The sequence below is a fragment of the Monodelphis domestica genome, chromosome 2, assembly GCF_027887165.1.
Source record: "Monodelphis domestica isolate mMonDom1 chromosome 2, mMonDom1.pri, whole genome shotgun sequence".
In the NCBI taxonomy this organism is placed as follows: Eukaryota; Metazoa; Chordata; class Mammalia; order Didelphimorphia; family Didelphidae; genus Monodelphis; species Monodelphis domestica.
The window spans coordinates 167,908,419-168,196,776 of NC_077228.1; the positions used below are offsets into that span (position 1 = coordinate 167,908,419).

A 288,358-nucleotide genomic window follows, 5' to 3' on the forward strand; every position below is an offset into this window, starting at 1 on the left:
GAACTGAGAGATAGAATGGAAATCAGCATCTTGGTTTCTGAAACATGAGCCCTTTATTTCAAGAACTTTTACTAGTGATATTCCCACAATTACTTGGTTATTTCATTGATCCCTAAAAACTACATTTTTGTACCAAATGCTCATAGCTTCAAGATGCTTGATATGAAACACTTTTAAAATGTAGAGACCCGGCCAATGAGTTCACAATTATATGGCAACTGGATGAGGTACTTATCATGTGTATTATCCTATTGGAGTTTTATTGGGGACACATTCAGTGAGCCTACAAAAGATGACCTTGAGGCTTAATGCTTTTTTAATTCAAGTACAAAAAGCAGTTGTTTTATCCACTTTTGAAATATCTATAGAAAATTAAATTCAATAGAATATCATTTTAGTGATTTTTTTGAGGACCATCCCTATCTGAACCTCATTGAAAAGTCAAGAAGAACAAGAAATTGTATAGCTCTAGCTGGTACTTGAGCTTCTTTTGGCATGTGGGATAGCCTGGGTAAAGACACAGATGGATAAACAAGTCATCGTGATAGGAAGTAATTTGTCTGGAATGTGGGGTACATGTAGGGAACAACATGACCTAGAAAAATATGCTTGAATCTGGTTTTATGTAGCCTTTCATGCCAGGATAAGAAGATGGCGATGGGAAGGTGCTAAAGAACAGAAAGCACAGACTATTGAGAAACAAGGAAAACCTCAGCCCTCATTTCAGTTTTGAGTTCTTTGTTCCCCTTCCACATGAGATTTTTCCTTAGAGAATGGGAAGGTTTAGTTTGGGGTTATGTTTAACTTTGAATTTCTGAGCAGAGGGGCAGGGAAAAGAAAAGGCATTTATCTAGTGTCTGCTATTTGCCAGGCTCTGTGCTAAGTGCTTTCCAAATAAAGAGATGCCTTGATACACGAGCACCTTAAGTCATGAGCAATTTGAGATATGAGCAGTCATGATCAGGATTTTTTTCTTTAAGTCATGAGCAGATATTTGAATAATGAGATTTCACCTATGGGAGGAGTTGGAGGTGGTTGAGGTAATCAGTACAAGAGAGATGTTGAGGATTTGGGAAAAAATTAAACAGTTTATTGAAAAGACACACCCAGAAAAAGTTGCAAAAGGTCATGCATTGGAGCTGTGTGATGACACTTGTTTCACACATTATTGAAATGTTCTAAAAGGTAAGAAGAAACAAACTTCCATGGAAAGTTTTTTGTTGAAACAACCTCTAAGTGAAATCAAGGAAAGTATGGCAAAACAGCCAAAATTCAATGAAGTCAAAATGATGATAATTAAGTAAAGTAAAAAATAGTTATTAAGTTTAGCAATAAAGTTACATGTTGTAAGTAATTTATAAGGTCAATTTTGCATTTAAATGTAGCATTACATGTGTAGAGAGTCAGTTATGTTAAGAGATGGCACATGAAATGAAAACCTTCTTCACCAGAATTGTTGCCTGACCTTGAAGATAAATAACATTTCATAAGCAAGTTTATTTCTTTACATTCTTTCTTATTATCTATAAATATATTTATTTGTTATTTATGAAGTATATTTTCATATTCAAAAGCATATGAAACAAAAAATTAGTGTGTTTTTTTGGGCCTGAACAGATTGTTTACATTTCTATTAATTTAAATGGGGAAATTTGATTTGACACATGAGCAAATTGAGTTACAAGCTTGACCATGGATGAATTAAACTCATGTGTCAAGGTACCACTGTATTATCTCATTTGATTCTCAAGACAACCCTGAAAGAAAGATTCTATTATTGTTCCCATTTTCCAGTGGAAGAAACTAAGGTAAACAGTTAAGTGACTTGCTCAGGATCACACAGCTAGTGAATGTCTGAAGTCATATTTGTACTCAGGTCTTTCTGTACTTTCAAGTGCAGCTAGATGGTTCAGTGGAATAGAACATCAAGATTCAGGAAGACCAAAATTCAAATCCAAACTCAGACAGTTACAAGTTATGCGACTCTGAGAAAGTCACTTAACTACTTACCTCAATTTCCTCATCTGTAAAATGAGCTGGAGAAAGAAATGGCAAGCCTCTCTAGTATCTTTGCCATTAAAATCCTAAATGGTAACATGAAGAGTCAGATACAATAACTGAAGAACCACGAATGTCTGACTCTAGAACAGGTACTCTATCCACTGTGCACCTAGATTCCTCTTAGTCCCTCGAGGTTACTGGGATTATCACTATAGCTTCCTTTCTGAAAGTCTCAACCTGAGTTCCCCTCAGTAAATTAAGCAAACTGACCTTGAACTTTCTTCTTCCTATAACATGATCATTTATAAGAATACTGGAACTTAAAGGTCCATTACTGTCTCCTTCATTTGATCAATGAGGAAACTAAAACCCAGAAGAGTTCCTTGCCCACAATCATCTAATCAGTATTGAAGCTGGGGTTCAAACCCAGGCCTTCTGACTCAAAACCAAACTAACTCCATTTCTGCTATTCTCTAATGAAAAAAATCTCCACATAATATTCAAGATTATAAGCCAAATAACAAACTTTTCTATAGAGAAAATTGTGGAAAATAGCTAATTTAACTGCAGCATTACTTGTTTTCTCTGAATATTGACAACATAATAAAAAATCAATTTCAGCACCCAATGGACAGTCAACCAACATGAGCTTTCTCAAAGGGAAGAGCTTTAGTGCTGGTTATTCTGAACCTCAGCCTAGGAATCATTTTCAGAGTTCCATAAGATGCCTTGATAGCTGGGAGGTATGATGGCCCCTGCTTCAGCCTACGCTAGAATATTATTTAATCTTTGAAAAAAATACTAAATTTACTCAACCATTTCTGTGAGAACTTTGGTATATTCTTCAGGGTTGCTTTCACTTCCTCAATATGTGCGTATTTTCTAGGCATTTCTGAGGTCTACTTTGTTAACTAAAGTCAAATTAGTAATATAGGCAATTTAATGGACTTTGGTGAGGAAGGAGCAAGCTCAAACTTGTATGACAAATTATGATAAGTTATTTGAGAGAACTTATTCTTGGTCATCTACTGTTCAAATTTTTATGGCTCAGTGATGTCATAGATGGTATACTGTCAAATTGAAGATGACATGATAGGAGGGTGGGGTGCTTAATGTTAGACAATAAAGTTCTTGACAGGCTTTATAATGGATTAGTTCTTTTTTTCCAGTTTTTTTATTGAAATAGGTGTAATTTAATAGTGATAGGTCTAAAAGTCTTCATTTGTGATCAAGTAGCCAACTAAAGAATATAGAATGGAGTAGAGACATCTAGAACAGTAGTTCTGCTGAAAGAGATTTGAATTTCTGAGCAAGGTACAAGCTCAAAATGACCCCAAATAGAGAGTTTTCTAGTTCAGATATAAATATTAGATTAGATGTGAAGATCTCCAATGATAGGGATCTTACAGTCACTCTTCAAGGAAGCACATTCCCAGTTTTTAACCTCTCTAATTTACAAGTATATTGCATTAAAATCATCCACTGTCTGATATCTGCTCAGACCTTACAAGATTTTCCTCACATTCATAAACTCTTGAAATTGGACATCAGAGATGTTATCTCGTATAACCACTTATTTGAATGAAATCTGCTAAACAACTCTAGAACCCTGGACCAAATCTGATAAGAAATTTAATAGGGAAGGAAGGTTTAAATTTTCTTCTATAGTTCAAAAGTGAAATGGCTTGCCTCAAGAGTGATAGGATAGTGAATTCTCCTTTGTTGGAGTTCTGCAAATAAATCTGATAATCATTTATATATTTTTATATTCATTTATATATATTTATATGTACCGGGGAGATATTTCTAGTTCTAGAGGTGTATTAGACTAGACCCTTCTGTTATCCCTTCCAGTCTTGAGATTGAAGACTTCAGTGTTAGGAAACTCAGTCACCTACTTTGTAACAAAGAAGACAGAAGCTCTAAGTGAGTAGACTCAACTAGGAATTCCAAGACTGAATGAGAGCAGTGGAGATACTGCAGATGGCTTTGGGTTCACACAGCCTATTCTTAGGGATCTTTTACTTTACCAGCCTTTTCAGAATTCCTCCTTCATCTATTCCACAGAGAAGCTGGCATAGCTACTGGAAAATTCGGGCAGGAGGTCTAAGACTGCAGAGAAAACCCATGGCTTCTCAAATGTCATGCCTTTGTGACCTGTGTCTACCCCATTAGGGTCCTGGAAGACTGCAGATATTGAAAGTGCTTTTCTCCATTTTCACATTAGGGAAAATGATACAAAGACACACACATAAATATACATATATCCATATATACAAATATTTATGTATATATTATAATAATAACATAATAATATTCACATATAATATATGCATTTACTAATAATCAATAATAAATAAAAGAATAGTATAGGGCTTGGATCTGAGATTGTATTGTAATAGGGAACTTCCAGATGAGAAACCTTCTACCAATTCAAATCAGCACTTTGTGTATATACGTTTATATACACAAATACATACTTTCAAGCATCCATATTTATATATATATGTGTACTTATTTATAGACACACAGATATAAACATATGTATATATATATATATATAAAAGATAGATAGATAGTTAGTTAAGTAGGTAGGTAGGTAGAGAGGCAGACAGGCAGGGAAGGCAGACGGATGGATGGATGAATGGATGGATAGATAGACAGAGACAGAGAGACAGATCACTTTCATATTTCTGGGTATTTTTTTTTGCATCAGCTGTTACCTTCTTTTGATTTTATTGACCCACCTTACATTACTGTTTTACCTGGAAAAATAGTAATCAAATCTATATCATTGTTGTCCTCATCATTATCATTGTTATTGTATCATCTTGATTACTTATTGTATACTGAAACTGAAAGTGTAACCCGTATTTTGGAGCTATCTTTTTTTAAACAGAAAAAAATATGGGTATCCCTTTCATAGGTCAACTTTCCCCATTGAGAATTCTATATATTGCTGGTCAGCATAAGAAATTAAATGGGATTTGTGGGGGGAGGGGAGTTTTCCAGAAGCCACAGATGACACAGAAAAAGTTTTCAGTGAGAGCATATAGCCTGTGATCAAATGCATAATCCAAATTTTACAATAAGGTACTGTAAACACACCACAAAAGAAAAAGAAAAAAATTCAGACTTCTTCTCTGGTATGGAAGGCCAAAAAATTTTACATGGATTTTCTATATTGTAGGGGAGCTGAACCCCCAAACCCTACAATGTGGAAGGGAAATCTGTATTTGTATTAAGTATGGCTTATAATACTTTTTTTTGCTTGAATGTTAATAGGCTTTTTTACAGCAAACCTTCTTATAGCCCCATAAAAATATTTTTTCAAGAGTGTAACTAGTGTTTTCTTCTTTTCTCACAATTTATGTATAAGGTTCCTACACTTAAGCTAAAGGTAGGTTCTGTCGAGGTTATTCTCAGGTTTTATTAGTGCTGGAGCTCAGCAGACTGACAATCCTGAGATGATCATTACCCGCTAATGTCACTGATCACAGATTATCCTTAGGTTAATTATGGGAAGCAGGTTTATAAGTTTTCTACTAGAAATCAACTGCCTGCATCTGAGTGTGGAAAAAAGACTATCCATGAGTTTGTGAGTGCCCTGGGCAATTAATACTCCAAAAAGAATATCCGTTAGCTCTGCCATGTGCAGCATGGTCAGTTTGCACTTGTAAATCTTTTAGAACACTTAAAGATGAGATTCCTCCTAAATGAGAAGCAAACAACTTCAGAAATGGAGCGTCTTCTCTGTATAAACAAGAATAGTCTAGCATCTAGTTGCATTTTTGCCAAAGACTGGTCCTTTGATTTTCCCCCAGATATTGGTGCCTATATTTGGACAAGAGAAATTTGGTAGAGGAATAAAACCTTTATAAACTTACAGGACTGTGTCTCCTATTTGGAGGCACTCACCAAGAAGACCCTGTAGCATTTTTGCTCCCTACAATTCATCCATTCATGTTCATCCAAGAGCAAGCCAGTCATAATTTATTTCCTGCAATCTTTCTTATCATTCAGCCAATCCCTTTGGAATAATTTGTGAGTTGTGTGCCATGGAAATGATGATGACCCCTAAATTACCCATTCAGAAAATATTTGCTACTATTGTTTGAGTGATAGGAAAGACTGCTTGATCTCACTCATGGAATTTGCCTTCTGAATTTGGGACAGGTTCTGAGGAAGAAACATAGGACTGGCAAAAGAGAATAGTTTAATCCAAGATAAGCCCTCTCATGGGATGCAGCATGATTCAATGGAAATATTGATAATAGAGATCTAGTTTGCATCCCAACTCTGTTATTATATGATCTTGAGTCAGTCATTTCTCTTTTTTAGCCTTAATCCCTCATCTTTAAAATGAGAGGGTTGGACAAGATAATCTGGAAATTTCCTTCTAATTTAAATTTATGTACCTATGATCCCATGACCACTAAGGCATTCCAGTGTTCATATAACAATAAGCCACATTTCTGTAGCCCTTTAAAGTTTACAGAGTGCTTTTTTGCCAACACCCCTTTGAGGTAGGAGTGTGAATATTATTGTACTCAGTTTACAGGGGAGGAAATTGAAAAGGGTGTGTGTTCCTACCATACATAGTACTTGCTACTATTCTAAAATTCTTTTGTGGTTCAAGTTATGTCTCAGAGACATTAATAAAGATATGCTGTATAGAAGAATACATAAGCCAACTTTCTGTGAACTTTTTCCTGTATACAGGAAAATATTAGGGTCAGAAAGCAATTATCCCACTTGGGGACAAGAATTGTAAACTATCAAGACATCTCTTGATACAGTATTTCAAAATTGAATTGTTTTTTTAATGAACAAAAATCTACTTACTTTCACTTTTACTTTCCCACTCTTCTTTTGAAAAAGAAAAAATAAAATTCTTTTCACAAACATGCATAATAAAAGAAAATAAATTTCCTCATTGGTAATTCTCCCCACCCTATCTCCCAAAGTCTATTACCCCTGTCAGGAGTTGAGGGTTTGTGTTATCATGAGTTCTTTGGAAATGTAATTGGTCAGTGCATTGATCAGAGTTCTCCAGGAAGCATTTAAAGAATAACAATATCATTCCTTAAAAAACATATATATATATATATATTCATTTTACCTATAATTATTTCCCTTTAAACCTATGAATCTTTCCTTGTGACAAAGAAAACTATTTTTGCAAACACAGGCTTTGACTGACAATTTCTGTAATTCCATTGGTGTATTCTTTTACCTTTCTATTGAAAACCCAAGATGTTTCATGATTATTTCTCAGATCTAAAATTGTTCATTCAAATTTATTAGTGTTTAGCTTCTTTTTAGAGTCATTATTACATTATTATGGTCATTTTGAATATTGCTCTCTTCATTTTGTTTTCTTCATTCCGTATTATTTCACCTAGATCTTCCCACATTTCTCTGAATTCTTTATATAGAATATGTACCATGGTACAGTAATATTCCATCATATTCATCTTCCAAAATATATATGGCAATACCATATTGAATTGATGCAATAATCACTGTCCACATTGTTCCCCGCATAAACCATGTCACTACCAAATCCGAAGGGTCTTATCTTTGATCAATTTAGTATTTTTTCTGTGTGTTGACACTTAATTCTTAGACTTACCGGGTTCATACATGCAAACACTGGTAGGATAGGATGAAACTAAATTCTTTTAGATCTGTTAAAAAAAAAGACCATTGTATAAACATTTAAGATACTTCAACATTGTATAGTTCAACATTTAACTTTAGAATGAAAACTTCTCTTGGGATGCCATGGAGAAAGAGAATAATGTAATTACAAAGCTGGAGTATGAGGTATTTGAGTACATCAAAGATCCAGAATCATTTCATAATGTGGTCATTCATTCATTTGCTGCTCATAGCTCCACTAAACTATGGGTTCCTTTTTGGTTCAGTTTTATAAATCAGATGAGAGAAATACAAATCTAGGCTTCTAATTCAGAATCCAGTGTGCTTTCCACTGACACCACATGGTGTCACACTTGGAACTTAAATCCAGATTTCCTGACTTCCAGAATACATTTTACATAATATTATTATCAAATAAAGTGTAACACTAAAGCATTGTGAAAACTTTAAATCATTCTCCAAAGAGAAACAGTTCTTGTTAGTTGCTGACAATTAAAAATATATATAAATGTGTGCATATATAGAAATACATATGTATGTATGTATGTATGTATGTATGTATGTGTAAATAGTGAATGGCTCCAGTTAAAATAGTATTTGTGACCACCAGAGGGAGAATTTCAAAGCAGTTGCTGCTGTTTAGGTTTCTGTGAAGACGCAAACGAGAAACTATGACAGGAAATACTATCAATAATATGTATTCTACGTCCTTCACAGGGTTTCTGCGAAGTTCAAGTGAGATAATAGATGTGAAACCATCTTGAAAAAAATGATAAAATAATATAATATTAAATGTGAGATATTTTTATTCCAAGGCAAAAAGATTGCACACAAAAAAATAAAAAAGATTGCACAATTAAAATAGTACTCCTAAACCAGAATTATAGCAAACATTTTGGAACATATGAGTCACAATCATGTGAGATGACAAGCGTAGGTATATTTCACACGAGGCTTTGCCTGTATGAGACACAATAGAATCTTTCAAGTGTACTTAGAGCATAATATTGTATTATAGTTTCTTATATTGGTGTTTTATCTCCCTATTAAGGTCCAAGGGGGAGTGACCCTAGCTGATCCAAACCATATTTTTTCTCCAGAAGCTTGTACATCTGTGAGGAGGATAAGGTTTTTTTTTTTTAATTTGAAAAGTTTTATTTAATTAATTAATTTAGAAGATTTTTCCATGGTTACATGATTCGTGATCTTTTCTTCCCTTCCCCCCCCCCCCCCCCCCTGTATTCAACAAGCAATTCCACTGGGTTTTACATGTGTCATTGATTAAGACCTATGTCCATATTATTAGTATTTGCATTAGGGTGATCTTTTAGAGTCTACATCCCCAATCATATCCCCTCGACCCATGTGAACAAGCAGTTGCTTTTTTTCTGTATTCTACTCCCACAGTTCTTTCTTTGGATGTGGATAGCCTTCTTTCTCATAAGTCCCTCAAGATTGTCCTGGATCATTGCATTGCTGCTAGTAGAGAAGTCCATTACATTTGATTATGCCACAGTACATCAGTCTCTGTGTATAATGTTCTCTTGGTTCTGCTCCTTGAGGAGGATAAGTTTTAAAATTTTTATTGTTAATGATTGACTAAAATAATGTATAAGTGAAGTGCATTATGAGGAGAGATCATGCTCAAAAGGTAGCACTTCGAGGAACCATCCTTTCTCTTCTAGCAAATCTGGGAAGTTTTCCAGGGGGATGTAAAATCCTGAGGACCAGTTTGGAGGGACCAGGTGCATTTTCCAAGTATAGGACAATTTGGGAGGAATCCTTAGAAATCAGAACAGAGAGCAAATAGGTGATCCAAGTGAATGAATAAATGGATTAAGAGGTTCTCCAATATCCTTGGGCTGATACATGTGAGGCAATAAAAAGTGACAGTGATTTTAATCATTTTGGTTCATTACTATCTATATCACTCCTTATCTTGGGAGCAGAATCCAGGGGCTTCCAATATTGGGATGAGTATGTAGATGTAATGGTAGCTTTTTGAAAATCTCCAGTACTGGTCTGTTTATCCAAATCCAAATGTAAAATACCCTAATATGTGAAGTTCTGAACAAAACCTTGGGCTGCATATTGGCACAAGAGGGGTGAGAATTAAGTCATGTATTTAGACCTTGAAGGGTTTTAATGGTACCTTAGTTTTTGTGTGTATGTCTACCAGGGTGAACACCAGCATCACCTGACCTGTTTGTACTGTAGCTCCTTTCCCAGGAGAGCTTGGAAGACCTCAATAAGACTTTGAGAACCATGCCATGCTTTGACTTTGAACCTCTAATCACCAGCCTTTATCTCCAGAGCGCCTGCCCATCACTGAGGCTCTGCCTGGACTCATTACTCAATGGCTAGCACGTTCTTGGTCTCTCTTTCTCTCTTCCTATCCCAGTGACAGAAAATACAACTTGTCCTTCCCTTCCCAAGCCCTGCAGTTTCCTCTCATCAGCATTCATGCCCACCTTACCCTCAGGCCCAGATCTGTCCCCTTCTGGATCTACTCGTTGTTTCCACTCCTGTTTTATTTAACACATTTCTTTCCACTTTTGATCTCTTCCTCTCATGTTCCTTTCATCTTCTGGATCTCACTGAGACATGGTTTTCCCCAGTGATGGAGCATCCCCGGCCATCCTTTCTAGTCTTGTTTATACCTTCTTCCCTATATCCCGACTCACTGATTCTGCTCATAAAGGTAGGAATGCTGTATCCTGGGTCTTTCCAGAGGAGAGGATGTAGAGTACTGAAAAGAATCTTGGTCTTGAAACCAGGGAACTTGGTAGTTCTAGCCCTAGTCAGAGTGTGCTGGAGCCAGTTCAGATAGGTTCATAAGAGGAGATTGTTAAATTTTCTTTAAAAAAACAAAACAACTCAACTTCCATCTTAGAATCAATACTGTCTATTGGTTCCAAGGCAGAAGAGTGGTAAGGACTAAGAAATGTGAGTTAAGTGACTTGCCCAGGGTCACACAGCTAGAAAGTATCTGAATTCACATTTGAACCCAGGACTGATTGTTAAGTTTTCAATGTGAGTGTTTATACCCCTAAAATCAGCCAATATTATACATCAGGGCTTGACTTATTGTCCATTGATTCACTAGACAAGAAAATTATTGGCAAAATATCAATCAATAAACATTAATATTAATAAAATTAATGTTAATAAATTAATGCTGATTAAATATTAATAATGCAGGTGATACTTTAAAATGTGGCTTTTTGGTTTGTGTATAAATATATATATATAATATAAATATAATATATAATTTTATATTTATATTGTATACATATTTCCCTGCCCCATTGATCTGACTGATAAACATTTATCAGTACATCAACATGCTTAATTCTTCTTTTTACTAGCTCAGAGTCCTGAGCAAAGTCATTTGATCACTCTCATGCTTAGCTTTGCTATCTGTAAAATAAGGAGGATGTATTAGATGATCTTTATGATCCTCTCCAGCTCTAATATTTTTTGAGAATATAAAATAATTTAAGTAGAGGACACCAGAGGACCAGGTAATCTGGGGTTTGGAGGGACCTGGATTTAGAACTTTCAGAAGCTCAAAGATAAACATAGGTCTTTAATAGTAATCTGGAAATTATCCTGTGTTTTCTATAACAGGCTTTTATTCTTTGAGGTTTCCAGGAAGTTTAGAAAGAAGAAACTCAGAAAATGGAAACCTCAAGAAACAGATAATATACTTAGACTAACAGAGATAGAAGGGAGCACAGAAATTATCTAGTTCAAATCTCTCAATCTAGAGAACAGGAAAATGTGGCTCGGAGATAGCAAATGATTTATCTAAGATCATCCAGCACTTGTGTGACTATTTAACAAGAGAACTAGAACTCCAGTCTAGTTGCCGTGATTCTCAATTCAGTACTCAATTTATTATATAAAGCTGTTTTCCTGTCTTCCTAGGTATTTAAATTGTGGGACGGAATCAAATTGGGAAGATCAAATCAATCTCAATTTGAGCAAGATCCAAGTTTCTGTTTGATACCAGAGGGTAGGAAAAAAACCTTCCTCTGGAGGTCATTTCTATAATTAAGAGTAGAGGCTGTGCTTAAGGAGAAGTGAGAGATAATGGGTAAGAGAACTCAGTTCAGAAGAGATCTGGCTTTGAATCCTACCTCTTACTCTAGCTAGGGGGAAAGAAGGGAAGGGAAGGGAAGGGAAGGGAAGGGAAGGGAAGGGAAGGGAAGGGAAGGGAAGGGAAGGGAAGGGAAGGGAAGGGAAGGGAAGGGAAGGGAAGGGAAGGGAAGGGAAGGGAAGGGAAGGGAAGGGAAGGGAAGGGAAGGGAAGGGAAGGGAAGGGAAGGGAAGGGAAGGGAAGGGAAGGGAAGGGAAGGGAAGGGAAAGGGAAAGGGAAAGGGAAAGGAAGGGAAGGGAAGGGAACTCAATTCAACTCAACTCTCTGGGGCCTTGAATGGTTAAGTGTCTTCCTCAGGATTATATAAGCAGTATATGTCAGAGATGGGACTTGAACCCAGGTCTTTATGATTGGGGACAGCTAGATGACATGATGAATAGAGTGCTGAGTCTGGAGTCAGGAAGACTCATATTCCTGAGTTCCAAACTGGCATCAGACACTTCCTAGCTATGCGAGTTAGGCAAGTCACTTAACTTCATTTGCCTCAGTTGTCTCATCTGTAAAATGAGCTGGAGAAAAAATGACAAACCACTCCATTTTCTTTCTTAGGAAAACTCAAAATGAGGTCACAAAAAGTTGTAAACAACTGAAAAATGGCTCTTCATGACTAAGATTAGCTCATTTATCAGTCACTATTAGCCTCCCATGCCAATGGTCAATTTTATTATTATAACTATTTAACACTGTCATTAAGCTATACCACAGAAAGAAAGGCAGAGAGGTATGTGGCCTGATCATTGGACTTGGAGGAATGACCACTTAGGTCTGAGTCTTGTTTTAAACAGTTACTGCACAAATCGCTTATCTCTATGGACTTCAGTTTTCTTATTTAGTAAAATGTGGGAGATGGAATCAAAAGGCTCTTCCAAATTTAAAGCTGCGGTCTTCTGGTCACTTTCCTGACTAATTACAAATGCAGGAACCAAATTTTACATGGATTGTTTCAATCAGAGCCATAATTAGGGTGGAATGACCAGAACTTTTTATTAAGGGGATTATTTTCAAAGAATTCAACAGGGGTAGACAGATTGATAGACCATCTCTTCCTTAGCTATTGCCAATTAAAGATTTACACCCATTTGTAGTGTAGAAAAAATTGAATAAGCCTGGAATCAGGTTAGGAAGATTAATTGATTAAGATAGGGAACTGTCAAAGAACCAGAAAGGCTCTTCTCTGACATTTTACCACAGATGAGTTCCCAAAGTGCTTGGCACATAATAGGTACTAAATAAATGCTTATTTTCCCTTTCCTCCTATATCCCATCATGGCCTTGCTGTTTTCTCTGTCCATCATCTATCTATTCTCAAACATCTTCTGAGCCCCCACAATCTCATGCCCCAACATAATTTGTCTTTTAGAAGTTTGAGAACATTTTCTATACTCTTTGCCTTGGGTAAGTTTTGTGGATTTTTCAGGACTTTTATTTTGTGAGATTTTCCCCAAGTGTGAAAAATTGCATTTCTGACTCTGATTTCAATGAACATGAACAGACCTTTGCTAAATACTTTGGGTGTACAAAGCCCTCAGCTAGCCTGGAGAGATACAGTTAATACAATCATAGCATGTGGCAAGAGACTGAGGACTCTACAGAAGGATTAGAAGCCCTAAAGTCAATCATATGCCCGAATAAACATTAGAAATGGCCATATACCCAGCTAGTGTTTATACTTCTCCACCCTTATGTTTTTATTTTGCCTCATATTTAACATGGTGAAAATCAACCTCCCCCAGCTCTTCCTCCTGACTATCCCCCTTATGTTCATTGTACAACAGCTCTTCCATTAAACTAGCTTGAAGCCATGGTGTGGGTCAGCATTAACTTTTTCTTTCCCACTCTCTTGAGTAATGCTCAAGAAAGAAGAGTTAATTGAAATGAATATTCACCAAAGCAAGTGGTCCTGAAAAGTAATCAAGGCAGCTAGGTGGTATAGTGGATAGAGTGTTGGACCTGTCATCAGGAAGACCTGAATTCAAATCCAGCCTCAGACACTAACTGTGTGACCTTGGGCTTGCCACTTAACTCTTTTGGACTCAGTTTCTTCGTTTGAGATCTTTGTCTCAACTTAGTTTGGGTACTCCCACATTGTAGTGTCCCTTCTTCAATTTTGATTCCTGAAGCTCCCACTTTTTATTTTTGTAGAGATACCTTTTTCTGTTGAGAGACTGAATTCTTGGGGTCACAATTGAAGAGGGGACAAAGTCCATGTCCTCATGGGAACCTTTTGGCTTCAGGGTAAAGGTGGATCTAGTCTGGTTATTTCCCTTGGACTATGGAAAATCTAGTTAACAAAAAAAAAAAATTTTCAAAAGGGACATGGTGGTAGGACATATGCATTAGGTTTTTAAACCCCTGGGAAATTTTCATTTGTAGGTATCAGTCAGAGTTCTTCATTATTTCTACATAAGTATCCTTTAGTTTTAATAAGAGTTAATAAAAGTAACCCTGGTAGCTGTTGGTCTCAAGAAGGGGACCAGATCTTTGAACAAGATGAAATTAATTGTTTGAACAAAATTGACTATCAAATCAAATTCCCTGAATGAAATGCTTTTTAAAAATTGACTCCTTAAAAATATGCTGCAGCTCCCTGTCTTTTTTGGGTGTCTGTGTAAGCTTGTTTCAGCTTGTGGGAATAGCCAAAAAGCAGAAGTTGTAAATCAGAGAGGCTGTTTACTGTTTTGTTGCTTGTGTCTGTCTCTGTCCAGAAAATTGTATGCAGAAACACAAGATTTAAAAAGAACATCTCTATATGTCTTGTGATCTGTTTTAAAAATTCTTTCTGTCTCTTTCCTTATATTTCTGAATGCTGAGAATGTTTTGTTGTGTGTGTATGTGAGGAGAGAGAGGGAGCGACAGAGAGAGACAGAGAGACAGGGCTTCAGAGACAGAGATGGAGAGACAGAGACAGAGACAGAATTTGTGCTTACATTTCAAGAAAGCTTATATGTATAATTGGAGACTAAAATTAAGGTTAAATAAGTTATTAAGATACTTAATTGGATGCTTTCCAACCTTGAAGTAGAAATCATTTTCTTAATCATTATGTTTTGACATTTCATTGCAAATTATATGGCTGTTATATATCTGAATTCTTAAGAATTGTTTGTTTTTTTTTTTTGCTTCACAGAAAAGAGATAAGTTTAAACAACTGAAACTATATGTTATATTTACTTAGGAAAATTCTGTGAATTATTTCTAAAATTAATTGTTCTTTAAAGGATATTTTCATATTTGCTAAAAAGCATCTTTAGAGGATTTTTGGTGCTCCATCTCCAGTGAATAGCAAAACTGGCAATAATTTAAAGGTTAATAGTAGACGTTGTGCCTTGAGAATGAAACTTTTAAAGTTAGTAATTTTGTTTAACAATATTGTTTGCTAATATTATAAAGTAGGAAATGAATAAACTAAAGATTAGAGATCTATAGGTTAGCCTGAAACATTACTGAAAGGAAAATACTTGAAGGAAGTTTTACCTTTGGAAATATGAGATTTCATGTGTTTATTTTCTTGGAAACTATGGTGGTAAAAATTGCAGTTTGATTTGAAGGTAAACTGGAAACTATAGAAAGCTTAGAGTAACATGAAAGCAACGAGTTTTGTGTGACATTTTAAACTTTGCTATTAGTAATTGTAAAATCCATATTATGTTGTGAAACCTCTTCTTTGTGTTGGTTAAGACTAGCTTTGGTGAGGGTCATGAATGAGCCTCAGAGTGGAAACCTCCTCTTCCCTTTTGTCTGACATCATTTATTTCATTAAAAAAAATCAATTAAATAGGATGAAGGGAAACAAAAACCTTCCTAGCTGCATGCTGAACAGTTAAAATAAGACTATTTTTAGACAATGAAAAATATCAATGCTAAATTTTCATATACTTAGTTACATCTCATTAGTTTTTAAAGCAAAGTCTGATTAAACTATAGGGACAAATAGGCAACAAGGTAATAATTTTCAAGAACTTTAATCTATGCCTTTCAGAACTAGATAAATCTGCCAGGAAATAAGGTAAGAAATCAAATAGAATGGAAATCATAAGAAGCATCCATATTTCTTTGCTTTGAAAACATTTTATAAAAATCAACTATGTAGCGTGTAAAAATTTCAAAAGTAACCTCAGAAAAGCAATTTAAAATTTATCTTTTATTTATATCATCTATATTTTCTGATAAATCTTTTCCTTACCCAGAGAGCCATATCTTAGAAAAATAAAAGAATAATAATTTCATTAAAACTAACCAGAATATTGAAGGTCTGGCAATATATACAGTTTTATACTGGCAGTCTTTTACCTCTGCAGATAAAGGAAGGGGTACATTTTCACACCTTTTCTTTGGGGCCAACCTTAGTTATTACCATTTTCAGCAGTTAGTTTTGGTTATTTTGCTGTTATTTTGGTTTATATTGTAGTCGTTTGTAATTGCTTTCCTGGTTCTGCTTACTTCACTTTCTTTATCAATCAATATGTCTTCTCATGCTTCTTCACATTCATCATTTTCATCCTTTCTTACAGCATAAGGTTATTCATTACATTCAGGGACTCTGACCTACAGGGAGCAGCTAAAGAGCCAGGCCTAGAGATAGGAGGTCCTGGGTTCAAATCTGACCTCAGATATTTCCTAGCTGGGTGATCCTGGGCAAGTCATTTAACCCCCATTGTCCAGCCCTTATTGTTTTTCTGCCTTAGAACCAATACACAGTATTGATTCCAAGATGGAAGGTAAGAGTTAAAAAAAAAAGGCATAAACAGGGAAATTTTGTTCAAACTGTATATATTAAGTGGAATTTAGTTAAGAACAGTACATTTCAGAACTTCAGTTTCATACTCAATCCTTTTGTTTTTTACATAAGAAAATCTTCATGTTTGTTGATGATTAAATATATAATTAGAAAAAAATTAAAAGAGGAAAAGTAGTTGCAAGAAAACTCATCATAAAAGTCAAGCCAAGTCCTGAAGGGTCCTTCTAACTTCCCCCAGTAACTCATTTCAGGCAACAATATTGACAATCTACCTTTCTTTTCCTCTCTCCTCAATAACTGACTCAAAGACACTTAGATACAGAGGAAGGTGGGGTGACTAACTTGCGGGAAGGTTGCAAAAAAAAGGAATATATATTTGTACAATGATCCAGGACAATTCTGAAGGACTTATGACAAAGTATGCTGTCCAACTCCAGAGAAAGAACTGTCATTAGAATGCAGATGAAAGCATGTGGTTTTTCACTTGTTTATTTGGGGTTTGGGTTTTATATGGTTATTCGTTTACAAAAATAAACAATATGGAAATATGTTTTGCATGATAATAAAAAAAAAACAGATGAAATTGCTTGCCAGATCTGAGAGGTGAGAGGAAGGGAAGGAGGGAAACAATTTGGAACATTATGTGGATGGGTCGAGGGGATATGATTGGGGATGTAGACTCTAAAGGAACATCCTAGTGCAAATATCAACAACATGGAAATAGGTTCTGATCAAGGACACATGTAATACCCAATGGAATTGCACACCGGCTACCGGGAGGGAATGGGGGGAGGAAAGAGAAAGAACATGATTCTTGTAACCATGGAAAAATATTCTAAATAGACAAATTAAATAAAAAAATTAAAAAAAAACCCATTATGTGGAAATTTGTTATTACATATAATTGGTTAAAATAAACACATAAATTACCCCCCAAAATATAGAATGATTCTACAGAGTAAATTGAGAGGCCTGAAGAATTGGGGCATGAATTTGAGGAGCTATTTTTCTGAATGCTCACATTTAACGTTTCCTAGGTCCCATTAGACTATGCCATATAAACCTCAAGTGAGTTTCCTTTGATGGTACATCTGCAGCAATCTATAGAACCTGCTTTCAGACCACTTTTTGAAAAGTCACCTGGGAGACATGAAACCAAAAAATAAAGCTATCAGCTCTGTTCTCCATACCTCCAGCCTGGAGGCTGAAATTTTCTTGGGGTGTTTTGTTCTTTGCCATTTAAATAAGATCTACAGGATCTTTCATCTTTCCATCCTTTGAGGCCCAGAACCAGAGTAAAGACAAGGAAAAGGAAGACAGAAATAAAGAGACCTAGATCAGTGTGGATATTGAATCAGAAAAGAAGAGAATGAGAGAAGAGGTTAAAAAATTGAGAAAGAGGAGAGGAGACAATATTGCCCATACACATAGTAAACATTGAGTTGAATCAAATACAGTTGAATGCTCCACAGAAAGAATCAGGTGGAAAGAAAAACACTGATTTGTCCATTTGCTTTTTGGAAAAAAAATTGTCTCTGTGTCTCTGTGTCTCTCTCTGTCTCTGTATCTCACTCTGTCTCTGTCTCTGTCTGTCTGTCTGTCTGTCTGTCTCTTTCTCCCTCCCTCTCTCCCTCCTTCCCTCCCTCTCTGCCTCTGCCTCCCTCACTGTCTTTGTCTCTCTGTCTCTCTCTGTCTCTCTCTGTCTGTCTGTCTGTCTCTCTTTCTCTCTCCCTCCCTCCTTCCTTCCCTCCCTCTCTGCCTCTGCCCCCCTCACTGTCTTTGTCTCTCTCTCTCTCTCTCTCTCTCTTGCTTGCTCACTCTCTTCCATTTTATTCTTATTCTTACCTTTACTTACCACACCTCCTTATCTGACCTTGATTACATAGTATACTATTTACTCTGTTACTATATTCTCTTATAATAAAGCTTGTTTCCTTGAACTGGAGTCAGTGTGAGCCATCAATCAATTTCTTTAAAAAAAAAAAAAGACACAATTGCCCTCCCCCACATCACCCTGACCTCCAGTCCTCTAGTCAAAGGGGAAAAGAGACTGAGGGAGGTGGTGTCAGTCAAGGTTTTAGTAGCTTGGTGCTAAGTTTTCTCACATCTTTTAAAACCATGCTTTGAAATGGTTTTATGAAATTTCTCACATGCTTTGAAAACCAGGCACTAATTGAAACAATTCTAAAATCACCTTGAGAAAAAAATCCTATGCTTCAAACTCCAAGAAAAAATAGTAGTTATTTTTCTGATAAGTCAATAATCAATTATTGAACATTTACTATGTGTAAATGACTGTCATCATTTAGTTACAAGGATAAAATGAAAACCATCTCCTCCTCCCAAAAAGGAGATGTTCTAAAAAGGGCAGTAGTTAAATTTCATAATTCCAATGACAAATAACAAATTTTGAAAACAAATAATAGAAAGACATTCAAATGAAAAAGAAAGGAAGCTTGGACAATATGACACTATTGCACATCCACCAGGAATTTCTAAAAGAAATGGAATAATGTTTTCTAAAAAGCAAGGGAACTCAAGATGCAACCAGGATAAATAATCTGCAAACCTGATCCTAATCATCAATTTAAAAATTTAAAAATTAACTTAACATGAAGCATTTTATCTGACATACAAACACATCAGTTTAGATAGGATCATAATTTTTATTGTATTTTTATGTATTAGCTACAAGAACAGAAAATTGCCCCCCCCATTATATCTTCCTCAGATTATTTTAATCACCCTTGATTTTACTGAAAATTGTTTTGTAGGATGCATCTATCGAGGTCCAGTGTGCCTTTGAGATTTTTTATTTATTTTAAATGAAATTTTCCCTACTATTCTTTCCTACTAGATTTTGGTTATATATATATATATATATATATATATATATATATATATATATATATATATACACACATATATATATGTATGCATGCGATTTATTTTTATGGGCTTATTTTGCATCTTGCTACTTTACTGAAATTTCCATGATGATTTTGAAGTCTTTTTTTTAAATAAAGCATCTGCCTTAAATAAATAAGATTATTTTATTTTGTGTTTATTTCTTTAATCTCTTTTCTAGTCTTGTTGATTCTTCTATTTCTTAATTCTTTTTCTCTTCTCAAATATCCCATACTTGTATATCTGCATGATGCCAAAGATAGGAGCCATGGTTTTCTTTGTTTTATTTTAAATCCCTTGTCATCTTAGAATCAATACTATGCATTGGTCCTAAAGCAGAATAGAAGCAAGGGCTAGGCAATGGGAATTAGGTGATTTGCCCAGGGTCACACAGCCAACAAGTATCTGAAGCCAAATTTGAACCCAGGATCTCAGGCCTCCATGTCTGGTTCTTTATCCACTGAGCCATCTACCAACCTGCCCCAGATTCATGTTTTTTGCTTGTTTTGTTGTTGTTTTGGCTTTGAATCTTTAGTACTTAACATAATTTCTCACCAGCACATTATAAATATGATGGCTTGGATTTAAGGAACGATGAGTGTGTTTGTGTGACTATTAATTTCTAGGGTGTCTTGTGTTTCATTGCAGTAGTTGGTACTATTCCCACATTTCTCAGTCAATTTTCCAACAAGGGTTAAGCCTGCAATGAGAATGCCATTCAAAGATAATTCCAATTATATTTTTGAAATAATATTTGCCATGAGCCTGCACTCCATTAATATGAGGGAAAGCAAAAATATAACAATCATTTCTTAAAAGATCATGCATGCTGAGAGCTTTCTGAGCCTAGTAGAGGATTTGATGGTTGAACTCATTTCTTCCCATAGTCTCTTCGATAATATCCAATGCACCATTTCCTGAGACTTGATTCTCACTGCAATAGCTGGTCAGAAAAAAAATATATACCTAGGCTTGAGAAGTGTCAAGGCTAAATAATAGCACATAAACCTTAGCTACGACTATACCCAATGCTTCTGGGTTTTAAAATACAGTTCCATAATGTCTAAATTATATATTTTTAGGAGAAAACCTTTTCCAGCTCATTACTTTCCGAATAGCCAACTGAACATCCCTGTTCCTGAGACTATAAACCATAGGATTCAACAAGGGAGTGACAATGGTATAAGTCACCGTCACTAGCTTGTCCTTGTCAGAAATGTGTCTGGAAGAGGGTCTCAAGTAGACAGAAGATGCACATCCGTAGTGGACTATAACCACTGTGAGATGGGAAGCACAGGTGGAAAAGGCTTTCTTTTTCCCTTCAGTTGATGGGATCCTCAGGATGGTTCTGACAATGAAGCCATAGCTGATACAAATAAAAGCGAAGGGGACCATGAGTACCACAACCCCACCAATGAATATGACCAGTTCATTCATATAGGTGTCTCCACAGGCAAGATGAATGACAGGCGCAACATCACAGAAATAGTGATTGACTCTGTTGGAGTTGCAGAATGGTAGACTAAAGACCAAAAATGTACCCAACATTGAAACCAGAAAGCCACTCACACCACAAGCTGCCACCATCAACTTGCAGATCCACCAGCTCATGAGGACTGGGTAGCGCAGAGGGTGGCAGATGGCAGTGTAGCGGTCATAACCCATCACACCCAACAACAGGCAGTTGGTGATGGCAAAGCCAAGAAAGAAGAACATTTGGGTAACACAACGGGTGAAGGATATTGTCCTGAGCACAGAGAGGAGGTTGAGGAGCATCTTGGGTAGGATGGCAAAGGTGTAGCAGGTCTCAGAGACAGAGAGGACACTCAAGAAGAAGTACATAGGAGTATGGAGGCTGTGCTCTAGGTGGACTGTGGTGATAATGGTGATGTTTCCACCCAGGATGACCAGATAAAGGCACAGAAAGACAGCAAAGAGAACAAACTGCATTTCCTGAAGGTTGGAAAAGCCCAGCAACAGGAATTCTGTGACCATGGTGACATTCTCTGGAGAAAGCTGATTCCAGGGAACCACCTAGAGTGAGAGAGGGGGAAAAAGTCTCATTTCTCTCCCCTGAGGATGTTGGGGTTTATTCATACATTCTAAATGGTCTAGATAATTGTTTCTACCCTAGATTTGTCTCTAAGTAGTTTGTTGCAAGGTAAACAAGGGAGAGTTAAAGAGAAGTGGCTCAGAGATAGGGATAATAAGGCTGTATTCATGGAAGAAATTATTTGGATTATTTATCATTCAGAAGGATTCTGGTAAACTTGTGGATCAAATTCACAGGAAATTAATCAAGATTCTGAGATGGCTTAAGCCATGTCATCAGAACATCAATTGAAGCAATGAAGAATATTTTATTAAAAGGAGGAGGCTTGTTTATTATCTAATATTTGAAGGACTAGGGCAGCTAGGTGATGCAGTGAAAAGAAGGTCAGACCTGGAGTCAGGAAGACCTATCTTCTTAAGTTCAAATCTGGCTTCAGACACTTAGTTGTACAACTTTGGGAAAGTCATTTAACACTGTTTGCTTCAGTTTCTTCCTCTGTAAAATGAGTTGGAAAAGGGAATGGAAACCTACTACCTTTGCCAAGAAAATCCCAAAGGAGGTCATGAAGAGTCAAATAGGACTCAACAACAACAATCTTAGAGAACATTTAATCTATGCTCTTAGAACACATAGGAATACCTCCTCTAGTATTTCTTTTTAAAAATATCATTTAATTAGATGATTTAGAATATTTTTCCATGGTTACAAGACTCATGTTCTTGTCCTCCCCTCCCCTCACCCCCTTCCCATATCTGATGCACAATTTCACTAGGTTTAACATGTGTCATTGATTAAGACCTATTTCCATATTATTAATATTTGCACTAGGGTGATCATTTTCCTCTAGTATTTCTAACAAGCAGTTATCTAATCTTTTGGAAATCCCAAGGATTAGCATTTCAATACCTCCTTCTGTCTTAGAGTATCTCATTCAATTTTTACACAGGTCTATGTTTTAGGAAATTCATTGTTAACTATCCCCAAAATATCCACATAACTTCTACCTCTGGGTACTAATTCTCTCGGTGCTCAGTTGGTTTTTCCTATCTTTCCTACCTTTGTCAGATGTTTTGGCATCTGATTTCTAAATGAAATCCTTTAATCTCTTGCTTCATATGAAGCTCCTCCATCATTTTCTTTGGCATCCACCAGACTTGTGAAGTTGTTATCTGATACTTGCACATTAGTATTCCACAACACAGGAAGGAGAGCCAACTGACAACCTGGAGATTTCAGTATCTTTTCTTTCCTCCAATCACATTGAACCCTCTTATGTACTCTATACATCAAATGCATGTAAGAAATTTGTGTTTGATAAAGCAAAGATTACAAAATTTTCAGAGCAAGTAATGAAAGTTTTCATTAAAAACTATATAGGCATTTGAGCCAAAAAGTGGGTTTAGAGTCACAACTTATATACTATAATAAATTCTAATTAAATTGACAATAAAAATATACATTAAATTATTAAAATGGGAGAAAATAACAGCTTTATCTCAATTGTGAAAATTTTGAGAACATTTATCTATCAATAGTATAAAAATTTGGTGTTGAGAAATGGATTTAATGTAAGAAAACAAAAAAGATCTTACATAGCATAATAAATATAACTAAATATTTTTAAAAGAAACATTGGAGAACTATTATAATAAAGTTATCAGATAAAAATCTGATAACTTGATTCTATAAAGACTTGATAAAAATTATAAAAATAATTTCTCATTGGATAAATGATCACAAGATATGAACATGTAATTTTTTAAAGTTTGAACTTAAAGTTAAAATTTTTTAAAGTTTTAAAGTTTTTAAAGTTTAAGCAATGCAGATGATCATCTCTTAAAATTCTTTAAATTGTCTTAAAATCATAAATGTGAATCAAAACAACTTTGAAACATTATTTGAAACCAATCAAAGTGACAAAAGAAAACTTTAGTGTCCGACTTAAAAGTAGATGAGGATGGAGTGGGAACGTAGGTGGCTCCATGAATAGAGAACTAAGCCTAGAGACAGTAGGTCCTAAGTTCAAATATGATCTCAGACACTTTCTGGCTATGTGATTCTGGACAAGTTACTTAACTCCAATTGCAGGCAGAAGATAAGATTTTTTAAAAATAAATGGTATTATGGGGAAACTGGCTTGCTATCATATCACATATCACAGAATTGGAGAGAGAAGCATGAATCCATGATTTCTAGTATAGGCAAAAGCTTTGTAAAGGAAGCTCCTACTAAAATGCAGGCTAGTTCTTTCTCTGTAATTCACAATATTCAAGATTACTCTGGAGTACTGAGTTTGTTATTTATCTAGGGCCACACAACCTGTTATGTGGCAGAGATAGGACTAGAATCCAGGTCTTTGTGGCTTCCAGGCAGCTCAGTACCAGTAGTACATATAAGAAGTGATAAGCAAGATGATTTCAGGAAAAAGCTCGAAAGATCTGCAGGAACTGATGCAGAGTGAAATAAGCAGAACCAGGAGGTCATTGTACACCATAACAGCAATATTGGAGGATGATCATCTGTGAAAACTTGGCTCCTCTCAGCAATGCACCGATCTGGGATAATCCTGAAAGACTCATGACAGGGAACGAGAAAGAACTGCTGGAGTCGACTTTCACATCAGTATATTTTTGGTTTTATTCTGGGGTTTTGCTTATGTGTGACTTTGCTCTTATAGGAATAATCAACATGGAGGTGTGTTTTGCATGACAATAAAAAAGAAAGAAATAATCCCAATAGCACAGTAGGATTACAAAAAGTTGATCTTTTTGGAGGACAATCTGATTTACAGTAAGGTCAGTTTTTTTTTTATTAGATTAGGTTGGTCCTCAGATAACAAATACACAATCATCACTTAACTTGTGCTTGAAGCAGTTCTCACTTCATAGACTACCAGAGATTGTGAACACAGAGTTACTTCCAGGCTACATGAGATAAATGAAGAGTATTTCATTGCAGGTAAAGTTAGGGCAGGAAATTATTAAAATGGGGTGGGAAAATGCTATCTGCCCAAAAATAAGCATGGCTGCCTAAATTTTAATAATAAAATATTCTCAGTAGTTAGCATGTTAACTGTCTGGACAGCAGTTCAAAAAGTGGTGTAATAGACTATTGTTATACCTTTAAAATGACAAATATAGGGAATGTAGGTAAGCATGTTAAGATTTATGCAAAGTTGCAGGCAGGTAGGTGGCCCAGGAGAGAGAGAGCCAGACCTAGAGATGAGGGGTCCTGGGTTCAAATTTGACCTCAGACTTTTCCTAGCTGTGTGACCCTGGACAAGTCTCTTAACCCCCATTGCCTAGTCCTCACCACACTTCTACCTTTAAACCAATACATAGTATTGATTCTAAGATGGAAAGAAAGGGTTTAAAAAAAAAGATTAAAGTAAAGTTATTTAGAACAAATAAAGAGTAATTCAAAAGAGCATACATTTAGACTGAAGATCTTAAAAAACACCTTATGAATACCCCAATATAATTTAATCCAACAAAGACAGAGCAAATCACTCTATTATTTTATTAAAATTTGTTTTGAAAAATATAAATAATTTAGATGATATCTTCTCTGGGGATTCATTCCTTATTTCATTTACTTGTATTTCTTAAGTTTGGTACAAGAACATGGGCAGAAGTTCTGATTTCACTTAGCATGGTATACTCTTGTTATAGGATCTCCATCTAACATCCAGATCCCAACCTTTTTATGACTTACTAGGTGAAATCACCTGACCCACTGAGGGTGTAGTAACCTTATGTAATTCACACTTTCTCATGATTACAGAGAGGAAAAGGGACAGAGGCAGGATTCAGAATATCTGACCATGTCACTTCCTTTCTCAACAATCTTTAATAGATCATTAGTAGTAATTATGATAATAATAAAGACAAAAGCTAACATTATATAGCATTTATTATGTGCCAAGCACTGTGCTAAATGTTTCACAATGATTATATCACTTGGTAACCATAACAACCCTGTAAGCTAGATGCTATTATTATCCCCATTTTATTATTCAGTTGTTTTAGTTGTATCCAACTCTTTATGAACCCACTTGGAGTGTTTTCAAGAAAGATCCTGGAGTGGTTTGCCATTTCATTCTCCACCTCATTTGACAGCAAATAGGGTTAAATGATTTGCTGAAGGTCACACAGCTAATAAGCATCTGCGTCCAGATTTAAACTCAATTCTTCCTAAATCCAGGTCTAGCGCTTGAGTACTTTCCGTCTATTAATTATTTTCTATTTATCCTCTACAGAGCTTGCTTTGCGTATATTTGTTTATGTGTTTTCTCCCCCATTAGTAATAAGCTTATTGGAGCCAGAGACTGTCTTTTGCCTTTTTTGCATCCCCAGAACTTAGAAGAGTGCCTGACACATAGTAGGCACTTAATAAATGTTTACTGATTAATTATCCACTCATTTACTTAAAGGACATCACATTATTGGCTTTTAGTTCTCTTAAAAGATGTTTTCAAAACAAAAGTTCTTACTGCTTTTCTAAGTTTTTCTTGCTGTTTAGGCTAGCTTTCAGCAACATTTTAGAACAGAAATGTTTATATTTTTCTCCTCACCTCAACTTTTGACGCTCTTATTCCCCTTATAATCTAGAGCACCATCCTACCATTGTTCAAGAATGGATTCCCAGATGCTTTCTGGAATCTTAGAATGTTACAATTGAATGAGATTTTAGAGATTTTCTAGGTCAGCCATACCCTGACCCATAAATTCCTTCTATTGCATCCCTAGGGTACAGATTCTACATGTACATTTCTACTAACAAGAAGTTTAGTACCTCATAAAATAGAACAATCCATGTTTAGACAGTTATCATCATTAGCAATTTCTTCCTTAGACTGTGTTAAAAACATACCTACAATTTCTACCCCTTATTAGTTTAAATAGTACCTTCGTGGATCAAGCTGTGAGAATGCAAACACTCTTCCATATGTATAATAAATCTTGAAATAGTTGAAGATAGTAATCACTAGCTAGCCCTACCCCTAATACTCTTCTTTTCTTCTAGATTAAAATCTCCAATTCCTTCCATTCAATGTACAGAATCAAAACATCTTATAATTGAATTGGACCGGAAACTAACCAAGAATCTCCACAATACCACCTCATAAAGGTAAGCAATCTGCCTGTACTTAAAGACTTCCAGTAAAGGGGAATTAATACCTTATGAAATAGTCTGTTGCTCTATAATAAAATCGGAATTGGTGAGGAAAATGTTTTATTATATCAAGACTAAATCTGCCTCCTTGCAACTCTCATCCATTTTGCCTAGCTTTACCCTCTAGAACCAATCAAGACAAGACTAACCTGTCTTCCACTTTATAACTCTTCTAATTCTCAAAGGATATTATTTTAGCATGTTGGACTTAATTCATTATACATCTTAAACTGTTGTCTCCATAACTTTGCCCTTTGGTAGTGGATATTTTTTCTTCTCATGAAATATATTCCTTCTCTATATAACATACATTCCTATACTATATGTTCCTTCCCTATGAAAATGCCACTTTTGGGGGGCCACTAGGTGGGTCAGTGGATTGAGAGCCAGGTCTAGAGATGGGAGGACCTGGGTTCAATCTGGCCTTAGACACTTCCTAGCTATGTGACCCTGGGAAAGTTATTTAACCCCATTACCTAGTCCTTGTCACTCTTCTGCCTTGGAACCAATACACAGATGTTTAGGGTTTTTTTTTAATGCCACTGTTTTTCAAGACCCAGTTCTAATGCTGTCCCTTCTACAAGGTCATTGTTCCTAGCAGAGAGAGAATATCTCTCTCCTCTGAACTCCTAACTCTTGTTTGAACTCTCATTTGCGCATGTTTTAGAGAATTTACTGTTTACGATTTCATATTACATGTAATCTTTCCTACTAGATTTTAAGCAGTGACTATATCTTCCCTATCTTTGTAGTCTCCATGAGCAGCACACAAAAATATTTGTTAAATGAATGAATAGATGTTTGTCTTTTGAAAAGAAGATGCCTGGACAGGTCAAAAATACAGAATGAAATGTTAGAATTTGGGGCATCATGGTATTTGGTATGTAGGGAGGGCCAGGTATATTAGAGGACCAGAGACCTTTCTAGAACTACTAAAAACCCACCACAAAAGACAATTCCTATCTCTATACTTCCTTGATTTCCAGTTATCAGTTGACCTTTCTTCTTTTTCCACTTTTTTTCTCAGCAATATTTTTTTCACTCTGCCAATTGGACAGGAAGAGCTTTTTCTCCCAATCTGATTTCCTGGTGCTTAACACAAAGAATATAACTAGACTCTCTTGGTGTCTGATCTTTCTCAGAGCTGTCGTTTTATTGGTATAAGGAACATCCAGTGAGGCAGTTCCTCTACCAAAGCCATTCAACAGCTGTTTTTCTATTTATTATATTAAATAGTTGCCTGGAGGCACTGAGAGATTAAGAGATTTGCCCAAGTCAACATCCATTAAGTGTTAATGGTGAAATTTGAGCCTATATCTTCCTGACTCAAAAGCTAATTCTGTATTCATTTTGCAATGCTGCCCCAGTTGATTTGAATAAATAATGCCATTCTTTTTTATTGGATTCTAAAATGTTCCCAATACTTCTATTAGATTTATTGAGAGACATTCTGTGATGGTGAAATAGTGATTGGAATCAGAAGATTTGGGTCGAGTACCCATCCTGTCACTTATTAACTGTGTGACCACTTTCCTCATCTATAAAATGATGATGCTTCATTCCTTCCTTCTTTTATTCCTTCTTACCTTCCACAACCAGCTTCATACATAGGAGACTTATTTCTTCAAGGAGATAACAAACTCTCTGAGGATAGGGAATAGATCTCCTATTTATTTTGTTTCTTTCACCATTTCCTTTAATTCTGGATAATAAGAATCCCTTTCACAGATGTAGTGCTTAACAGATTTTTCAAAGCACTTTCACATCCATTAAATGACTCGTTTCTCATAACAACTGTGTTGGAATTACAGTGCAGGTATTATTTCTTAGTGTAAATATGGAATTTTAGGCCCTCAGAGGCTAGGTCACTTGCCTAAGCTTAGGTATATGGTAATAGTCAGAACCAGTTTCCTGATTCTCACTTTTATGCTCTCTCAACTTCCTCAGGCTGAGACCAGAGCTATTTTTTGAATCAGTATGGTCCCACTATATTCTATAGTCCAAAGAGGGGGAAACCCATGCTGCTGTTGACTGTATGACCAAGTGACTGACTGAAAGACAGACCGATGCATCAAATAATACTATAATTTTCCTCTGCCCTTTGGGCACCCTTACCTCATCAGCGATCTGGTTCTTCATCTCTGGCATTGAGTCTGTGGTAGATACATTCCCAGATTTAGGCAGGAAAATGGAATCCAAGGACAACAAGGCTTTCTAGATCAAAATAATCATGTTACAAAATTGCTTCACCATTATTTTCTTGGATTTTTGCTTTTTTTCCCCAATTACACAGTAGACCTCTGAGGCCACTTCTCTTTGACATTAAAGAATGGTAATGGTAATTACTGGGGAAAACATATTTCATAGAAGAAGCTTGAATAAACCACTGCCATTCATATCAACCTACAGAATCTTACTAAGAAAGGCATTTTTTTTGGAAAGATGTTTGGCATAGGAGATAGAGGGCTTGCCAGGGAATTTTGAATGCTAAGTGCCAACTAGCAACTATAAATGTTTACTAATCATGAACCAAAGAAAAGTTGCTTAACCTTTCAGTGGCCCAAGGGAATTATCTAAGACTAATTTACAGACCTGTTACCACTTTACTTCAATGGAAACTTTTCACACTGAGCTTTTTTCAGACTTATGCCAGCTTAAAATACAGGGAGATTAAATCTTTTACTTAGGATGGCAATGCAAGAGTATGAAGGAATTGGGAGAAAAGTTTTGGAGAGAACATATTGAGAAAAGCAGAGCGGGTAATAAGGTATTTTGTATGAGAAGTAGATATGGCAGGTAAGGTAGAAAGACACAAAGTTCTCTTCAACAGAATACTTTTCAAGGGACTCACAATTCTGGAAGTAAAGCTGGATTGGAAGCTACTCCTATTGGACACCTCCCTGTGATAAGTTCAGCATCATCAGTTCTGTCCTTCTTCCAAGCTACTTCCATACTATATCACTAATCCTTGTCCCCATCATCTCCCTTTCCCTCAGCTTCCCTCTTTCTTTTTTTTTTAAACACTTACATTCTGTCTTAGAATCAATATTGTGCATTGGTTCCAAGGCAGAAGAATGATAAGGGCTAGGCAATGAGGTTTAAGTGACTTGACCAGGGTCACATAGCTAGGAAGTGTCAAAGGTCCTCCTTCTTCCCATTAGACATTTGCTTCTCTCTCAGCAACTCACCCTTCATCTTCTTGACTTACTGCCATTCTTCACCCACAACCCAACTAATGACTGAAGATAAACAGGAACTGGTTCAACGAAGATCTGGGTCATCAACAAAATGAATAAAATACATTTAAATCATGAAACTGATATTTTCTATTTATTAATAGTTGGAAATTTCCAATATGAGTTCTCTCAAAACCTTAACTTAAACCAATATCTTCAACTTCATTTCCAGAAAAAGAACTCCAGAACTTCTAAGTAAGAATGTCTTGAGTCCCTACAAGTGTGCATATTTGGTTATAATGACTCCTGGGTATATGTCCCTTTTTGATCCAGACCATTCCCAAGTGAAAATCCTGAAACTATCCCCACTCTCCAGCTCTTCTGCCTCCCTACTGCCATACTCATAGATCCTATAGCTGAATGAGAGAACTATCGGCTTTTAACTGTCCCCTGTTCTACTGTTCTCACCTCACTCCCTTGCATGGTGTCCCTCTCCATTCAATTTCCTCTCCAAGGACATTCCTCTAAGCAGGTGTCCCAATGAGTATCATCAATGTTGTCTTATTTTTCTTTCTTTCTTTCTTTCTTTTTTTTTTTGGCCAACAGAGATCACCACACCCTGATCAGTACTTGTGTCACCATAGGGAGCTATTACCACCTAGATCCTTCCTTTTCCTAATTAGTGACTGCTATTCAGTGGGGACAACCAAGGCTAGGACAAGGAATACCAAAGTTCTGTTATCAAATTGAGAACAGGAGACACTTAGAAAAATTTATTGGCTTTCTCATAGTCTTTTTTGGTTCTCACTGGGGAGTAGCCTCTAACTGAGTACCATGTGTGAAGACAGCAAGTCTTTGCCAATTCCCTCTATGAGATTTTCCTGTCTCCCTGGTTCCATTTTTTTCAAATTATGAGGTCCTAGGTTGACTTCTGTAAACTTTATCTCCATTTCTACGCTTTGTGATAGAGTGGTAGCTGGTCTTAGTGAGCAGGGAACTAAAGTTGGAATCAGGATGACCTAGAATTTAATCCCACTAGCTCTGTGACCCTGAGCAAGTCACTTAACTTCGCTGGGTCTCAGTTTCCTTAACTGTAAAATGAAGAAGTTGGACTCCATGGCACTAAAGAACCCTTCCATCTCCAAATATATGATCCTAGTATTTACAGAACTAGCTAGGACTAGCAGAAGAGAGCCCGCAAAAATTGTAATAACAAGCAACTGAGCAGCAAAGAGAAGTGGGAGCTGTCTAAGATTGATTTGCAATGTTATATCAAAAACTGTTTTCCAGTTGTTTATCAGCTTCATGGAGCTAAATTCTCTGTATGTTGAAGGTGGGGAAAGGAGAGAATCTATAGGAAATTAGCTAGATAGGCAAAAGTAGGCAAGTTTCCAAAGGGGGCTCAGATATCCCTCCCAGCTCCACAGCCTCAGCTTCAGCTCATTTCAGAAAAAGCTACAGTGATGGGCAGGAGAGGCAAGAGCACTACATCCAGGAAGGCCAGCTGAGGCCCAAAGGCCCTCACGTGGAAAAAAAAAAGCTTAAGCCTATCATTCAAGAAGAGACCCTTTTCAGGAAGTGAAAGGCTTACTATTGTATGCCCTGCATGATTTGGATCATAAAGATACATGTTACTCCTTCTGCATCACCAGAACCAGTCTCTGCATTTGTCTAAAGTATGAGGGGAAATAGTACTAGTTCTGGAGTCAGAAAGCCTCAGATAAAGTCCTTTGACACTAACTAGCTTGTTTGACTCTAAATTAGCCACTTAAATTTCTCTGAGCCTCAGATTTCTCATCCACAAAATGGGGATAATAATAATATTCTACCTATCTTATAAGGTTGTTGTGATGAAAGCAATTTAGATATATTTTGTTTTATAATTACATAAATGTGATTTATTATGAGCATTATTCTTATCATCAAAGGCATATTTTTTTCCAAGTAGGTGTCCTGGGTATTCACTTCTTGAATTGCTGAACAGAGACCAAGCTATTGAAACCCCGCTGTATGCCCTCTGGTATGGTGTATTCAGAGTTGGCTTTTATTGTCAGATCCAAGAACAATACCCAGGAACTTTGTACCGAATCAAGATGCCACAGTTATGGCCTCCTGCCCAAAGGACCATTGGTTGACTTATGTGCTTAGAATCTTAGCTTTGGAAGGAATTTTAGAAACTGGTTAATCCAACTGTGCTGAACAAGAATTATCTACAGTATACCTGAAATTCAGTCATCTAGCATTTTGTCAAAGACCGTGGGTTAAGGAATTGGGGAGGGAAAGAAGAGGAATCGTTACTTCTTAAGATTTACCATTCTACTTTTTAGCAACTCTGTTAGGAAGACCTTCTTCTTCTCCCTCCCCCTAAGTGAAATGTTTTTATCTTTGTGGTATGATACCTCAAATTCCATCACCCTTTGATATGAAGTATAGAAACCAAAAAGGGCTAAGAACTTCTGCTTTGGGATCAATATCCCTAGTTTCTTCAATCAGTCTTCATAGGGCATGATTTCTAGACATTGTGCCATTCAGATTGCTCTATCAATGTCCTTCCTGAAATGTGGTATTCAGAACTGAATACAAGGTGTAGCCTGGCTGGGTTACAGTAAATGGAACAATCATCTCTCTAGTGGTGGATGATATGACTTTGTTATTTATAACCTAAAATCACATAAGATTTTTTTTTTACTGCTGCATCATACTACTGAGCTTATAGGAGAGTAAAATCCACATGCACACATGTATGTATATATATATACACATGTAATGGGATATGTGTACATATATACACATGGGTATATTATTTATGTATGTACATATGTATGATATGGATATATTTGTTGTTGCTGTTCAGTTATTCACTCACATCTTGGACCCCCATGGACCATCACATGCCAGGCCCTTATGTCCAGTATTTTAATACATCCATGAGGTTTTCTTGGAAAAAATATTGAAGTGGTTTGCCATTTCCTTCTCCAATGGAGCACCCTTTGTCAGAACTCTCCACTATGATCTGCCCATCTTGGATAGTTTCTTGGGTAGCCTTGAATGGTAAATCTCATACTTTCATTGAGCTACACAAGGCTCTCCATCTTAATACAGTGATCCACAAGTGATATGGATACATACATATGCTTATATGTATATATTTTATATATTTATTCATATATAAGCATTGTGGCTCTTACATGTATGTGAATATAGCATGCATACGTATTTATTTGTGAATAAGTTTATATTAATTTTCTTTCTAGGCAAACTACTAGCTAGCTACTTTACCCACATCTTGGATTTCTGAGGTTAATTTTTTGAAGCCAAGTATAAGATTCTACATTTATATTAAATTTTAGTTTCTTTAATTTAACTCATCAGTGAACACTCTCAAGTTTTTTCTCTCTCGTATTTATACTTCCTCTTGAATAATCTGTAATCTGTAAATTTGATGAGAATGCCATGTATCTCTTTATCATAGTCACTGATGAAAATGTTTAAAATACCAAGGACATGATCTCAGAGGGCATTCTCTAGAGTCCTTCCAAATTATCATCAATCCACTAATAACTACTCTTTAGGTACAATAATTTGATGTTTCTGGTTCACCTAATTGTACTATCATCCTGCCCACATCTTTTCATCTTCTTTGTAAACATAATATGATAAACTCTGTTGAATGCTTTCTTGAGAATATATTAATTTATCTCTAATGTATTTTAGTCCACCAGTCTAATAACTTTGAAAAAAGTTAATTTTGGCATAAACTGTTTTATATGTATTTATATATATATAGTGCATAATATATACATGCCATTTTGCTCAAACAAAATTGATACTTCCCAAACATCTAATAACTCCTTTGAAATATATTCCTTGAAAAGAGTTAAGGAAAATTACTTAACACCATGCTTGAAAATGAGAGTATTAAGAACTGCTATTTTTGTAGTTTAAAGATTGTTAACCTGATGATTATTTTTATATGGGTTTTGCTGCCTCTCACTGTTCAATTAAATCAGCATTTTATATTTATATTTATATTAAGCACTATGTTGGAGACCAGGGAATGCAAATACCAAAAAATATCTTTGCTGCTATCATGGAATTTATATTCTACTTTGGGGAGGTTGGGAGAAGGGAAAAAACAAAATTATGATTTAATTTTACTCATATTGGAAGCTTTCCATGAGGAAACTTCCTCTAATAGGATAGTTTGTGAAGATTACAATAAGAAATTTATTGAGGCACAGAATAGTTTATTAAGTTGTTCAGGGTCACATATCCACTATGTATCAGAATTAAAAGTATGTAATGCTAACCCTAGGGCTGGTTGTCTAGCCACTGTACACATTGCTTCTGTTTGGAAGGAAATAAATATGCCATGTATACTACGGAAAATCATAGTAATTTTAACAGAACAATTATGGGAGGGTGCAGAGAGGAAATCTGAAAGGGCTTCATCTAGACAGTGATCCCTGAGTTAAACTTTGAATGAGTCTAGAGATTCTAGGAAGTAGAATTAAGGATGAAGAATATTCTAGTGATGGGGAGACAACATGGGCAAAAACACTGAGAATGATGGGGAATAAAATATCATGTTCTGGAGTCATGGATCTGAATGTATTTCCAATGCTATTATACTTCTAAAGAATAATTAGTACTAGTACTACATAAATTACTCTCAGAAACTGAAGAGAAAAAAAAGCATCTTGCCTTATATATAATCATCAGGAAGGCAAGAAAGCTGAGATTACAACCAACAATAACCTACTCAGCAAAATAGAGCATAATCCTTCAAGGAAAAAAATGATATTTAATGAAATAGAAGACTGCCAAACATTCCTGATGAAAAGACCAGAGAAAAACAGAAAATTTGATATTAAATACAAGACTTGAGATAAAAGGTAAAGATGAAAGAAAAATCATAAAGCATACAATAAGTTAAACTATTTATCATTCTTTATGTAAAGTTGATATATATATATCTTCTAAGAGCTGCATCCTTATTGGAGCATTTAGAAGGATTCTACACAGAAAGAGGTTATAGGAGTAACTGATTTTGTTGGGATGATATTAAAAAATGGATAGGCAAGAATGAGGGATGCTCTGGGATAAAAGGGAAGGGAGAGGAAGAATGGGAAAATTTTTCTCATGTGTAAAAAAGGCACACAAGGAAGAGCTTTTACAATAGAAGGGGAAATGGAGTGGGTTAATGCTTGAATCTCATTCATATAAAGATGCTCCCCCCCCCCCCTGCATGTCAATTGATAATAGAAATCTAACTTCCCTAAGAAGGAAGTAGGAAGAGAAAGGAATTAGAAAAAAAGGAGAGGAAGTGATAAAAGGGAAGTCAGACAAAAGGCATTGGTCAAAAGAAAAACAGGAATAGAAGAGATAGTGTTAAAAAAAGAGAGAAAGAAGGAAAAACAAGAAAATAAGATGTAAGGAAATACACAGTTTATAATCATAACTGTGGGATGACTTCACCCATAAATTGAAAGAACATAGCAGAATGGATTAGAAACTAGACTCCTACAATATGTTGTTTTCAAGAGACACACTTGAAACAGAGAAACACACAGAATAAATGTAAGGGGCTAGAACAGAATCTCTTTTTTTTCCTACTTTATTTATTTAAAAAATTTTCCATGTTTCCATGATTCATTTTCTTTCCCTCATCTTTTCCCTCCTCCCTCTCAGCTCCAACAAGCAATTCCACTGGATTGTACAAATGTTGTCACTTGATACCTATTTCCATATAATAATATTTTTCCTATATAGATATTTTTAGGACCTAAATCCCAAATCACATACCCATATATACTGTTTTTTGCATTTCTACTCCCATAGTAGAACCAAATCTCTTATGTGGAAGGAAAAAAGGTAAGAATATCAATCATGATTTCAGACAAAGGAAAGGTAAAAATAAAACTAGTTAAATGGGATAAGCAAAGAACTATATCTTGCTTAAAAAAGAACTCTATATAGGTAATAGAATAATACTAAACATAATGCACCAAATGGTATAACATTCAAATTTTTAAAGGAAAAGTTAAGTGAGTTATAGGAACAAATAGAAAGTAAAATTATAATTCAGCCTTCTTCTCTGAAAAGCCAGGAAACTAACCATAAAATAAGAAAGAAGTCAGAGATAATTAGAATCTTAGAAAAGTTAGATATGATGGTCATCTAAAGAAAACTGAATGGGAATATGTGACATCTTCTCAGAATTGGCCATGTATTAGGACATGGAAACCTCACAATTAAATGTATAAAAGCAGAAATATTTAATATAATCCTTTCAGACCACAAAGCAATGGAAATTGTATTTAATAAAAGGCCATGGAAGTATAGATTAAAGGTTAATAGGAAACTAAGTAATCTAATCCTAAAGAATGAGTAAAAATAAAAAAAAAACAAAATTAACAAATAAAACTAGTAGCTGATTTTGCAGGGAAAAATAATTAAATATACTACTGTTTAAATTCATTTTTAAAAAGAAAGAAGAAAAACAAATTGCTAGTATTTAAAATTAAAAGGACAAATGCACCAATGTTGAAAATGAAACTTTAGCAATTATTAGGAGTTATTTTACCTAATTATATGTCTGTAAAACTGAAAATTAAGTGAAATAGAGGAATATTAACAAAAATATAAATTGTCCAGATTAACAGAAGGGGAAATAGACTATTTAAATAACCCTGTCTTAGAAAAAGAACTTATCAAGCCATTGATGAGCTCCCTAAGAAAATGTCCCCAGAACCAGATGGGTTTATAAGTGAATTCTACTAAACATTTAATGAATAATTAATCTTAAAACCCTATAACCTATTTGAAAACATAGTTAAGGAAGGAGTCCTACTAAATTCGTATTATGACACAAATATAACACAATTATGTGAAACTTTATGACACAAATCTCACTGATACCTCAATCAGGGAAAGCAAAAACAGAGAAAGAAAACTATAAACCAATTTCCTTAGGGAATAGTTGGGCAAATATTAAAAATTAAATACTAGCAAGGCGATTATAGCAATATATTACAAAGATCAAGTGCTATTAACAGGTGGGATTTATACTAGAAATAGAGGGCTGATTCAGTATTAGGGAAACTATCAGCATAATTATCATATCAATAACAAAAACAACAGAAATCTTATGGTTATCTTAATAGATATAGAAAAAGTCTTTGATAAAATATGACACCTATTCCTATTTAAAACACTAGAAATCAAAGGAATCAGTGGAGCCTTTCTTAGAAAGCTAAATAATATCTATCTAAAAAACAAGAGCAAGCATTATCTGTAATGAGGATAAACTTGAAGCCTCACAGTAAGATCAAGAGTGAAGCAAGGATGTTCATTATCACCACTATTATCCAATATTGTACTAGAAATACTAGCTATAGCAATGACAAAAAAAAAGAAATTGAAAGAATAAAAACATAAATATGGAAACAAAACCATCACTCTGCAAATGATATGATGGTATATTTAAAGAGAATCAACTTTAAAAAGTGATTAAAAATAAATAACTTCAGCAAAGTTTCAGGACATAAAATAGACCTACATAAATCATCATCATTTCTGTATATTACCAACAAATTCATTTGAGAGAAGTAGAAAGATAACTTTCATTTAAAATAACTCCAGATAATATCAAATACTTGGCATCTGTCTGCCTAGACAAACAATCCCAGGAACTATATGAACACAGTTACAAAACACCTTTCACACACATAAAGAAAGACCTAAACATCTGGAGAAATATTAATTGCTCATGGTCCTGCCTAGCAATATAATAAAAATGACAATCTGCCTAAGTTAATTTCTTTATTCAATGCCATGCCAATCGAATTACCAAGATTATTTTATAGTACTTAAAAAACCCAGCAAAATTCACCTGGAAAAACAAAAGGGCAAGAATGTCAAGTGATTCAATGAAAAAAATGCTAAGTAAGATAGCCTTGGAGCTCTAAATTTCAAACTATATTACAAAATATTTATCATGAAAACAATCTGGTACTAAGAAGTAGAATGGTGGATCAGTGGAATAGATTAGGTATACAATAAACAGTAGTAAGTGACCATAGTCTAATTTTTGGTAAACCCAACAATCCAAGCTAATGGTTAGAGAAATGCAAATTAAAACAACTTGGAAGAACCATCTCATACCTATCAGACTGAATAACATGACAGAAAAGGAAAATTACAAATACTGGAGGAAATTTGTAAAAACTGGGACACTAAGCACTGTTGGCAGATTTCAAACTGGTTCAACCATTCTGGAGAATAATTTGGAACTATGCCCAACAGGCTATAGAACTGTATAGACTCGCTGAGCCACTACTAGGTCAGTATCCTAAAACGATTTTTTAAAAGGGGAGTGAGAGAAAAACCTATTTATACTAAAATGTTAATAACAGCTCTTTTGTGATGGCAAAGAATTGGAAATCAAGGAGATTAAGGAAATCACCCATCAGTGGAGAATAGCTGAGCAAGTTGTGATAGATGATTGTGATGAAACACTATTGTTCTATAAGAAATGGTGATTAGGTTGGTTTCAGAAAAAACTATGGAGACCTATATGAACTCATGCAAAGTGAAGCCCCAGAAGATTACTATACACAGTAACAACAACATTGTGAGGATGAGCAATTGCAAAAGACTTAGCTACTCTGATCAAGACAATAATTGGAGACAGTTCCAAAGGACCCATAAAAAAAATGCTACTACCTCCAGAGAAAGAACTGATGAGCTCTGAATGTAAATTGAAGCATAATTCAAATTTTTCTTTATTTTTATTGTTTTATTTTGTTTACATTTTGTACCACTTCACATGTATAATAAATTGCTTGCCTTCTCAAGGGAAGAAGTCACAGGAGAAAGAAAAAGAATATTAGAACTTAATTTTCTAAATGAATATTAAATTTTGCACATAGAATTGGGAAATCTTTAATAAAAATAAATAAAAATATTAAAAAAAACTGGTTTGGTAGAATGAGAAAAGGGGAATCCCCAAAGTCTTCCCTCAACTGTGGAAAAACCCACCTCCCCAGCAGACACTGAGAAAACAGGGGGTTTTATTTGTAGAACTGATCAAGCACATCTCCTATACAACTCTATATAGTAGAGGGTGTAGGGCATGTGTTTGAGTGTGTCAGTACACCTGACCCATGCTCTATGCCAAATTGATTCCATGTATAATTAGACCATTCAAATACATTCACTTGTTTATTTTAAAGACCAGTGTAATTCTCACTCCAAAGTCAAACCAATTTTTTTACTTCTGGGTTCTATGAAAGAAGCTTGTGTAGATAAAGGAAAAGGAAAATGAGCTCTAGGGGGGGAAAAAGGAACAAATGAAATTATGAAATTGATTTCAATCATGAAGGCTTTGTAATTTGGGAAAGGGTCAAATGAGGACTTAGACATTCAAGGAGGAAAAGGAAAAATGGATAGACTTAAGTGGAAGAAGAAGAAGAATTCAATTATTATGGAGAGTGAGCAAATGTTGCAGTGACCTTCAATGACTGTGTGACCTTTGTCTTTCTGACATATCCAATAATAGTTACCTATGTTCCAAAAGCAAGCTTATCTCTCCTAGGAGAGTGTAAGAAAAAACACTTCTCTACACTCCAAAAACAATGAAATATGGTTCTTTCCCCCTAAAAATGGAAGGACTATTTCAATGACAAACCAAAAACAGATCTGAATTGTCAGAAGATTAATCTGGACCTTGTTAGGAAGTCTTAGAGTAGTGGAAGGTCATAAAAAAAAAGGCTGAACAGAAAAAGGATAAGTATAGACATGAAGCTAAAAAATGAATTGGATACTTCCTTAAGAGAAATTTGGATGTTTTGGAAAGGAAGCAGCTTCTTGTACTGCCAGGAGTGATTCAGTAGGACAACAGAAGCTACTTGGTAGGAGATAACCCAGTAAAGGTCAGAGGAAGAACCAAAGAATAAGAAGGATTGAGTGACTTCACTCATAACTTAGAAGTATCAAGGAGGCTATTTATCCTGCTGAAATACTGGAGGTGACCCTTATGTTGATTTGCTAAACCATAGTACTTCCTGTGAAGGTGAGCATGAACTAGGTCCCTTGTTGAAGGACACAGACCTTGCTGGTAGGTCGCAGAGAACTTTTGATTGGTCCCCAGTGAGTTGGACTTGCTCAAAGGTGATTAGGTTCAGAGTCAGAGTAATCTTATTGGAGGAACCACTCTGTGGTGTCTAAAAATGGGGACAAGTGGCTCTACCTGAATCTTTCTGGCTAAGAGAGGGAAATCCTTCTCCCTTTACTCTGCATTGTCTTCCTTTGAACTTCTGGGGTGGGTTAGGGAATTTATAGATTGCAAAGTTTTGAGCAAGAAATGGGATATCATAAGACAACAGGTTAGGTTCCCTTATTGCTGCTAGTTAAAGATGGAAGATGGAAAAAGAAATGTGGAAAACTGAACAGTTAGCTAAAAAATTAGAATCTGATAATGGGATTTGGAAATCAGGACTTACTATTAAAATATATTGAGATCAAATGACTGGTCAAATATGGAATGAAGTCAAGAAAGGATAGTAAGGACATAGTTTCTGAGTGTCTTAAAATATTATCATAAAATTTTAAACCAAAAAAGGAAGAGAGAGGGGAAAGACCCACCTAGGTATATCCACAAAACAACACTAAATATCACTGAGAATAGCTACAGTGAAGAAAGACTGTGCTATATGAGAATAGGTTAAAGAAATTAGACAGGTTTCTCTTGGAGAAGGGAATATTCAGACTTTTGTTTACTGTTGCTTTTCTTTTGGTTAATCATGGGTCTGCTTACCCTGCATCAGTTTATGTCTTCCCATATTTCTTTGAATTCTTCATTTTAAAATTTTGTTATGACATAGTAAGAGTCCATTTCATGAAGGCATCACAATTTGTTTAACCAATCTCCAGTTGATAAGCATCTGAATTGTTTGTAGTTTTTTGATATTACAGAAAGTGCTGCTATGAATAGTTTGTGTATGTGAAACTAGTCTTATCTTGAATCCCTCCAGATATGTCCCTGGCTGTGGGAATTCTAGGTTAAAGGATATTGACATTTTATTCCCTTAGAATAATTCCAAATTGCTTTCAAGAATAATATATTCAAATCTGGCCTCAGATACTTCCTAGTTGTATGACTCTTTGCTGCTCTTCTGCCTTGGAACCAATACATAGTATTGATTCCAAGATGGAAGATAAGGATTTTTAAAATATGATTTGTTAAGTTCCTCTAACAGTATATTAATGCTCCTATTTTTTTTTTTGTTGTTGTTGTTCAGTCATTCAGTCATGTCCAATTCTTTGTCATCCTGTGGATTGTACTTTTCATGGAGTTTTCTTGGCAAAGATATTGGAGTGTTCTTCCATTTTCTTTCCAGTGGATTAAAGCAGAAGTTAAGTGATTTGCCTTGCTAACTGTTCAGTTTTCCACATCCTTTTTTATCCTTTATCTTTGACTTCTGCTAGTAAGTATCCAAAGACATATTTGAACTCAGGTTTTCCTGACTTCAGGTCCAGAACCTATTTACTGAGTCGTCTACCTGCTTCCTATCTTTCTTTAACCCCTTAAACACTATCTGCTCCCACTGTAGCATCCTCTTGAGCTACTTCAATAACTCAGTTCTTCCACTGGTGGACCAGGGCTCCAAAAGGCAGTTAGAAACCTAGTGGTAAACCCAAGGGTTTAAGGTTTATAGTACTGATGTTATGTGTTTCCCAAAAGCATCTGGTGTGTTCCTCATGGATTATTAATTAGCTAGACTTAATTAGAGTTTAGAAAAGGGATATTTACTAAGATGAAATAACAATTGATAGAAAGAATAATCCATAGGGAAACTAGGTTCTATGCACATAGCGCATCACAACTCTTAGCGACTGGAAGTCTTCTTCTCCCTTTATGCAGTTCTCATGAACTTACCTTTAAATGTAGCTCTCAGATAGCCTACAGGGGCTAGCCCTGACTGTTTAGTTTGTTCTCATTGTGCCTTGCAAGTCCTGACATAGGAATGCAATGTAGTAATCAGCCATTAATGTTCTGGGGATCTGATTATTAACACCAATGAAAAATCCAAATTTTCTGATCTTTTGAATTTTACAAAGTCATCCTCTGGTCAATGGAGAATAAGGGAGTAAGCATTTATATTATTTTATATTTATATTATATTATATTATTATTTGCAAATAATAATATAAAGTAATATTAATATATTATATTATATATATATATAGTACCTATAATGTGCCAGGTACTATGCTAAATACTTTTTTTTAAAAAGGCAATTCTCTTGGCCTAGTTTATTACTAGAATCTGCTGTTGGACTTCTCTGTCTTATTCAGCCTTACTATAATTTGCATAGGCCAAAAGCAGGTCTACTTAACTCGATGAATACGTTTCCTATAATGTCATATGATTTCATCTAATAATATAAATCTGTCACTTCTTCAAAATTGATTCAGAAATGTTCATACTTAGTTATGCTTGAGATAGTTTAGTTAATTCATTAGAGAAATCTGGGCCCTTTGTGCTTAATTAGGGTGAAGTGGAGTATTTATATCATCTTTGTCATTTGTGTCACCAGAATAAAACCAGTTTTTTTAAATGCATTTCTATTATTAGACCTTTGAAGGAATCATTCATATAACTTCATAGTTTGAACTTCTTTGGGGGGGGGCTATTTATTCATATCATTTGATAATTTAACCATTGAGGAATGGCTCTTGCTCTGATTTCTTTCATTAGTTTGTGTTGTTTTTTTTCTGTATCTTAGATATGAGATTCCTTTCAGATTCATTTGATGGAAAGACTTTTTCCCCAACCAAATGATTCTCTTCTCTTCCTAGTTGCATTAATTTAGTTTGTCCAAAAGCCTTTTAATTCCATGTAATCACAGTTACCTATATTATTTATGCCTTGTTTGTTTAAAGCTTTTCCCTTAGCACATCTGATCTAATTCTCATCTATTTTTTTTTCTATTCTATTCTAAAAATGGGACCTTTACTATTAAATTGCCATACTCATCTCCAGCTTACTATAGTATGGTATAAAATGCTGATCTAAACCTTTATTCTTGCCATTTTGCTTGCCAGTTTTTCTTGCAATTTTTGTCAAATAAAGAGTTCTTTCCCAAGTTATATGTTTAATTCCATTTACTGACTTTTAAAGTTTCATTTATCAATTCTATATCCTTTACTTTCTAATTTGTCTTCTAATTTTTAAGATTTCTTCTTTTTTGTGAATTTTCTAATTTTTTATTTGAATGTTCTCTACATTAATCTTCAAACTTTTTTATTTTATTAATGTACTTTCCCAGGGATATTTTTTCTTTTTGGTTAATAAAAAATGTAAATGAACCAATCCTAAAAGCTTTTTCTTTCTAGAAATCATTCAAATATTTTAATGGGTTAATTATTGTTCCAATATTATTTTATGTTATGTTCTCCTTGTGAAACGTTTCAAAGTTAGGAAACATTTTGCACTATATGAAGTACTGCCCCTCTAGGATTTGGACAATGATATTCATAGAAAGGGAAACAAACAAAGAACCTTTGAGAAGGTGGCCCTCAGACAGAAGTTTGTAGTTAGAAAGGAAAATAGCTCTGAGAACCTCAGAAATAGCCCCTCAGATAAAAGTACCCAAAGGATCCAAGAGAAAGCCATTTCCCAGAGGCAAAAGTTCTTCCTGAAGGCAAAGATGGTTCAGGTGTCTGGTTTCCCTGCAACTAATTATTATTGCCTGCTATGAGTACTTTGTAGTTCAAACCTGATAGCCAGAACTTCCCAATCACATATAAATCTATTTCTTGTTGCTATTTAGTCATTTCAGTCATGTCCTACTTTTCATGATTCCATTTGGAATTTTCCTGACAAAGATACTGGAATGGGTTGCCACTTCCTTCTCCAGCTCATTTTATTAATGAGAAACTGAAGCAATAAGGATTAAGTGACTTATCCAGAGTCACAGAGCTAGTAAGTGTCTGAGGTCAAACTTGAATTCAGGTCTTCCTGACTTCATGATCAGTACTCTATCCACTGCACCCCCTCTCTCTGTCTATATATGTACACACACACACACACACATATATATATATAATATTGAGGTGGTATGATGTATATATTTCCTTATGAAATATATTATTAAATAACAATTATTTATTATTAAATAATTCTATTAATTAGTTTTTAATAACTATTAAACTATTTCTGTAACTTTTTAGTTCAGCATATTTTTGGCTTTGCATTCCCAAAAAGCCAAGGGACCCCTCCCTGTCTACTAGAGTTACAAGCCAATAAAAAGAGAAGCCGTCTAAAAGGTTCTCATTGCACTGGGGAAATGAACAGATATGAGTATCTCCTCAAAGATCTTGAAATGTAGATGCAGAAACTGAGGCAACAGCTGAGACCTTGATCCTCCATTTTTCAAAGTTCTATAACGTTCAATATGAGATTAAGAAGTAAGGAAAATTGTTAATAATATCACAGCTCACATGATAAGGTAGAATTTCTCCTAATATATAAAAAAGTTTCAGGAGATTTCTAGGCTCCTACTTGATCTGTGGACTTCCATGCTAGATGTTGGAGGATAGGCTACATCCCCACTTGAAAACACTCTGGGATTCCATTAGAAGCTATGTTCAATTACTTTGAGGTCAAATCTTCACACCCCCTGATTTTTTTCTGATTGTTTTTCTTCTTATTGATCTCCTGGACTCATCCAGTAGGCTAATGAATATTTGCAGAGCATCTACATTTACTCAATTTGCCTTTATATTACCTTTTCTTATTTACCTCTAATAAGGAGTTCTTAACCTTTTTTGCATAAAGACTCCATTGGCAATCATTTGTACAGATTCCTCAAGATGTCTTTAACCACATAAAATAAAATAAGTAGGGTTACAAAAGATATAAGTTATATAAAAATACAGTTATTAAGGTTTTTTTTTTAAAGATTAAAGAACCCAGATTAAAAACTTCTGCATGTAGGGGCAGCTGGGTAGCTCAATGGATTGAGAGGCAGGCCTAGAGACAGGAGGTTCTGGGTTCAAATTTCACCTCAAATACTTAGCTATATGACCATAGGCAAGTCATTTAACCCCAATTGCCTAGTCCTTACTGCTCTTCCGCTTTGGTACCAATAGTCAGTATTAATTATAAGATGAAAAGTAAGGGTTAATTTTTTTAATAAAGAACCTTTACAGTTTTAAAAAGTGGTTCAAAAGATACATACAAATGGGAGGAAGGATCATTCATTTTAACTGCAACACCAATGTTTTTCAGAGTAAATATGCCAGTTCTGGAACTTAGGAGATGATTTGTACCCCTGTAAATATTTCAACCCAAGCCAAAACCCTACCTTCTTTTTTTTTTAAACCCTTATCTTCCACCTCAGAATCAATACTGTGTATTGGTTCCAAGGTAGAAGAGCAGTAAGGGCTAGGCAATGGGGACTGATTGACTTGCCCAGGGTCATCCAGGTAGAAAGTGTCTGAGGTCGCATTTGAACCCAGAACCTCCTGTCTGCAGGCCTGGCTCTCAATCCACTGAGTCACCCAGCTGTACCCCCTACCTTCTAAGACTTGAAAACTCTTAAGAGCCCAGGGGCAAGTGAGAAGTCCTACTAAGATGAGATCCAAAGCTCTGAGTAGAGCTAAAAGCACTAAAAATGCTTCTAAGAAGAGTTTCTTCTCATAATCTATATAAAAGAGGCTAACACTCAATTTCCTTTGCTGCTTTTATTAATCCATATGCACTAGTCCTGTTCTGAAAGCTCAGAAGGAAAAGTACCAACCAGGTAGAACTGGAGACTCCAAGGCCGGGCAAAGAGGAAAGAGGAAAGTTGGGGTGGCCAGGAGTTTGCAGTGAGATGAGACTAGAAAGGACAGGAACTCAGCTCTCCTTCCTCTGTCCTCACACATTATAATTTCAGGAAGGAATAAAAGGGCTGCTCTCAGGGTAGTGGATTCCACAGTCCAAGCTGAGAGACTCCTTGGTAAAAGTGAAGGAGAAACAGATAAAGCCTTCTGGTTCATCCGCAACCAGGGGAGAGATGGAATCCACAGGACCTGGCAGGAGACATTTCTGGAACCAGGCTGGACTGAAGGCTCCAAAAAAAGGGTCCTACTATTATCCTGGAAAGGAGACAAAAAAGTAAGCAAAAGAATTGTGAGGAGGAGTGGGAGGAGAATCGGTGGGATGGGGGAGAGGGCATGAGCTTGAATGTCAGCTAATCTAATCTCGCTGAGACCATTTCTCATCTATTAAATGGAGGTGGGTTTGTGTTGAGGAGAGAGACATATGTTGGACTACATGAACTCTCAGTTTCTTTTTACCTTGAAATTCAGTAAGTCCTTGTGGATTGCTCACTGGGAGTCTAAGGAGGATGAGGTCAGTCAGTATAGGAAAGAGGATGCCACCCATGAGGTCCCCACTCACTGTTCTCATCCCAGCTATGGCATTTCCAAACAGAAGTGATACAGAACTTATACGATACCCTTCCTTGCCTACTGAAATAATGATAAATTATGACTAAATTTTACTACTTCTCCATCTGGAACAATTCACTTCTTCTTGCTAAGCCTCAATTTTCTCATTTGTAATATAAAGAAAATAATATTGGCACTATTCACCTCCCAAGATTTTTCGTAAGGAAAGCACTTTGGAAAGTTTTAAAGGACTATGTAGATATAAAAAGGACTATTATTGTTGTCATAACAGCTTCATTGCTAGCTCCAAGAACTGGATGTGAAATTCAGAGTTTCCAAGCGCCAATCAACCCCCCCCCCATCTGATCTTTAGAATAAGGAATATCATGAAGCAGGAAGTATACCCTGATTGCCTCTTCCCCTCCTTTATATGCTTTAAGCCCTATGCTTGCCATTCTATTCTTCCTGGAGAGCAGTCTCCAGAGAGGCAGGCACTGGAAATTGAGGATCTTCTTAAGTAACTATTGGAGACTTGGGGGGATTGTGGTTAGGGAGTCCTGCTTCATTGCCTGGGGAATTTCTGTGCTATAGAAATAGGAACTAGGTTTTTCTAATATGATCCAAGGATCTCTCCCAGATGTAGCCCATGAACAAGGGTTGGGAGGTGGGGTTACAGCTCTTTCTCATAATCTTGGTTGGGATTAATTAGGAAGAGAAAGCAAAGGCCAATGGAAATTGTATTAGACAAGGAGGGAAGTAGACTTGAATTCTAGTCTTAGCTCTGCTACCGAATGACTTCAGGTTAATCATTTGCTCCCTCTATACCTCAGTTTCTTCATCTGTAAAATGAAAGCAGGGAACCAGACAATCTATACTTTTTTTTTTTTACTATCATTTCCTCCCCCCAGGACATTAATGAGGCTAAATGAAAACCAATGGGCTGGCAACAAAGGGATATTGTGGTCAACAAGTTAAGCATTCTAGGGGTGAAAGAATGGGTCAAGCTGAGCTTAAGAAGGTGACCCCCCATCCCAGCCTAGGCTCCCCATAGTCTTCAAGCATACCAGAGCAGACCACAGACACATCTTCCCTGTGAGTACAGTCATGGCGGCCCAGAGGCGGTGTTGACATTGTTTCAAGGATGCCTCCTTCCCCTTGCAGCGGACATCATCCAACCAGATCTGTCCTTTCCCAAGGCCAAACCTCTTTCTGGTTCCAGACTTCTGGAGGAGGGCCTTACCACACTTCATCTCCTGGCAAACCACCTGATCCTCTTTTTCTCCCCAGCCATCATTGCAAACAGAACCCCAAAGGCCCTTGTGAAACACCTCCACACGACCTGAACACTTGTCTCCTCCATCCACCAGCCTCAAAGCAAACGGTTCTGGGAGGGAAGAGAGAATTGAGTGAAAAATGGATACTGTACCCCTGAACCCCTGCAGGCATATTTGGGTCCATTTTTCTTTTCCCCACTAGATTCTCTTTCCCTTAATAACTTTAGATTCCTTCCTTCCTCCCTCCCTCCCTCCCTCCCTTCCTTCCTTCCTTCCTTCCTTCCTTCCTTCCTTCCTTCCTTCCTTCCTTCCTTCCTTCCTTCCTTCCTTCCTTCCTTCTTCCCTCCCTCTCTCTCTTTCTTTCTTTCTTTCTTTCTTTCTTTCTTTCTTTCTTTCTTTCTTTCTTTCTTTCTTTCTTTCTTTCTTTCTTTCTTTCTTTCTTTCTTTCTTTCTTTCTTTCTTTCTTTCTTTCTTTCTTTCTTTCTTTCTTTCTTTCTTTCTTTCTTTCTTTCTTTCTTTCTTTCTTTCTTTCTTTCTTTCTTTCTTTCTTTCTTTCTTTCTTTCTTTCTTTCTTTCTCTTTTCCACAACAATAGGATTCTAGGACTTATAACTGAAAGAAATCTAGGAGAGTAGCTGATATTTCAAAAGCAAATTCACATTCAGTACCTCATTAGATCCTCATAATTCTGTGAAGTACTCATAATCAGAGATAGGATTTCCAGTGGAAGGCAGATTAGAAGCAACTTAGTTTTTAACCCTACATTTTACAGATAAGGAAACCAAGGCTCAGGAAACTCAAGGTACTTGCCCAAATAACAAAAGGTACTAACAGTCTGGATTCAGAGTCTGGCCCTCTGTTGCCAAACATGGAGTTGTTTCCACTGTAAAATCCGCAGTCTTTTAAATAATAAGCAGATTAGATATTCTTATCGCAATTTTACAGGAACTCAGAGATAAAAATAAGAGCAGGTTTCTGGGCAAACAATTAGCTTTATAGTTTAACCTAAGCTCTGTTCTTTGCTAAATATATGATCTTGAGCAAATGACTGCCCCTCTGGAGGATGATTAACTAACAAGACCTCTTGGGGAAGAGAGGTAACATTGATAGAGCATTGAGGATAGAATCAGCAAGGTCTGAGTTCAAATCTGACCCTGGATAAATGCTAGCTGAATATCTTGGGCAAGTCACTAAACCTCTGTTTGCCTTGGTTTTCTCATCTGAAAATGGAGATAACAATAGAACTTACCTCCCAGAGTTATTGAGAGGATCAAATGAGAATATATTTTTAACTTAGCACAGTGCCTATCATGTAGCAGGTATTTCATAAATGTTTCATCCTTTTCTCTCTCCCTCCCAATGTCACATAACTAGTAAGTGTTTGAGACTGGGCCTACTCTACTACACCAAAAAGTTGCTTTTTGTCTCAACTTGCTGGTTATTGTGAGGATCAAATTTATAAAACACATGCCACAGAATAGGTGCTTAGTAAATTTTTCTTACTTCCCTTTAGGCCTCCTCAATTTTCTAATTAATAAAATTAGAAGATTGAATTAGATCAGTTTCTCAACGTGTGTTCCAGACACCATGAGATCAAAACAATTTTCATAATACTAAGATGGTTTTATTTCTATCATGATAACTCTCTCACTTTCAGCTATTCTCATAATACTACTAATAATATTCTCATGATAATATTTTAATTTCTATTCTGATAAATATCAATGGATAGAAGTCATATTTTTAAAAAGCTCTTGGGAAAAAGGGGAAGTTCTTAATGATTTTTAAGAGGATAAAGAAGCCGTGAGACCAAAAAGATTAATTATTAGACTAGATAGTATCTTCCAGACTAAATCTTATGAAGCCCTTATGAAGTATTAAGCCAGAGAATGTCAACATTTTACACCTGAGGAAAGACAAGCCCAAGGAAATGTAATGATTTGCCCAAGATTTTCAGGACTACATGACAGAGTATCCAGTTGTCAAATCAAGTTGTTCTGATTCCTTCTAAAATGTTCTTTCTATAGCACTAGTCTTCTTCTCAATACACATGGCCCCACAAGCAGATTCTTCATTCACCCCTACAGCACCACCCCAGTTCAATTCAATTCTAGCCACTGGAAAAATCTTCATATGATAGTCTCAGAGCACTTAACTAGTATGGGGGACTTCTTTTTTCTATTCAAATCCCATTCTATGTAACCTGAATATTCCCAGAGCTCAAAAGGAAGTGGCTAGGTAAAGAATAGAGTTCACACTTCTCCAATTACTTTCTAATTTTCCTTTTCTGTTCTCCATTGTTTTTCTTTCCATGTCCCACTTCCTTCCCAGTCTTCTTCCCAGTAATAAATATAATTGTAATATATTAAAACATGTTAATTATAATAAAAGAGTTCTAAGATGAAAATGTTTCCAAGATGTATAATTAAATAGAAAAGCTTAATTATGATGATAACAGTCAAGTTTGTTTGTTTTGAGGTTCAAAGTTTTCAGGCATGTTGTGACTCTTTGTAACCCCTTTTGGGGTTTTCCTGGCAAAGATACTGGGGTGGTTTGCCATTTCCTTTTCCAGCTCATTTTACAGATGAGGAACTGAGATAAACAGGGTAAAATGACCAGGGTCACACAGCTAGTAAATATCTTAGACCAGATTTCAACTCAGGAAGATGAATTTTCCTGACTCCAGCCTGACATTCTATCTTACTACACCACCTATCTGCCCAATCGGATTTTAGATCTTAGGAAATTCTTGGTCAAAGCTCTACACTATGGAGCTGCCATGAAGATTATCTTAAACCAGCAGATGATCCAAAGGCATTTGGAATCTGTCTTTGGGAAATGCCATAGAACAGATGTCTCTTCCTACTTTTGTTTTATCAAGGCTTATGTGAAAAAGTCTTATTATATTCCCTGGCTAGGTCAAGGATTCAATACACCTAGGAATTAACTCATGTGCAGACCAGCTCTCACACCTCTTCTCTTCTCACTCCTTGGGTAGTTAATTCCTTGCCCACTTTTAACAAACGTCTGTATGCAGTTGAAGCCTAAGTCTATATCCTCTATATCTATAGTATGAATTTTCCTCACAACCGGAGATTCACATCTCTAATTACATGGAGAGCACACTTGCCTGGTTGTCCCATGTAGCTCATGGGACTCCAGGGAGTGAAGTTATGATCTTGTTTGGGATTGATTAGGCAAAGATAACAAAGGGCAGTAGAAAGAGTACTAGAGAAGGAGGGAGGTAGCCTTGAGTTCTAGTCTTAGCTCAGCCACTGTGTGACTTCAGGTTAATCATTTCCCTCAGTTTTATCTTATTATATATTTATGTATATATATATATATACATATATATATATTTGTTTGTTTGTTTGTTTATAGTATGGGGGTGAACCAGACAGTGAAGTTCTAGGAAGTGCCCAAGGCCATATTTGAACTCACAAAGATGTGTCTTCTGGACTCCAGATCTAGCACACTATCCACTGCACCACTTAGTTACCCAATCAAATTTTAGCTCTCAGGAAATTTTGGGCCAAAGCTTTACACTATGGAACAGTCATAGAGATGCTTTGAAACTAGCAGATGACCTCAAAAGCATATTATTTTTTCTCCTTAAGCTTGCCTTTTATTCATTAATTCAACAAACATTTTTAAAGCGTCTATTAAACACAAGTCACTATTCAAAATGCTAGAGATACAAACCCTCTGGGAGCTTATATCTTCTTTCAGACTTCAGTTTCTGCCTGTGGCACCACCATTGACTGCTGACTCTTCCCTCCCCCTCATCTCCTACAAATGATTTATCAAGCCTTGTTGATTTTACCTCCAGAGCACTTTTTGCATCTGTCTTCCTATTCTCTTTCCTAGCACAGTTGCCTAGTATGGACACTCATGACCACCTAACTGGGCTTTTTCAATAACTTCCTTATCAGGTTCTTTTGCTTCCATTAATTATCTCTTCCCTCTGATTCATTCTCTAAACTTCCAGACATGTCTTCTTCATAAACAGATCTCATATTACTTTGTTAAAACCAGCACTAAACTGAGGAGAGACTCCAATTGAACACTCTAATGCAAATACCAACAACATGGAAATGGGTTTGAACCAAGAACACAAGTGATACCCAGTGGAATTGTGCGCCGGCTATGGGAGAGGTGGTGGGAAGGGGGGGAGGAAAAGAAAATGATCTTTGTTTCCAATGAATAATGTTTGGAAATGACCAAATAAAATAATGTTTAAAGTGGAAAAAAAACAGCAATAAAAATATCATTCCATTCACTGGATCCCTATTGACTTATAAGTAAGTTCAATGTTCTTAACTTCTTAGTCAAAGCAGCACACTCTGTTTCCTGATATAGTACGCTCTAAAATTTTATAATCCTGAATACTATAACTATAGGAAACTGCATAATATAATAATTCCTTGGCTTCCTTTAAGTCTCAGCCAAAATCTAAATTTTCCTTCATTCTAATGCCATTCCTCTATTGAATGTTTCCTCTTTAACCTGTCTGTAGCTCACCCATACATAGTTATTTGTCTGTTGTCTCCCCCATCACATTGTGACTTCTTGAGGGCAGAGACTATATTTTTCCTTTCTTTGTACCTATAGTACTTTAGCACAGTGCCTGGAACATAGTAGGTGCTAAATAAATGCTTGTTGACTGATGAGAGGCTCAGTGTGGTTCAAAAATTTGGAAGGTATTAAACACCTTGAAAGGTTTGGAAGCTGGTCCAAATATATGTTATTTTTGTGGCCAAATACAAAGCCTTACACTTTGATTTTTTTAAAATTCCAATTACAGGATGGGGAAGACCAAAAGAAAAATTTAGGGGTTTTAGTGAATTGTCAACTCAATAAAAGTCAACATTATGAAATGGCAACCAAGAAAGGTAAGGCAAATTTGGACCACATTTAGAAAAGGTTTAGTGTCTAGGAGTAGGGAGGCAATAATTTCTCTGCACTATGCCTTTGTGGAGCATATCTGGAGTATTATAATCTGTTTGGGCACCACCTTTTAGGAAGATTATTGATAAAATGGAAATTGTTCAGAGAAAGGTAGTCTGGATGGTATCAAGACACCCTATGGGATCATGTCACATGATGATCATTGGTTTAAGAATCTAGGGATATTTGGTATAAAGAAAACTTAGTAGAGACAAGATAGCAATTTTCAAGTATTTAAAAGGCTGTCCTTTAAAATATGGGTTAGACTGTTTTGCTTGGCCCCTGAAAGCAGAACTAGGAATGGGTAGAAATTCCAAATAGTCAGTTTTAGGTTTAATGTAAGGAAAAATTTCCCAACAATTAGAGCTGTCCCAGATTACAATGGGCTGCTTTGGGAGATCTCCAAGCAGAGGTTGAACTATCACTTGTTCACTTGTTAGGCATCTTGTAGGGAGATATGTTGTTAAAGTATGGGGTCAAAAATGGGGCTAAGAACTCTTTCTACAATATATTTCAATAATTCTGTCCCTTAGTCTCTGTCCTCTGCACATACCATTTTATAGTACTTTAAGATGTACTTTAGAGGCATAGGGACTGTTAAAAATAAAGTAATGAAAACCTTGGAATTAAGTTACTTTATTTGGGGTTCAGCTGGGACAGCCCTTTGCTGGAATGCCATCTTCCAACTCAAACGCTCTAGAAAGTCATCTCTATTTTACCTACAACTGAGTCCTAATTATTATAATAAATCCCCTGAAGTGGTCACATGCATTCAAAGTTTAATTACGTAAAATATGGTAGTTGATTTCAGCCCATTGGAAATGTGCAGTGGGTATTTCTATGATGCAACTACTTCAGAGGATTCATTACTTGTACCAATTGGGGCCAGGCTGTGGTTAGTAATCATGTTTTCCCTTCAGACTTCACCCAGCACTTTTCACTTCTTTTAAGTGATTATTATACGTTATGTTTTATTTCAGTTATTGGGAATGTGTCATATTCCTCCAAATAGATTGTGATCTCATAAACCCTATGTCTGATTCCCCCATAGCTGAGAAGTAGTACCTTAAAGACAGTAAGCTTCAATAACAATCTAATACATTGAACTGAATTCCTATTCTCTTTTCTGACATGAGCTTAAAAATGGTTGTCTTCTTGAATGAATAATAAATAGCTAGCATTATTATATAATACTTCAACTTTGGTGACATGTTTTTATATTATCTCAGTTGATCCTCAGAAGAACTTTGTGAAGTAATAACACTTTAAGATATGCTCTGGGGGCATGGGGACCATTAAAAAAGAAATTCATGAAAACCTCAGAGGCAAGTGACTATTTGGGGCTCAGCTGGTACAGGTTCTTCACCTTTTTTGTGTGTCATAGACCCCTTTAGTATTCTTGTGAAATCTGGGAATCTTTTCTCAGAATAAGATTTTTAAATATATAACACTAAAATGCTAGGAGCCATCAAAGACCATGCTATTTGACATGATCACACATGGAAACTGAGGACTACAAAGCAGCCCCGAGGAAGGATGGAAACATCCACTGAACCCTCCTAAGTGATTTTCCTTATTAACATCCCCTTATTATTGGAATTGCTGTGATTATTATTCTTATTTAGCCCCAGGAAAAATAGATGAGAGCAACATGCTTGCAGAGTTAATATAGATGTCCCACTCTGTCCCCCCCAGGATATTACCAGGATATCCCACTTACAAAATTAAACCTAAGGATTCTTATATACCCACTTAGATAGGACCCTCTTTTCTAGGCATAAAAACTTCTGGCAAATCCGTGCTCTGAATTCCCCAACTTATATATGGGTCATGTTGATTCTTCCCTCTGACCTGCACTTAGCAACAATGTTTCATTGACTATCTCCCTAGACTTCCTGTCTGTTGTTAGGTTCTATGGAAACATGTATGCCAAGTAGATGTGTAATCATGAGGGTATAAAATAAAGCCAGGCCTCAATCAAGGTGGAGTAGTTTATCCTGTGAAACCTGTGCTACGAGTTGAATGTGAAAGCTGTATCCCATCCATCATTCCACCAACACCGTCCCACTTCCAAGACCCCATCCCCTGTGGGAGGCTGGCCCACCCCACAGCACCAAAATATGTAGGAAAACAAGGGCAATCAATGATCTTGAAATATAATGATCAAAACATTAAACAAAAATAAAAACAATACAAGTTCCTAGACTCCATATCAAAAACCCCTGAGCTAGGAGAAAAGGTTCCCTGACTCTTTGCAAATGTTTCTTTAAAGAGGCTCAAAAAACTTTCTGGGGAGCTGAGAGAAGCTGATCTCTTCATAATAGGCCCTAATAGATAATTCCAAGTTGACTTAGTTAATACACAACAAGTTTGAACTTCCATGCCATTCAGCAGCTACCATAAACTGATCCTGCTTTCTTCTAAGAGCAAAGTGCTCTATTTCTTTCTTTCTTTTTTTTTTTAAATCCTTAACTTCCATCTTAGAATCAATACTATGTATTGGTTCTAAGGCAGAAGAGTGGTAAGGGCTAAGCAATGGGAGTCAAGTGACTTGCCCAAGGTCACACAGCTGAGAAGTATTTGAGGTCAAATTTGAACCTAGGACCTCCCATCTCTAGGCCTGGTTCTCAATCCACCAGTCCACCAATCTCAGCCACCCAGCTGCCCCCAAAGTGTTCCATTTCTAGTGGGAGGGAACTAAGTGCCCATTCTCTTATGGTTCCCAAAACATACTGGATTCATTGGATTAGACTTAACCAGAGTTGGATCTGAGACTCCCAAGCATTACCTTCACACTGGACCCAAACATCATCATAATGGGTACAGTTGTTCTCGCCCACTGGTGCAGTTGGACAGTCCCTCAGGGATGCTTCAGATCCTCGGCATTTCACTTGGCTCAGCCAGATCTCTCCTCTGCCCTGCTGATCCTTTTTACAAGATCCCTTGGTCAGCAAGGGCCTTCCACAGCCCAGCTCATGACACAGTACCTTGGCATCTTGGAGGTTCCAGTCTTCATTACACACTGTACCCCATTCCCCAGCATATTTCACCTCCACTCGGCCAGTGCAGGGTCCAGGGCCATTGACCAGTCGGGTCCCCTCTAAATGAAGGGGGACTTAAAAAATAAAACAATGAAAAGCACCTAAGAGGTTAGATTTACAATCCTGAGTCTGCTTATTAGCAACAATTTACATATTTATTTTGATTTTTCACAGCATTTTTACATCTATTATTTTGCTGAATTCTCCCAACAGTCTTGTAAGGTAGGTGTGGGTAATATCCTCCTTTTGCAGATTGAAAGAAATTAGGCCAAAGTCTGTCAGGTGCTAGACAATGGTGTCTCTCTAAAGACTTAAAAACAATCGGCTCAAATAATAAAAAACAAAATTAGTGGAATCACCTAGTCACATCGCTGGAAGAAGAACTAGATGTTATCACAGAGGGCATTTAGTCCATCCTCTCCATTTCACAAAAGGGAAAATTAAGGACAAGAGACTCTAAGTGTGTGGTCTGTGACCACACAGATAGGATCATAGTCTTAAGACTGAAAGGGACAAATTAGAGATAATTTGAATGCCCATCTGCATCCTCTATACTCTCTCTCTGGACCTCTGTTTCTTCAACCATAAAATAAAGATAATAACTTGTGCTACATACCCTATAGGACTGATCTAAGGAAAGCACTTTGTAAATCTTAAAAGCACAATTATACTTCTTCTTATTATTATCAATGTTATTATTATTATTATCATTACAAAGTCCAGAGTCAGCCAAAGCCCTGAGCTGATCATTAATAACTCACCTCCACAGATTGCACCTGCATCTTCTTCATGATTATCACAATCTACAACATCTTCTTCACATTCTGCCAGTGTCTGTTCTGTTCCTTGGCACATTGGGTTCCAGATGTGCTGATCTTTCTCAGCTTTTGGTGAATAGAGTCTGCCAGCAGGTGTCTTCATAACTGGTCCACATTTCAGCTCTTGGCATACCATAGTGGCTATTTCTTTCTTCCAATGGTCATCACATACAGTGCCCCATTGCCCGTCCTTCCACAACTCTACCCGGCCTTCACAACGGTTTTCACCTCCCACTAGGCGCACACCATAAAGGGGGTCTGCAAAGGACCAGATCATTGGGAGGAGATGAGAGACCTCGAAAATAATCACACAGGACAGATTTGGAAAGGTACTCACCCAGAACCATAGCTAGGGATTTTCACCCCATGGTCAAGCTGTCAAATAATGGGGAAATTGGCATAAATACCCTACTTTAGTTGAGGGGGAAATAGATGACCACTCCATAGGAAGAGAAATAAACAGCAGGACACATGAAAGCCATCACTTGGAAGGCTTCCTGCCCCTTAAGAAACTGGCTTTTGGGCACCTTCATCTTTAAACTAAACATTCTTGACAAATAGGTTCTAAGGTTCACGATGTTCTCATATATAATATCCAAGTAGACTGGTTGCTTCTGGAGTGGTGTTTTAAGCCACATAGCAAAGAGATAGATGTCAACCCCATTTCCTCACAATTGTCACAGTGATGAGAGGGATCTTAGAGATCATTTAGACATCGTTTAGAGTAACTCAGTGTGATAAGGTAGGAAACTGAAATCTCAGAGAAATAAGTCACAGAAAAACAAAACAGAACAACTCTTACAGAAATTGAAGCTGGCCAAAGAGCCTTACATACTTTTAGTGCTGGAGAAACCTTTGGAGACCACTTTGTCCAACTATCTCTTTGGAGAGGGTGGGAACAGAAGAACTGAATTGGCATTAGAGCTAGGTTCCCTGATTCCCAGTCTAACACTCATAAAACTAAGTTAGTGAAATTTGATCTCCATTGAAGGACCTCAGTCTCTTCCCATCTCTGACTCTCCTTCCCTGTGGCTCCAGTCCTTTCTGGGCAGATGTACCGACTCACAAAAAAAAAAAAAAAGCAGCTGAATAGAAAAGGGCTCTCCTTGGCTTTGAGGTTCCTGGGGTGGGAAGCAGAGGCATACTCAGGAAGGCACAGCTCTCCAGCAAGGGTTGAAGGACTAGTGTCTTCTTCTGCCTTGCCTTTCCTGATGTGCCTCTCTTCCAGGACAGGCAGGGTGTCAGTCTAGAGCTCCTAGACTTGGAGAAATATCTCCCTTTCCCTGGTGCAATCCAGAACCTCATACTCTGTCTCTCATACTTCTGAACTGACTCCACTTAATGGGGAGATCCACCATATTTTCAACTCAGGTTTTCTGCTCACTCCCTGTGGGAAAGTCTAAGGATATAGAGAAAGAAAAACTTGGAGAGAAAGAAAAGTTCTTAAATTCTAAACTCAGAGAGGCAGAAAGGAATGACCTTCCAGCAAGGCCTGGAAAACTATCCCTTCCTCCATATTTTTCCATTGGAAGCTCCACTCAGTCATATGTGAGGGTGGGGAAGTTTCTGAGTCTCCCTCTGGGCCCCAGGACCTCCAGCATTGTGCTACAAGTCATTGCCTGAAAAGCCATCCCAATCATTATGGAGTAGGGCAGTCCTACCTGTCAAGTCAGAGCTTGGACCCCACTTCCTTCTCCCTTCTTGTCCAACAAATCCCACAGGACTCTAACTCCTGTCTCCATCCTCACCATCTTGTCACACACTCACTGCCCCTGGACACAGCTGCACCAAGCCCAAACACCAAGCTCAGCTCCTGTCCTTTTTCTTTTGAGGATCATAACTTGAGAGCTAGAGGGGATCTTTGAGTATAATCTTTTCATTTCAGACTTGAGGAGCCTAGAGAACTAAATGATTTGCCCAGGGTTCCATGACTGTCAAATGCCAAAGTGAGAATCCAAACTCCAGTTCCAGTGCCATATTCAAGGTCCTCTCCCTCTACCACACAATCTCTTGCAGGATCTAAAAAAAATCTTTTTGCCCAAAGCAAATTTTCCTTTCTTGTGGGGAATTCTTCACCTGTGGGGAAATCCCTGGTGGTCCTATGCTATTTAAATCTGCTAAACTTGAGTGAGTCAGGAAAAAATGTGTTCAAGTCCTGCCTCTGATATGTATGACCCAATGACCATGGATGGGTCACTTAACTTCTCAGTGCCTCAGGCAATTCTCCAAGACCATAAGTTGCCAAACAGATGCTGACCCACATTAATTGAAAGAGCTTCCTCCCCAGGAGTTTCCCAAGCCATTGAAATAGCAGGGCCTCCTAAGCACAGAAGAACAGCTAGTTATTTATAAAGAACTTTAAGGTTTGCAAAACATCTTACATAAATCATCTCATGTGATCTTCACTACCATCCTGAAGGGGAAGTATTATTTATTGTGGTTTAGTCATTTTTCAGTCATGTTCAACATTTCATGACCCCATTTGGGGATTTCTTGCCAAATTTAACACAGTGGTTTGCCATTTCCTTCTCCATCTCATTTTGTATATTAGGAAATTAAGGCAAACACAAAATTAAATGACTTTTCCAGGGTCACACAGCTAGTCAGTGTCTGGGAAATCAGGAAGAGAAGTCTTTCTGATTCCAGACTCAGAGCTCTATCCACTATGCCACCTAGCTGCTCCTGAAGGGATGTTATTATCCCCCTTTTACAAATTAGAAAACTGAGACTGAAAAAGATAGGAGATTTGCCTAGTTATAGGGGAATCAAGGTGGCTCAGTGGCTAAAGCCCTGGGCCTGGAGTCAGCAAGACTTGAGTTCAAATCAAGACATGGACACTTACAAACTGTGTGACCCTTGGCAAGCTACTTAATCTCTATCTCAGTTTCCTCAGCTATAAAATGGAGATAATAAGAGAGTCAACCTCCTTTGATTTTTGTGATGATCAAATGAAGTAATATTTGTAAAGTACTTAGCAGAGTGCCAGGTACACAGTAGGTGCTTAATAAATGCTTCTTCCTTTATTCCCTCCCCATCTATTACACTACAAAGCTGACTCTTGGCTAAATTAGCTACTGTTTGGCATATTCCAACTTGACCTTCTTAGATATTCAGGTGCTAATCTGAGATGTCTCACACCTTTCACAGGGAGTGGTGACAAAAGGAGGAAGCATTGAGTTTTATTTCTGCCCTATTCCTAATCCCAACCCTACACCCTTCTATTTCAAAATCTACTCACTGCCCCATGCCGTGCAAATGCTCTGCTGATTTCAGGGGGAAGAGGAGGTCATATTTGATTCACATGTTCGATTCTGATGAACCTGAAGATTTGAGACTTGTTGGTTGAGGGAAGGAATGGCCAAAGCCTTGGAGCACCAGTCTTTAGGGACATACACTGAGGGACAAATGAAAGCCCTGAGTCTTAATAGCTACTTTCCCTTCTCCCAAAACAGCATAGAAAATGGTGGGGTGGCTGTTTTAAGGCTGTGGTTATTTCACAAATGGAATGTTTGACAATGGAAGGCATTTTAGACTTGAAGTCAAAAGAATTAATTTAAAATCATGATTGGGTTTAAATCATTTACTAGCTTTTTGACTTTGGGCAAATCACATAAACTCTTTGACTCTCAGCTTGCTCATTTGAAAAATGGAGATAATAGTTCTCATGATCATACCACCTACCTTAGAGAGATGTCTTCAAGAAAGATCTTTGTAAACTCTAATGTGCTTTTTTCATGAGCTGCTTTTATTCATTATGGTTAAGACTACAAATATTCAAGGACTATAAAAAAAACTTGAGAAATAGACTTAGGAGTAGGCATAATATCAAGCTAATCATTAAATCTGTCCCCTTGACTAAGGAGGCAATAATAATGATATTAATAGGTTATATAGTCATTAAAAACCACAAGTATATGATACATTTCAATATAAAAAAGGAAATTTCACCCTTTATCTCATCTACACAGCAATTTTTCAAAGTCCAAGGAAATGATCATTCTAACATCCTAGCCACTCAGTTCCTTGATATTGTCCATTTTGGAGACTTTTATCTCTAATCTTCTTGAGTAACCCTGAAGCACAATCACAACAAAGATTATCACTGGAACACCATCTTGAACACTTTCTCATCACAGCCTGTATATGCCATGTTCTTCCAGTTGGAGCTGCTTTTTCCATTCCTTTTGTCCCACAATGCTTCTTATACTCCCAGTCCCTCTACTTACTCCTGCACTCATTTGCCTCTTAGGCAGCCAGAACCCAAGATTATCTGGATAACACTAAAGATTCCCTTGTCCCCTCTCTTGTGAGGAGAAGAGTTGGAGTGATTTTCAATCACCAGGACTAAATCCCAGGTCTCTCCTCCCTCTTAGATTATTGTTCTTTCTACCACCTTGGGTAGGTTCTCAATACTCCTTGGGAATCCATTCTTAGGAAATTGCCCATCATATACCCACATGGGCTGGCTCAAGCCTTTTACTTCATTCTCCTTGAGCCCCACAATCCACTTCTAATTGTTGTAGCGTGAGGTAGATCTAGTCCTCTAGGAAGAAAGCATTGAGTAACAAAGAAACTAGGAGTACAGGAGTCTGCTGGTGAGAGGGAAAAAAAAAAGCAATATTGAGTTAAGAGTCAGAGCCCTATGGACATCTTGGGGCTAGAGCAGACTTGTGAGATCACTTTAATTCAACTCTTTCATTTTACTGAAATGGAAACTGAGACCTGGAGAGGAGAAGGAAGTAATTCTCTAAACACCACCCAGCGAGTTAGTAGAAGAATCTCATATGAAGGCTGAAATGCATTAATAAGTAATGAAAGACGGAGAATTCATAACCTAACTGGCATCTACAAACTCCCTATAAATTCTGAACTCAAGTTGTCAAGTCATCAGTTTGTTCTGAAAGAGTCCAGAGAAGAAGTGAAAGGGGAAGAGCTGTGTTCTGTGGAAGTTTTAGAAGAAATCACTCTCTCTACTCTCTCCTTCCCCATCCTTGGGGGTGAAAATTGAAAGTTATTGGGCAGAAATTCTCTTTTCTGGTGCTTGTCCTTGGGCTCTGAAATCTCCAGAGCTCAAGAAGCTTCAAAATGTCTTCTCCTTTAGTCAGAGGGATCAACTTTTCAGGGGTCCCAGGATTCAGTAAAAGCTCTTACCTGAGAAGCCAAAAGCGGTTCTTATGGCTGAGGAAAGAAAAAAGAGAAACAGATGAGCCAATCAAGCAGTCACTGAATCCTGTTATGGAGCCCTCACTAGTCTGTGTTCACATAGAAAAACCCAAAGATTCTCAAGGCAGGATCCATGCCCTCTGGGCAATAATAGACTAGTTAGGGGTGTGTATATAAAAATGTATAATGCCTGATATACATGAATGATACTAGACAAACAGTGCTATAGCTCTTCAAAGGAGAAGTTTCCTGGGCCCTGAACTCCTTAGAGAAGACATCATGGAAGAGGTGGGTCTATTCTATATTTTGAAGGATTCAGAGCACCCCAAAGAGTGACAAAACCCTAAAAAAGAATTTAGATAAAATGACATAGAAAAGGTACATTCTTTTTATTACCTTGATCTGCTTCTCTCTATTCATGCCTCAGTTAATCAGTGGATATACATTTATTAAGTACTATATTTCAGGCATTGTGCTTAGTGCTTCAAATTATCCTTTTTGCTCTGAATAGAGAATAGTCATGGGTGAATTCCTTTAGGATAAAAAAATAAAATGGCACAAACCCAAGTTGGGCAAGTCTCTCAAACAAAATAGGAAAAGATATGGTAGTCAAATTACATATTCACTTTTAAGGTAAATATGGTTCAGGAAGTTTAAAATGCAAAAATATTTCAAATACATAAAACCAAGGGGAGTTAAGTTTGGGACTCTCTATGTGAATAGTCTCCCCTATCTACAATGTGGTCAAGGATGAACTCCCTTGAAACCTATACTAGGATTATAGGCTGTGAGGACTGAGGAACCTAAAGCAGGAAGGAACAAAGAATACTTACCAAGCATCCAGAAGAAGAGTAGAACCATGGTTTGAATGGAGTGGGTATTATCCTAGGGTCAGAGTAATGGCAGAAGAAGACCTGGAAGGAAGTGGCTTGTGGCTCTTAGCTTTGGCTGAGAGTAAGAGATAAAGTACTGGAACCCAGTTCTGGGTTGGAATATATCAGATGATCAGGGGTCAATGGGTGGAGCTGCGCAGAGCTGAGGCTTGCTGAGTCCAACACATATCATGAAGGGAAAAAATGGTGGGGGCTGGTGCAAAGACTATCAAAGAAAACAGCTCACCACTCAGTTTTTTTCCCTCTTCATCTTTCTGTTTCAATTACTGCCCTGAAAATCATAAAGTTACAGCATTTCACTATATCTTTGCTACGATGTAGGAGGGTATTCCCATCAGTGATATAAATTGTAGCCCATCCATGCTTGTGCTTCATGTATGATGATTGCTCTGTCTTTCCCATTGATTTGTTACAAGAATCTCAACATGGTGGGAGCCTTCTGTTGATGTTGTGTGATCTCTATGTGCTAATAGACCACACAGGTTATCTTTGAGTTGTATCCATCTTCCTTTTACCTTATGACCTTTCCATCTTCTTTTTTATTCACATATCTCTTTAATGAAATAATTTATAGAATTTATTCCACCTAATCCCTTATTTATAATGGGTTTCCTACTCCCTCTTCAAATCCACTGTATATACATCAGTCCAATATCTTTTGGATAACCCTTAACTTCAGTTGTTTAATGGTGTGGTGTTCTATGTCTCACATAGATGCCCTCAGTGTATGTGCTGATTATTTTTATAAAATGTTCACATAGATTGATCCAGACATTCTAGAGGGCAGTTTGGAATTATGCCCAAAGGGTGCTAAAAAAACTGTCTGCCCTTTGATCCAGCCATAGCACTGTTGGGTTTGTACCCCAAAGAGATAATAAGGAAAAAGACTTGTACAAGAATATTCATAGCTGTGCTCTTTGTGGTGGCAAAAATTAGAAAATGAGGGGATGCCCTTCAAATTGGGGAATGGCTGAACAAACTGTGGTGTATGTTGTTGATGGAATACTATTGTGCTCAAAGGAATAATGAACTGGAGGAATTCCATGTGAACTGGAATGACCTCCAGGAATTGATGCAAAGTGAAAGGAGCAGAACAGGAGAACATTGTACATAGAGACTGATACACTGTGGTACAATCAAATGTAATAGACTTCTCCATTAGTGACAATGCAGTGATCCAGAACAACTTGGAGGGATTTACAAGAAAAAAACACTATCCATATTCAGAAGGAAAACTGTGGGAGTAGAAACAGAAAAGAAAAACAACTGCTTTATTACATGGGTTGAGGGAATGTGACTGGGGATGTAGACTCTAAATGATCATCCTAGAGCAAACATCAACAACATGGAAATAGGTTCTGATCAAGGACACATGTAAAACCCAGTGAAATTATGTGTCAGCTTCGGGAAGGGATAGGGGAGGGGAGAGAGGGAAATAATATGATTCTTGTAACCATAATTGTAAGCATAATGTTCTAAATTGACTAAATAAAATTTTCTAAAAAATAATTAAAAATTTTTCTCTTTTGGGGAAAAATGTTCATATAGAATAAAGGAAAGAAGACATGTAGGCTGGTAGCTCTTAATATTCACTTGATCACCTTTTTTTCTGTTAATAATAAGGCCCATGAGATCCCTCCCTATGTTATTTATGCCTTTCCCTCTTTCATGCCTTGAGAACTGATCTCTCAATGCCTTAAAATTTGTGTTGCCTCCAGCAAGGACCTCTTCTATATACATTTGTTCTCATCTAGCTGATTTTCCCATTTTAGTCTTCAATGCTATTTCTACTTTCTCTAGTACAGAGGTTCTCAACTTGAAATCTCCAAAGAGATTTGTAGATTGATTTCAGAGGATTTGGGAACTTGGATGGGAAAAAAAAATCACATACTTATTTCCCTTAACCTTTGGTTTTCTCTGTATTTTGTTTTATGCATTTAAAGCCATTATTCTGAGAAGGCCATAGGCTTTACTAGGGGTTTCTAAATTGTTTATTTATTTATTGTAATTTATTTTATATATGTAATTATATAATTATAAATTATTTATTATAAAAATCTCTACAGATCCTTTCATTTTCCATTCCATCCATCCCTAAATGTCCTCAGAATGACTTCTTAGTTAATTCTTTCACCAAACATTCCTTATAGTTTCTTGGCGTGTTAAGAGTTCAGATTGCTTTAATCTTTCACTGACCTTCTTCAAAAGATTTTAAAACAAGTTTATATTATTACATGGATATGTAAATTGCTTACCATCTTGGGGAGGGGAAGGGGATAAAGGAAAGGAGGGGGCAAATTTGGCTCATATTTTTAAAAAAAGATTAAAATGTGTTTTTTATGTAATTGAGGGGGAAATTAAAAAAAAAAACTTACCTCCCATCTTAGAATCAATACTGTGTATTGGTTCTAAGGCAGAAAAGCAGTAAGGGCTAGGCAGTGACTTACTCAGGATCATACAGCTAGGAAGTATCTGAGGCCAAATTTGAAACTAGGACCTCCCATCTCTAGGCTTGGCTCTCAATCCATTGAGTGGCCTAACTATCCCCCCCCCCCCAATATATATATTTTTAAATTATGTGACTTTTGGCTGCTAAATCTCTCCACTTGGCATCTCTTTAGTCCCTTTCAGGAACCTTTTTATTTTTAATGGAAACTGACATATATTAGTCTATTAAAATTGTGATAATTGGCATTGATATAATTTCCTCCATTAATTTTTTTAAATTTTTTGACAGCAATAACTCATCTAATTGGGCTGCCTTAGTTACATGCAGCATTTTCCCCACAATTGTATTCTTTTTTTCAGCATTGTGTTCTTTTTTAGCTTAGCTCTATAAGTTGGCTGCCTGACTATGTATCTATGACAGCTGATTCAGGAATATTTCCCACATCACTGAATTTTGTTCTATCTTTTATAATATAATCCGTTTCATTTTTATAATTCTGTTTGGTCCTTCCAGTTCTCCTATTCTCTAATACTTTCCTCCAAGAAAGTTTTCATGATACATAGGTACAGGTGCTGTTTACATGCTGTTTACAAGCTTGTCGTCTCTTCTGTTTCTTGCCCTTCGGTGCTATTTTGCTGGGCTCATCTTTTCTCAGGATCTATCACATATTTCAGTCTCATTTGAAGGATCTTATTCAGTTTTTTATGGAATTTCTTCACCTCTTCATACTATACAATGAATATTAGTATAAAAGTTCCAGTTATTTTCATGGTTATCTTTTTGCAAATACCTAACATGAACACTGTTATATAAAACGATCCCTGAATTTTAGTCAAGTCCTTCCAGTCTGACAAAATTAGCTAGAACTTAATCTATCATAGCCATTGACATCACTTTGGGAAACTTAAAGTGTTATGCTAAGATGTAATGTCATAATAGGACTTCAAGGAAGGAAGCATAGAGTAGTTGTTTGGTGATCATTGCTAAATGACCAAGTCAGTGAGCAAATTCAAATAAATACTATGTATTGAGTATCTATTATAATTATTAGAAGAGGAGATACAAAGATTAGTAAGACTAATTAGCAAGACTTACTGGAGCTTATTGTTTATAGGGGGAGATGGATATATACAGAAAAATCTACAATCATTTCCATTCTAGAGATAAATTTAAGGGGAAATGAGGCCAGTAAGAGCACAGAAGACAGAATGTGGGACTGAAAGTATTATGGAAGGAAAACTACATGTATCAGGCAACTATAATAGTAATTAAAGATCTAAATAAGAATGAATTATTTACATTCCTAGAGGGGAGATGGTACAAGTATCCCCTCAGAATTCTAACATCAAGGAGCATAAAACAATTCTAATGTGGTAGAAAGCCCAAGAGTGATATTGTCATGTTTTGATGACTATGAAAAATACGAAAGGATTATAGATGAAAAGGATTACACTAGACAGGGGAGAGAGAAAGGAAAGGTGGGGGAAATCATTCATAATTGGATTAAGTTGGAATCTATGCAAGTAAGGAGGAAAGGGTTTGATGAGTGACACTTAAAGCTCATTTTCATCTGGTAAAAGGAAGGAATTATATAAACATATCTGGGTGCAAAGAATATATATAAAGAGATAGACAGATTGATCTGACAATCATCAATATAGAGATTATAACTGACCTAACACTGCAATGTGGGAATATAGGCAAAAAAAAATCTTGGCTTTTATTTAGAAGAAGCAGGAATTCTGGGAAACACTGGGCTTGCATCTGGTGGAGATGAGGATTGAAATGGAGAAAGGTATAGGGATAGGCATAGGGATAGGAATGGAAAGATGAATAGAGAATAAGATGGTAACCACTCTGAGCTATTTACAACTCTTGATATTTTGCTCATATATTTAATGGAAAAATAGGTCTCTATCAAGGAAAAAGATTTTTCAGACTAGAAGGACAACTTAAAAGTGGGTAACATGGAAATAAAGCCTCAAATAAATGAAGAAATGATAAGAAAATAACTAAGCTGATCTTGTGTGCCTATTATTAAATTTTCAATGTGAGCATTGGCACCTCAAAAATTGACAAATGCTACAAAGCAGTGCTTGATTTATTGTTTTGTTGATTATCTAAACCTAAGAAAGTGATAATAACAATAAAGTAGATCAAACTTATTAAAATATTTTACTTATAATTATTAGGGCAGTTAGAAGGAGTATACATAGTCAGAGGATGTAGGAATATGTTCACTATAAAGACATGGTATCCAAATTTAAAAAAAAAATCAAGGGGTGAAAAGAGAATTGCACTGAGAGAAAAGAAAAGAGAAAGGTAGAGTGGGGTAAATTATATTACCTAAAGAGGCACAAAAATCTGTTAAAATGAAGAAAAAGATAAGGTGATGAGTGGCAATGTTTAAACCTTACTCTCATCAGAATTACTAAGAGAAGGAATAACATTCATATTCAGTTGGATGTAGAAATCTATCTTGCCAAAATAGAAGGGGAATAAGAAATGGGGTAGGGGTGATAATAGAAGGGAAGGTAATTTGGGGAGTAGGCAGTTGTTAGAAGCAAAGAATGAAAGGAGAGAAGAAGAAATGGGCCAAAAGGAGAAAAGTATGTAAGAGAGGAAATTCTCTGCTTGGAAAAGCATACGATTTAATGGAAAGAGTGCTTGATTTGGAGTCAGAAGACCTGGGTTCAAATTCCAACCTTTGATACAAAGGTTGGAAAAAAAACTTACTTATGTGATTCCAGGGAAGGGGAAGTATCAGATGTAAAATGAACAATTTTAATTGTATTAATTTTTTTTTCTAGATCAGATCTTGTCTGTCTTTTGTCCTAATTAGAGCTGATGTGTCTGGAAGTTTTAAAGAAAGGAAATGATTTGGTGTATGGTATTACATGACTGAATTTCAATTTTGAAACTGTAGGAAATTCTTTGTGAGTAAACCTGTCTTAAACTATATCCCTTCTCTTATATTTTTTGAAATATCACACTATGGTAGGTTTTTGTGGAGAATATTGACATACACCTATTGATTTTCCATACTGTGAACAGTTTCTAGTGGAGTCAGTTGCTGCAGACAGGTCAACAAGGATGAATATAGACAAAAAGGTATTGAATTTGTTGATAGGGAAATCAATGGTAATTTTTGAGACTGCAGTTTCTGTAGGCATGGGGTGATTGGATTAAATTTAAAATATTTTGTATAAGCAAAACTAATGCAACTGAAATTAGAAGGAAAACAACAAATTGAGAAAACATTTTCCAGCAAATGTCCCTGAAATAATTTCTCAAATATATAGAGAACAGAGTTAAAATTAACAAGAATACAAATAATTCCCCAATTGGCAAAAAGTCAAAGGATATGAATAGGCAGTTTTTAGATAAAGAAAGCAAAGCTATCTATAGTCAAATGAAAAAAATGTTCTAAATCACTACTAATTAGAGAAATGCACATTTAAACATCTCTGAGGTACCATCTCACTTCTATCAAATTGGGTAATGTGGCAGTAATGGAAAATTATATATGTTGGAAGGGATAGGGCAAAATTGAAACACTAATGCATTGTTGGTAGAGTTGTGAATGGATCCAACCATTCTGAAGAGCAATTTGGAACACAATATATGGGCTCCTCTATTAGAATGGAAGTTTCCAGGGCGCAGGTAGGTGGCTCAGTGGATAGAGAGCCAGGCCTGGACTTGTGAGGTATAAATCCAGTATCAAACATTTCCTAGCTACGTGACTCTGGGCAAGTTATTTAATACCTCCTACCTAACCCTTACCACTCTTCTGCCTTGGGACTGATACTTAGTATTGATTCTAAGATGGAAGGTAAGTTTTTTTAATTGATACATTTTGTTTTAATCATATTTACATCTCAACAAATATATAATCTCCTCCATAAAATAATTCTTCCCAAATAATTAAGTAAAACTGCCCTAAAATGTGATTGGGATTGATAGTAGTATATCATTGGTCATAATTGTAGCTTATTATTTCTTAACAGAAAGGAAGGCTGGTAGTAATAATTAAGCACCAGTATTGTCTGTGGTCTTTGTCCTGAAGTTGGTGATCATTTGGTATGGGGAAGAGAGGGATGTTAGTGGGAGGTGTGCCCTAAAGATGATAGTAATTCAGTAGTAATTAAATTCCCAACCTACCCAGTTGACAATTCTTATAAGAAGTGCACCCCTCTCCTCAACCCTAAAAAAAGAAACCTGGAATACACTGAGTCCTTCTATTTAATTGTCATCTCTGGGCAGAATACTGCCCATATACTCCAAAGTGAAGCAGTTCCTATACCAAATCAGGTTGGCATCTTATCTCAATTTACAATCTCAAAGAAGTGTTAAGAACTGCAAGATGCTATAACTTACGCAGAATGCCACCACCATTATTTATCAGAGATGGAACTTGAGAGAAGATTTTCTTGGCTTCAGTGTCAGACCTGACTGACAGGGTTCTAACTGGAGGCAAATGAGACAGAGATTTGAGAAATGCAACAAAGCTTTATTGTGGGAAAGGAAGTGGGTGGAGGAGGAAGGGAGAGCAAGGGGTACCCCTGTAAACCTTAAAATTTCTTAGACTTATAAATGTTGGAAATTTCACCATTGGGAAATTTCATACTTGAAAAATTTCCTATTGATAGTGGGAACTCTGTTGAAATGTGAACCCCATTGGCATGGGAGGTTCCTCCTCCTCCCTTCTTAAGATTACTTTAGGACAGAAACCTTTTGCTGAACAATGGAAAGGGCTGCAGCATAGATCAAAATTTAATTATTCCAATCTCCACCCTACTCAGGGTAACAGAATTTAGGAAGGGCTGTAGCAAAGGATCAAGATTTAATTATTTGAGAATATGACCTTCAACAGACATGTGCAAAGCCACAGACCTCTGGGCAGTCCTGGGTTAAGCTAGAGCCACCATTGGCACAGGGAAGACATGGACAGTGATTGGTAGATGTGAGAACTGAGGGGAGGGAACTTGGATGGTTTCCTTAAAGATAGCAGGGTCTGAGGACTAGAGGTGGTGGGTTGGAGAGTTTTTGCTCTGAGAGGTGGTGCACTGAGAAGCTTGCTCGGAAGGAAGCTGGAGGTGGAGGCCCCTGAGACTGTTTCTCCATTTTGGTCACGTGAGTGATAGGGATTGATCTCTTTTCTTTGCCTCAGCTATCTAAGGGCTTGGGCCTTTTGGCCCAGCCTAAACAGAGGGGGTATTTAAGCCCTATTCCCTTCTCTCCCCTTTCTCTCTCTCTCTCTCTCTCTCTCTCTCTCTCTCTCTCTCTCTCTCTCTCTCTCTCTCTCTCTCTCTCTCTCCCTCTCTCTCTCTCTCTCTATCTCTAATACCTTTCTTCCTCCTGTTTGTAATTAAACTCCATAAAAGGTTGACTGCTGACTTGAGTTTTCATTAAGGAATTACATAGCTGAATTCCTTGGCAACCTTAAATTAATATATATCAGTCTTTTAAAGTGATTTCCTTGTCACACCCCACAAACCTGTGGATGACTAGGGGTCTCCACCTGGGTGAAGAAGGGAGCTATCTTTTATAGGGTGGTTGTCTGGGATGAAGTAACTTAATCTGTCACAGAGTCTGCTCTCTATCTACTATAATACACTGTCTCTACTTATTTGTATTTATTCTAGCTCCTTATGAATTGGACATATTTCATTCTATCCTTGGTGCCTAAGGGTGCAGAGCTGGGCACACAGCAGGTGCTTCATAAATCCTCATGGATTGATTGCTTGGAATACTATATACTAATTAACTAGGAAACTATCACTACAGAGGATCTGAAGCAATAGCTTTCATGCATTTATTCATTTATTGATTCAACAGACAATACCGACTACATACAGATAATTTTTTCTTGAATTTTGTCTCTTCTTAATTTATGAACCTCTCAAATGATATCCTTCTTACATTGTAGCTGGTCTATATAGTCTCTTGTTTGGTGGATATATAGAAATAGTTTTCTCTTTCCTTTTTATTTTCTTCTTTTTTAGCTTAAAGTCCTCTTGATTACATTTATAAATCACCAGATAAATGTAATCTTACCATTCTTTATTACTCTCACTCCTTGTAAAGAGGGATTATGTAATTAGAACTTTGTGCCCTTAGACTTCATTTCCCAGAATCCCACTTTTGTCCTGACATTGTGTCCTTACATTTTGTAGAAAAGTTTCTGTAACTTTACCCTCACTCATTCTCTTCTCCCACTTTCACAGTCCTGGAAATTGCTCTTTACTCAGGCTATCACTTTTCTCTACTTCAAGTGATTATTAATAAATCTTATAAAATATAATACTTGGAGTATTGGATATTAATTTTTTAATCTTACATTTATGGTAAGCCACAAAGGGATAGAATCCTTGAAATTTTTTTAAGAAAGCCTCTGAGTAAACAATATGGAGTACATAAATTTTACAAAGCTGTGTTTCTCTCCTGCTGCTGCTTGCTCCTGTCCTTTTTCACTGGCCACCCCGCCTGCCTGCCATTGCTTTCATTTGAGTGACTGAGTCTGGGGCTCCTTGCCAAAAGGGATAAGCCAAGGCCTCCAGAGCACTGCTCATCCCATGAGATTCCTTTATAGAGGGTGAGATCTAAATCCCCTTTTCCCTTGCTTGCTGCAGCTTCCCAAGCCAAGTTTTTTTTTTCAAGAGCAGCCCCTTCCATGCTGCCCAGCCCCACCCTTTCTAGCTTTCAAGCAAATTTTAAGCTGACCAGGGACTGAGGTATCACAGGGCCACTGGTTTTACCCCTGTGTGTAGGAGGGGGAGAGTCAGAACTCTTCTCCCAAAGATTCCTTGTGAGATTTTTACTCCTAGCCAGTGCATACCAGGGTTGCACCACCTATGGAAAAGAAGTAGAGATTGCAATCATGGCACAGTTTCCTGCTTATCTCAAACAGTTGCTGTTTCTGGAGAGCCTTACCAAGCTGAAACAGCTCCCAGGTTTAGGATGTATTTTCTACCTACTGTTTCTCGGTGCACTGGTCCTTACAATTAGCTTGCATAATCCTGTGATTCAAAAGGCAGATTCACCTTCCTACACCCCCTTGCCATTTTGGCCTGCCCAGTCTCTGCAATACACCCAATACAGGAATTATTCACACTATGCCCAGTGCATGTATGGGGAATCCCTGAAATATGACCAAAGGAATCTAGATGGATGATGATACTTGGGAGGGGAAGGAATCTTAATGAGATCTGGAGGTGAATTTTGAGCCTTATCAGACTCCATTGTTTTATTGATGTTTATTCTTTCAGTTTTTCCCCCTACAAATAGTGAACAAGTCTCTATTGGAATTGGAGAAAAGGACTCTTGAATTCAATGTCTCATATCCTGTCACACTTATTGTATTTGCTGAGCGTTTGCTTTAAAATTCAATTTTGTTTTATAAATTCGCAATTCTTTTACACTGTTACGGTCTCATACCAGAGGGAGGGAGGTTCCACCAAAGGGGCTTGGTTACCTGGTGTGAATCTTAAAAACTGCTCATACTCTATTTCAGAAGATCTGATTAAGCTATTCCCCATTTTAAACAATGGAGGTACTTGATCAGGAATGTATTGGGAATTTTAACATTACTCCACCCATACTTAGGCATACTTTAGGGGAAGGTCAAATTAATCACTAAAAGGTCAAGCAACTTACAAAAGGCCAAGCTTAGCAAAGAGGTGTGAAGTTTTAGTCTACTCAGAGAAGGTGATAACAAAAGAAGATGTGAACTAAGATGATCAGTCCTGGGGAAAACATCTACGGTGATTGGTAGAAGTGAAAATTTAGAGGAGGTGACATAACAGAAATTCCTCTTTAAAAGGAGCTGGCTCTCTCTGAACTTGGTGGGAATTCAGCTTTGGAAGCTGAATTAGAGGGTCTCTCTGAACACTAGAGCTTGCTTGGGACAAATCTTGTGGTGAGTGATAAAAGACTGACTAGTCTCTCTTAAGGCTCAGGCCTAGGCCATTTGACCTAGGCCCTTCATATAATTTTCTCCTATTCTCTCTCTCTCCCTTTCCTTAGTTCCTTCATTTGTATTAATTAAAATCTCCATAAAAACCCAGCTGACTTGGGTATATTTTCATATTTGGGAATTTTCCCACAGCGACCACTTATTTTTTTATTTAAATCAAGACACTAAAAATTATTTTTACAGTTTTGGCAATTCACAGTTTTGAAACCCACATTTTCCGCAGTTACACTGGTGATGATTTATAATCTAATCTGGGAGTTGGGAAGGATTTTCCTGGGAAGCCTAGTAGCTTCTGATTGGGTTTTTATATTTGTAACTCTTCAGCTTACTCTACCCTTCCATCAGAATGATCTAGATTTTTGGTGACATTTTAGACCCAAAAGGTTTTCATCAACAGTACAGAGGTTTGTTCCTCCCCACCCCTTTACCCCCTCCCCCACCCCCCACCTGGTTTCCTCTGTCACATTTTGGAATGATGGCAGTAATAGACTTTGTTAAAAATATCTCAGTCAATGTTGAAAGATTGGCTAAATCTGGAGAACTTGTGACAAATATTCATGAGTTCATAGGCTTTTTAAATGTCATACAGCAAGTGGATATATAAAGACTTATATGAATCCTAGTGATAGTGGGTTTGTTTGCTATTGTTATTAACTGGACTATTATGATTTTGGTATTTCTTTGAATGTGTATTACCTGCTGTACTACTGTTTTATAAAGCTGTTACTTGGTAAAAAATCATTTTCACTCACACTGTGGACCATGGCCAAGTTAAAAAGGAAATGGATCTCATTTTGGGGTGAGAAACCTTTGTATTCTACCTCTCATTGACTGACACAGTGTATCACTAATTGTAAGCTTTATATTTTTTATTTTTAAAACATTTTAATTTTATTATTCTTTTCCTTGTATGTGCAATAATTTCAGTTTTCTTTTTTCTCTTATTTTTTGTACCTGAAGCACATGTTACCAGTAGTATTGTTGTTGTTATTTTGCACTAGGGTAAGTTTAAAATGTCTATTAGCTCCAATGTCAATGTATACCCAAAAGCTTTAGTCTATGGAAGTCTGCCATTCATTGTTTAAAAATTATGGTACTTTGATTAATAATTGTGTCTGATTCCAGGAGAAGGGAACACAAAAGGGCCTCTGCACAGTGCCAACTAGCACAGGGTCAAGGAGACCAACCAATCCCAGGGGGATTGATGGGATTATGTGCCAAGACATGAGCCTTGAAATTGTTTGAGGTTCGAGGTTGAGGTTGTTTGAAATATGACAGACACAGGTCTTCCCCATGCCACATTCTACCAAGTACTGAAGTTTGGCTAGCATCCTGGCTCCCCTATCCCTGAGAGAAAAGGTAAAATCAGACCAGGGAATGCTATTTCCTATTTGCATCTGAAATCTAGTCCCTTTTCTTTCTTTCATAGTGTGGCAAATTTTCTGTAGTCCTGGCTGCTGATTGGGTAAGTGCATAATTACTACTAAAGGCTTATGGGGCATAAATCACTTTAATCAGGCCTTGATTCAAGGACTTGTTATAGGTTTATTTTTCCTTACTTAGAATTTTTTACACATAAGAATTTGATATTTTATATTTCATCCAAGAGTAGTTACTTTTTCTCTTTTATTTAGATTTTTAAAGTATTTTTTTATTTTCTTTTGGCAATTGATTCTTATATCTCAGAAATCAGCCATATATCCTGAGTGATCCCTGTGTTTGTCAATACCCTCCTCAGGGCAGGGGGATTGTATTATTATCCTATAATGCAAAACTTAAATTCTTTTGAGAGTAATTTTAGGATTAGAAACTTGCTACCTCTCTGAATCTAGAAAGTGAATTCTTTGGAGAAGGCACCATGAAGATGCCTGCAGAGACCACACACTGCACCAAAAGATCCAAAGTGAACTTTGGGATGTGGTGATTTGAACTGTGGGGGGTTGAATGCATTTATTTTAAATGTACACTCTTATGCCAAATGGGACTGCCCCAAATTGGTTTTTTGTCAATGTAGCAATCACTGGATTTGCTCTTTTTCTTTTTCTTTCCCTCTCATCCCCAAATTATTGAAATTTCCCCTTAGAAACTACAATATTATGTATACCTTTAGTTAAAAAAATCTTTAGAGTTATAAGTTGGTTATGTTTAAACGATACATTGGGGAGACCATGGAAAGGAAAACTGAAGCAAGGTTTGGACTTTCTGCCAATCAGGTGGAACAAACAACAGTTGGAATGTTAGAGAGAAGATATTGACAAGAATAACAGTTGGTGGGGGAGAGGAACTTGGAGAGTGACAGTTGGTCATGGGTCTCTCTTTCCTGGTCCTCCAACTGGAAGGAGCCTCTCTCCCTGTCAAAGAATAAAAGTACCTCTATTCCTGATTTTCCCTACTGTGTGCTCTACCTGGATTCCTGTGATAATGTCATTGAACAAAAGGATTTAAGGGGAGCAGTTTGAACTATAAGGCTGGTCTTTAGGGGCATCAGCCAGAAGAGACAGGAACAACCCGAGCCTTTTCTTCCTCTTGCTATCTACTGCTAAAGACCTTGAACTTAAGAAAGCTAGCACAGATTATCTTAGACAGGAATAAAAGAAGCCCTCCACCATCCTGTGAGGCCTGGCCTCAGCTCAAAAGCTGAAAGAGACTCAAATCCAATTTAGGGAAATCCCAATTCCCTCTTCCCTGATACCTTCCCAATCCACACTTGTTATTAAAAGTCATCTTTATTTAAATAACCACAGTCAGATATAAGGACTATCATTTCAGGGGGACATAGAGGAAACTGAACCTAAGGGCAGTCATTCAACCATAAACAATCCTTATTGGACCCCTGCTGGGTGACCTTGGTCTGGGGAGAGGCTTGTCCTTCAGGGGGGTCTATGCTTACCAACTCTGGGGTATCATCAACATCAATCAATAGAGAAGACATCCCCTCAGGCTTTCATAGTTGGCCCATTTCTTGGGAACTCCATTTTTCAAAGATAGCCTCTCAGCAAGGGGCATCTCTCCTTTTACCTCGCTGGCAGCCATATTCCCTCTCTCTCTTCAACCCCTCCATTCCCTGTTACAAAACCTTCCTTATCCCCTGTCCCTCTTTTGTCCTCTACAATTCCTTTAACTATAAGACTAGTCTCCAAAGGATGTGGGGATGAGGGGAATGTGTAATTAGAATTTTGTACTTTTCCCAGCATTCCTCTTTCATCCCCATATTTTGTTCTTATGTTTTGTAGATAAAAGTTTGTCTAACCTTGCCCTCACTCTCTTCTCCTGCTTTTGAGGTTCTGGAAACTGCTTTTTACTCTTTCCTCTACTTTCCTCTACTTCAAGTGATTATTAATAAATCTTATAAAATATAACACTTGGAATATTGGATAGTAATTTTTAATCTTACAGGATGTTATTAGGCCAAATCCAAAAGTCATCCTGATGCAGATTCTTCTTAATCAGCTTTTACTTCCCTTCCCAAATCTATTTGTTCCCCTCCTCATCATTTGCATTCTATTGGCAGCAGAGAGACAAAAACAAAATACCACCTGTGTCCTTAAGGGTTTTGTTTTCATGTCCAATACTTAATATTATTTAGCAAAACTTTCTGGCAATGTCATTTGCATACAGACAAATCACCATAACTGGAATTTTATGTTTATTTTGACAAGTCTAGGAAGGCTCTCTGTCATAGTTTACATACAAATCCCAAGAAGACAGCAGGCTCATCCATTGCTGTATACAGGTCAACAAACAGCTATCCTGGTGCCCTTCTGCCAGAGTACTGAGTACCCTTCTCACTAACCAGCTATCACTCCTCTTCTCTGCCTTCCCTGACTCTTATTACTGTCTCTCTCCCCTGACAGGACCTATTGCTTCAATTTATCATTTCTTAGAGCCTCAAAGCAGGGATTCTCAACCTTTATTGTATCATGGATTTCTTTAGCAATCTGGTGAAGCCCAAGGATTCATTCTCAGAATTGTATTTTCTTTTTAAAATTTATAACTGAAGAAAAGCTGAATTTCATTTAAAGGCTAGTGACAATAAGGATACAATGGGTTTTTTTTCTCATCCAAGTTCATAGACTCCTCTGAAATTTGCCCATGAACCACAGATTAAAACTGCCTTTGAAGATAAAGTATCTAGCTTTTTCCTTTTCAAGATTCTTTCATATTTGTTTCTAAATTTCAAGTGTTCACTGTTCCTTCTTCCCTGCCTCTTACCTATTTTTTCTATGTTTTCACACTGACACCTTTCTTCCTAGACTTAAAAAAAGCGTTACTGTCCCTAACAACCATAAGTGAGGAGAATCATTCATGATGGAGTGTGATGTAGGAGAATATCCCAAACTATAAGCATCATCTGCCCATGCAAGTCACTGAAAATTTACCCTGTTCTACACATTTACTGAAGATGAGGTATTTAGTGTTTATTTTTCTTGATTTTTTGTTTCCTTTTCTTTTTTTTCCTTTCTCTTTCTTGTTAACAATCAATAGTCTTATTCTTGGTATATTGTTAAAAGAGAAACCAGCATAATAGTCATCTCCCAGTTTGTTTCTTTTTTATTTTTCTTCCAGATTCAATTTTATTTTCAGTCCTACTTCCTTCCCCTCTTTCTCTGTAAGAGATTCTGACTGGACACTCCCTTTCAGGAATGTAGTACCTTGCTTAATCCAATTAAATCGAAAAAGCATTTATTCCATATCTATCCATATCCATACCATATCATGTGCTCAACACTATGTCAAATGCTTTAGATACAGAAGATGAAGAGACAAAACAGCACTGTCCTCAAAAAGCTTAAATACTCGTGGTGTTAAGCAACATGGGCACAGTTGAATAAATATAAAACATATGCAAAGCAATTTGGGATTAGAGACTAGCGTTAACATCTGGAAGGTTCAGAAAAGGTCCTGTGCAGGAGTGAGGTAGATGTAGTTCATTTATAACTGAGAGCCAGGCCTGGAGTTGAGAGGCCCTGGCTTCAAATCTGGTCTAAGATATATCCTAACTATGTGGCCCTGGGCAAGTCACTTAATCCATTTTGCCCACCCCTTACTGCTCTTCTGCCTTGGAACCAACACACAGTATTTATTTTAAGACAGCAGGTAAGGATTTTTAAAAAATAAAATAACCAAACCTTAAAGGGAAGTAAAATTCATGATGGAGTGTGATGGAGAATATCCAGTCTTAAGAGGCAGTTTGTGAAAAAGCAGAAACGTTTGATCATGCGCAGATGCCAAATTGTCTAATTAATCAATAAATATTGATTAAGTACAAGCTATGTCCCAGATACTAAGCTAAATACTGAGGACACAAAGAAGCAAGAACACAGAATAAGTCCCTGCTCTGAAAGAGTTCACATATCAATGGGGGAGAAGACATGTAAATACACAGATAAAAAGAAGATAACATGAAAAGTGGAAGTGAAATAACCTCAGGAGAAGGCCCAGATGGTTGGAAGAGACTGAGTTTACTGTAGAAAGTGGGCATTAAGCTGAACTATGTGCATAGAGATGGAAATTGAACCCAGGGAAGCTGACAAGATCTCCAAGTGTGATGATATAAAGGCACACAAGAAGATAGCTCCAGGACAAAACCTTGGGGGACATTTACATGTTACCTGTTGTATAGAAGACATTTACATTACATGTAATGGTCACAGAAGCAGCTAAGTGGCTCAGTGGATAGAGAGCCAATCCTAGAGACAGGCAGTCCTGGGTTCAAATCTGGCCTCAGATACTTCCTATCTGTATGACCCTGGGCAAGTGACTTGATTCCAGTTTCCTAGTTGTTACCATTCTTCTGTTTTGGAACCAGTACTTAGTATCAGTTTTAAGACAGAAGGTAAAGATTTTTTTAGAAAAACCAACAATGGCCACAACAAAGATGAGGAAGACCCAGCAAAGGAGACTATGAAAGACTAGTGAGAAAAGTAGGAGAAAAAGAGAGGGCAATGCCACAAAGACCCAGAGAAGGAAAGCGTATCTGATAGAAGATGATCAACTGAGTCGAAGGCAGAAGAGAGGTCAAGGATAAGGATAGACTTTAGAGTCAGAGGCCTTGAGTTCAAACCCTACCTTTGATGTTTATTACATATGTTATTTCAAGCAAGTCATAATTTAATCTCATTGGATCTCAGTTTCTTCCTCTGCAAAATGAAAGGACTTCTTCAAGTTCCAGATTTATGATGCTATGATTTGATAATTAAGAAATCATTGTTACCTTTGGAAAGAACAGTTTTGATTGAACAATGAGGTAAAAAAACAACGTACAGAGAGTTTAGAAGGGAAGTAAGGAAGTAAGGAGATTGTAGGTATAGAATGTAGAAGTCTTTTTTCAAGGAGTTTAGCTAAGAAGAAGAGGGGTAAATATATCACAGCTAGCAAGATGACAGGATTTTTGTTGTTATTTTTAAGGATGAAGGAAGTATGGGTAAGTTTTTAAGTAACTGAAGGGATCTGAGAGCTTTTATTGAATCATAAGATTTGAAATCAAGAGGAGAACTGATCTCTTAGAGACCATGTAATGGCCTTAGTGGCCATGTGGTCCAGCATTCTCATTTTATAAAGAAATATAGGTCCAAAGTCTTCCCTGGAATTACATAAGTAATGTGTCAATGGTGGAGTTTGAACCCAGGTCTTCTGACTCCAAATCCAGTGCTCCTTCCACTAAATCAGATGATTTCCCAGGCAGACAATCTTCTCTGTTACATACTAAACAAGTTCTTCTCCAGCCTTTGTCTGAATACCTCTAATGAGGGGAAACATGATACCTCCTGGGGAGGGCATTGTTCAGTTGCTCAGTTCAGTCTCCCTGTTGTATAGAAGACAAAGCTGAAGGCCAGAGAAGAAAAGTGACCCAAGGTCACACAGCTTGCTCTTGGCAGAGCCAGGACTCGAATTCATTTTTCCTGACTATTAATACAGTATTGTTTCCATAATGCTACCTGAGAGAGTCATTGGAAATGAAACCTAATAAGTTTTCAGATAAGGTATGTAAGTTGTTTGAGATGTATAATTGGAAGAAACTTCTTACATTCCTTGAATCCATCTTCAGCTCTCCTGGCAGGTTTTTGGGAGGGTTGGCATAACCCGGATATTAAGCACTAAAGAAATCAAGTCTGTAACCAATAAGTCTGATGTCTCAGCCATGCAGAGCTAGGTTCAAAATACAATAAAATTTTCCCATAGCATCAATATGAAAGCTCAAGGGAGAACTCACACTTTAGAACAACTCTCATTCACTCATGAAACGATCAATAGATATGTCAATGCAAGGCAGTAAGTATATTGCTCTTCAGTCATTTTCAGTCATGTTTGATCCTATCTGACCCCATTTGGGGGTTTTCTTGGCATAAAAATTGAGGTGGTTTGCCATTTCCTTCCCAATTAATTTTATAGATGAGGAAAGAGGCAAACAGAGTTAAGTCACTTACCCCGGATCATACAATTAATAAGTAGGCAGTAAGAGGGAATGCAAAAAAAAAAATATATATATATATATATATATTATGGGTTCTCTTTTTCAAAGTTTTTTCTCCTTCTTATTCTAAGAATCCATGAATAAAACTTTCTCTAGCCAGTTATGCCATTTCCCTCTGTTCATTTAGAACAGCACCTGAAATCCCATCTCATTTATGTAAGGGGTAAATTTTGGGGTTTTGACTAATATATTATACTAATGGTTGCCAGGGATTTAATTCAATCCCAATAAAAATACTCAAGTCAGTTTGGGAATTTTATGGTGGTTTAATTAATATAGAGGGAAGGAATTAAGAAGAAGAGAGAGAGAAAGAGGTATAAGATCTCTCCAGCCTAGCCTAAGCCAAGGGAAGTTCAGAGAACTCAGCCACAAGGCCTCCTCAGAAGATTGGGGGCTTCCTAATAGGATAGTGTATTGGAAGGTAAAGGAAAAAGGAATCAGCCTAAACTCACTCATCTAGCACACTCACACCAAGCAACCAAGATGTCAAGACATAAGACACCAAATGACGCCCAGCACTCCCCACGATGCCAACAGAGACCAACGTCTCCATAAGCGAGAGCCAGAGCCAGAGCCACGTCTCCGTGAAAAGAGGCCAGAGAGAGGAAGAGATGCGAAATATATACTCTTTTTTACATCACTTCCTGCATCTCACATTTACCAATGGTAGCTTAAACTTGACTTAGGACAGCCCAGGAATCTGTCAGTTGTTTCTTATTTGTCACTTGCTAGCACATGTCAGTCATAGGCCATCCTCCTCAACACTTAATCCTTAAGTAGGGGTGTATACATTCCTGTTTGTTAGGATTTAAAAACTAATCAAGGCGTAGAAAATCCAAAATTCACATTTAAAAAGTCCTCTTGGATAGATCAGAGAAAAACTCCAACATTACTCTGATTTGTCTGGCCATAGAATTCCCTGTATGAATCTCTTCTGCTTCCTCAGCCTAAATATACCCTCAAATCTAACATGCATGTGATATTAGTCTGTTCGTTATCAATTTGTATATTAGTAAATGTTTCTAAATCCCCACAAAAATCTTCTTTCCGTATATTTTATTGTCATTGCCAACAATGTATTCAGTGGGAAGGGAAAAGGAACCATCTGAATTTTCCAGCACAATAGATGTCCAGCACAAACTACTAGTGTTGAAGTAAGTTTTTGGATGATAATGACTGTGATGGTGATGATGATGATGGTGCTGGTGATGATGAAGATAGATCAAACTTTGAACTGCATTTAGATCTGGGCCCTCATTAGACTGTGGCACAGATGGAGAGTCCATTCATTTGCATGGATTATCTATATACATGAGATTGCATAGTCCAAAGTAAGCCTAGAAGTAGTAAAAGGAATGCCCCTTAAAGAAATGCAAAACAGATGATTGGAAGCTGAGCATTCTCTGAAGTCAGAGATAGTTTCTCCTGAGAGACAGGTACTAGAGAGAATTGTTCTGTTGGAGTGTGGGTGCTGAGAGTTCAGTAATAGCTCGGGCCAACATGAGGGGATATGCTTGAGCAATTCTACAAGAAATTCTTTTTGGTTTCTCAATGTATATGGAAGAGGAAGCACTGGCTTATTGTTAAAAAAAAAAAGTGCTATTCCCCACTTCCCTTTTACTCATTTGCTTTACCAGCTTTATTTTTCAAAGTATCTTAGTACCACTATGAATGTTTCTGAGCTTTGAGCTATTTTATTGCTGAGACAATCCCGTCTCATTTACCCTGAATCTTATCCTCATGCTTCTTTGGACATCACTACTGATCCTTGGTGAGTACAATGCATCCTGGGTGGGACAGCCCAAATATTCTCTGATAGCCTATCTTTCTGACAGACCTAGGCAGCCCGGATCAAACAGAGATTCCTTTGAGGCAGAGTGGATGTTCCACTTTTCTAGATGAGTCAGGGTTAGGGACAGGGCAAGGTAGAAAGCATACAGGAAGCAAAGTAGGGAAAACTAGGCAGATTTAGGGTACAAGGAAAATAAGAAGAAAATGAGTGACTTCAAAGAAATTGAAGAAACTGGAGTCCGTACCTTTTGTTTGATATTCATGTTTCCTTTTGAATTTAATAGCAAACTTTATAAGCCCAATAAAGTAGGCTTTTCCTATTTAATGCCCAAGTAGCACAGACAGCTGCCTACTTTTTGGGGAATCCCATTCCCTTCTTAATTTTTTGCCCAGGTGATCTGGAATAGTCTGTTTAGGCAAAAGTGATGAATCAGTGTTATGCTAGTTATTGTTACCCTCTGGAAGCCATTGACATTTCAATCTTAAACTCTACTTTTCCAAAAAAGATGGTGTCACTAAAGGAAGTAAAACAAGTATTTATATATCATCTATTATGTGCCAGGTAGTGTGCTAAGACAACTTTTTTTTACAAATATTATCCCATTTGATTTTTACAACCTTGAGAAGTGGGCACTATTATTATTTCCATTTTACAATTGAGGAAACTGAGGCAAGAAGGTTAGGCATCTTTCTAAGGGTCACAAAATTAGCAAGTCTGAATCCAAATTTGAACTCAGATCTTCCTGACTTCAGACCCCAAGCTCTATTATGACCAACTGCCATGAGCTTGGGATATGCTACAATCAAAGGGGTTTATGCAGTCAAAATTATCTGAGAGCTCCCACTCACTGACTTACTACTAACCTTTCTTTGACTAGTCTCTATGTCAGTTAGCAGTATACTTATGACCTTAACATAATCAAGATGTTTCTCTAGGAAGAAAATACACATATGGAGATACAGCCTGCAGCATATTTTCTTAGCCTAGGATCAATTTAAAAAAATAAAGAATATTAAAAAAACAGGGAACACAATGCATAACATAATACATATATTGGCCCTTGGAGATAACTTGTTTCATTTCCTAGATACTCATTAATATCTTTAATAATATACTCTGGTCTGTTGGGGTTTTTTTGCCAGGAATTAAAAAAATCTAGCTCACTGACATTCTTTGGAAATTATTTTCTTCCCTTCTACAAAAATCAGAATATCTGCCTTATTCCATTCCAGTCATGGAAATTCACTATCTTTCAGAAATCATTGACTAACATAGTAGTCATATGCTCAATTCTTTCTGTAATTTATTGATCTTCTAATTTTACTTTTGAATTTTTAATCAAATTCATGATATTTAGAACTTGTGGCCATCCTTTCTTGAGAAATAAGATATGAAAAGTCATTACATTTGTAGCTGACCTAAAATAATTTCCAGTGAACTAAAGTAGCTCCATCCCTGCTAATCTCTGATGGCACTTTTTCAATAGCTGTGAAATCTCATTTATAACTCACATTTAAAAATGTGTAATCTATAACAGATATTACTTACATCTAATTAAATAATCTCCCTTAAGCTAGAAGCCCTCATGTTATTATTAACTCCTTTGTACATGGATGCTTTGAACATCATGACTACTCAAATATCTGTCAGTGATTTAGTTTATTGATGGTATATTTAAAGAACTGTGACATATTTTGAATCATTGGACATCATAACCACTCAAATATTTGCCAGCCATTCAGCTTAGTAGATAATACGTTTTAAAAAAAACACTATATTGATTGTTGTAAAGGCGTCACTTTTTAAAAAAATAAAAAAGCTGAGACAATCTAAAAGTCTCAATCTTGTTTTTCTTTTTTTTTGTCAAATATGTAGGTGAAAATAATCTTCAAAACTTGATTAGCAAAAAATATGTCAAGTAGGACCATTTTTAAGTGAGTTGGAGTCTCTGTTCATGTAAAACACGAGGATCTGATCGGGGACTTGATATGAACTAAAATTCACAAAGTCTGGTTTTTTGATTATTGGAAAGAATCCTTGACCTTGTTCAGTCACAGTTTACCCGACTATTAAAGTTGATAGCTGGCCTAAAGAAAAGAGAATGAGTTCAACTGACCTTACACTTCCCCTCCTCATTTCTTATCACCACCCTCAGCCCAGTCACAATTGTTTCACTCTTACTGTAGAAAGGTAGTCAGAGTGAAAGTGAGAGGGCATGACAATTAATGTGGAAAAGATGACATTATTCAGATAAAGTGATATCTCTAGATATAGATCTTGATCTAGATACAGATCTTGATGATACAATGAGTTGAATTCGTTATAAAAGGACTATGCCCTAGGTATCAGCTAGGAAATAGTTCATAGATACTAGCTCCAGAGATAACCTTAGATCTTTTCTAGTCTGATGCGTTCATTTTTTACTGGAGGGAACTGAGGCCTTAAGAAAAGAATTGAGTTCTCAATGACTTTTAGCTAGGTGGTGGCAGGTGCAGGAACCAATCAGTGCAGATTTTCCTTGACTACAGTCCACTGCCCTTAAATCAGAGTATTTACTAAGTGAAGAGATTCCCTTCTCAGAGTTGAGGCTGGGGAAAAAAGAATGTGGATAAAGAGAACTTGAAATATCTCCTTTGTTGTACTTTGCTAAATTTGTACTAAATAGTGCCAGGGTATCTCAAACTTGAGGACAAGAACTTTTAAGGGGATCATGTTCGACTAAGTTGGTAAGTTCTAAACATTGGCTGGGTCTTCACCAGACATCATCATCAGCTTTTATTTTACCTGAGTCAAATGGATGGGATGAAAAATAGCATGGTAAAGTGAGAAGTTGGGGATATTCTTAGAAGGGTGGAAACTTTTTGAGAGTCTTTGCTCTCTATAACCTCTTGTTTTTCTTGTTCTTTCAGTTTCCATCAATGGACAATTATGTGAGTTCCCCTTTTCTTGGTTCTTTTGGGTCTCTGGGTAACATGGGTATTCTGACCCTCAATGATCCTCATGAAGGTTTATCTAAGGGAGTTCTTGTGTTTCTTAGTCTTTACTGGCTGAGAATTACAGAGATGTGAAAATGTCACCAATTTTCTTATTGATACTCTAGGCTACTCAGAACTCACAAGTATCTATTTTCTGCTTGTGTTATGCTAATTTGAACAGACCCATCCTGAGTTTTTAAAAATCTTCATATATTGGTCCCTTTAAAGGGTAGTCTGATAGTAAGAAATATGGAGATATTTATATTATGTAAGTAATATAAATAAATGTTTCATATAGCTTAAAGTGCTATATAAATGCTAATTGTTCTTTGTTATTGTTGTTGCTGATATTTTTTAAAAATAAGTATTAATGTTTTCTGTTTGCTATAATTCTATAGTATCCCATGTATCCCTCTCCCTCCTCTTATGACAATTAACATTCTTAAGGGGAAATGAAATGTCACCATAATTGATCAATTTATTTAGAAAGTCTAAAAATGTGCAACATGTAATACCTGTGGTCCTCCCACCTCCACAAGGGGTGGGTTAGGGGTGTTTTCTCATATCTCTTCATTTGTGTCCCATTAGACTTTTAGAATTTTGTTACATTTACTTTTGATTTTTTGGTATACTGTCGCCCTTTTTACTTACATTGTTATATTCACTGTGTATATAGTTTTCATGACTGCTTACTTCACTGTGCATCAATACAAATAGTTCTTTCCATGCTTCTTTGTATTCATTACACATATTTCTTATAGCACAGTAATATTCCATTATATTCATGTGCCACAATTTGTTTAGTCATTTTCCAATTGATGGGTACCTACTTTGTTTCCAATTCTTAAATGTTACTACAAATATTTTTGAAGTATATGGCGATTTGTTTTCTTAATGATGGCTCCCTTGGCAAAAGCTCCAAAATAAAGTATCAGATTCAAAGGGTATGGAGATTTTAGTTACTTTGCATAATTCCAATTGCTTAAAAAGCATACCATTTTCCCGCTCTACCAATAATATATTATCTTCATACAACTTCTTCAACCCTGACAGTTGCCATTTTGAGAAGTCATTATTAGCAGTTTTAAAGGATGTTAGGTGAAATCTCAGAGTAGTTTTGATTTGCATTCATCTTATTATTAGTTATTTGGAATACTTTTCATGTGATTGTGAATGCTTTGTGTTCCTTCTTTTGAGAAATGTTTGTTCATAGTCTTTGACCATTAATCTATTGATGAATGGCTATTAGTCATAAATATAAATATAATTTTTCCTATATCTTGGATGCCAAATCTTATCAGAGAAATCTGTTGCCAATATGTTTTCCCATTCAACCACTTCCTTTTTTTTTTATCCTAGATGCATTTAGACTGTCTGTGCAAAAGCTTTTCAGTTTCAAGGAATCAAGTTTATTTAGTTTGTCTTCTACCTTAATGTCTTAAGAATATATCTCTTACTCAGAGCTGTGAATGGCACGTGATCTGTTTCTTTTCTAATTTTTGTTATAGTATTATCTTTAATATAAATATCATGTGTCCATTTAGAATGCATTAGGGGATATGGTGGTATAAGGTTTGTTTATAAACTGATTTCTGCGAGGCTGATTTTCACTTTCCTCAGCAGTTTATAGCATTTAAGGAGTTTTCCCCTAGGTAATTCATGTTTATCACATTATCACACTAAACTATTGAGTTCTGTCGTCTCTGGATTTACCTTGTCTAGTCTGTTCCATTGAACTCTGTTCTTTAACCAATACCAAATAGTTCTGATGACCACTGCTTTATATTATAGTTTTAGGTCTGGAAGTTCTGTTCTCTCTTCATTCTTACTTCTATTCATCATTTTCCTAAATATTGTACATTTTTAGTTTTTCCGATTAAATTTCATTATTATTTTATCAATCTATATATTTTCTTGGCAATTTGAATGGTAGAGCATTAAGAGTAAACTAATTTTGGTTATATTGTCTTTTTCTTTTGCTGACATGACCTAGCCATGAGTGTTGAATATTCTTCCAGCTAGTTAGTTTGGAATGGACTTTTCTTCCTATTATTATTTCTTGTATTTTGTTATAATTATAAAGAAATTCTGTTGAACTTTGAGTATATATTGTATAACTGGCAACTTTGCTAAAGCTATTGTCTTTTTTAAAAAACCCTGACCTTTCGTCTTAGAATCAATACTGTATATTGGCTCTAAGTCAGAAGACTGGTAAGGACTAGGCAATGAGGGTCAAGTGACTTGCCCAGGGTCACACAGCTGGGAAGTGTCTGAGGTCTTTTTTGAACCCAGGACCTCCCATCTCTAGGCCTGACTCTCCATCCACTGAACCACTGAGCTGCCCGCTAAAGCTATTGTCTTGATTAGTATCTTTGTGGTATTTGTGGGCTTTCAAAGTAAACCATCATATTGTTAGCTAGTAGAGATCATTTTATCTCCTCTTTGCCTGGCTTTATTCCATAGATCCCCATTTCTCTTCTTTTTCTTATAGCTAACATTTCTAGAAACATATCAAATAATAGTAGGGAGAGTGGACATCTTTGTTTTTTCCCATCTTTGTCATAAGAGTTTCTAGTGTCTTCCCATTGCGTATGAAGCTTGTTTTTGGTTTTAGATGCTTTTTGTGATTTTTAGGAGTCTCTATACCTGTACTTGGTAGGATTTTAAGAAAAAAAAGCATATTTTACTTTGTCAAAGACTTCTTCTGCATCCATGGAGAGACCATATAGTTTTGGATGTTCAGGTTTTTAATATATCTGATAATGTTGAATCATTGTTGCATTGCTGGCATAAATCTCAGTTGATCATAATGAATCACTTCTTGGACAAATTGCTATAATCAGTTTGAGAAGATTTTACCTACAAACGTTTAAGTCCTTATTCATTAATGATACTGAATTATAGTTTTCATTCCAAGTTTTATCTTTCCCTGGCTTAGGGATTAGGGTTATATTTGTCTCATAAAAGGCTTTTGGTATGGTTTCTTCCTTAAATTGTTATACTAATTTATGAAATATGGGTAATAACTGTTCTATTAAAGTTTGATGGAATTTTTCAGTGAATCCATCAGGTCTATAGTTGTTTTTTTTTCCTTTTGGTAATTCCTTTAAAATAAATGTATTACAAGGGGAGTGAGAGTGGTGGAGAAGGTACACACACTCACTTTAACTCTATCAAATCATCCTCGAAACAACTATGATAAAACACTTCAAAAGGTATTCTGGAGCAACACAATCCACAAAAAGGTGCAGCAAAATAGTTTCTCAGCCCAGGACAAATTACCAGGCTAGCATGATCGACTGTACAAGAGTGGAAGTAGAGTGCAAAGTAGCACACCAAGGCAAGTCCTATCTCAGCACCAGGTCTAGGGGGTGGCTAAATCAGCAACAAAGGTTTTCAGAGCTCAGCCACAGAGAGTAAGGTGGGGTTGGACAGCTGCTTAGAAGAAGACTACAAGGTCCCTTTGCTGGGTCCAGGTTCAAGACTATTGTTGTGTTTCCCATACTCAGACCTAGCTCAGAGTTTTGTCTTACAGTCTCAGGGTTTGGGAAAGCACTAGCACATATTAGTGCTTATGGCTGCAAAGGAAGAGTGAACCCTGGTCATAAATCCAAGTTGGAAAAGAGCTCTTGTAGTTGCTTATAGATGAGAGCACAGGCCAGAAGAGTATTAAAAACACCCTCTCCTTAGCTCATACCACTTTGGAAAAAATAAAACTTATAGATCCCCAGAGTTAACTCTGAAGACAGCTACGCAAAGCACCTAAAGCTTAGAATAGTGCTCCCTTTGTCACTGTTACAGAGCTGAACTTTAACAGTTTTTTTAAGTTAAAAGATAAGGAAAAGATTTTAAAATGAACAAAAATTTAAAAAAACCATCAATATAGAAAGTTATTTTGGTCACAGGGAAGACCAAAACACAAACGCAGAAGAAAACAAAGTCAATACTACTGCATCCAAAGTTTCTAAGAAAAATATGAATTGGCCTCAAGTCCCACCCCCCCCAAATTACTAGAGGACCTCAAAAAGGATTTTAAAAAAATCAAATAAGAGATAAAAGAAAAATTGGCAAAAGAAAGGAGAGTGCTATAGGAAATTCATAGAAAAAAGAGCCCAAAGATTGGTAAAAGAGGCACAAAAAATACTGAAGAAAATAATATCTTAAAAAACAGAATAGGCCAACTAGTAAAAGAGGTACAAAAATCCACTGAAAAAAAGAACTTTTTAAAAGTAGGATTGGTTAAATAGAAAACGAATTAGAAAAGCAAGCTTAAGAAACTAATGCCTTAAAAATTAAAATTGGACAAGTGAAAGTTAAAGACTCTAGAAACAATCAAACAACGTTTCAAAAATTTGAAAAATAAAAGGAAATGTGATGTATCTCTTTGGAAAATCCAGAGAGATAATCTAAGAATTATTGGGCTACCTTAAATTCATGCTAAAAAAAAGGTTTAGACATCATCTTTCAAGAAATTGTCAAGGAAAACTGCCCTGATGTTCTAGAACCAGAGGGTAAAATAGAAAATGAAAAAATTCACCAATTCCCCTCCTGAAATAAATACCTAAAGGATAATTGCCAGAAATATTACAGCCAAATTCCATATATCCCAGGTCAAGGAGAAAAGTATGACAAGCAGTCAAACAGAAACAATTCAAATATCATAGAGCCACAGTCAGATTAACACAAGATTTAGCAGCTTCTACAATTAAAGATCAGAGGGCTGGCACATGACATTCCAGAGGCCAAAGAAGCTAGGGCTTCAACTAAGAACCATTTACCCAGAAAAACTGAACATAATTAATTTTCCAAGGGGGAATGGGTATTCAATGAAACAGAGGACTTTTAAGCATTCTTGATGAAGAGACCAGAATCAAATGGGAAATTTGTGACTCTCAAATATAAGAATCAAAAGAAGCATAAAAAGTAAACAAGAAAAAGAAATCAAATGAGATTCAATAAGGTTAAACCATATGGGTACATACCTACATGGGAAGATGATTCTAATAACTCCTTAGAAATTTATTATTATTAGGCCAGTTAGAAGGAGTATACTTAGATAGAGAGCAAGGTCATGAGTTGAATATGATGGGATTATATGAAAAAATAAAATCAAGTAGCGAGAAAGAGGAATGAATTTACAGAAGGGGGAAGGGAAAATAGAATGGGATAAATTATCTTGAATAGAAGAGCTTTTATGGTGGATGGGAAGATGGGAGAAGTAGAGAAGAAAGCACTCAAATCTTACTCTCATCAGAATTGGCTCTAAAAAGGAAGACCATACAGAATCAATTGGGCATGCATATAAATCTATCTTATCCTACAAGAAAATAACAGGGAAGAGGATAAGAGATGGGGGGTGGAACTGATAGAAAAGAAGGAAAATTGGGGAATGTGATGATCAGAAGCTAAACACTTTTGAGGATAGACAGCATGAAATGAGAGAGAGATAAACGGGGAGAATAGGATAGAGAGTAATATACAATAATCATAATGGTAAACAAATTTTCACAGGTCTTTCTAACAAAGATCATATTTCTCAAATACATAGAAAAATGAATAGAATATATAGGACTATGTCATTCCTCGTTTGAAAATTGGCCAAAAGATATGAATAAGCAGTTCCCAAACAGAGTAGTTAAAGCTCTCTATGGAGATATGAAAATGTTCTAAATCATTATTAGAGAAAGGCAAACTAAAACAACTCTGAAGTACCAATTCACACCTATTATATTGTATATTATGACAGAAAAGGAAAATGACAGAAGTTGGAGGGGAAAATTGAGACACTAATTCACTGTTGGGGATGTTATGAACTGATTCAAGCATTCTGGAGAAAAAATTATGCCCTATGCCCAGGGGGCTATAAAACAGTACACATCATTACTAGGTTTGTGTCCTGAACACATAAAAAAAAGGAAAAATATGCACAAAATATATGTAAAGAAATATTTTAAAGCAACTCTTTTTGCTGCGGCAAAGAATTGGAAAGTGAGGGGTTACACATCAATTGGGGAATAACTGAGTAAGCTATAGTATATGATTTTAATGGAATACTATTGTGCTATAAGAAATTATGAGGAGGAGGAGCTCAAAAAAAAACTGGAAAGATTTAGACAAACTGAAGCAGAGTGAAGAAAGCAGAGCCAGAAAAACATTGTATATAGTGACAGGAATACTATATGATGAACAATTTTTAGTAACAGCTATTCTCAGCAATACAGTGACAGAAAACAATTCCAAAGAACTCAAGATTAAAAAAAATGTCATCTGCTTCCAGGGGAAAAACTGATATAATCTGAATCTAGACAAAAGCAAAATTTTTTCACTTTCTTAATTTTTTTGGGTTCCTTTCCACAAAAAGATTAACAAAAAATGTTTTACATGATTGCACATGCATAACGTGTATATCAGGTTGTTTACCATTATAGGGTGGGGTGGAGGGGGAGGAAAGGGAGGGAATTCAAGACTCAAAATTCTTTTTTTTAAAATATTGGAAAATTTAAAAATATAATTGGGGGAAATAAAATTTTAAAACAAATTGATATATTTCTTTTTCTGGGGTCAAATTGCTTAAGATCTTTACCTGGCCTTCTAATAATTTTGGTATTTTATATTTTTGAAGGTATTCTTTCTTTTGGGTTTTAAGTTTTGTTAGTATATAGCTGCATAATAAATTCTAATTATTACTCTTATTTCTTCTAGTTTTGCTCTGATTTCATGTAGTTTATTTCCTTTTATTGATTTGATTTTCTGCTCTCTTCTTTTGCATCAGATTAGCTAAGAGGTTTTTTTTTTTTAACATGTTTCTACAACAGATTGTAGGGGGTTTGTTACCAGATTCTGTCTACTCCATTTTAATTTTATATCTTATGGCGTTCAGGTTTTTTGACTCGTTATGTTGTCTAAGGAGACATAGGATCCTTAGGTTATCTACCCATCCTATCTTCAAAGTCAATATATTTTATTTATATACTGAGTATATTTTGTTTTCATATTTTTGTATTTTTTTGCATTTCCAAACTATTGTTTTTATGTTTCTTTGATGAAACTTTTCACCACAGATTCCAGATTTTTTCTGTTCTGCTCATTATTTTTGCTATTCAGACCATAAATTCTGCTCTTATATTTCTCATTTCTCTTTACTCAAGAATATGGCATTCTGGTTCTTTATTCTTATATCTCACAGGGTCCTCTGTTTCTTTAAATGTTGGATCATTTTCTTTTCTTTTTTTCAATATTTATTTATAGATTCTTGAACTAATTTAGTAGACCTGGAGGCTATATTTCCTTCTATTGTTAATGTTTTTTCCTGTTAATTTAATCTACTTTTGTTCTAGATCTTTGAGTTTTCTTCTTCCTAAAATCTTTGGTAATGTCAGTCTTTTCCCCACTTATTTTGCTCTGTATCTCATTTTCTGAATCTCTTCCATTTAGTGATAGCTTCCTTGAGGGATAAATTTAAAAATTTCCCAACCTTCTCAAACTCTAAACCCTGAGTTGAGTACACCAGTCTAGGTTTCTAACCCAAATGACTTTGAGTCAGCAGAACTGGACCCAGCTAGATGCTGAGCTCTTTTCCTCAGGCTCAATGAAGTGCTACACAACCCTTCTCCTCTGCCACACCCAGTGTTCAGTTCCAGTGTTCAGTGTCCAATACTCTTCCCTCCATTTCTCTGCTCTCTGGCCCAGCACCATCAAATCAAAGCTTTTTATTACAGGTGCCTCAGGGCTGCCAACCACAGCACTGGTTGACTTTCATATCCTCCAGCAGGTTTCTGCTCCTTAAAGCCTACTTCCAAGCTGACTTTGTACCAGTCTAAGCAAATTTCTACATCCAGAAGCTAGGATCTCCACAGCACTGGAAAGAGGAAGGGGTGCTTGAAATGTAAGGTTCAGTTTCTCATGAGCTGGGTCCTTGAGTTAGCTAGTGTAGCCTCACTTCTAGTAGCATGGAAGGTGAGTACTGAGTGAGTTCAGGGTTGGCATCAGTTTGCAGTGGTTTTTTAACCTTCTCTTAGATTCTGAGATGTCCTGGACCACGAATGCTGGAATATCTTTATATTTGGCTCATAGTTTCTGTATTTGAGAAGTTTGTGAAGTCATAGGAATCAGAAAAAAATGTCTAGCCCAACATCTTATTGATCACATGACAAAAGTTTTGATATTTTGCTGAGGCACACACAGAGGGAGTCATCTACACAAGGGTATATGAGTGGAAGAACTCATGCTGCTAACATAATAGGACCTGTCAGGTCATTGCATTACTATTTCTGAACCTATTCCCATTGGTCCTTTATAGGATGCATTCAGATGTATAGTCTACATGACTATAGGGCTTCCTCTATGGATATCTGAGTTGAGTCAGGGAGTTTAGTGTTGATTCATTCTGTTACTTAGTAGGGTTGTTATCTCTAATCCTTGATGGTATGTTTGCATGGGATTGGGCATCTTCTGCATTCTGTTATGTCAACATCTCCCAACAATTTCTGAACAAGCAGACTCCACATAAGTTTCTTACACAACAAATATTCAACAACTGACCACATCTTTCTCATGTCATACACAAATTAAAATAGAGAGAATACAAGACCTCATTATGCTTATTTTTAATTTATTATGAAAATGCATTCTACTTGATAAAGTAAAACATCATCTTATATATTCTTTTACAATAAGATGGTTCCCATCAATATATCAAGATCATTTGAAATTTGGAAGATATAGCATATATGAACCTACTTAATGGCATTCTGATAATAAACATCAGGTGAAGCATAAAATAGGGATTATATTCTCCCTAAAAATATTTGACACTGTGTTGGAAGAGATCCAGACCAGAGTATGAATTGAGGAGAGATTCCCATTGGTTGGTTAAGTCTCCTGGACCACAGGTTCCTTCAGTCATTCCTGCTTGTGTATTACAGAGTATTGGTTACATCAAGCCTCAAGATATTATAAATTCTCTTGAAAGGGGTCTGCAATCACTTGAAGGAATTTGGTCTATCTTTCCTTGCAGAAAAGATTAAATGAATGATGATTTCAACATGCATCTGACTTGATGCTCCCTAGAGCTTGTCAAGCAATATATATAGCCAGGATAGAAAACATTGACAAACAATGAACTGTGTCAAGTTGCAAAGGGAAGGAGAAAATTGGGTTAGATTGATTCCAGAAAATTACAAAAAAAAAGTCTTCATTTCCACGACAATGAAATTCCATCTTTTCAATAAAAACATTTTATCAGCGTTCCCAGTGGGAAACTATGAAGATCAGAAATAAAAGATTTCATCAAAGAATTGTAGTACAAAAACAAAAATGATCTGGTCATATGGTAAAAATAAGAAATGATAGATGAATAGCTAGAGTACTGCAATAGTACTTCACAGTTCTAGAAGGAAGAAGGAAAGAGCTCCACTATATTTGTAAAGACACAAATAAGTCACAGAAAATAGGAAGTCATGGATAAATTAGGATCTGCATTGTTGGAAGAAACTCCTGAGACTAAGATCCATTTAACAATTGAGTTAGATATTTTTTTGTTATCTATAATGCCTTTAAATATAATGTAATTTCTCTGCTTATCTCTTTTAACTATTTCTCTTTTTATTTTGTTGCATTGTGTAAGAACATGATTTGATGCCTGCATTTATGAAATTACCTTTGAATTAAAATTATGTGTGTGTGCATGTGTGTGTGTGGATGCCACTGTCATTACTATTCTTCATCATGAGGTCAGTTCTACCCTCTGGATGAGTCCCTGGTTTTTATCTCAATTCCTTCATGGCCAGCTGAGGGCAATAGCCTCTGTCAGTCCACTTCATTTTCCTTTCCCAATTCTCAATTTGTAATACATTCCATATCCTGTTTGACATCATGAATGGTGAAATCAGTATGACTGGTTACAGAGCTGAGGCATAAGGGCAATATGATTAAATGAGGGGCCGACAACGACCCCCTCCTTCCCTCCTCTGACTAAGAAATGTTTTTTATTTGAATCCTTTCCCAAGATTAGAGATAGTGGACTAGAATTCTTTGGATAAAAAAACCAGACATTTTTGAAGGATAGCATGATGGTATATCATGCTAGATGGTATATAATACTATAGCAGATTCCATGGTGTCCATATGCATGCCCCAAAATACAGATTTCCTTGAGACAAAAACAAAACAGCTATTAACAGAATTGGATTTCTAAACAACTTATTACATCACAGCACAATTTCTGAACTAGGCCAGAGTCAAAGACAGTTGCAGGACAAAATCAATGTTAAAAAGACAAAATCAGTCTGATTATTTTGGTGCTTTTATCATCATCAACAATAAGCAATATTTACATAACATGTCAAGGTTTGAAAAGTGCCATATAGCATATCTGTTATCTCATTGGATCCTTACAATAATACTGTGAGGAAGTTTGTTGATTGACTGACTGAGCTAGCATTAGATGGCCCCTGACTTCTGTAATCACACAGGATGTGGGAAAGGGGGAAGGAGTGCAAAGGAGAATAGAGAGAAGAGGTCATTTATAGCCATAATTAAATTGCAAACTACTATGCTCTAACTCAAAATGGAATGAGGCCAAGACTCCTTCCCTATCACACATTTCTAGAATGGGGCTTTAGATGCTAAAATCTTAGACCTTCTTTTGTCTTCTAGGTATAGCTGTTGCACAGAAAGCTGTGGTGATACCAAGTCCCCCGTGGACCCCTGTCTTCAGGGGGGAGAAGGTGACTCTAACTTGCAAAGGATTCCATTTGCTAATCCCAAAGAAATCCTGGTGGTTCTATGAGGCTCAATGGCAGGAAAAGTCAAATCCTATTGAGGTTAAAAAGTATGGAGAGTACAGATGCCATTTTCAGGATCTAGACTTTAGTGATCCTGTATACCCGATATTTTCCAATGGTGAGTAAAGAGTGGAGTCCAGCCTCAGAAATCACATCCTTGGGAAAGAGTTTTGGAGTGCTGCTTCTTGAAGGGAGGGAGAAATGGAAAAGATGGAGGGTAGCCTGGGGATTTGAACCCTGTACACACCATGACACTAAGGGGAGAGTCAGAGTCAGAGAAGCATCAGAGGTAGAGATGACCCACAAAAGCGTCAGTGGCCAACAGCTCTCCTCAGGCCATTTAGATCATGTATCCTCAGATGATCAGGCTGATGATAAGGGCTAGGCTTGACTATAGAGAGAAGAATAGTAGTGATCAGAATAACAAGTATCATTTATACAGTTTTTAAGGTTACAAAGTACTTTATAAATATTTAGTTGTTTGATCTTCACAACAACCCTGAGAGGCATTTATTGTTATTATCCCCATTTTGTAGATGAGGAAACTGAGAGCCACACAGGTAGTAAGTGTGTGAGGTTAGATTTGAACTTAAATCAGTGGAATTCTCCTTCCGGATACAGAAACACAAAGGGGAATTTACGAAATAAGACATCATCTGAGAGAAAGCTCTTTGTTTGGGAGTGAGGGAAACTGGTTAGATAGATGAGTAATATGGGGAAACAAAGGAGGGGAAAACCAGGAGCCCTCAACATATGCAAGAATTCTACAGACCTCTTCTATTTAGAGACAAGCCAAAGAAGGAAAGTAAGGACAGTAAGAGGTGACTTGAGTCTTCTGTTGTTTCCTTCAGACTGGCTGATTCTGCAGACTCCATACTTCGTGTTTGAGGGAGACACTCTGAACCTGAAATGCCGAGGTTGGGAGGATGCCTCACTCAAAAAGATTTCATACTATCAAAACAGAAGTCTCATTTCTGGTGCCAGTGAAAATTCACTGCTTTCAATCCCCCGTGCACGTTTACGGCACAGCGGTTGGTATTATTGCAGGGCCACGTTTAAAAAGCAGAATTTTGTAAGAACATCTAAAGAGTTAGAGCTCCAAGTCCAAGGTAAGAGCTACGAGTGGGTGGGTGGAAGGGGGGAGTAGGGAACTCATGGACGGAGCATAGAAGGGAAATGAAATGAAGCCATCTGTGTGTTCCTTCAGCTATCTGTTGTTTCTCCTTTACTGAGAAAGAGCCCTGATACTCACTGGGAACTGTCCGCCTCCTCTCTCTAGAACTGTTTCCATCCCCTAAACTGAAAACCACAACCTCCCAGCCCATAGAGGGGACCTCGGTGACCCTGAACTGCGAGACCCAACTGCCTCCACAGCGGTCAGACACCGAGCTGCACTTCTCCTTCTTCAGAGATGGCAGGACCATCACATCCAACGGGAAGAATTCCCAGGAGCTCCAGATCCCAGCCATCTGGTGGGAAGATTCAGGATCATACTGGTGTGAGGCAAAAGCTGTGACTCAGGATGTCTATAGACAGAGCAAACACATGAAGATTCATGTAAAGAGTGAGTGTCAGCAAGGCAGGACTGGGATTAGTGAGTGAAGGACAGGGTAGGGCTAGCAGCTGGGACTTTGGAGTCTGTTAATGTCCCTTTTCTTGTCGCCCTGGAAATAGTAACTCTTTTAAGGAGAGCTAACCAATCCTTTCTCCAATGCAGGAGCATCAAGAGACAATCTGAATTTCAGGATTGACAATATTTCAGCTTTTTTGAAACCTTGCTTTTCCTTGAAAACTATCAGACCAATAACCCACCAGAAAGGAGACCCACATTCACTAAGCACCCACTATGTGCCAGGCACATGCTAAGTGCTTTATAAATATTATCTTATTTGAGACTTACAACAATCCTCTAAGATGGGTGCTATTATGATTCACATTTTACAACTGAGGAAGTTGAAACAGAGTTAAGCATTTACCCTGGGTGATACAGCTAGCATCTGAGATCACATTTGAACTCAGGTCTCCCTGACTACAGTCCCACCTCTCTATTTAATATACCACTTAGCTGGCTCGGACAAAGAATATTTATTATTTACTAAATGCCTAGCACTATGTTCTGTTCTAGGGGGGAACCCAAAAGATTTAGAAATATAACGTGCCTACAAGAATCTGCTCCACCCAGGTAATGATCTCAAAAGAATTTAATCCTAAAATGTATGATCCTGACTCTGATGAAGAAGGAGTTGGGGGAGTGGAGTGAAGAGGGAAACAGAGACAGAGGCCAAAAGAGATCAGTCTATGAAGCCTTTATGGAGGTCTTGGAGCTTAATTAAGGGAAAGATTTGGGATTCTACTGACCTCTTACCAGGAATATATTTTGAATTTTTCCCCTTCCTTAGTTCTAATCTAAGTGATCATTATTTACTTTCTCCTCACTCTGTCTACCACATCCTCTGGTCATATGCAAGGTAATTCCAATCTCCCCTGCTATTTCTGAAGCCCCCTACATCCAGGATCTTCATTTGTCACCTTATGTTCACCTAGGAATCCCTCTCTCTGGCATCCTCCTGGAAACTCAGCCCTCTGAGACGCAGGTGATTGAAGGAGAGAAGCTAATCCTCATCTGCTCAGTAGCTGAGGGCACAGGAAATATTACATTTTGCTGGCTCAAAGACGACACCAAAGAATGTTTAAAAAAGAAAACACAGCACTCCTTGAAGGAGGAGTTAGTGTTGTCTATGATGAAGAGTGATGAAGGGAAATATCATTGTGTTGCTGACAATAACATCAGCACCATCATCAGCAATTCAGTGGCTATCACTGTGATAAGTGAGTTCTACTCTCTCTATACTATATCTCACCCAGCCAATGTCCATGTTGAGGTTTTAAGAAGGTGCCAAAAGGCTCACAGAAACCACAGAATTGCAGAGGGTAGGAGAGTTCAAGAGAGTAAGGTTTGAAAACCAATGCCTGGATAGACATCCAGAAAAGCATCAGCTAGAAATTGCAGAATCACAAAATCATAAAATGTCAGGGTTGGAAGGGACCTCAGATGCCATTTATCCTGACCAATATCTGAACTAGAAGAGCAGGTGTACCATTACTTAATAAATGTCTATTCATTGCTTGGAGATCTTCAGTGAAGAACAACCCATGTCCTCTGAAGATAACCCATTGCACTTTTGGATGACTTTCATTGGAATATTTTTCCTTACATCAAGCCTAAATTTGCCATGTTGTAACTTCCTCTTTCCCCCACCAAAGTTTCTAGATCTACCTTCTGGAGGCAAGCAAAACAAAATTAATGTAACTAATGTCTCTTCCAGAGATAGCCCTTTAAAATCCTGAACCATTATTATGTCATGCTAAGTTTTGTCTTTCTTCAGGTAAAGCATCCCTAGCTCCTTCAATTAATCCATGTGTCAGATCATCTTGAAGTCCTTCCTTACCCTTCCTCCAAACTCTTTCTAGAGTATCAAAATCTTATGCTACATGTCATGCCCAGAAATTAATATAATACTATATATTATAGTATACATAATATAACATATAATATTATAACATAATGATCATGGCAGAGAACAGTGCTACTAGCTTCTCCCTAGGCTTATACACTATACTTTTCTTAATTCAGCCTAATATCAAATTAGTTTTCTTACAAGCTACATCAAACTATTGGTTCATATTGAGCTTGTGGTCCACTAAAATCCACAGATTCTTCTTAGATGAAATGCTCACTCACCATGCTTTGTCTGTCTTCTATTTCTTAAGCTCACATTTTAACCTAAGTATAAAATTTAAATTTGTCTTTATTAAGTTTCATCTTGTTCAACTCAAGATTCAAAGTTACTAAAATATTTTTCACCCTGGCTATGTTATTTGGATTATTAGCTCTCCTAGCTTTCATTCACTTGCAGTTTTGACTAGCATACCATCATATTCTTTTATTTACATTGCTGATTCAAAATAATGATGTTAAAATAACACTCTAGAACAGTGATAGTGGACCTTTTAGAGACCAAATGCCAAAACTACAACCCTCAGACACATGTGAACCACTCCCTTACCCCAGACAGGGGAGGGAGGAAGCATTCCCATTGGGTTGCTGGGCAGAGAGTGGGAGATGTGAAAAAATGTCCTTAGGTGCAGTGGAGAAGGGGAAGGGAAGCAGCCTGCTCCAGCATGCATGCCAAAAGTTTGCCAACATAGCTCTAGAAGATGTCACAGTGTAAAAATCTGTAATTGGGGGACTATGGGAGCCAAGAATTTCTATAGAAAAATATTTGTGATTAACACCTTTCAGATATGCATTCATGGGCATATTTTAAGGCTAGATCTATTCTCTGACATGTTTTGTCATCTCTGTCAGTTCCAGTGGCTCGGCCTCTTCTCACTCTCAGTGCAATTGGGATGCAGGCTATTGTGGGGGATGTGGTGGAGTTTCGATGCGAAGCTCTCCGAGGTTCTGCTCCAATCTTTTATCAGTTTTATCATAAGGACTTCATCTTGAAGAAGATCTTGGCCCCACTTGGAGGAGCAGTATCCTTTAATCTCTCTGTGACACCTGAACATTCTGGGAATTACTATTGTAAGGCCAACAACACCTTTAATGGCCAGTTCAGTGAGATGCTGTCACTTTCCATTTCAGGTAAGTTAGAAGTTCTGGGATCCATTCCAGAATTACCAAGAGATTGTTTAAAAACAACAAAAACAACAACCTCCTGCTATATTGGTCCACAAATCAGTACTTTCTGAGAATGGCCCTGAGAAAGAAGTTTATGCCCTTACACTCTAGAACTCATGTTCATGTTGCTCTCCTTCCCAGATCCTAAAAAAAGGAGACTACTTATCATGGGAGTCACTGTGTCCTTGCTTGGTATTCTGGTCTTTGCTGCTATTGCCCTTCTGGTTTACTTCAAGTTCCAAAGGAAATCAGGTTTGTAGTCTCTATGATTATTCTTTGTTAAGACAATGAAAAAAGTTTTACTTCAAGGCCTATGAAATAGAACAGTGGTCTCTAAAGCAGGGGCTAGGAAGAGGTAGAGAAGGTACATGGACCTATCTGATCTCTACCAAATCCCCCTCCAAATAGCATTGATATAGTGTCTCAAAATGAATTCTGGAGGGGCAGAATCCACAAAGGAGAGAGTGAAACAATTTCTCAGGATAAGATACTTTAGAAGATAAGCAGGAAGTGTCTATCACACCAAGGTAGGAGTAGAATCCAGACTGGCATGCCAAGTCAGGCCCACATCAACAAGCCAACAAAGGCCTTGGGGGTGGCTGAAGCAGCAGCAAAGGCTTCCAAAGCTCTCCGGTGCAGACGGTAAGGGAGGCAGGGGGTCAGAGAACTTGTCATAAAGAGATTACAGTGATCCTTTTGCTGGCTTTGGGTGCAGGACTCTGTTACATTAGGCATAGGAATATCCAGGTCACACTGGATAGCAGGACAAGGAGGACCACAAGCATAGGGTAGCACTTGCTGAAGCAGGGGAGCAGGGGACCCTGATCATAGTTACAAGGCAGAAAAGAGTATTTGTGGTTGCTCACAAATCAGAATACAGATCAAGAGAGTATTAAACCTACCACTCCTTAGATCATATCACCATGGAAGAACTGAAAACTTATAGCCCCAAAAGTGGCTTTAAAGGAAGCTGTGAAAAGAACCTAAAGCATGGAGCAGTGTTCTATCTACCACGGGAATAGAACCTGTTTATAACAGTTTTTAAGTTAAAAGACAAGAAAAATACCGGAAAATGAGCAAACAACAACAATAAAAATAGAAATTCAACATGTAAATTCATTTTGGTGACAGGAAAAAACAAAACAAACCCTCAGAAGAAGGGAAGTCAATACTGCCACATCCAAAGCCTCCAAAATAAATATGAAATGATCTCAAGCACAAAAAAGAATTTCTAGAGGACCTCAAAAATATTTTTAAAATTAAATAAGAAAGGAAGAAGAAAAATTAGGAAAAGAAATGAAAGTGATATGGGAAAATTATGGGATAAAAAGATCCTAAAACTTGATAAAGGAGGCATAAACCTTAAAAAACAGAATAGGTCAAATGGAAAAAGAGATATAAAAGTTAATTGAGAAAAAGAAAACTTTAAAAAGTAGAATTGGCTAAATGGAAATGGAAATATAAAAGCTCATTCAAGAAAAATATGCCTTACAATTTGGAATTATGCCCAAAGGACTTTAAAAGAATGCATTCCCTTTGATACAGCCATACAAGTTCTGGGTTTGTACCCTACAGAGATAATAAGGAAAAAATACTTGTACAAAAAATATTTCAAGTCATGCCTTTTATAGTAGCAAACAATTAGAAAATGAGGGAGTGTCCCTTGATTGGGGAATAGCTGAACATATTGTGGTATCTGATGGTGATAGTATACTATTGTGCTGAAAGGAATGATGAACTGGAGGATTTCCACGTGAACTGGAAAGAACCCCAGGAATTGATTCAGATCAAAATAAGAAGAACCAGGAGAACATTCTACACAGAAACCGAAAAATTGTGGCACAATCAAATGTAACAGACTTTTCTACTATACTCATGATCAAAAAAGAGCTTACTCATCATCTTTCAAGAAATTATCAAGGTGGGGGCAGCTGGATAGCTCAGTGGATTGAGAGCCAGGCCTAGAGATGGGAGGTCTTAGGTTCAAATCTGGCCTCAGACACTTCCCAGCTGTGTGATCCTGGGCAAGTCACTTGACCCCCATTGCCTAGCCCTTACCACTCTTTTGCCTTGGAGCCAATACACAGTTTTGACTCCAAGACAGAAGGTAAGGGTTTAAAAAAAAAAAGAAATTATCAAGGAAAACTCTCCTGATATTCTAGAATCAGAAGATAAAATAGAAACTGAAACAATCTACCAATCACCTCTTGAAAGAAATGTCTTAAATGAACCTCCCCTCCCCCCAGGAATATTATACTCCAGTTCCAGAACTCTGTAGTGAAGGATAAAATACTGCAAGCAGCCAAAAGTAAATAATTCATATATCATAGGGCTACAGTCGATATAATACAGGATTTAGTAGTTTCTACATTAAAGGATTGGAGAGCCTAGAATATGACATTTCAGAAGGTAAAAGAACTAGGACTTCAATTAAGAATTACTTACATAAAAACTGTAAATAAATTAGGTGAACATAGAATAGTATACATGTCAGATCTTTGGGAAAGAAATGATTTTAAAACCAAGCCAGAGTTAGAAAAAATCACAAAATGTGAAATAAATAGTTTTGATTACATCAAATTAAAAAGGTTTTGTACAAACAAAACCAATGCAACCAAAATTAGAAGGGAAGCAACAAATTGGGAAGCAATCTTCATAACAAAAACCTCTGACAAAGGTCAATTACTCAAATTTATAACGAGTTAAATCAATTGTACAGAAAATCAAGCTATTTTCCAATTGATAAATGGGCAAGGGACATGAATAGGCAATTTTCATTTAAAGAAATCAAAACTATTAATATGCACATGAAAAAGTGTTCTAAATCTCTTATAATCAGAGAGATGCAAATCAAAACAACTCTGAGGTATCACTTCACACCTAGCAGATTGGCTAACATGACAGCAATGGAAAGTAATGAATGTTGGAGGGGGTGTGGCAAAGTTGGGACATTAATGCATTGCTGATGGAGTTGTGAACTGATCCAACCATTCTGGAGGGCAATTTGGAACTATGCCCAAAGGGCGATAAAAGACTGTCTGCCCTTTGATCCAGTCCATAGCACTGCTGGGTTTGTACCCCAAAGAGATAATAAGGAAAAAGACTTGTACAAGAATATTCATAGCTGTGCTCTTTGTGGTGGCAAAAAATTGGAAAATGAGGGGATGCCCTTTGATTGGAGAATGGCTGAACAAATTGTGGTATATGTTGGTGATGGAATACTATTGTGCTAAAAGGAATAATAAAGTGGAGGAATTCCATGGGAACTGGAACGACCTCCAGGGTTTGATGCAGAGTGAAAGGAGCAGAACCAGGAGAACATTGTACACAGAGACTGATACACTGTAGTACAATCAAATGTAATGGAGTTCTTCATTAATGGCAATGCAGTGATCCTGAACAACCTGGAGGGATCTACGAGAAAGAACACTATCCACGTTCAGAGGAAAAATGTGAGAGTAGAAACACAGAAGAAAAAAACTGCTTGAATACATGGGTCAAGGGGATGTGGCCGGGGATGTAGACTCTAAATGAACATCCTAATGCAAACACCAACAACATGGAAATAGGTTTCTGATCAATGTACCCAATACACATGTACCCAGTGGAATTGCATGTTAGCTACAGGAAAGGTGGGGGAGGGGAAGGAGGGATGGGAAAGAATATGATTCTTATAACCAAGAACATTTTCTAAATTGACTGAATAAAATTTTTTTAAAAAGAATTACTTACCTAGAAAAACTGAGTATAATCCTTCAGGGGGAAAAATGGATATTCAATAAAGAAGAGAACTCATAAACATTCCTTATGAAAAGAAAAGAGCTGAATAGAAAATTGACTCTCAAATATAAGGCTCAAAAGAAGCATAAATAGTAAACAGGAAAAAGAAATCAAAAGAGATTCAATTCAGTTAAACTGTTTATATTCCTACATGGGAAGATACTACTTGTAACTCCTAAAATCTTTATCATTATTAGAAGTCTTAGGAGTATACATAGACAGAGGACAAAGGTATGAGTTGTATATAATGGACTGATATCTAAAAAAATAAAATTGAGAGGTAAGAAAAAGGAATACATTAAGAGAGGGGGAAGAAAGAAATAGACTGGGATAAATTATCTCACATGAAAAAGGCATGAAAGAGCTTTTAGAGTGGAGGAGAAGCTGGAGGAAGCAAGAAGGGTATGCTTGAACCTTACTCTCATTGGAATTGGCTGAAAGAGAGAACATTCACATTCAACTGGGTATTGAAGTCTATCTTATCCTAAAGGAAAATAGGAGGGGAAGGAGATAAGAGAAGGGATGGGGCTAATAGAAGAAAGGTAAATTGACAAACTGGGATAAGCAATAGTCAGAAACAAAGTATGTTTGAATATGGACAGAATAAAAGGAGAGAGAATAGGGTAAAAGGGGAAAATAGCATGGAAGATAATGCATAGTAATCATAATGATGAAACAAATTTTTACAATATCTTGAGGTCTCTTATAAAGACCTCATTCCTCAAATTAACATAAAGAAATGAGTCAAATGCATAAGAATATAAATCATTCCCCAATTGATAAATGGTCAAAGGATATGAGCTGACAGTTCTCAAAGTAATTAAAGCTATCTAGAATTCTGTGAAAAAATGCTATGTTACTATTAATTAGAGAAATGCACATTAAAATAACTCTGAGGTGCCATCCAATATCTATCAGAATGTCTATTAAAACAGAAAAGGAAAATGAGAGAAGTTGGAGGGGATGTGGGAAAGTTGAGAAACTAATGCACTGATGGGGGAATCATGAACTGATTTAACCATTCTGGAGAACAATTTGGATCTATGCCCAATTGGTTATAAAACAGTGTATATCCTTTGACCCAACAAAGCCATTACAAGTTCCTTATTTTAAGGATATTTTAAAAAAGAAAAGAATCTATTTATATAAAAATATTTAAAGCATTTTTTGTGGTGGCAAAGAATTCGAAAGTGAGGGAATACCCACCAATTGGGGAATGTATAAGTAAATTGTAGCATAGTATTATAATGGAATGTTATTCTGCTATAAAAATGAGCAGGAGAATTTCAGTAAAATCTGTAAAGACTTTTTGATACATAGTGAAGTGAGCAGAAAACCATGAGACCATTATATACAATAACAGAAATATGGTATGATGAACAAATGTGATTGACTTATCTATTTTACTCTGCAATACAACAATCCAAGACAATTCCAAAGGTCTCATGATGTGAAAGTCATCTACTTCCAAAGAAAGAACTGATGGAATCTGAATCCAGACCAAACCATACTCTATTTCACTTTCTTCATTTTTTTTCAAGTTTACTTCTACAAAAGGATTTATATGGGGAAAATTTTTATAATTGAATGTATAAAATCTATATCACATTGTTTGATGGCTCAATGAGTGGAGATGTGAGAGAGTCAAGACTCAAAAATTTTAATGTTAAAAATTGTTTTTACATGTAATTGGAGGGAAATATGTTACCAATTTAAAAAAATAAGCAATCTTTCACAAAATGACAAACATGGAAATATATATTGCATGATAGCATATGGGCAATCTAAGTCCTCTCCCTGCTGATTCAAAGAGGGGAAAGGATTTGGAAGAAGATGGAGAGCAAGGATCACAAAAAGTGAGAAAACAATTATAAAAATTATATTGAGGGGGCAGCTGGGTGGCTCAGTGGATTGAGAGTCAGGCCTAGAGAAGGGAACTCCTGGGTTTAAATCTGGTCTCACACACTTTCTAGCTGTGTGATACTGGGCAAATCACTTAACCCCCTTGCCTAGCCCTTTCTGCTCTTCTTCAGTATTTATTCTAAAATACTTCAAAATTTATTCCAAAACAGAGATAAGGGTTGTTTTTAAATGCAATTGGAAAATAGTTAACAAAATCACTAAAATGTGTTTTAGTGCTTTTTGAAATTGAATTGAAATATTGGTATATAAAAAATCAAAATAAAGTAGGGACTGGGACCTACTGGAAGATGGGTGCAATCCCAAGGAGCTCTCAAGGGTTATGTGATCAGCTAATGGGAAGGGGGTGGAGATGAGTTGTATCCAACCTTCCCTGTCATTGCCAATTGTAGAGCTCATCTGCAACATCTACCTTACTCTCCAACATTTCTTCATTCTGTTCCACCTGCCCTTGTAGAAGTTAACTGCCTTTTCCTTATGAACCAAGTGTGTGCTGCATAGATATAAAGATTTAAAAAAGACAGAGAGAGAGAGAGAGAGAGAGAGAGAGAGAGAGAGAGAGAGAGAGAGAGAGAGAGAGAGAGAGAGAGAGAGAGAGCATTTATGAAACTTTGGGGATTCAAATACAAGCAAAAAATGGGGGAGATAGTCCCTACCTTTAATATGTAAACATTCTAATTGGGGAAGTCAACACATAAATGGAGCTGGAAAAAGGGGAAATGATACCCACTGAAGAGCAAAGATCCTGGGAACCTGGGAATATCATTTCATTTGAGTCCAGGAATCCACCAATAAGAAGAGAGGGATGCAGGGCTCCAGGTTAGAAACCTGGTGCAGAGGAGGTGGAAAGTCTTAAAAATGAGGAGTAGAATTGGGTAATTGTAATACAAACAATATCTTGGCACCCCAAAACAGCATTTTTTTCAGGCATCTTGGTAAAATTCAACTTTTTTTTCCCAAGCATGCCCATCCTTTCTTCCCAGATCATTTTATGGTGGAATAGCTGTATAATGGAGGTCAGACTCTACATTACAAAGTAATATGTGGTGAATAAAAGACCTGCTTTGCTCCCTTTTCAATCTGAATGAATAAATTGCATGGGATGAGTAGGCATTGATCAGTTAAGTAACTTGCAAAAGACCCCATAGATATTAAGTGTCAGAGCTGGAATTCAAATTCAGTTCCTCTGGTTCCAAATTTATCATTCTTTCCTTTTCACCATGCTGTGTCATGGCATTTCAGTCCCATCTTAGACACTACTTGTATGAGTAAGGCAAAATGAAACCAATGCAGACTAAGTTTCCTAACCTTCAAAATGGGCATATTAATGCCTGTAGTATTAAACTCATAGGGCTTGCATAAGGACCAAGCTATGTGCAAAGTACTTTGTAAACCTTAACTATATTTGTAAATATCAGTTATTTTGTGATTATAAATTGTGATAGTAAATATCACAGTTAAGTAATAAGCATTTAAAAAGATAGGATACCTGAGAACCACAGGGTGATGTAAAGAACTAAAATTATCAGGAGAATTGGGTCATGTTCCTAAGACTGTCATTAATTTGTATGATGTTGAATCATTTACTTAACCTCTTTTAGTCTCATTTTCTTTCCTCTCTTGTTAAAACAAATGAACAAATGTAATAACTATTCTATCGTGCCTACCTCACAAATTGTTGAGCATTTTTTTTAGAATAAATGAGGTAATTGATACAAAAGCATTTTAAAAGTCTGAAACACTGTATAAAGGCTGAAAATTTTATTTCTTAACTTATACTATCAGTAGAAAGACTGACTGTAATAGAAGACCTAGGGCAGTGATGGCAAACCTATGGCACAGGTGCCAAAGATGGGCTCTCTGTGGGCATGTGTCTGCCCTCCCCAATCAGAGTTTGTTACTAGAAAGGCAGAGGGACTCAGGCAGATCTGCTCCTCTCCGGTAAGCCTGAGGATATTTTTTCACATCTTCTGTCCCTCTGCCCAACAGCCCAAAAGGAATGAACAAGGGATAAGGTGGGTGGCTCACAGGCGGCAGAGCTGGACTGGAGCAGAGTGCTTGGGCCTCTCCCCTCCCTTTCTCTACACTTGCTGAGAACATTTTTCACTTCATCCATCCCTTTGCCCAGAAGCCCAATGGGAGTGCTTCCTTCCTCTCCTGTGTAGGGTAAAGGGGGTGGCATACCCAGCATGTGATGGTGGAGAGGCAAAGCACACCTTTTTGGGGGCGGGGCAGTAGGCACAGCACTCACTCTTGGGGGTGTGGTGGAGATGGAGTCCAGAACTCCATCTCTAAAAGGTTTGCCATTGCTGATCTATGGCATGCCTCCATGTCAGGTTTAAGATCTATTTCTTTAACTCATCTCTTTCCTGTTTTTTTTTTTCTCCAAGTGGTTTATAGTATATGCCAATCAAAATAGTCTGTTTCTGTTTGTTGTTCCCATTTGGTCTTCATCCAAATGCTTTCTACCATGCTTTATTATTCTGACACAGCTAATAACACAGATCTCAGGAAGGATAAATACTCACTGGAAATTTATAGCATTATTAGAAAGACAAAATTTAAGCCTATGAAACAATATAAAATTGTCATTCTAAATGTAAGCTATTCATTTATAGTTTATCTTTACCAAAGCATGATAAGTCAACAACAATATATTAGCCACTAACTACAGATTCATGAACTCTTAGACATAGAGGAAGAGAGGGAGGGAAGAATGAAAGGAAGGAAGGAAAAAAGGGAAGGAGGAAGGAAGGAAAGAAGGAAGGAAGGAAGGAAGGAAGGAAGGAAGGAAGGAAGGAAGGAAGGAAGGAAGGAGGGAAGGAAGGAGGGAAGGAGGGAAGGAAGGAGGGAAGGAAGGAAGGAAGGAGGGAAGGAAGGAGGGAAGGGGGGAAGGAAGGAGGGAAGGAAGGAAGGAGGGAAGGAGGGAAGGAAGGAGGGAAGGGGGGAAGGAAGGAAGGAGGGAAGGAAGGAAGGAGGGAAGGAAGGAGGGAAGGAAGGAGGGAAGGGGGGAAGGAAGGAGGGAAGGAAGGAAGGAAGAAGGGAAGGAGGGAAGGAAGGAGGGAAGGAAGGAAGAAATGAAGGAAGGAAGGAAGGAAGGAAGGAAGGAAGGAAGGAAGGAAGGGAGGGAGGGAGGGAGGGAGGAAGGAAGGAAGGGAGGGAGGGAGGAAGAAAGGGAGGAAGGGAGGGAGGAAGGAAGGGAGGGAGGGAGGAAGAAAGGGAGGAAGGGAGGGAGGGAGAGAAGAAGGAAATTGTTGTTCCATTGCTCTGCTAATATGCTCTTGCTCTTCTACTTTGCTTTCAGGAGGAAGTTCTGCCCCTGAGCCTTCCAGGTGAGTTCTATGCCTCTTCTGTTTTATCATCTTTTCTGAACATCCCCACTGCAAAAACATGGAATTGGGTCTAGTCACTGTCATTTGCTTCTTGTGCAAAATGTGTTTAGGTTTTGATTTACATGCATTGGGAAAGACAAAAATAATTTCCAGGACACTGTTACTGCCTGGAGCCCTAACTCACCACCTTGGCTATTCAATTACTGTTCTGCTTAGACTAACCATTAATATCATGTTTGTTTAAATATTTAACTTGGAAACTTATTTTATGATGTATGTTTGTGTGTTCTCTAATTCTGTTCATGTGAGAATCTTAGGTTAAAATTATTTATAAGCCCTTACTTGTCTTGTCCTGAGTTTCTCAATAACTACATGTGACTCAGCCCAAGAACAAGAACACAGAAAAGTGTTCCATCAATGCCTTTTTCCACATGATAATTATAAGGATAAGGATACATTACTGAACCAGTCAAGGAACCAGATCTCACATAAACCACTTCATAATCTTTCCAGAACTCTTGACTTCTGGATTCCCTATACCTTGTTCCTCCTATCCTATTTCTTTTCTCTCAGAGCTCTCCTCCTGACAGTCATTCAATTTGATGCTGTCATTGTCCCAAGACATATTATGTGTTTCTGTGTCTCACAGGGACCTACCTGTCACACACCTCCAAGAATCTGGCCACTTAAAGTCAACCACCCCAGTGGAGCTGCAGTCAGTATATGACAATGGTAAAGTCTTTTCCCTTTGGATTAAGTTTCCATTTAGACACATAAAGTCAGGAAAAGGGGAGTAAATAAACACTTATCTAGCACCAACAATATGCCAAGTATTATTCTAAGGCTTCTTACAAATACTATCTCTGCTGATACTTGGGACAACCCTGCAATTATGGAAATCAAAGTAATCAGAGATTAAGTGACTTGCCTTGGTTCACTCAGCTAGTAGGTGTCTGAGGTTGGATTTGAACTCAGGTCTTTCTAACTCTAGGTCTAACCACTGAACCACTTAGCTGCCTCCTAAAGAAAATTGGGTCATGGGGTGGGGAGAAACTGCCTAAGCCCAGTTACTCACAATAAATCAACAGTGGAAAGAATATTGGAAATGGAGATAAGAATGTTGGGTTCAAATCTTGCCTCTACTCTTTTCTGCCTGTGCCAAGGTCACATTCTCCTTGAACTCTGGTTTACAAATGTATAAAATGAGAAAGTTGGTTGAGCTGGCTTCTGAATCTCTTCTAGTTCTTGATCCAGGATCTTATGACTTTTCTAGAATAATGGTGAGCAATATTGCATAGGAGATGGAGAGAAGATTCAGTGATCTGAGATAATGGCTAGGAGGACCTTTAGTAAAAAATTTTTTTTCTCTTTCAGTGGCTCCATTCATTGAGGATGTGATCTATTCTGAAATCTGGAGTATAAATCAGGGGAGACTGGACACAGGTAAGATATTGGGCAGTGGTTGCAATTCAGAATCACATCTTTGCTGGAGTTTAGGACATGTATCAATTTATTAAAGCATTTAAATATGGAATGGTCTTCTTTATAAGGCAATAAATTCTTCATTACTAGAGATATTTCACAGAGACTGGCTGACTATGGGTTGTGGTGACTGAAGAGTTCTAGGTATAAAGAATTGGGTTGGATGGTATGACCTTTTTGTTTCCTTCCATGATTCTAAGAGCCTGTGATAGGAATTTTTGATCTGGATTTCCTGGGAAAGTTTGTATTCTCTGGCATATCCTGTCTTTATAGACAGATAATTTCATGGTGTAGTCTATCAGGCAGAGAAATGAAAGTTCTAGTCAGCACATGTATTTAGTTTTTTTCTGTCAGGTTTATGTTCTGTGGTGCATTAGGACACAATGGAGAACTTATATCTAGTTCTTACCCTAATGCAACTCACTATCTAGAAAAGTAATAAGTCAACATAATTATAAACCAAGCCAGAACAATGTAAGTATTAGAAAAAAAGAAAGAAAGGTATAAGATAGTTAAGAGGTTCCATGGATAGGTCAAAGGAGGAAGTGTTCCATTCCATGGAAGATCTCACAGTAAGAATGGCATTTGAGCAGGGTTCTTGAATAAAGCATGAACTTCAAAAGCTGCCATAGCCAGAATAAAATAAAGGGAAGAGGAAGGAGGGAATTTCCAAAATAAGGTACAGTCTGAAAGGTACAAAACTAGGAATTTACTGAGTATATCATGGAAATGAAGAATGGTCTTATTTGACATATGCACTGGGGAACAGTAGAGCATAAGTCTGAGAAGGTAAATTGGGGTTATAATGTATAGGGTCTTGAATACCAGACTGAGAATTTTGTATTTTACTATATGGATAGTAGGGGATCGTCAACGATTCTAAGCATGAAAGTAACATAATCAGACCTATACTTTTTTCACATTTAATTTAATTTTATTTTAAAATTTTATTTATTTATTTTTAAAAAATATTTTTTCCATGGTTACATGATTCATATTCTCTCCCTCTCCTCTTCTCTCCCCCTCCTGGAGAAGACAAGCAATTCCACTGGGTTATACATGTATCACTGCAGAGCTGTGCTATTAAAATTAATTTGAAAGCACTATACAATACAGAATGGAAATGGGAAACACTAAAGTCAAGGATACTAGTAATGAGATTATTGAAACAGAAAGACAATGATGAGGGGGATGATGATCTAAGCTAATGTGGTGACTGAGAGAACAAGAAAGGCAAAGGAGCAAAAATTCAAGAGACACAAAGGGTGATTGGGGGATAGAAACTGACAAAATTTTGTAAATGATTGAGTTGGGAGGTGAGAAGGAAAGGCAATGAGGAAAAGATGAGAGTAGAATCAATGAATACTCCAAGAATTCAAGTATGGACCAATAAGAAAACTGTTGTACAATGAATGCCTGAATGGATTGATTAATTAATTAATTAATGAAAAGTGTTTATCAAATGTTTGCTATGTTCCAGGCACTGTGCTATGGTACTATGTGCCAGGAACTGGGTTAAGCTTCAGAGATATGAATTTAAAAGTGAGCATCTTTGCTGTAAAAGAATCTATCTTCTGATAAAGGGAGACAGCACATAGTAGGGAAACAAAGGCCAGTGAAAGGAATTTTGGTCTGAGGAGTCACAAAGCAATCAACCAGAAGCAATGGTAGTACTGATTTTGATTAACAGAAAAAAAGTCTGAAATAGTGAATGATTGAAGTGGGGGGAGTAGAAAGGAGGCATTTTGAGATAGGTTGGATTTAAAGTGAAGGTATAACATCCAGATGGAGATATTCAACAAAGTAATTGGAAATATGGATTTTGGGTAAGTACAGTATAATGCTGATAGAAGAAGGCATAGGAATGATGATACTGTCAAGGGGGAAAGTATAGAGAAAAGGAAATAGAATTAAAATTATGACTCGATCAATTCAGTTCAGCTCAACAAACATTAAGTACTTATCATGTACAGAATTAAGAGAAATAATAAAGTTTAGACAATAATTCTTTCCCCCACAGAGCTTATTATCAGAAGAACAGTAGTGGGAACAGGAAAGAGACAAACAAAGTTAATTATAATCCAAAATATTATAGAGTGAGAATATTGCAAAGAGGACATTTCTGAAGCTTATTAGAGACAGCATGGTGTAAAGGGAAAAAAAAACAACTCTGGATCTGAGATCAGAAGACCTGGATTTGAATTAAGGTTTTACTTATTACCAGTGAATTTAGATAGACCATTGTAACCCCAGGGCCTCAGTTTCCTCATCTTTAAAATGGCAAGGTTGTACTCTCCCTAAGATCCCTATGAGCAATGACGGTTAAAACAGATCTCCAAAAGTAGATTGGAATTTAATAATGGCCTTCTTTATCACACAGTCACTAGGATGATGACCCTTCCAGGGAGAACTGCCTTTTGGTCTGATAGTCACTTCTTATAAAGCCTATGACTATGTGTTGTTTAGTTTCTTTATAGTACCTCCTAGCTAGGCAGTTCCTAGACCTTCCCAAATGTTCCTAAATGCATAGAACCATTTCAAAATGTATCCTCAGTCACCATAGTGCTTCCTTTCTTTGCTACATGAAGTAAACCTTGCTGTGTATAGTCATGGAGCCAGCTAACTATTCTGATGCTATCTCTTCCCTACCCATGTCCTAAACCTCAAAATTATGAGCTATAGTAGACAGTCACCCACTGGCTAGTAAATGAGTGAATAAATTAATTTTTAAAAAGGCATTTGTGTTGTGCTGAATGTTGGAGATACAAATATAATGGGAGCCATTTCTTGGAACATGCTTAGAGTTGACTTCCTGGGTACAGGCAACATGAGAGAACTTTGTGATGTTCCCATCAATTTGGTAATACAAAACTAAGAACAATGTACATTTGTGTATGGTGCACACTGAATGGTCCATTGCCCCATAACAATGGCAAGTAGTGAGGAGTTATGTCAGTCAAAAGAAGAGAAAATCTCCAATTCTTCTATGTGGCAAGTAATGAACCCCCACCATCCTCACTGGTCTCAGCCCTCAGACAGAAGAAAGCCTGGTGGTTTTGGATGGATCATGGCAATTAGTCAGTCATCTTAACCAAACCACAAAATAAATTAGAACTATTAAAACATGTTATAAATATAACTTTAGAGAACAGAATAAACATTGGAACCAGCTTTTGCCCTTCTGGAACAGAGAGAAGATATTCCTTTACTGTCTGGTACATTTTCTTCAAATGGAAACTCAACAACCACTGTTCCCATTTTGGCTACAAACACCAGAGAGAGATAGAGCAAACAGGCAGTGAACATTGGCCTTTTGCAGAGCATTACTCAGCTCCCCAGTCTTGTCTCCTATTCTAACTTACGTTATATCTTTGTTCATTTGAATTAAGTCAACATGCATTTTTAAGCACCTAAAAGGTGTCAGGCACCAGATTAATCCCTGGGCATACAAAAAAAAAAGGCAAACAATTATGTATAGACAAGATACAAACAAAGCAATTTGAAGCCCTGCTACTCCTGATTCTGAAGCTACCAGCAAGCCCTCCAGCTACTGTCACAATCAGCTACTTAGCAGTCAATGAGGACATCCTTCCATCATTTCAAAACACAGTGTTCTTTCAGCACTGTTACCACATGGCCAAATGAAGATCACAAAGATCTCACATAACTAACCAGAAACAGGAAGGGCAACTCTGAGCATGGTCCATTAGATGGCACCAATTACACAAATTCAAAAGAGGGGCAGACCCTGTGCTATTATTATTTTATTTAATTCATTAATTAAGAAAAAATTTCCATGGTTACATGGTTCTTTCCCTCCTCTCTTTACTTCCCCCCCCCCCATAGCCAATGAGCAATTCCATTGGGTTTTACATATATCATTGATCAAGACCTAGTTCCATATTATTGATATTTGCACTAGGGTGATTGTTTAGAGCCTACATCCCCAAACATATCCCCATCGACCCATGTGATAAAGCAATTGTTTTTCTTCTGTATTTCTGCTCCCACAGTTCTTTCTTTGGATGTGGATAATGTTCTTTCTCATAAGTCCCTCAGAATTGTCCTGGATCATTGCATTGCTGCTAGTGGAGAAGTCCATTAGTAGAGAAGTCCATTACATTCAATTGTGCCACAGTGCATCAATCTCTGTATGCAATGTTCTCCTGGTTCTTCTCCCTTTATTCTGCATCAACTCCTGGAGGTTGTTCCAGTTCACATCGAATTCCTCCAATTTATTATTACTTTGAACACAATAGTATTTCATCACCAACAGATACCACAAGTTGTTCAGTCATTCCCCAATCAAAGGGCATCCCCTCATTTTCCAGTTTTTTGCCATCACAGAGAGTGCAACTATATTTTTGTACAAGTCTTTTTCCTTATTATCTCTTTGGGATATAAACCCAACAGTGGTATGGCTGGACCTAAAGGCAGACCATCTTTTAAAGCCCTTTGGGCATAGTTCCAAATTGCCATCCAGAATTTTTGGATCAATTCACAAAGGAGTTTACATTCTGAGAGAGGGGGACCACACATACTGTTGAGCAATGGCCAGGGAAAAGCAAAATTATAGAGATAGCAAATGGAGTCATAAGATAATCAAATGATATGCCCTTTCCATAAGCAAAATGGTAGCATTGATTTCATTACTGTTCCCTGCATGAGAGATGGAAAAAGGGGGGATGAAGTGGGGCACAGTTGCTGCCAATGTAGCAGAAAGATGCTTTATGGGGTGGCTTAGGTCTTCTAAAGGTAATAAGTTCTCAATAATTAACACAAGACAAGGGTAAGAGGTACAAATGGAAGAATGAAGCTACAAAAATGCCTCTGGGTAACACAGCAGAAAGATGGTATTCTTATATGACTAGTGACTAGCTGCTTCCCATGTTCCTATTACCAGGCACTTATTGAGAAGGAACAATAGTGAGAGATTAACCTAACCTTCTCTTCCCTCCTTACCTGGCAGAGGATATAGAGACATTACTGAGTAACTCCTCTTCCTGATTTTGTCTCTGGAAAACTACTATTTCATGGAATCTGGCTAATTCTCTTGATTATCTAGTTTCTAATGTGCATAGTGAGAATACACTTGTCCCCTCCCTTCACTAATGGACCCTATCTAAGAGAGATCAATGGACAAGTTAAGAACCACAAATCTTGTAGGCATCTATTATGGAATGTGCTGATTATTAGAGATGATTACATTAAGAGAGAAATGTAAGAGATGCTCCTTCACTAGCATATTTAGAGTAAGAGAAGTGCTGGAACGATGACACTAGGAAATAAGGTTAGAGGAGAAGCTGGGATTCTCACTCCTTCCCCCCACCCCACTTCCTGTACCTCTTTCTCACTTGGTCCTAACAGCTCTTCTCTGATAAGTTAGCAGTTTTCAGAAGACTAATTACACACTATAGTACCTTCTAAAAGGGATTTATTTTAAAGAAGGAAGGTTAAGGAATTGGGAGAGGGAAGAGGAATTTAGGATCTCCCTAATTTTCTATAAGTTCAATATAGGAAAGTAAAGTTATTTGTCTTTAAGGGAATATTATTGATGAACTGAAAGGATCTTCAGAGATATACTCCAATCTTTCAATGTGAAGTCAAGATCCAGGAATCCAGTGCAGTTTATCTGCCAGCTCCTTCCTCAGAGCTCAAAAAGGAAAAAGTGATGACCAGTTTCTGGTGCTGACTTATTTAACTGCCTCCCTCCTGACCAGATTCTTCTTTGGAATCTTCCCTTCTCTCCTTGATTGATAGACCGTCAAGCTTCCATTTCTTGCATCTATTTGCAAATCTCTCTGTTGTGGTATCCATTTCTCACAGAAACAGCAGACATCCTTAGCAACCAGGAGTCCCTGTCAGGTTATTATGATTATAGAAACAAGAAGCAAACACCTAAAGCAGTCAATCTTCAGGCATTCTTTAAGTGAGGGCTGGAGGAGGAGCACTGTGAGTGGAATTTTAGTGGAAGACTCATAGATCCATGGGGTTTTAAAGAGATTTAGCAGAAGGCAAAAGTTAAATAGCAGGTAAAACATAAAGCTGTCTTGTCAAGCCTCGCCTGACAAATTATTCAATGGTCCCCAGGAAGGGGTAAGGAAGATGATGTGAGATACAAATGAAATCAGGAGGTCCAAGAAAAGCTGATAGCTAATTAAGGCTAACTTTATTTGTTACAGCTTATATTTTATAGAGAGAGCAAAACAGGCTGAGGTCTTTGCACAAGCTTTCACATAGGCAATGAAAGTAAATGATTGGTAAAGTGATACAATATAGTCTTGTTTACCTCATTGAGTCTACACAAAGGATTCCATGGGATCATAAATCAACATATAACAGCCTAACTTGGATTCCCAAGGCAAAGCATACATCAGTGATTTTTCAGGTACATCTAGTACAAATGGGAAGGGGGGAAAGGAGGCGTTTAAGCCTTAGGGTGAGGAGTGAGCTATGTGACTAACACTGGCTGGTCTATGGCCTCAGCCTTGTCCCCAGGGTGAGGGTGCCTTCCATGTCCCTAGAGCTTTGCCTCAATAGGGTTTCAGGTTTTGCTCCCAAAAGTCTTGGTTAGAAATTAAATACAGAAGAAAAAGGAAAAACCCCACTGTAGAGGGAAGCAAAAGAAAGGGCACAGGGGTTCTCACACTAAGACATAAAAGATGAGCTATGTACTCTTAAGTAGGAAGGTCATGGTCCACAATTCAATGTTCCCTTTCCTCCACAGCAAACAACTCAGAGAGCTCTCTAGAAAAAGCGGTGAGTCATATTCCCTGGTTTTCCACTCATATATTACTTCTCTTTTTCTTTTCCGTGTCTTCATTTATTTTTTTTTCTTCCTAGGACTCCTCAGTTGTGTATTCTGGTGTGAAGAGATATAGCCCTAGTAATTCAACAAGGAAAGATAAGACTGTGGATAGGAACCATGAAGATGCTACAGAAAATTATGAAAATATCCTGTTCTCCTGACTGTGTGATCCCATATCCAACACCCATGGCATTTTTCAGGGACTTTCAGTTTACTTTTCAGTTTTCTTTCTTTCCTGGCACTCTTTCTTTAGCTCCTCTGAGGTGGTGCTAGTATAGGCTTTATTCAGTGAGTGGACTTATGAAGAGGTACTAGAGCTTTGGATAAGACATGGTTATGGGAAAATAAAAATAATGAAAAAGTCCAACCAAAGTCATTCCCTCTAAAATCACCTCAAAAATAGTAAGAAACTGGGGGCATCTGGGTGGCTCAGTGGATTGAGAGTCAAGCCTAGAAACAGGAGGTCCTGGGTTCAAATTTGGCTTTGTACACTTCCCAGCTGTGTGACCCTAGAGAAGTCACTTAACCCCTATTGCCTAGCTCTTACCACTCTTCTGCCTTGGAGCCAATACAGTATTGGCTCTAAGACAGAAGGTAAGGGTTTAAAAAAAAGTAAGAAACTGTGCCAAATGAAACAATAAATCATCACACTAAAAAATATGAACCACAAAGAATCTGCATTAAGGTACACATAAAATGTGTACACATAAAATGTCTACACATAAAAATGTGTACACATAAAATGTCTACACATAAAAATGTGTACACATAAAATGTCTACACATAAAAATGAAGAAAAGAAGACCCACCTCTAAGAAGTCAGAGAAACATGCTACTTCTGTTAAGAAATATAAAATTCATTTAAAGTCAAAATGAGAGATTGAAGTAGAATCTAAAATACTTCAATTGAATACAAGAAAAAGCTGCAGATAGCAATCATGATCTCAAACAAAGCAACAGTAAAAAGAGTTATGGTTAGAAGAGGCAGGCAGGGAGACCATATTATACTTAAGGATACCATAGGTAATAAATACCTATGTATTTATTATTTAAAATAAAAAACATCAGTGTTAAATACCTTTGCACCAAAAATCATAGAATCTAAGTATTTAAAAGAAAAAAATCAACTAAATTATTGGAAGGACTAGAGAGAAAAACATTAAATGTTGTGAACTTTAAAGTGCCTCCCTCAGCTATTGACAAATATAACAGAAGAAAATAAGAACAATATTTGTCATATGAACACAATATTTGAAAAATTAGATACGATGGACCTTACGTAGTTACTCAATGAAAATTATAAGGAATATACATAATTTTCAGTTTTTATAGTACTTCTAAAAATAACTAACTATATTCTAATACATAAAGGACTCATGAATAAATTAAAAAGATAAAAGAGAGAATGATCAATTAATTAAATAAGCGGCTAAATATACCTAAAAATAATTAAGTAACATGAATAAGCATAAAAATGTGAATTCTAAAAACTAAAGGAAAAGGAATTGGAGAATGAACAAAAATGGTATTGAGATAGTTGTAGAACTTAAAAAAAACCCAATAAATCATAGGTACAGAATAAGGCCTATGTTATCAGATATAGCCAATGTATTGACTTTTCCATGTGTATACTTTATTATTACAAGGTAGCCTTCTCTTTGTGAGGTATGAATGAGAAATAATTTAAAAAATGATAATTTTATTAAATATTTTAATCAACAAGGATTTGTTTTCTTTACTTCTTTTTTCCCAACCCCACCCCAACTTGGCATATCCAGTGAGGGAAAAAAAAAACCTCAAAATAAATATGTACAATCAAGTACAACAAATTCTCACATTGGTCATGTCCAACAATATACATTTCATTCTGCACAATGAGTCCACTATCTCTCTGCCAAGCAGTCGGTATTCCTATGGAATCATGACTGGTCACTATGTTGATCAAAGTTTTTAAGTATTTCAAAGTTATTCATCATCACAATGTTGTTATTATATAAATTGTTCTACTCACCTCACTGTTTCAGTTCATAGAAGTGTTTCCAGTTGATTCTGTTTTATCTTATGGCACAATAATACTCCATTACATTCGGGTATGATTTATTTGTTCAGTCATTCTCCAAATGATGAACATTCTCTTAGTTTCTAGTTATTTGCCCTCAAAAAAAGAGCTGCTATCCATATTTTTGTGCATGTCCATTTTTTTCTTCCGTTGATCTCTTTGGTATAATTTAGTATGAATAACACTAAGTTTTCTGACTTGGGGAGTATAGTTCCATATTGCTATCTAAAATGGTTTGGATTAAATGATGGGCCCACCAATACTGATAACAATGTTGTTGTTGTTTTTACATAAATAGTTTATTTAAAAAACATGAGCCTGATTCTGGAAAGCAATTTGGAATTATGCCCAAAGGGCTTTAAAAGAATGTATGTCCTTTGATCCAGCAATACCACTACTAGGTTTGCATCCCAAAGAGATAAAAAAAAATGGAAGTTTCTGTTTGTACAAAAATATTTATAGCTATGCTTTTTGTGGCGGCAAAAAACTGGAAAATGAGGGGATATTCCTCGATTGGGGAATGACTGAACAAATTGTGATATATAATGGTGATGGAATACTATTGTGCTGTGAGGAATGATGAATGGATGGATTTCTATAAGAATTGGAAAGACCTCCATGACCTAATGTGGAGTGAAATAAGCAGGACCAAGAGAACAGTATACATTGTAACTAAAAGATTGCAGGATGATCAAATATAGTTGACTTTGCTACTAATAGCAATGCAATGATCCAGGACAATTCTGAGGGACTTATGAGAAAGAATGCTATCCACATTTAGAGGAAGAACTGTGGGAATAGAAACACAGAAGAAAAACATGTGACTTATCACTTATTTATCTGGGCATATGATGTGGGGCTTGGGTTTTAAAAGATTACTTTATTACAAAAATGAATAATATGGAAATAGGTTTTGAGTGAAAATAGATGTATAACCCAGTGAAATTGCTTATCAACTCCAGAAGGAGAAGGGAAGAGGAAAGGGAAACAACAAGAATCATGTCACCATGGGCAATATATACTTTCCCCCTTCCCTTCTCTCTTCTAGCCATAAAAATTATAAATTGTCAAAGGCAGTATGGCAGTCAATATGGAATATTAGATAGCCAACTAGACTTGGAATTAATGGACCTGCGTTCAAATTCTAACTCATATTTAATTTCTTTGTTACATCTTCATTCTAAACTCATTTTTAAAGATTTTTATTATCCTCATATCACCCTGAAGTAATAATATGCTTCAAGGACCTGATTTTATGTGTGAATATAAAACTGGAAAACCTAGAAGTTTCTTAGGTTATGGATTTGACCATGAATTCAAATTAGAATAGTGTTATCTTCCATATTTGCATGCTATAATAATTACACTGAGATGTGGTATCAATCTATTATTTAATAGATTTAGTATTATAATGACAAAACTTTCATTGTTCACATGCACTGATTATAGAAGCTTGCTATGAAAGTAAAAAGAGAGATATGGTTAAGATGATATCATGACTGTCCCCTCTAGGGCCTACGTGAAAAACTCAGTTCTGTCTGATTCCAAGTATGAGTCATATTTGACAATCAAGTAGCAAAGTTTCACATTACAGCAAGGAGTAAAAAATAAGCCAACAGCAAGCCTCACCTCCCCCCATCCATTGTACCACGATCTGAACCTGGGCCCAAGTCAATATCCTGAGACCCTGTCTGGGCCAATAGCCGTCTAACCCAATACATACCCCTTAAAGTTCTAAGCAAACCTGCAGTGAGGTCAAGAATTCCAGTCCAGGGCAGTCTGTGCAATACAGCTTGATCTGTGTGGACCCAAAGCGAGTCCAGGAATCCCTGCCCAGACTTGTGGTAAGAATGTAAATCCCAGTTTGGTGCAGTTGGTAGACCCAGAGCTTGTCCCTACTCCCATCCCTGGCAGGGGAAGTCCCCAGGTTGCTGGCTTGAGGGAGCCTGACTGACCCTTACCAAAGCTCAAGGTGGAGTCTCAGGACAGGACAGTCTGCTGTGTGCCTGATCTAATCAATCCCAGAGTGAGATCCAAAGCATTCACCCAAGCCTGAGGCTAGAATTTGAGCTGGGGTGGGGTGGGGGTAGGGGCAAGCATTAATTGAATCAGCACTGGGAGGTGGCTCTCAGGGCTCCAAGTCCACAGGCACTTATGCCATCTTAGAAGAACTAAAACCTGCCCTGCAAAAACCCAGAAATAAGGCTAAGGGTAGCACCAAAGAAGGATTGTAGTTTAAGAGGGTGCCCTAACCTCCTGGAGAAGAGAGCACACCTTGAAAAAGGCTGGGAAAATGAGCAAACCTAAAAACCCCACCTAATCATAGGAAATTCTTATGGAGACAGAGCAAGGCACAGACACAGGAGGGGAGAGTTAAAGCAAAGCAAAAACATTCAAAGTTCAAAAGAAAAAGATGAGCTGGACTCAGATTCTGGAAAAACCTCAAAAAGGATTTCAAACTTCAATTAAGAGAGGCAGAGAAAAAAATGGAGAAGAGAAATGAAAGCGACACAAGAAGAAATGGACCAAATGAAAAAAGAGGCACAAAAGCTGATGGAAGAAAATTATTTCTTAAAAATTAGAATTGGGCAACTAAAGGCTAATGACTTCATGAGACATCAAGAAACAACAAAACATATCTTGTTTTCCTCCCTATCCTGAGCATCCTTAGGCTATCTATACTATGTACATAAAACACATTCCCTCACTTGGTAGGCCATTTCTCTCTTAACTTTCAAAAGCTCCTGAAATCTCACCTTCTTCAAGAAGTCATCTTGTGCTGATCAGAAAAAAAGCTCATAGATTCTCCTGATTTGTCTGGTCAGGCAGTTCCATTATCTCTTTCTTTTCTCATCAGCCTAAATATACATATACCTTGGAAGTGTGCAACATGACTGCTTGCCTTTTGATCTAGTCATAGCACTGCTGGGTTTTTACCCCAAAGAGACAATAAGTAAAAAGACCTGTACAAGAATATTCATAGCTGTGCTCTTTGTGGTGGCAAAAAATTGGAAAATGAGGGGATGCCCTTCAATTGGGGAATGGCTGAACAAATTGTGGTTTATGTTGGTGATGGAATACTATTGTACTCAAAGTAATAATAAACTGGAGGAATTCCATGTGAACTGGAACAATCTCCAGGAAGTGATGCAGAGTGAAAGGAGCAGAGCCAGGAGAACATTGTACATAGAGACTGATACACTGTGGTACAATCAAAAGTAATGGACTTCTCCATTAGTCTCAATGCAATGTCCCTGAACAATCTGCAGGGACCAAGGAGAAAAAAACACTACCCACAAGCAGAGCACAAATGGTGGGAGTAAAAACAGGGAGGAAGGACAACAGCTTGACTACAGGGGTGGAGGGGATATGAACAAGGAGAGATTGAATGAACACCCTACTATGGAAACCAATAGCATGGATACCCAGAAGAATTGCACATCGCCAATGGGAGGGGTGGGGGTAGGGGGGGAGAAAAAAAATAGGTGATCTTTGTTTCTAATGAATAACGTTGGAAAATGACCAAATAAAATAAATGCTTAAAAAAAAAGACAAAAAGGAAGGAACAAAACCTTAATATAGTGCCAAAGAATCGAATAATGTTTTGGTCTCCAAATCCCCTTCCTAATTCCTAATTCCTAGTTCCTAATTCTCACTTAAAGAAGATAAGTACTCAATAAAGCAACATGCATGAAAGCTTAAAAAAAAAAGAATCATCACTGACCAAGGGCAGGTGGGATGAAATGAAATGTATGCTTGAGCTGTTCTACCAAAAAAAATGTCTTGTGTTTTCTCAATTTATACAGGGGAGGAAATATGGGTTAATAGTTGAGGGAGGTCTCTATGACTTCCTTTTTTTTACTCCCTCTAACTCTGTTTTGAAGTATATCTTAGAAATCTCGTAATTCTGTTCACTGAGTTGTACTTTGTATTGCTTAGAGTATCTCCCTTCCTGGTATCCATGGATCTACACCTCACACTGCTATGGGTATTGCTGTTGGACCTTGGTAAGTACAGTGACTCAGGAGGGGACCTAGAATAGGATAAAATAGAATTCTTGGTTTTCTGAGAAGGCATTTCCCCTGAAATAAAAGCCTCCTATCTGGGAAATCTGAGATAGAAAGAGAATCTATCTCTTCAAGGAGATGGAAAATTCAATCTCTTCCTTAAAGTCAAAGCTAAGGATGGATCAGACAAAGTTGGAGAAAGAGAGAATTAGGCAAATCTGGAGTCTTAGAAAAGCAATAGGATAATGGCTTCTAAGTCTCCAGTATTTTGGATTTTAATTTCACAAGCTCCAGAAAATTGACTAGACACAGGCTTTAAAGATGGATTGGGCATGGAGGTGGGGGGAAGGCTGTAGCTAAGTAGTTCAGTGGATTGAGAGCCAGGACTAGAGATGAGAGGCCTCGATTTCAAATCTGGCCTCGGGAACTTCCCAACTGTGTGACCTTGGGCACATCTCTTGCGTAGCTTTTATTGCACTTCTAATATATGGTATTGGTTTTAAGATAGAAGGTAAGGATTTTTTTTTTTAAAGATGGATTGACATGAATTCTTTTGCAGAGGAACCAATTCAATTTTTAAACAATCTTTTTTTGATGGGTATTCTGGGGATATAAAAGCAAAAATGGAAAAGGTCCTATCTCCAAGTTATATAAATAACTAAATTCAAAATATATTCACAATAATGGAAAATATTTTCAAAGGAGCGACTTGATATCTGGGCTAAAGAAAGACCAAAAAAAGAGATGGAATTTAAGCCATGTCCCAAAGGAATCTAGAGATTCCAAAAAAAAGGGGGCACATTATATCTGGGAGGAGTCATTTGTTTCAAGGCACAGTGCAGGAGACATACAAATGATGTGTGTTGTCTGTCTGCATTTCTGCCCTAGCACAACAACTACCATATCAATTTGATTGAAATGGAAAGTAGACTAAGACTAACAATATGAAATAAAATTGGAAAGTAAATAGGAGGCAAATTGTTGAAAGACTTAAATGCCAGGTGGGATTTTTTTTTTTATTTTATCCTAGAGAGAATAAGAAGTCATTAAGAATTCTTGATTTGGAGGGTGATTTGTGTTTGAGGAAAATTAACCTGGAATGAAAATGAAAACTTAGTGCTATGGAATAAATAGATTGAAGAGAGAAAAGAAAAGAAAAGAAACCAATTAGGAAATTATTGCAGTTGTCTTTGCAAAAAGGAATGAGGACCTAAAGTAGGGTTATCAATGACTCATTAAACAGATGTTGTCTATTATGTACTGGCACTGTGATAAGCACTGAGGATACAAAGATGAGCAAAAGACAATCCCTGCTCTTTAAGGGCTCACAGTCTAAGTGGAAGACAACATGAAAATAACTAGACAAAGCAAGATGGGTAGGCACTAATATTAAGGGGGATCAGAAGGTGAGATTTTTATTGGAACCTAAGGGAAGTCAGATAAGCCAGGAGCTGGAGATGAGGGAGGAACGAACTAGTTATGGGAAGCAGTGAACATGCTTAGAGTCAGGAGATGGAATCTTTTGTTCTAGGGACAGCAAGAAGGCCAGTGTCAAAAGATCACAGAGTAAGTATAGGAGAAGGGGATTGCAAAAGATAGAAAAAATAAAAAATTAAGGGGTCAAGTTATGAAGGGTTTTGAGTAACTAACAATGTTATGTTTGATCCTGGAGTTGTTAGGGACCCACTAGAATTGGTTGAGTAGAACTCTGGTATGGTCAGATCTATGCTTTAAGAACATCATTTTGGCTGCTGAGTAGATGATGAGCTGGTGTGGGGAGAAACTTTTGGCAGGGAAACCAATCACAGGTTATTGCAATAGTCTAGATGTGAGGTAATTGAGGGCTTGCACCACAGGGGTGGTAGGGTCAGAAGAGAGAAAGGGATGTACATGAGAGAAGTTATACAAAAAAAGTAAAAAATCAACTGGCCTTGGAAATGTATGGGATATGGGCAGTAAGAGAGAGAGTGAGGAGTTGAGGATGACACCTAGGTTTTAAGCCAAGGTGATCTGGAGAATGGGAAATTATCTTAACAGTAATAGAGAAGAAAAGAAGAGGAGACATCTTGGGTAGAAAGCTAATAAATTCAGTTTTGGAAATGTTGAGTTTGAAATGTCTCTGGGACATCAGTTTAAGATATCTAGCAGGCAACTGGAGATGCAAGATAGGCAGTCAGGAGAGGTCAGGCCTGGACAATAAAATTTTAAAGTAATCTACATAAAGATGACAATTGAATCCATGGACAATAAAATACAAAGACTAGAGTAGTAAAAAGATAAAAAAAAATTTTCTACCAAGAAGTCCAAGTGGTAACAATCCAGGATTATCTTTATCAGATTGTAAAACATCCCAGAAAAATGTTTTGGGAAGTACACTGGGTCTCAAGTTTTGTTTCTGCTGACAGAATGATGGGTTTTAATACAAGTATTGATAAAGTGAGAAGCAGAATTGCTCTGGAGTTACATGAAGTTCTAAATGGAAATGGAATACTGCTCCATGCTGCATGTCACATAACACTGAGAAATAATTTTTCCAAGAAAAAGAGATCAACATGCTTCAAGGTCCTAAGAACTAATTTAAATCTCATTAAAAATTAGATTTTTTTAAAATGGACTATTCTTCAAAGTTGTGCTGAATCCATTGTGGGCTGGTTTCATAATAAATAACTAAAGAATACATGTCAAAATTTTGTCAATTCAATGTCAAATTATATAAAACAAGTGAAAGAAAATATATTGTGCATTAATTTTTTAAACATATAACGGATTGTAAAAGTTTATTGTATAGCTCCACAAAATTAGTTATTTTACTTTGAACAAATAATCTGCAGATACCTATGGATGATTATTGAGTTCCCTTTCAACTCAAAATCTGTGATTTTATGATATGTAATTCTATGACTTCTTCCTAGACAGGAGTTAGGAATAACTCTTGAGTGTAAAAATTATAAGGGACTTTAAGAGACCCTTGTAATTTTTACTTCAAGTTCAGCCTTTTCATTTTAAAGAGAAGAAAATTGAGGATCAAAGAGGGTAAGTGACTTGGACAAGTCACTTGACTGGCAGAAAATCAAGAGAATCCAAGTTTCTTGATGCTGGAGTTCCTTCCAGTCTACTCTTTGCCTTTAGGTCCAGGTTCCTATGTGGATGGGGGGAAAAAAAGAATTTGGACCCTTCATCTACTGCCTTTTCCTGACTCTCTACTGTTTAACTCCATAGTTTATCAGACTAGATACTCCAAACCTTTAAGGTGTATAATTGAAAATGTTACCCTAAAAAAGAACTACATTTCCTGAGAGCCCACAGACTTCCTGTCATTACGCACTTCCTGTAGACAGGGAATATTAGGCAGGGACGTGGTGGATCCCACCTCTTTGCTTTCTGTCCCGAGCTTGGTGGTGGTAAGGTGGGCATTTGAACTAGCTGATCAGCCATGGGCACATGGTCTTTATTTTGTATCCTATTTATTCCTTGGTTTCTAATGATTATTAAGAAATCCCTTAAAGTATAATATTTTCATTATTGAGATTTAATTTTAACTTTTGCAAAGGAAATCTTTAGATTGTAAGTTCCTTGAAGGTCAGGACTATCTTTTGCCTCTTTTTCATTTCCAGTGCTTAGCATAGTGATTGCCAAGAAATAGGTACTTCATAAACGTTTATTGATTTGAATCATTACAATTAGAATTCAGAGTTCCAAACATCTGATTAGTTTAAAGATGAATAAATTAATCAGTCAACCAACAGCTATTAAAGGCTTACAGTGTGCCAGACATTGGGCTAGTCTATGAGGTCACAAATACAAAGAATGAAAGAATTTCTACTCTCAAGAATCTTGCATTCTATCAGAGGAGACAATGTATTCCAAAATAGCTATAGACAGAATAAATACAAATTGCTCAAATCAAGGTAATTTAGGAAGCAGGGAATGAATAATTAAGAGGTCAGCCTGAGGGTGGGTACTTGACATACATCTTTAGGAATGGAGGAATTTTATGAGGTGGGTGAGTTCCAGGCATGGTGGACAGATGGTGAAAAGGAGAGAATCCACAGATAGAGTTGTGTGGAAAGAACAGACAGGTCAGTTTAGCTGGTTGTCAAAGTCCGGGGTCTGGTTGTGAGAGACTTTTCCAAGAGTCAGGATCTAGGAGGTTTCTTTTAGGCTAGGAGTGGGGCAATCATTGAAGTAGATAATGTTACAGAGGGCTCAGAAGAATTTCTGAGAGGGCTGCAAGTTCAAAATTTTGGGGAATCTCCACTCGGTTTAATCTCTGGCTTTTTTCTCTTTCACAGGTTTGGTCAGCAGGCAAGCTTGTGAGTTACCCTTTTCTTTGCTCTTCAGGGTCTCTGGGTAATGTAACCTCCTTCAGGACCACAGGATACCCATGCAGGTCTGTCTGAGGAGCCCTGCCTGCCCTGCTCCTCATGGTTGAAGTCTACAGTGTGACAGTTCTCTTCCCTGATTGATCCCATAAGTCAGGCTCAGACTACTCTGAGTCTTCTGATGATTTTTATGCCCACAAGACATGAACACATTCTGAGGAACTGGGGACTAATCCTAGGGCATCCGGAAACAAACAAGGACCAATCTTTAAATCATAAACTCTTACATTTTGGAGCTGGGAAAGACATTGTAGGTCATTTAATTTAATCTATTCATTTTATTGATAAGGATCCTGGACCCAATTAGGTGAAATCATGTGTCCACGGTCATGTGTCCAACCCAGACTCTGGGATCTGATGGTAAAGCAGTACAATTGCTGATCTCCTGGGTTCCTTTTGGCACTTTTTATTCCCTATTTGCCCACCCCCTTGACCAATCTTTATTCAATATCTAACCTCTCCGGTCAGTTTGGTTTTATCTGCAATTAGATGGAAACAGCATTTGGGGAGACCACACTGCTATTCTCTGGCATTTATTAAATTTCTAGTTGGTAAATGGACTGTGTATGTTTTGAGGTCCATGGCCAGGTGACCTAAAACTGGACCTCCGAGCTTCAGGATTCCACCTCAGGGAAGCGTGGGCCTGAACTTCCTTGCTCCTCTCTTATCTCTCCCTTACTCCAAGAATTGTGTGCAGACACTTTCATCTTACACTGTTCTTTTTCTTCCACCCAGCTACTGCAAAGAAAGCCATGGTGCACCTCAGCCCTCAATGGACCACTATCTTTGAGGGGGAGAAAGTGAATCTGACCTGTGATGGAAGCGATACCTCCAAACTGAGGATAAGATGGTTGCTCAACAATGAACAACTAAAATATTCTACAAAGAGGATTGAGACTATGAGGCCTGGAGAGTATAAATGCCAGGACCAGCACTCAGCCCTCAGTGACCCTGTACATCTGGTTGTTTCTCCTGGTGAGGGCAGAGAGAAAAGACTCAGAGGAGGTTTCTAAGTACAGCCTCTGAGAGGGAAGTACACAAGGAGAGGCATTGGGGACACTAGAATTCCACATGATATCACTGGGGTAGCAGAAGGACTGGAGGGACCATGACTACAATTCCCCTTCAGTCATTCAGAAAACAATTGTATACCCTGAGATCCCCTGGAAACTAGAGGCTAACTTTGAACATTACGAGTAGTGCAGTAAAAGAGAGGACTCCCTTCCCAAAGCAAATTTCTTCAAATTTATCTGAAAGGACACCATCTAAGAAAGCTCCTTGTTCCAGGGAGAGGGAGTTGGTGAGATATCTGGGTCAACAAGGAAACAATGGGTGAACCTGGATTCCCCCCCCCCCCCATATTCTAGATAATCTCCCAGCTAAGGCACATCCCACTAGAAACAACTGGAAGGAGGAGGGGACAGGAAGGTGGGAATTGAGTCTCAAGTGTCTCCTGGGGTCTCTTACAGATCCGCTGATCCTGCAGACTCCATATTCTGTATTTGAAGGAGACACATTGGTCCTCAGATGCAGAACAAAGTATGATGCAAGAGTTAGAAATATGAAATACTATAAGGATGGAAAGATATTATCTTATTTCCTTAAAAACTCTGTCTTTGTCATCCCACAAGTTGGTTTAAGCCACAGTGCCCAATATCACTGCACAGCGACTACGACTACTGATCTATTGCAAATATTTCAGCCGGAAATACGTTCAAGAAAGGTAGCGCTCCAAATCCAAGGTAAGAACTTGAATCCTGGGGGTAGGGTGTGAGAATGAGGAGGGGGAGGGCTCTTCAGGACCAGGGTCTATTAGACACACAATAAGAGGGCGAGCTCACAGATGGAACAAAGAAGGGAATTCATCTGTGTGTCCTTTCATCTGTTCAACTGATGTTTCCTCCTGGGAACTCTGACACTCACTGTTCTGGGCACTATGTTTGGCTCTTTCCCATAGAACTGTTTCCACCCCCTGAGCTGAAAGTCACAAGCTACCAGCCCATAGAGGGGACCCCAATAGCCCTGAGCTGTGACACCCAGCTCCCTCCACAAAAGTCAGACACCGAGCTGCACTTCACCTTCTTCAGAGATGGCAGGACCATCACATCAGACTGGATGAGGTCCCGGGTGCTTCAAATCCCAGCCATCTGGAGGGAAGACTCAGGGTCCTACTCGTGTGAGGCCAGAGCAGTGGCTCAGGACATTCGGAAACAGAGCAAAGGCGTGAAGATCAATGTGAAAAGTAAGTGTCAGTGAGGCTGGCCTGGGACTGAGAAATGGAGGGCAGGCCACTGGCATCAGCTGAGACCTAGGGATACTTGCTTAGGTGTTTTTCCTCTTCCTCTGGGAATGGGAGTGGTGTATGAGAGGAGTGACTTGCTTTCCTGTAGGCCTCCTCTTGCATTAGGACATAAATAGAGTTTTAAGCAAATAACTTGCCAGGCACAAGCAACAGAAATTTGCTCTAAGCAATCAGCATGAATCCCCATCCTGAGCAAGCACTCTCAAATCAATTTTTAACATTATTTTTTAAATTTTGAGTTCCAAATTCTCTCCCTCAAGCCCCTTCTCAAATCCCTGAGAAGGCAAATAATGTGATATTCACTAAACATGTGAAATCATGTAAAACATATTTTCATAGTAGCCATGTTGGGGAAAAAAGGCAAAAAAAATTTTTTTAATATGCTTTGGTCAAAGTTCATCAGTGTTTTCTCTGGAGGTGGAGAACATCTTTAATTGGAAGTCCTTTGGGATTGTTGTGGATCATTATATTAATCAGAATAGCTAAGTCTTTCAGAGGTTATCATTTCTACAATATTGTTATTATTGCATAGAATATTCTTCCTGATTCTACTCACTTCCATTTGTATGGTTTCCCAGATTTTTCTGGATCCATCTCTCTCATCATTTCATATAGCACAATAGAATTCCATAACAATCATATACCACAACAGGTTCAGCCTTTTCTGAACTGATGGGGCATTCCCTGAATTTCTAATTTTTTGCCACCACAAAAATAGCTGTTATAAATATTTTTGTACAAATAGATCTTTTCCCTTTTTATTCAATAGCTTTGGAATACAAACCTACACTGTAAAAAAATACACAAAGTTTTAAAGCTCTTTGAGAATAATTCTAAATTGTTCTCTAGAGTGTTTTGACTAGTTCACAACTCCACCAACTGTGCATTAGTGTCCCACACCCTGTCTAGCATTTGTCATTTTCCTTTTCTGTCATTTTAGCCAATCTGATAGGTGTGAGATAGTACCTCTGAGTTGTTTTAATTTACATTTCTCTAATTTTTAGTGATTTAGAGTACTTTTTCATGTAAGTATTGATAGCTTTTTTATTTCTTCTTCTAAAAACTTCCTATTCATATCTTTTGATCATTTATAAATTGATGATTGGCACCTATATTTATAAATTTCATTAAGTTCCCTCTATATTTGAGAAATGAGGCCTTGATTAGAAAACTTTGCTGTAAAATTTTTTATTCTCATTTTGACAATTAAAAAAAATTAATTTCATGTAATCAAAATTATCCATATTAATTCTTATGATCCTCTCTGTCTTTTGTCTGGTAATAAAGTCTTCCCTTAGCCATAGATCTGACAAATATTTTTTCCATGCTTCCCTAATTTATTCATGATATCATCATTGATGTCTAAATTGTATACCTTTTTTTGACTTTATAATATGGTATAACATGTGAGATGTTGGTCTTGCCTAGTTTCTGCGAAAATAATGAGTTCTTGCCCCAGAAGCTTGTATCTTTGGGTTGATCAAACACTAAATTACTCTGTTCATTTTCTATTGAACTAAGGAGACCCAGAATTTCAAGATTAGCTAATGTAAGAGAGGAAAACAGATCCAGCATGACCAAGGAGCAAGCCAAATGGGGAAGGGCAAGGAAGACCCAAAATTCCAGGAAAAGAACAGATGAGCTATGAAGATTTAAAAACAATTCCTTCACTACTTCACTTCCTCTTGAGAGCCCTCCTGGAGTGGATGGTCTGAGAGGAAGCCTCTGATACAGAGAGCTTCTCTGGACATTGGTCACCTTCTAGTGAACCCCAAATTCTTTTGGTTCCTGCTGAAGATGATAAAAGTAGATTGGGACTTTTGTGAAAAGCCATCTACTCAAGAAGATCCTCTCTATCCCCAAAAACTGTCCTTGAACTTCATCTTACAACTAGATTAGATCAGGAGGAAGGACAGCCCCACAACTGACCCAAAAGAAGGTCAGGCAGACAGCCTGAATCCTCAGGATTTGGGGGGAGGTCAGTTGTTAGTTTATAGGCATTCCCATTTCCCACTTTCCTCATTCAACAACCCCATTCACCCTGTCTTTTGTGTCCCCTACAATAAAGAGTTACTTTTTAGATCAGAACTACTCTCTAGGGGGCAGCTGGGTAGCTCAGTGAATTGAGAGTCAGGCCTAGAGACAGGAGGTCCTAGGTTCAAATCTGGCCTTAGAAACTTCCCAGCTGTGTAACCCTGGGCAAGTCACTTAACCCCCATTGCCTAGCCCTTATCACTCTTCTGCCTTGGAACTAATACACAGTATTGATTCCAAAATGGAAGGTAAGGGTTTAAAAAAAAAAAAAGAACCACTTTCTAAGAGTATTGAAGGGGACTGAGGCTTGGGAGGAAATCTTACCCTTTTTCCTCAAAGAGAAGAATCAACTCCAAACCAGGCTGTAGAGTGATTCAGGTCTAAAGGGAGAAAGAGGGCATTTGGGGGATTGGGAAATCCAGGGGCAAGAGAATTATTCTGCTCTCCTACAATAGCCAAGATCAAGGGGGGGAGGAGGTCTATTTTCTAGGACCCTCTCTTTCAGTCCTTAACCTCCCTAGTCAATCTAATCTCTGAGGAGACATATTCTAACCCTCTAGAAGACAGTTTATGCTACATTCCCCTAGAGAAAGAGAGGGGAAGATCATTCTCTTCCCTCTCTCCATTTCTCTAGCTTCACATCTCTCTCTAGTTCCCAGTGGGAGTGGGAGGGACCCCATTATGTTCCTATATTACACTAATAATAGTTTTAGAGCCCAATGCTAATATGTTTCATTCCATTCCAGCCACATTCCCAAAATGGTGCTTGGAGATAGGGCAGGGTAGTAAGATACAAAGAAGCTTCCAACATGGCTTCTAAGTGGAAGGACCTGGCAATGGCATTAAGAGATACAAGTCAGGCCTAGGAAATAATCAGAGAACGGGTTATTGATGAGCTGTGTGTTTTAACTGACTCTAGAAGAGCAAATGTTAGAAGAGGGATAATTGTGTGTTGGAAGAGTGAAAGAAGAGACTTCTGGGGGTGGAGCCAAGATGGCAGAATAATTCAGAGCAGCTCTGTGCCACTGTGAAAATCCTCTATGAACAAGATTAAAATATCACCACAAAACAGGACTAAAAGAACCAAAAAGGAGATAGAGTGAAACAACTTTCAAGAAAAGAAAAACCCAAAAGGTAAGCAAAGAACATCTGGGGCACTGGAGTGAGAGGAAAGCAGAGCCAGCAAGAAACTGTAGCAAGGAGGGAAGAGCAAGCCAAAAGCAAGCCACACACCTATGCTCCACAGCTGCTGCTGGAGGTTCAGGAACCTATGCTCAAGTAAACATCCATATCCTGAGATTCTCCCTGGGCAAATAGTGGTACAAGTCAGCCCATGCCCCTTGAAATTTCAAACTTGTGGAGAAGTCAGGAGCCCCATCCCAGAGAATTCTATTCTGGGCTTGAAATAAGAACTTAGTTTACACTTTTGGGTGTTTGATAGTATTAAGTACTGATCTTCTTGCCTAAAGTCCAGGGCAAAGCTCCAAGGCAGAACAATCAAAGGTGTGCCTGATTAGATCAAGTACATAGCCCCTGACCTGATCAAGAGCAGCATGAGATCAAAAGCTTACACATAAGTCTGAGGAAAGTCTTTAAACTATCAGCATCCCAAGGGCCAATTGAATCATCTGGGGGAAGGGGCTCTCAGAGTTCTCAGCCCTCAGACCATCACATCATCCCCCCAAGCCTACTTATAATTTGATGGGTGGAAATGTGCAAACAAAAAAAGCACCTAACTCTAAAGAATTTTCATGGAGACAAAGAGTAAGGTACAGACACAGAAATGAACACTGAAAGCAAAGGAAACACTTGCAAAGGTCAAGAGAAAAAATATGGATGGACAGATTCTGAAAGAACTCAAAAAGGACTTCAAAAAACAATTAAGAAAGGCAAAGGAAATGTGGCAAAGAGAAATGAAAATGAGGCAAGAAGAAATGGGCCAGATGAAAAAAAAGGAGAATCAAAAAGTGCCAGAGGAAAATAGGGGCTTAAAAATCAGAATTCATCATCTAGAAATGAATGATTTCATGAGAAATCAAAATACAATGATGCAGAATCAAAGGAATGGAAGAATGAAAGAAGACCTTCATCTGGGCCTCAAAGGCAAATATGATTTATGTACCTTGGATGATGCCACTTTAGGATAGATCTGACATTCCTAAGTAATCTCTCTCTATGCTATCTGACAAAAAATGTTTACCTAGTGGACCATCTCTCAAATGTCTTGATTACCCTCTAGGACCTGTGATATTGGAATGGCTGAGGGCCAAAGTTATGGTTCAAAAGCTTAAGGCTAGGGAACCAACACTGCCTTAAACTGGTAAAAAAAAATAACTCCGCCCTACTAATAATATTCAGGATTATTCTCCAAGTTCAGTTTCAATATACCACTGACCCATTTTTCTTTCTTCCTTAGTATATGTTTCACTAAGTTCTCTTTATATGGACATGTACAAATTGTTTCCCTTGCCACTCTTGACATCCTCCAAAAACCAGGAAAATTTCTTATGTCACCTTATGTTCACTCAGGAATCCCCATCTCTGGCATCATCATGAAGACTGAGCCCTCCAGGGGACAGGTGACCGAAGGAGAGAAGTTGGTCTTCATCTGCTCAGTAACTCAGGGCACAGGGAACATCACATTCTCCTGGCACAGGGAGGGCATTAATGCAAGTTTAGGAAAGAAGACTAGATATTCTCTGGAGGAGAAGCTCATACTCCCGGCTATAAATGAGAGTGATGCAGGGAAGTATTATTGTACTGCTGACAACAACATCAATACCATCAGCAGCCTGACAGTGAAAATCACCGTGAAAAGTGAGTCCTACACTCATTCATCTCATTTTGTTCACCTGAGAAGGACACCTACAGTGTCATAAGGAAGGTTTTTCCTTAATATATTATTTATATTTATGTTGTTGTTATTGTTACTGTTACTGTTTTTATACTACTATCATTTCCCACTAATTGCCACCCCACCCCCTCCATGGAAACCTATCTTTTATCAAAAGCTTATAGACAAGCAAAACAATACACTATTTCTGAAAATATATCCTTAATTCTATACCTCTACCCCACTACTTTTCTGCCTGATTAAATGATCAGTCTTTTAAGATCATAATTGGTCACTACATTAATCAGAGTTCTGAAATCTTTCAATATTGTTTTCCTTTACATTTGTGGTCATCATATAATTTTTTCCCTTTGCTCTGCTTACTTTGTTCTCTGTTACCTCACTTCTTCCCAAATTTGTTTGAATTCTACATCTACGTTATTTCTTATAACCCAATAATATTCCATTCTATTCATATGCCATTTTGGACTTATTCTGAATGTATATGTATATGTGTATTAATATGTGTACGTATGTGAAAAGTGACTGATTTTTTGGTGCCTAGCACAATGCCTGGAACATAGGAGATATTTAACATATGCTTGTTGATTGGTTATTTAACTATTCCTTTAATTGAGGAGCATCCAGTATGCTGACAGAAAAAAAGTGCCATTATAATTATTAGTGTACATATGTAACCTTTGACCTTCTTAGGGGTATACCTACTAATGATATCACTGGATCAAGGGTAGAAACAGTTTAGTGACTTTTTTGGTATAACTCCAAATTGTTTTCCAGAAGTTAGACCAATCCACAGTTCCACTGATATTTCATTGGTGGACCTGTCTTACAATAGCCTCTTAGGTATTTATGTTTTCTGTATTTTATCATCTTTGCCAATCATTGGGTTGTACAATGAAATCTCAGAGATGTTTTAATTTAAATTTCTATTTTTATTAGTATCTTGGCACATTCCATTTTATACTTGGAATTTAATAAAAGGAGATTTTTCACACATATAGCAGAACATAAAAAGAGAGTATCATAAAAACATATCTTTCTATTATGTCAGCTTGCTTTTCTTTCCTTTTTTTTTTTTAAACCCTTACCTTCCGTCTTGGAGTCAATACTGTGTATTGGCTCCAAGGCAGAAGAGTGGTAAGGGCTGGGCAATGGGGGTCAAGTGACTTGCCCAGGGTCACACAGCTGGGAAGTGTCTGAGGCCAGATTTGAACCTAAGACCTCCCATCTCTAGGCCTGGCTCTTAATCCACTCAGCTACCTAGCTGCCCCCTGCTTTTCTTTTTAATTAAATAATAAATTCCATGTGGAGCTTTGAAAGCTGGTTCTGCTTACTTATGATTCTTTGCAGTCCTCCTCTTGTGTCTATCTGTTAAAAATGCTTCAATGATATTTTTTCTTTTTTTTTCTATTTTTGTTATGTTGATAACCCTAGACCACACTTTATTATAAGTGTCCTGACCCCACTGAAAAGGAAAAAGAAAACAGAACCCTTATAACTAACATGCTTAGTCAAATAAAACAAATCCTCACATTGGCCACACCTGAAAATGTACATTTTTATTCTGCTTCTTGAATCCATTCTCTCTCTGGCAGTGCAGGTGGGTAGCATGCTTCATTATTGCTTCCCTGGAATCATAGTTGATTATTGAATTGATCAGAGTTATTTTTTTTTCCTTTTAAACATTATTTTATTTGGTTATTTTCAAACATTATTCATTGGGGAAAAAAAAGATCATTTTCTTTTCCTACCCCCCTCCCACCTCCCTTCCCCTAGCCAACGCACGATTCCACTGGGTATCACATGTGTCCTTGATTCGAACCCATTTCCATGTTGTTGGTATTTGCATTAGGATGTTTATTTAGAGTGTCTCCTAAATCATATCCCCTCAACCCCTGTAGTCATGCAATTGCTTTTCTTCGGTGTTTTTACTCCCACAGTTTATCCTCTGCTTTTGGATAGTGTTTTTTCTCCATGATCACTGCAGATTGTTCAGGGACATTGCATTGACACTAATGGAGAAGTCCATTACCTTCGATTGTACCACAGTGTATCAGTCTCTGTGTACAATGTTTTCCTGGTTCTGCTCCTTTCACTCTGCATCACTTCCTGGAGGTTGTTCCAGTCTCCATGGAACTCCTCCACTTTATTATTCCTTTTAGCACAATAGTATTCCATCACGAACATATACCACAATTTGTTCAGCCATTCCCCAATTGAAGGGCATCCCCTCATTTTCCAATTTTTTGCCACCACAAAAAACGCAGCTATGAATATTCTTGTACAAGTTTTTTCCCTTATTATCTCTTTGGGGTACAAACCCAGCAGTGCTATAGCTGGATCAAAGGGCAGACAGTCTTTTATCGCCCTTTGGGCATAGTTCCAAATTGCCCTCTAGAATAGTTGGATCAATTCACAACTCCACCAACAATAAATTAATGTTCCAACTTTGCCACATCCCCACCAGCATACATTACTTACTCTTGCTGTTATGTTAGCCAATCTTCTAGGTGTGAGGTGATACCTCAGAGTTGTTTGGATCTGCATCTCTGTGATTATAAGAGATTTAGAGCACTTTTTCATGTGCTTATTAATAGTTTTGATTTCGTTGGCTGAAAACTTCCTGTTCATGTCCCTTGCCCATTTATCAATTGGAGAATGGCTTGATTTTTTGTACAATTGCTTTAGCTCTTTATAAATTTGAGAAATTAGAAATTTATCAGAGGTTTTTTGTTATGAAGATTGTTTCCCATTTTATTGCTTCCCTTCTAATTTTGGTTACATTGGTTTTGTTTGTGCAAAAACTTTTTAATTTGATGTAATCAAAATTATTTATTTTACATTTTGTGACACTTTCTATGTCTTGCTTGGTTTTAAAATCTTTCCCTTCCCAAAGGTCTGACATATATATTATTCTGTGTTCACCTAATTATTTATAGTTTCCTTCTTTATATTTAGGTCATTCACCCATTCTGAGTTTAGCTTGGTGTAGGGTGTGAGATGTTGATCCAGACCCAATCTCTTCCACACTGTCTTCCAGTTTTCCCAGCAGTTTTTGTCAAATAGTGGATTTTTGTCCCAAAAGCTAGGGTCTTTGGGTTTGTCATAGACTGTCTTGCTGAGGTCAGTTACTCCAAGTCTATTCCACTGATCCTCCTTTCTGTCTCTTTGCCAGTACCAAAAGGGAAGGGAAGGGAAGGGAAGGGAAGGGAAGGGAAGGGAAGGGAAGGGAAGGGAAGGGAAGGGAAGGGAAGGGAAGGGAAGGGAAGGGAAGGGAAGGGAAGGGAAGGGAAAGGAAGGAAAGGGAAGGGAAGGGAAGGGAAGGGAAGGGAATTTACATTTGATTCCTATAGCAACTTTGTGATGTAGGTACTATCGTTGTCCTCATTTTAGAGTTGAGGAAACTTTGCATCCATATGAAACTTTTCAATTTTGTGCAACTGAAATTATCTGTTCTATCTTCTTTAATCACTTATATGCCTTATTTACTTGAAATTTTGACTAAATATTAAAGAATTTACCTTCTAGTCATAGTTGTACAAGATAATTCTTTCCAGTTTCCTAAATATTTTGTTTGTGATTTTATATTTCAGATGTATATTTGTTTAGAACTTATGGTATATGGTGTAAATGTTCATCTAAACATAATTTCTTAAAAAATGTCAAATAAGCAGTTCTTTTCATAGCAGCTGATATCCTTAATTTTATTGAAGATGAGACCTATATGTCTGATTCTGTCTGTCTTACCTAAACTTAGAGACTACAACTACTGAGGATAATTGATGGGAAAAATAACTGCAAAATAAAGAAAGTGTCTGTAGGAATAATTAATCATTAAATCTGAAATATAAGCACTATGGTGCCTGGAAACATCTTCCTGTTTCATATATCTTAGCTAAAGAAGTCATGAGTCTCTTACAAGAATTGGAGAAACTTTCTCTAATATGTATTTTTTTTAATCTCTGTTAGTTCCAGTGTCTCGACCCCTCTTTACCCTCAGTACACTCAGGACACAGGTTACTGTAGGGGATGTTGTGCAGTTTCAATGTAAAGCCCTCAGAGGTTCTCTTCCAATTCAGTATCAATTTTATCATGATGGTGAAATCTTTGAGAACAAGATAGATCCTTCTGGAAGTGCAGCTTCTTTCAATCTCTCCATGAAAACTGGGCATTCTGGGAATTACTTCTGTAAAGCCATCAACAGTTTCAGTGACCAGTGCAGTGAAATTAAGAAACTCTCCGTCTCAGGTAGGTAAAAGGCAATGAGATCAATGCTGCTCTCTAAAAAGGGAACTTCAGTGATGGTGGATAATATGGCAATACTTTCTGGAACTGGTTCACCCAAGATTCTAACTTTGTCCTGATTCATGAAGGGATAGGATGATGAATGGTCAAAGTTCAGTTATTTATAATCCTTCTCCCCATGATGGTCTATAGTTAGCAAACTATAATTCAGATTACTAGATAAACACAATGAAGATCATCCAACCCCACCTGCAATCTCTTCCTAAGTGGAAGCCCTACAGATTTCTGTTTTCTACCCATATTCCAATATCAGGAGATGCTTTAGGTGCCAGGTATCGCACCTCCAAGTCACAGTTGTTTTTTCTTTTTGTTTTTCTTTTTTGCAGAACCTATAAGAAGTCAAAGGAACATAATCATTATGGGAGTCGCCATTGCCCTGATTGTCATCTTTATCCTCACTGCTATTGCTCTTGTGCTTTGCTTCAGACTTCAGAGAAAGTCAGGTTTGTAGCTCACTATGATTACCCTTTGATAATAAGTCTGATATGCTAGACTTGTGAAGAGGTTTTTCCCACTTAGACTCGGTTTACAATTCTAAGAGCTACTAAGCAGGGATGCCAGGATGTGAGTTCAACTGAACCCAATCCATTAATATCAACTATATGGGGGCAGCTAGGTGACTCAGTGGAGTGAGAGCCAGGCATAAAAAGAGGAAGTCCTAGGCTTAAATCAGCCCTTAGATACTTCCTAGCTGTGTGACCCTTAGCAAGTTACTTAACCTGCCCATTGGCCAGCCCTTCCCACTTTTACCTTGGAACCAAAATAGAATATTGATTCTAAGATGGAAGGTAAGGATTTTTAAAAATACCAACTATATGCAGGGCTCAGGGGATATATATATATATATATATATATATATATATATATATAGAGAGAGAGAGAGAGAGAGAGAGAGAGAGAGAGAGAGAGAGAGAGAGAGAGAGACCAAACAGAAATAACCCATGACCTCAAGAAGCTTGCAGTCAAATAGAGGGAAAGTCATGCACACAGATTTCATGTAAGGAAAAGTAAAATAAGTGCAAATAAATGTGAGGAAAGAAATATGATTTTGTCTTATAAGGTTGAAAAGAAACAGGTTTTGTGAAACATGGGACCCTGGTGTTAGACATTAAAGAGACAGACAGTATGAGGTTCTGGGTAGGATATGGGTAGCAAGGATAACCCAAAAGGGACCAAAGTCAGAAAAGGAAATGGAGAAAAGTCCAATTTGACTTCAAGGTGGTACATACAAAAGGGACAAGGTTGGAGAACTGAGATAGAGTCATGATGGGATGGCCCTTGCAGAGATATTCACCTGGGACTTGAAATTTGGCGTTTAATTTCTTAAACAGTCAAAAGGAAAATGAGATCATTTCATAGTTGAGGAAACAAAGCCCATAGAGGTAAATTAACTCCACTGAGGATGCTTTTACACCAGTATTCATGTCTTATTATATAAGATATAAAAGGTTCAATTGTCATCTAATGTCATGGCCTTAGTGGAATCATGATTCCCAGAGCCATAAAGGATAACTTGTTTAGTACAATTATAAGTTTTAGTAGTGTTAAAGGGATTTTCTTAATCTCTCCCTCTGTTTCCTTAAGAGACTAGAGAGCAGGATTTCTAAGTAGATCAGAACTGACAAGAGTCAGTGAGCCAGAGCTGAGGATTCCATTACCAGGGAAACCAGGACTGAGGAGAGAAAGTATCCTGCCCTCAGACAGGAAGTTAGGGAGGACAGTTGGTGAGTGAGGAGAGAAAGGAAGCAGCTGCTGACAATTGGAGGTCTTTTGCCTCTGGGATCTCTAAAGAGCAGGAGGTCTGTCTCTGAGGCAAGGATCTGCTGGCAGTTGACTTCTGACAGTTGGACTGCTATAGAAAACTGATTGAAAGAGTGACTGAGTGGCAGCTGTCTATTATTTTAGGTAGTTAGGTAGTTAGCAAATCATGTATAGATAGAATAGATTAGTCCAGGTGTGCCAGGCAGAAGAACTTGTCCTGAGAAGACAGAGATAGTTTTAGGAAAATTTAGGTAGTATTAAGAATTTTAGGTATATTTATAGCATATGAGATTAATAATCTCTCCTCTTTTCTATCTCTCTATCTGTACTTCTTTCTTAAAGTTTCTGTTAAATTGCTCTCCTCACTTTGTCGAACTCCTTGATTTAACTCTTACTGCAGCTACTAAAACTTGTGAGACTACCTGTATATACGGTCTTTAATTTTTCTTCTGAGCTCCAATCCCACATCTCCACTTACCTATGAGACATTAGAACTGGATACCCCATAATCATCTCAAACTAAATATGTCCAAAATAGAATTCATTATGTTTGCCCTTTCTCTCTTCCAAATTTACTGTCATTTTTAAGATTGCTACCTACCCTTCCCCCAGTTATTCAGGCTTACAACATTGCCATCATCCTCATCTCTTATGCCACATAGCCAATCCATTCCCAAATCTTGTCCTTTCTACCTTCCCAAAGAAGAATTATTTATTAAGTGGCATTATTAATTATTTATTAAGTATTGTGCCAGGCACTATGCTAAGTGCTTTGCAATTATTATCTCATTTAATCCTTAGAACACAGGGAAATAGGTGCTATCATTATCCCCAATTTACAGTTGAAGAAACTAAGAAAGACAGAAGTCAGGTGACTTAACCTGGGTCAAAAAATGATGTGTTTGAGACTGAATTGAAAATCAAGATATTCATGACTCCAGATCCAGTGTTCTATCTCAATATCTCTCATTTTTACTTCTTACTTCTCACTGACACAATCACCACTCATTGCAGGTTATCATTATCCCTAGTTGGATTATTACAGTAACCTCATTGATCTTTCTTCAAGTCTCTCACCATTCAGATGCCAACAGGATCTTTGAAAAGAGCTGGTGTGCTCATGTTATACCCTTACTCAACAACATTAATGGCTCCCTATTACTCCATTACTTAATTTAGCATTTAATCTCTTTTTTAAATTTTTTTTCTATTTTTTTCCTTTTAAATATTATTTTATTAGGTCATTTTCAAACATTATTCATTGGAAACAAAGATCATTTTTTCCCTCCCCCACCTCCCATAGACAGTGCGTGATTCTTCTGGGTATCCCATTTGTCCCTGATCTGAACTCATTTCCATGTTGTTGGTATTTGCATTGGGGTGTTCATTTTAAGTCTCTCCTCAGTCATTTCCCCTCATCCCCTGTAGTCAAACAGTTGCCTTTCCTCAGTGTTTTTACTCCCACCTTTTGTCCTCTGTTTGTGGGTAGTGTTTTTTCTCCTAGATCCCTGCAAATTGTTCAGGGATATTGCATTGACACTAATGGAGAAATCCATTATGTTCAATTGAACCACAGTGTATCTGTCTCTGTGTACAATGTTCTTCTGGTTCTACTCCTTTCACTCTGCATCACTTCCTGGAGGTTGTTCCAGTCTCCATGGAATTCCTCTACTTTATTACTCCTTTTAACACAATAGTATTCCATCACCAACATATACCACAGTTTGTTCAGCCATTCCCCAATTGAAGGGAATTCCCTCATTTTCCAATTTTTTGCCACCACAAAGAGCACAGCTATGAATATTCTTGTAGAAGTCTTTTTCCTTATTATCTCTTTGGGGTACAAACCCAGCAGTGCAATGGCTGGATCAAAGGGCAGACAGTCTTTTAGCACCCTTTGGGCATAGTTCCAAATTGCCCTGCAGAATGATTGGATCAATTCACAACTCCACCAGCAATGCATTAATGTCCCGACTTTGCCACATCCCCTCCAGCATTCATTACTTTCTGTTGCTGTTATGTTAACCAATCTGCTAGGTGTGAGGTGATACCTCAGAGTTGTTTTGATTCGCATCTCTCGGATTATAAGAGATTTAGAATACTTTTTCATGCTTATTAATAGTTTTGATTTCTTTGACTGAAAATTGCCTATCCATGTACCTTGCCCATTTATCAATTGGGGAATGGCTTAAATTTTTGTACAATTGATTTAGCTCTTTATATATTTGAGTAATTAGACCTTTAACAGAGGTTTTTGTTATGAAGATTGTTTCCCAATTTGTTGCTTCCCTTCTAATTTTGGTTGCATTGGTTTTGTTTGTGCAAAATCTTTTTAATTTGATGTAATCAAAATTATTTATTTTACATTTTGTGACTCTTTCTAAGTCTTGCTTCTTTTTAAAATCTTTCCTGTCCTAAAGGTCTGACATGTATACTATTCTGTGTTCACCTAATTTACTTATATTTTTGTTCTTTATGTTCAAGTCATTCACCCATTCTGAGTTTATCTTGGTGTAGGGTGTGAGGTGTTGGTTCAGACCTAATCTCTCCCACACTATCTTCCAATTTTCCCAGCAGTTTTTATCAAATAGTGGATTTTTGTCCCAAAAGCTGGGGTCTTTGGGTTTGTCATAGACTATCTTGCTGAAGTCATTTACCCCAAGTCTATTCCACTGATCCTCCTTTCTGTCTCTTAGCCAGTACCAAATTGTTTTGAAGACCACTGCTTTATAATATAGTTTGAGATCTGGGACTACAAGGCCACCTTCCTTTGTGTTTTTTTTTCATTATTTCCTTGGATATCCTTGATCTGTTGTTCTTCCAAATGAACTTTGTTATGTTTTTTTTCTAATTCAATAAAAAAGTTTTTGGGAAGTTCAATGGGTATGGCAATAAATAGATAAGTTTGGGTAGGATGGTCATTTTCATTATATTAGCTCTTCCTACCCATGAGCAGTTAATATTTTTCCAATTGCTCAAGTCTAGTTTTAGTTGTGTGGAGAGTGTTTTGTAGTTGTGTTCATATAGTTACTGTGTTTGTCTTGGCAGATAGATTCCTAAGAATTTTATATTGTCTAAGGTGATTTTGAATGGGATTTCTCTAATTCTTGCTGCTGAGATGTGTTGGAGATATATAGAAATGCTGATAACTTATGAGGGTTTATTTTGTATCCTGCTACTTTGCTAAAGTTGTTGATTATTTCCACTAGCTTTTCGGTTGATTCTCTAGTATTCTTTAAGTAGACCATCATGTCATCCACAAAGAGTGACAGCTTGATCTTCTCATTGCCAATTTTAATACCTTCAATTTCTTTTTCTTCTCTAACTGCTACTGCTAGTGTTTATAGCACAATGTCAAATAATAGAGGTGATAATGGGCATCTTTGTTTCACTCCTGATCTTATTGGGAATGCAAGTTTATCCCCATTGCAGATGATGTTTGCTGATGGTTTTAGATATATACTGTTTATTATTTTTAAGAAAGACCCTTCTAGCCATAGCACTGCTGGGTCTGTACCCCAAAGAGATAATGGACAAAAAGACTTGTACAAAAATATTCATAGCTGCGCTCTTTGTGGTGGCCCAAAACTGGAAAACGAGGGGATGCCCATCAATTGGGGAATGGCTGAACAAACTGTGGTATATGTTGGTGATGGAATACTATTGTGCTCAAAGGAATAATAAAGTGGAGAAGTTCCATGGAGACTGGAACAACCTCCAGGAAGTGATGCAGAGCGAGAGGAGCAGAACCAGGAGAACATTGTACACAGAGACTAATACACTGTGGTATAATCGAACGTAATGGACTTCTCCATTAGTGGCGGTGTAATGTCCCTGAACAACTTGCAGGGATCCAGGAGAAAAAAACACCATTCATAAGCAAAGGATAAACTATGGGAGTGGAAACACCGAGGAAAAGCAACTGCCTGAATACAGAGGTTGAGGGGACATGACAGAGGACAGACTCTAAATGAACACTCTAATGCAAATACTATCAACAAAGCAATGGGTTCAAATCAAGAAAACATCTAATGCCCAGTGGACTTACGCGTCGACTATGGGGGGTGGGGGGGAGGAAAAGAAAATGATCTTTAACGAATAATGCTTGGAAATGATCAAATAAAATATATTAATAAAAAAAAAATAAAATATAAAATATAAAAAAAAAAAGAAAGACCCTTCTATTCCTATGCTTTCTAGTGTTTTTAATAGGAATGGGGGTTGTATTTTATCAAAGGCTTTTTCTGAATCTATTGAGATAATCATGTGGTTTTTGTTGGATTGCTTGCTGATATGGTCAATTATGGGTGTATGCGGTGTTCAGGGAGGGGTAGTATCTCTGGTATGGAGGGCTTGTCATGCCCTTTTAGGGCAGCTCTCCAGCCTTTGACCCCCACCTGACACCCAGCTCTCACTTGTGGCTCCTAGTAGCTGCTAGCATGTGGCAGCAGCCACACCCAGGGCAAAGGCTTCGATAGGCCAGCTAAACCTTGTGAGAGTAGCCATCGGGCCATAGACCCCTGGTGAACCAGGGCCTTGCTCACCCATCATGTGAAGACTGCTTCGGCGGAACAGATGGAAGAAACCAATAAGAAGGTTCAACGGCTGAGAGGGCGATGCAGCAAAACACTGTGGAGTGCATAGGGCATGTTGGAGCACAAAAGACAACACGGCCATCCAATGCAGCCGAGGAAGTCTCCAGGTGTAATGACTTTTCGTGCCACTGGACCCAGGCTTCCAACGCCAAGAGAGTGGGACTGTCTCTGTGCATCGACTTTTCCACTTAAATCTCCTTCATGCACAAGTGTCTTTGTGCACACTCATCTATCATAGATGAAAACACACAAAGACAATCGTCATCCTTGGTTACCAAGAGACTATTACTATACTATGGTCAATTATGTGGATGGTTTTCCTAATATTGAACCATCCTTGCATTCCTGGTATAAATCCTACTTGATCATAGTGAATGACCCTTCTGATCACTTGCTGGAGTCTATTTGCTAGTAGCCTTTTTAAGATTTTTGCATCTATGTTCATTAGGGAGATTGGTCTGTAGTTTTCTTTCTCCGTTTTTGACCCACCTGGCTTTGGAATCAGTACCATATTTGTGTTATAGAAGGAATTTGGTAGCACTCCCTCTTTGCTTATTATGTAAAATAGTTTGTATAGTATTGGGATTAGGTGTTCTTTGATTGTTTGATAGAATCCACTTGTGAATCCATCAGGCCCTGGGGATTTTTTCTTAGGGAGTTCTTTGATGGCCCGTTGGATTTCTATTTCTGATATGGGATTATTTAAGAATTCTATTTCTTCTTCTGTTTGTCTAGGCAATTTATATTTTTGTAAATATTCATCCATATTACCTAGATTGGCATATTTATTCCCTTGTAATTGGGCAAAGAAGTTTTTAATGATTGCCTTAATTTCTTCTTCATTGGAGGTAAGGTCCCCCTTTTCATCTATGATACTGTTAATTTGCTTTTCTTCTTTCCTTTTTTTAATTAGATTGACCGGTACTTTGTCCATTTTGCTTGTTTTTTCAAAGTACCAGCTTCTAGTCTTATTTATTAGTTCAATACTTCTATCACTTTCGATTTTATTAATTTCTCCCTTAATTTTTAGGATCTCTAATTTGCTTTTCTTCTGGAGGTTTTTAATTTGTTCACTTTCAAGTTTTTTTGATTTGCATGTCCAATTCATTGATCTCTGCCCAATATATGCACTCAGGGATATGAATTTTCCTCTGAGTACTGCTTTGGCTGCATCCCATAAGGTTGGAAAGGATGTCTCACCATTGTCATTTTCTTCAATGAAATTATTAATTGTTTCTATGATTTGTTCTCTAACTGATTTTGTAGTATCATATTATTTAATTTCCAATTGATTTTTAATTTGGCTGTCCATGTACCCTTACTGATCATTATTTTTATTGCCTTATGATCTGAAAAGACTGCATTTATTATTTCTGCTTTTCTGCATTTGTATGCCATGTTTTTATGACCTAGTACATGGTCAATCTTTGTGAATGTACCATGTGGTGCTGAGAAGAAGGTGTACTCCTTTTTGTCCCTATTTATTTTTCTCCATATATCTATTGACTCTAATTTTTCTTATATTTTATTCACATTTTTTACCTCTTTCTTATTTATTTTTTTATTTGATTTATCTAAATTTGATAGTGGTTGGTTCAGGTCTTTCACTAATATAGTTTTGCCATCTATTTCCTCCTTCAATTCTCTTAGTTTCTCCATTAGAAATTTGGGTGCTATACCATTTGGTGCATACCTTTTGATTAGTGATATTTCCTCATTGTCTATACTCCCTTTTATCAGGATGTATTTACCTTCCCTATCCCTTTTAATCAGGTCTATTTTTACTTTGGCTTTGTCAGATATCATGATTGCAACTCCTGCCTTCTTTCTATCAGTTGAGGCCCAAAAGGTCTTACTACATCCTTTAATTCTGACCTTGTGAGTGTCTACTCACCTCATGTGTGTTTCTTGAAGACAATATATGGTAGGGTTTTGGATTCTAATCCACTCTGCTATTCATCTACATTTTATGGGTGAGTTCATCCCATTTACTTTCAAAGTTTTGATTGTCACTTGTGACTTCCCTTGCATTTTGATCTCCTTCCCTAATTCTGACCTTTCTTCTTTTGCTATAACATTTTAAACCTGTGGTTTACTTTATATCAGTCCCCCTTGTCCCCTCCCTTAATATGCTTCCCTTTCTAGCCCCTCCCTTTCTGTTCCCTTCTTTTTTTTTAATTTAAATTTTATTTTTTTAGGGTCTGTTAATTTCCCTCCCCCCTCTCCTTCCCTCCCTTTTTGTACTCCCTCCCCACTCCCCTCCTTGATTTTCCCTTCTCCCTTACCCTGTTTGATAATATAGAATTCAAGATCGCAATGGATCTAGATGCTCTTCCCTCTCAGATTTGATTTCACTGAGAATAAGGTTTAAGTAGTACCAATTATCACTCTCTTCCTTTCCTTCTTATAAGAGAATTCTTCCCCTCCCCTTCCCATGTGTATCTTTGTGTGACAAGGATTATTCTATTTAATTTACCTCTATTTCTTCAAGTATATCTTGATATCATCATCAATTCCCTCCTCCCTTTTTCTTTCTTTTCCCCCCCTTTCTCCATATCATCTTTATGCCCCAATCTTTCCCTATGAGTGATTCTTCTAATTACTCTAATAATACATACAATTTTTGAGAATTACACATAACATTTCCCCCACATATTAATATATATAATTTGTTCTAAATGTAGCCCCTATAGAAGAGAGTTTGAATAAAAGAAAAAAAAAATTTTTTTCTCCTTTTCCCTTTCCTTCATATTTACCTTTTCATGTTTCTCTTGCTCTTTGTGTTTGGATATCAAACTTTTCACTGAGTTCTGGTCTTTTCTTTACAAATACTTGGAAATCTATTTTTTGAATGTCCATACTTTCTCCTGGAAGCATATAGTCAGTTTTGATGGATAGCTAATTCTTGGTTGAAGACCCATCTCTCTTGCCTTTCTGAATATCGTGTTCCAGGCCTTGCGGTCATTCAGTGTGGAAGTTGTCAGGTTTTGTGTGATCCTGACTGGAGCTCCTTGGTATCTGAATTGTTTCTTTCTGGTTTCTTGTAGAATTCTCTCCTTAGCTTGACAGCTTTGGACTTTGGCAATTACATTCCTGAGAGTTGTCTTTTGGGAATTTAGTGTAGAGGGTGTTCTATGAACTCTTTCAATGTCTATTTTGTCCCCTTGTTCTAGAATCTCAGGGCAGTTTTCTTGGATGATATCTTGTATTATGATATCAAGATTCCTGTTTATTTCTGGCTTTTCAGGTAGACCAATGATTCTCAGATTGTCTCTCCTACCTCATTTTTGATAATCTGTCACTTTGTCAGTGAGATCTTTTATTTTTTCTTCTAATTTGTTAATTTTTTTACTTTGCTTTATTAATTCTTGCTGTTTTGCAAGTTCATTGTCTTCCAGTTGCCTAATTCTGATCTTTAAAGATTGGTTTTCCTTTTCAGTTTGGTCTTTCTTGCTTTTTGAGGCTTCCAGCTGTTTCTCCAATTTAGGAGTTCTTGTCCCTCAGATTGTTAAATTCTCATTGCATTATTTCCCATTTTTCCTGCCAGAAGTCTTCCATCTTTTTGATAACCTCCAATTTAAATTCTTCAAGAGCTTGTGGACAATTTCTATTTTTTTGGAAGGTTTTGGAGCATTTATTTGGGTTTCCTCTTCTGCTATTTCCTCTGTATTCTGTATTTTTCCTCCGTAAAAACTATCCAAAGTCAACCCCTTCTTCTTGCTTTTCTTGGTGTTTGCACGTTGTTCCTGGGCACTGTTTGCCATCTCTATGGTTTCCCTTCCCTTTCCAGTCAGGAATCTGAGTGAGGAGGGCTGGCTCTCTGTGTATGGATCTATTGATCAAGCCTTTTTTGCCTCAGGCCAGCTCTCAATTCTCTGCAGCTGCGCTATCTTCCCCGAGGGGAGCCCAAGATCTGCTCTCCCCTGCCTGCTGGAGTTTCAGGTGTTACTGCTCTCAGGGGTGAGTCCTTGGTGGTCTTAGACAACTCCCAAGACCTATAGGTGCCCCTTGCTCACTTCAGGGTTGCACTTCGCACACTCGTTGATTATGGTGTGCTGGTTCTGAGTGCCCGCAGTCTGAGCTCCCCTTGCCCGCCTGCTGGGGTTTCAGGTGTTACTGCTCTCAGGGGTAAGTCCTTGGTGGTCTTAGTAGCTCCCCAGACCTGGAGCTGCCCATTGCTTACTCCTGGTGAACCCCTCCCTCAACTCTTTGGTTCTGGCATGTGCTGACTTTAACTCTGGCTCCATAGGTGTTATGGGGGAGGGTATGTCTGCCCAGGTTTGGGTGGGAGCTTTTTCCTTTCCTTATAGTGTGGAAATGCCCATATCCCACGTACCTTCAGTGCTACTCCCTAATGGAGATTCCCTCTGTTCTTATGAGGATGGTTTTTGGGGGGTCTTTTGTGGTCGTCTGTATTGTTGGGTCTGAGGAGGGGAAGCGAGCTGCATCTAATCTGCCACCATGCTTACCCAGAAATCCACATTTAATTTCTTTATAATTTAGCTCTTTCATACTTTCTCAGTGTTATAACAACTTCCTCCCTTCTACACATTCCACTGTACTGGTACACTTACTGTTTCTTGCACAAAACACTCCCTCTCCAATCTCTATGCCTTTGCACTGTTCATCCCATGCCTAGAATGATCTCTCCCAATACCTCCAACTGTTAGTTTCTTTGGCTTCCTTCAAGTCTCAGCTTAAATCCTCCTTTCTACAGGAAGAAGCCCTTTCTAAGTCCCTTTAGCTGCTAATGCCTTCTCTGAGATTTCCTTCCATCTGTTTTGTTTAGATGGTACATGTACCTAGTTACTTACATGCTGTATTTCCCATTAGAATGTGACTCTTTGAGGTCAAGTATTGTTTTTTACCTTTTTTTGTATCCTCAACACTTGGGGAAATACCTGGTACCTAGTAAATGTTAAAGAAATGCTCATGATTAACTAATTGGTTGACTTTCTGGTCAAGTCCTCCTTGTTTTCGCAAGAAGACAAGTTCTAACTTGATGCTACCTCCTTCACAATATATAGAAAATCCCTAAGTAAGGTATCTCCTTGATAAGGAAATTCTCTGCCTTGTTGTCCCCATTGACATTATAATTACTCTGACTAAGGGATTCAGGGTCAGTTCAGAAACTTTACCCACCCTGCCTAGGCTTAAAGATCTTTAGAGAAAAGAACATAGAAATCTAGGGATTCCAACATAGAGAAAGAAGCAAGCAGGTTCACCAAATAACTCATTTATTGGGGGAGGAGGAATCTGCACAGATACTTAACCCTTTTGTTAAGATTAAAAATTAGTTTCTCTGCTAAAGGTATTATTTTTATGAGGTTTATTAAAGATTAAAAAATAAAGAAAATACAAAATAAGAAAGCACGTGCCTAGGAGGGCCAAAAGGCCCATTCAATTTCACTTACACTACATCTTGAGAGATGTGTGTCTTTTGAAGCGAAAGCAAGAAGAGACCAAAAGTAGGCAGAGAGTCAGCCTAAATACAATTTCTGTTCTCTGCCCAGGTGGGAATTCAGGTGAGGTTACAAGGTATTTTGGGAAGTGACCAAGGGCTTCTTGGAATTGAAGTCCAGGATTCAAATCTCCATTTTTACACTTTCATACAATAATGGATATGTTCCCCCTCAGTTTGGCAATGAAGACTTTCTGCCTTATAGAGGAATTTTATGTCTCAGTAAGGAAATTGAATCAGGACAACTAGGTTGCTCAATGGTTAGAGAACCAACTCTGGAGTCAGGAGGATCTGCGTTCAAATATGGCCTCATACACTTCCTAGCTGTGTGACCCTGAGCAAGTCACTTAACCCACTTGCCCAACCCTTCCTTGTTGCCCTTCTGTCTTGGAGTTGATGCCTACAAAGGAAGGTAAGGGCCGTAAATATATATAATGGAGTTAGGGAGGAGAGGAAAAGAGAATAATAGCTAACATTTATAAAAAATAACAAAGGCTGACATTTAAAAGTCTTAAAATATGCCAGGCATGTACTAAGCATGGTACAATTATTATCTCATTTGATATAACTTTTGGTAGTAAGTACTAATAAGCTCTTTTTTTATAAAAGAAAAAATGAGGCAAAAAGAGATAAGTAACTTGTCCAGGGTCACAGTTGGTTAAATGTCTGAGACTGTACTTGAACTCATGCTTTCCTGATTCTAAACCTGTAGGGTCTATATTTTATGATTTTGCAAGCAGATTTTGCATAGCTATACTATTTTAATTTTATGGCTTGGTTTTGCTGACTGAGCTAATTCTTTATACAGATTTTTTTTTAATTTTCCATTTTTATCAAAAACTTTTGTTAGTGAGACATCCCTTTGAACCAAAAAAAGGAAGAAGGAGAAGAAGAAGGGAAGGGGAAAGCATGGGGAAAAGTAGTTCAGTAAAATTATCTAACATGTCGACAGAAATATAGTATGTTCTATTCTAGACCACATTACTCCTCACCTATCAAATGAAGTTAAAGGAGGTGCCTTTTCTAATTCTTTATTCAAAGTCAAGTTTGATGCAAACAATAATTAAACAAAGTTTAAGTTTTGTTTCTTTAGCCTATTTCTTACACAATTTTTCTTTCTTTCTTTCTTTCTTTTTTTTTTGCTCTTCTGTATACTTTATAACACATTTTGAATAGGTAAAACAGGACAATTCTAAAGCATAATTTCAATGATGACTTCTCATAGTAACTAGAGAATCTCCAGCCTACCCTATCCCTAACCCTGCCTAGCATTTGGGAGACTAGTGCTTTATGGGTAGCCTCTCTCTCCTACTCACAACTTTTCGCCCCAGGAAATTTATCCTCCTGTGGGAACAATGACTGAGTACCTAACTTAACTCCAACTTTATGAAAATAAAGATCATGGAAATTAAAGTTGTAAAAAACATTGGAAATAGAAAGGAAGAGAAAAAATAAACATTCAGCTTGTTGGTTCCCTTGAGAATGGGGGGGGGGGGGAGAAGAAAAAAGAAATTCAAGCAATTCTTTTCACACAGGATAAAGTTGAAACATTAAGAGATGAAGTGATTTTCCCAATGTCCCACAAATAGTCCAAAAGAGAGTTAGAACTCAAACTCAGGGTCCCCGATTAGGAAGCTAGTATTTTGCCACTGACTGTTACTGACAGAAATAACACCAATGAGGCACAATTCTTGATTCTAATTTCAAATGTCAGAATGTTAATCCTCATGAATTTGTACCCAATTCTAAGACTATTATTGAGTCTTCTCTTTTAGATTTCACAGTTAGAGTTAGAAGGAACATTAGAGGTCATCTTGCACAAACCATTCATTCACAGATAGGAAAACTTAAGCAACTAACTTGTCTATGGTCACAGAGAGAGTAAATGAAAGAGTTAGAATTTGATGAGAGGTTCTCCAACTCTAAAGCCAGTGATCACTCCACTGTACTACATTGCCTTTCAATGGCCTTTCCTGACTGGGAATTGAACTTTGAGTAAGTATGCAAAAGGGCTAAATTCTAATTCTAAATCTATTTTTCATTAAAATTTTTGCAAGGAAAATCTTTATGGTGGTACCTGTTTTGTGATTGTGCTATTGGCTCACTGAAATGCTAATAAGCAGAAGGCAAATTCAAGTGGGATGTAGGTTTTGATAAATCTACATGAAATGAGCAAATTCAAAAAGAATTTTATAATTCACTGATTTTGGAAAACTACTCCTTAAAATTACATCTTTAAAGATTTATGGATGGGAAAGAACAAAACCTGTTCCAGGCCTATAATTTGTTACTCTCTTCTTTAAAATTCTCATTTATCAGCTTCTTATTCAAGTTCATGTAAATTGGATTGCTAGCTGTGGTGTTCCCCAAAGCACTTTAAGGTTTGCAAAGCTCTTTACAAATATTCTCATTTGATCCTCACACCAGTCTTGTGAGGTAGTTGCTATTATTATCATCATCTCCCTTTTACAGATGAAGAAATTGGCATAGAAAGGAGTTATGGGACTTGCCCAGAGTCGCATAGCTAGTATGTGTCTGAAGCCATCTTTGAACTCTGATCTTTTAGACTCCAAATCTACCACCTTCTCCACAGCACCATCTAGTTGTTTCTGTCCCTAAAGAGTTCCATATGCTAGGAAAGGCATGCTTTCCTTATCTCCTGTTCCAGGTAAGTTACCAAGTGGCTAAAGTCACAGGATTATAGAAATTCAGAGTCAGGAGAGATTTCAGATGCAAAGAAGTTCAACCCATATTCCAATAAGCAAAGTATTATGAAGGAGAAATCAGATGTTAAGAGCTTTGCAGACTTCAAAGTGATTAGAAATGTCAGTTATTAATATATCTGTCAAGTGACCCTCTGCCCTCAAGACTCTCATGGCCAGGCAATCAATAAGCATTTATTACATGCCAGGCCATGTTCTAAGCTCTATGGACACAAAAAAAGGTAAAAGATGTTCTCTGCCTTAAAGAAAATCAAAATCTAATGGGGAAAACCTGTACATAAAAAGGATCTGAAAAGTGGGAGTGGGATATGTGTAAGAGACAGACAAAGAGGATTAGAGAGGAAAAGAGAATCAGAAAGAAGGGAGAGAGTGACAGAGAGAGGTGGAGAAAGAAAAGCAAGAAAGAAGGAGGAAGGCAAAAGGAGGGAGGGAAGGAAGGAAGGAAGGAAGGAAGGAAGGAAGGAGGGAAGGAAGGAAGGAAGGAAGGAAGGAAGGAAGGAAGGAAGGAAGGAAGGAAGGAAGGAAGGAAGGAAGGAAGGAAGGAAGGAAGGAAGGAAGGAAGGAAGGAAGGAAGGAAGGAAGGAAGGAAGGAAGGAAGGAAGGAAGGAAGGAAGGAAGGAAGGAGAATGAAAAGATCAATTCCTCTTCTGACATTCCATTCTTGTGCTTTTTAGAAGGAAACTCTGCCTCTGGCCCATACAGGTGAGGTCTTTGAATCTTCTATTGCTCTTCTTGTTTTCTGTCCTCTGCCACTTCAGATGGAAGTGCCCCAGGCTTGTTGTCATACATTATGGACTATGCAAAGCACTTCACCAGACAATATCTCTGTTCTAGTGCATCCCCTTCACTATCCAGTTACTGATCTACTTTTGTGCAATACTATTATGATTATTTAGCTTTCAGACTTGATCAGTACTTTTAATTTCATTTCTTTTGTGTCCTCCAACCCTATCTGTATCAGAGTTTCAGCCTTAGTTTATGAGAATCCAAATGGAATGGACTATGTTTTTCTAATTTATTCTACATATAACCAAGCCCAGATCAAAGACAAAGAAACCAATTCCTTTGAGGATTATTATGATAATTAAAAGGATAAAAATTCCAGCCATTCAGAGTGGCCTCTCCACAGTAAGGTATTTTTTATCTGTGGACTCATCTTGATCCCAGGTCATTCCAACTTAGATTCCTTCTTTGGCTATCCCATCACATTATTTTTTCTTTTAAAAAGATACACAAAAATTCCCTATGTAACTGATGCCTATATTCATAAGGAATATCATCTCATAGAATACCTAGAATTCTTAGTGACCGATTGGCTTCTTATATTCCTTAAATTCAATATCATCTCCATTTTATTTTATTTTATTTTATTGCTTCCATGGCTCTGCCTAGGACTGATTTTCATTCACTTGTGTTTCTGTTCCAAGGTATAGCTTCTGTCTCTGTTTCCCCATAGGGCCTCTACAATCTTGAACCCTCAAGAACCTGTCTACTCAAATTCATCTGCCCAAATAGAACTGGTTCCAATATATGGTAATGGTAAGGAACTCACCTTTTGGGCAAGGGTTGAAGAATTGGGCCCTTTGGGTAGAGTGAGGTAGAGGAAAGGAAATAGGAGGTAAGCAATGCCAAATCCTTGTAGATACACTAAGGCATTGCTCAAGCCCAGTCCCCCCAAAAGCAATGAATGACCTAGAATCATTACCTAGAATCATGAATGAATGAATGGGGGGAGGGGGAGAAACATTTATTACATATTTAGCATAAGCAAAACACTGTGCTAAGAGCTAGGGAGATAAATCCAAAGGGAAGATGGTCCCTCCTCTCAAGAAACTCTCATTTTAATGAAAGTAGACAGCACAGAAGGGTTTTAGGTACAAATCAGATGAAAAGATCCCATGGTACAGGGGCAAAGCAGATAGGAATGAATTTTCTTTAAAGTAATTTCCAATGATAAAAGGATGAACCATTTCATCATGTCAATAACTTTAATCACAAGAATTTTCTTTTCTGGATCTTCAGTAGTTACTGGGATAATGACTGTGGGGACTACTCTGGAAGCAGGAATGATGGTCTGAGGGTGCTATCCTACATGTCCAAAAATTCTTGGGTTTACCTGACCCTTGATGGCAGTTAACAACCAACTGATGTCAGTATTGGAGAAAAAAAAATCGTATATATTATTCAATTCCAATCCTCCACCATGACTGTTGCTGTCAATGATAGCTATGAGATCTGGAATGGAAGCAGGGCCAATGGTCAGTGAAAACGTTTTTTTTTTTCCCCAAGGCTTTTGATTCAGGGTTCTAGCTTGAATCTCTCTGGCTTTGAAGAGAGGTAATGGTTGAGACAGTGATGGTGGCCTGATTTACTTGGCACAAGCCACCTCACATCTCCCCTTTGGGATGCTTTATTGCTTCAGTTTGACTGGCTTGCCTGCCTCACCACCAAGAAAGGAAAATTCTGAGGGAGATGGCTAGGAAAGGCTTGTTACATGGAAATCACTTTAAAAGACTGATATATATTAATTTAAGGTCGCCAAGGAATCAGCTATGTAATTCCTAAATGAAAACTTAAGTCAGCAGTCAATCTTTTATGGAGTTTAATTACAATAGGAGGAAGTAATTAGAAAGAGAGAGAGAAAGGGGAGAGAAGGAAATAGGGCTTAAATACCCCTTCTGTTTAGGCTGGGCCAAAAGGCCCAAGCCCTTAGATAGCTGGGGCAAAGAAAAGAGATCAGTCCCTATTACTCACGTGACCAAAATGGAGAAACAGTCTCAGAGGCCCCCACTTTCAGCTTCCTTCAGAGCAAGCTTCTCAGAGCACACACCAACCACATCGACCAACTTCTCAACACCACCTCGAGTCTTCAGACTCCCCTATCTTTTAGGAAACCCTCCAAGTTGCCTCCCCTCAGTCCTCACATCTACCAATCACCTGTCCATCAATTTCCCTGTGCCAATGGAGGCTCTAGCTTAACCCAGGACCACCCAGAGGTTTCCGGCTTTTGCACATGTCTGTTGAAGGTCATATTTTCAAATAATTAAATCTTTGATCCTTTGCTACAGCCCTTTCTAAATCCTGTTAACCTGAATAGGGTAGAGATTGGAATAATTAAATTTTGATCTAGGCTGCAGCCCTTACTCAATCCTGTTAGGACTGAATAGGGTGGAGATTGATTCCAAGTATCTCCATTGTATCAATTCTAAAATCAATCATGACTCAAAGGAATTCCTGTTCTATGCTTAAGCATAGGTCAAAGTCCTTTCCATTGTTCAGCAAAAGGTTTCTGTCCTAAAGTAATCTGAAGAAGGGAAGAGAAGGAACCTCCCATGCCAATGGGGTTCACATTCCAATAGTCAAGACCCACTATCAATAGGGAATTTTTCAAGTATGAAATTTCCCAATGGTGAAATTTCCAACATTTATAAGTCTAAGAAATTTTGAGGTTTACAGGCTAGTAGTCTAAGTTCTCAGCCAGGGCTTCTTGATCAATTTTGTCTTTTCTTCCAGTGAATCCTACAGCTGAGGACATAGTCTATTCTGAGATCTGGAGTACCCAGCAAGGAAAAGCAAGTGAGTTGATGAAACATGATAGCATGATTCTAAATTTTATCTTGGAGTATGGTTCTACAGCAGTGAATATCAATGTCTAAAAATGGGATGTATAATTGTAAATAGTAAGTTAAGATGTTCCAACAAAGGCTTGATGAACTGGGTGGGATGGTTGTAGAAGGGATCATGCATTGGAAAGAATATTGGATTTAGATGATCTCTGAAATATCTTCTATGATTTTTTAAAATCTATGGCATTAGCCCTTAGCCTATATCTTCTAGAAAATTGTCTTCTTTTTCAGTAAATCCTACAGTTGGAGATGTGGTTTATTCTGAGGTCTGTTCCAAAGAGCATGGGAAGGAAGGTAAGATCATTGCGTGGTTTGACCCAACATGCTTTTTGGAAGATTTCTGTTTAGTAAGCTCTGTGCTTGATGATACAGAAGGATACAAAAAGAATTCAGTATAGAACCTGCCCCCAAGGTTCTCAAAGGTTCTCAAAATCTAGTAGAAAGATAAGGCAAGAAAACCATTAACTATAATACCATTTAGATTCAGATAAGTGTCCACAGAGAGTTAGAAAGTGTTATAGAGAAGGAAATTATCACATCCAGTTGGAGAGGCTTGGGCAAGGTTTCGTGATGGAGGTGACATTTGAGAAGATCCTAAAATGATGAGTAGGATTTCAATGGGGACTAGAAATATATGTGTAGAAAAGGAAATGATTTCAGGTACAAAGAGGGTAAAAAATAAACCATGTCCAGGATAATAATAGCTAAAGTTAGTTAGGTGGAGCAGTGTATGGAGCACCAGGTCTGGAGTCAGGAAGACCTGAGTTCAAGTAGGACCTCTGATACTTACTATCTGTGTGACTCTGGACAAGTCAAGAGTCATATAGGCTGTAAAGGACTAAGAGATGGTTCAGAGAAATGAATGGAAGAATAAAAATTAATGAAAAAAAACCTTATTAAACATTTATTATTTGCCAAGCTCTGTGTTAAGTGCTCAGTATTCAAATACAAAAGCAAATACAGTCCCTCCCTTTAAGGACTAATCAGGGGTGACCTTATCAGGAAATTGTCATAATCATGGAAGCTAGAAGCTGCAACCTCTAAGCATCTTTATCATTCTCTTTTTTGGGAAGACTGTGGATCAATGGGACTCTTAAGAAACTTAGCAAGAGTTAGAGTTAAAGGATGGACAAAGAAGAAAGTTGAGTCCAATAGAATAAGAACCAGTATGGGAGAAAGGAATGAGGTTAAAAGAGAGAGAAAGAGACAGGGACAAAGATAGAGAGATACAGAGAAAGAGAGAAAAAAAGTGACCAAAGGAAAGAACAGAGTTAGTGCATATATTTTGACCTAGCAACACTGCTACTAGGTCTGTATCCCAAAAAGATCAAGAAGTACAAAAATATTTATGGCAGCTCTTTTTATGGTGGCAAAGAATTGGAAATTGAGAGGACACATCAATTGAGGAATGACTGAACAAATTGTGGAATATGACTGTGACAGAATACTGGGCTATAAGAAATGATGAGCAGGGTGGTTTCAGAAAAACATGGTAGGACCTATATGAATTGATGAGAAGTGAAGTGAAAACAACTGAGGGATCATTGTGCATAGTAAGAGCAATGTTGTGATGATGACTAACTGTGAAAGACCTAGCTACTCTGATCAGTACAATGATTTGTAATATTTATTGGGAAAGGAAATGGGATTGGAAAAATGGGAATAAATGGGAGGTTTGTAGCAGGGTATGAGGGGAGAGAGGGTATATTGCTTGGAGAGGCAAGGGAGGGAGATGCCCCTTGCTGAGAGGAAGCCGCAGGCATCCAATAAGGACTCTTTGTCCTGGAATGATTGAGCTGAAGTTCAGCTCCCTCTATGATCAGAAAAGATAGTCCACTTATCTGACTGCGAATTCAAATAACATAAAGTTTAATAACTAGTTGGGATTGGAGTTTTTCTCAGCTTCAGACTGAGGCCAGGCCCCAGAGGCTGGCGGAGAGTTTGTCCCACTTCTGTCTACTCTTGTTCTAATTCAGAATCTTAGCAGTACACAGAAAGCAAACAAGAACAATTCTAACCTTTAGAAGCCTGTGTCTTTGGGCTGAACCAAGAAGAGCATGCCACTCCAGACTGGGCTGAACAAGCTCCTCTCTCCTCCAACACCAGGACCCAAGTCTCCCCCATCTTCCCCTGGCAGGAAGGAAGTGCTAGTCCCAAGACCCAACTGCCACTCCCAGTTGGCCCTTCCCACACACAAACTATTAGTCTAGTTTCCTTTCCACAGATTCAAGAGAATTCCAAAAGACTCATGATGAAAAAATGCTATCCCCCTCCAGAGAGAGAACTTATAAACTCTGAGTTCAAACGGAAGAATAACTTTTTCTTTATTTTTCTTGCTTTTCTTAAAAAATTATTAATATGGAAATGTTTTGCATGATTTCACATGTATAATTAATATAGTGCTTGCCTTCTCAATGTGTAGGGGACAAAGGGAGAGAATATGGAATTCAATTTTTTTTATTTTTAAAATAAATAATAAATTAATATTTTAAAAATAAATTTTAAAGAGAAAGGATACATACATTTGGAGCATAAGGCATGAACTCTAAATGGAAAGGCCATTCATTACCCACGACTCAAATTTTCCCTTCCTTCTACAGCAAAAAACACAAAGAACCCTCCAGAGGACAAGGTGAGTCTTGTTCCCTAGTTATTCTTTCTCATGCTCCATCTCTCCCTCCTCCACATCCTTACCCTAGTATTTTCTCTTCTAGGATTCCTCAGTTATCTACTCTAAGGTGATATAGACAAAATGGCCTCGAGATTCAGAGAAGGACAAGGCTACAGAGAGAAGTCATGAAGATGTTGCTGAAAGCTAAGAAAATGCAAAGCTCTTCTGACCCCTCAGTGACTTCTGGACCTAGAACCAACATGTTCTTCCATATAGTTACATAAGGCAGTTCCTTCCTTAAGGTCAAAACTGTGCCTTGAGTGTCGACACTAGCTCATTGGCAAATAATGTTTTCTTTAAAAACTTGAAGCCATCTAGATGACTCATTTGAGTTATGTACCCTGTATGACCCTTTCTGGTCTATAGTATATTCACCCAGGAAACCAGATTATAAAACAGGAAGTTATTTAGTGAATGCAAACATAAAATAGAAGATTTGAATATATTTAAGAACTATTTCTATCAGGGCTTGATAATTTAGTGAAATGTCCTCCATTCAAGGAATATTTCTTTTAAAAACACACAAACAAACAACCAGGATCCTGTATCTGGAGTCAGAGAACCTGGAAAGCACTGGAACATATTAATAAGTTCTGATAACACCTTTCTCCTTTATCAGTATTCCTTACAGGCTATGCCTCAATTTTCTCATCTCTAAAATAAATTAGGTAAACTAAATGATCATTAAATCCTTCCAGCCCTAAGCATTATGTGAAATTTTTGTCAGTGTTTTTAGAGTGAGGACATATTGGTGCAAGGGGAAGAGCAATGAATCCCACCTTCACTTTCAAGCCAAAGTTCTGGGTTCAAATTCTGACCCTTCTAGCAACTCAACGCTTATAAATGTTTAACAGTTGGCTTTCTGGAATGGAAAAAAGTATATATGATATACCTTTAAGCTTTATTTGAGGCAACCTCAATGAATAGTGTGTCAGGCTAGAGACAATTGGTCCTCAGTTCAAATCTGATCTTAGATACTTCCTAACTATCTGATGCTGGGTAAGTCATAATTGCTAGCTCTTATTGCCCTTCTTACTTGGAACTGATACTCAATATTAACTCTAAAAGGGAAGGGAAGGGTTTGAAAAAAAAAGTTTAATCTTCATTATTAACATTTTATCACTTTCTTAAACCTAGGTAATTAACAAAATAATAAATCAAACCTTTTTTTTTTTTCCAATTTCTAAAGTATAAATGCTCAAGTTGAAAATTTACCAAACAGCTGTTCAACCTGGCTAAGGTATGTGCCTGTTTCTATGAAAAAGACATTTCACATCACCCTGTCTTCATTTCCTCATCTTTAAATATGAAAGGGCTAAATGGACTTTCTAAGGTCCAATGACCTTATTGAAGACTTCTCTTATATTTTCCTTCTTCCTCAAAACTCTTTATTTCTTTCTAATTTTCTCTTTTTCTTTTTTTCTTTCTTTCTTTCTTCCTTCCTTCCTTCCTTTCCTTCTTTCCTTCTTTCCTCCCTTTTTTCCTTTCTTTTTTGTTCTTCCTTTCTTCCTTTCTATATTTCCTCTCTTTTTCCTTTTCTTTCTTTCTTCCTTTCCTTCTTTCTATCTTCTTCCTTTCTTTCTCTTTCTATCATTATTTCTTTTTTTTCTTCTCTTACCTTCTGTCTTAGAATCAAGTCTAAAACAGAAGAGCAACAAGGGCTATGCAACAAGGGTTAATTGACTTGCCTAAGGTCATAGCTATGAAGTATCTGAGGTCAGATTTGAACCCAGGACCTCCACATCTGTAGACCTGGCTCTCAATCCACTGAGCCACCTATCTGCCTTTTATGTGGCCACTTATAATGCTTTTCCTGGGATAGGACTAACTTTGGGGCTTCTAGTCTTCCTGTAGAATGTTCACTCAGTCTCCTACTTCTATAGCCCTCTGGGCTAGCACAAGGCCTTGTACACCCAAGATATTTAATAAAGATCTACTCAGTTTAATTAAAATCAGAACCAGAAATGCCATTTTTTTGTACCTGGTACAAATCTCACCAAATAGAAGTCCTGAAAAAGTCACAAAAACCTATCCAAAGCAAATCGTATGGAAAATTCCTCAAATAAAAATTTAAAGACAAATTACATCAGGGTTGTGGAGGAGAGGAGATTTGAGAATAGACAGATGACAGACTGATAAATAGCAAGGCCATGAGGGGGGGAAGGAGGGGAGGATAAGCATTTATGAAGTACCTCCTATGTTCCAGAAGGCAGCTAAGTGGCACAGTAGACAGAGCACAGGGCTTGGCATCAGGAAGACTCATCTTCACAAGTTCAAATCTGGCCTCAGGTACTTGCTAGCTATGTGAATGGCTAAATCACTTAATCCAGAAGGAAATGGCAAACTACTCCAGTGTCTTTGCCAAGAAAACCCCAAATGGGGTTACAAAGAACAGAATAAGGTTCAACAATAATAACAATTTGGCAGGTACTGTGCTAAGAGGTGGACAATTTTTATTGCATTAGATCTACACTGAAATGTGACTAGGGAAAGAATTGCCTGCTTTAATGTCACATCAGAGCAGCCTCTCCTTGTAAAAGAAGGCTTCATAATTTAGTGGACAGAACACTGGACTTGGAATCAGGAAGAACCTCTCCTCTAACAATTACTAGCTATCTATTCTTGGTAACAACCTCTCTTGGCCTCAGTTTTCTCATCAGTAAAATGAAGGCACTGGCCTCAAAAACCTCACAGGTTACTTCCAGCTCTAAATCTATGATCCTGCAATTAAATCCGAACAAAGTCTTAGTCTTTCGCTTTTTTCATTTATAAAATTCTGTTATTACCACATTTCCTTCCTGATGAGGAACATTAAATTTCTATTACAGCTGTTTTTGCATTAAGCACATTTTAGGCTGACCTCTTCTGTGGTGTGTGTGTGTGTGTGTGTGTGTGTGTGTGTGTGTGTGTGTGTGTGTGTGTGTCCTTGATTTTTGTATGCAAATTCTTCTGGCAAACCAATGCCTCTTGCATCTTCTTTTAAAAACACCATCTCAGTCACTGAAGCTTAAAACCTCAGAGTTTACAGCTGACTTCCCTCTCCCTTCTGCCTCTTTCTGCCTCCCCCAAAGCAATCAGTTTTGCCAAGAGAAACACCCAAATAAAATGCTCAAATTCAAAAGATGTGAATTCCAATCCTGTCTCAGACATAGCTGTATGGCCCTAAGCAAATCACAACCTCTATCATCCTCAGTTTCCTCAGTTACAAAAAAGGTAGTGTGTCTCTGATAATGGTGTTATGAGGATTAAATGCAATAATATGTATATAAACACATATGTATGTGTATTTGCAAACCTTAAAATGTTATATCGATGGTAACTATTGGTGTTATTAAGGCTAGACCCAGGAGTCACTGAATACAGAAAACAAGGTGCCAATCGAAATAATCCCCAGATTGTTGGGGGGGGGGGGATCTTTGCTGCAACACCAAGACATATAGTCAGAGATGTGTTGGTAAATATTTAGCAGTCATCTCAATTAAAAAATGTGTAGGGCATACTTTTAAGTTTAATCTGCATTATTGACACTTTCTTAAGCCAACAATCCCCCAAACACCAATAAATCAAGCCCTGATTTATAGCACTTGCCATTTCTGAGGTATAAATGACTCTAAAAATTTAATAATCAGCTATTTTGAAGCCAGTTCAAGCTGGTCCCAAGTCACTCCTGCACAAAGTGGCTATATTTCACAATTTCAGTAACAAAGGGTTCATTGGTAACTTTGGTGAAAACAATTTCAATTAAATAAGATCAGAAGCTAAATTTCAGTGGGGCTAGAATTGAGTGAGATGAGGGGAGTGGAAGTCCCATAACCACCTCTTCATTCCCTGTTCATCTCACATCTAAGCCTTCTCATTGGCCCCCTTGCCTCAGGTCTCTAGATCCTTTCTCAACTCACTGGCTATGCCCCAGAGTGGGGATGTTCTTCTTCCTCACTTCTGCCTCTTAGTTTCCCATTCTTCCGTAAAGACTAAAACTATTTTAGACCATTCCTGGTGATGGAGTGGGCAGTGGGTAATGAGGGGCAGTTAAAGAACCAGGACCTTCATGTTCTGAAATCTTGTAGTTCTCACCAGGTAGCATTAGTTAAGTTTAAACTGCAAAATCCATAGTTTCAACATTAGTCAAGCATAAGTTATAGAATCTGTATTATTAATTGTGAACTATTCTGTATAGTTAATCACCTGTACTGAGTCTGTATTGTTATGAGCTTTGTGCTGTTCGGTATTATTAATTACTCATACTGTTCTTTATTTACTTTAGTTCTGAACTGTTAAACATTATTAATTACCTAGAGTAGTTGTCTACTGCACTGTAACCCAACCCCACCCCATGGTTCCCATCTTTGATGAAAGCATTCCAGAGGAGTGGCAAGATCTCGCCCTCGCTGACAAATGATGGCAGGTGGGACAATGGGGGGACCATGGGGCATGCACACTAAGGGCTCTGGAAGTCCAGGAGAACTCCATCCACCCAAACTTGCACATGTCCCATATTCCATTTTTGGTGCCTTCAAAATCACCTATGAAATGTCAAACCCAAAACCACACCCGCAACTCCCCTTAACACTCAGAGATGGGCTGTTCCTAGAATGGGATGCAACAAGTCCCCAGACCCTCAATAAATATACAAACCTTGAGCTACCCTTTGGGTTAATGGGGGGGGGGGTGGCGCAGGAAGGAAGATTCCAGGGCTAACCCATAGCCAAAAAGCTAATCCATCAGCCCCAAGGCTATCAAGTTAGCTCCTAGGCTAATCCATTGCTATTAGGCTGTTAAATTATCTATAAAACCTCTTCTTCAAATAAAATTTTTTACTTACTTCTGGATTGAAGGAGAACGAGCCTCCCATTCCTGGGGCAAGACCTTGCTACAACTAGTCCTCCTTAGCTGCTAATGCTTTCAGAGAATACCTTCTACCTATTCCCAATGTACAGATTCCAGAATAAGAACTCTGATAAGAGCAACCACTGGTTTTGTTTCTTTGTTTTACTTTTCTTGTATCACCTGCACTTGGCACAATGCCTATGGTCCATAATAAAATGCCTTCACTCTGCCCATTCTCCAATCCATTCTCTCCCTTTTTTAACTAAATTGCTCTTAATCTTTCACCTAACAATTCGTTTTTCTCTCCCTCCTATCTCCCCTTCTCATACTGAAAAAAAGAAAGAAAAAGAAAACCTTTATCTTTACTATAATGATAACATTGTAAAAATGAACTGCTCTGAAAAAAAATTAAAATAAAAAAATAAAAATGAACTGTTCTGAAAGAGTTTCTTAAAAAATCTGATAGGAGCAATAACTAATCATCATTCCAAAGGATTCATGATGAAGCATGTTGCCCACTTCCTGACAACAAACAGACTTAATGTGTAAAATAGGAAATGTCTTGGGAAATGACAAGAAGGGAATTTATCTCATTCACCATCATAGGTCCATCATCTCACTGTCAGGAGGTAAGCAGCCTATTTCATTGTGGGTCCTCTAAAACCATAGTTGGGCATTGCATTAACCAGAGTTCTTGGATCTTTCTGAGTTGTCCAGTTTGACAGTGTTGATGTTACAATACAAATTTTTCTCTGGTTCTACTTTCTGTATTAGTTTATACCAGGATCCCCAAGTTTCTCAGAAACTAACTGCGTTTTTTTCTTGCAGCACAATAGAATTCCATTATATCTTTTCTCCAACTCTTTCTTCCCACAGCTGTTGACAGAATCTCTCTAAGGCACAATGGTAACCAAATGACTTTCCAACTCAAAAACCTGCTCAGAGACCCCCTGTTATTGTTCGGGCAAAATACCAATTCCTCAACACAATCTGGCTACTCCATAGCTTTTCAGTCTACTTTTTATTTCCTTCTATGAATTCTACCCTCATGCCAAAATAATTCAGGTCAGAGAACTGATTACTTGAAAAGTCCTGTGCTAGCCAGACTCCATTACTTCATCACACTGCCAAAAATGGGCCCTAATTTTACCTATCTGGGAGAGTTTATGCTGTGGTAACCTAGAGAGGCTTCATAGTATAAGAGAAAGAATGCTGGACCTGGAGTTAAATGACATTGGAACTCACCCTACCACTGCTACTAATTAACTTGGTGATCTTTGGCAAGTAACTTCCCCTTTGTAGGCCTTGATTTCTTTATCTTAAGACCAAAGGAAGGATGGTAAAAGATAGGGCGGAAATGATGCTTATGTTATGTCACAAAATTGCTGTGAGGAAAATGCTTTTTAAAGGTCAAAGTGACAAATTAGTGAGAAATTGCAATTTTTTATGTCTGAAAAACAGCCTAACTAGTTTTAGGAGAGGCTCATTATGATAAATTTATTCATTTTTATAATAAAAATACTCAAATGCTAGGATTTTTTTTTAGTTGTAGAAACTCACTAAATAGGTCTACAAAGCAAAGAAGAATGAAATCTGATTGAGTGGAGGCAATATTCCCAGGAAAAATATCCTGAAACTTTAAAATCCTAAAGGACTGACTTCTTTAGAAATCTGACAATGGAGCTCTCAGTGGAATGAGAAACAGGTCCTACCTGTGTGATCCTGGGCAAGTCACTTAACCCTCATTGCCTAGCTCTTATCACTTTTCTGTATTGGAACTGAGTAATTAGAATCTGTTACCCTAAAAACTATGATCCCCTGCAAAACTAGGATTCCCAGAACCCCACTCACTTCCTCTTATTACATGCTCACGTAGACAGGATATAAATTGGGTGGAGGTCCATTTCTCACTCTCTTGTCTTCCTGTCTCAGCTTTGGTGGAGCAGGATTTTTGAGTCAGTAAAAAACTTAGTCACATGGTTCTGTTTTGTCAGATAATAAACTCTATAAAAATAATAATTCAAGTATTGCACATTAATTTAACTCTTACAGAACCAATATATAGTATTGATTCTAAGATGGAATGTAAGGGTTAAAAGAAAAGAAAAGAAATATGATAAGATCATTATGATTCTATGACCTGTCCCATGAAAGGATAATTTTAGGGTTGTGGCCTAATCTAAATTAATTTTGGTTGCCAGGGAATATCCCAAATAAAATACCCAAGTCAGTTTTTTTAATTTATGGTTGTTTAATTAATATAGAGGGAAGGAATTAAGGAGAAGAGAAAGGGAAAAAGTACAGGATTTCTCCCGCCTGGCCTGTGCCAGGGGGAGTTCAAAGTCCTCAGCCACAAGGTCTCTAAAGAAGATTTGTGGCTTTCTAAGAGGATAGTGTTTGGAAGGTAAAGGAGAAAGAATCAGCCTAAACTCCAAGAGAGCTCAGTAAAGATGCCTCACCTGATCTAGGCTACTCAGCTTCCTCCAGTATGGTATCAAGGGAAAATCACCACTAAACCCGGACAATAGCAGCCATCATGCCAAGATGCCGAAATGCTCTGCACGCAGTCACCAACCACCTCTCCGCAGTCAAAGAGGTCAGAGAGAGGAAGTGACGTGAAATATATAGATGGTTTTTACGTCACTTTCCTGCTTGACTTTGGACAGACCAGGGATCTGTCAGTTGTTTCTGATTTGTCATTTGCTAGCACATGTCTGTCATAGGCCAACCTCCTAAATACTTAATCCTTAAGTATGGGTATAGATATTACTGTTTTTGTTAGACTAAGTAGGGTGGAGTAATCTAAAGTTCATACCCAGAATATAGTCTTTACTCCTGATTACATAAATGACCTTCAAAAGTACTTTTCTCACTTTGATGGAATCAATTTTTCCAAAATGTTCTCCCTTCTACCATTTATGTGCCTTGGAAGGCAGGCAGTTAACAAGATAAAATGAACAGAGACAAGTAAATGAACTATTGTAGAATCCTAGAAACTTAGAGCAAAAAGAGACTTTAGAAGTCATCTAATCCAACTTCCACTGTATTCAAATAATCCATCTACTTCATCTCACAAAGACAACATCTAAAAAAGACATATTTCTAAAATTAGAAACTCACATTTCTCTTTCCTGCCTAGGTCAAGAGCACTTGTCAGGACATATATTTTTAGGGACTCAATGTGAATAAGATGACTTTCATTAGGCTATCCATGAAGCCAAATGGGTGCTTGAGGCTATTTCTACTCCATTCATCTCTCTAATTTTTTTAAAGGAGGATCTCATTTGGGGGATTCTTCCTGGTCCAAATGTTACAAAAGCAGCTCTATAGTGAATTTCCATTGGAATCCCTCTTCTGCTGCTGCCATATCCAATTTCCATTCACTCCATTCTCCACCAAAATCCCATTCTACTGTGCACTATGGAAGAGATCATGGGATCCTGAAGACCATGCCAGTAGAGCTCTGATACATATTATAGACCTGGAGGTAAAAACAGGAAGTAGTTAAGTGGACCAAGTAATGAATGGCTGGACAAATGAGAAAATCCCAAAATGCCCCAAGGCTTTCACATGAAAGACACATAAGAAGAAATAACAATTTAAATAATTTTGCAAGGTGACTAGGGCTAGTTCTCCAGATACCAAAACTTAATGTGGAAACAATTAAGTATAGCACCTAGTTAATAAGAATAATTAATTAAAAGAGAAAGCTACCATATATACTTATCTGGAGTCACGATATTAACTAATTATCTTTCCCTCTCAACTGAACTTGTCTTAATTATTTACATTTTTTTTTTACCTCATAAATTGCAAAGGTAATATTTGAAGACACACTGATTATGTCTAGTGATGGACAGTGTGTCTGTCACCACTCAAAAAAACATTATAAATGCAGAGAGGTCCCAAACCAGAAGGTTACCTACTAAATAATGAATATTTTTTGGTCCCCGGTAGCTAGTTATGTTATCTTCAAAGGCTGATAAAATCTATCAAAATAATAGCTGATAAGTGTGAGGTACTTTGTGGGCCACTAAATAGCACAGTGGATAGAGAACTGGACCTGGAGTCAGAAATAGTTAAAATCTGCTTCAAACAACTTAGCAGCTGTGTGACCCTGGGCAAATCGCTTAACCCTGTTTGCCACAGTTTCCTCATCTGTAAAATGAGCTGGAGAAGGAAATGGCAAACCACTCTAGGATCTTTGCCAAGAAAACACCAAATGGAGTCATAAAGATTTGGACACAACTGAACATCATGTGGTGCTTTAAGATTTTCAAAATGCTTTATTTATAGTTGTGATTACTTTTGATCCTTATAATAATATTGAGAAATATGTTTGTACAGTTTGTGGATGAAAAAACTGAAGCCAAAGGCAGTTATGATTGACAGTGAGCCCCCAACTAAAGTCAAAGGTAGGATTCAAAGCCAAGTTCCTCCTGACTCCAAATCTTACATTCTAACCCATCATCTCTTACTTCCTGTTTAAGCAAACGGTATCCATGCTTGATTATTGAAATGAGATTCAGAGAGAGATTCTTTCAGTCTTCTGTGGGGTCAAACAAACTTGAACCTTACTTAAACCGTGACTAATCTGGTCTTCCCAATTTGATTCCCTCCCACAATTTAAGTGCCTCAGAAGACAGGAAGACAGCCTAATGCAACACATGGAGTACTGGATTGAGAATCAGGACAACTGGATTTGTGGCCTGGTTCTGTCATTAAATAGTCACACAAGTGATCACTTGCTATCTCTGGCCCACATTTTCCTACCCAACAAAATGAGGAATTTGGACTAGATAATTTCTTTGATCTCTTATACTTTTAATAGTCTAAGTATATTGTCTAATTCTTGAGGCTTCTGATTTCTGAATTTCTTCTTTCTAAGCTTCCTGGGAAACCCCAATAAGCAAAACTCTGTGGTGGGGAACCCAGGGGAATTTCCTATTTACCACTTTACTATTAAAGCCCTGTTTGTCCTTGGGCTTCTGAAAGTTCCAAATCCCAGATTACTTGATCCCTGGTATCATCTACTTAAATTATTTTATTATTTCATAAAAAAGTTAGAGCTGGAGAGGATCATAATGGTCATTTAATACAACCTCCTTATTTTACAAATGGCAAAACTGAGGATGAGAGAGATCAAATGACTTGCTATAGTCCCAGAGCTAGTAAATAGAAGAATTAAAAACAAAAGGGTAGTGATAAATGTTTTACAGTCAGATCTATGGGAAACTACATATACACACACTTTTAAATTTAACTTGAATTATTATGTTCTCAATGACTTTCTTAAGTTTAGACAATCAACAATAAGTCAAGAGAGAGAGAGACAGACAGAGACAGAGACAGAGACAGAGAGACAGACAGAGAGAGAGAGAGAGAGAGAGGAGTACTTCAACTTTCCTATTGGGACTTTGAGTCAGGGTATATGGGAGAAAGACTAGAATAGGCTGATCAATAAACCTTCAAGTATCTCAGCCTAGATAGGAGTATTAGATAGAATCTAATCTTAAGCACTCTTTTGTCTTAGAAGTTTCTCCCATTGTATCTAGGTCTCTCCCAGGTAGTCCAACCCATGGCTGGAACCCTCCTTTCCTAGCCTCTATGTAAGCCAATCAATTGTCATTCTTTTTATCATTATATGAGAAGAGTATATAAGAGCCCAAGAAAATCCCATGAAGGAAATTCTCATGACGAAAATTTCAACTCATGGTGCATTTTCCTGGAGACAATGTTCGCGGAGTCCCAGAGTTTGGCTCTGTGTGGTATTGCCCATGACTGTGTGGTGGCCATAAGAATTCTGTCTCTCTGGTCCTGATTAAAGACCTTTTCTTTTGTAACTGTAGTGAATCGGTGTTTTTCAAGGTTGACAATCCCTTCAACATGGAACTGCTATACACATTTAGGAATATGAATAGAATAGAATAGAATAGAATAGAATATTACTATATCATAACAAATATTCTATGTAAAGAATCCAGAGAAACATAGAAAGATCTGTACAAAGTAATGCAGAGGAAAGACAACAAAACCAAGAGAACAATATTCAAAATGACCACAATGTAATGTAAGTGATGAAATTTCTACAAGGAAGCTAAAAGTTAGTGAACTGGAATGAACAATTTTAGCTCTTAAAAACTAATTGTGAAACATGTTTTCATTCAAAAGGTGAGGGATCACACCTATGGAATGGCATACACTGTCAGTCAGAACCTGTGTCTAGCTAGGTTGGCAAAAATGTTTTCTTTGTTACAAGGAAGGTTTCACAGGTTTAAAAAGAAATGACTGTAGGGTGAAATAAAAGACAAATATACATATTATATACTTATATATATATTTAAGCATAATGTTGTTATCCTTTAAATGCCTTGGGAACTCTGATCAATGCAAAGATCAATTACATTTCCAGAGGATTTGTGATGAAACATGCTTTTAACTCCTGACAGAGAGGTTAATGGAGACTTTTTGGAAGGAAATGGACAATAATAATTTCTTTTATTGTGCATATTTGTGAAAATATTTTTTTCTTTTTTTTAAGGAGGAAGAGAGTAGGAAGCAGGGAGGGAAAGAAGGTGATTTTTGTTCACTAAAAAACTAACTAGATTTTTAAAATACTAAAACAAAAGATACTTTGACAATTAGCAATTATGGTCCCCAAGAGAGATAGTTGTTTTCTGACCTTAATATTTTCCTATAGAATAGGCAAAAGGTCACAACAAGCTGATTGATGAGTTCTATAAAGCATGCCCATTTTTACTCTTTGTGAAGCACTGCTTCCAACCACAAAACGACATTGGAGTAATAGCAAGGAGTGTGTGGGGTTAGGAGGAAGAGGCCAAAGAGGAACTTCTTTTTTAGTTCCTGAGATTCCTCTTTAGCAAACCATTTCACACACACACACACACACACACACACACACACGTGCATACACATCTTCACTTTCCTTCTCTGTAAATTGGGCATAATAATATTCACACTCCTACTTCAAAGGGGTGTTGTGAGAAAAGCACTTTATAAACTTTAAGGTCTATGGAAATAGCTTATTGTTATCTAAACACTGTAATACCCTGGTGGTCGTGGGATTATATAGGCCCTGAAGGGTTCCAGGCATAAATGAATCATGAAAGTATTAAAGATGTACTCAGAAGCCGACTGCCTGAGCAAAGTGTTCATGAGTCAGACTTATGGACATGTTTCTAATATTTCACACAATTGATTTCTGAATCCGTAACTTGAATGGGGCTCAAATGTTGTGGAACTCAAACCTCTCCCCTCGTCTGCAGTCTGGAAGGCTGGCATGAATTTCTATAGCTTCTTTGTAATGGCAAAGACACACACTCAGCATTTGAGTGAGATGGTGCCAGGGCTGTAAGAGGAAGCAAGACTTCCAACTGAGCTTCTGGTCTGGGCACCCTCTATGCCACTAGGTTGGTATCCTTTCTTTTGTCTTGTAGCGATCACCAACATGATGCTAATGTTTCTATCACACCACCTGTTTGACAATCCCACATCCCCCATTTCTTGAAACCTTAATAAAATTCAGTTCACCTGTCTGACTCTCTCTGACCATCTGAGTTGGAGCTGACAGGCTGGACATGACGCTGAAGACTCCTCTGTCCTTGTGTCTGTTTTCTCTACTCATGTCCTTTCTCCCTTAATCTTTAAACCCTTCCTCAGTCCCCACCTTCCCTTTCAGGTGCTCAACCCATGCAAGATCTTATAGCAGCAAGGTGCCACAGGCTCATAGATTTATAATTGGAAGGAAACTTCCAGACCATCCTGTTAAACCCTCTCATTTTATAGACAAGAGATTGAAGCCTGAAAAGAAGTGACTAGCCCAAGATCATATAATAACACAGTTGGGACACAAACTAGATCCCTATCAATGATATTTCCATTGAAACATACTGCCTCCCATGAGAGGAGCCATTATGGGCCAAGCCATTCCTTATTGCCAGCCCTATGTTTCCTTCACTGTGCCTATCCTAGATTTAGACGACTAATTCCATAAGAGGGATCAGGCTCTCTCTCCTATCACCCAATAATTAGTAGCAAATGCCCTCTAACTGGGCAATTGTATGGTAACCATCATTCCCATGCCACTAAAGCTTTCAACTCCCATATATTGCAAAGGGGTTCACTGAACAATAAGAAATATTTCAGGAAATAAGTTATGACTGGCTTGGTCTTGGATGAATAGCAAATCCAGGGAGAAAGAATGCTCCCAGCTCTCCTCAGTGAGCACTTCCTAATGAGGAACCTAGTGCTGTGAACCTGTAAAGTTTCTATTCCTCCAACAGATTCTCTATACCAAATATATACGTCAATGTCTGTGGGAGGGTCAAAGGACCAGTCTTTGGCAATAATGAGACTTGAGGTTAGATTGCTCTTGTTTATATAGAGAAGATCCTCCATTTCTGAAACTGCTCCTTTCTCATCACATGAAAGAGATTTCTTATTTGCAAGGAACCTGATATTTAACTATTCAAAGAGATTTATAAAAGCTAAATGGCCATGGCCATTTCTTTTTGAAATGTTAATTGCCCAGAGCACTTATGGGTTCATGGATAGTCTTTTTTACACACTCCTGACTGGTCTTTATGGAAACTTAGTTCTGACCTACATTTAACATCCTTAGTGGCCTCAGATGCAGGCGCTTGTTTTCTGGTGAGAAATCTATAAACCTGCTTCCCCTAATTAACCTAAAGATCATGTAGTCAGTGACATTGAGACATAATGATCACCTCAGAATTGTCAGGTTGCTCAGCTCCAGGACTAATAAATAACCTGAGAACAAACTTGACAAGAACAACTATTACCTTAAGAATGCAGGTGGGGGTAGGAGCCTTTTACATAAACGATAAGAAAAGAACATTATACCAGTTACACTTTTGAAAAACAATTTTATGGGGCTATAAACAACTGTGCTTCAAAGAAGGCAATTAGCTCAACATGCAAGCAAAGAATTATAGTAATCCCTACTTAACACAAATATTTCTTCTGCTTAAAAAATGAGGTTCCCAAAAATGAGAGTTACACTTGCAGTTTCAGTTTACAATAAGTAATCAGGATGATACAGTGGCAATATAATGATGACAACAATAAAATAGGCTTGATATCTATTTTTACAGGTAAAAACTCATATATCGGTTGTACTATAAGGTAGGTCACCCAAGTCAAGAGATATTGGCTGATGGGAGGAAAAAGCTATCCAGAATACCACCAATGTACTGTAGAGAATCTGAAAGTGATTTATATATATATCTATGACTATAGCTATATATCTGCATGTATATACAAAGAAAATACTGATTTGAAATGATAGAAGGGATTTCCTCGTCTGGGAGTTCCCTATAGCAGTGAAAGCTCAGATCTAAGCTCTATGTCCATGTTGGCAAATCTATGGTACACATATCAGAGAGTGCCAGAGTGGGCTGCTCTCCTCTCCCTCTCCACATGAAACTGAGAGCATTTCTCACATGACCCACCCTACTGCTCAGCAGCCCAAATGGGAGCGCTTCCTCGTTTCCTTGTCTGGGGTAAGAGGGGGGGGGGGGGGGCTCAGATGCAGGGTTGTGGTTTAGGCACCTGGTCTCTAAAAGGTTCACCATCACTGCTCTATGCTATCCTATAGTATTATGTGCTTATTATTAGATACATGTGTGTATATGTGTGTGTGTGTGTATAATATGTGAGTATTATTGTGTGTGCTTATTATATGCAAATATATTTTTTTGTTGTCATCATTTCAGTTTCTGACTCTTTGGAGATTTCTTAGCAAAGATACTAGAGTGGTTTGCCATTTCCTTCTCCAGTATATATATAGAGATATATACACACACATATCTGTATTTATGTGTGCATATATATGTGTCACTTCATATCAGTTTCCTCAGTGTGAAAATGGAAAAAAGCCTTCTGTCTCAGTATCTCCATTCTTTCAGGAGCACAGTGAGGCAGGGACAGATGATAAAGTCATAACATTCAAAACCATGGATTTTCTCTGGAGTCCTAGATCTCCTACCTAAATTTTCTAGTATCTGTGCTTGCTGTTCCATGGAATATAAATGAGAAATCCTGAAATTACTGGTAAAGTAAAAGATCTCTGAGATCTCTTAAAGAATGTGTCATATGTGATTCCACAGCTCATGGATGGATCATGAGAGCATGACGTAACCATCTTCAGTAACTCCATTGTTCTCACTGGCAGACCTGGAATTCCTCAACTGGAATTCCCAGTTGAGTCTCCTAGAGTTTCTGTCTTCTTCACTACAGAGTAGGTGACTGAGCAGTCCTAGGAAACAAAATACAAAATTTGTAGAATGTAAAGTCCAAGAAAAGGGAGAGAAAGGGAATGGGATTGAAAAGTCAGAGAATATGACTCACCTTGTCATCTGGAGGCTTCTTTGATGCATCTGCTATGGAGGGAAGAAAGCTGTTAAATTAAGGGTAATAATGTTCCATTTTAGAGTCTACATTTTATCCTCCAAGTGCCTAAGATATATTGTAACCTTTCCATTGGTCATTGTTATCTCTCTCTCTTTTTTTAACTCTTACCTTCTGTCTTAGAATGGACACTGAATAGCCATTCCAAGACAGAAGAGTAAAAAGGCCTGGGCAATTAGGGGTAAGTGACTTACCCAGGGTCACACAGTTAGGAAGTATCTGAGGCAAGAGTTGAACCCAGGACCTCCTCTCTCGAAACCTGCTCTCTCTAACCACTGAGCAACCTAGTTGCCTGTCATCTCTTTTTGGGGACAGCTAAGTGGCTCAGCAGATAAAGAGGCAGGGCTGAAGACAAGAGGTCCTGAGTTCAAATCTGACCTTCGATACTTCCTAGCTGGTTGACCCTGGGCAAATCTCTCATCCTAATTGTCCAGTCTTTACCAAATTATTCTTTGAACTGATACTTAGTATCAGCCCTAACAAGAAAGGTACGGTTTAAAAAAAAAAAAAAAAGATTATTCCTTTCTTCCACTTTTGTTCTTATTCTAATAGGCTCAGTTTTCACTTTTATCTATCCCTTTAGCCCAGCCTTTTGCTAAGTCCTTTCCAAGACTCCATAGTCTTCTCCCAAAATTCTAATAATAAAGTTTTTTTCATTTTCTAGTCCTTGATTCTTGACTTCACATTTTAACATCTTGTTTCGGTGATCATAAGAATTCCCTAACCAGAGGTCCCCTATAATTACTGGGAGCTACCTGCCAGTACTCTCGATTATCTGCAAAAAAAGTAAAGAAATATCACCCATGATCAGAAACTTTCCCTGATGCAAACCTCAAATACTTTGTGGCTTTCAGTTTGTCCATCAATCCAATTGCAAGCAAAGGGACTAGAGGAAGGAGGCAAATTTGATTCATTTCACAATATACCCTAGAAACTAGAGGCCAAGCAGGTGACCACACAGGTCTCAATGTTCCATAACAGTTTTCCAGGAAGACAGAAACAAAGAGAAACTTCTAAGCATTTTTCTAACTTTCTACCAAAGGCACCTGGAGAGAGCTCCATGCCTAGAAGGTCACAATAGGTCAACAGCAAAGATTGTGTAGAATGTGGTAAGTCTGGCTAATGTGGAAATATATTTTGCAAGACTTCATATGTATAATTAATATAATACTGCTTCCCTTCTCAATGGGTGGAGAGGGCTGGAGAAAGGGAAAGAATTTGGAACTCAAAATTTTTTAAAAAATGCACATTAAAAGGGCCAGTTCAGTGCCTCAGTAGATAGAACACGAGGTCTAGGGTCAGGAAGAACTGGGTTCAAATCCATCCCATACATTTCCTAGCTGTATAACCCTGGGAAAGTCACTTCATCAAGTTGTCTAACCCTTACTATTCATCTTCCTTAGAACTGATACTTAGCATCAATTAATATCAAATAGTATCTTAGTATCAAATAGAACTAATATTTAGTATATACTCTAAGCCAGAAGGTAAGGGTTTTTTTAATGAATGTTAAAATAAATTTAAAATAATATAGAGTGCACTCAGTCCCTCAGCATAGAAGAGATAAGCAAATCACTTTGTACAGTTCTGCTGGTCAGATTATAAGGGACTAATGGACTTTAGTAGCTTGGGAAAATAACTATGTCTACTTTGCTGTCAGCTAAGCTAATGTAGGAAAGACATGGAATATGTTACTCTGGACCAAGCGACAGATTCTCAGACTGTGCTACCACTCATGACTGAGGAAGCACAGGGGCAGGTAAAGAGACAGAGTTGGGGCAACAAAGAAGCTGAGACACACAGAAGCTGTACACAACAGCAGGTAGCCCCTTTCACAGAAGACTAGGGAAAAGTTCTCACATGTGCACAACAGGTACATCCACTATACTGAGAATCAGCTGAAGGATGTCCATGTCCACTGATCCCAGCCCATTCTCTCAGCTCCAACAAAAGTAGTCTTTGGTCAGAGTTACTCCCTGTGTCTCACCTGCATCTTCTTTTCCCTGCTGTGTACTCCAGACCTCTGAATAGACTAAATCTCCATCAACAGATGTCTCTGGAACAGAAGATGAGGTTGTCCAGGAGGCTACTGACTTTTTCAAGCCAACTTCCTGACAACTCTAACTTGAGGTGGTTAGAAAGACCTTCTAGGACTTATCTACATTCATAAACTCTTAGGGTTGGACTTCAGATTTGTCATGTTATCCAGCCCCTTACCTGAATGATATGTACCAAACAATGCTAGAACATTGGGCCAAATCTGAGTAGATGAAATTTAGTAGGGAAAGAAGTCTTAAACACATGGTTCAAAAGTAGAATGCCCTGTCTCAGGAAGTAGGAGGGTAGTGGGTTCCCCCTTGTTGGAGTTCTACAAATAAAATCTGATCATCATTTATTGAGTGTTGTAGAGAGAGTTCTAGTTCACACATATACTGGATGAGATGCCCTCTGATACTCCTTCCAATACTGAGATTTTATGAAGATCTCCAATGATTAAGAGCTTCAGGGCAATGCACTTTGTTTTCTTTCTGCCTCTCTAATTAACAAGAAATTTTCCTTTATGTTGAACAAAAACCACCCACAGAATGAGTTTTGCCCATTTTTCCTGGTTGTATACTCTGACACCAGTGAACAGTTGGTCAAGACCATATGAAAGTCTATCAAAAGATAATATTCATTTATCCTTTCCTTCCACTCCTCAACAAAGATACTAAGGTTTCCTTTCCTTCTCCCTTCCCTCTATGTTCCAGCCCCAGCTTGGGAAAACTTGTTGATTGTGTGAGCCCTACCATCACCATCTATTTTTTCTAACTCCATGTGAGTGAGTGCATTTGATTCCGTGGTTTCTTGAGGGCTTTGGATGGAAGGACTCCTGTGAGACACAGAAAGACAGAACTGAATGTTAGTGAAGTGGTCAGGGAAAGAACCCTGGCAGAAAGGAGAATTGTAGGGCCACAAGACTTTAGGAAAACCAGTAGCCAAGAGGGCACAGGCAATTTGTGGGATGATAGCACCAAGTAATTTTTTCCCTTTCAGGTTCCCAATGGTAGAATTGGTTGGGGTGCATTGGGTAGCCTTGAGGCCAAGGGTCAGACGGTGAGGTCCATTTAGTCATATTAGAGCTTCCCTCCTTGAGAGTAGAGGACATTATTCTAACAGCATATACTTAGTTTTGATCCTGGCCTGTGCTGGACTTAGTTGGATAAATACATATCATGTCATGAGAGATGAGGTGTGCATGGAGATTATAACCCAAGCCTGAGTCACTGATATGGACAGAGAACATAGAAATCAATGAACAGCAATGCACAAGCCAATGAGTCAACAAAAGAAATAGAATTTATTTATGAATAAATTAATAAATATAAGTTATAATATAGATTAATAGAAATATTAAGAGCATAGCCCAGAAATTATATGTCCCAGGGGATGAGTCGAGGATAGGGGATGAGGATAATATCCTGGGAATGGCTCCAGAGGGATAGTAAGACAGAAACAAGACATGTCTAATTGCTGGGATAGATGGTAATAACCATGCTAAATTCCATATTTCTGCACTGTGGACACCTTTAAAAAAATGTAACATATAATAAGCACATGAAAAAGTACTCTAAATCTCTTATAATCAGAGAGATGCAAATCAAAACAACTCTGAGATATCACCTCACACCTAGAAGATTGGCTAACATGATAGCAAAGGAAAGTAATGAATGCTGGAGGGGATGTGACAAAGTCAGGACATTAATGCATTGCTGGTGGAGTTGTGAATTGATCCAACCATTCTGGAGGGCAATTTGGAACTATGCCCAAAGGGCGATAAAAGAATGTCTGCCCTATGATCCAGCCATAGCACTGCTGGGCTTGTACCCCAAAGAGATAATAAGGAAAAAGACTTGTTCAAGAATATTCATAGCAGCGCTCTTTGTGGTGGCAAAAAATTGGAAAATGAGGGGCTGCCCTTCAATTGGGGACTGGCTGAACAAACTGTGGTATATGTTGGTGATGGAATACTATTGTGCTCAAAGGAATAATAAAGTAGAGGAATTCCATGGCGACTGGAACAACCTCCAGGAAGTGATGCAGAGGGAGAGGAGCAGAACCAGGAAAACATTGTACGCAGAGACTGATACACTGTGGTACAAGAGAACGTAATGGACTTCTCCATTAGTGGCAATGCAATGTCCCTGAACATTCTGCAGGGATCCAGGAGAAAAAAACACTATCCACACGCAAAGGACAAACGGTGGGAGTAAAAACACTGAAGATAAGCAACTGCTTGACTACAGGGGTGGAAGGGACATGAATGAGGAGAGACTCTAGATGAACACCCTAATACAAATACCAACAACATGGAAATGGGTTTGAATCAAGGACACATGTGATACCCAGTGGAATCGTGCGTTGGCTAGGGGAGGGGAGGTGGGAGCGGGGGAGGATAAGAAAAGGATCTTTGTTTCCAAGGAATATTGTTTGAAAATAACCAAATAAAATAATGTTTAAATTGAAAAAAAAAGAAAGAAAGAAATAATGAACAGGATGATTTCAGAAAGAGCTGAAAAGACCTTCATGGACTGATACAGGGTGAAACAAGCAGAACCAAGCAAACAATGTACACAATAACAGCAATATTATGGAATGATCAATTATTCAATTACTCAATTAGCTATTATCATCAATACAATGATCCAGGAAGATTCTGAGGGATTTGTGATAAAGAATGCTATCCATCTTCAGAGAAAGAGTTATTGGAGTCTGAATGCAGATGAAAGTGTACAATTTTTCGATTGTTTATTTGGGTTTATGTTTTGGAGTTTTTGTTTTATAAGATTTCTCAGAAAAAATGAATAATATTAAATATCTTTTGCTTAATAAGACATGTATAATCCAGATCAAATTGCCTATCAGCACTGGAAGGAGAAAGGGAAGGGAAGGAGGTAGATAAGTTTGATTATATAACTTGGGGAAACTTGTGTGGTAATTTGTTATAGTATGTAATTAGTAATAAATAAATAAATTTTTAAAAATGTAACAGAAAAAGCAGAGGACTCACCTAGGCAGGTCTGTGGATGAATTTTCCCCTGAAAAGCAAAGTAGAAGACTATATTAATAGAGCTGTCTTGTCTCTCTCCAGCTGCAACTCTGTTCAGAGCAACTTCAGGGCAACTAGGGCTTTCCCTCAATGTACCAAAATTTAGAGGGCCCTGAAAAAGATAAAATTCCTTTAGAAACACCTGAGTTTAGCACCTAGTTAGTAAGAACAATTAGTCTTCCCAGGCTAGACTCAGGGAATAAATGAAAGGGACAAGAAGAAGGAATCTGAGGAGCCTTGCTGAGTGTCATGAAAGGAGAAATAAATATCTTTTGAAAGACTTTCATGTAATTTTTCACTGGCCAATTTTCCACTTAGAATTTAGAAACAGGAACAATGGGCAAAAAAAAATATTGTGAATGATTTTTGTTCACTATAAGGAAAAACTTTCTACCAATTGGAAGAGAGAGAGAGAGAGAGAGAGAGAGAGAGAGAGAGAGAGAGAGAGAGAGAGAGAGAGAGAGAGAGAGAGAGAGAGAGTGCTTCCTTGAAGAGTGTTGAGTTCTCCATCACTGGAGATCTTCACAAAATCTCAGAGTTGAAAGGGATAATAGAAAGCATTTAATCTAATAAATGTCTGAATTAGAAATCTCTCTACTTTGTGATAATTTTGAGCTTGTAGTCTGCTTAAAAACCCAGATCTCTTTCAGGTGAACCACTGCTTTAGTTGTATCTACTCCATTCTGTATTTGTAAAGCTGAAAATTTCATCACAAATGAAGGCTTTTATATTGATCACTATTAAATTTCATCTAATTAGACCTGATACATCATATAGCCTATTATGAATTCTATTATCCAACACACTGAGTACCCCATCCTCCCATCATGTCATCTGCAGTTTGACAAGCATTCCATCTTTGATTTGACTGTGCAATAAAAATGTGAGCAGATGACCAAGATCAAATCCTCTCAATTGCATTATCATAACTTGTCCCACAAATTTTCAGCTCCCTCCTTCCTCCATTAAAGTCGATTAAAATTGACTCTTACTAGTTTGACTTTAGTTCCCAAAGTAGACCCTGATATTTCTCAGAAATGCTTGGAAAATATACCCATATTGAGGAAGTGAAATGAACCCTGAAGAGCAAAGACAAGTTCCCACAGAAATGGCTGAGTAATTTTAGTACTCTTTTAAGATGCAAAAATATTCTATCATATCCTGAGGGCAAGGGTCACCAGGCTTCCCCAGCCATCTAGGCATCATATGCATCGCTGAAGTCAGCTTCTGAGTTAAGACTTGAAATAAGCCATGTTAATATTTTTTCCCATAGAGAAAGCTCTCATTGGTTTTCTGTTCACTGGGTGCTAAAATTGATTCTTTGTTATAGTCAACATTCAGAGCCAACTAGCAATGGTCTAGTTAAATTAGTCATTTTCCACAATTTGCATTTAAAATTTATCAAAATTTCTCCATCAAAAAGTATGTTATTTAGCTTATAATTCTGAAGATTCTGTTGCAATTTCTTTCAGCACCAAATAGCAGAAATGGCAGTAGCAGGAATTTGAGTCAGATGACCTGGGTTTGAAACTCAGTTTCAATACTGACTGTGATCTCAGGCAAGTCACTTTTCTGGATTTCAGTCTCTTCATTACCCAAATGAAGGAGGGTATATCAGAGCAGATACCATCCAGTTCTAATATTCTTATACTTTACAAGGAGAGGATTCAGGTTCAGTTTAGTTTGTTACTGGGGGAAAATGAGGGTGAGACCCTCAGAGAGGAATAAGTGACAATGACCACAAGTAACCTTAAAGATTAAGAGGCAGCTAGGTAAAAATGCCTGGTCTAGAATCAGAAAGACCTTAGTTCAAATATGACTTCAAACATTTACCAACTATGTTACTCTAAGCAAATCACTACAATGCTTGCCTTAGTTTACTCAACTGTAAAATGCATCAATAATAGCACCTACCTTTCAGGATTATTGTGGAGATCAAATGAGATAATATTTATAAAGCACTTAGCACAGTGATTGCAAAAGAGTGTGTACTAGATAAATGTGTCTTCTTCCTTCCTTCCTTCCCCTCTGTTCAGAGGCAAATCCAACCCCAAAATAACCTTCTCCTCTAAGGAAACACCTCCTAGGGAGGGAGAAGAACTCAAAACTGAAACAGGCTACTCTCCTTGAGGTTTTCATTATTCCTTTCTAGACTGTCCTTCCTGTTGTTTGATGGCTACAAAATAAAGCATTTTTTTTAATCCAGGCATGAAAGGTTCCACATAATCTGCTATTTCAATTCATTCCTTATGTGTAACCTACATTCCACCAAACTACTCCCTACTCCCATTACTCCTTATCAAACTCCCACCTCAGCTTTTGCCTTTTTTTATCCACATGTTCATAGTAGCTCTTCCTTTATCTTAGTCTATTGAAAGGTCTTCCATTCTCATGCCTCTTCCATGAAGTCTTCCCTCATGTCTCCCTCCCACTTCAAGGGTTTTTTAACCCTTTATCTTCCATTTTAGAATCAATACTATGTAGGAAGGTCAGTAAAGAGCTAGTCAATTGGGATTATGTGACCTGCCCAGGGCCAAATAGCTAGGAAGGTTCTGATGTCAAATTTGAACCCAGGACCTCCTGACTCTAGGCTTGGTTCTCAAACTAGTGAGACACCTAAATGCCCCATCTCTCTCTTCTAAAGGAAGAAAAGGATTACTTATATGGTACCTACTATATGCCAGATACCATGCTAAGGATTTTGCAAATGTTACTTCTTATGTGACTTGTTCAGTTCCAGCTTAGTGTTGGAAGCTGGTTTCAAACTCAGATCTTCCTGACTCCAGAGTCAGCAATCTAGCCACTGGGCCAGTGCCTCCAGAGGTAGCAATTTGTTAGAGGGAGAGCTCTTTTTTTTTTTTTAATTTTATAGTATTTTATTTGATCATTTCCATGCATTATTCATTAAAGACAAAGATCATTTTCTTTTCCTCCCTCCCACCCCTCCGTAGCCGACGCGTGATTCCACTGGGTATCACATGTGTTTTTGATTCGAACCCATTGCCATGTTGTTAGTATTTGCATTAGAGTGTTCGTTTAGAGTCTCTCCTCTGTCATGTCCCCTCAGCCATTGTAGTCAGGCAGTTGCTTTTCCTCGGTGTTTCTACTCCCTCAGTTTGTCCTCTGCTTATGGATAGTGTTTTTCTCCTAGATCCCTGCAGATTGTTCAGGGACATTTCATTGCCACTAATGGAGAACTCCATTACGTTCGATTATATCACAGTGTGTTTGTCTCTGTGTACAATGTTCTCCTGGTTCTACTCCTCTCGATCTGCATCACTTCCTGGAGGTTGTTCCAGTCTCCATGGAACTCCTCCACTTTATTATTCCTTTTAGCACAATAGTATTCCATCACCAACATATACCACAATTTGCTCAGCCATTCCCCAATTGATGGGCATCCCCTCGTTTTCCAAATTTGGCCACCACAAAGAGCGCAGCTATGAATATTTTTGTACAAGTCTTTTTGTCCATTATCTCTTTGGGGTACAGACCCAGCAGTGCTATGGCTGGATCAAAGGGTAGATATTCTTTTATTGCCCTTTGGGCATAGTTCCAAATTGCCTAGAGGGAGAGCTCTTTAGGAGCACGGTCTACATTGTAGAAAGGTGGCATGATGTTCTTTAAAGGGTGAAAGATTTAAAGACAAGATACCCTTCTGAGCCTCACTTCCTTTATTGACAGGATTAATACTGGTCTGATGTTTTCATTGGTATAAGTAACGCGTCAAAGCAGGCCTTCAACCCCGGGCTACTGATGCTTAGTCTGATAGTCTATCCACTATATGACACTTTCTCTGACTGTGACAAAAGGAAAAAAAAACATAGGTGACAAACCTGATTTCTTTTGTTTCTTGAAGTAAATCAGAAGAACAACAGTAAGACCAAAAGCACTGATGAGGGCCATGGTGATTCCTACAGCGAGTGAGTCCTTTCCATTCCCTTCAGGCACAGAGAAGAAGGAAAAAGAGTCTTAGAGAAGAGAAACCCACAGCTTGGAAATTCCCAAGTCAAAGGAGCTATTGCCTCCTCTGAACAAGGACACCATAGCATACAAAATAGAACAGCAAGACTAACAGGCAATGCAGGTGATGGCCTCCAGGTCTTCTTGAATATCAAGAAGACCTAAGAGAAGAAACTGGTGAAAGAAAGAGGTCCTGAATATCTCTGTCATCCTGATTACCATTGACTGTCCCAAAGATCCTTTCGATGACTCTACAAAAGATGAGTTTATATCTCAGTTGTTTTTGTTGTTCAGTTTTTTCAGTCAAATATAACTCTTCATGACCCCATTTGGGGTTTTCTTGGCAAAGATACTGGAATGGTTTGCCATTTCCTTCTCCAGCTTATTTTATAGATGATGAAACTGAGGCAAACAGGGTTAGGTGATTTATGCAGGGTCACATAGTTAGTAAGTAAGGTCATACTTGAACTCAGAAAGATGAGTCTTCCTTACTTTGGACCTATCACTCTATCTACTGCACTACCTAGCTACCCCAATATTCTTATTCAATTGCAAAAATCCGTCATTTTGTCCCAATCAAATCATGATCTTTCTCCTAAACATTTTTCAATCTGCTGTTGCTTATGCTACACCCTCCTACAGGACCTCATGACAACCTGCCAGAGAAACTTCAATACTCCTGCTAATTAGAGCTGTCCAAAAGGGGAATGGACTACTTCAGGACAAAGTGGGTTTCTTTCTTTCTTTAAACTTTTCTGTCTTAGAATCCATACTGTACATTGGGTTCCAAGGCAGAGGAGCAGTAAGGAGTAGAGAATGGGAATTAAATAACTTGCTCATAGTCACACAGCTAGAAAGTATCTGAAGTCACATTTGAATCCAAGACCTCCTGTCTCCAGACTTAGCTCTCTATCCATAGAGCCACTTAGGTGTCCTCAAAGTGGGTTCATTTTCATTAGAGGTCTTCACACAATGTGTAGATGACTTCTTTTCAGTTTTGTGATGGTGGAAGGAAGGAAGGAAGGAAGGAAGGAAGGAAGGAAGGAAGGAAGGAAGGAAGGAAGGAAGGAAGGAAGGAAGGAAGGTAAAAGAAAGGAAGAGAAATGAAGGTAAACTCACTTCTCACAGTGATGGTCACAGAATGGCTGGGAATAAGGCTACTGTTGTTGTCAGCTGTGCAGTAGTATTTCCCAGCATCACTCTCTCTCACAGCAGAAAATACAAATTCTGCTACCAGTGAGTGCTGAATCTTCTTCCCCAGACTGGCTTCTGTGTCCTTTCTGTGCCATGAAAATGTGATGGTCCCTGAGCCTCCAATTACTGAACAGAGGAGAACCAGCTTCTGCCCTTCCATTATATGCCCTCCATGAGGTTGCACTTCCATGTGCACTCCAGAAATGAGAATTCCTAGGGGAATACAAAATATCTTGTGAGGCCCTCTATTATGGGGAATCAGGGGGTTAGAGAAGAGGCTGAAATAAGCATTTGAGGTGCTAAAAATGCCAGGGTAGAGGAACTAAGAAGTGTTGCAGGGTCAGAGGCTAAAGGATGGAGATAGAGAATAATTCCAAAACCGTGCCTCTTAATCCAAGTCTTATGAACTTTCTGACTTACTTTCTATCCTCATAGCAATGGCATCAATTAACAGAGACTAAGTTTGTTTGGGCCTTCCTGGGAAAGGCTAGTTCCTGTACATTTCTTTTGCAGTTTTTGAAGCATAAGGCCTGATCATTCATTGAGTGAAGCTTCTCCTCTAGTCCACTTTTAGCTCCTACTCCCAGGGATATCTTGATAGGGAGAAACATTTTATAAATGCTTGTTAGATGCTGAACTTACTTATTTCCATATTATCTTGGACTTTAGCATAAGACCCTTATATTTCTATTTATCTTTTTTTTCTCTTTTTATAACACCCCAACTAGATAGCAGACACCTTGAGGGAAATAATCTTACAATATTTTTCCTTCTATCTCCAGTGCCTAACATGATGTATTGCATACATAGGTCCTCAGATTGATTATTGTCACATGCTCCTTTCTAAAGGTCTTACTCCATTAGCTTGCCACCCTGGAATTTTGTTCATCTGAACCATCAGGGACAATCTCAGTTTGGAATACATCTCTCTCTGCCTCCCTCTTCAGTCCCCCCCCCCCACACACACACACATACACAAGATATATACATATGAATGTTGGGGAAGAATATATCCAAGATGATGTAAGCAATGAGGACCTGGAGGTGGAAGCAGAATGCTGTCTATATTTCTTGCCTTGAATTCTTGTGGTTCTCAATCTATTCCTGATGTTCCATTCAAGCAAAAGAACCTTATCTCTCTAGTATGGGTCTCATTCCTATATTTGGGACAGGAAATGTCACACAGAATAGAACTTAATGCCAAAGATGATACCATTTCTTACTCATCACACTCATCCTTATTGGGCGACTTTGTTTGGAGACTGAGAGAGACACGGTTTCTACCTTACACCAGTAAAGCCCTGAGTCTTCCATCCAGAATTTTGAGATCTGGAGCTCTTGGGCCCTGGCCTGGCCCAGTAAGATGACTCCAGGATCTCTGAAGAAGGAGAAGAGAAGTTGAATGCTTGATTTCTCCAGAGGGATCCAGACCTTACAGCTCAGAGTCACAGGACTCCCCTCTTTAGGCTGGGAATCTATTGTTTCCAGACTGGACGTGAAAACAACTCTAGAGAAAAGAGTTCAACAAGAAATGAGCCTTGGTTTTTCTGCAACTAAAAACTGAAAATGCTTAGCCAGACAAAGAGACACACCAAACCATAACCCCTTCCCTAATCACATTTCTGCTCCCCTGTTTCCTTTAATTCCTACTTTCACTGCTCCCTAAAGGAGGAATATTAATGGTCCAGTCTGAGTTCCCATCCATGGTCAATCCATAAGATGTTCCCTGGTCACAGCCATTCCACTTTATCTAATCAGTGACCCTGCCACTGACTGTCCTTATCCCCTTCCCCATAAAGAATAGCAGTCATACCATGGATGTCCAGAGTTACTTCATTCGATTTCTTCCATACTATATTTTTAAATGCAGTGCAGTGGTATGAACTTCGGTTACTTAAACTTGCTTGTGGGATAACAACATCTGAACTTTGATTAAAAGCAGAGAAGGATTTGCTATTCTTATAATATGTCACTTTGGTCAAACTGTGGTTATTTTTTTCCTGGCACCGAAGAATCAGACTGTCTCCTTCAAATATAAGGTATGGAATCCGTAGGATCAAAGAAACTGTAAGACACACACACACACACACACACACATGCACACACAGACCCATCAGTTACTTATCCAGTTACTTATCAGTTACTTGCCTTTAAACCTTTGGAAATTTAATAAATTCATTCATTTGTAACAAGGGCTATCCCAAAGAACATATGTGAGGATGGGCTCCACTATCCAATAAATCATTATCGTGTCTATTTTGTGCAATGCAGAGGGAAGGAGGATAAAGAAACCCTTAGCTTGAAGCTTCATTAGGATTTCTGGACTTTTCCTATGGCCTGTTTACTATTAGACATAGTTCTTTGATTCAAGTTTCCCTCTCTCCGAAGTGAGATGACTTCTCCCAGACACTACTTGTCAATATATCTGTTGAGCCTTTGTAGAACTGAATCAAGAATTTCAAATTTGTGAGGAAGGAGGAATGGCTCTCTATTTTGAATCAGAGTGGCTAGAGAATAGGTCACTGAACTTAAGAGTTAGGAAGAATTGCTTTCAAAATCTGCTTCAGATAATAGCTCTGGGATGCTGGGAAATTCACTTAATTTCTCCTGAGCCTTCCCCAAGACCCACAGAGAGGCCTTTGAGACTTTCTAGACAATGGGTTGCACTCTCTCCTGGTAAGGCTGTAATCTTGGTCAGGCTGTCTATGCCATCATTGACACTTTCCCTATAACCCAACTGATTTTTCCTAAGGTGAAAAAATTCAGATCCTGCTTAACATGTCCAAAATAGAACCAGTTATCTTTCCTCCCAAGCCCCTCCCTTTTCTTAATTTCCCTCTTATTATCAAAGATGACACTATCTCTACAGTCACTCAGGCTATTTAGCCCAATTACATTTCCTGACCCCTGTCTGGGAAAATCTGAAGCAGTGGGATGAAAGCTGGACCTATAGGTAATAAAGCCTTAGCTCCTAGGCTTAGAAGACAACTGAGTTATAGGATCTGAGTCCTGGGTTTCCGGGGAGAGAAAGATGAGCTGAAAAAATTTTTAATGTTTTAATTAATTAATTTCTTTTCTTACCTCGAAAAAAGGTCAATTTTACAATATCACTAAGGGGTGAATTATTTATCTTGCATCTATATTTCCCAGATTTATTAATTGTAATATTGTTTTCAGAGATTTCTTGAAGTAGTTTCCCATTTTGGTACCATTGTGTTTTCCCTTGTTCATAGAACTGAAATCCATCACATGTCAGGAACACTTTTTCCCCTATGAAGAAAGTAGTCCATGGAGGACTGATGAAAACACTGGCTTTGGTGAAACAGCTGAATAAAAGATGGGAAGAGACAAAGGAAAAATATGTGCAATTCCATTACTTGAAATTAGTATTTGAATGATAGGAAAGGGATTGATTCATAGGTCTCGAGTATAGCTCAGTTATGTAAAGGATGAAGAAGAGACCCTAAATAGAATCCTGCTATTTGATGGACAACTAGCTGAGTGGCAGTTGAGAGTCAGCTGAGGATTCTGGGAGAGAACTGGGAGCTGAGGAGAATTCTGACCAGCTCAAGCACTTTGGGCTCTGGAAAGAAAATGGAGAGGAGCTTTTTCTGGGTGGCAGAAGAGATCTGAAGCCACCAGAGGGGAAAGAGCCAGACTTTCCTTCTCGTTTGTGTACCTGCTTCCATCTGGAAATCCTTCACCAACCCCTCCTTCACTTGACAACAACTATCCAAGACTCAGAAGGAGTTTGGTTGGACTCTATCACCTGAGCCAACCTGCCCTCTTCCCTTTTAGGTCTCTCTTGCTTTTCTTTGAACTGATTATAGAGATTTAGTTTAGGTTTTGCAGTATGGAGATTATAAGAAGCAGTCAGTTGGGAAAGGGGCTGAGGCAGAGAAGCCTCAAGTTTTACAGGGCATCCTCTCCCACCATCCTTCTCCCTTATTCCTCCAACCCTACCATACCCCTTCCCTTCTTAGTATAATTCAGATCTGGATTTGGACCTGTCTTTATAATAAGGGAAAGGATTAGACAAATTGGAGACAGGATTCAGAGCTGAATCCTGTCCACATGTGGCAAACCAGATGTGTTATCACAACTCTCCACAGAAAAGGGTTTGATTGTAAACCCCCTTTGTTCAGAACTGCTGGCAAGGAAACTTGACATCTATCCTACCAGCTTGTGCCAGTTCAATGCCAAAGGGAAACAATCAGTTAAAATTATCCTTTGGGAAGAGTCTTGGAGTAGTTCTTCCTCTAGGGTTGCCTCAAGCCCTGGTGTCAACTAGCCTCAGCCTTTACAGTTACAATCTTCTAAAAGAAGTTTTAAATTGATTTCTGTCTCTCTGTCTCTCTGTCTCTCTGTCTCTCTGTCTCTCTGTCTCTCTGTCTCTCTCTCTCTCTCTCTCTCTCTCTCTCTCTCTTCTCTCTCTCCAATTGTTAGCACCCTTCCCATAGAAATTACCTTGCCCATATTTCATGTTTAATTTTCTACATACATGTTATTTCTAAGCACCTTTATGGTGGAGATTATTTCAGTTTTGTTTTTGTACCTCCAGCACCTAGAACAAGGCTTGATTTATGTTGTTGTTGTTATTGTTGAGTCATGTCCAACTCTACCTGACCCCATGGATATTGTTCATGGGATTTTCTTGGCAAAGATACTGGAGAGGTTTGTCATTTCCTTTTCTAGTGTTGTCCCCATTTTGCAGAGAAAGAACTGAAGCAAATAGAGGCTAGCAACTTGCCCAGGGTCACACACTTAGTAAGTGTCTGAGGTTGAATTTGAACTCAGATCTTCCTGGCTCCAAGCCCAGTGCTCTATCCACTCTACCACCTAGCTGCCCACCTAATAATAAACACCTGTTGATTTGAATTAAATAAATATAAACAGTTGGGATAGGTAAAAAGAGCAGGGGAAGAGAGAGTACAGACCACTCTCAACCCACCACATATGCCTTTCTCATGGATAGGGATAGGGGCCTGCTATGTCCAGAGTTAGCACTAGCTAAAATTTCAAGGAAGATGAAGTGGTCTTTAGTCCCTTAGGCCTTCCCTTTCTTCTGCAAGCACTTCCTTCCATGGGCATTCCTCTTTCCTGCCTTAGCACATGTTTTCTTAATGGTCACTAAATCCACCCCCTATTCAGTCACTGCTTATCAAAATCCTACTGACCTGCTAAGACCCAGAAAATACCACCTCTATTATATAGCCTTTCCTTGCCATCTCAGTTGGAATTGCTATAATAATATGTATAGAATAATATGTAATAAAATGTAACTATTCCATAAAAGGTGATGAAATTGATAGTATCAGAGGAAGCCAGGAAGATCTCTACAAGCTAACTCTAATATCTCTTAAGTCTAGTGATTTCCCTCTATCATTTCATATTTACTGTAGCTTGCTTTGTATATATTTTTTGTATGTTGTCTCCTCCTGTTAGATTGTAAGCTCCTTCAGGTCAGGAATGTCTTTTTTAAATTCTTATTTATTTACTGAGTCAATTTAAAATGTTATTTCTTGGTTACAAGAATCATATTATTTCCCTCCCTCCCCTACTCCCACCCTTCCCATAGCTGACATGCAATTTCATTGGGTATTACATGTGTCCTTGATCAAAACCTATTTCCATGTTGTTGGTGTTTGCATTAGGATGTTCATTTAGAGTCTACATCCCCAGCCATAGCCCCCTCGACCCATGTATTCAAACAGTTGTTTTTCTTCTGTGTTTCTCCTCCCATAGTTTTTCCTCTGAATGTGGATAGTGTTCTTTCTCATAGATCCCTCCAAGTTTTTCAGGGTCATTGCATTGCCACTAATGGAGAAGTTCCTTAATTCAATTGTGCCACTGTGTATCAGTCTCTGTGTACAATATTCTCCTGGTTCTGCTCCTTTCACTCTGCATCACTTCCTGGAGGTTGTTCCAGACTCCATGGAATTCCTCCACTTTATTGTTCCTTTGAGCACAATAGTATTCCATCACCAACATATACCACAATTTGTTCAGCCATTCCCCAATTGAAGGGCATCCCCTCATTTTCCAATTTTTAGCCACCACAAAGAGTGCAACTATGAATACTCTTGTTCAGCTCTTTTTCCTTATCATCTCTTTGGGGTACAAACCCAGCAGTGCTACGGCTGGATCAAAGGGCAGACAGCCTTTTAGCACCCTTTGGGCATAGTTCCAAATTGCTCTCCAGAATGATTGGATCAATTCACAACCCCACCAGCAATTATTAATGTCCCAACTTTGCCACATCCCCTCCAGCATTCATTACTTTCTGTTGCTGTCATGTTAACCAATCTGCTAGGTGTGAGGTGATACCTCAGGGTTGTTTTGATCTGTATCTCTGTGATTATAAGAGATTTAGAACACTTTTTCATGCTTATTAATAGTTTTGATTTTTTTGACTGAAAATTGCCTATTCATATCCCTTGCCCATTTATCAATTGGGGAATGGCTTGATTTTTTGTACAATTGATTTAGCTCTTTGTAAATTTGAGTAATTAAACTTTTGTCAGAGGTTTTTATTAAGATTGTTTCCCAATTTGTTGCTTCCCTTCTGATTTTAGTTACATTGGTTTTTAGTTTTTTGGTAGTCCAATGGGTATGGCACTAAATAAGTGTAGCATCCCAAGCATATGAATATGCTTGGGATGCTACAATAAGTAAATTAATTTGTGTAGGATTGTCATTTTTATTATGTTAACTCATCCTACCCATGAGCAATCAATGTTTTTCCAATTGTTTATATCTAGTTTTAATCCTGTGTAGAGTGTTACAGGAATGTCTTTTGACTCTTTTTGTATCCCTAATGCTTAGTTCAGTTTCTAGCACATAATAGACACTTAAATGTTGATTAATTAATGATTAATCCAGAGCAAAATAAACAGAACCAGGAGAATATTTTATACAACAAAATTATGAAGAAAAAATGTCTTGAAAAGACTTCAGAATTGAGATCACTGCAATGATAAACCATGATATTAGAGAATAAAAGGTAAAACAAGCTATCCACCTTCTACCATTGAAATAATATAGCAAAAGATAGGCAATTTGGGACATGGCTAATGTCCAATTTACTTTACCATACATGCATATTTGTTTAGAGGATTTTGTTGTTTTTTTAATTGTTGACTTGAGTGAGGAGTGTTAATAGTGAATGAAAAATTAAATTAATGAGAAATTAATTGGTAATTACTTGTAACTAAGTAAAATGTTAATTAAATGTAATATGGTACCATTTACATTGATAGCAACTAAAACCTTTATCACCTTCTCTCACTCCAAATCAAAAGCTTTCTGGCCTAAAGGTGCCCACAGAGATAGATAGTGGCAATAATTCAATAATTCCTGGAGCCCAAAGAAGTAAAGAAAGAGGAAGGTGATTGGTGGGATCAAAGCACCAAATAGAACTGAAGTATCATCCAACACTAAAGACTTCTCTTCTTGCCTGACCTGCAAAACTGCTGGAATGAAGCAACAGGAGGAATGACAAGAAAGTGAGAGAGAGAATGAAAAACCAGTGCATCAAGACCAGACTCCTGGAGTACTTGGAAGGGTTTTCTCACAGAGGAACTTTATATTTGGGTCACTCAGTAATTTTGGAGATTTCCATATCTGTTTCTATACCTAGATTTAGAAACACATATATGTATGTTGTTCAGTCATTTCAGTTTTATCCAACTCTTTGTGACCCCATGTGGGATTTTCTTGGTGAAAATACTATAGTGGTTTGTAATTTCTTTCTCGAGCTCATTTTACAGATGAGGAACTGAGGATAAGAGAGTTAAATAACTTTCCCAGGGTCCCATAGCTAGTAAGTGTCTGAGGCTGGATTTGAACTCAGATTTTCCTGACTCCATGTAGAAGCATAATTTATATGTATGTATGTGCATATATATGTATGCATATATACCTAAACATATACATAAATACAAATACATATATTTGTGACTAGTTGTCACTAGTTCAAAAGCCTCTGTTTCATTGTCCTCTTTATATTATTATTTTATTGTTATACATTTTATTGATGATTCATGTTAAGTAAAATTGTTTACCTGCCAAACAAAGTAAGCAAAACTAACCATTTCAGTGAAATCCCCTGATAATGTATGTTGTGTCCAGTATCCATAGTCCCACACCTCCCTACTGAGAGGAATGAAGGGCATTTTATCTTCTGTTCTCTGAAGGGAAACAAGAGTCCCCAAGACTAGGTATAAAGATATGCAGAGAATCAGCTGTCATTTAGCATTCTTTTCATTTTCATTATGTTCCTCATGTTTATTGTTCCCCTGGTTCAGCTTCCATTATTCTGTATGCAGAGCAGCAGTGGGGGAGTGGGGGGGAGGTACCCAATGTGTCTGCAATCAGAGGACCTAGACTTCTGCTCCATCCCAGTACTTACTTCCTGTGTGACTTTGAGCAAGTAACTTCTCTTTCTGGGCCTCAACATCCTTATAAGCAAAATGAAAAAATTGAAATAGCTGACCTCTAAAGTCCCTTCCAGAAGCTCAAAATCCATAATCCTATGATACTTAATTATCTTCCTATTTCTGATTAGTTTAATTGTAGAGGCAGTGAGGTGGCTGGGTAGACAGAGTACTGCACCCAGAATCAGGAAAGAGACCTGAATTCAAGTTCAGCCTTGTATAATTACTGTATCAATTTGGGCAAAACACTTAAACCTCTATTTCCCTCAGTTTCCTCATTTGTAAAATAGGAATAATAGCACTTACCTCTCAAGGTTGTTGTAAGGATAAAATGAGATATTTGTTAAGCACTTAGCACAAAGCCTGAGGCATATTAAGTGCTATTGCTAGCTATTATTTATTCATTTGAATCAGTTTATATAAACCTTCCAGGGCTTCTCTGAAGTCTTCACAATGTTTGCTTTTAATACAACCAAAATAATATTCTATTTTATGTGCTTTGAGGAGACCACTCATCCAGGAAAATGGAGTCCAACAGAGAAGCATCTGGTAAAGCCTGTCTTGCACATCTGGTGGAAATTACTTAATTAGTAGAGACTAGCAAAAAGGAGACCTGGTGAGAATGTGTGATAATATCACTAAAAGGCCCAGATGATCCTATAGCATTAGAAACATGAGTTTCTTCTCCAATTATATACCCTGGCTACATGTTCTCTATGTGTATCTAACTAAATGCATGTATTTATGGGGATATGTTGATGCATTCTTTCAAGTTCTACTTTATCTTCTAATTCTAAAATTTCAGGACAATTTTCTTTAATGATTTCTTGAAGTATGATGTCTAAACTCTTTTTTCAATCATAACTTTCAGGAAGTACAAGAATCCTTATATTGTTTCTCCTTGAGCTGTTTTCCAGATCAGTTGCTTTTGTAATAAGATGTTTTATAGTCTCTTTTACTTTTTTATCCCTTTTTTCTTTCATTTTATTATTTCTTGTTTTCTTAACAAGTTCTCACTTTTCCCTTGCCCAATTCTTATTTTTAAAGTTTTCTTCAGTGAATTTTTGAATCTTTTCCCCATTTTTCTTAGTTTTCTTGTATTGCTAATTTTTCCTCAACCTCTCTCATTTCATTTTTAAAGTCTTTTTACTCTTTTCATCACTATGTTAATTCATTAAATCCCTTTGCTCTGAATTAACTTTATTCTCTGCCTTATTGATAAAAGTAAGCACATTGTTTGAGGTTCATAAGCTATATTTTTATAGACTAAAATGTGTAGTATGCCTTGAACCTGGGGTATCCTTCTCTAGGGAATGTCCTGTAAATTTCTGGGGATTGGGTGGGATGAGTTTTAGTGAAGTGCTAGAATGTCCTCAGGTTCTTTGGAAGTGAGGAGGTCAAGAAAAAATTTGGGAGGAGGAAAAAGAAGTTTTTCTTAATAGTCTTGAAATTGTACAGGAAGGATAGTCTTCAGACTAAGATAGTCATAGGAAATAAAACTGTATAGGACCTTGGGGATCATCAAGTCCAATTCCTTTACTTTACAAATTTAAAAACAAAATATAATGAGGTTTCAGAAAATTTAAGTGATGTTTCCAAGATCACACAAGTAGTAAGAGACAGAGATCTGATTTGACCCCTGGTCTTCCTAATCCAGGCCCTGAATGCTTTCACTATTCCATATTGCTTTTCATTTGCCTACTTGCATGTGTGTGTGTATGTGTGTAAATCCTAGCTACTTGAAAATAGGGAATGTTTCCACTTGGTCTCTGTATCCCTAGTGCCTATATAGTGCCTGGCACACAGTGAGCACTTAATAAATCTTTGTTGTTTAGTTTATGTCTCAAAAATCCAAGAGAAATATGTGGGAGTGTCTAAATTAAAAAAGGTCCTGCTTATTTCACCTGAAGTATTTCTCATGAGGTCCTAAAGAGATTAAAGATGACAAGGAAGAGTAGAGTTGATACCTCTAACCCCCTAAAAATTTTATCTATCCCTTGGTTTTTATCTACTGGTATTGTGGCCCCATGCTCCTTTGAGAAAAATCTGCCCTCCCTCCAAATCCTAAGCATCTTTTACATCATTCAAAGGTTTCTCTCTTCCCAATAACGGGACTGCTCTGTGATGGGTGCTGAGAACAATGCATGGGGAGCACGAAGGTTTTTGCACTCCAGATGACCAGAGATTAAGGGTGTAACCTGATTTTTTGGTGTCAGTTGCAATGAAGAACAGATGTCATTTTCACATCCCTCCAGCCATTATCAAAAGGGGTTGAAGTAGACAAGACTTCTTCCTATGAGAGAGCAGATCTCCTGTGGTTGCAAAAATGAAAGTTACCCAGAGGCCCTGAAGAGTAAAGAAAAGAGGAACTCACCATTTTGTCCATTCACCAGAGCTGCAAGAGAGAGTCAAGACCATAGGTTAGGGCAAGATTTATTTCCCCACTTTAAAGAATCTATATGAATTATCCCCAAAATGCTAGCAACCCTTCTACAACTTAGAAAAGAAGGGAAGAAACAAATATTTATTAAGAATTTACTATGTACCAGACATTGTACAAATATATTTTATTTGATCCTCACAACCCTGAGAAGTAGGTACTATTATTATCCCCCTTTTACAGTTGTGGAAACTGAGACAGAGTTTAAGTAATTTGTCAAGGGTCACACAGCTACTAAGTGTCGAAAACTGATTCAAACTCGTCTTCTGATTCCAGGCCCAGTCAGAACTCTGTCCACAGTGCCATCTAGCTGCCTCAACTGCCATAGCACAAGTCCTTCATGAGTTGGACCTGGAATCATAGATGTCAGGATGCAAGGAGCCTTGCTGATAATCTACCCCCAAAATCTCATTTTTCAGATGAGTAAACTGAGGTTCACAGAAAGAGGTATCAGGTGAAGGAGATAAAATTTGAACTGAAGTTCTGTTTCTAAATCTAGTGCTATTTCAATTTAGGAGCTTGCTGCTGGCATTGACCACCTTGCACCTCTCTTTTTTAAAAAACCCTTACCTTCCATCTTAGAATCAATACTATGTACTGATTCCATGGCAGAATAGTGTTGACTAGGCAACAGGGGTTAAGTAAATTGGCCAGGGTCACACAACTAAGAAGTGTCTGAGGTCAGCTTTGAACCCAGGATCTCTTGTCTCTCGACCTGGCTTTCAATCCACTGAGCCAGCTAGTTGCTACCTGTCTCTTGACACCTATAGATGCCCACATTTACTGAAACTGCTCTGCTATCAAATGTGAGGGATAAGGAACCAGAGACGTTCATTTGCCTTCTCCTAGATCAGTGCAGTCCCCTCACCATTCTATCCACCATGGGTGTCCTTAATCAGGTACAAAACTCCACCTCAGTCTGTCCTCTCCACTCTCCCAGGCCACCAACTCATATCTTTGCCTGCAATGTCTACACCTCCATCTTCTTTATATGTGAGATCTGACTTTCCCTCTCTGGATTCACACACTTATAGTTGGAAGGGACCTCAGAAAATGACTAGACCCGCCTTTGCCCAACCAACAATTCCCAACTAGCCCCTTCCAACTGTGGTTTAAAAAAAAAAACACTTCTTGCTCTCCACCTTCTGGTGCTGAATCTCTCTGAATTAAGATAGGCAAGTGGTGGCATGACTGTTATGATGTCAGGTCTCTGGGCAATGCCTTTCCAGTTTGGGAACAACTATTAGAATTTGGACTCTAATGACAATGTCTTTCAAAATCCAGAGTCATAAAATGATGAGACATAGAATCAGCAAGAGTTCAGTAGAGGTAACAGAGAAGAAAGAAATGGGGAGGAAGGACAGGGAGGAAGATATTCAGTCAAGTGATTTGATCATGTAGAGAACTTCCAATGAGAAAACTCCCTCTAATAATTTTATCATCACCTGTTCTTTTTAAACACTTACCTTCCATCTTGGGTCAATACTATGTATTGGCTCCAAGGCAGAAGAGTGGTAAGGCCTAGGCAGTGGGATTTAAGTGACTTGCCCAGGGTCACACAGCTAGGAAGTGTCTGAAGCCAGATTTGAACCTAGAACCTCCCAACTCTAGGTCTTGCTCTCAATCCACTGAGCCACCCAGTTGCCCCTCAGCAACTGTTCTGATGCAAAAATTTTAAACAAAATACTAGGAAGAAGATTAAAGCAATATATCACAAGGATAATACACTATGACTTGTGTAATTAGGTTTTGAACCCCAGAACTCTCTTTCCCAGTTTTCCATGCTCCTCATGTTATGTGCTAATGTAGGGAGAATATAAATTTTGTGTCACTCCGCCCTCATTCTCTTCTCCTGGAAATGATGCTGTGAAGGTGAGGTGAGATGAGAGGCAGGAGAATTTTACTCAGGTGTTTTTTACTCAGGTTTTTACTTTTGTTTTTGTATTTTTTTCTACTTCAAGTGATTATTAATAAATCTTACAAAATATAATACTTGGAGTTATTGGATATAAATTTTAATCTTACATTTTATATAGGTATTATACTAGGAATACAGAAATGGTTTCGTATTAGGAAAACTATCAACATAATTGGCCATATCAAAACAAAACCAGCAGAAACTATATGATTATTTCAATAGATGCAGAAAAAGCTTTTGACAAAATAAAACGTCTATTCAAAACACTAGAGAACATTTAAATAAATGGGACATTCCTCAAAATGCTAAATAATGTCTATCTAAAACCATCAGCAAACATTATCTCTAATGCTGATAAACTAGAAACCTTCTTAATAAAATCAGAAGTGAAATGAGGAGTGAAATCACTACTATTCAATATTTTACTAGAAATGCTAGCTATACCTTTGAGAGAAGAAGATGAAATTGAAGGAATTAGACTAGACAATGAGGAAATAAAGCTACCACTCTTTGCAGACTATATGATGATAGATTTATATAATCCTAGAGAATCAAGAAAAAACTAATCAAAACAATTAGTAACTTCAACAAAGTTGCAGGATATAAAACAAACCCAGAAAAATCATCAGCATTTATCTATACTACCCAATGGCTATAAAGCTATAAAGCCCAACAGCAAGAGATAGAAAGAGAAATTCCATTTAAAATAAGTGTAGAAAACATAAAATATCCAAGAATCTTCCTGCCAAAACAAACCCAGGAACTATAAAATACAACTACAAAACACTTTTCACACAAATAATTCAGATCTAAACAACTGGAAAAATATTAATGACTTATGGATAGGCCATCCCAATATAATAAAATGACAATTGTTCCTAAACTAATTTGTTTATTCAGTCCCATGCCAACCAAACTACCCAAAAATCATCTCATAGAGCTAGAAAAAATAATTACAAAATTCATCTAGAAGAACAAAAGATTCAGAATATCAAAGGAATTAAGGGGGGAAATAATGAAGTAGGTGACTTAGATATGCTGGATCTCAAACTATACTATAAAGTAACAACCATCAAAACAATCTGGTACTGGCTAAGAAATAGATTGGAAGACCAATGGAATAGGTTAGGCAGTCAACATGCAATAGTAAATGACCATAATAACCTAGGATTTGATAAACCCTAAAATCCAAACTTTTAGAAGAACTAACTATTTTACAACAAACTCCTGGGAAAACTGAGAAATGGTATGGAAGAAATTAGGAATACCTCATAATAAAAAATAAGGTAAAGTCAAAATGGATGCATGATTTAGAAACAAAGTGTGATGCCATAAACAAATCAGGGGAGCACAAAATAGTTTACTTGCCAGATCTTTGGATTGGGGGGAAATTTAGGTCAAAAAAAGGAATAGAGTACATTATGAAATGTAAAATAGGTAACACTGACTACATTAAATTAAAAAGTTTCTGCACAAACAAAAGCAATGAAAACAAGATTAAAAGGAAAACAACAAAATGGGGAGGGGAAATCTTTATACCACGTCCCTTTGACATAGATATCATTTCTCAAATATATAGAGAACTGAGTGAAATTTATAAGGATACAAAGCATTTCCCATTTGACAATTGGTCAAAAGATATGAACAGGCAATTCTCGGATGAAGAAATTAAAACTACCTTTAGTCACAGGAAAAAAATGTACCAAATTAGTATTGATCAGAGAAATGCAAATTTAAAAAATTCTTGAGGTGCTACCTCACACCTACTAGACTGGCTAAAATGACCAAAAAGGAAAATGATAATTGTTGGAGGTGTAAAGATTAAAATTAACTCTCCCCTGATTGTGAAGATTAAAAATTGTAACCCTTGCCTATTTTTAGATTTAATCACCAAAAGTGTAAATACCCTACTTAAAAGTTAAATATGGAGATCTGCTCATTTTTAGATCTAATCACTAAAAGTGTAAACATTTCACTTAATCATTAAGTGGGAGGTCTGTGACCCATCTGTGCGATAGTGGGTGATGAATCAGAATTGACTAACTGCCTCCTGGGAAGTCTAAAACAGGACTTCAATTGTGATTGGTAAACGTAGAATTAGGGGAAGGCACAGGAAGTGATATAAGAGAAAGTGTCTTTAAAAAGGAGTTAACAACTTCCTGAATGCAGTTCTAATGGCAATTCTTCATTCTTTGAAGTAGAGATGGGTGAAGAATGTGCTGACTAGATTGAGACCTTGTTTTCTGGTGAGGCTGTTCTAAAATCTCTTCCTTTGAACTGACACGTAGTGAGTGAAAAGCTGGCTCTTATGCTGGATTTTCTGAGAAAACTAGCCTCAGGAGAGACTTACCTCTTAAGAGAGGTATCCTGAGGCCTAAGGACTAACTCTCCCTTCCCAGGAGTAAATTACTTAGTGCTTAAGCTAGATATCTTGCCCTATCCTCTCTCTGATTTTCTTACTTCACTCTTTCTAAATTTTGTAAACAAATTATAAACAAATCTCTTTGGAATAAATTAAATTCCTGGCAACCACACTCTTAAATAATACAGTCCAATCCTTTTAAAAATAACCCCTTTTGACTAAATAAATAGTTAAAAAATAAAAATAACCCCTTTTCCCCTTTATAGAGGGGATATGGAGAAATTGGGACACTAATACACTATTGTGGAGCTGTAAACGTATATAATCATTCTGGGGAGCAATCTGGAACCATGCCAAAAGGGCTATAAAATTGGACATACATATTTTTTTAGTAACTCTTTTTGTAGTGGCAAAGAACTGGAAACTGAAGGAATGTCCATCAATTGAGGACAGGCTGAACAAGTTGTGGTATATACTTTTAATGGACTACCAATGTGCCAAAAGAAAAGACAGTCAGCTCGGGGAGGGAGGAGGGGATAATGGGGGGAATCATGAATCATGCAACCATGGAAAAATATTCTAAAGAAAAGCAAAAGAAAAGACAAATAAGATGATCACAACACACACACACACACACACACACACACACACACACACACACAAACCAGGAAAGACTTATATGAAGTGATGCAAAGTGAAGTGAGCAGAACCAGGAGAATGTTGTACATAGTAACAACAATAATGCATGATGACTGATTGTGAATGACTTAACTGTTATCAACAAGACAAGGATCCAGAATAACTCCAAAAGATTCATGACCAAAAAAAAAAAAAGACCATTCATCTCCATGGAAGAAACAGACTGAGTTCAAATGCAAACTGAAAGATATCATTCTTTATTTCTTCTATAAATTTTTCTCTACTGTAAGCAATATATGTCTTATTTCACATGTTGAACATAGAAATATGCATTATATGATAATATATGTACAACATATATAATATCACCTGCCTTCTTGGGAAGGGGAGAGGTGGGAGGGAAAGAAATAGCATGAACTGCAAAGTATCAGAAAATGAATATTAACAAATTGTATTGACTATATCTGGAAAAATATTATACCAAAAAAAAAGAAATTAGTGTATTAGTTTTTTCTTTTTAATTACATTTTATTTGGTTTTTTAATATTTTTCCATGGTTACATGATTCATTTTCTCTCCCTCTATTTTACCCTCCCCACTCCTGGAGCTGACAAGGAATTCCACTGGGTTATAGCAGGTTAAGTTTTTTTTTTTTAATTGGAAAGAGCTACATGAGATAATGAAGAGTAGAATAAATAGAACCAAGAGAATGTTAAATACAGCTACAGATTTAATATTTGAAGAATAACTCACGAATGAACCAAGAAGTGGAAATATGAAAGACATAATCTATATATACATGTCTGGTTGTCAAATAGTGCTTTCTATGATATGAGGAGAGGAGAGAGGGGCTGAATAAATACATAAATAAATACTTTTTTTTTAACAAAGCAATCTTTGTTAAATAGAAAGGCTTTCTGGAAGTGGTGGTGAGGGGAAAGAGAGAAGATATGGGAAGAAATTTGGTTTATATTTTAAAAGATAGCTACAAAATCAGTTTTAAATAAAGAATTAATCTCATTATAATAATTTTAAAGTTAAATAATCTTATTCTCTTCTATATTAGGTATGTGCATATGTATAACTTAATCAGGTCATTTATCCATTTCAAAGTTATTGTAGTATAAGGGACAAAGTGTTGGTTTGAACCTTAATTTCTGTCAAACTGCTCTCCAGTTTTTCTAATAATTCTTGTCTAATAAAGTAATTGATGTTTTCTTGTATTTCAAACACCAGGTTATTGAATTTTATTATTTCTGATTCTTCTTTTACTGGTCTATTATATTAACCTAGCTTTCAGTTTTTTAACCAGTGGTAAATAGCTTTTATGATTACCGAATTATAATATAATAAGATTTTGAAGTTAAATTCTCTATTCATTTTTCTTTTTTCATTGTTTTCTTTGATATTCTGGATGTTTTATTTCTCCAAATAGATGTTACTATTTTGTGTACCTCTGTAAAGTACCATCTATGTAAAATATTACTAGATCTGTAAACCAATTCAGAAACAATTATCATTTTCATATTATTATGATCCAACCATAGTCACTAAATTATTTGTCATTGATATTTATATTTATCCCCATCCATGTTTCTGTTCCAGACCTTCTTTACTCTCTATCCTCTCACATTGATGATCTCATTTCCCTGCAAGTGCTCCATGATCATCTTTATGAAAATGACTTCCAAGTCTATATATCCAGGCTAAATCTCTCTCCTGAATTACAATCCTACATAACCAACTATATCCTGGTAATCAACACATCCAAGAAAAAAACATATTATCCTCCCCTGAAATACTCTTTCCAAATTTCCCTGTTTGTGTTGAGGGTACCACTATCCTTCAAGTATGTAGTCTGGGAATTATCTTTCCTGCCTCATTCTCTCTTACCAGTCACATCCAATCTGTTGCTAATTCTCACTGATTCTATCCCCACAATATAGCCCTAATTTCACAACCCAGTTCAGGCTCTCATCACTTCTTGCCTAGCCTCTTGCAATATAGTTCTTGTTATTCTCCTTGATTCTGGTTTCTTCCTACTCCAACTCATCTACCATATATTCACCAAAAGAATTTTCTTAAAGCACAGATATATACCACCCTCATGCTCAAGAATCTCTTGTGACTCTATTCCTCTCTATTCCTCAGCTGTTAAACCACAATAATAATAGCATCTGTGCCTCAGTTTCCTCAGTCATTCAATGAAGATAATAGCATCTGTGCCTCAGTTTTATTAAATGGGGATTATAAGAAAAACACTTCTCTGCCAGGATTGATGTGAGGGCCAAATAAAATGATCTAAAGTGCTTTACAAGTCTTAAAGTGCTATATAAATGCTAGCTATTATTATTATTATTATTATTATTAATTAGTTGTTTTTATGTACTCATGATTGACAGGTACAGGCTAGGCAATGGAGATATAAATGTTTGGGTGAATAATATGTATATAGTTCCTACAGTGAGCCACACACTGTACTAAGCACTTTACAAATACAATGACTAAACTAATTATAAGAAGTTTGTAGTTGCTTGCTTACAATTTCTGCTAAATCAGAAGGAGAAAATTAGAGAATCTCAGAATCTAAGCGTAGCCTTTGAGGCCATCTAATCCAACCCTCACATGAACAAGAATGTGTTCTACTAGCACAACAACTAATCATTTCCACCTCTGGGGTAAGTGGCTGGGTGTTGAGGATGAGACAACAAATGTAGTATTGCTGCTGGGATTAGAAGAAAAAGTACATTGGGACCACTGCTACTGTGGGAGGGGTTGAGAGAGGGAGGAAATGTGCTCTAAGATAATGCCTTTGGGACCATTACATTCCCTGCCTCAAGGGGGAGACCCAGTCTCCCCATCCTCTTAGAGCCCCTCCTACACAACAAATTAGCCATCCAACCATTCCCTAAACAGCTCCGGTGAAGGGCATCATTTATTTCCTTTATATTCCCCTTTTGGACAGCTCTGACTGTTGGTGAGATATTTTTCCTGGCAAAAAGCCTAAACTTGAACCTTTGCAATTTCTACCCATGGCACCTATTTCTGCCCTATAGGACCAAGTAAAAACAATCTAGTCATCCTTCAGGTTGTGGGAACAGTACAAGAAGATCAGGGGCTTCAATTATTATTTCACTTTGCTTTGATTATAACAATTTACTTTGAAAGGAAAAAGCAAGGAAAGGATTAAACCCTGTTTGACTTCAGGTAAGAGTCAGGGTTATTAATCAGTCATGCCTTTCTTTCTGAATGATGGATACAGTTCAATGATCTATCAGGCAACTATACCTGAATTCAAAACTCAAAAATAATATTAGTTGCCATTCCAAAAGCTTTTACCTTAAACAACAAATCTCACCAAAGCCCATGATTTGGGGACAAATAAAAAAGCTGACCCAACAAGTGGAGCAACTCATGACAGCTCAACATGGAGATCAAAGACGAACAGATCCCATCTTAATCTTTTTAGCACTGTTAACATGCCAGGTTTCATGCTCTGGGAGATGTGAGTGTACCAGTCCACACCAATAACACCTTTGGGGCTTTCCTCCCAGACCCCCCACCTTGCTCACCTTGTTTCATGGTATCAACAATCACCTGCTGTGTATGCAAATTGTTCCTTGTTCTGAGACATAGCTTCCTTTAGGAGACAACCCCTGTTGTGCACCCATAGAACTTTACTGCACTCACTACAGATTTCCCTATAGGCTTTTCTTTTCATGAACAAATCATAGGATGTTTAACTGTTGATAATAATCTCCTTGCTGCTAGAACACACATTGATTATACTCTGAAAGTTTTATCACCAATTGGTACCCCACTTGCCAAGAAATAAGCCAAAAAGAAGGAACCCCACATTTCTTTGGTGTTATGCCCTGCACCCCAAAAATCACTATCCCAGAAACTAAAATACAGGTTATTGATTGGGCCACCCCTGAAACCACTACATGAATTATTCCAAGAAACATAGAGTCAGCTCCATATACTAATCCTTTTCATCCAACACATACATCCTTAGAAGGATGGACCCCTCCCATGTTAACAGTGGGAAATGTGCATCACCCACATATTTGGCAACTCCCTTATTCATGCTCAAAAATTACACTGGAGTACATAGATGGCAAAAAAGACCAAAAACCTCTGACTTGGACACCCCTATCATGTGTTCCTAATCCATACCTACTCCTTGTTGGATCATTATCCATTACTACTCATCATTTTGAAAACAATGTAAAAGTGTATAATTTTTCATGTATTAATTATAAAATCACCAATGTATTTTTCCATCCCTTATGTACCTAATTGATAAGATTGTTCTCCTGAATCAACCACCATTTGTAAAAAACTTTCTCTAAAAACTGCAAGTCCTTGGTATTCAGATACAAATGTTTATATCCTCCAATTGGTTATAGATAATCTCAAAAGAGTCAAAAGATTTCTAGGATGGCATCACCTTAGTAACCCTTATTGTCACCTCAGTCACATCCATGGTAGCACTTACCAACACTATACACACAGCCATTTATGTCAATAAAATGTCAGAAAATGTTTCTCATGCTTTTGGAACACAAGAAATCATAGATTCAAAATTAAGAGCCCAACTTGATGCTCTAGAAGGCACAGTAGTTTACCTAGGGAGCAGATAGCAGGTATAAAAATGAAAAACCACCTCCAGTGCCATGGAGGATACAAATCAGTTTGTGTCACCCCACTCCCCTATAAAGCTTCCCAGTATAAATTTAATATAATTGTATAATATTTGCTAGGAATTTGGCACCACAAGAACATTAGTTTACACCCTCCATCAATAAGGTTTGAACATGTCCCAAACACAACTCACACTAATCTCACCAGAAGAAGCAGCAACTGAAATGGCTATAATTAAAATACTAGGTAGAACATGTAATTATATCAAACTAACAGTTTATTTAAGCTAAAGGAAAGAAGGGAAGGGAATTGGAAAGATCCAAACTTAACCCCAAAGTCAGTGTACTAAACCCCACTAACTACTTTCTTTACTATTCTAATTAATTCCTTTATTACTACTTAAGATTAGGGCTTTGTATGATTGAAAATCTGCTACCCTAAAAAAGAAGTACATATCCCAAGAGCCCACTGACTTCCTGTCATTAGGTACTTCCTGTAGACAGAGGATAAAGGGTGGGGGCTTTGGAGGCTCATGCTCTCTGATATAGAATCAGCTTGGTGGTGGTAAAAAGGGTGTTTGAACTGGCTGATCAGCCATGGGCACGTGGTCTTTATTTTGTATCTTCTTTATTCCTTGATTTCTAACGATCATTAATAAGTCTCTTAAAATGTAATATTATTATTGAGATTTTAACTTTTACAGCTTGTAGGAACAGGAACAAAGCCAAAGGAAGTCTCACAACTAATGTCCTCTTGAGTCTGTCAGAAGTCCCAGTAGAAATCAGTAGCAGCTCAAAAGATCAGGAAGGGAAGAAATGGCTTCACCCACACAGTCCACCTGTGTAGAGTGTTAGCACTCTCTTTACCACTTCCAGGTGATGATTTTGCTTGAAGTAAAGTCCAGTCTTCTGGCAGATTCAAAATCTCCTTCTTCAGAGAGCAGCTTCCCTAACTGTCCTCCCGAGAGAACCTCCTTAAGGTTCCAGAATTTTCTCCCTCTGCCTCCATAGTTCCTGCTTTCAGCTTGCTCCTGCTAAAATCCCTTACAACACTATACAATTCACAAATGTTCTAAAAGAATTGGCCCCACATCCAAAAATCATTTTTACCCTAGTAGGAATTGGAATATTCATTCTTATTCTCTTTCTTTCATTTTGAGTCAGCATCAAGTGCATCCACCTCAGAAAGCAAAAACTGAATTCAAGCATTTATTTACTCCAGCTACATTTGTCTAAAATAAACAAAAAAAGGAGCAGATGTAGGAGCAGTACAAGAAGATAGGGGCTTCCAAGTCCAATGCATCCCAGGACATAAAACTCCTGGACAGATCAGAAGTCAGGGGCTTCCATTCAGCAAGGCTGTGGGGAAAAGCCCAGAAAACCCCAGAATGCAAGGCCTTTGGGGAAGCCATTAACTTAGAAGCAATAAGCACATAGCATTTCCCCTTAGCTTGAACCCAACCTCTTCTTCTCTCTAAGTTATCAGTTGTTATGCCAAAAAACCACTAGGGCTAAAAGTTCGTCAGGAACCTTACTAGGGAGTCAACCAATGAACTACCAAGTACAGCTGAGCAATCATACATTGACATATCAATCATATATAGAAAACTGTCTTTAATCTTTGAAGTAACCTATATTCATTGTCTTTACCCTGTGAATCATTACCTATCATTGTTTCTGTATGAAGATTACCTAATTCTTTTACCTACGTCATTTACCTTATAAATTGTAGACCCCAACTCAATAAACTTCACCTCCACTCTGAGAGACTGTCTGTGTAGTCATAAGATGGATTGGTCCTCCTGTAACCCAGCCACCCCATACTTTTTGTCCCGACTTGATGACCCATAAAACTACATCATGTGATAGCTTTTTAAATTCTTATAATTAGCTATCATGCTTCCCTACATAATTAATAATAATAATAGCTAGTATTTATATAGCACTTGAAATCCTGCAAAGCACATTGCATATTCACTAGACCCTTTTAACAAGTGTGGAGGGCAGATTATTGTCCCCACTTTACAGATGATGACATTGAGTCACAGAAAAATTAAATGTCTTGTCCCATATAGCTAGAGAAAGATTTGAACTCTGGTCTTCCTGACTCAAGGTCCTATGCTCTATCCACTTTACCAGTTTGATGCCTCATCTCTCATGTAAGTTAAACACCAATTGTTCCTTCTCATGGCATGTTCTTAAAATCTTTCACCATTTTAATTGTCCTCCTCCAGGCATTGTCAAGCTTACCAATGTTCTTCCTAAAATGTGACACTCAAAACCATTCTGGAAAGTCCCAGGATGATTTGACCCAAGTTGAATACAAGTATTATTGCTTGAATGGGTCTAGACACCATTAAGAACAGCCCATGTTCCAGGCACCATGGTAAGGGCTAGAGATTTTTTTTTTAAAATTTAAATCAGTCTCTGACCACAGGGAACTCACCTTCTAATGGGAGAGTCAACATGTAAATAGTAAGTTACTCATCATGAGCTTGCAGTTCCCCAAAACATTCAGATCTGTTCTTGACACAAAGTGACATGTAGTCATGCATTACCACACCTTGGGAAGCTGATTTTTGAGCCCTTTTAAGATTTCAAATTTATCCCTGTTGTCCCTAATTAGGGCTATCTCTAACATCCCTGTTTCCAAAAGGAGATGCTGTGTGAAGTGACGAAGAACAGGGACTAGCAAACTGCCCAAGGATTAAAACCATTCTTAAGTTGGAGTATATAAGTAGGTGTGGATTTGACCCATGGGGCTGGAGTCTGCCACCTCTGACATAGACATGAGACCTTATGTTCAGTGGGACGCTAATAGTCGTGTCCTGACACATAATGATTCTTTGTCATGCTGGGCTAGTTCCCAAAGCTTTCACTCTCTCAAGCAACTCTCTGAAACCATAAATTGCCAAGTCTGTGCAGATGTTGAGGATTTTCCACACTGGAAGTTCCCCATACCATTTAGTTCACAATCCAATTTTATCTCCTCCATTCCCCTCCTCCCCTCCTTCTTCTCATTCAATTAGGTATAATATTCTAAATTGTTGAGATCTTTTTGAATCCCTCCTAGTCATATGGTGTGTTATCTACAAATGTGATAGATAAACATGCCCTGTATGTATCTTTATCTAATTCACTGATAGAAATGTTAAACAGTTCAAGGTCAGGGACTGATCCCTGAGGTGCTCCACAAAAGATATCATTCCAAAGAGTCTGTTGAACCATTAATAATTATTTGTCAAGACTTCCTATTCAAACAGTTCTGAATTCATGTAAATATATTACAGTCTAGCCCACATCTTCCTTTCTTTTTTTTCAAGATTAGCATAATGTTACAGTGAATAGAGTGCTGGACCAGGAATCAAGAAAACCTGAGTTCATATCTAGTTGTGTGGCCCTTGGCAAGTTTCTTACTTACCTCAGTGTACTTCAGTTTCCTCATCTGTAAAATGGGGATAATAATAACACTTACCTCCCAGGGTTGCTGTGTAAATAAAATGAGATAGTATTTGTAAAATGCTTTGTAAACTTCACAGTGTTATATTAATGTCAATGAATACTATGATTTTGCCCAATGCTTTGCTAAAATCTAGATAGATATTTTCAAGACTCTCTTTATCTACCAGACTGGTTGTCCCATCAAAAAAGGAAATAAGCTAAGACTGACAAGACCAGGTCTTAAAATCATGCTGGCTTTTTGTGATCCCTGTCTCCTGTGTTCATTAATCCTTTTGATCATAGGGTCTAGAATTTTTCCAGGAAGAAAAGTCAAGCTTTATTGTCTGGTCTATGGTTTGCATATTCCATTCTCTTCCCTTCTTTCTGAGATCATAATATATGTCCTCCTCAAGTTCTCCTACTATAACTCTCATTCTCACTATGATTGTTTAAAAAGAAAATTTGCCAATATCATATATTTCAAACAGCCCAACTGGGGACCTCACTTCTGGGAAACCTACAAGGTTTCAACCACACCTTATTTCCAAAGGCTTGTATTAAGCTACCCTACTCACCAAGAACCAGAATGAAGAGGGGATCCATTGGGATAAGAGAAGAGATCAGAAAAATTCTTTGTTATAAGTATGGCTCTCAGGAGAAAGAAGGGAAGGAGTACAAAGGAAAATGTAGTCAATATAAAAGATGTCAATAAAAAAGTTTTTAGAAAGGAAACTAAAAAAGTCACCTCCTCTAACTTGCCTTTTATCTGGCCTAACATATGGAAAAACACATTTGCTCATCTGTTCCAGAATTCATCTGATATGGGGTTGATATCATCAATCAACAAGTGTCAGTTTTGCAGAACTCCTTATTAAAATAATAGGTCACATGGTTATCTCAGTAAGGCATGAGCACTAAACCAAACAAGATAGCGCCCATTAACTGGCCACCTCCAAAGGCTTAAACAAACTCACCTGTAAGATCTAAGAATTTTTTTAGAATGTGGAGACCACTGTCGCAAATTTATAAGGAATGATGTTAAACTGATGAATAGTATCACTCATAAATTATATGATTAAAGATGCCCAGAAGAAAAGTAAATAAAAAAAGTCAAATTGCTCTTTAAACCCTATGATGACATTTGAAAATGATTAGACAGAAGTTTCTAAACACTTGATCAGCTCCCTCATACAAGCGTTAACCTATATAGGTCAAAGAAATGGAGCATTTCATCTTGCATGCTACAATTGAGGATTTGGAAGCACTTTCAGCAGAGGATATATTGACAGTGAGGCTGACTATTCTATATGCAATGTAGAATACTTGGCTTGGAAACAGACAGTCACTGAAAAATTTAAGAACCAAGTTAATGGAGCCAAACTTCTAGGGTGGACTGACAACATTTCACTGACATATCTGGGCCCCATACCAAGTTTAAAATTGCTTGCCAGAGATCGGTAGCATCACTGACAAACTATTCATTCATCATGTCTAGACAGCCAAGCCTAATATGAATGCAGATGCTCTATCCTAAATGTCACTAAAGCTTGGGTGTAATTTAAGAAAGGGAGGAAGATAATAGATGATAACAATGGAGCTGAGCTACAATAAAATGGAAGTAAGGCTTAGAGTTTGGATCTTCAAATGTATATGAAATTTGTTCAATGAATCAACCAGCTCTCTTTTCCTGAAATGTCCGTGAATGACTGAAAGTGAGAGGAGATGGATGATGAAGCACTATAGAAAGCAATATAAGCCAAAGGACTGAATGTAAAGGGCTCTAATCCTATTGCCTAGAAGACACTTTACTTTCGAGACAGTGGTCTAAATTAGAATTATGTAATGGGATGTTGCATACCAGATGTTAACTGATGCATACACAGGATTAGGAAACAGTTGCTGCTACCCAGTACATTTTGTTCTGTGGAAACAAAATCAGTATATGATGAGTTTATACACATGGAACAAGAGAGAATTAACTATAGGTCTAATAAAAAATATATTGAAACAGCTCAATATGGCAGCAGATGTCATTAAGAATCATTAGATTTGGGTTCAATGAAAGAAGACTTCTACCAAACCTTGGGGACTTTTTTATTTTGACAATTCATCTCTGAAAAAATATAGTAAAGCCATAAACCATATTTAAGGGGTGGCTGATCATTTCACTAAGTACTTATAAGGAACCTAGTAAGAGTCTAATATACATAAAGTATTTTGGGAGCTGTATTTCATAGTGAATGTACTTCTCTCCAGGATCCATTTTGACCAAAGGAGTTTCAGAGAACCCAAGGAATTGTTAACTCTGAGAAGTATTATGAAGTCTTGAATTATACTTTATCACCCCCAAGGAAATGTTATCTAATTTTAACTGAGCCAGTAAGCATGGAATTCTCTTTTTCCTTTGGTTGATTCTTTGACACTGAAGAGTAAATCCAAATCCTTTCTCCCATTGTTTAAGCCTTGCTTCCATATCACCTCTTTTCTTACCTCTTGAGAATTTTATTGACTTTGAAAAAAAAATAGTAACTAACTGCCATAATCTTCCTTCTCTCTCTCTCTCTCTCTCTCTCTCTCTCTCTCTCTCTCTCTCTCTCTCTCTCTCTCTCTCCCCCCGCCCCAACTCTCAATTCCTTCCATTGCTTTAGTCTCTCAAAAAGTGGTGGATTATATCTTTTGCAAGACTAACCTCTCTACTTGTGCCTTTCCTCTCATTTCTTCCTATCTGTTGCAAGTGCTTGAAACCTTTCAATCCTTCTCATCTTCAGTCTCTCTTTACCTACTAGCCCTTTCCTTTTTGCCTATGAATATTCCCAAAGTTCCCTTGTCCTTCCAAAACTTTTACAAGATCCTCCTATCCCTTCAAGTTATCATCCTATCTCTTATTCCATTGCATTCTATCTCCTGATTCCATTCATTTCCATTGGCTATCCCTAATTCCTGGATTTCTCACCTTCCTTTTTCTCTGCTTCTTGGATTTCCTGGTTTTATTCTTTTCTCAACTCAAAGCCTTCCTTTTGCAAATGGTCTCTCCAAGATTTTCTTAATATACCAGTTCCTTGCCTCTGAAATGATCTCCAATTTATCCTTTATGTGTCTTGTTGTACATAATGTTCATATGTCATCTCCCTCGTTAGAATATGAACTCCTTGAGGGCTGAAACATAGTATTTACTAAATTATCTATTGGCTCAATTTAAAGCCCTGAAAACTTTTTAGCAAGCCATTATTCAATTCTCTGAGGAGAATGAGATAAAAACTAACATATAAAGGTAATCTAACACATATGTAAGAAACACACAGGCCAAGGGGTACCTTGCAAGTCCTAGCACTAAGAATCCTTTTCTTCTTTTCTGTAGTCCTCATGAAATTCTCCTCTGGAGCATCTCTCTGCTGGTCCCCATGGATCAAAGCACCTATCTAGAGTCTATCACCACCATTCTTTCCATCATAAGGAGTCACATTCCTTGAACCTGGTTTCTCCTTTTTGTAGCTATCCTCCTATATATACTTGTTTGTCTATGTACTCATTTATTTGTATTTGTCCTAGTGCATCTCGTTTATGCTTCTGATTAGATGTTTTGATTCCAACCAATCCAAGCTGGATGCACATTCTGTTATTGGTTCACTCTCTCTGATAACATAGTCAGCAAGAAAATGGTGAAAAGTGTGTATGTAGGCATTGAGACAGAGGCAGGGGAGAGAGAGAGAGAGAAAGGAGAGGAGGCGGGGGATCGGGAGAGGGGGAAGGAGAGAGAGAGAGACAGAAACAGAGAGACAGACACAAAGAGACAGAGATTCTTTCTTCCCTCCTTCTCAGGGGCTTGACTTGAATCATAATCTTGAACCCTTTGGCTAGATTTTTGAAATATCTATGCTATTAAAAGCTCCCAGAGACATGTTTGACACATTTCATTAGCCAATCAAGATTTTTTTCCCTTTTCAATATAATCAAAAGAGTTTTCATCTGAGTATATTGACAATCTTGTTTATACATCCTATCTGCTAATTGATTGATTGAATTTGTAACCGAACCAAGGATATAGTGCTTATTTTTAATTGAGGTGAGAGAATGAAATTCTATCTCAGCATTCTTATTAGATGTAATCTTAATTTCAACTCTATATTTTGACCCATCACAATCTTTTGGGATCCTGACTCTGTTATTCAATGTGTTAATTGTCCCTCCCAATTGTGTATCCTCTTCAAATTTGATGAGTACACAATCTATCCAAGTCATTGACAGAAATGTCAAACAGCAAAAGACCAGTCATAGATCCCTGGGGATCTCCAATGGAAACCACTTAATTTTAGTCTTATCCAATTTATAGTTCTCCCTCTACACCACAAGAATAATGTGATAATCTAATTGATACTTTACTCAAATATTTGGTAAATTATATCCAGAGTGTTCCATCTACCAATGTAATAACCTTTTAGTGAGGTTGGGGGATGTAGTTGGATGAGAATATGGTTGAGGGTGAAGTCTGGGGTTTCTTTCCTTTGAGTCAGTGTTTCCATTTCCATGTGTTATGTGTTTCTCTGGGGAAATTTTGGTATTTTCACTTGCCTGACTTCTTAGGTCTTTTGCATAAAATGAACCTATGGTACTTTGCATCCCAAGATCAGTAGCAGCTGTTTTCTTGACACCACTGTGTGAGATTTTTCTTATTCTCAAGTATACTTGTGTCAGATATAAGCACAGAACAGAAGGAGGGTCTTGCATAGAGCAGAGGATTAATAATGTTTGTTGAATTAAATCCAGAATATCTGCTCTGAATTCCATCTTGTTGTTTCTACTCCTTCTACCCTTTCCTCCTTAACCATACCCTTGGAAGACGTTCATCTTACCTCCACCTTGCCCTGCCCTGCTCCCAAATTCACTGTATCTCTTACTTCTGATATAGTTTCTGGTTCTCCACAAAGTTGTAGAGGTCTTAGAACAGAGTTTTTCAAACAATGGAGCATGACTAGGGATGTAATAGTAAATATTTAACAACCAGATCTTAAATTTAATCTGCATTAGATTTTTAGCATTTGTCAATTTCCAACTTTTAGATGCTCATATTACATCAAAATTTTAACAATTGTCTTTTGTGAGCTGGATTAAGCTGATTTCAGTCTAGTTCAGATTCCTGTGGAGAACCAAAGGCATCTTTTGATAGTCTGTGCCCACCACTGGTCTTGCTTTTACCTGGTTCACTAAGTTAATATCAGCAATTCCCAATTTCTCAGTTTCCTCATTATTAAGATCATAGCTCACATTTTTATAAAAAATGTTATATAATTTTCTATGTAATTAAGATCACATTTTAATATAATTTTAAGGGTTATAAAACCTTAAACATACTTGTGTAGAAGATGAAAAATAGGAGCTATACCTGTAACCTAATTGGTAGAAGAAATTTCTAGTAAAGAAACATCTCCTATCAATGCAGATTGGCCATCTATTTTCAGAGTTGCCTAGAGCACTAAAAGGTCAATCACATGTCCAGGGTCCAGCCTTAGGACCAGAAAGTTTGGTTTCCAAGTGTAAAAATATTACCAATTTTATATTCCAGAAAACTGAGATGCAGATAATTTAATGGACTTGCCTAATGCCGTACTGTTAGGCATGGTAAAAAGAAATCTTCAGCCTAGGTCTCTTGGGAGGTAATGATCTTTCCACTACAACACCCTGGGCTGAACTTGCTTGTTCTCCATTGTTCCTTCAAGGTCTAATAGTCTTTGACTTCATGAGGAGGAAGAGTATTGTATTCTTGGACCTTAAAGCAAAGCAGACTAGAGCTGTTTATTCAACTGGAGAAAATTTTCTGCTTTTTGTAGTCCCCAGACCTCTATCCACAATCTTAACTGACCAAGCAAGTAAGGGCTAGGCTGTCCTTATCCTGTTGCATGCTTCCTGTTTAGATAAGAAGACTTGATTTGGTGAGAAGTACAACCTATTTTCCTATATCAGGACAGGTTTGTATTGTCTTAAGAGGAAGGAGAATGATCTACAGAAGGCATCAAACATTTGCATACGTGAAAACAAAGATCCTTTTAGTAATACAAAACAAATTTAATGAGGTCTAACTGAACCCCAATCTGGTCCCAGTTCTGGTATGTGAGAGCTTTTGAAAGACAGCCTAGAGCTAGGAGAATATGACAAGCAAAGAGATGAAGAGATTATAGAAATAAAATTGTTTTCTTTTAGGGGGAAAAAAAAGAGCAGAAGGCAACGAGGGGTTCAGTGGATTGAGAGCCAGCCCTAGAGATGGGAGGTCCTAGGTTCAAATCTGGCCTCAGACACTTCATAGCTGTGTGACCCTGGGCAAGTCACTTAATAGCAATTGCCTAGCCCTTACCCCTCTTCTACCTTGGAACCAATACACAGTATTGATTCTAAGATAGAAGGTAAGGATTTTTTTTTTAAGAAAAAGAAAGAGTAGAGAAGACAAAAATTGATTGAAAGGGAGGAAATGGGAAATGCTAATTAGCAACGAAGGAGACTTTGTCGACTTCCCTTTTTTAACTGATATAGCCACCTCTCTTCTGAGAAGCTGTTTCCAAACCCTTGTCCTAATGTACATAGATAGGTTTCAAAGATCAGAGATGAACCTGTTTGTTACTGAAAGAGCATTTTCCTCCCAATCTCCCTTGGACCTTCTCTTCATGCACCTGTGGGCATCCCTGCTGGTAACTGGTGAGTAGAACAAAGTTTTCTGTGACCCAAAACCTCTAAAGTGATCTTAAAGGAAAAACTCCTATACTGGGTATCTGGGAGAAAAACAATAATGGCTAATTTTTCTTGCTTTTTACTTTTATTTTTTATTTAAACAAGTTGGCTTTATATTACAGTGATTTTTTTAGGAAAACCTCCCATTCCCCATCTTCTCTTCCTCCAGACAGATCTCTCCTTTATTTTTTAAAGACCATTAAACAAATGGCAAAAGATCAAACCTGCAATATATTCAACACTCTAACCTTGTCCCCATGAAGAGAGTATGTTTTTTGATCCATCCTCTCAGACAAATATTGGGTTTTTGTTTGTTTTTTTTTTTTTGTAACTCAGGGATCCTACTAGTGATATTTTCTTCCTTCCTTTCTTTCTTTTTAATCTTTACCTTCCACCTTAGAACTGATATTTTGTATTGATTCCAAGACATAAAAGTGGTAAGAACTGGGCAAGGGGGATTAAGTGACTTGCCCAGGATCACATAACTAGAAAGTATCTGAGGTTCAATTTGAATCCAGAACCTCCAGTCTCTAGGTTTAACTCTAAACTCACTGGACCACTCATCTCTGACATAGTGATATTTTCAGTCACATTCTGTATGTCGTTTTTTGGTTCAGATTCTTTTACTCTGCATAAATTCATGCAAATTTCCCTATGTTTCTCTGATATAGTAATAATAATAGCAAACACTTACATTTATATAGTACCTATTATATGCCAAGTATTATGCTAAATATTTTACATTATTATCTCAACTGAATCTCACTACAACCCTAGGAGATAGATGCTGTTATTACCTCCCCCCCCCCTTTTTCCTTAGAGGAAACTGAGGGAAAGAAAAGTTAGTTGTTTTGCCTATGATCAAAAAACTTGTAAGAGTCTGAGGCTGATTTTGAACTCAGATCTTCCTGACTCCAGGCCTGGTGTTCTATCTATTGTGCTACCTAGCTCTAAACTCATTTTCATCATTCCTTAATGGATCATAATATTTCATTATGTTCACATCATAGATCATTAACTGGAAAGAACTCTCAAAAGTTTTCTAACCTTACTCCCTCATTTTATACCATGAGGAAACTGACACACTGAAGTGACTTACCCAAAGTCATACAGATAATATGTATCAAAAGTCAAGTTTGAACCCAAGATCTGACTCCAGAGCCTCTGTTTTTTCCACTATACCTTCATGTCATAGTTTATTCAACCATTCCCTAATAAATGGGCATTCAAATTGTTTCCAGTTTTTGACCATAAATATTTTGGGTCTTTGTTTCTGTTTTTCCAATCTTTAGGAGATAAATTCATGGTGAGATTGCTGGATAAAAGTGTATAAACAATATAGTAACTTTTTGGTAAAATTTCCAAAACAATGTTCAGAATAGTTAGACCAAGGCACAGCTCCATCCACAGATATATGCCCCTTTCTCCCTCCAGCTCCTCCAAAATTAACTATCATCATTTTTGTTACCTTTGCTCTCTGATGAGTAAAATGAAATCTCAGAGTTGTTTTAATTTCTTTACCTCCTTACTATTAGAGACTTAAATCATATTTTGCTTTGTAATTATTTTTATCATTTACTGTTTGCAATTCTTCTTTTGAAACCCACTTAAATATTTGGTCCCCTCATGTATTGGGGTATGACTTGGTCTAATATACATCTTATATGTCTTTGATATCAGACATAAGAGATAAGTGATGTTTGGTGCATATATTTTCCCACTTGACAGTTCTTCTTCCTCTTCTATCTTTATTTTGTTTGTGTAAAAACTTTTAAATTTTAGGTCATTAAAACTTTTTTTCATCTTTTATGATCACTTTCATCTTTATCTGGTTGAGAAATCTCTCTTTAACCCCACTAGCCACTGTAACGTATTATATTTTATGTTCATATATTCATTTGGAGCTTATTGCGGTTTCTGAAATTCAATAATAGTCTTAATCTTTTTTTTAATCATGTCTGACTCTTCATGACCCCATTCGGGGTTTACCGAAGTGGGTGCCATTTCCTTCTCCAGCACATTTTACAGATGAGAAAACTGAGGCAAACAGAATTAAGTGACTTGCCCAGAGTCACACAGCTACACACTAGTAAGCATTTGATTCAAATTCAGGTCCTCCTGACTACAAGACCAGCATTCTATTCACTCTGCCACCTAGCAGCTCTAGTCTAAATCTAATTTCTGCCAAACTGTGCTTCACTTTTCTCATCAGTTCAAATAAGGAGTCCTTCCACCAATGATTTTTATACTTGGGTATGTAAAACACAGGTTACTATTTTCAATTACTACTAATTTTTATCAAATCTATCCCGTTGATATCATTTTCTAGTTTTTCTAACCTACAATACATAGTTTTAGTGATGATTACCTTATAGCTTAAAGTCTGAAAAATGTCCTGCATATTTTTCCTTTATATTTTTCACCATTATTGCTCTTCAAATTCTAGGCGTTTTGTCCCCCCAAAGAACTCTGTTACTATTTTCTTTAGCTCAACAAAATATATTCTTGATAATTTGAAGAGTATAAATATTAAAGCTGTCAATTCATGTAGGTATATTGTAATTTCCATTATATTGACCCTGGTTTTAAAAAAGCTGTCCTCTTGGGTATTTAAATATCCTGTGTCCTCAACAATGTTCAGAGCAGATCTTCTATGTCACCATCTTCCCAATTCTATAGAATCACTTCTGGATACTATTCTTCTCTGTAGATGGGACCAAATGCTCCCTCTGTAATATTCCTCTCCCCTCCTACAAAATCCTATCCATACTTTCCTACCTCGTCAGGAAAATAAATCTAAAACTTCAGATGTACCTCTCTACTAGTCCTGATAAGGACTTTTCTTGAATGCCTCTGTCCCACCTTCCTCTATTGCTCAAGAAAACGTTCTCTCCCCTATTCAACTACCACTATAATATGGAGTGAGATGTTTTTGTCCCTGAAATATTGATTTGTTTTCTCCTACTCTCTTTCTCATCATTCTCTATTTTCCTTTTCCTTCTAAGATTCTTCAGTCTATTGATGACTTTGTTTTCACAAAATCTCTCAGGAAAGGTTTTGGTTGGTTTGTTTTTGTTTTTAAGGAACATACAACCAAAAAATTTCCTCCCTCAGCTAACCATAACCCTAATAAGATCAAATCACATGAAGAGAGGAGTTTCTTTTTGAGGTATCTTTAATTACTATTAGAATGTGTTGAAGTCTTTTTGTTTCTGCTTGGTTGGTTTGCATGCAAAATACCTTTCTCATCTCTGATGTTTATTTGTTTTTAAAGAATGATTAGGGGGGAAGTAGATTGCTAAGTGGATATAGTGCCAGGTCTGGAGACAGGAGGTGCTGGGTTCAACTCTGGCTTTAGACACTTTCTAGCTGTGTGATGCTGGGCAAGTCCCTTACCCCAAGTTACCTAGGTTTGACCATTCTTCTGCCTTGGAACAGATACTTTTCTGTTACTTATCTCTATTGATTCTAAGACATAGGTAAGGGTTTTTTTTTTTTAAGTATTCAAATTCTTACTGTTTGCCAAATGTCCAGTTCCATGTATTTTTATGATGAAGTTCAGATTTCCAAGATGTGTTATTTTGGGGATACAACCAATCTTTTAGTTTTTGTAATATCATACTGCAAAATATCCTTTGTTCTTAATAACTAAGGATCAACTGTGTGCCATTCTGGATAACTGACGTTGAAATAGAAAAGGGTTTTTTCTGGAAACCTGTAAAATGTATTATTTAGTGTCGTATTTCTAAAAGTCAACTACAAAATTTCTTGGTGAATTAAAATTGGGATCTCTTTCTGTTGGTATTCTGGAATTTTTTTCAATTAGCACTTTGCCATTTGTTTCTAGTATTTCTGGGAAATGTTCCTATATGGATTCCTGAATTGGAATATTAAGGGTTTTTTTTTTCATAATTTTCCCAAAGGATGTACAATCTTTTGATTGGTCATTCATATATTTCAAATTTACCATTCTCATTTTGTATAACACCTACATATTCCTTCTAATCTTATGTCTTTTGTTGTTATTTTTTAACTGAGCCTATATACTTCATAGAGTGATTCTTAAGGAAGTGCTTTGTAAGCCTTAAATATCTATATTTAGCTATTGTTATAGGACTCAGTCCTTGAAATCCAGGAATTTATACTCAAGCTGACATCTCATAGAATAAGAAATATGAAATTACATTATCAATACAACGGTTCCATCGGGACAATATTCATCGGAATATTGCTCACAAATATAGTGGTGTGCCTACCAAGGTTAAAGGGCTGTAGGGAGTAAGAAGCTGAATGAAGCAATCCCAAACACAGCACTACAAGGCAGTGATACATTAACCAAAGACTGCAAGGGCTGTGGTAAACTCCAGGTACAGGTAATAAATACAATAAGAAGGGAGGAAGGCTATATTCCATTTGATTTGCAATAGTTGGAAAAGGCTTTGAGGATGATGATTCTAGGAATGTCATCTAGAGGCAGCTGGGTGACACAGTTAGATAGAGTGCTGGACTGGGAGTCAGGAATGCCCTAGTTTGAGACCTACCTAGGTCTATGAGCATGGGTGAGTTACCATCTTTCAGCCTCTGTAAAATATAGATAGTAATAGCTCCTACCTCTCAAGTGGTTGTGAGGACCAAATAAGCTAACATGTAGTGTTTTGCAAACCTTTCATTGTTGTTCAGTCATTTCAGTTGTGTTCTACTCTTCATGACTTCATTTGGGATTCTCTTGGCAAAGATACCAGAGAGGTTTGTCATTTCCTTCATCTCATTTGACAGATGAGGAAACTGAAGTAAACAGAGTTAAAGTGACTTGCCCAGGGTCACATAGATAGGAAAATGTCTGAGACTGGATATGAAGTCAGCAAGATGAGTCTTCTTGTCTCTAGGTCTGGCATTCTATCCACTACACTACCTAGCCACTTTCTTGCAAACCATAACATGTTAGAAAATGCTAGATAATGATGATAATTAGGATGACACTGGTAATGAGAAGGAAATATTACAAACAAGTGTTCAGTGTGCAAGGAAGAAAGTGAACCTTCCTCTTTTTCCTTCTTGAGTTTTCTGTAATTTCACTCTTCCTTCTTTTCCTTTTCTTTTTCCACTTTCTCTTTTCATTCCTCCTCTCCTTCTTCTTTTGCTCCTTGTTTGCCATAACATGAGGCTTATTAAATAAAAAGTTCTGAGAAACTCCTACCAAGGATAATCTTTGACTCTTAAATCTCTTGCAGCTCCAGTCTGGGGAAAATCTGGTGAGTTACATTTTATTTTTCATGGTCTCCTAATAACTGTTCATCAGCAAGTTCAGGAACAGAGAGTCAGAAACCATGACATTAATATTTTTCCTCAGATCAACATTTCCCAGGATGTCACAACTATCTAGTCTCACCTCTGCTTTCCTAAAAGAGAGCTGTATTGAAAAATACATTAGGCAAGGAGGAAGTGATACAGGGGATGGGTGGAGGACAGCTAGAAGGCTCAGTGGATTGACAATCAAGCCTGAATTCAGAAGGTCCTAGATTCAAATTTGGCCTGGGACACTTCCTAGCTGTGTGACCCTGGGCAAGTCACTTAATCCCCATTGCCTAGCTCTTGCCATTCTTTTGCCTTCAAACCAATAAACAGTATTTTTTTTAAACCATTACCTTCTGTCTTGGAGCCAATACTGTGTATTGGCTCCAAGGCAGAAGAGTGGTAAGGGCTAGGCAATGGGAGTCAAGTGACTTGCCCAGGGTCACACAGCTAGGAAGTGGCTGAGGCCAGATTTGAATCTAGGACCTCCCGTCTCTAGGCCTGGTTCTCAATCCTCTGAGCTACCCAGCTGCCCCCTAAACAGTATTTTTTAAGTGTTTAAGAAAAGAAAAATACATTAGACATGAGAGATACTATATCTGAGTTCCTAAATCCAATTCTGCCATTAACAACATGCCAAAGATACATAGATAAATAGATATACACTTGGCACACTGAATGGCACACAGTAGACCTTTAATTAATTGATTGACTATACATGCATACATATACACACATGCACATACATGTACATATGTGCATGTTTTTAATCATTTTAGTCATGTCCTACTCTTCATAACCTCGTCTTGGAGTTTTATTGACAAAGATACTAGAGTGATTTGCCATTTCCTGTTCCAGTTAATTTTACAAATGAAGGAATTAAGGCAAATAGGGTTAACTGACTTTCCCAAGGTCCCATGGCTAAGAGGTGTCTGAGACAAGAACTGAACTCAGGAAGACATCTCTTCCTAACTCCAGGTCTAGTGCTTTAACCACTGTTCCACCTAGTTGCAAATACTCACAAATATACATCCACACAAGTGTACCAGTCACCTCAAAGAGAATAATTAAAGAGCATAGAATTTGGAGTCAGACAACCTGGATTCAAATCCCAGCTCTGCCACCAACAACTGTGAACTTGAGGAAATCACAACTTCTGGGAGCTTTAGTTTCATCATCTATAAAATGGGGAACTTGAACTCAATAACCTCATTTCCTGTATTAATATTCTATGATATCTCTTTTCCTGGAAATAATGGTGTTTAAGCAACCTTCTTAAGTGTGGAGTCATTGAACCTTGATTCAGATGTGGCATTTAGTATCTATGTGACCTTTGACAAATCACTTAAACTCTCCATGTCTTGATTTCCTCATCTCTTCTATAAAGTGAGGGATTAGATGATTTCTAAAGTCACTTGCTCCTCAAAACCTAATAGGGAAGAATCTATCATTGTGAAGCAGATGGAAGAGAGGTGAGAGAAACCATAGTTCCTGACATCATCCCTAACAATCCAACTCCAAAAGAAAGCTAATTCGGGCCTCTTTCCTTCCTGAATATTTGGTCCTTAGTTGGCTCTATAGATGATACTTTCTTAAAGCTCTTTCATTCTTTGAAGTACATTGACAGATTATTCTCCCACTTTGTGTACTGATGTCTCTGGGCTGGGGAGGGGGTAACCTCTGAAAGGCAGGGATGTCAGGAAGAGGTGGGGAAGGAGGAAGGAAAAGAATAGGGTGTTGAGATGGGGGCAATAACTTCCAGATCCCCTCTATAAACCCAAAATATATGAGATAAAGGGACAATCATCCTTCTATCTATTATATGCTAACTATCACAGCTGTAATTTTGAACTCTTCCAACTTCACTCCTTTTCTCTTCTTCATATCAGCTGCCCAGAAGCCAGTAATTTCCCTTCTGCCTCCATGGCCCACCCTCTTCAAAGGGGAACAAGAATTTCTGAGATGCAATGTATTTCAATTCTATGCCACAGAGGAAACACAGTGGTACATCAACATGAAACCACTTCAAGAAACCTGGAGCTATATTAAGGTTGAAAAATCTGGGCAGTACCAGTGCAGAATCCAGAATTCACCCCTCAGCAACCCTGTATTCTTATCCTCCTTAAGAGGTATGGGAGCAAACTTGAGCCTCCAAAAAGAGGTGTGAAAAGATGCTTTCCTTTACTTCTTTGCAGAAATTGGAGTTCATAGATGTGAAATATTACATCTAACATCAGATTTTTTCAAGATGCTGATTAGTTTTACTAAATTTGCTTTTTTCCTCTCTTTAAAGTCGTTAAATATAGGTAATGTAGAAATAACAAATGCCGATAGAAATCTATTCATTTAGTCTTGAAATTTGGTTTCAGTTCATATAAGGACTTAGTTCCTTCATCTCAGTATTGCTCCAGGTTGGAGGTAAATTTCCATGACCTCTAGGTTTCAGTTTAATTCCTCTTGGACTAGAGACTGCTTATCAGTTAGAAGTCTTATAGTACAATAATGGAATATCACCATTTTCAGAACCCTCTTTTCCCGTATCTGGCCAGTCAAACATCTATCTTCTTTTCCACTCATTGCTTTGGCCATCAGGTTGTTAATATTCTCTTCCAGCTGGTGGTGGGCTAACACTTTTGTCCTCTACTATGAACAAACATGAGTAAAGAAAAATCGGAATCTCTGTGCAATTAAAAAAAAATCATTCCCCCAAATAGCATGGTGGTCTGAGATGGGACTCATTTATCTATTAAAAGTATGAAAATTACTACATTCATATACTAAAGTGTTCCCTCAGTTCTCTCCAAGTTTTGTTAAATTATATTTTTGGACTGGAACAGATTTTCCTTTATAACCACAACCTCAAATGATCACAGGTATCCTACAAGCATCCTAGTTTTTCTTGGAAATAAAATTCTTAATCTATTGCCCCAAACCTTAAACACTTAACAACAGGGCAATTTTGAAAAGTCTGGAGGTAAATTGTTGAAGCAGAGAGTTGTAAAAGCATCAGTCTTAACCTAGAAAAGATATTAGAGATCTACTAATTCAATCTCATGTCTTTACAATTGAGGAAACAGTCACAGAGAAGATGAATGGCTTGCCTAAGGTCAAATAAATAGTTAATGGGAGAGCTAGGATTTAATCCAAGTTTTATCATTCAGACAAGATGTTCCTATGAATGCTATATCCTATGCTTAAAGGAGACTCACTAGTTCTAAAATGCCTGGAAAAGGAGGAGATGGAATTTATTGAAGTGACATAGGCTATGAATGGAAGAACTCTTACTAGTTTTAAACCAGACTCAGATTTATCCGTCCAAAAAGATTTAGATCTAGACAGTACTCCAACGGCCAACAAATCTAACCATTTAATTTGACAGTAAAGAAGTTAAGTGATTTGTCCAAGGTCAAACACTTAGCAAGGGCAGAGCTGGGATATGAATGCAGGTTCTCTGACTCCAGATCCAATGGTCTTTTATTATTTTCCTTTAGATATTGGGGCATATGTCAGTTGGTCAGTCAATCAAACAGCTTTTATGAAGTGCCTACCATATGTCAGGCATCACGAAAGCAGTGTATAGTGTATGTCTTCTGTATAAGAGGGAAAAGACCAGAAGGAATGGAAAGATTTAATTCGAAAGGCTATCTCAGGAGAAGATGAGATGGAACCCAGCTGCCATCAGGGAATGGTATGGAACTTTGCAGTCAAGCTAAAAGGGCAGTACTTGGGAAGCTAAAAAGGTTCTTTTCTTCATGATCTGAAGGGAGAGGGAACTAACCCTTTGCTGAGAAGATGACACACATCCCTTAATCTATTTGCCTGAGAAATAGAAGACCCTGCTTTTCATTGGTGATTCCTTTAGGATAAAGACTTTTTTCCCTTAGGGGAAACCAAGAGCTTATTCTAAAGAAAACTCCCTGACTCAAACCCCTAAGATCATCTGTATAGGGAAATAGCTAGGAATTTCCTGTTCCCCTCGGTCCTCATTACAATTCAACCCTTGTACCCAAATAAATAGATATCTTGATTCTTACTAGAGACTCAATAATATTTAATGTGTTAGGAGGGGAATTTCAAAAGTACATCATCTAAAGAAGAATGGGCTGAAGGGAATTTTACTTAACCTTTCAGCTCTGGTCAGACCTTGACTCCATTGTTAATAGCACTACTTGGGGAAAGGAGGAAGAAATGGTACTACCTTATATTTAGCCCCCCAAGTATGTGGCAACTTTGGTTCCTTCTCAATTTCCCCACTAATACATTTCCCCAATCCTTCATCCTTACCATCCTCCCACTCCTATGCCTTCCCTCTGAGTTTACCTCACATTTACCCTGTATCTAGCATGTGTGTACATCACTATTTCTATATTATCTCTTACATTAGAATGATAGAACCTTGAAGGCAGAGATGTATAGATATGGGAAACTAGGAAATTCAGGACTAGAGGACCTGAAGTCAAGAAGACCCATCTTTCTTAGTTCAAATCTAAACTCAGATACTTAGTAGCTGTGTGACTCTGGGCAAGTAATTTAATTCTGTTTGCCTCAATTTCCTCATCTGTAAAATGAGCTGGGGAAGAAAATGACAAACCACTATAGTATCATTGCCAAGAAAATTCCAAATGGAGTCTCAAAGAGTTGAACAACTGAAATGACCAAACAACAAACATTTCTCATTCTTTGTATGATATGAGTGTAAGCAGTACCCTTGGCAGTGACTTTATATTTGTGCATGTGTGCATGTATGTGAATGTGCATGTGCGTGTGTGTATGTGTGTGTGTGTGTGTTCAACTAAGTAGGCATGGCAGTACTTCATTGACTGAGCTTTGATAGGTAGGTACGTTGAATATGGATTTTTTAAAAATGAGTTCACTCCAGAATGGAAATGGAAGTGGACCTGAGCACAAAAGTAGGAAGAATTGAACTGAATTTCCTCTAGTATTCTAGTATTTGAGTAAAATACTGATGTCTTTGATTCTATTTCTCTTTGAGAATTTTCTTTTTTTCTTTCAGTATGATTCAGTAGAAAGACCTCTAGACACAGAGGACCTGGGTTCAAATCCAATCTCTGACCTTTTAGTGTGACCTTGAGAAAAACACAACATCCTTGAGCCACATTTTCCTTATCTAAAAACTGAGAGGGTTGACTTGACCTAGATGGCCTCTGAGGTACTAGTCATCTCAGATTTTAATCACTCTACAGATAGTTCTACAGATGTGTTTGGGAGAGAGTAGAGAGGGGAGAAGCTCAGAGTCTTATGGGAAACTTAAAAGATTTTGAAAACTGGGAAGATATAGATTCATCCCAAGCCATTCTTTCCAGTAAATGAAAAATCATAAGACCCATGCACAAGGTTGTCAGAGTAGGCTAAATGATTAATGCCTCTTTCTATCTCATATAGATGACCTGATCCTATGGACCACGTATCCTGTTTTTGAAGGAGATTCACTGGTTCTAAGCTGCCTGGCAAAAGATGAATCAAAACTTATTGAAGTGACATATTATAAGAATGGAAGAAAGCTTGCTTATTTTAAAGAACACTCAAATTACTCTATTCCAAAAGCAGAATTAAGTAATAGTGGCCAGTATCACTGTAGTGCAAGGAATTTAATTTGGATAATTCCACTTTTTACACTAAAAGCAAACCCAGTAACAATCCAAGTTCAAGGTAAAGACTTTCGGCCTTATAGGGGATAGGTTGGAGGAGAGTCTATGGGGGGATCAGAGGGAGAGATTGGCAGAGGTGGGTGAGATGGAGAGTCTTTAGATCTCATGGGCTGACTGAGGATTGGAGCATTACAGGATTGACATGGTATAGATCCTGTAATGTGTTTCTTGGATAGAAGAAATTAAAAAGCAAAAATGTGACAAAGGAAGGATTGTGTCCTTTGGTCTAACATTGAGTTTGACATTTGCTGGGCAGAAATTCCAAGGCTTGTCTCTTCAGGACCTCGGAAACTCATTCCCCTGGAAATTATCTTTGACTTTTCTCTCTAGAATTGTTTCCACTGCCCATACTGAGAAGCACAATTTTAGAGCCCTCAGAGGAGACTCCTGTGACTCTAAGCTGTGAGACCCAGCTCCCTCCAGAGAAAGAAAATATCCAGCTGCATTTCTCCTTCTTCAGATATGGAAGAATCATCTCATCAGGCCAGAAAAGAGCCCCAAAACTCCAGCTCTCCAAAGTCCAGAAGGAAGACTCTGGGGCTTATTTCTGTGTGGCAGAAACAGTGACATCAGGGGTCCGGAAAAAGAGTCATCCAGTTTGGATCCAAGTGCAGAGTAAGTGTCTGAAACTAAGAAGAGGGAGGCTGCATAAGTTTTATCATCTTACATCCTGAGACCTCTTCTGTGCTGCTTCCATCAGTAATAATAGCTAATATTTCTACTTTACCTACTATATGCCAGGCACTGGGCTAAGTACTTTACAAACATCATCTTATTTGATTCTCACAAAAACCATAGGAGGTTGGTGCTAGTCTTACCCCTGTTTTACAGATGAGAAAACTGAGGCAAACAGAAGTCAAGCGACTTGTCCAGACTCACATAGCTAGTAAATTTTTGAGGCTAAATTTGAACTCAGGTCTTGATAACTCTAGCCCATGCTCTCTACCCACTATGCTAAATGGCTGCCTCTACACACTTCCCCATATTATCCCTGTGGCAATGGACAATGACAGCTCTACTAGAGAGCTAGGCTACCTGTTGGCTAGGGCACACAGAGTGAAGTGAGAATGAAGAAATTCTATTTGAAAAAACTGCAGGCAGCATTTCCCTTCCTACCTCAAGCTTATGTTGCCCTGTAGACTTACCCTTCCCCAACACATTGGCTAGGGCAAGGTATGGGGAAGTGTGGCTGGGGTCAAAGGAAAGTGGGGGCTTGGCTAGAAATTGAGGTGACTTCTAAACAGAAACACAGCCAAATTCCCAAGGCTAAAGATCACTGACCCCATTTGTAGGGCATCTGGAGAGTATAACTTGTAGAAATGGAGAGACCTATAGAATAGTCGTAAGGAGAAGGAACTGAGATAGTTGTAGGCTTTGCACTTACTATTGTTCTTCCATATCCCTTTAAACTATAATCGGCTGCCCATCGAGACTTCCAAGCAAATGCCCCAAAGTCGTTTGCTCCTCTATTCCTGGGAGGGGAGAGAGGTCAGGAAAAAAACTGAACCCCTGAAATGGAAAAAATAGACTAAATTTCTCCTGGGACAACAAAAAACAAATGTCTCAAAAATTAGAACTTTGGAGCAACCCTACAGATTATCCAATCTAACCTCATTTTATAGATAAGGAAACTGAGGCCCATATTGGAGAAGGGATTTATCCCAAGGATATATAAGTAGGAAGTTGCAAAGCTAGGATTCTCATCCAGATTCTCTGATTTCAAATTCAACGTTATTACATCCAAAATGGACTGCCTTTTCCCTTCAACTTTTTTCCCTAACTATGGTCCTGTATCCAATAGCCAAAGCCTACACTGATGTAGCCTTTCACTGACTTGATTCAAATTCTAATATTTTATGATCACACAACAAATAATTACTATTAACCTCATCTTCCAAGGCTCCCCAGCCCTGAAGTCTCCCAGGATCAGGACTTTTATATGTTTATTCATTTTCATCCAGGAATCCCAGTCTTTGGAATCCATTTGGAGGTCAATCCCCCTGGGGGACAACTGACAGAAGGGCAAACACTAGCCCTCCTCTGCTCAGTAGCTGGGGGCACAGGTAACATCATGTTCTCCTGGCACAAAGAAGGCACTGAAACAGTTCTGAAGAAGAAAACTCAAAGGTCACTAGTGGCAGAATTTGAAATATTGACTATCTCAGAGAATGAGGCTGGGAAATATTACTGTACAGCTAACAATATCAACAGGCAACTACGTAGTAAATCCGTGAGCATCTCTGTGAAAAGTAAGTGTTACATTTCTTTCTTCTATTTCCTAGTAATAATGCACACTCACCTCTGACCTAAAGGTTGCAAAATTACTTCCTCCTAGCCCTATGACACAGGCAGAAGCATTTTCTTTTATTTTACTGATTGTTTATTGACCTCATTTTCAGATGAGAAAATCAAGATTACAAGGAGTTAATTGTCAATAGTCATACAAGAGAGTCAAGATTGGAATTGATATTTGAACCCATGTTCTCCAAGTACAAGTGTAGGGCTCTTTCTGCTAACTAAATACCATGCTGTTTATTCTCAGCCAAGTGTTTTTTGAATTGGTTCATAAGGATTCTTTCAGAGATAAATCAGAGGCATATGAAGCAGTCCAAAGATTTCATAAAAATCATAGTTTGGGAAGCAAAAAATGCTTTATTTAATGGTGTTGGTGCCTCTCTAACAAACTGTAATTTGTTGTGGAAGGGCAGGGGATATGGGGCAAAGAGGGATCATGGGAACCCTTGGAGGAGAAGGGAAGATGAGAAAAATAGTAGAATGAAGGTTGAGAAGAGCTCTTTGGAAATTCTCTTCTCAAATTTTGGAGAGAATCCCCTGAGAGTTGGATGCAGAGCAAAGGAGATAGAAATCAGGAATCATGAGAGGGATCCTTCCCTGCCTGAAATGACTTGAGTCAGAGGGTCATGAATCCTAGCAGCAGAAGCTCCGTCTGACTTGTCCTTCTCTGTCTCAGTTCCAGTGTCTCCTCCGATCCTCACCTTCAGCACCCCACAGGCACAGACCTTTGTGGGAAAGGTTGTGGAGCTTGGATGCAAAGTCCAAAGAGGATCGGGCCCGATCCTCTATCGGTTTTATCATGAGGGTAAAATCATAAAAAACAGCTCAGCCCCTTTGGGAGGCGCAGCATCCTTCAACCTCTCCCTAACTGAACAACATTCTGGGAATTACTCCTGTGAGGCTGACAATGGCATAGCGGTACAGTTCAGTAAGGTGCTGACACTCTCTGTCAAAGGTATGTTGACCCTCCCCAACAGAAAGCCATACCCAGGACAGATAACCCATGGCCAATCCTGAACATCACACATACCAGGACTCAGACAAGTGGTTCCAGGACAAACTCCTGGCTTTAAGAACTCAGGCTCCATTCCTAGTAACCTGCAAGTCTCCTCATAGAAAGTCAACACAGCAGCTCAACAAAGTCTTTTTTATGGAATGCAACAAGAAATTCCTTATTCCCACAAGCGTTCAACTGATTCAAAGCCTGGTTCTGCCACTGTATGACTTTGGATAAGTCATTTAACTTCTCTGCATCCCAGTTTCCTTCTTTGTAAAATGAAGAGTTTAGACTAGATGAACTCATAGGTACTCAATCTACTAAGGTAGTAATCTTGAAGGTACTAATTCAGCTCTAAATCTGATTTTGACTCTAAAACCTAAGTTCTTTCCACTAGGAATCTTTATTTGGAAAGCAAAAATTTTAACATTTTTCCCCAAAGCTTTTATCTTAGATCTGGTGTTTGCTCCCCTGGAGGTTGATTAACTTAGTAGACATCATCAAAATGATATTAAAAACCATGTTGCTTCTAAAGCATGCAAAGATTTTGCCAACTGATCATCCAGTGTTTAGTTTTTCTACCAAAGTCTTCTTCGTGTGCCTGGCCACAAACACCCGTCTTAACAATGGCATCTTCTATCCTGGTGCCCTTGGCACTAGTAGACTGTTGGGCTTACTGCTGTAATGTAGTGACTTCCACAGATTAACATGTCTTCACATTTTTAATTTGTCTTGTCTTCACAAGATTCATGGGACAAATGGGCTGCCAGAATGACCTACAGAAAACTTCAAAGAGGAGTTAGTTTGTGAAATCATAAAGTCACAAAAGAAGTAACTTTCCCCCTTTCAAACACCCTTCTTAGTTGGTTTATAGACACCTTACAAACAGAAGCTACCATACTGGATTGCACACTGGGCTTGGAGTTAGAGAGACGGGTCTTTATATCCCACCTCTGACACTGTCACTACAGGCAAGTTACCTAATCATTGCAGACCTGCAGCTCCCTAGGACTCATAGAGAGGTTACAACCTGTGATGGTGAAGGGAAAACTTTACCTGGGTTACCCTACACTGAAGAGGTCAGGGACCCTTTCCTTGGGGTATTTGCCTAGACAAACATCACAAATATCATCTTCATTTGAGTATACCAGTGTACAGACCTCATTACAAAAATCTGTAACACTTGGGAAATTATTTTAAGAAATCAATTTTAACAATGATGTACTTCATAAGCACTTCCTTTGCTCATGAAGATCCACGGATTCTTTGATTTAAGAGAGATTTTAGAGATAATTTAACCCACCAACTTCATTTCACAGAGAAAAAAATGAGTTCCAGAGGAATCAAGTGACTTGTCTCAGGTCTCATAGCTAGTTAGTGACAGAATGGGGATGGGAATACAGGTCGTGCAACTCCTGGTACCTATACAACAAGTGCAAGAGCAAAATAGACTCCAGCTTAGGTAATGAGTCTTATGGAGGGATACCTTTATTCTAGAGATTTCTGACCAGCCATACTTACAAACTCAGGCCCTTGCCCAGCCCCAGTTCTCTCTCTCTGGCTCCCTAAGAAATCTCTGCTCTCTCCTTTCTTGCTCCTCTTTCTACCTATAGTCCAGGCTGAAGCTCTCCAGATGTCCCTGCCCTCTATCTCTGCTCCTGGCAAAGTAACTATCTCTATAACGAATAATTCCTGTTTTCCCTGTTTCTGTCAAACAAACCTGGATCTTCATTTTATTCTGTCATCTGACTACTCAGTATACACCTTGACTGACTGAGCTTCATTCCCATTCATGCACTTTATCCCCATCATTTTGCTCCTCTACCTCTCGTGGGGCACTTATTTGCCCAATTAAGGACCTGAACAGCATTGCTGAAAAAAATGCTGCAATGAGACTGAAAGGGCATGAGTTCAGATACTGGCTCTGCTATTTCTTTTCATCTCAGTTTTAAAAGGGGTGAAAGGGTGACCCCTAATAATGGTGTTTTACATACAGGGGCCATGTATCAATCATGACTGACTCTTTGTGTCCCTTTGGGGGGGGGTTGCAAAAATACTAGAGTGGTTTGCCATTTTCCTTCTCCAGCTAATTTGACAGATGAGGAAATTAAGGCAAATAAGGTTAAGTGACTCCCCAGGGTCACACAGCTAGGAAGTGTCTGAGGACAGATTTGAACTCAGAAAGATGAATCTTTCTGACTCCAAGACTCTATGTACTGTATCATCTAGCACATATATTGTCTCAGTTAATCCTAAACACAAAACTGTGAGACAGATATTACTACCATGACAGCTACTGATGCTGCTGCTGCCACTACTACTACTGCTACTCCTCCTTCTTCTACTACTACTACACCACTACTTCTACTGCTGATGCTGCTGTTGCTGCTACTACTACTGTTAATACTACTACTATTCCTACTACACCACTAAAACTGCTCCTCCTCCTCCTACTACTACTACTACTATTACTACACCACCACTACTACTACTACTACTACTGCTGCTGCTGCTACTGCTGCTGCTGCTGCTGCTTCTGCTACTGCTACTGTTACTACTACTACTACTACTACTACTACTACACCACTACTGCTGCTGCTGCTGCTGCTTCTGCTACTGCTACTGTTACTACTACTACTATTCCTACTACACCACTAAAACTGCTCCTCCTCCTCCTACTACTACTACTACTATTACCACACCACCACCACCACTACTACTACTACTACTACTACTACTACTACTACTACTACTACTACTACTGCTGCTGCTGCTGCTGCTACTGCTGCTGCTGCTGCTGCTTCTGCTACTGCTACTGTTATTACTACTACTATTACTGCTGCTGCTGCTACTGCTGCTGCTGCTGCTACTTCTGCTACTGCTACTGTTACTACTACTACTACTACTACTACTACTACACCACTACTGCTGCTGCTGCTGCTGCTTCTGCTACTGCTACTGTTACTACTACTACTACTACTACTACTACACCACTACTGCTGCTGCTGCTGCTGATGTTGCTGCTACTGCTACTGCTACTACTACACCACTACTGTTGCTGCTGCTGCTGCTGTTGCTGCTACTGCTACTGCTGCTACTACTACTACTCCTACTACACCACTACTGCTGCTGATGATGATGTTCTGCTACTGCTACTGCTACTACTACACCACTACTGGGCTGCTGCTGCTGTTGCTGCTACTGCTACTGCTACTACTACACCACTACTGCTGCTGCTGCTGCTGCTATTGCTGCTACTGCTACTGCTACTACTACACCACTACTGCTACTGCTGCTGCTGCTGTTGCTGCTACTGCTACTGCTACTACTACTCCTCCTACTACACCACTACTGCTGCTGCTGATGATGTTGCTGCTACTGCTATTGCTACTACTACACCACTACTGCTGATGCTGCTGTTGCTGCTACTGCTACTGCTACTACTACACCACTACTGCTGCTGCTGCTGCTGTTGCTGCTACTGCTACTGCTACTACTACACTACTACTACTGCTGCTGCTTCTGCTACTGCTACTGCTACTACTACTACTACTACTACTACATCACTACTGCTATTGCTGCTACTGCTACTGCTACTACTACACCACTACTGCTGCTGCTGCTGCTGCTACTTCAGAGGTTAAAAAATTCACTGGCAGTGGCTTTATGTAGCCTACAAAACTCCCCAGTGAAGCCAAAACCAAATTAAAATGTAATTGGGAGATGTTTGACTAAATAAACAAGAATATAATACAGCAAAGATAATGTTAGTTTGTGATTTTCTAAGTCAATGACCTACCTGCAGGAATTGTTTCTATTTGGGTTTGATCCCATGCTGCTTCTAGAAGAGAATCATTAATCCCCTGCTGTGATGATAATAATAATTATAACACTAATGGACTAATTGGGAGAGAGAGGAGAGGTAAGAGAGGAAAACTGCTCAGAGAGAAGAGCAGAGAAATATGGGATGACATTTGTAGCACAGAACAATAAGATCACAAACCTGGAAAGGTCCTCAGAGGTCATCTAGTCCACCCTGTAAATGAACAGGAAACATCCTCAACAATCAATCGTCTAGCCGTTGGCTTGAAGACCTCTAGAGATAGAGACCTCATAGCTTTGAAAAACATCAAGCATCACACATATAATTTCATCATTGTGATACTTGGGAATATTTTTCCAAGTTCTTTGTGGATGGGTTCTGAAATCCAGGTCTGGGACATGAGAGCTAGGAATGGCCTTAGAGGGTATCTCCTTAGTTTTATTGAACAGCTAAGTGGTGAAGTGGATAAAGTGGTGGGCTTGGAGTCAGGAAGACTCATCTTCCTAAGCTCAAATCTGGTCTCAAACACTTACCTACCAGCTCTGTGACCCTGGGGAAGTCACTTAACCCTGTTTATTTCTATTTCTTCATCTGTAAAATGAACTGGAGAAGAAAATGACAAGCCACTCCAATATCTTTGCAAACCCAAAATGAGGTCACAAGGAGTCAGACATAACTCAAATGACTAAACAACAGCCATAGATTTATTGTTCATGTTTGCTTTTTTCTTCTTTTCTTGATTGTTTCAAAATATTTGCTTATATAAGATATCCTCTCCTCTGGGAGGAGAAGGGATACAGGGGGAAATTCAGGTAATGTACAAAGATATTATTTTAAATTTTTCTAAAGGCATACCCTGATTAAAGTTCTTATATAAGGTTTTTTTATTAAATATGTTTATTTAATTAATTAATTTAGAATATTTTTCCATGATTCCATGATTCATATTCTTTCCCTCCCCTCTCCTGTAGCCAACGAGCAATTCCACTGGGTTTTACATCTTGATTAAAGTTCTTGACATAAAAGGCTGTCATATATTCAGAAGCTGAGCTGCTGATTTCCATTATCTCCCTCAGTTCCAGTGTCCCGTCCTCTTCTTATCCTCAGTGCACCCAAGCCTCAGGCCACCGCAGGGGATATGGTGGAACTTCGGTGTGAAGCTAAAAAAGGCACAACTCCGATCCTCTATCGGTTTTTTCGCCAGGATACAATCCTGGAGACTGGTTGGGCCTTTTTAGGAGAAGCTGCATTTCTCAACCTCTCTCTGACGACTGAGGATTCTGGAATCTACTCTTGTGAGGCTGACAATGGCTTTGGTCCCCAGCTCAGTGAAGGGGTGAAACTCTCAGTCACAGGTATATGAGGAGGACCAGACCTGATATCTTAAAGATGAACATCTGACCTCATTCCCAGGGACTGTGGCATTTGTCGGATGCCGGATTATGGCGCACTGACATCTGGGGGAAGGATGGGAGACAAGATCGAGTCCTTGGGTACCAATCCTGTTAGACAGAGGGATGTCGTTAAGTGAATACTGGAGGAGAAATAGCTCAACAACTGACTGTGTCTGTTTTCCCCAAGTCCCATAAAGTGATTACTGGTTGGAGTATAATCTTGGTCATGGTCCATTCCTGGCTTTGCAATAAGTCATTGCTTCTCAAGTCCAGTCTGGGCTGGGCTGCTCAAAGGCAGAAGGGATATCTCCTGTATTCATACAGGACCTTCTTAACTCTCAGCCTGTTTCACAAAGGTCTCCCGTGTTCCTTCACCTTAGATATATCTTCTCCTGCTCTGAATCATTAGCACTCCTGGCACAGGAATTCTCAGTCCTGCTCTTCCCTCCCTCGCCTCATGCCAAACTCTCTTATCTCAGTCCCGACAGGGAAGCAAAGAAGCCTGCTTGCTGGAGGAGTCAGCGGGGGCCTGCTCAGTTTCCTGGGTCTCCTGGGTGCTGCGTTTCTGCTGTACTTCAGGACCCGCAAGAGAACAGGTTTGTAGGTCCTGCTCATTTAATGAATCCCTGCCCCACTCCTGCCTCATGGCCAGAGTGGCTGTCATCTTGAGGCTTCACACCCTCACTAACGGACTAGTACCAACTAAGCGAAGGACCCAACAGACCAGAAGTATACTAGTAAAAGTTTAACAATCAAATCTCTGAAAAAAAAAACAACTTTTTTTAAGTGTGTGCAAGATATTTTATATTTAATCAGCTTTATTAGCATTTTCTCCATCATATTCTTAAGTCTAGACAATTAACAAAACATTAAATCAATACTTAATAATGTTTTTAATTTAATTTAATACTTAATAATGTTTTTATATTTCTGAGGTTCAGATGCTTATGCAGAAAACGAACCATTGGCTCTCTTTAAGGGTTGACCACAGCACATCAGTGGAAATGACATCTATTCAGCTTTTTTGTTACATGAAGACAGATGAACCTATCATCCAGGACTTTAACTCACTGGAAATCCAAGGGTTTGATTTTTTTTCAATGAATAAGCCACACTGAGAGTTTATGAGAATTGGAAAGGCTTCATCAAACCCTTAAGTGTCCTTGTGATCCCCCACAAATATATAATCTTCCTTTCTTCTCCTCTAATCTTCACCAATCAATCAAAAACCTGATTATCTGAGAGCCAAATTAAAAACAGCACTCAGAAAATGCAAAGAGGTCAAGTCCCATTTTTTTCCTAAACAATTAGAATTAGGCCAAAAGGGGAATAGGAGGATGTGAGTTCTCCATCAATAGTCAAAGTCAATGAACATTTTTTAAGAACCTACTATGTGAGAGCAGCTAGGTGGCTTAGTAGAGTCAGACCAAGAGACAGGAGATCTTGGGTTCAAATTTAGCCTCAGACATTTCCTAGTTGTATGACAATTGGAGTTGTGTGACTCACCCCTACTGTGGGTGAGTCACTTAACTCCAATTGTCTAGACCTTCCTGTTTTTTTCTGCCTTAGAACCAATACTAAAGACAGAAGGTTAAAATAATTAATTAATTAATTTTTAAAAATAAAGGAAAACATTAAGATCCTTTACAACTTTTGGCAATGGGATTTATGAAAGTCAAGTTTTCACATAACTTTTTAGAGCATGTTTTGCATCACATATTATCTAAATATAACATTTCTCAGATTAGTAAACAAATGTTTTAACAGTAAAAAATACTTCTTGTTCCCCAGACCTATAATACTCTCCCACCTATCTTCTTCTCTTAGAATCCTCAGCTTTCTTCAAAACTCAGCTTAAATTCTACCTTTTCTGATCCCCTCAATTACCAGTACGTTCCCTTCTAAGATTCCTTCTATCTACAAATATCTCACCAATTTCCCCTATCAGAATGTGAGATCCTGAAGAAGAGGGACTATTTTTTTTACATTTCTTTTTATCCCCAGGGTTTAGCCCAATGTGTCTAACAATTAATCAACAAATAAATAAATGGACTTTTATTAAGTATTGATTTAGCCTTGACACATAATAGGTGTTTGATAAATGCTTGCTGACTGATTTTTCTGTTAGTGGGTACTCTAATCTATTCTTCAGAACAAAAACATGCTGTGAGATGGTTCTGACCCATATGCTGGCGTCTCCCCTAAAACTCCACCCCAAGGAGAATGGACTTTTGAAGTTGGGGTAGAGAATTCTCTTTTGACCCATTTTTTCCCAGAGCCCTTCAACTCAGACTCCAGAATACAGAGCTGGCCCTGGGTTGGCCCTACATCTCTGAGCACAGTCCCCCAAAATGTCACTTACATCTGTTCCCCACAGACATCCACAGGGACTTTCTTGTCCTTGATCTGATGGTGAAACTAATCAGGGAAGAGAAAGGTCCTTGTTAATTTTGGTGGAGGTAGCTGGTCAGCTAAGTGGTGCAGTGGATAGAATGTTGGACCTGCAGTCAGGAAGACTCATCTTTCTGACTTCAAGCCTGACTTCTGGTACTTACTAGCTGTGTGACTCTGGGCAAGACAAAGACTCACACATGACTGAAAATGACTAAACAAGAAGCACCAAAGATCAAACTACAGTCTGTGGACCTAGTCTAAAATAACCAAGATTTTATCCCTGTCCCCATCAAGAGTACTGCAAACATCTACTTCCTTCTTTTTTGGTGTATATCAGTCTATGGAGAAGAGACATATTCTCTGAGCCCATTAAAAGAGGAAGTTAAATAAGGAAGAGGAGACAGTCTTAGGGAGCCCTCAAGATGAATGATAAAATTTTCCAAGTCAAATATTTAGGGTTTCAAAACAAAAGTTCTTCACTGAAGTATTTGCTAACCCATATAAGTCCAAAATGATAGTATAAATTAATCATAGCTAATAATAAAAATGATGGCTAATATTTTATGTAGTGCTTTAAAAATTAGGAAATTATGTTTATGCATATATAATTTTCTAAATTATAAAAACTACATAATTACAAAAATAAATTATAAAAATTATTTTAAAATTTCATACATAATTATAGATACATACATAATCTCACTTGATTCTTCACAACCATCTTATAGGGAAATGTTATTATTATCTCCATTTTTACAGATGAGAAAATCGAGGCTGTAAGAAATTAAGTAATTTAGCCAGGGTCATACATCTAGCAAGTGTCTGAAGTCACATTTGAATTCAGATCTATTCCATTGTGCCAACTAGCTACCTCATGGAGATGACATGCTTTGTTTAATTTGCTCTACCAATAATATTCCTTTCTTCTACAAATCAGGTAACCATATTGAAAAAGAAAAAAATCTTATTCAAGAATTACTTCTTCTGGATGAAGTCTTATCTAGCTGTGTGAAACTGAGGCAGTCAGAGGTTAAGTGACATGCCCAGAATCACACAGCTAGTATAACTTCCTTCTCTAGAATGTGGTCCCTGCTTCCTTACTTAGATTTCCAGTTATTACATACTTTTAATGATATATTTATTATTAGGAGCAGCTGGGTGGCTCAGTGGATAAAGAGTCCAGCATAGAGACCAGAGATTCTGGCTTCAAAAATGACCTCAAATATTTACTAGCTGTGTGACCCTGAGCAGATCACCATTAAATAAAGTATTTTTTGCTTCCAAAGCTATGATTTTTATGAAATCTTTGAACTTGTCCAAATGCCTAGCCCCTGTCACTCTTTGTATAATCTTCCACAAGTCTGATGATGTTCACAATGACGATGACTTTAACATTTGTAAGGTGCTTCCTATGTGCCAGGTACTGTGCTAAGTACATTGCAATTAGGATTTCATTTGATCCTCACAACAACCTTGGGACTAGATGCTATCATTATCTCCATTTAACAGGTGAGAACCTGAGGCAAACAGAGGTTGTGACTTGCCCAGCATCACACAGCTAAGCCTAGATTTTGACTTAGGTCTTTATAACTCCAGACCCAGGACTCTATCCATTTTACCATAATAATTTATTATTATTATTTATTATATTTATATATAATTAATATAACATATGAGAACTTTACATATATTATCTCATTAGATCCTTGAATTTAACTCTAGGGTGTAAGTGCTGGTATTATCTCCACTTTACACAGAAAGATTAAGTGGTTTGTATGGGATCATATAGCTTCTTAGGCATCTGTAGCAAAATTCCAGTTCAGATCTTCTTGATTCCAAGTCCAATGCTTTCCTCATCTGAAAGACTAGAGAACTGGGCCAGTTGCCCTCTAGGTTCTCCTGAATCTAAATCTATAAACCCATGATGCCACGAACTTCACAAGACTCCCGATGGCTGAGACTACCTTTGTATTCTCTAGCAGGGCTATATTTAACCCAGGGCTTTGTGGACAGATAGTAGGTGCTAAAGTCTTTGGTTGAATCTGAATTTGTGTCTGTCAGAACTGGCAGCATCTCAGGGTATGATGGTGAAGTCCACAATCATATCTAAAGATTTCATTTCAATTCCAAGCTTCTAGCAGGTAAGACTCACAGCTTTCCTTTACTCTGTGCCATCTTTGTTTAACCTAGCACAAGAAAGGACCTATGGCACTCTCTCTCCTGATATCCCACAATAGAGAGCAAGTTCCTGGAGGGCAAGGTGTTTGAATTCTTGTTTTTGTCTTCACATTCCCAGGATCTATGACAGTGTCTGAGGTATGGGAGACACTTAATGCTTTCCAAATGGTTGATATTAGCCTTCTTTTTCTTTGCAGGAGAAAGTTCTGCTCCTGGATTCTACAGGCAAGTCCCTTAGTCTCCTTCAGTGACTGACTTCTTAATGTTTACCAGAAGCGAACAACCAAGAGATCTGGAAAATGTCATTTATTTCTGGGGCAATACCTATCTATTTCCTCATTTTGCGTGCTTTAGGATTTATTGTTATTGTTCAATTGTTTTAGTTTTATCCAACTCTGCATGACTCCAATTGGAGTTTTCTTGGCAAAGATACTGGATTTTTTTTCCATTTCCTTTTCCAACTCATTTGATAGATAAGGAAACTGAGGTAAACAAAGTTAAGTGACTTGTTCAGGGTCACAGAGCTAGTAAGTGTCTGACATTGGATTTGAATACAGGGAGAGTCATCTTTCTGACTCCACACTCAGCATTCTAGCCACAGCAATAATTTATGCTTATTGGTGATGATGATGGTGACAAGGACGATAATGATGACATTGCCAAGTGACTTGGTCAGCTAGAGTGGTCACCATGTCAGTAGGATGGAGCAAAGACTTTGTGACCAAATAACCATTATCTTCTGACTCTATCCCCAGGCTGCCTTGCTTTCCTTGTTTGGGCTATTATTAACACATCCAATTAATCCAAATGCAATTGCTTCTCCTAAAAAAAATACCTTACAAACTGCCTCTGCATAGACTCATCAGAATTAAAATCCCATGGATCACACCAAATTCTCTGTGCCTTTCTGTTGCCAATTTCCTAGAAACTACTATCCATTTCCTGCAAAGGCTCTCTCCTTGATGGTCTAATTCTTGTGTAATCAGCATTGTCATTATTCCAGAAAATATGATGCATGTCTATCTATATGTCACAGACGCCCTCCCATCACAGGATCCCAAGAACCTGCCCAAATGGAGCTGGAGCCAACATATGTCAATGGTAAGGACCTTTCCACTGGACAAGGGCTCCAGACTGGAGTCCGGGGAACTGGGAGGGGAATAGAAGGGATTAGAAACTGAGTCTCATTTGTTTAGCCTACTAGTTACCACAGGTATTGCTAAATCTCAGAGAACGGGAAATTCTTGAGCACAGTTTTATGGGTCAACCAGGTTTAATGGAAAGAGTGATAAAATTGGAATCAGGAGAGACCTGAGTTTGGATTTTATCTCAGACACTTGCTAGCTCTATGACTATGAGCAAATTAGTTTATCTCTCTTGGTCTTGGTATACTCTTCTGCCAAATGAGTTTATTAATACCTATAATATCTACCTCACAGGGTTATCGAAATCAAAATTGAGAATGTATATCAACCAATTTAACTTAAAGGCATCATATTAATGTCAGTTATCATTATTATTTTTTATCATTATTTCAATAATAAATTACAACTAAATATAGCACTTTAGGTTCCTTACCTAAAAAAATGGGATGACCACACCTGCACTATAACCTGCCAGAGTTGTTGTCCGAAAGTGGTTTAATCATCATTCTGGCCACTTGGAGGCAGTTGCTGCATTCACCTAATCCTTTGGATATCAGAAGTCCCTTTGGCATCCCATCACAGCACTGTATTAAACTTGAATTGTTTTTATTATTATTATTAATAATACATTATATATATGATATAATGTAAATTAAACATGAATTGTTCTTACAGGAGCTCACAGCCTTGACATAAAGTGAAGAGTATGATTTTATAGGATGTAGAACTGAACAATATTCATACTTCATATAGTGGAATCTTCCCATTTTATAGATTAGGACATTTAAGGGTCAGATAATTGCAAGATTTTGTCCATGGCCACATAGCTAATAAGCATCAATGTCAGGATTTGAACCCAGGTCTTCTGTTAGCAAGCCCAGTACTTTTTGTGTTGTCTCTCATGTCTCTCCTCATGCTAGGAACAGAAGGGATTATCAGAAAGAAAAGTTAGCCTGAAGTTAGGGAGGACATCATCTTCCACTATAGTATAATAAACAGAAACATTTCACTTTTGACTCATGTAGCTGACAGTCCTAATCTTATCTCTGACTCATCGACAGACCCAGGTCAGCAGTCTAGAATGCACAGTCCAATATCTGCAGACCAAGGACTTCCTTTGAATCCTGATGACAAGGATGTGGTGTATTCTGAGGTCTGGAATCAAGAGCAAAAAATAGAAGATGCAGGTGAAGAATGGGATCTGGTTCTCTGACTCCTGTCCTTTTGCATGTGGTACATTCCAAATCATGTTTGTCCTCTCCAGCATAGCCCAAGAGCTTCTTGGCCATCTTGCTGCTGTCCTTTCTCTGCAGACAACCTGATCAGCAGAACTGTACCAGACGGATAGAATATAAGCTGCTTACGAGCAGGGGTTTTCTTTTCTTTTCTGTTTTAGTTTTGCATCCTCAGCTCTTAGCAGAGTTCCTACCATAGACTAGATATTTAATAAATGATTGTGGACTGGTGGATTGGCTGTATGATAGCCTCTCGTTGTTGATCTATGACAAAATGTCCAGGATAGCAAGAACAGCGTCTTGCAAATGAAAAGCAGAAATTTTGCCCCTAAGGAATTCTTGCTTTATTTAATCTCTGGGTGTTGCCAACAAGATGCAACCATCCCCTAACTTTCTGGGCCATGTGTTAGCAAACCCTTAACTTAACTCAAATAAAACAAAGTGGTTTTAAAATCTCCAATTGGGGAGAGTTGAAGGCTGAGGAGGACGAGGAAAAAAAATCCATTTTTCCTAAATTCAAATTGTTTCCATTCCAAATTTCTTAACAATATATGGCCAAATACTAACCGGCCTCTCACTGAGGCTCAAATTGGATCTTTTAGAGACTCTGAAGTACAATACCTTGGGGATGAGGGATTTACAGTTGGAAGGGATCCTAGAGATCATCTCAAAAATTCCTGCCCCCATTTTTTGGACGAAGAAAATGAGCTCAAGTGAAGTAATTCAACCAAGGTCAAAAAGGTAGTCAATAGGAGAGGTGAGGGTTGAATTCACCTTTTAAAGGGGTAAAATACAAGATATGGTATTACAAAAAAAAACTCATTACATTAAAATGAAGTTATCAAAAAATGTTAAAATTTACAGACCATCTGAAATCCATCCATGGACCCTTTGCTTTTGTCCCAGAGAGAAAAGAACGGGCTTTTTGCCTCTAAAACCAGATGTCTTTTCACCATGCAATGAAAAAAAAATGCCCCCCAAAACCTTTATTTGGTTAGCATGAAGTCAAAGGAAACTTGGTCCCATTTTTACTTCTCATGAGAATCTAGGAAACAATCTCAGAATGAGAGAATGTTAGAGCTGGAAGGGACTTTTTAAAGTCATCTACTCCAATTCTTTTGCTTTCCAAAGGAGGAAATTAAGATGAGGCAAGTTCAAGTGACTTGTCTAATTAGTTCATATCAGAGAAAGGAAATGAATTAAAACTCAGATAAACATTAGGACCTTTTAGTGCTTAGGGAAAAAATGATACAACCATAGGCTAAACTGTTTAGACACTGTTACACCATCATCCTTTTTTTCTAGAGTTGAACAATGAATTGTGTCAATGATTCAACAAATCATTGATTTCCTGAGGGAGATAGGCTAGCTTTTGACCCTGAAAAAGTGATTTAACCTCTGCCTATCTTAGTTTCCATATCAGCTGCTGTGAGGATCAAGTGAGATAATATTTATAAGTCACTTAGAACATTGCCTGGCACAAAGATGCTCGTTTCCTTCCTCTCCTCTTTAGACAAGGGTCCTTAACATAGAATCCATGAACTCCCAAGAGGTCCATGCATAGATTTCAGCTGATCTATGAAATTTTTACTATATGTTGATAACTTCAGTTCAGTGTGATCAGCTTCCTTTGTCATCTTACATACTGTAGATGATCCACTTAAAAGCATTCTTCTGAAAAGAGTTTCATAGGCTTCCCCAGATTCTGCCAAAGTAGCTCATGACACACAAAAGGTTAAGAACTCCAGCTCTAGGAGGCTTGGGCCAGGAACGCGATATTGTCCAGGGACTTCTTCCACTATGTCCGACAGTCTTTGATTTGGACTTCTTGGCACTTCTGAGAACCACTTCATTGCTCCATCTCCCCCTTCCTCCCTCTTGTTGTTCTAATGCTTGGACCTATTCCTAAAATTCCCAGTCTAGCTCAGGAAGCCCTGGCTTCCCACTGACCACTTCCTCTGCCTGCTGCCATTTCTCAAGAGTCCTCGAGGCTCCCTGGGGGTGCTTTGTAGATGGTCCAGCTTTCATTCCAGTGAACCAAGTCAGAGCCTCAGAATATAGCCCTGATCCTATCTGTGTTTCTCATCTCCAATTCTCCTACAAGTCCCCTTTTTAAAGGTTTGATCTAAGGGTATAGCCCATGTTCTCTGAAAAATGACTATAAATCAATTAATCATATGTAACAATATCAATGGGCAAATGCATACCAAGGCGTTGATTCTAAGAGAGAAGGTATGGGTTTATATATATATATATATACACATACATACTCCCTAAAGGCAAGAACCATTTCTTTTTTCCTTTTTTAAACCCCTACCTTAGAATCTTAGAATTCTTAGTCTTAGAATTAATGCTATGTATTGGTTCTAAGGCAGAAGAGTGGTAAGGACTGGGCAATGGGGGTTAAGTGACTTGCCCAGGATCACACAGCTAGAACACATCTGGGGTCATATTTGAACCCAGGACCTCTCATCTCTGGACTTGGTTCTCAATCTACTAAGCTGCCTACTTGTCTTCAAATAAGCTCTTAATAAATGTTGAATTGAATTGAATCCAACAGTGGGCATATGAAGTAGTGAGTTCCCCATTACTAGAAGTTTTCAAGCAAAGGTTTGATGAACAGCCACTGGGAAATTACAAAGAAATTACTATTCAGTTACTTGTTGTTCAGTTATTTCAGTCTTGTTCCACCCTTCATAACCCCATTTGAGGTTTTCTTAGCAGAGGTACCTGAATAGTTTGCCATTTCCTTCCCCAGCTCATATTACAGATGAGGAAACTGAGGTAAAAAAAAGTTAAGTGGCTTGCCCAGAATCTCACAGCCAATAAGTGTCTAAGATTAGATTTAAACTCAGATTTTCCTGACTAGACCCAACACTCTACCCATCAAGCCATCTGGCATATAGTAGGCTTTTTGGCATGATTATTTTATTTTAATGTTTTAAATATTTCCAATGATTTTTCCACATAAAAATCTCCTGATTATTTTAAGATCCTACTCCTATATACCCCAAATTTTCTTATTCAGTCTTCCAGTTTCTACAATTAATCCTCAGAGTTTTGCACCCCCTAAAAATATTCTGGCATTTCCTCTTGGTACTTGCTCTGGTTAGTAATATCCCTAAAAAATAAACACCCAGAAACTAACTATACTTTCTAGATGTAGCCTAACCTATGCAGAATAGAGTTGGGCCTGTTATCTTTTTATTGAACACTATACTCTGAATAAGGAGGCCTAAGTTCACATTCACTTTTTTTTTTACTTTGTCTCCAACTTATATTACTGATTTAAAAAATCTAAATGGATGATTTTACATTTGTGCCTATAAAATTTCCTACCTTATATAGTAGATTGTTTCGTTCTATCAGAATTTGGGTGGGCAGGGAGTTAATAAAATCAGATATCTATAGAAAATCTCAAAATGGTGTGATTTTTGGCACCTTCTCCCACAACCATTGGAGAGAACTCTGGGCCATTTATTTTCATTTGTTGCATGATTGCCGTGTCCATTCATCATCAAGGGGAAGAACTATTTGGAGATGAGTCTTTCCATAATCAGCAAAATGGGTTGCCAAGACTGGCTGCCTGCCAGCTTTCGTATACCCTGGCACAATCTTTTCTTTTTTACTAAAATTTTTTATTTCTTTGATACATTAAAATACCCAGGTCAATTCCCTCAATCCCTTCTATCTCTCCATTAAAGAAGGAGTCATTTGACAAAAAGATATATGTTTATATAAAACTATGTCTTGCTCATTTCTTTTTATCAGTTCTTTCTTTGGAGGTGGACATAAACAAGTCTTCATTCTTCAAACAACATTTCTGTTACTGTATGTAATGTTCTCTTGGTTCTGCTCATTTCACTCTTCATAATTTCATGTAGGTCTTTCCATATTTTTCCAAAATTAAATTGCTCATCATTTCTGGTGGTGCAGTCATATTCCATTACAATCATATGCCACATCTTGTTTAGTGATCCCCCAATTGATGGTGTCCCCTCAATTTTCCTGTTCTTTGCCTCCACAAAGAGAGCTGCTATAAGTATTTTGGAACCTATAGATTCTTTTCTTTTTTCCCTGATCACCTTAGGAAATAAATGTGAATCAAAAGATATACAGCTTTTAAAAAAATATTTACTTAATTAATTAATTTAAAATATTTTCCCATGGTTACATGATTCATGTTTTTTCCCTCCCTTCCTTCCTCCCTCTTCTCATAGCCATCAGGCAATTCTGTTGGATTTTACATATATCATTAATCAAAACCTATTTCCATATTATCAATATTTGCAATAGAGTGATTATTGAAAGTCAAGATCCCCAATCATATCATATGATCAAGAAAATGTTTTTCTTCTGTGTTTCTGCTCCCACAAATCTTTCTCTGGTTGTGAATATCCTTCTTTCTCATAAGTCCCTCAGAATTGTCCTGGATCATTGCATTGCTGCTAGTAGAGAAGTCCATTACGTTCGATTGTATCACAGTGTGTCTCTGGTGCACACAGTTTTATAACTCTTTGGGCATAATTCCAGATTGTTCTCCAAAATTGTTGGATCATTTCACAGTTGTACCAACAATGTGTTAGTGTCCCAATTTTTCCACATCTACTCCAGTATTTGTCATTTTGACCTTTTATCACTTTAGCTAATCTGATAGGTAGGAGATAATATCTCAGAATTGGTTTGATTTGCATTTCTCTAATCAATAACGATTTAGAGTATTTTTCATATGGTTACTTATAGCTTTAATTCTTCATCCACAATCTGTTCATAGCTTTTGACTATCAATAAGGGAAAGGCTCATATTCTTATAAATTTGACAACGTTCTCTACATAATTTAGATATGAGACCTCTATCTGAGAAACTGTCTATAAAAAATTTTCCCAACCTTGCTGCAATCTTGGCAACCAACATTACTTTTATTTGCTTAAAAAATGTTTTAGTTTAACATATTCAAAATTATCTATCTTACATCTCCCAATGCATTCTGTCTTTAGTTTATTCATAAATATTTCTCCTCTCTAAATCTGATAAGTAATATGTTCCCCATTCTCCTAATATGTTTATTATCTCCCTTTATGCCTAGGTCATATATCCATTTTGATCTTTTCTTGATAAATGATATAAGACATTGGTCTATATTTAGTTTCTACCAAATTGTTTCCCAGTTTCCCCAGTAATTTTTACCAAATAGTGAATGCTTATCCCCTAAACCTGGATCTTTACTTTTGTCAAACACACAGTTACTATATATATATATATTTTTTTTTTACAATTGTTTATTGTATCTTTATTCTGGTCCACTGACTTATTTTTTCTATTTCTTAACGAGCATCAGATAGTTTTGATAATTACTACTTTATAATACAATTTAAAATATGGCACTACTAAACCTCCTTCCTTTACATCAATTTCTTTAATATTCTTGACATTTTGTTTTTCCAAATGAATTTGACATTATTTTACAAGTCAATAAAATATTTTGGATAATTTAAATGGGATGGTATTGAGTTAGTAAATTAGTTTAGGGAGGATTGTTATTTTAATTATATAGGCTCTGCCCACCCATGAACAATTAGTATTTCTACACTTATTAAATCTAAATTTATTTGTATAAAAAGTACTCAAGAAGGCAGGCCACCTCAGCACCACGAGACATGGGAAGAGAACTTTTGTTGAGGGGAGACTCCATAACCTGCACATAGCAGTCCTATAGGTAGGCTCTGATTTGTTGCCACATTTACCAAATGGGCTTTCAACGACAACATTTCCAGAATCTGTGGTTTCATTAGGGTAGGTACTTCCTCCACCAGACATGCCAAGTTTGCATTCCATTAGCCCAGGCACAGAGAACCTATTCTGGTATAACTTGCACTAATTGACCTTTCAACTCAAATTATATGGAAAATCATGAAGACAGAAATGACCTGAAGATTTAGGGCTCTGGGGGTTGCAATTCAAGGGAATGGACTTTAAATAGACATTGCCTGTACTTAAATATTTGCTTTTCCCCGACAGATAATCACATATGGAGACTACCATCAAACCAGGTGAGTCTATCAATTCCTTTAGATGCTCTTGTCCCTCTAACCCCTGCCTTTCTCTCTCTGTCTCCTCCACCCCTCACCTTTTGTTCCTCTTCCCTCTCATACTCTGTCTCTCTCTCTCTCCTCCCAGAGCCTCATCCATGTGCTTTCTCTCTCAGGATTTATCTGTTGTCTACACTGAAGTGAAAAGAGAACAACTTCTGGAGGAGAAAGATGATGTGATGAAGGACCATGACATAGACAATTACAAGAACATCAAACTTCATTCCTGAACCTGACTCTACATGCTCTCTAGGGAAGTCAAGAGCTTCTTGTCTCTGTACAGATGGGGAAATGGAAGAAAGGGCAAGAAAGCGAGAGGATTTGGGGGCTCCTGAGAGACAAAGGACCAAGTTAGAGGAATTTTTCCTTCCAGGGCTCTGCTATCACCCATATAACACAGAGATAACACAGAGTTTCTTTTTCTCACTTCGATGGAACAAGATAGGAAAGGCTACAATAGTCTCTCTCTTTGAGATTGTTCCATTTTATTATTTATTACCAAAAATAATTATTCACATTTGTAAAGAACATTAAGATTCTCATCTTTTGCATCAGTATATTTATGGTTTTATTTTGGGTTTTTGGTTACTTATGACTTTGCTCTTACAATGACCAATATGGAAGTGTGTTTTGCATGACAATAAAATTTTTTAAGAATTTTTTTAAGATTATTAAAAAAACTGTAAGATTTTAAAAGTTACTCTCCTCATAACTGAGAGAGCTCTTTGAAAAATAGGGACAACAATGAATATCTTATGAATGACTATTATGACATTCTATTAAAAAAGTTTCTTGGTAGTTTGATAGGTATGGCACTGAATAAGTAAATTAATTTAGGTAGGATTGTTATTTTTATTATATTACAGTTCAACCTACCCATGAGCAATTAATGTTTTCCTAATTCTTTCTATGTCAGCAGTGGTTCTATTCCAATCAATTTAACTTAGGACATTCTTGATCACTGAAATGTTTATCTGTTTAATAAATAAAAAAATGTTTAATCTGAAATATATTTTTTCTCTCAAGAAGGTCTATGCTTTTCTTAGGGAGATGCTTTTTGAATGTCAAAACCATCACTTTATAAAGTCATCAAGTTGATCCAGCAATTCACAGGATCAAAATCTACATGATTACTAGTGACTTTAAACCCCAATGGGCATTTTGTGGTAAGGATAGACATATCATTACAGACTTAAAAACCTGGAGCAAAAGAAAAGCATGGGAATAAACATAATAGAAAAAGCAAGTACAAGGTAAATCCGGGGCAGCATAGATATGTCTTGTCACTTAAAATTCTAAGTTCTGTTTAACTTTGCCTTTCTTCCATTTTTTCCTACTTTTTAAAAAAATTTTTATTCTCTTCTAACTTGCCCCATATTCTTAGACCAGAGTGAGCATAAGAGGTGATCTTCTCTATGCCCTGAGAGTCTAGGGATATCAAAAACTAGACACTCTAGGTTTGATCTAATAGCAGCCAGAGTGTGATTCTCAGCTTTAAAGTCTGTTGTTGCTATTGATGTTATTATTGTCAATCTTCAGTCATTTATTTGTGTTTGACCTTTCATGACCCTATTTGTTTATTTGTTTGTTTTTTTATTTTTATTTATTTATTTAGCAAAATTTATTCCCAGTTATCTCATCTCCTCTCTCCCTTCCCTGTACCACAGAAGTTTTCACCTGATAAAAACATATAGATACAGACAGTGTCTTTCACATTTCTGTTTTTCAATTCATTCTCTGGAAGTGCATGTTTGCAAATTATTCTTCAAATATTAATTCTATAGCTATACATAATGTTCTCTTGGTTCTACTCATTTCACTCTTCATTGCTTCATGTTGATGTTTCCGAGTTTTTTTCTAATTAACCTGCTCATCATTTCTTACTTAATATTCCATCATAATCACATACCACAATTTGTCCAGCCATTCTCCAATTGATTAATATCCCTCCAATTTCCAGTTCTTTACCATCACAAAGACAACTGCTATAAATATCTTGGAACAAAGAGGTTCTTTTCCTTTTTCCCTTGGGAAACAGAACTTCCTGGGTATTATTTCAGATTTCTCTCCAAAATGGTTAGATGAGTTGACAGTTCCACATTAGTGTCCCCATTTTTCCACATCCCCTCCAACATTTGTCATTTTGCCTTTTTGTCATTTTAGGCAATCTGATAGATGTAATAGGATATCTCAGAATTGTTTTGATTTCCATTCCACCGTGAATCAGTAGTGATTTAGAGTATTTTTTCATATATCTATATGTGGCTTTGATTTCTTCATCTAAAAACTGTTCATTTCTTTTGCCTATTTATAAATTGGGGATTGGTTCTTATTTTTTAAAAAGTTGACAAAGTTCTATATGTATTTAACCCTTTGGGGTTTTCTTGGAAAAGATACCTGAGTAGTTTACCATTTCCTTCTCTAGCTCATTGGACAGATGAGGAAACTGAGGCAAACAGGGTTCAGTGATTTGTCTAGGGTTATATAGATAGTAAATGTCCAAGGTCAGATTTAAACTAAAAAAAGATGAGATTTCCTGACTCTAGGCCCAGCACTCTATCCACTACACCACATAGGATTCTATATCTATCTGGGAACAATTGTTCCATAATAAAAAAGGTTTCACATTTGGTGGTTTTTGTTTCCCTTGGAAGGCAGATTGGGATGAAAAGAATCAAGGAAGAAAAAGAAGATATGATTGTTTAGAGTTACAGTCCACTTTTAATTTAAAAAAAAAAATCTCAGCCAGGGCAAATCAGTCACTTAGCATTTACCAATTTATCAATCTGTTTATTTTCCCTAAATTTACCTAATTTCCTTAAAACTTAAAAAATTTCCTTAAAAAAATTTCCTTAAAACAAAGCAATATCACAAGTATGGTGGTCTCTGTTTTTTTGTTTTGGAATCTTGGAGTCTTAGAGAATCAATACTGTGTATTGGTCCTTAGGCAGAAGGGCAGTAAGGGCTAGGCAATGGGGATTAAACAATTTGCCCAGGATCACCCAGCTAGGAAGTTTCTGAGGCCAAATTTTAACCCAAGACCTCCCATCTCTGGGCCTGGCTCTCAATCCACTGAGCCACCCAGCTGCCCCCTGGTGGTCTCTGTTTTGCAGAGATTTCAAGTACTTTGGCCATTTACATATGGTAGTCTTCCCTGATAAGAATTTCTCTTTAGTCATGGAAGAGACCTGAAAGGGCCCAGTCTTAAGCAAAAATATTCCCAAAATTTCCAAATATAGAATAGAATGATTTGGTAGGTAATGAGTTCCTTGTCTCTAGATAAGTGAAAGGAACATCTAGATGGTCCCTTGTTAGATATATCACAGAGAGGATTTTTGTTTAAGAGTGGAACTAAATGACCTCTTAGGTGCTTTCTAATTATGAGATTCTATGAAATTGGAGGAAGTGGTTATAGAAATACATCTCACATTTTCTATAGGTCTGAGAGTAGGTGGCATTTCCTTCTACTCTGAACTGACCAATAAAATACTCTCGCATTTCCTTTCTTGATCACCCATTCCCCCCTTACCCTGTATATCCAAATAGCCTCGTGCTCCTATAATTCCAGTTTTACTAAAGAGGAAAAAGTTCTCAATGCTCAGGATGAGGAGAATTCTCCAACTTCTTCTCCTTTTTCTTCAATCCCAAAAAGGTGAGTGAATCGGTAAAATTTGGTATTCTTCTCTGTGCAGGTCCTTGATCCCAGTGTCTCATCTTGTGTCCTCTTCTGATTTAGAACAATGGGCAGAGATACTGCTGATCAAGGAAAAAGAGAATTTTTAAAAGCAGTCATTGAATTTGACAATTATTCTGAACTTTACTTTGAAGAGGCAAGTTGGGTCCAGTGGTGGAAAGAGAAGCTAGACTAAAAGAGGGAGGAGTGGGGGATTAGTAGAAGAGAGGCATTGTGAAAGGCAGTATTTATTGATGTACAGCAAAGAAGATGACAGAAACGAGACATGAAATGGATAGGATAGAAAAATCAAAAGAAGGCTTTTTTTTTTTAGAATTGAAAAGACCTGACCATGTTTTCAAGAAGATGGTGGGGAGGGAAAGGGAAGGGCTGAACATTTTAAAGAAAGAGCAAGTAATCTTTAAGATCACAAGATTTAGAGTTAGAAGGTTTTTAAGGATTCACCTACTGGGGCAGCTGCTAGGTGCCTCAGGGGAGCCTTGAAGGCAGGAGGTCCAGGGTTCAAATATGATCTCAGACACTTCCTAGTTATGTTATCCGAGGCAAGTCTCTTAATGCCCATCGTCTAGCCCTTACCACTCTTCTGCCTTAGAATTGATATGGGAGGTGAGGGCACCTGCACTCAAACTCATGTCCTCTCACTCCAAAATCTTTGACTCTTTTCATAACACTGTACTAACTTCAGTCACCCACTTGCTTCTCCTCTAGCAAGATAAAACCTCATCCTTCACTTTTCCTAGATATAAAAACCCTTCCCTCTTTTTCCTTTCCTCTTCTCTCTTCCTTCTTCCTTTCTCTTGCTCTCTTCTCCCTTCTCCTTCCTTTCTCTTCCTTCTCCACTTCTCTGGATCATTCTCTTTATTCTACAAAGTATGCTGGAATTTAGGGGACAAAAGGGGATCTGTGACCTCCAGATCTGCAAGGGATCTTACCTTTCATTACTCCATTGTGGAGACTATGGGGCTGGCAGTAAGCAGAGACAGGCAGACTGGGTAGATGAGCACATGGCATCTCTAAACTCTGACATCCCCAAAGGTCTGATTCTTCCATTTCTATTGGGGGAAAGTTGGAAAGAAATATTTCTAACATATATAGTAAATAGTATTAACCATGTGTAAAGCAATGCCTGAACTGTTGTTGTGATTGTTGTTGTTCAGGCATTCAGTCATGCCAAACTCTTCATGACCTCATGGACCATAGCATGCCAGTGCTGTCCATGGAGTTTTCTTGACAAAGATACCAGAGGCGTTTGGATTTCCTTGTCGACTGAATTAAGACAAATAGAGGTTAAGTAATTGCCCAGGATCATATGACTAGTCAGCGTCTGAGGTCAAATTTGAACTCTAGTCTTCCTGACTCCAGGCCCAGGGCTCTATCCAGTTATCTATGCTGGATCCACTCTAACCCAGCACTGTATAAGCTACCTAGCTGCTTCCTTGCTTGAAGTAGGAATAAACATGTCCGTTATGATAGTCAACACAGCAGATTGACCCTTTCTGGATAGAACTCTGGGTTGGCTATAAAAATGATTGAAAAGAAAAAAGTTGGGTTGGGGAAAAAGGAAAGAAGGTTAATCCTATATTTAGAAACTAAACAATACTGGTAAAATTTCCAACTCTGACTTAATAGCTTATAGCCAGAAAATCTTTTAATCTATCTAAACCACTATTTCCTTATTTGTAAAAAAAAAAAAATTTAGAAAATAATTCATGAGTTGGTAAAACCGAAGAGTTTTTTTTTTATTTTAATTTTTTTTTGAAATTTTTGTTGGGAGCATTTTTATATGTGGTTATTGATAACTTCTATTTCCTGTTTTAAAAACTACTTTTTCGTATCTTTTGACCATTTGTTAGTTGTAAAATGATATTATTCATATAAACATATATTGATCCTCTATCTATGTTATGAATCAGATATAGGACTATATCAAACATAGGATTTCCACTTTCCACAACATCACTATAGGGGATAAAGGGGTGTTGAAGGACGACTAGCACCTCTGCAATTCAGGGCTGCTCATCCACCTTTTGTGTCTACCTTTCACTTGGGTCCCCACTGTAGTTCCGAGAAGCTGTAGCATGCACAGTGGCCACATTCTGGTAAAATTGTCTTGGCAAATGGGCTAAACCAGGGTGTAGGTAACCAACAGACTTCGAACCCATCGCTTAGGGGAATGTCCACCCAATGCATGTGAAGACTTCTCCGACAGAATGGGCAGATGAGATTAATTTGTTCCAATGGCCATGTAGGTGGCTGAAGCAGGTTCTGGCTGTGGAGCATTTAGAGTTTGGTCAGACATCAAAGACACCAAAGTCATTCCCTGCATCCCAGGCCATCACCAGTCAGCCTGACTTTTTTCTTGCCACTGACCCCAGATGATTCTGGAAGAGAGAGTGGCGATAAGAACTTTCTGCAACTTCGCCTCACTTAAATCCAATTCGTGTGCAAGTCAAGATATCACCCCATGATGTGACCAGTTCAAAATTAAAAGATGAAAAACAACATTACTATATATACTGTCTTCTATACTAGTTCCCTAAGCACTCCACAGTGCCTTGCTGCATCGCCATCTCAGCCGTTGAACCTTCTTGTTGGTTTCTTCCATCTGTTCAGCCAAAGCAGTCTTCACATGCTGGGTGAGCAAAGCCCTGGTTCACCAGGGGTCCATGACGACCCGATGGCTACCCTCACAAGGTTTAGCCGGCCTGTCGAAGCCGTTGCCCGGGGTGTGGCCACTGCCACATGCTAGCAGCTACTAGGAGCCACAAGTGAGAGCTGGGTGTCAGGTGAGGGTCAGAGGCTGGAGAGCTGCCCTAGGAAGGCATGACAAGCCCTCCATACCAGAGATACCACTCCTCCCTGAACACCCCAGACACAAAAGACAACACGGCCATCCAATGCAGCTGAGGAAGTCTCCAGGTGTTAACGACTTTTCGTGCCACTGGACCCAGGACTGTCTCTGTGCATCGACTTTTCCACTTAAATCTTCATGCACAAGTGTCTTTGTGCACCAAAACGCACAAAGACAATAGTCATCCTCAGTTACCGAGAGACTACTACCAAAAAAAAAATACTAGTGCCAGGCACTGAGGGTAAAACAAGAAGGGTGAACACGCACCAGTGAATGAATGGTCCTGCCTCCCCTCAGGCAGGAGTAGAGGGAGATAAGAGGGAAAAGGGAGAGGAGGTATGAGGGCAGGAACATGTTCTGGGGTGAGAGAGAGGAGGTATGGAAAGCCCAACTAAAACTAACTCTATCAGGTCCTTCCAAGTGCTCCATGGGCTCAAATGGGAGGGGGAAATGATGCCCACCTTGGCATCAGCTCTAAGTTTCAACAGCAAACAGTATTTTAGGAATATTAACCTGAGAATGGCATTTATTTGAGATTGTTTTTATTGTTGCTGTGAGTCATTTTTCAGTTGTGCCCAACTCTCTTCATGAACCCATTTAGAGCCTTATTTGGCAAAGATACTTGAGTGCTTTGCCATTTCCTTCTTCGGCTCATTTTACTGATGAGAAACCGAGGGAACCAATATTAAATACCTCTCCAGAGTCATATAAGCAGTAAGTGTCTAAGGCCAGTTTTGAACTCAGGTCTTCCTGACCTCAGAGCCAGCACTCCATTCATTGCACCCACCTAATTGCCTGTGAGGTTACTCTCATACATCTGGAACTTAAAGAGACCTTAGAGATCATCTAGCCCAAATTCCACATGTCAGAATAGGAAGCTGAAGCTGAAAGAGGTTAAAGGATTCACTTATGGTCACCGAGACAAGAAGCCCAAGAAAGATGCTCGGACCCCAGAGGTAGCTGCTCTTCACAATGCTTCCCAATGGGCTGGAGCGAGATGACTGTGGACTCAGAATGAACAATTAGGAGGCCATGAAATAATTCAGGAAAGAGGTCATTAGGACCAGGACAAAACTTATAATGGAAAGAATGAATCAGAGATTTCTAAAAGCTGGGGGACAACTTTTCCTTAGAAAAATGTGTTAATCTAAATAAATGTAATGAATAATCCAGAATAAGAAAGGAAACAGTTGAGTGGGAGGAAAAAAAAACTGTTTATCAAATTTCTTTGAAGGGTTTGGCATCTAAGACATGTAAACAATAAATCATAATAAATAATTAACAGATTGTGTGTGTGCCCACGTGTGTTTAAGGGCAGGGGGTGAGGGGGACAGCCAGGTGGCACAGTGGGTAGAGTGTTGGCTTGGTCAGGAAGACTCATCTTCCAAATCTGGCCTCAGACACTTAACTTATCAGCTCTGTGACCCTGGGCACCCTACTTACCTGAGTTTCCTTATCTGTTATATGAACTAGAGAAGAAAATGATAAACCACTCCAGTATCTTAGCCAACACCAAAAAGGGTCATAAAGAGTGAAAAGATTGAACCACTGTATATGTGGGGGTGGGGTGTGTGTGCAAGTATACATACATATATAATATATATAAAACCAAAAGCTATTCCTTAATAAATTAATGATCAAGGGATATGAATAAGATATGAATATTTCTAAGAAACAATTGCAACCTAATTAACAACCACAAAAAAGAATGTTCCAAATCATTAATAATAATAAGAGAAATGATACAGAAAATAAAACAATAAATGTTTGTTCCCTTCCCCTCTTAAGGTTTGTGAAGCATTTTTACAATATCTCATTTTAAACATATAACCCTCTGGGAGGTAGGCGTTGTTATTCCCATTTTACAGATGGGGAAACCAAGGCATAGAAATGTTCAGTGACTTACCCAGGGCCACAGACCAGATTTTAACTCAAGACTTCTGATCCCAAGTTCAAAACTCTATCCACTATGACCATAGCTACATGTAATAGCACTGAAGTTTCACCTCACACCCAGAAAATTGGAGAAGATAACAAAAATGGACTAGTCAATGTTGAAGGCATTTGGGAAGATAGGTACACTAGTACATGATTGGTGGAGCTATGAATTAGTACAACTGTTTTGGAAAGCAATTTGGAATTATGGAAAGAAAGTGACTAAAATGTCCAATCTTCTTGAAGGCTATTCATAAAAAGAAAGTCCCTGTATAAATCAAAATATTTGTAGCAAAATTTTTAGTAATAGCAAAAATAGAGGGAGGAGTGGAAGTAAAGTGGACAACTACTGATTGGGAAATGACTAAACATAAATTATGGTGGTGGTGGTGGTAGTGGTGGTGGTTTTTGTTAAGGAGCAGGAGAATGGATAGAGTGGTAGGCCTGGAATCATCTTCTTGAGTTCAAATCTGACCTCAGATTCTTACTAAGCTGGGTGACCCTGAAGAAGTCACATTACCCTAGTTTGCCTCAGTTTCTTCATCTGTAAAATAAGTTGGAAATGAAAATGTAAAACTACTCAGTATTTTTTTAATACTACAGTATTTTTTCAAGAAGATCTCAAATGGGATCATGAAGAGTTGGACATGACCGAACAAATTATGGCATATGTGAATTTATTAGACCATTATTGTGGGGAAAGTAGCTGGGTGGCTCAGTGGATTGAGAGTCAGGCCCAGAGACCAGAGTTCCTGGCCTCAAATCTGGCCTCAGCCACTTCCTAGGCATGTGACCCTGAGTGAGTCACTATTGCCTAGCCCTTTCCGCTCTTCTGCCTTGGAACCAATGCATAGTATTGATTCCAAGAGGGAAGATAAGGGTTAAAAAAAAAAAAAGAATATTATTGTGCTGTAAGAAAGACAACTATGAACAAAGAGAATCTTAGAAAGCTCTCCATGAATTGATAGTGTGAAGTAAGCAGAGCACAGAAAATAATAGATGAAATAACTACAGTGTAAACAATTAACAACTGCCCAAAAAAATTCAAAAGTGAATGTTGCAAAGTTAAAAAGAATAAGCCTGGCTCAAAAAAAAGGGATGAGAAGACACTCCCACCCTATCCCTTTCCAGATATAGGAGACCCACAAGTGGCATACACTGCACATAGTCAGACTTTTCAATGTATTGATCATTTAGTGCTGTGTTTTTTTCTTCTTTTGCCTTTAAAAGTATTGGTCATTACGTGGGATGATTATCTAAGAGAGGAAGGGAAATGATGGTGTAAAAACAAAAGACACCCAAAATGTTTAAAGTAAATTGTTTTTAATTACTTTGAGATGATGGGGCAGTCTCACTTCCAGTGGTCTGTTTGACATTATCTGTTCTATTTGTCTAACCACAAAATCTGATTGTATAGAGACTTCCTGGACTCTTGGTTTAGCACAGAGATGAAAGAGATAATTTGGAAGTGAGGGCTACATTCAGAATGTAATGCAACCCTCAAAGTGCTATATAAATGCCAGTTCCGGAAAGTCAGCTTGGCGTAGGGGTTAGCAAGCCAGCCATGGAGTCAGAAAGCTCTCAGTTCCAGTCCTGCCTCCGATATAGACTGGCTATAGCACAGGGCAAGTCAATTACCCTCCCACTGCCCCAAGCAACTGTGTAAGGTTGCAGATTATGAACCAATCATGGGCCATTCCCTATACCAAGGAAATCACAGATGCAATCCAAACATGTATTTAATTGTTATTATTAAAGTATCTCCTTCTTGAAGAATGTCCCTGTTGTTACAATCCATGTCCAGCTCTTTGTTAGTCCATTCAGGGTTTTCATGGCAAAGATAACAGAGTGGTTTGCCATTTCCTTTTCCAGTTCACTTTATAGATAGGGAAACTGAGGCCAACAGGGTTAAGTGACTTGCTCTTGGTCACACAGCTAGAAAATGTCTGAGGCCAGATTTGGACTCAGGATGATGAATCTCCCTGACTCCAGGTCTCCCACTTTATCCACTGAGTCAACTACCTGCCCATAATCTGCTCTCTCTAGTTATAGTTATTAGCTACAAGAACATAACTCATCTAATACCTGATTTTCTCCTCATACTTTTTAATTTAATAAAATTTGTGATTTTATCAATGTAAGGGTTTCCAGGAGGGAACTTCGTCAAACCCCCCCCCCAAAAAAGGATCACCTGCTCTGTGACTTTTGGTGTTAGGGAGCTGCCTGGGACAGTGGGCCACATGGCTAGTTTATGTCAGAGGCAAGACTTCAAACTCCTAACTCTAAGGCCAGATGTCAGCTTCAACAAACTGCCTCAATAGCCCCTTCATTGTTAAGAAAAGATGTAGGAGATTTATGAGCTCAGGGGCTTTCAAAAGCCTTAGAGAAGCTTTGCACTACACAGTATCCCAAAAGGCTTAATTAAAATTTTAAGTGATTAGAGCTTACATTGATTTTTTTCTTATTTGTTAATTTTTTTATTGTTGTATTCTTATTTTATTGTTTTTAGCTATTAAAGTTTTAAATTGCACCATGGCTTTTGGAACACCTTGTATATCAAAAGTCATGACTTAAGTATAGAAAAAAGTAGAATAAAGGAAATTGAATGGCTGGGAAAAGAGGTGGACCAGGACTATATCAAAAGTAATTCTGAGCCTACACAGTTACTCATAGAATATCAAAAGGTCTACAAGAAGATTTTGAGTGTGTTGCGTGATATTCTGTGGAGGATTTAACCAAGGACATAAAGAGGAGTATGGACAGGTAGGGAGTGCAGAAGATAGAGTGATGGACCTGGAATCAGGAAGACTCATCTTCCTGAGTTCAAATCCGGCCTCAGCCACTTACTAGCTGTCCAACCCTGGGCAAATCACTTAAACCTATTTGCCTCAATTTCCTCATCTGTAAAATGAGCTAGAAAAAGAAATGACAAACCACTCCAGTAGCTTTGCCAAGAAAACTCCAAATGGGATCAAGAAGAATGGTACACGGGGGACAGCTTGGTGGCTCAGTGAATAGACAGTCAGCCCTAGAGATGTAGACAGTCCTATGTTCAAATTTGACCCCAGATACTTCCCAGCTGTATGACCCTGGGCAAGGCACTTAACCCCCATTGCCTAGTCTTACCACTCTTCTGCCTTAGAAGCAATACTTAGTATTGATTCTAAGATGGAAGGTAAAGTGGTATAGATATAGATAAAGATATAGGTTTAGATGATAGACAAGAATCACCAAGGATGAGAAAGGGGGAGACTCTATGGTCTCTATGAGTAGAGTACCTATACAGGAATGCATACATCAGTAAGGACAAAGATCCATCAATTACTGGCATCATAAGCCATGAGAGGCAGTTGTATATAGAGGAAGACAGCTGGACTTGGAATTCTAGGACAGGGTTCAACTCACAAATTAAATAAATATTCTGTGCCTTGAAGCAAGTCAGTTCTCCAATCCTGGTCCATTTCCTCATCTGTAAAATACGGTGATTAGACCAAGTAATCTAAGTTCCTTTCTGTATCTAAGTCTGTGATCTTATGATACTGTGAATTTAAATAAATTGTGTCCCAGTCTGTGTGTTATGTCCCTTAAGCAACTAAGTGATCCAGTAGAGTGCTGGAGTTAGGAAATCTTGCTTGAGTTAAAATCCTGCTTCAGACACTTATGAGATGTCTGACCCTGGACAAGTCACTTACCTTTCTATGACTCAGTTCCCCCATTTACATAACGGGTAATAATTTTACCTTCCTCTCAGTGTTGTTGTGAGCATAAAATGAGAGAAGAAAATGTGAGAAGAAATGTGAGAATAAAATGAGAGAATGTTTTTTGCAGACTTTAATGTTCTATATAACTGCTAGCTATTATTACTATAAATAATAGCAGTCTTCTGCATGATCAACTCTAGTAGTAGTCTCTCTGTAACCAAGGATGATGATTGTCTTTGTGCGCTTTCATCTGTGATGTAGATGAGTGTGCACAAAGACACTTGTGCGTGAAGGAGATTTAAGTGGAAAGGTCGATGCACAGAGACAGTCCCACTCTCTTGGTGTTGGAAGCCTGGGTCTATTGGCATGAAAAGTCGTTACACCTGGAGACTTCTTCAGCTGCATTGGATGGCCGCGTTGTCTTTTGTGCTCCAACACGCTCTAAGCACTCCACAGTGCTTTGCTGCGTCGCCATCTCAGCCGTTGAACCTTCTTGTTGGTTTCTTCCATTTGTTCAGCCAAAGCAGTCTTCACATGCTGGGTGAGCAAAGCCCTGGTTCACCGGGGGTCCACGACCCAATGGCTACCCTCACAAGGTTTAGCCGGCCTGTCAAAGCTGTTGCCCGGGGTGTGCAACTCTAGGAGACCAGAAATATGTTTTGTTTATCTTTGTAGATTCCCTCTGCCTAGCACCTGCTCTGCACACAATAAGAGCTTTAGTAAATGGTTGTTGGAAGAATGAATCCCTCCTGAATTCACTCTTGTCTTATAACACAGGCACTCAGAAGGAAGAAGCCAAGGACTCTTACCACACAGTGTATGGGATTGTTGGAGGATTCATCCTGTTCCCCCTGAATGTCTCCCTGGAGACAGAAATCCAAGAGATCGAATGGAGGTTTAAATCTGAGCAGCTTCAGCTCCTCTCCCTTAAACCGGGGGCTTCCTCTTTTCTTTGGTACAATCCTTTGGACAGATACAAGGAGAGACTGGAGATCCTGGAGGATTCTTCCCTCATTATAAGGAATTTGACTCCCAAGGACAGTGGACTCTATGAGGCTCGGGTCATCTTCAATTCTGGAGTGTTCATCATTCAGACCTTTGTCCTCTCTGTCTATGGTAAATATAGCTTTAAATATAGGTAAATTAGCTTTTATTTTGGAGATTAAAAGGACATACAAAAATTATATATATGTTTATATACATAATAATGTATGTGATATGTTTATGTACAAAGAAGTTGGGAAAGGTGAGGCAACTATATGGACTGCTTACCAATTTTCCCCTTAGACATGGGGCTTTTGACCAAGAAGCAAGCATGAGGAAATGGAGCAAGAAACACACAATTATATACATTTACAAGTGGGAGCCAGTGGAACTGTGGGTCAGGAAGACTGTGGCTCTGATCCTCCCATACTGTATCTTCTCAAGTGGCAGCAAGAAATCTGACTGGTTAAGCAGGAGAGAAGAATATATGCATACAGGTAGCTATATACGCACATGAACAAGAGGATCAGTTAGTCACTCTTTTAAGGTGTGTGAATGGATTATCAGGATATATATAGGAAAAGGACAAGTAGAGAACAACATTCACCTCTCAAATAAGTAACAGCAATAAGGCATAATGTGCTCAGACAATTATATTCAGGCCAAGGCATCCCCTTCTTCTTCCCTACCACTTGCAACCCCAACCCCTTTCCTTATTGCATGTTTATAAATGAGCTCTAAGATGTGCCAGTCCTCTTCGCCTCTTAGGAGTGGGGAGTCCTGGCCCCTAAGGAAACAGTTTTCTAGCACTTCTCTATGCTGAAAGAGAAAACTACCTCCAAAAGGATATAGTTTAATGGAAAGGACCTAGAGGGATTGGAAATGGGGGGGGGGGGGAGGGAAACCCAACTACAAACATCCAAGGGCCAGTGAGGCACAACCCTTGCAATTATTTTTTTTAAGTTTATTGAGGGTAGGGAAATGATAAATAAAATCCTAAATTTCCACAACTATAACTCCTCCCACCAATCTACACTTCCCCCCCCCCCACAGCGTTTGCTCTTCTGGTCTTCACAAGCCCTTCCTATTCACTCCCTAATCTTATCTAGACCCCAAAAAGATATCTGACTACCTATATACTATAGATTGCCTTTAAAAGACTGAGGATTCAGGACTCAGAGATGTACTGAGCCCTTACCCAAAGCATGGGGTTGGCTTCCTAGGTAAACCCAAAGTCCCAGGTGACAAAACCCTTGGGTTTACCATAACCAAGCTGTTTCTGACAGGGTGATCTCTGTACTTCAGAAAAAGGCAGGTCTCCTCCAAGGCAGTTCTCCAACCCAGGAATTTCCTAAGCTTTCCACAAGATTAGTCTTTGCCTGGGGGATGCCAGAGCAAAGATCCTCCATACCAGCTCAGAGGAAAGCCAGATCAGGAGAGACTGTTAAACCCAGTAAACTCCCAAGGTCGTCCTCTCCTTCCAGAATCTTCTCCCAGGGTTTGTGTCTAAATTCTCCTCCTTTCCTCTTAAGACAATCTATGCATTTTTCTCTGTCCCTTATTACTTATCCTTAAAATACTACCCACTTTGACTGGCCTCCTTTAAGGTGAATCATCTGTAAGATTTGCTGCTCCATACATGTGGCCTCTGGTGCCACTTCTTGCCTTTTTTTTTAAACCCTTACTTTCCATCTTGGAATCAGTACTGTGTATTGGTTCCAAGGCAGAAGAGTGGTAAGGGCTAGGCAATGGGGGTTAAGTGACTTGCCCAGGGTCACACAGCTGGGAAGTGGCTGAGGCCAGATTTGAACCTAGGACCTCTCATCTCTGGACTTGGTTCTCAATCTACTAAGCTGCCTACTTGTCTTCAAATAAGCTCTTAATAAATGTGGAATTGAATTGAATCCAACAGTGGGCATATGAGATAGTGAGTTCCCCATTACTAGAAGTTTTCAAGCAAAGGTTTGATGAACAACCACTGGGAAATTACAAAGAAGATTACTATTCAGTTACTTGTTGTTCAGTTATTTCAGCCTTGTTCCACTCTTCATAACCCCATTTGGGGTTTTCTTAGCAGAGGTACCTGAATAGTTTGCCATTTCCTTCCCCAGATCATATTACAGATGAGGAAACTGAGGTAAAAAAGGTTAAGTGACTTGCCCAGGATCATAGAGCCAATAAGTGTTAGATTTGAACTCAGATTTTCCTGACTAGACCCAATACTTTACCCATCAAGCTATCTGGCATATAGTAGGCTTTTTGGCATGATTATTTTATCTTAATGTTTTAAATATTTCCAATGATTTTTCCACATAAAAATCTCCTGATTATTTTGAGATCCTACTCCTATACACCCAAAATTTTCTTATTCAGTCTTCCAGTTTCTACAATTAATCCTCAGAGTTTTGCATCCCCTAAAAAAAATAAATTCTGGCATTTCCTCTTGGTACTTGCTCTGGTTAGTAATATCCCTAAAAAATAAACACCTAGAAACTAACTATGCTTCCTAGATGTAGCCTAACCTATGCAGAATAGAGTTGGGTCTGTCATCTTTTTTTTTAAGTACCTTTTTAAATTTTATTTTTATTTTTTTTAAGCCTTTATTTTATTTGGTCATTTTCCAACAATATTCATTAGAAACAAAGATCACATTTTTTTTCCTACCTCCCTCCCATTCACGATGCAAAATTCCTCTGGGTATCACATGTTTTCTCAACCCGAGCCCATTTCCATTCTATTGCTTTCCATAGTAGGGTGTTCATTCAGTCTCTCCTCAATCATATCCCCTCCACCCCTGTAGTCAAGCTATTGCCTTTCCTCAGTGTTTTTACTCATCCTGTTATCCTCTGCTTAAGGGTAGTGTTTTTTTTTTCTTCTTCTCCTTGATCCCTGTGGATTGTTCAGGGACATTGCATTGCCCCTAATGGAGAAGTCCATTACGTTCGATTGTACCACAGTGTATCAGTCTCTGTGTACAATTTTCTCCTGGCTCTGCTCCTTTCACTCTGCATCACTGGTGGTTGTTCCAGTTCCCATGGAATTCCTCCACTTTATTATTACTTTGAGCACAATAGTATTCCATCACCAACATGTACCACAATTTGTTCAGCCATTCCTCAATTGAAGGGCATTCCCTCATTTTCCAATTTGTTGCCACCACAAAGAGCACAGCTATGAATATTCTTGTACAAGTCTTTTTCCTTATTATCTCTTTGGGGTACAAGCCCAGCAGTGCTATGGCTGGATCAAAGAGCAGACAGTCTTTTATTGCCCTTTGGGCATAGTTCCAAATTGCCCTGCAGAATGGTTGGATCATTTCACAACTCCACCAGCAATGAATTAATGTCCCGCCTTTACCACATCCCCTCCAGCATTCATTATTTTCCATAGCTGTCATGTTAGCCAATCTGCTGGGTTTGAGGTGATACTTCAGAGTTGTTTTGATTTGCATCTCTCTGATTATGAGAGATTTAGAACACTTTTTCATGTGCTTATTAATGGTATTGATTTCTTTGGCTGAAAACTGCCTATTCGTGTCCTTTGCCCATTTTTCACTTGGAGAATGGCTTGATTTTTTTGTACAATTGATTTAGCTCTTTATAAATTTGAATAATTAGACCTTTGTCAGAGGTTTTTGTTATGAAGATTGTTTCCCTTTTAATTTTGGTTACATTGGTTTTGTTTGTACTAAAACTTTTTAATTTGACGTAATAAAAATTATTTATTTTACATTTTGTTACTCTTTCTATGTCTTGCTAGGTTTTAAAGTCTTTCCCTTCCCAAAGGTCTGACATGTATACTATTCTGTGTTCGCCTAATTTGCTTATAGTTTCCTTCTTTATATTTAGGTCATTCGCCCATTCTGAATTCATCTTGGTGTAGGGTGTGAGGTGTTGATCCAGACCTAGTCTCTCCCACACTGTCTTCCAGTTTTCCCAGCAATTTTTGTCAAATAGTGGATTTTTGTTCCAAAAGCTGAGGTCTTTGGGTTTGTCATAGACTGTCTTGCTGGGGTCATTTACCCCAAGTCTGTTCCACTGATCCTCCTTTCTGTCTCTTAGCCAGTACCAAATTGTTTTGATGACCACTGCTTTAAAGTATAGTTTGAGATCTGGGTCTCCAAGGCCACCTTCCTTTGTATTTTTTTTTTCATTATTTCCCTGCATATCCTTGATCCTTTGTTCTTCCAAATGAACTTTGTTATGGTTTTTTCTAATCCATTAAAAAAACAATTTGGAAGTTCAATGGGTATGGCACTAAATAGATAGATAAGTTTGGGTAGGATGGTCATTTTTATTATATTGACTCGTCCTACCAATGAGCAGTTAATGTTTTTTCCAATTGCTCAAGTCTAGCTTTAGTTGTGTGAAGAGTGTTTTGTAGTTGTGTTCATATAGTTCCTGTGTTTGTCTTGGGAGATAGATTCCTAAGTATTTTATATTGTCTAAGGTGATTTTGAATGGGATTTCTCTTTCTAATTCTTGCTGATGAGATGTGTTGGAAATATATAGAAATGTTGATGACTTAGGTGGGTTTATTTTTTATCCTGCAACTTTGCTAAAGTTGTTGATTATTTCGACTAGCTTTTTGGTTGATTCTCTAGGATTCTTTAAGTAGACCATTATATCATCCACAAAGACTGATAGCTTGATCTCCTCATTGCCTATTTTAATGCCTTCAATTTCTTTTTCTTCTCTAATTGCTACTGCTAGTGTTTCTAGTACAATGTTAAATAATAGAGGTGATAATGGGTAACCTTGTTTCACTCCTGATCTTATTTCGAATGCATCTAGTTTATCCCCATTGCAGATGATGTTGGCTGATGGTTTTAGATAGATACTGTTTATTATTTTTAGGAACGACCCTTCTCTTCCTATGCTTTCTAGTGTTTTTAATAGGAATGGGTGTTATATTTTATCAAAGGCTTTTTCTGCGTCTATTGAGATAATCATGTGATTTTTGTTGGTTTGCTTGTTGATATGGTCAATTATGTGGATGGTTTTCCTAATATTGAACCAGCCCTGCATTCCTGGTATAAATCCTACTTGATCATAGTGAATAACCCTCCTGATCACTTGCTGACGTCTTTTTGCTAGCATCCTGTTTAAGATTTTGAGTCTATGTTCATTAGGGAGATTAGTCTATAGTTTTTTTTTCCTCCGTTTTTGGCCTCCTGGCTTCGGAATCAGTACCATGTTTGTGTCATAAAAGGAATTTGGTAGAACTCCCTCTTTGCTTATTATGTCAAATAGTTTGTATAGTATTGGTGTTAGTTTTTCTTTGAATGTTTGATAGAATTCACTTGTGAATTCATCTGGCCCTGGGGATTTTTTCTTAGGGAGTTCTGTTAGATTTCTTTTTCCGATATGGAATTATTTAAGAATTCTATTTCTTCTTCTGTTAGTTTAGGCAATTTGTATTTTTGTAAGTATTTGTCCATATCGCCTAGATTGGCATATTTATTGCCATATAATTGGGCAAAGAAGTTTTTAATGATTGCCTTAATTTCCGCTTCATTGGAGGTTAGTTCCCCTTTTCATCTGAGATACTGCTAATTTGCCTTTCTTCTCTCCTTTTTTTGAGGCTTCCTGAACCCGTGATAAGCCACAAGGTAGAAAGATAGAGGAAGGATAGAATTTTGGATACCATGAGGGGCATGGCAGAGCCAAGTTAGAGATATGAGGTGGCAGAAATGAGTCAGAAACCAGGCCTTATTGATTATATTGGAGCCACAGCAGAACCCCAATCAGTGGACGTCTTTCCAAAAGGCTAATCCCATCCAGTGATCCAAATTTAATACCACACAGGTCGGAGACATGATAGAGAAAAGAAAGTGATTGGCCGAAGGCCAGGTCCCAGGTGAGAGAGATAGAGAAGGAAAAGAATTAAAGATGGAGCTTGGCCAGAGGCCAAGCTCCAGCAAGGACAGGCATCAGTGAGAGCTGAAATCCAAGAGAGGAAGAGGGTGGAGATTGCTGTGGCCCTTGCTTTTAATGTCTTTGATATGCAAATATACACAATACATAGGGATGATTATCATTGGTTAACGACAAGGTATAGGTGTGGTTTATCTTAGCCAGGTGAGCAGAAAGAAACCTGTTTTCCCTCCTCACCTGGGGGGAGCTGGGGTTAAGGGTCAGAGGCTTTCCTAGCCATGCGCAAGACTGAGCATGCTCTCTTCTAAGCCACTCTGTACATATTAACTGTTTCCCTTGCCCATAGCTAGGGGTGGACTGCTACATTTTTTAATTTGATTGACCAGTACTTTGTCTATTTTGTTTGTTTTCTCAAAGTACCAGCTTCTTGTCTTATTTATTAATTCAATAGTTCTATCACTTTCAATTTTATTAATTTCTCCCTTAATTTTTAGGATTTCTCATTTGGATTTCTTCTGGGATTTTTTAATTTGTTCACTTTCAAGTTTTTTGATTTGCATTTCGAATTCATCGATCTCTGCCCTCCCAAATCTGTTAATATGTGCACTCAGGGATATGAATTTTCCTCTGAGTACTGCTTTGGCTGCGTCCCATAAGGTTGGAAAGGATGTCTCACCATTGTCATTTTCCTCGACGAAATTCTTAACTGTTTCTATGATTTGTTCTCTAACTAACCAATTTTGGAGTATCATATGATTTAATTTCCAATTAAGTTTTGATTTGGCTCTCCATGTACCCTTACTGATCATTATTTTTATTGCCTTATGATCTGAAAATGCTGCATTTATTATTTCTGTTTTTCTGCATTTGTATGCCATGTTTCTGTGACCAAGTGTATGGTCAATCTTTGTGAATGTGCCATGTGGTGCTGAGAAGAAGGTGTACTCCTTTTTGTCCCTATTTATTTTTCTCCATATGTCTATTAACTCTATGTTTTCTAAGATTTCATTCACTTCTTTTACCTCTTTCTTATTTATTTTTTTATTTGATTTATCTAAATTTGATAGTGGTTGGTTCAGATCTCCCACTAATATGGTTTTACTGTCAATTCTCCTAGTTTCTCCATTAAAAATTTGGATGCTATACCATTTGGTGCATACATGTTAATTAGTGATATTTCCTCATTGTCTATAGTCCCTTTTAACAAAATATATTTACCTTCCCTATTCCTTTTAATCAGGTCTATTTTTACTTTGGTTTTGTCAGATATTGTGATTGCAACTCCTGCCTTCTTTCTATCAGTTGAGGCCCAAAAGGTCTTACTCCATCCTTTAATTCTGACCTTGTGAGTGTCTACCCATCTCATGTGTGTTTCTTTAAGACAATGTATGGTAGGCTTTTGGATTCTAATCCATTCTGCTATTTGTCTATGTTTTATGGGTGAGTTCATTCCATTCACCTTCAAAGTTATGATTATCACTTCTGGATTCCCTGGCATTTTGATATCCTCCCCTAGTTCTGACCTTTCTTCTTTAGCTGTAAGCTTTTAAGCCAGTGATTTACTTTAATCAGTCCCCCTAATCCCCTCCCTTGATATGTTTCCCTTTCTGGCCCCTCCCTTTTTGTTCCCTTCCCCTCCCCCCTATCCTTCTCTCCCTTTTTGTGTTCCCTACTCCCCTACCCTCCTTGGTTTTCCCTTCTCCCTTACCCTGTTGGATAAGACAGAATTCAAGATGACAATGGATCTAGATGCTCTTCCCTCTCAGAGTTGATTTCACTGAGAGTAAGGTTTAAGTAAAAACTCTCTTCCTCTCCTTCTTATAGGAGAATTCTTCCCCTCCCCTTCCCATGTATATCTTTGTGTGAGAAAGATTACACTATTTAGTTGTTTTTTTTCTATTTCTTAGAGTATACCTTAGTACCATCAATGATTCCCCCCTCCCTTTTTCTTTCTATCCCTCCCTTTCTCCATATCATCTTGATGCCCCAAATTTTCCCTATGTGTGATTCTTCTTACTACTCTAATGATGCATACAATTTTTGAGTTACACATTACATTTTCCCCACATATTAATATATATAATTTGATGTAAATGTAATCCTTATAGAAGAGAGTTTGAATAAAAGAAAAATATAACATTTTTCTCCTTTCCCTTTCCTTCATATTTACCTTTTTGTGTTTCTCTTGCTCTTTGTGTTTGGATGTCAAACTTTCCACAGAGCTCTGGTCTTTTCCTTACAAATACTTGGAAATCTTGTATTTTGTTGAATGCCCATACTTTCCCTTGGAAGTATATAGTCAGTTTTGATGGATAGCTGATTCTTGGTTGAAGACCCAACTCTCTTGCTTTTCTGAATATCATGTTCCATGCCTTACAGTCGTTCAGAGTGGAAATTGCTAGGTCCTGTGTGACCCTGATTGGTGTTCCTTTATATCTAAATTGTCTTTTTCTGGCTTCTTTTAAGATTTTTTCTTTTGCTTGGAAGCTTTGGAATTTGGCAATTACATTCCTGGGAGTTGTCTTTTGGGGATTTAATGTAGAGGGTGTTCTGTGAACTCTTTCAATGCATATTTTGTCCCCTTATTCTAAAATCTCTGGGCAGTTTTCTTTGATGATATCATGTATTATGGAATCAAGATTCCTGTTTATTTCTGGCTTTTCTGGTAGACCAATGATTCTCAGTTTGTCTCTCCTTCCTCTGTTTTCCAGGTCTGTCACCTTGTCAGTGAGATATTTTATGTTATCTTCTAATTCTTTAGTCTTTTGACTTTGCTTTATTAAGTCTTGCTCTTTTGCAAGATCATTATCTTCCAGTTTCCTGATTCTGACCTTTAAAGACTGGTTTTCCTTTTCAGTTTGGTCTGACCTGTTTTTTGAGGCTTCAAGTTGTTTCTGAATTTGCATATTTTGGTCCCTCAGATTGCTGAGTTCTTTTTGCATTGTTTCCCATTTTTCCTGCCAGAAGGCTTCCATCTTTTTGATAATTTCCAATTTAAATTCTTCAAGAGCTTGTGAATAATTTCCATTTCTTTTGGAAGGTTTTGGAGCATTTGTTTGTGTTTCCTCTTCTATCTCTTCTGTATTTTGTGTTTTTGCTCCATAAAATGTGTCCAAAGTCAGCCCCTTCTTCTTGCTTTTCTTGGTGTTTGGAGGCTGTTGTACCTCTGCACTGTTTGCCATCTCTATGGTTTTTCCTCCCCTTTCCAGTCAGAAATCTGAGTGAGTAGGTCTGGTTCTCAGTGTATGGGTCTGATGATCTGAGGCTTTAGCCCCAGGCAAATTGTCCATTCTCTGTAGCTGCGCTGTCTTCCCGGGGAAGCCCAGGATCTGCCCTCCCCTGCCTGCTGACATTTCGGGTGTTACTGCACTCAGTTCTCTCCATTTGCTTCTCCACTGCCTTACTTCCACACTCTGAGCCTGGCACAGCACTGTCCGCAAGGTATGCCAGTGCCTTTGCCCGACCTGTGGTTCCTGTCCTTTCAAGAGGCCCTTGCACTCTGGGGGGGGGGGGGGGAGTTCCTGACCTCCCTGAGCTCTGAGGACTCCTGATGGGATTATGTTCAACTGGGTTGGTCTGGATGTGCCCTGAGGCAAAAACCTCTGGTGAGACTCCAATGGAGGGACCCAGCCACAGGGCTACAGTCTCCCCCCTGACCCCGGTCTCTCTCCAGCTGCTTTCTTGCCTTCAGTGTTGGATGCCCCAAGCCTGGCTCAGGTTGCTTTCAAGGTGCACCCTTCAGAACAGCACCTTTGCTGGCCCTGAGCTTCCCACTGCTGCTGGGGGTCAGCACTCTGGTTTGGGGGGAGGGGTCCTGGGACCTTCCTTCTGCCTTCCCCTTAGACCCGAGTGTTCTAGGATTCTGGCTTTTGGGGGGGCATACCTTTTGATTTGAGTCCAGAAGGAGGGTTCCCCACCTCTGTCCTGTTGTTAAGTTTGAATTTCAGTCCCCTAGGAGCATTCAGTTTGTGATCGGTAAGGAAGGGTTTTCAGAGGTCTGAACTTTTGCTGTTTCTAAGCCGCCATCTTGACTGGAAGTCACCTGTCATCTTTTTATTGAACACTATACTCTGAATAAGGAGGCCTAAGTTTACATTCACTTTTTTTTACTTTGTCTCCTACTTATATTACTGGTTTTAAAAATCTAAATGGATGATTTTACATTTGTGCCTATGAAATTTCAAGAGAGAAAGCAGGAGTTAAGAGAGATATTTTTAGAATTCTTTGGCCAATGGAATGAATTTCTTCTCTTCTTTGACCCCTAACTTCTCCTTTGGAAAAATGGCATAGGACTTATTAGAGCTCTAACTAGGATAGAGTACCCAGGAATTTGTGTCAAAGCACTAAAATTGAGGAGCAAAAATGTAATGTGTATGCTCTTTCAGAAGCATAGAACCCAAGTTAATAACTAATTTTCCAATTATTCAACTACATTTCCCTTAATTATTTTTGTCAAAACACGAATTTACAATTTTGATTAGAAGGTCCAGTTGCTTCTTTTCCTGCAGACAAATTTCCCTTACAATTGGTGGCTCTTTTTTAAAAAAAAACCTTACCTTCTGTCTTAGAATCAATACTGTGTATTGGTTCCAAGGCAGAAGAGCAGTAAGGGCTAGACAATAGAGGTTAAGTGACTTGCCCAGGGTCACACAGCTAGGAAGTGTCTGAGGCCAGATTTGAACCTAGGACCTCCCATCGCTAGGCCTAGCTCTCGATCTACTGAGCTATCCAGCTGCTCCAATTGGTAGCTCTTCATTTAAATCTGTAAGTACAATTTGAGGTTTTGTTTCTCCTGTGAAAGATTGCATCTTATGAAAGATGACTAGCAGCATAAGTGAAGACTTCTGAGATTCCATGTCTCCTGTCCTAATTTCTCTTCTTTTCCTTTCATCCTAGACCCCATCCCTGTTCCCCAAATCCATATCCAGTCACAGTGTCTCACATCATTCTGGTGCAATATTACCCTGGATTGCAGGGTCACAGAGCCTAGGACAGCTGTGACAGTGACCTGGAAAGGTTGGAATCTCCTGAGCATGCTGGAGAAGACAGAAATGTCAGAGATATCTCCCAACTCCAGAATCCTGAGTTTGTCCTTACCAAGGAGTCAATCTAATTCTTCACTCACCTGCTTGGCCAGAAATCCTGTGGATCAGAGAAACATCACCATAAATCTGAGAAATATCTGTGCTCTGAGGGACATCTATGCCTCAGACAAAGCTCCAAAGGGTAGGAGTGATGGATTTCTGAGGTGGGAGTGAGGAGAGGGGAAGGTGATTTTTATGGTAAAGTAGAAATAGAGCTGGTGAGTAATAGGAGGTAGGAATTTAGAGCAGCTGCCCTGGCAGTCCCTTTCACTGGAACTAGGGGAGAAATGCTCTCTCTCATATTCCTGATCCATCCTCCCTAGCAAGACTTTTGGAGGCCATTCCAGTGAAATGGAGAACTCTCTGCTCTTTCCTAGGAGTAGAAAGTGACCAATGGGGTTTGGGAAGCAGCAGAGCATACTAGGTGTCAGGTTTCTGACCTACTTTAGAGAGGACCCACCCACAAATCTCACACCTCATGCTTGAGAGTAGCACAGAGAAGCCAAGATAGTTTCACCATTAACGCTAAGTGCCCCTCAAGTGACATAAATACTCTGACCCTATCTATACCTAAAAGCTCCACTGAGTAGGCTGGCATCATAGGAATCTGCCCAACCTCTTGGGAGGAGGTTGTCCAGACTAATTCCCACCCATCATCCCAAGCAATCTCAATCATCTCACATTCCATGTGTCCTATTTCTTTGTTCTAAACCAACAGAGTCTGTGAATATGTCTTCCTGCCCCATAAAGTGGATGGTCCTGTGGAAAGGGCTTCTCCTCCTTGGGATCCTCTCCTGGACACTGGGCATCAGGTTCACCCAGGACAAGGAGCAAGCTGAAGAGGGCCGAGCTAAGAAGAATGAAGTTAACAGGACCAGAAGACATCCAGTAATAAAAAATATGCACACCTGGACTGACTACTGCCCTGAACCCCATCCCTCAGATTATTCAGTCCCTGTTGGAAAATAAATCGACACAGTGAAAAGAACCAGGACCCTCCATCCATGATCTGCATCACTAACCAAAGGAAAAAGCTATCCTTTCTCCTCCTTCTACCCATGCTAGAGCTACATAAAAAAGGCTGAGAGAACCTGTTCCCCCAGCTGTGGCCAACAGGCAGTTAATACTGTTAGAATAATTGAATTATCCCCAGAGGCTGCTGGGTCCTCAGAGTCAGTGAGGGAGGTGTCCTTGACCAGAAATAGTCTGGTGAAAAGAGTAAAGCCAGAACTGACTTTTCCCTCACCTGAAGCATAGCTTACATAGGCATAAACCTTCTATTTTTTACCTGATTTCCCATCTGCCTCTGTGTCATAGGGCCTTTTGTATATGCCCAAGTCACAAAAGTACTTTATTTCTAGATAATGGTTGCACAATTCCATCTATGTCCCTGTCCTATTCCCCTAGATCTTCCCAGCAGTCACCTTACAGATCTCTGTGTTTCTGGGCAAGAATCAGATTCATAGAACTGACTGACTATACCTAAATAATTCTGAGTCAGTAGCAGACATTCACCATGAAGTCTTCCTAGCAGCCTTCCATTAGTAAGCTATAAATTCCATGATGGCAGGAATTTTCTATGATCTAATCTCTGTATATTACCAAGCATTCACCATAGTACTTTGCATGAAGTAGTTACTTAATAAAAATTGATTGATTAACCTATCCAGATGTCATCTCTCAAAACCTATGATACATCCTGGCTTTCTTTTTTTTTTTGGTAGATGCTCTTGTTCAATTGTTTCAACCACTTCCCTTCCAACACTTCCTGAACCTAATTGAGGTTTTCTTGGCAAAAATCTTGGAGTGATTTGCCATTTCCTTCTCCAGCTCATTTTACAAATGAGGAACTGAGGCAAACAGGGTGAAGTGATTTGGCCAGGGTTATATACCTAGTAAGTGCCTGAGGCCAGGTCGAACTCAGGAAGAGTCTTCCTAACTCCAGGCCCAGCATTCTGTCCCCTGTGCCACATAGCTCTCTCTACAGGCTTACTACTTGGTTATGGCAAGGTTAAGTGGGGGAAGGCAAAATAGTCAAACAACCCCATCTCATTTAGATTAAATGTGAAGATGCTAAATCCTATTGTATTATCAGATAAGAATATATCTTGATTATTCTCTAGATGTTAACAAGGTCTAGATACCTCCCTGGATATGACAGAAAATCTCTTGGAATTGGTGGCAGCACTTGGTAACATCCTCTGGGACCTACAGAAAATGAGGGCGCTAGTTGGAATCAAGGATTGAAGTATCTAGAAGCAGAAAGAACAGAGAGACACTTCTAAGGAGAAATTGCTTAGGAGGAACCTTGGCCTCTGCCTGGATATATTTCCGTACCTTGATCTCATGACAACCTTTCGAAATTCAAAGATTTTAGACTTGCCATCTTCTCATTACTTTCCCATTAGCATCCTAGCAGGGTCCCTAGAACAGTCAATGGCAATGAAATCTTTGAGAGCCAAGGACAGACTACACAGATTTGAGACTCTTTAAAGAGAACAGAAAAAGGAAACACACACACACACACACACACACACACACACACACACACACACACACACACACACGAACAAATATACTCTGCATAAGGGAACCATATTGAGGATTATAGCCAAAGGACTTGCAGGACCTGTGAGTCACCTCTTTCTTCTATGTATTCTCTAAGCTTGGAATCTCTTTCCCCTAACCACAGTGGGAGAGGATTCCAGAAATATTTGAAAGAATATTTGTAGCAATTCTTATTGTACCACCTTAATAAATACCCTTTTCTCAAAACTAATTGAGGCTACGGGAGAGGGGTAGGAGGAGGGGAGAGAAAGAACATGAATTATGTAACCATGGAAAAATATTCTACATCAATTAATTAAATACATTAAAAAAATAAAAACTAATTGAACCTGACTGACTAAATAAATAACAAAAATATTCATAGTGAAAAGCATACAGACTCATGAGAAATTTTTCTAAAGAATACAGCCCCACAGCCCCTCGGAAGTAACTTAGAACCCTGAGGAGAAAATATAGCCAACTGTACTCTGAGGAACCCAATTTCTCAGTGTAAATGGGCTTTGGATAAGGATTCAGCTGACTATATAAAAACCTACCCTTGCACTGCAAACTGCATTGTATTACAGTCATTTCTGTATCTATGTTTTATCCCATGGAAGCTTTGTGAAGTCAGGAATTTTATCTACCATCAGCAGCTAGTATAGTGGTTGTTTGATAAATGTTAATAAAAGTATTGGATTTAATATCAGAGGCCCTAAGTTTAAAACCTAGCTCTGTGTGTGTTACGTTAGGCAAGTCAAACTTTTCTAGTCCTTAGTTTCCTCTTCTATAAAATGAGAGAAATAGACTAAATGGCTCATAAGTCATTTAGTCTAGTTGAGCTACCTTTACAGCTATGACCCAAAACTGGATGTTTCTTTGCTCAGTCTCATATAGTCCCCTGTTTTCTCCCTCCCACAGCCAGGTTCAGGCCCAGACTATGGCTATGACCTTCTGATTGGTCTCTCTGCCTCCAGACTTCATCATTATTCAATCCAATCCTCTACCCAAGTGCCAAAGTGTAAGTCTGTCTGTGGCATCCCACTACTCAGCAAACTCCAGGGGTTTTGAACTACCTCTAAGATACATGTAGGTTTCTCAGTTTGGCTCTTAAAGATCTGCACAACCTGAGCCCCCTTCTAGTCTTCCTATGCTTTTCTACCCTCTGAATGCTCTATGACCAGTGTCCCTGGCCTGGTTCTTTGCATACAGTGCTGATTCTGTGCTGTTTCACTGGCTGTCTCCCATGCCTGGATTGTCTCCCTCTTCACCTCTACTTCTTGGCTTCTCTGACCTATTTCAAGTCTCAGAACACTGGTTCTTTCTCTGCCACATAAGAATATACCCAAATCACCTATTTAGTTAAAAAAATTAATAGTAAAAAACAAAAACCCTCTCTTGATCCTAATCTCCAAAGTGCCTGCAAGAGTTATTTTCTGATATGCCTCCTCTTCTTGGCTCGACTTCTAGGAAAAAAATCATCAATACCCAGTGCCTCCACTTATCTCATTCTCTTCTAAATGCTCAGTAATCTGACTTCTGACCTCATCATTCCACTAAAACTGTTTAAACATGCTATTCACTGAAATATAATTGTGTTTCCCCCTGTCCCCCACATTTTTTAGTTACCAATAAAAGGGTATAAACAAGCTCTGAATTTGAGCCAAGGATTATAACATTTTCACAAATACACAACTTGAAGCAAAAATGTAAATAAGCTTTAAAATCTATTTGTGAATTTATTTTTGCTAAAACAGAAGAACCTAATTTGACTTTACCCATAGGTTATAATAAGAATACTCACTGATCTCATTTGATAATTTTATGAAGGTGCATTTTTACTCAAGCAAACAAAATTATAGCAGCATTAAAATGATATTTTGGGACAGCTAGGTGGCACAGGGGATAGAATGCTAGGCCTGGAGTCAGGAAGACCTGATTTCAAATCTGGCCTTTGGCACTAGTGGTATGACCCTGAGCAAATCATTTTAATCCTGTTTGTCTCCCCCCTCCCAAAAATTTTTATTTTGCTAATAGTTTAAACAAAGTTTGAGGAAGCTTTTATAAAGCTGATTTGATGGTTGTTTTGGTATAAGAAAAATGTTTAAATTGTTTCCATTTTCTCTTTAATAATTGCTGGTGAATGGTAGAAACTTGGACAATTAGTGTTGATCAGTTAATGTTTCATAGCTTAAGACTCCTTGAAACTTTCTACCTCCTTTCTGTCAAAAGTGTTACATTTTGCCACAATTCTAATCTTCAGGGTCAAAGGAAAGTGGAAGTCTTGAATTAGAGGGTTTTGTTAGTGATTTTTGTTTTTTTAAGCATAAACATCCCCCTGTGGCACCCCCCCCCCCCAGCTTTGAGGTTTTATTTGGGAACCTATGTTTGTTTTCTAAATTAATAACAAACTGTTAAAATTGATCTTTAAATATATAATAATAAAGATTACCAAGTTTTACATGTACTGTTCTCATTCATTTTATAGGCTGTTTGAATTAATTTCATCAAAAGAAAACAGAAGAAAAACATTTGCTTGATCACATGATTCACTGGGGATATGATTGGGGATGTAGACTTTAAAGGATTACTCTATTGCAAATATTAATAATATGGAAATAGGTCTTGATCAATGATATATGTAAAACCCAGTGGAATTGCTCATTGTCTATGGGAAGGGAGAGGAAGGAGTAGAGGGAAAGAACATGAATCATGTAACCAAGGGAAAATATTCTAAATTAATTCATTAAATAAATAATTTTTTAAAAAAAGAGAGAATCACAGCAAGGTACAATATACCAAACTTTATGAGATGCAACCAAAGCTGTACTTAGGGGAAATTTTATATCTAAATACTTACTTACAGCAATAAAATAGAGAAAGAATAGATCAATGAATTGGACACACAACTAAAAAGAAAAAACTAGAAAAAGAACAAATTAAACAACAGATTAGAAATCCTGAAAATCAAAGGGGAGAGAAATAAAATTGAAAGTAAAATCATTAAACTAATGAATGACAAGGAACTAGCTTTATGAAAAAAAATATATATGTCATTGGTTAACTTGATTTTTAAGGAAGAAAACCAAATTACTAGTATCAAAAAAAAAATTTTTAAGTGTAATCACCATCAGTGAAGAAATTAAAGCAATTATTACAAGTTATTTTGCCTAACTGTGTGTCAATAAATCTGACAATCTAAGTGAAAGAGGAATATTTATGCAAATATAAACTGCCCAGGTTAACAAAAGAGGAAAGAGAATACTTAGATGACCCTGTCACAGAAAAAAAAAAGTTGAATAAGCCATCAAAGAATTCCCTAAGTAAAAGGCTCAAAGCCAGATGGATTCACAAGTGAATTCTACCAAACATTCAAAGAACAATTGACTCCAATACTACATAGACCATATGTAAAAATAGGGAAAGAAGAAATTCTTCCAAATTCCTTTCATAACACAAATATGGTACTAATACCAAAAACCATGAAGTTAAAACAGAAAAAGAAAACTACAGACCAATATCCCTGATGAATATTGCTGCAAAAATAAATAAATAAAATATTAGCAATATTAAAGCAAAATACACAAGGATCACTTGCCATGACCAGATGGGTTTTATATAAGGAATTCAGGGATATTTTAATATTGGGCAAACTACCAGCATAATTGACCATATCAATAATAAAACCAACTGAAACCATATGATTATCTCAATATAGGAGAAAAAGCCTTTGACAAAATACAAAACTCATTCCTTATAGAACATTAGAAGGGCAGATAGGTGGCTCAGTGACTAGAGAACTGGTTCCAAAGACAGAAGGTTCTGAAGTTAAATCTGGCTTCATATACATCCTAGTTGTGTGACCCTAAGCAAGTCATTTAAACCCAGTTGCCTAGCCATAACAACTCTTCTGCCTTAGAACAGTATTTAGGATAGATTCTAAGATAGTAGGAAAGGATTTTTTTTAAGTTAAAATAAAAATAAAAACATTAAAAATATTGGAATAAAAGACACTCTCCTTAAAATGATAAATGGCATCTATCCAAAATTATCAGCAAGTATTATCAATAATAGAGATAAACTAGAAGCACTCCCAATAGAATCAGGGGGTGAAGCAGAGATGGCCATTGTCACCACTATTTAATATTCCAATAGAAATGCTAGCTACAGCAATAAAAGCAGAAAAAGAAATTGAAGAAATTACAACAGGCAATGAGAAAACATAACTATCACTCATTGCAGATGATAGTATACATAGTGAAGCTCAGAGAATCAACCAAAAAAACTTATAAAGATGAATAACAAATTTAGCAAAGTTGCAGGATTAAAAACAAACCCACATAAATCATCAGTGTTTCTATTTACCACTGACAAAGTTAAACAGCAAGAGATAGAAAAGGAAGTTCCATTTAAAATAACTATAGATATTATAAAATACCTAGGATTATACTTACCAAAACAAACCTAGCAACTATATGAACAGAATTACAAAACATTTCACACCAATAAAGGCATACCTAAAACTATTGGAAATATTCCCCAATTGATAAAGGGTCAAAGGATATGAACAGACAGTTAACAGATGAAAAAAATGCTACAAATTACTACTGATTAGATAAATGCAAATTAAAACAATACTGAGATACTGCTTCATGCCTATTGGAGTGGCTAATGTAACCCAAAAGGAAAATGGCAAATGCTGGAGGGGGTGTGCGAAAATTTGGCCACTAACATACAACTGGTAGAACTGGAAAGCAATACAGAATCATGCCCAAAAGGCATAAAACTAATGCATTCTCTTTGACCCAGCAATTCCACTACTGGGTCCATATCCCAAAGTGATCAGAGATAGGGGGAAAGGACCTACTTATACAAAAATATTTTTAGCAACTCTGTTTATAGTGGCAAAGAACTGGATTCTGAGTAGATGTCCATCAATTATGGGATGGCTGAACAAGTTGTGATTTATGATTGTAGTAGAATATGACAGACTAAGGCCATCTCTTCCTTTTATTGTTGACATCTCAACCCAAACATGACTCATTACTTTCGGGTCTTGTCTGGATCAGAGATTTTAATCAGAAACTAAACAACTATTTTGTTTTGTTTTTCTGGGCAAGAATAACTGAAACTTCCTTACTATAAATCTTCCCCATGACCCCTTAACTCTAGGGTTTAATACCAAAAGACTGTACTTAATCTCTTCTGGGGCCATGTTATCTCTCAGGCTATAGGAGGGTAGGGTAGTCCCTGTGTAGTGGAGAAAAGGGCACTGCGCACATGGAAGCATCCCCTAGTCCTCAATTCTTTGTGGGGTTTTTTATTATAATTCCAAATGTTTACAAATCCAAGCAAAACCAGCATTTATATATATAAAGAAAAAGAAGAAATGCTAGCTACAGCAATATGAAAATGAAATGAAAACACAAATCACCTATATGCTTAACTTACTTTTCTTCATGTCTACATGATAGATCCCACCCACTAGTGTCTCAATCCCTCCCAACGCTCCTTGCATCATATAGGATATTGTCATGGGCACCAATATGTTCATAGAAATTAAGTCTTTCATGTTTTCTCTTTCTATTTGCTTTCTAGAAGTAACATTCTCAGTATATTCTTCTTGTACTAGTTCTGTGGCTATATAATGTTCTTCTGGTTCTACATATAATGCTCTCCAGGTATTTTTAAAAATTAAAAAAAATTATTCATCATTTCTTTTGGCACAGTAGTATTCCATCATAATTATATACCACAATATGTTTAGCCATTCCTCATTTTTATGGACATCCCCTCAGTTTTTAGTTCTTTGCCACTACAAAGAGAGCTACTAGAAAGATTTTGGAACAGATTGGTTCTTTTCTTTTTTCCCTAACCTCCTTGGGAAACATAGACACAGTTTTGTGATTTTTCTGGGTATGCAGAGTTTTATAACTTTCTGAGTGTTATTCAAAATTGTTCTCCAAAATGTTTGGATCAGTTCACAGTTCCACCAACAATGAATGAGTGTCCCCATTTTTCTAAATTCTCTCTACCATTTGTCACTTTGCCCTTTTGTCATGTTGGGCAGTCTGGTGGGTGCATAAAAATGGAAACTTGAACTCTGAACTCCAAACCCCAGAAGTCCTTGCTCTGGCTCCCAGAATGCTTTGTAATCTCACTGAGATCCTCACCCAGGTGGGATCAAAAGTTCTATTTGACTGGTTGTAAAAGCCTACTGACATTCTTTCCTGTTTCTGCTTCCAAGGAGACGCATCTTATGATGTAGGTGAGGTGGAATGGGTCTCTCAGCCCACTAGCACATGTCTTTCTTACTTGTATTTTCTTAAATTCCTTACCTTGAATAAAACACAAAAACATATAATACTCCTTACAAAGAAACTAATTTCTACCTCGCCTCAGTTTCCCTTAAATTTTAATCGTAACAGTTGGTGACCACAAAGGGACAAAAGATTCTCAATTTTTTTTATAAAAAGGATAGCCTAGATAATGATTTCTAAACCACATTTCTCCAAGCCTTTTTAGCAAGCCTTTTGACGCATCTTGGCCCTGCTCCGGCTCCTGGCCCTGTTTTCCTGCATTCCTGTCCCAGCCTTGCCCACCCCAGAGGTCTCTCGCTCACCTGGCCCCCGCAATTGCTGCCCCGCACTCCAGGCCTGGCCCACCTGTTTCTGCACTCCAGACACACACATGCGTGGCCCCAGCGGGTTCATCACCCAAGCTGCTGCTAGCAGACCCAGTTTCTTCAGGATCAAAAACCAGCTGGTAAAAAAATGGGGATATTAGCCTCCACATGGGCAGAGGATTATAGGAGGGGAGAGAGAAGAGGGAAAGAAGAAAGTTTTTTCCAAACAGGAACTTAAAAGCATGGCTATTTTACAAGGATATCTTTTAATTGCATTGATCCTTTTATTGACTTCACCTGCATGTCAGGAAAAAAATTCAGTTCCATACAACCCTTTAGCTAACTTTGGAGAGGCAGTTGGGTGTCTCAGTGGACTGAGAGGCAGGCCTAGAGACGGGAGGTCTTTGTTTGGAATCTGGCCTGAGACACTTGCTGGCGATGTGGCCCTGAGCAGGTCGCTTAAACCCCAGTGCCTAACCATTCTCCTGCCTTCTGACAATAGGCATATAAATGGATAAAAACCCAAGGATTTTAAAGAGTCTGGAGGTTATATTTTAAGGCATTTCAGACTCCAATGGTTTATAATAAAATCTCAGTATTCTATTGCATTTTACTGTTTGCTTTGTTTAAGGTTTAACTTTGTGATTTAGGTTCCTATTTTAAGTTCACATATTACTGCATTCAATATTATTCTGTTACGCTGAATCATTTTAATGTACTGAGTTTTAACTACTGTTATATTCTGTTGCTTTCCCCCTATAACCATATTGAACAAATATCATTGTAATTAAGCCTATATTAAAAAAAAAACAGCCTTTCTATTTTTAACTTTGTAAATTGTCACATAGAGGATAGATGGACTTCATCAGAACTGGTTACAATTGTATAACAACCTTTGAAAAATTTAATGTGCTAAATATCTCAATTGATTTTAAGGGTTTTTTTTTCTAGACATGATTTTTAGAAATTTTTTTTACAATCTCTGGTTATTTTTGCCTGCCCCTAACACGAGGTGTAAGGCCCATTCTAGTAACTGAAGTGAAATACAGTTATAACTCCCAACGTTCCCACATTTCTAAAAATGTGACTGGAAATTGGGCAGTTAATCTCAGGGCATTTGTATCCCTAAAAAGCCTCCAAAAAAGGAGCACCCCTCATTTATATAACTCTTCAGCTCACTACTTTACTTCTACCAGAATGATATCGAGAATTCTTGATGATGTTCTAAAACCCAAAATAAGTTTTACTTTGTTTAAAAGTATTTATTACCAAGGTTGAAAGATTTGCTATGATTGTAAAAACTGTGACAAATATCCATCAGTTCATAGGTTTTAAAAATGCCATACAGCAATTTATGTGAAATATGTTAGTGTGTTTGTTTGCTATTGTAATTAATTGGGCTATTGAGAATTTGGGGGATATCGATAACTACATATTTGTAATACTGTTCTTTATAAAAAAAAACCTTATAACTTTCATTTGCTCATACTCACAGTGGATCATGGCCAGATATGAAGAGGAAATGGATCTCATTTTTGGTGAGAAAGCCTTGTATTCTACATTTTCTTAGTTGACACAGTGTGTCAATGATTATAAGCTACATTTTTATTTTTAAAGCTCTTTTATTATTATATTTTTCTTGCATGTGCAATATACTATTTCAGGTTTCTTTTTTCTCTCCTTTTTTATATTCCAAGCTCATATCACCAGCATTAAGATTTTCTTTAACTTTTTGATTTTTCAGTAATATAAGTTTAAAATCACTTGCTAATGCATGCCCCAAAAGCTTGAGACTATAAAAATGATGCCACTAATTATTTTTTAAAAAATTATGGGACTCTACTTAATAATTCTGTCTGATTCCAGAACAAGATACACACAAAAGAGCCATTGCACAGGGCCAAAGAAAAGCCAATCCAGGATGGATTGATGCAATTCAAAGCCAATGCAAAGGTCTTGAACCTAGTGTGAAGACTCGAGGTTACTGTGTTTAACATTGTTACGACATAGGCTTTCCTTGTGTCCACACTCACTCTGAAAATACTTACAGATGAGTATCCCAAAACTTGGCTCCTACCTGGCTTCTATAATCTGGTCCCTTTTTCTGTCTTTTATAGTGTGGTAACTTTCTGTAGTCCTAGCTACTGACTGAGTAAATGCATCATTGCTTAGATCATTTTAATTGGGCCCTGAGTTAAGGACCTGTTATAGATTTATTTTTCTTTTACTTAGAATTTTTACACATAAGATTTTGATGGTCTATATTTTCATCCAGAATTTTTCTTTTTCATTTGGATTTTTCTGATGTCTTTTTAATTTCTCTTACAAATTGATTCATATGCCTCATACCTCAGCCATGCATCCCTAAGTGATCCTGTATTTTCAATCACCCTTTTAACAGGGAAATGTAAAAATATTATTTTAAATTGCAAAGTTTAAATTCCTTTTAAGAAGAATTTTAGGTAAAGAAAGATGTTACCTCTCCGAATCCAGAAATTGAACTATTTGGAGAAGACACGATGAAAAAGCCTCCAGACCACAAGCTACACAAGAAGATCAAAATTGAACTTTGGGTGTGGTTGATTGAACATTTATTTGTATCTATACTTTCATGCCAAAGGGGACTTCCACCTTACTGGCTTTTTGTCAATGTGTCTAGCAATCATTGGTTTTGGGTTTTTTTTTTTCCCTCTTATCCTCAAAATGTTGTAATGTTTAATTTGATTATGTTTTCATGATCCTTTTTGGGTAAACTTCTTTTCCAATAACAATCAAATGGGGGCATGTAAAAATGGAGATTTGAACTCTGGACTCCAAACCCCAGAAGTCCTTGCTCTGGCTCCCAGAATGCTTTGAAATCTTACTGAGATCCTCATCCAGGCAGGATCAAAAGTTTTATTTAACTGGTTGTAAAAGCCTACTGACATTCTTTCCTGTTTCCACTTCCAAGGAGACACATCTTATGATGTAGGTGAGGTGGAATGGGCCTCTCAGCCAAACCTAACATGTGCCTTTCTTACTTGTATTTTCTTAAATTCCTTACCTTGAATAAAACTAAAAAAAAATACTCCTTACAGAAAAACTAATTTCTACCTTGCCTCAGTTTCCCCTAAATTTTTATCTTAACATGTGTGAGGAGCTCAGAAATGTTTTATTTTGCACTTTTCTAATTAAAAGTAATCTGGAGCATTTCTTAATAGGCCTATACATGACTTTGATGTCTTCATCTGGAAATCATCATTCATTTATTTTCCTCCAATGGGTCCTTTGTCTCTGTTGTTACATAGTAATTTGTATATTAAAGGTTTTGGATTAGAATTTAGAGTTAATGTAGAAATAAAAAGCACTTGGGCTGATATAATATAAAATGTATTCATGTGAGCCTTCAGACATGTTTAGATGCAAAAGATTACATTCAGATTCTACTACAATGATCAACAGAATATAGTACTGCAGGTTACAGTTCATGTAGCTAAAATTAGAAGGAAAGCAAGTAGGTGGGGAAAGTCTTTGCATCATATTTCTCTGATAAATATGTCATTATTTATATACATATATAGATGAAACTCATTCAAACTTATAAAAATAACAATTATTCTCCAATATATAAATGCTCAAAGACCATACACAATACTCAGAGGCAGAAATCCAATCTCTCAATAGCACTTTAAAAAGATGCTCCAAAAAATCCTAATAATTTGAGAAATTCAAGTTAAAGCACTTCTGAGGCACCACTTCATATCCATCAGATTGGCAGGGTTGCCAAAGAAGGAAATGACAAATATTGGAGAGGCTGTTGGAAAAGAGGTACATTAAAGGACTGTTGGTAGATCTGTTCTAGTCATTCTGGAAAACAATTTGGAGCTTTGGCCTCAAAGTTACTAAATTTTGTTACATGAACTTTGAACAAGTGACGCTACTACTAGGTGTATGGCTATTCTTAGAGTGGCAATGATTTGGAAATTAAGGAGGTGACTATAATTGAGCAATGGCTGAACAATTATAGAATATGGGTATAATGGAATACTATCATGGAATGAGAAAGGATGAAAAGAACAGTTTAAACTGATATAGGGAACAATTTATACAATAACAACACATTATAATGAAAAACAACTTTCACAAACTTAAGAACTCTGATCACTGCAATAGCCAACAATAATTCCAGAAGACTGATATGGATGCAATTGAGGTGATGAAATCAATTTAAGAAAGAGACATATATTTTTCAGTTATAAGTTATTTTGCAAATTTATTTTGCTTGACTATATGTGTTAGAAAGTTTTATTTTAAGGTAGAGGAGGAGAAGAGAAGGAAGGAAGGAAGGAAGGAAGGAAGGAAGGAAGGAAGGAAGGAAGGAAGGAAGGAAGGAAGGAAGGAAGGAAGGAAGGAAGGAAGGAAGGAAGGAAGGAAGGAAGGAAGGAAGGAAGGAAGGAAGGAAGGAAGAACAGGACAGAATTTAAAGTTACATTTTTAATTTAATTAAATATATAAAAAGAAAAACAAACTATACATAACAGAGACTCACATCTTGACGAAAAACTTCTGTTCAGTACTTATGGAAATTGTTTTACTAATTGTCATTTGTTAAGAATTTTTTAAAGGAGAGAAATGTCTGTTCTTAGGTTATAGAAAAAAATGATATACAAACATTTCTGGTCACAATCAGTATAGGAATCTCTTGTACTTGAGTGTGCTAATGTGTTATAAGAGTTCTAAATTACTTTTTTTTTCTGGTGAAAGAGAGGGGAGAGGGGAATGAGAGGGAGGGTAGATAGGAATGCCAAAAAAGAAAACCAGAAAAACAAGAGGGTCATTAAAGTGGTTTTTTCTGTTTGTTTGTTTAATGCAAAGAAACATTTAGAAAGCCAAGGGTAAAAGCAGACAGGTAGGACACTTTTGAAACTTGTTAAAATTGTTGTACTTAGAAAGACAAACTAGGTATGAGTTTCTCGGTTTTATGTACAATCTTCTTTTATAACTTTTAAAAAGTAGAAAGACCATAAAAACAGAAAGCATGTACTTGCTGCCTAGACTTGGCAAATAACCTGATTGTATTGGAAGCAATTCAGCAGGCCTAGTCTTTGTTATCAACTACATTCTCAGATAATATCCCTGAATGTCACAGATGATCCTGAATCCTGAATGTGACTGTCAAGAGTTTATAGTCTACAATAGGGGGATATAATACATACAGAGATAATTTCACCAAGCAGTTTCAAGGAAGAGAGAACACTAATAATTGTGGAGAATGGGAAATACTTAAGATATGAAATGACTCCCTGTTTTGTGCTTGGAAGGGCACTAGGCATTCCAAGAGGCAGAGGCTATGAGTGATGATGGCATTCTCTATTATTGCCCTCATGCTGGTTCAGGCCTTCATCACCTGTCTCTTCTGTCTCCCCTGTCTTTCACCTCTAGTCTCTGTTCTCTATCTCCCTCCTTCCCATTCCTCCATATCATCTCTCCAATCTTGCCTAGACTATTTCAATACCATCTAGTTGACCTCCCTGCCTAAAGTTTCTCCCCCACTCCAGTTCATTCTCTCCCAAGCTGACAAAACTAACTTGCAAGTCTTTCCATGGCATTCCCCTAACCATCACCATTTCATCAAATCCACGGGCTTCCTGTCTTTCCAAAATCCCATTTTAAAAAATTCTCTCACTTTTAAATCCCTTCATTACCCTGTCCTGTGCTACCTTCCCAACTCCCCTTCAGATATTCTACCATCCAGCCATGGA

General features: G+C 37.7%; 6 protein-coding genes across 8 annotated transcripts; 3 read left to right on the top strand and 3 right to left on the bottom strand.

Annotated features, from left to right (window-relative positions):
- Window positions 1-13,886: 13,886 nt before the first annotated feature.
- LOC100030617 (olfactory receptor 10R2-like) lies at window positions 13,887-30,358 on the bottom strand. Its single transcript, XM_056814642.1, has 4 exons — window positions 30,344-30,358; window positions 28,815-28,913; window positions 20,579-21,505; window positions 13,887-14,096 (listed from the first exon to the last, which is right to left on the bottom strand). The coding sequence occupies exons 1-4, from the start codon at window positions 30,356-30,358 to the stop codon at window positions 13,887-13,889; spliced, it is 1,251 nt and encodes a 416-aa protein (XP_056670620.1).
- A 15,248-nt stretch (window positions 30,359-45,606) lies between these two features.
- Window positions 45,607-62,547, bottom strand: CD5L (CD5 molecule like). Its single transcript, XM_001380052.5, has 6 exons — window positions 62,394-62,547; window positions 61,549-61,575; window positions 56,341-56,655; window positions 55,327-55,653; window positions 47,383-47,702; window positions 45,607-46,024 (listed from the first exon to the last, which is right to left on the bottom strand). The coding sequence occupies exons 1-6, from the start codon at window positions 62,419-62,421 to the stop codon at window positions 45,665-45,667; spliced, it is 1,377 nt and encodes a 458-aa protein (XP_001380089.4). The 5' UTR covers window positions 62,422-62,547; the 3' UTR covers window positions 45,607-45,664.
- Window positions 62,548-81,992: 19,445 nt separating this feature from the next.
- On the top strand, window positions 81,993-119,625 carry LOC100030638 (Fc receptor-like protein 2). Of its 3 annotated transcripts, none has more exons than XM_007481680.3 (13): window positions 81,993-82,122; window positions 85,053-85,073; window positions 95,775-96,020; window positions 96,754-97,011; window positions 97,182-97,466; window positions 98,447-98,731; window positions 100,272-100,550; window positions 100,728-100,838; window positions 109,591-109,618; window positions 110,268-110,350; window positions 110,993-111,061; window positions 117,828-117,859; window positions 117,944-119,625. In XM_007481680.3, exons 1-13 carry the CDS (start codon window positions 82,092-82,094, stop codon window positions 118,067-118,069), a joined length of 1,854 nt encoding a protein of 617 aa, XP_007481742.2. In that variant the 5' UTR covers window positions 81,993-82,091; the 3' UTR covers window positions 118,070-119,625. The 3 variants fall into 3 exon arrangements, with proteins under 3 accessions (XP_007481742.2, XP_007481743.2, XP_007481744.2); XM_007481681.3 differs by having other exon boundaries at window positions 96,754-96,933; XM_007481682.3 differs by lacking the exon at window positions 117,828-117,859.
- Window positions 119,626-123,928: 4,303 nt separating this feature from the next.
- On the top strand, window positions 123,929-161,002 carry LOC100030646 (Fc receptor-like protein 2). Its single transcript, XM_056814643.1, has 14 exons — window positions 123,929-123,974; window positions 128,267-128,287; window positions 129,092-129,331; window positions 129,724-130,098; window positions 130,314-130,598; window positions 135,222-135,509; window positions 139,516-139,794; window positions 140,178-140,294; window positions 155,066-155,093; window positions 155,848-155,930; window positions 157,905-157,967; window positions 158,249-158,311; window positions 160,618-160,649; window positions 160,732-161,002. The coding sequence occupies exons 1-14, from the start codon at window positions 123,929-123,931 to the stop codon at window positions 160,762-160,764; spliced, it is 1,953 nt and encodes a 650-aa protein (XP_056670621.1). The 3' UTR covers window positions 160,765-161,002.
- Window positions 161,003-175,740: 14,738 nt separating this feature from the next.
- On the bottom strand, window positions 175,741-198,558 carry LOC103106837 (Fc receptor-like protein 4). The gene is made up of 8 exons (XM_056814644.1): window positions 198,552-198,558; window positions 188,024-188,275; window positions 187,434-187,586; window positions 186,136-186,423; window positions 184,890-184,994; window positions 177,952-178,020; window positions 175,905-175,936; window positions 175,741-175,812 (listed from the first exon to the last, which is right to left on the bottom strand). Exons 1-8 carry the CDS (start codon window positions 198,556-198,558, stop codon window positions 175,741-175,743), a joined length of 978 nt encoding a protein of 325 aa, XP_056670622.1.
- A 25,556-nt stretch (window positions 198,559-224,114) lies between these two features.
- Window positions 224,115-236,529, top strand: LOC100030666 (Fc receptor-like protein 3). The gene is made up of 5 exons (XM_056814645.1): window positions 224,115-224,229; window positions 228,100-228,384; window positions 229,731-230,018; window positions 230,741-231,019; window positions 235,961-236,529. Exons 1-5 carry the CDS (start codon window positions 224,115-224,117, stop codon window positions 236,245-236,247), a joined length of 1,254 nt encoding a protein of 417 aa, XP_056670623.1. The 3' UTR covers window positions 236,248-236,529.
- The last annotated feature ends 51,829 nt before the right edge of the window (window positions 236,530-288,358 follow it).

What these genes read in the sequence shown, in the direction of transcription:
- CD5L (XM_001380052.5), bottom strand. Translation starts at nt 62,421, where the DNA reads ATGGTTCTACTCTTCTTCTGGATGCTTG. An exon ending in AACCGCTTTTGGCTTCTCAG is followed by an intron (nt 56,656 to 61,548) that starts GTAAGAGCTTTT and finishes GGTCCTTTGCAG; the next exon opens with ACCCCCTTTATGGTGTGCGC. An exon ending in TGTGTCTGTGGTCTGCTCTG is followed by an intron (nt 46,025 to 47,382) that starts GTATGCTTGAAG and finishes TCTCCTTTCCAG; the next exon opens with GATAATAGTAGGACCCTTTT.
- LOC100030617 (XM_056814642.1), bottom strand. An exon ending in AGAACCAGATCGCTGATGAG is followed by an intron (nt 21,506 to 28,814) that starts GTAAGGGTGCCC and finishes CTCTCACTCTAG; the next exon opens with GTGGTTCCCTGGAATCAGCT. An exon ending in TTCAGTTGGCTATTCGGAAA is followed by an intron (nt 14,097 to 20,578) that starts GTAATGAGCTGG and finishes GATTTTCCATAG; the next exon opens with TCCAAGGGAAATAACCAGAC.
- LOC100030638 (XM_007481680.3), top strand. Translation starts at nt 82,092, where the DNA reads ATGCTTCTTTGGACATCACTACTGATCCTTG. An exon ending in TTCCATCAATGGACAATTAT is followed by an intron (nt 85,074 to 95,774) that starts GTGAGTTCCCCT and finishes TTTGTCTTCTAG; the next exon opens with GTATAGCTGTTGCACAGAAA. An exon ending in TCAGGGGAGACTGGACACAG is followed by an intron (nt 111,062 to 117,827) that starts GTAAGATATTGG and finishes TTTCCTCCACAG; the next exon opens with CAAACAACTCAGAGAGCTCT.
- LOC103106837 (XM_056814644.1), bottom strand. An exon ending in TGTGACCATCACTGTGAGAA is followed by an intron (nt 184,995 to 186,135) that starts GTGAGTTTACCT and finishes CTGTGCCTGAAG; the next exon opens with GGAATGGAAAGGACTCACTC. An exon ending in CAAGAAACAAAAGAAATCAG is followed by an intron (nt 178,021 to 184,889) that starts GTTTGTCACCTA and finishes CTTCTGTTCCAG; the next exon opens with AGACATCTGTTGATGGAGAT.
- LOC100030646 (XM_056814643.1), top strand. Translation starts at nt 123,929, where the DNA reads ATGGATCTACACCTCACACTGCTATGGGTATTGCTGTTGGACCTTG. An exon ending in CAGACTTCAGAGAAAGTCAG is followed by an intron (nt 140,295 to 155,065) that starts GTTTGTAGCTCA and finishes TGTGCTTTTTAG; the next exon opens with AAGGAAACTCTGCCTCTGGC. An exon ending in AGAACCCTCCAGAGGACAAG is followed by an intron (nt 160,650 to 160,731) that starts GTGAGTCTTGTT and finishes TTTCTCTTCTAG; the next exon opens with GATTCCTCAGTTATCTACTC.
- LOC100030666 (XM_056814645.1), top strand. Translation starts at nt 224,115, where the DNA reads ATGAAACCACTTCAAGAAACCTGGAGCTATATTAAGGTTGAAAAATCT. An exon ending in ATTCTTATCCTCCTTAAGAG is followed by an intron (nt 224,230 to 228,099) that starts GTATGGGAGCAA and finishes TTTTCTCTCTAG; the next exon opens with AATTGTTTCCACTGCCCATA. An exon ending in AGTTTGGATCCAAGTGCAGA is followed by an intron (nt 228,385 to 229,730) that starts GTAAGTGTCTGA and finishes ATTTTCATCCAG; the next exon opens with GAATCCCAGTCTTTGGAATC.